The sequence below is a fragment of the Aedes albopictus genome, chromosome 2, assembly GCF_035046485.1.
Source record: "Aedes albopictus strain Foshan chromosome 2, AalbF5, whole genome shotgun sequence".
In the NCBI taxonomy this organism is placed as follows: Eukaryota; Metazoa; Arthropoda; class Insecta; order Diptera; family Culicidae; genus Aedes; species Aedes albopictus.
The window spans coordinates 137,146,800-137,399,379 of record NC_085137.1 but is presented as its reverse complement, the minus strand read 5'-3'; the positions used below and the strand labels follow the sequence as shown (position 1 = coordinate 137,399,379).

General features: G+C 40.2%; 5 protein-coding genes across 5 annotated transcripts; 1 reads left to right on the top strand and 4 right to left on the bottom strand.

Moving 5' to 3' along the window:
* Nucleotides 1-11,857: 11,857 nt before the first annotated feature.
* Nucleotides 11,858-80,751, bottom strand: LOC109410234 (uncharacterized). The gene is made up of 3 exons (XM_029853534.2): nucleotides 79,572-80,751; nucleotides 24,744-24,880; nucleotides 11,858-23,442 (listed from the first exon to the last, which is right to left on the bottom strand). The coding sequence occupies exons 1-3, from the start codon at nucleotides 79,772-79,774 to the stop codon at nucleotides 23,090-23,092; spliced, it is 693 nt and encodes a 230-aa protein (XP_029709394.2). The 5' UTR covers nucleotides 79,775-80,751; the 3' UTR covers nucleotides 11,858-23,089.
* Nucleotides 80,752-83,661: 2,910 nt separating this feature from the next.
* On the top strand, nucleotides 83,662-85,334 carry LOC115255416 (mitochondrial import inner membrane translocase subunit Tim21). The gene is made up of 3 exons (XM_029853528.2): nucleotides 83,662-83,788; nucleotides 84,072-84,606; nucleotides 85,100-85,334. The coding sequence occupies exons 2-3, from the start codon at nucleotides 84,073-84,075 to the stop codon at nucleotides 85,235-85,237; spliced, it is 672 nt and encodes a 223-aa protein (XP_029709388.2). The 5' UTR covers nucleotides 83,662-83,788; nucleotide 84,072; the 3' UTR covers nucleotides 85,238-85,334.
* An 80-nt stretch (nucleotides 85,335-85,414) lies between these two features.
* On the bottom strand, nucleotides 85,415-95,025 carry LOC109417635 (transmembrane protein 231). The gene is made up of 3 exons (XM_029853529.2): nucleotides 94,567-95,025; nucleotides 94,365-94,496; nucleotides 85,415-85,948 (listed from the first exon to the last, which is right to left on the bottom strand). Exons 1-3 carry the CDS (start codon nucleotides 95,023-95,025, stop codon nucleotides 85,415-85,417), a joined length of 1,125 nt encoding a protein of 374 aa, XP_029709389.2.
* Nucleotides 95,026-95,063: 38 nt separating this feature from the next.
* LOC109417637 (inactive hydroxysteroid dehydrogenase-like protein 1) lies at nucleotides 95,064-154,781 on the bottom strand. The gene is made up of 6 exons (XM_062850502.1): nucleotides 154,484-154,781; nucleotides 154,236-154,428; nucleotides 153,821-154,054; nucleotides 139,889-140,109; nucleotides 118,821-118,916; nucleotides 95,064-95,697 (listed from the first exon to the last, which is right to left on the bottom strand). The coding sequence occupies exons 2-6, from the start codon at nucleotides 154,405-154,407 to the stop codon at nucleotides 95,437-95,439; spliced, it is 984 nt and encodes a 327-aa protein (XP_062706486.1). The 5' UTR covers nucleotides 154,408-154,428; nucleotides 154,484-154,781; the 3' UTR covers nucleotides 95,064-95,436.
* Nucleotides 95,704-118,812, bottom strand: LOC134287738 (uncharacterized). The gene is made up of 2 exons (XM_062850503.1): nucleotides 99,490-118,812; nucleotides 95,704-98,686 (listed from the first exon to the last, which is right to left on the bottom strand). The coding sequence occupies exon 1, from the start codon at nucleotides 102,532-102,534 to the stop codon at nucleotides 101,560-101,562; it is 975 nt and encodes a 324-aa protein (XP_062706487.1). The 5' UTR covers nucleotides 102,535-118,812; the 3' UTR covers nucleotides 95,704-98,686; nucleotides 99,490-101,559.
* Nucleotides 154,782-252,580: the final 97,799 nt, after the last annotated feature.

The following is a 252,580-nucleotide window of genomic DNA, read 5'->3' as shown; positions in this document are numbered from 1 at the left end:
CAATGTCTTTTTTAATGTTACAAAACATATATTAAATAGTAGAACAAGTGGCCAGAAATTGAAGATGACATTTAATACAACTCTACTACACTTACTTATGTTTTTAAACTGTGTTGAAGTGTTCGATGCATATCCTTTTAAAAACTGCTGCAGATCTTTCTACAGTTATAAAGTTTGGTAGAGAGTTCCAAATAGCAACACCTTTCACGAAAAACGAATTTCCATATTTAACTGTGCGATGCCTGGGAAGAAGAAACTTTCTTGACCGTGAACTTCTAAGTGGAATTAGTTTTCTATGTAAGTATAACGGCTTTTGGCATTCAAGTAGCTTGAAAATAGATAAACAGCATCTCAATTTAGCAAAATTTTCAAATCGACATCCGATCAGACGTGCCTGCAAATGTGAGACTGACGAAAAACGACTTAAATGGAAAACAAATCTTACGCAGGCGTTGAGAGCGACTCGCATTTTATTTAGAGAACGAGCAGATGCTTGGAGGAGCAGAAAATCGCATTCAATAAAATGAGGTAATACTAGACATTTAAATAGTTTCAATTTAATATCAGTGCTAAGAAAATGAGCCCCAAGCTGAAGATTCCGCAGTTTAGCATAGATTTTTCCACATTGTGCGGCAAAAAAATCATCCCATTCAAAATTTGAAGTAATCTTGAAGCCTAAATTTTTTGCACCTTCTACAAACGTTATATCAGTATCGTTTAACTTCAGTTGTGGTTTGCTTAATTGCCGATTCTCATTTATCATTATAGCAAAAGTTTTTCTAACATTCAGTGATAAACCGTTACTTCTTGCCCATGACGATATTCTATCATTTCATTCAGTCTGTACAGCTTCTGGCTAAAGACGTTGTCCGTGCCTTTTTTTTAATTTTTTTTTAAAGATTTAGGAAATATCCTTAGGTAAATTCTGGCAAGCATCATAGAACCTATGGATAGACAGAACCTTGAAGATAGCTTGGGAAAATTTTTGGAAGAATTTCTGAAGAAATGCCTCGAAAAAGAAATTAGGAGTTGTATCCTCGGAGGATTTTGTTTTAAATTTCTTGGAGGCATTTTTTGTGAAAAACTCTTATAGTATAATCATAATCATTGGGAGAAGCAAGATTTCTAGAAGAAAACTTCCGAGGAATTCCAAGATTAATTTTTGGAAGAACTTTCGAAGAAAGCTTTGGGGGAATCCATAATGAAGCTCCGAGTGGAATCATATATATAAAAACCCAGAGTTGTATGTCCTTCCGTCACGCTTAGAAATGTTTCATTGAAATGTTGTGAAACTCATTGCATTGTTTCATCGTTGCATTGGTAAGGGTTTCGGGTGAACTATCCAGTTCATTCGAATCTCGCCGGGGACTGCGACAAGGTGACGGGCTCTCATGCCTACTCTTCAACATCGCTCTGGAAGGTGTGATGCGACGAGCCGGGCTCAACAGCCGGGGAACGATTTTCACAAAATCCGGACAATTTGTGTGCTTTGCGGACGACATGGACATTATCGCTAGAACATTTAGAACGGTGGCATAGCTGTACACCCGCCTGAAACGCGAAGCAGCAAAGGTCGGATTGGTGGTGAATTCCTCAAAAACAAAGTACATGCTGGTAGGCGGAACCGAACACGACCGGAACTTTCTGGGTAGTAATGTTACGATAGACGGGGATACTTTCGAGGTGGTGGAGGAATTCGTCTACCTCGGATCCTTACCGACGGCTGACAACAACGTGAGCCGTGAAATTCGAAGGCGCATCATCAGCGGAAGTCGGGCCTACTACGGGCTCCAGAAGAAACTGCGGTCGAAAAAGATTCACCCACGCACCAAGTGCACCATGTACAAAACGCTAATAAGACCGGTGATCCTCTACGGGCACGAGACATGGATCATGCTCGAGGAGGACCTGCAAGCACTCGGAGTTTTCGAGCGACGCGTGCTAAGAACGATCTTCGGCGGTGTGCAGGAGAACGGTGTGTGGCGGAGAAGGATGAACCACGAGCTCGCTGCACTTTACGGCGAACCGAGCATCCAGAAGGTTGCCAAAGCCGGAAGGATACGGTGGGCAGGGCATGTTGCAAGAATTGCAACAACCCTGCAAAGCTGGTGTTTGCAATTGATCCGGTTGGCACAAGAAGGCGTGGAGCGCAGAGAGCACGATGGGAGGACCAGGTGAAGCGTGACTTGGCGAGCATTGGGCGCGACCGAGGATGGAGAGCGGCAGCCACAAACCGAGTATTGTGGCGTACTATTGTTGATTATGTCTTGTCTTAAGGTGAAACGGGACGCCGTGTTATTTTTCCTATCTTGCCTCTCTTTCTAACAATTTGCCTCGCGATTTTGAAGATGGTAATCTCGAGACCTATCGCACTGAAGATGCTGAAAACCAATCAGCATATGCACTGCAAGTGAGCATACATAATGATAGGTTTTTGTTGCAAAATATGAAGTAGAATCTGAGATTACCATCTTAGTAGCAACAGAGCAATGGCGGATATTTTCTCGACCGTCCCGTCCGCCCTTAATGATGTTGAACAAATAAATGTATGTATGCAATAGGAAGAATCCTGCAAGAGTCATTCGAAGAACCTATGGATATAAAAAATCTTGAGCTTGCGAGATTTCTTAGAGAAATAGCTGGGTGAACCTTTGAAAGAATTTCTAAAAAAAAAGTCTCAAAAAAATTAGAACAGATCCTTGAGGGAATTCACAAATCAGTAGATTTTATTTGAAGAATTCTTGCGGTAATCGATAAAAGAAGGATTCTTTGGAAAAAATCCTAAAGAATTCTAGAAAAATTCTTAGAAGAATTCTTCAGAAGAGATCTTGTAGAAATGATCCTCGATTCGAATTCCTTGAGTATTTTTTTGAAATTTGAAATATTTTTGGAACAATTCTTGAAAAAAACTTTTGATAAATTCATGATGAAATACCGGAAGGAATCATTGAAGATTTTTTTAAGAGAATTTCTAGAAAGATTCCTTCTGGATAAATCCTAAGAAGAATGTCTCGAAAAAATCAGAACAAATCCTTGGAGGGATTATTTTAACATTTCTTCGGAACACTCTAGGAGTATTTCTTTGAAGAATTCTTGCAGTAACCATTGAAGAAAATAATCCTAGGAGTAATTCCTCAAGGATATTAGAGACATTTATGGGACAAATCTTGCGAGGGATTCCTGCAGGAATACTTGAAAGAATTTCTAAAGTAATTTCTGTGATAATCTTTGGAAAAACAGTGTTGGAAGGATTTTTGGAGGAATCCATAAAGAAAAACGTTGAAAAATATCTTTGAAAAAATCCTGCAAAAATCTATTTCTGAAGATTCACAATTCACACTGGGCCAGATCTTTTAGCAGGAATTTTTCCTAGAAGAATGCCTTGAAATCGTTTCGACCAGTTTTCTGGAGAAATCTTTAAAACAAATCTTTGAATGCTTGGTTGAAGAAATCTTTGAAACAATTCGTGGAGGGATTCCTGGAGGAACGAATCCCGAAAAAACTCGAAAAGGGGTCCATCAGGGAGAATCCTCGAAGAAACTCCTGAAGACTCATTGGAAGCTTGAATGGAGGAATCCCTAGAAGATAGTTTGATGGGAGTTCTAAAACAATTCCGGAGCATTTTAATAATTGGAGATCCTGGAAAGATGAATTCCTAGACGAATGCTTGGAAAAAATCCTATATGGCTTTTTTTAAATCATTCCTTGATAATCTTTTGAAAGAACTTGTGAAGAGATATTTGAAGAATGCTAGGAGTAATCCTCACAGGTAGCAATCCTTGGAGAAATTTCCAAACTTGGAGGAGTGCTCGGAGGAATCTTTGAAACAATTCGTGGCGAAATTCCTGAAAAAATTCTTGAAAAAATCCAGGAGTTTGATGATTTGGAGATTTGAAAGGGGGACTGGAGAAGTTAAAATAATTTTAGAAAAATCCTTGTCGGAGGAGTGCTCGAAAAAAATCTGGAGGTAGGGTACCGTGATTTCGGGTGAAATTCAGTAACAAATTTTGAAAACGACGTATAATCAATGCTACACCATTGATTATAAGTCGTTTTCAAAATTTGTTACTGAATTGATCACTTTTCGTAGTTTTTGGCGAATAATTTTTAAACACTTATCGATATGGTTAATTTTAATGCTTTAAAACAAGTACGACCATGGTTTTCATCAGTCAACGAGGTTAAAAATTCTACTGCAAATCATTTTATTACAAAAAATATCATTTGAAGTAAAAAATCAGAAATTTTAATTGGGGGGTGAAATTGATCAGTCAGTAAAATGTTTTTGTATGTGCTGAAAATATTTTTTCCTACTGAATTAACCACACCGGAATGCGAAAAGCTATGCTAAATTTCTACAAGTCTAATAATTTTTTAATTATTTAAGTTTTAAGTTTATTAAATCTTAAGAAAACGCCTGAAAGTATGCAATTTCCGTTCTAAATATGTTATAACTTCCGAAAAAGTACAATTTTTTGCATTAATTTCAATATTTATAGAACCTTTGATGACAAAATCAGGTTTAGCGAAAACTTGGCAGCTAGAAACATTCATTCGAATATTCATTACATTAGCGATACAGCTACGGTAACAAAAGTTTGAAAGTGTCTTTAAATTCGCATGACAGGCAGTTTCGGAAAATATTGAATTTTATACAAAAATATGTGACTAATTGACTGTAAAACATGTAAACTCATCATTCAATAACTCTTGAGCCAAATGATGAACATTTTTTACAAATTGTTTTAAGTTTAGAGCGTTATTTTTAACAAATAAAAAGAATCCTCTCGTCGATCAATTTCACCCCACTGATCAATTTCACCCGTTTCCACTATAACTCACTCAATTTTGAACCAATTGACTTGAAATGTTCAGGGTTGTTACGAGAAGGGTGGAAAAAAATCCGCGCCAAATCCGCGCAAGCTAAATTTGAATCCGCGCCAAATCCGCGCGATACTGGAAATAAATTCGCGCCAAATCCGCGAGAGCGTGAAGGTATTTTTTTTTTCTTTCTTCACGTTATTGAAGAAATCCATTAAATCCATTAAACTGGAATGGACTGCTGGATGCAGAATAAACTTTTGATTCGTAAATCAACGCAACTCATGCTTTCTGAAAGTGAGTTTCGGCAAAACTTTCGTTATTTTTTTTCCAAAAACATTTCTTAAAGATCCATTGGGCGATTTTTGAAAAGAATTTTCTAGACAAAATCTCAGGAGAAACATCCCAAGAACTAGGTAGTGTATTCGTGGGAAAAATATTTAAAAAAAACTGAAGAAATTTTAATACGAAACTGAAAAAAAATCTTTGAAATAAACAGAATGGAACTTTCTTGGCTTTCTTTAAGTATTACTCAATATTTTTGGAGACAGTAACCCGAACAATTTTTTTAAGAATTTTTTGAAACCAGTATGAATTTGAGAAGGATACTCATGAAAAATTCTCATAAGATCACTTCGAACATTTTTGAGTAATGTCTTAGTAGTTCTTGAATGAATCTTCAGTGAGGAATTTTCCAAGGAGAATACTTGGCAAAACCTGAAAAAACAACTCACATCGTCCATAATACACCGTGGAATTTGGGAGTAGGTATTGCAACCTCTTTAGCCATGTGGCTTTAAAATTTTGCGTGGCCTTAAGGATGAGGAAAGGTGGGAGATTGATTTTGCGAATTGAGCTGTAAAAGAATGTGTTGTTAATTAAATTGTCAACATTATTTACCTTTGCGTATTTTCACACAAAATGAACAAATTTGACGATCAAGCATCATGTTCAGGGAACTAGCATAAACAGCTCTTCTTGTGATTCTTGACCTTGTGTCTTCAATATTGGAAGCTTGGTTAATAATAATTTAAAAAAAATAGAAGGATAAATTGTGTAACAACCTCCTTCCTTGTGGAAATAGAAATCAAATGTATCAAAAACAACAAAAAAGAGACGTGACGCTTCTTCGTTTGATCATGAAAAGTATCGGTTCTTTTTGGCACCACGAGTGTGCATCTTTCTCTGTAGAGTAAAGATACATTTAAGCCCCGAGAAGCAATTGGCCAGTAGGAACGAGGTAACTTTATACTGGGTGCCCGGTCATTGTGGAATTCTGGGAAATGAAAACGCCGACAATTTAGCTAGACAGGGTGCGGCATCAAGCTTTGTAGGCCCTGAACCTTTCTGTGGAGTTCCTGAGTGTGCTCTTCGGATGAAACTAAAAACTTGGGAAATGTCCACGGTAGAATCTAATTGGAATGCCACGGATACATCCAAGCAAGCAAAAAGGTTCATAAAACCCAGTGCAGAAAAAGCCAGGTCCATACTGAATCGAAACAAAAGAGATCTCAGGGTAATTACTGGTCTGATGACTGGCCACTGCCCGAGTAAATATCATCTAAGTAAGATTGGAAAAATCCAATCCTCCGAGTGTCGTTTCTGTCAAACGGAAAACGAAACTGCCGAGCATTTACTCTGCAACTGCGGAGTGCTGTACCATCACAGATTGGCGATATTTGGTAAAGGGTTTCTAGAGCCCTTGGAAATTTGGAGAGGTAATCCCAACAGGGTAATAAACTTTATAAAACGAGTTGTGCCTAGTTGGGATCAGGTGTTACATCAACCATTGTCATTCACAGCTCAATTGTGACAGGATACTTGACTAGCACCAAATTAAATATGGGTCATACCACAATATTCCTAAATAATGGACGCAGTGGTTAAAAGGCTCTACAGATGAGGAAAAAAAAAGCCCCGAGACCTGACAGCAATAAGCTGATCACAAGGTTGTGCCTCTGCCCAGAGGAAAACGTCCCTTAAAATGGATAATCACTGGAAAAATCCTAGAAGGACAATGTTGACAATTTTCAAGATTTACGTGCTGGAGTCCTTTGAAATTCCTACAGGGTTTTCCTGGATTTTTTAGGTATCAGGTATCAGTAGGTCGGCTCTAGAGGCACGTTCTCCTCCATTCGGGAAATTTGTGCCATCGCCATGAACACGAGCCTATTCATCATTTACCTGACGGAGAAGGGAAGGAAAAAGGATAGGACATGGGAAAGGACAGGTAAGGGAATAGGGTCGTCATACTCGCAAAAGCGTACCACAATGGGTTCACATAGCGTCCTGAAAAGGACACTGTAATAACGCATAAGCGTGCCACAATGGGTTCAAACAGCGCCCTGAGAAGGGCACTGTGATAATGCATAAAGCGTAAAGAGAGCCTATAGCTCTTTACCACAGCGGGTCAAGAACAACAGAACATCCTGAAGATTCAGGTTTCTGAAGTCAGTTTCACTTAATAAGTGTTTCCCGAGTACTCGGAAACGCAATTGCGCAAAAGCTGGACAGTTACATATTAAATGATACGAAGTTCCATAATCGGATTCACAGCTATCACATGCAAATGAATCAGCTTGCTGAATATTCGCCATGTGATAACTGAGTCGGCAGTGGCCAGTCAATGCTTTGACCAGCATGCTGCAATTCTGCTTTGACAGATTTGTTAGATACTTTGCCACCCCTAGAGATGGCTCAGTACAATACAATTTTGTTTGACGACATGACTCCAAACTATTCCAGTATTGTTTGTGTTGAGTAGCAGCCCAGGTGTCAATCTGAAGCTTCACCCAACACTTGGATACCGGAATAGCTGGCTCAGGGCCGATGAAGTCATGTGATGCTCCAGTGCGAGCTAACTCATCAGCCAATTCATTTCCAGCGATGGAAGAATGGCCAGGTACCCATACAAGGTGAACAGCGTTTGCTGAATTCAGCTCCTCAATTTGAGTTCGACAAGCGATAACTATCTTCGACCTGGAGTTGGCCGAAGCAAGTGCTTTAATAGCAGCCTGGCTATCTGAACAGAAGTATATTACTTTGCCCATTACGTGCTGCTGAAGTGCTGATTGCACTCCGCACATAAGAGCAAAGATTTCGGCCTGAAAAACGGTGCAGTGTCTGCCAAGTGAATAAGACTGATACAGCCTTAGCTCACGAGAATAAACACCAGCACCTGCTCGACCTTCGAGAAGGGAGCCATCAGTATAACATACGATGCCGTCTGAAATACTTCTCTCCAGATAACCAGATGTCCACTCTTCCCGGAAAGGGAATTTCGTGGAAAATGTCCTATATGGAAAATTACAAGCAATTGTAAGATCACTTGGAGCAAGGACAACTTTGTCCCAATTCACCAAAAGTGGAAACAACGAGGTGTGTGTTGAACTGCGGTTCACAGGAGTTTCCTCTAGTAAACCGAGTACCCATAGGCGGTAAGTGCAAGAAAGTGCTTCTTGTTTGAGATGAATGTGTAGTGGGGCAACGTCAAAGAGAACTTCGAGCGCTGCCGTGGGAGTTGAAGAGAACGCTCCAGACATCGCCATTAAGCACATCCTTTGGAGATGGCCTAACTTTGATTGGACCGTTCTCACTTCGCCCTTTTGCCACCACACAAGACATCCATAGGCCAATATTGGCCGAACAACAGTTGTGTAGATCCATTTGATATACTTGGGTTTTAGACCCCAAGTTGTACCAAAGGTTCGCCGGCATTGCCCGAAGGCCATACAAGCTTTCTTGATTCTGAACTCAACATGAGGTGTCCAGGAAAGCTTGGAATCAAGAATGACTCCAACGTACTTTACCTGTTCAGTCACATTGATTTCAGAATCAAAGAGACGTAAAGTTCGAACACCATTACGGTTTCGCTTTTCCGTGAAAAGAACAATAGATGTTTTACTCGGATTTACCGAAAGGCCATATTGGCGACACCAACCCTCAACTACCTGAAGAGCGTTTTGCATCAGGTCGAAAAGGGTGCTGATGCACATACCGACTAACAATGTTAGGTAGTCGTCGGCAAAACCATAAGTAGGAAAACCGCTATTATTGAGTTGCCTCAATAGCGTATCTGCTACGAGATTCCATAAAAATGGTGATAAGACTCCCCCTTGGGGGCATCCACAAACACTCAATTTCCTAATCGCCGCTTGACGCAATGTCGAGAAGAGATGTCGGTTTTTGAGCATTTGGTGAATCCAATTGGAAATCATTGGAGATATACCATGACCCCGTGCGGCTTCCAATATGGCATCGAAAGGCACGTTGTCAAAGGCACCCTCGATATCTAAGAAAACACCCAAACAAGATTGCTTTTGAGCGAATGCCTTCTCGATATCGTAAACAACTTTGTGTAAAAGAGTCACAGTGGACTTTCCAGATTGGTAAGCATGTTGGTTCACATGAAGAGGCACATTGGCCAGATGAACATCACGGATGTGATGATCGACTTTCTAAGCATTTCAGAAGAAAAGAGGTCAAACTGATAGGTCTGAAACTCTTTGCTTCTTCATACGACGCGCGACCCACTTTCGGAATAAACTTCACAGTAATATCCCGCCAGGATTTGGGAATATACCCTGTAGCAAAACTGCAAACAAGTAGTTGTTTCAAAACATGTTTGAAATGATCAAATCCCTTCTGAAGCAAAATAGGATAAATCCCATCTGCCCCAGGAGATTTGAAAGGAGCAAAGCTATTAAGTGCCCATTCAATCGATTCTAAAGTTATGATACTCCGAGCCGAAGCTAAAGAATCATAACTACAAGAAAAGACATCAGGTTCATCCGAAGATGTAATATCCACACATCCGGGGAAGTGTGTACTGAATAAACATTCTAAAACTTCCTCATCAGAGGAAGTGAAATCACCATTTGGCAAACGAAGTTCGTTCACTTGAAAATCCTTAGATTTTGCAAGGATTTTGTTCAATCGACTGGCTTCACTCAGACTGGAAACATTTGTACAAAGGTTTTTCCAGCCGGATCGTTCAGCAGACCGAAGAGCTTTCTGGTAGGCCTTGCGAGCCGACCTGAAAGCCTCCGATCCAGCCGAACGTCGTCTGTTCCAACTCTTTCTACATTGTTTCCTGAGCTTCGCCAGATCGGAGTTCCACCAAGGGGTTCCTCTTGTGGTCTTCACAGACCGCAAAGGGCAGGCTTCTTCAAAAGCTTCCATGATGAAGGCCGTTGTAGTATCAACGGCATCATCTAAATCACTTGGAGTGTCAATTGATGGTGAGTATCCATGAAATTTGGCTGCAACCAAATCGGTAAAGAGATCCCAGTTGGTTGACCGGGGATTCCTGAAACGCAAAGTTTGCGAAGTAACATTCACATGTTCAAACAAGATGTAACGATGGTCAGATAAAGATTCTTCATCTGACACATGCCAATTGGTCAGCTCATGACTAATTCTGCTAGAGCAAAGCGTTATGTCTAACACTTCCTCTCTACCAGATACCATAAAGGTTGGGCGGTTGCCTATGTTAAGTAATCCAAGATCTGTACTACTCAAGTATTCCATCAAACTGGAGCCTCTCAAATTGATGTCTGAGCTGCCCCAGATTATATGGTGAGCATTAGCATCACTACCAACAATTAGCGGAAGGCCTTTTGAAGTGCAGTATGCAATGACTTGCTTGAAAGCATCCGTAGGGGATGGTTCATCATGCGGTAAATAAACCGAACAATAAACGTATTTCCTGTTGAGGTTTCCAACAGATACATCTATTGTGATAGCACATACATCTCTGGTAGTTAGTTCAGAGATGAGTGTAGCAACGATTGCGTTGTTGACAAGCACACATGCTCGAGGCATGACACGTGAGTTTGCCATTTCATTTTTACTGAAAGTAGCAAACACCGGATTCACAAGGTTTCCTAAATAGAAATTCCCCTTACGAAAGTAAGGTTCTTGGACTAACGCCACTTGGGCTGTACCATTTTGCATAAGTCTACAAAGATTGATCGTTGCTGTTCTTTTGTGCTGAAGATTGATCTGAGCTATCCTAACCGTAGCCACTACCCAAACTAGGCAAGAATAAACTCTTAACAATCACAGCACAAAAAAGAACAGCAACAATAAAGCCAGATCGGTATCGATTTGAGTGCGCCAAAGGCGAGGATGCACAGAATACACTGTGTAAAACGCATAATGCGAAACCATATAGGTGAAAATTTAAACTAATTAATAACATCTTCATAATCCCGCCCTTATTCAGCCTCAAGTATGAGATTGAAGAAGGGCAGCTGATTGTCTCGGAGAAACACAAGGTCCACCGCGCTATTGCTCCGGTTAGCACAGTAAGGGCAAATACTGTGGAGGGTGCCCTGGTACTCCACAGGCTCCGTTATATCACAGATTGGCGATATTTGGTAAAGGGTTTCTAGAGCCCTTGGAAATTTGGAGAGGTAATCCCAACAGGGTAATAAACTTTATAAAACGAGTTGTGCCTAGTTGGGATCAGGTGTTACATCAACCATTGTCATTCACAGCTCAATTGTGACAGGATACTTGACTAGCACCAAATTAAATATGGGTCATACCACAATATTCCTAAATAATGGACGCAGTGGTTAAAAGGCTCTACAGATGAGGAAAAAAAAAAGCCCCGAGACCTGACAGCAATAAGCTGATCACAAGGTTGTGCCTCTGCCCAGAGGAAAACGTCCCTTAAAATGGATAATCACTGGAAAAATCCTAGAAGGACAATGTTGACAATTTTCAAGATTTACGTGCTGGAGTCCTTTGAAATTCCTACAGGGTTTTCCTGGATTTTTTAGGAGTTTCTCCAAGAATTTCTGCAGTAATATACCCAGGAATGCCGACAGAGATCCCCCAGAGTTTTTCGCCAAAGTTTTTACTAGCAGTTTCCTCTAGGATATCCTTCAAAAGATTTTTTCCCGAAATAATCTAGGGATTTATCTAGAAATCTCTTCAAAATATATAGCTGGTGCCTTTCAAAATTGTACCAGTAACTCGGGCAGATTACTATTACCCTTTCGGCTTCCGATAAACAGATATCTTTCGGATATTACATTCAAAGGAACACCGCCGCCGGCGGCGGACGATACGTTACGTCTGGGACGAATGTGGACTATGCAGTGGGCTCATACTTACGATAAAACGGAGCATAGTTAATTCCCAGAAAAGGCGCAATATAGCGACCGAAACGTCGGATAAAAGCTTAAGAATCCATTTTTGAGTTATTCCTCCAAAGACTGACCGCCATACCTCCCAACATAACCAACAGTCGAAATTCGAAGGAATTGCTAGAAACAAATTTGATTTTTTTTTAGAAACAAGAACTCGAAAGTTGAATAAAGATGCACAATGGAATTAGAATTGGAAGAATCGTTGCACAATTTCTTCAAAAAAATATTTTGAAGAGCTGATGGAATTCGTAAACGATTGCCGTACACCAAAACGAAAACTTGCTGCAAATTCTTCACTAGTAGGATGTTAAGGTCAACATGACCCAGTCAGGCACGCTGAACGTACACTACGCTATCGTGGTGCAAAAATGCTAACATCTTAGGAGGGTTAAACAAATATTTACTTTTCATAATTTCTAATTCAAGTGCCGATAATCATTCAAATATTTCGCTGTACACACTACAAAAATCATTTCCGCGCCAAATCCGCGCGAGGGCCAAATTCCATGGGTAAATCCGCGCCAAATCCGCGAAAATCGCGAAATCCGCGGAATTCGCGAAATCCGCGCTGTTGTAACAACCCTGAATGTTGTACACGGGTAGATACTATACCTATCTCACCACATTCCAAAAGTTATGTCAATTGGTTCAAATTTGACTAAGTTATAGTGGAAAACAAACGAATATAGAAGCCACCGCCCAAGTTGCGCGATTCCCTATCTATGGTTAAATCGTTGAGAAAATTACTAGATGAACCCTTTGAAGAACTCCGAATGAATGATTAAATATTGCATTGAATTCTGTGAACTAGAATCGTTGAGAAAGTCTTGACGTTTACTCCCGTATATTTTTCTCATCCCATCTCTCATTATTTTACTAGAGTAGAAGTTTGCATATCATATCATATTCATCAGCTATTTTCTTAAATCATTAGCAGCGTCATTTCAAAGTTCTCAAAGTTTGGCACTTTCAATAACGGCGGGCGTCTGGTAAAGTAAAATTGTCTTGAATTCCCTTTTGTGTCCAGAAGTATTTGATTTCTCCCGAAGCTACCACCCAAGTCATATTTTTGTCAAGGACTTCATTATGATCAGGCATCTACCATTTGCCTGAACTTCCCCCGGACCTCGAATGACCCTGACATTCCGTATGTCTCCCAGAGCCCAGGTAACAGATACACTATTATTGTGTGACCTTAAACCCCCTATTCAGGAAAAAATTGTATTGTAACACATGCCTGATTTGGAATTTATACATTACAAACTGTTGCTGACCACTACGAACGAAGTTGTTTTTCCATACCTAGTGATGCCAACCCAGTGTAGTGGACCCACGTGAAAAAACACATAACCTATAGAGTAGCCACCCATCTGCCCTTTGCGAAGCGCACAAATTATGACCCCCACTGAATAACAAATGTGTTCCGCCGTTCAAAGTGTGTCACACAATCGCCTTGTTTTCCGAGCTTTCAACATAATACACTCTTCAAATAATGCATATCCCCTTTCGAAGCTAATCCAGCGACACGGCGACCAGCGGCTGGCGGTAGAAACGGGTAAGCTTCTATAGCTCTGCGACTGGTCAACAGGATTCTCCGAACCGAACCATACTGAACGAACTTTGGTATTTATAGTGTTTGCATATTTACGATCTTTGTCTGCAAACTGCGGGCGCACACAATGATGATGCGAGAAGGTGACCACCGTGCGGTCAGCCGTGATAATGACTTGTCTCTAGGGGCAGAGGGAGGCAAAAAAGCACGGGCATCAAGAAAGGAAAAAGTGGCCCCTGTGGACGTAGTAGCTGTTGTGGGCACAAAAAAAGGGTGGGAATTGTAAGAGATAGGATCTCCGTGGCGCGCCGTTGTTGTTGTTGGTTTCCGCTGTGGGGGTACATGGTTCCTTTTCCGATTGGGATGGGGTTGCTTGGGGAAATTTGCTGGATTTGTTGTTTCTAGAAATAGGTTGGCCCCATAATGGTTTCATTTGCATTCAAATTAGATCAATCAGCAACCCAGCTGGTAAAGAAATTGTTGGCAATAAATGGCTGTGAGTTTGAATGGAATGTTGAGCAGATTATGTATAGTGTTTAAGTGACAATTTATTTTAAGATATGTTTGCTAGAAGCTGTTGGGAAGCAGAGATGTTTATCGATGTTGATGAAATAAAAATAACATTTTTATCAAATCTAACTAGAAGCTCATAGTCGAATTAACGAATCATGGCGGTACCCGAGCAGAAGAGAATAGCAACAGTATAATAAAATGTGTTATTTTGGAAAAATAACTGAGTAGCGGAAAGAGTTATTTTCATGTTATTTACATAACACATCCTGTTATAAACTTGTATGTCATAAGCGGCAAAATAACAAAAATTATAACAAAAAAATGTTCCTGAAAGACCTGTGTAATAACATGTTTTGTTAGTTTCAATAACAACTTAATAATAGCGAATTTTTAAAATATTTCAATAACAAATTTTGATATTATTATTATTATTATTAGTTTATTAAAGACACTTTACCACTAGAGTGGCATTCGTGTCGAAATTTTGATATGAATACGTTATTGATAACAATCCGAAAACAAAATTTGCTTTTTTTCTGACTCGGATAGGAATTCCTCCAAAGTCCCATATGCATTCAATGGGATACGCAACAATATGATCTATTGTTAAATTTTTCATTCATAATTGGGACGCTATTGTTGTCGCAAACGGTTTAATATCGAAAACAGAGAGAAACAATAGTTTTCGTTTATTTTCCAAACAACTTACGATGAAAAACTACCGTCTTTTTGAAACCCTTTATTAGGTGGTTCATTGTTTATAAGATTTATTTACATTATTACCTCATTTATTGACACATTTATCCAAGTGAATCTAAGTGGGCTCGATGCAGTGAAATCAATAAAAATAAAATGTCTAAAAATAATCAATGGAGTTCTTGATGACTTATTTTTTTACATTTTTGTCGAAAATGTGTTGTTCGTCGTTGAATTCCACCAGTTGATCCAAAATGTTTCATAAAATGCCTAACACTCTATTACACTTTCTATTTTCGTATTCATATCTTACTGAAACTGGGACAAAAAAAAAACAGGTATATTTTTCAAAGTGCTTATAAAACAAAAAGGCTGATAAGTTGGCACTGTCACAGTTAAAACGTAATGTCAGTAAGAAGAGGAACTGATGACAAAATAATATTTTCTCTTACAGTTCCTCACGGAATGCTGTGCACAACAAAAATCTCGAATGGTGTAGTTTTGATTGCAAAGCTAGTTATGTTGTAATATTAATGATCAAATATTTGTACAGTCTCAATGACACAATAATAACTGAACTTGTGCTACAACAAAACATGTTATTGAAATGTAATTTAAAGAAAATATACCAAGAGCACCATCATAACAAAATAAGATTGCCCAACAGAACATGTTATGGAACGGTGATGACTTAATAAGTTAATAATAACAAACCGAGATATAAAAACAGGTTTTGTAATTTCGTTGTTATTATTTTGATATTTTCCTCTGCTCGGGTATAATCCTTCTTCACTCATCACAACTAAAAATTGTACATACTCAGTATTTGATGGACAACAACTCGTAGCGGTGGAATTACGCCTAATTAAGCTATCTCCTCCACTGGGCTCGGTTCTGGGTCAATCGCTTCCAGCTGCCCTGAACGTTTAGAGTTCTTAGATCCTTCTCAACTCCAAGAAGTGAAGAAGCCAAGGAGTGTGCGGCCTACCATGAAACCGAGGGTCCCTCCCTGGTTCTTTGCTGAATATAGTTTTAGCTTGCCGTTCTTCCGCAAACGAGCTACGTATCCAGCCCACCGTAGCCTGCCGTGTTTTATTCACTTCACTAGATCAGTCTCTTTATATATTTGGTACAATTCATAGCTCATGAGACGCCGTAAGATGCCGTCCACCAGTTTACCGCCGAGTATTGTTCGCAGCACTTTACATTCGAAAACTCCGAATGCTGTCCGATCAACTTCTTTCAATGTTTACGATTCATGGCCGTGTAAAGCGACCGGAAGAATCTGAGTATTGTAGAACGCGAGTTTTGTTATGAGAATCGTAAGTCCAATCCTAGCAGTCTCCCTCTGAATAGGTATGAACGCCTCTTTCACGCCCTGACGGTCGATTCCGATGATTCGATATCGTCTGTGAAGCCCAGGAGCATATGCGACCACGTACCCGTGGTTCGGCCTTTTTTGCATACCAGCTCACCTTATCGCTCCTTGCAGCGCTATGTTGACCAGTAAGTTCGAAAGAGTATCGCCCTGATTCAGTCCGTCTAAGGTTACGAACGGCGACGTTTTCATCAGCACTCGTACACTTGATTTTGATTCGCCAAGCATCACACGAATCAGCTTCGCCGGAAAACCATGTTCGATCATAATCTGCCATGACTCGCTTTTCTTCACTGAATCGCACGACGCTTTGAAACCAATAAACAGATGATGGGTCTGCAAGTTGTGCTCCAGAAATTTATCGAGAATCTGCCGCAGGGTGAACATCTGATCCGTTGTTGATCTGCCCTCATGAAAACCTGCCTGATATTCGCTGACGAAGGACTCCTCAATCTGCCTCAGCCTGTTAAACCGAGTTCCGAACAAAATTTCGTACGCTGAAACGTAATTTGTGCCCTCCAGTCGATGCCCTTTCTTGTACAGAGGGCAAATGAAACCATCCAACCAACAAGTTCTTCGTCTTCAATATAATACAAAGTAAGAGTTGATACAGCTTCTAACTACCGTGCTTGAGAACCTCGGCTGGTAGTTCGTCCTTCCCAGCAGCCTTGTTGTTCTTCCGCCCTCTGATGAATGCCTTGACCTCGTCTAGCGTTTCAGGCTCCACAACCTGCCTGTCGTCGTCGATTTGAATTCTGTTTGTCGCTCCCCAATTCCCACCGTTTAACAATTCTTGGAAATGGTGTCTCCTCCTGGCAGCCACCATTATTTTATCTGTCAGCAAGTTTACATCACGGTCGTTGCACATGACACGGTCGCACGCCATTGACAGTTTCGTAAAACATACGCATACCATTCTGTTCCATACTCTCTTGCGCCTGAGCAATTACATTTTCCTCAAGTCCTCTTTTTAAGCTGTGGATTCATTTATCGGCTACTCTTGCTTCCCTGTACCGCTCCCTGTACCTCCCGGTCTCCAATACCAGCATCAGGATTCTGGCAACATTCTTTTCATCCGTTACCCTCTGGGTAACTCTTCAGAGTGTCTACTAGTATGGGACACGCTTGTATAGAAAAAATAAATCCTCGCTCAAGTCGACTTTTTAGATCCCATTTAGGTCCCATATGAATTGTGCAAAATTTCACCGATTAAACTATAGTTTAGCGCAAGCGATTCAAAGTTTTCATAGGATTTACTATGGAAAAAGTTACACTTTCAAACAAAAAATCCTAGAGGTCACCCTTTGTCTCCTTAATTTAAATCGATCAATGCACCCGCATCTAATCGCTTTGCGGTCTTTAAAGGAAAGTTTCATATATGATGTTTCTACAAGATGCGTTGATCGATTTGAATTGAAGAGACAAAGGACGACGTCTAGGATTTTTTATCAGAAAGTGTAACTTTTCCCATAGTAAATCCTATGAAAACTTTGAACCGCTAAATTATAGTTTCACCGATTGCGCTGAAATTTTGCACAGGGACCTAAATGGAATCAAAAAAGTCGACTAGAGCGAGAATTTGATGTTTGTCCCATACTAGTGTCTACTCATAAGGCAAAATAAAATTCCCTAAGTTTTCCAGGTTTTTACAGGGGGAATTTTGAATGTTTATAAGTAAAAAATAGCCCCAATTGTATTAAATTTTCGCTAATTTCTTCCAAAAACTTTCTTTACAAAGCTCTTTTGAGAAGAAACATTGATTAAGGAATTTTGTATTTTTAACAGAATTCTTCTTCTTGGCGTAACGTCATAAAAAGGGCAAAGCCTGCTTCTCCGCTCCACAGTTATTAACTGAGAGCTTTCTTCGTGGCAGGCACGAAGATACTCCATGTCAAAGAAAATTAAAGAAACTTCCTTTACGAAAAGTTTCTGAACCGACTGAGAATCGAACCTATCACCCTCAGCGTGGCCATGTTGAACACCCTCACCAAGACCATGTGACCGTCAAATTCCATAAATAGTTTTGACGGTATAGTAATGTTGAGATTACGACGAAAATCCTAAAGAAAATTAGAAATTACGTATCATCAATCAGAGTCATCATCTATTTTGAATAAAAACTTCTTGACAAATTTTTAAAGGATTGGGAATTTTCCAGTGATTTGTTAACAAGTTTTAATGATGATGATGAACCTGAGCTTGTTAGTGGAATACCTGTAAGTAAAAAGGAAATCAGGTTGTGTACTGTTCCTTTTAATTCCAGTAAGAATTTGCATCCTTTGACAGATACGTATTTCGACCTCAACTGTAAGGTCGTCTTTAGTGTCTTGTACTTGACTCGACTCAAGTTCATGCAAATTGTTAGTGGAATTAAAAGGAACAGTACTTAATCCGATTTTCTTTTTACTTAAGTTTTTATGGACATCTTTCAAGCATTAGTTCCGAAATTCCTTTGAGATTTTTTCTCGAATCTGTCCAAATTCTTGCTTGAACTCTTTCCAAGATTCCTCCTTAAATTTTTCCTGCAATGTCCCCTTAAAATTCTTTCGTAGTATCTCACAGAACTCTTCCCGCGACTTCTTCTCTGATTTTATCAAAGGTTTGTTTTCTCGCGGAATGCTTAAAGTACGGTTGAATAGTTCCTTCCGGAATTTCCCTTAGAGGTTTTCATAGTTCCACTTTAAATTTACTCATTATTTCCTCCAGGGATTACTCCCAGTACTTGTTTTTTTCAGAAATGTCTCAGTGTTCCTTGGGATTCCTTCCATAAGTAATTGCGGAATTATACGCAAGACTTCACCTGGATTCCTTCCGATATTTGTGCCAGAAATTTTTTAAATGGAATTTCGTAAGTTATCCCAGGAGATTCTAAGAAAAAAAATTGAAAAAAATCCCTGTTGGAAAGATTCAGGAAAGAGCTCTTGGGAATAATTCTGAGGAAATCTGTAAATAAAAACAACAATTTCCTGAAAACTACTGTAAACTACTATGAGGGAAAGACAATCACGAGAAGAACTCCATGAGAAGTATCAGCAAAAGTACCCGCAGAGATCCCAAAACTCAAAAGACATTCCGGAATAAATCTTATCCAGAATATATTATGAAAAACGCTGAAAGACTTGCCAGAATCAACAACGGAAGGAATCTTCTGAGAGAACTCCTAGGAAAAACTCGGAGAGAAATCTAAGGTGAAACTGCAAAAGAAATCCCACGGGAACCTTTAGGAAAAATCTAGGCTGAAACTTTTGTAGAAATCCAGGAAAAAAGAAAACACACGAAAACTTCTAGAAAAAAATCAGGAAAAACTTCTGAAGAAATCGCAGGATAAACTCATGCATAAAATTCTTTAAAAAAAAATCTTCTAGAGAACTTCTAGTAGAGAACCCACTCTTGTAGAGAGTCTGGGGGAAATCCCAGAAAGATCTTCTGGGGAAGAACCAAGTGGAACATCGCAAGGAATCGAGGAAAATCTTCAAGAAAAATCCCGAGAGAAACTCCAGGAAAAAATTCTCGAAAACGTCTGAGTAATATCCTGAGGAAAACTTTTGTTGCGATCTCGGGATGAATACTGGAAGAAATCCAACGAAAATATATTTGGGCAAAATGCAAGAAGAACTACCATAAAGGAAGTTCTATAGGATCCCAGTGAAAAAATCGGTCGAAGTCCAGGAATCCTAAAAAAATCTAAAGTAAGAAACTCGAGAAAAGAAAAGAAGAAAACCGCAACAATCTCTGAGAGCAATTTAAAAATGAAAAGTGAAGACAATCCACGAGATATTTCTAAATTAGTTCCAAAAAGAAGCCCTAACCGAATTTCTGGAAAATCTAACAATGTGGACTCTGTAGAGTTTACTTCTTTTTTATACATATGACTCAATATTTTATTGTTTATCGGTGCAATATTTTGCTGAGAGTACAAGATATTACCTATGTGTTCGAGGTTTTTCCCTGTGCACTGAATCAATTTTTAACCAACAATAAGGAAAATGTCGCAACCTGCTTTTGTTGTGACAATCCACCCAATGCGACATAAGTTTGTCTCAACTTGAACAGAAATGAATTAGAATTGTACACCACAAGTTTAATTGATTACACAGCGCAACATTTTTTTGTCTCAAGAGCAGACTTATGTGTCTCCGAAGGATTTTGGGCCGCTGAATCCGAATCCGGGCTCAGATTTGCTCCAACACGTCACAATTTTGAGCTACACATTAATTTATAGGGCAAAATATGCGATTTTGGGCTTTTTTGACTGCAAGCCATTAAGCTTGGAAATATTTTTTTAAGCAATCAAAAGGTTAATTGATCAATTAACATCTAAATTAACGACTCATGCAAAATATTTCGTTTTACCTAATCAAATTTGATAGATTTAAGCATTTTATCTGCCGTGTGCGGCATAGTTGTCCCATGTTCTATGGGAATCCCTATTAACATGGGACAACTATGCTGCCCACGGCAGTTATGCTAGTATGAAAACTTGCATGCAACTTTTGGGGGGTGACTTGTATGGGAAATATCGTACCTAACATAAATCGCTTAAAACTATCAAAATCGATTTGGTAAAACGAAATATTTTGCATGAGTCATTAATTTAGATGTTAATTGACCAATTAACCTTTTGATTGCTTGAAAAAAATATTTCCATACTTATTGGCTTGCAGTCAAAATAGCCCAAAATCGCATATTTTGCCCTATAAATTGAGGTATAGCTCAAAATTGTGACGTGTTGGAGCAAATCTGAGCCCGGATTCGGATTCAGCGGCCCAAAATCCTTCGGAGACATAAGTTTGCTCTTGAGACAAAAAAATGTTGCGCTGTGTAATTGATTATCCACGAGTTGAAAAGAACGCACAAATTTCAACTTCCGTTTTGGCTCCTGATCATGTCATTATCTGCTACCAGTTGGGATATAGAGTAATCATCGCGCCTTCTTTGTTGCTTGTTTTGTGCCTCTTTTGTCCGACAATTCTTTTCTTTGTCCCTGTTGAATAAAATTCCCTGAGGATTCCTGGTTTTCCAGGTAGTAGATATCATGTCCTTGCCAAACCATCCGTTCCTAGGTCGTCTTTGAGCAGTGCCTATCACATCACTCGCTAATGGTGAGTCGCCAACCAGGAGCGTCTAATATAGCTCTGGTCCTCACAAGTTCCTACCTCATACTTCCACGAGTCAATCGATGACAAAGGCCGCCAGCTAAGAGTTGTGTGCTTAGCTGATAGTACTGCCTGGGCACTGTGATCCTTCCCAAGTAGAGGTGAAGTACAGACGATCAAAACGTGATATTGGTTTGATTGATATACGGGATAAAGATCTTTAAAGAAAATCTGAACAATGTTCTTGGAACATCTAAACAATATCAAAATTTGATATTTCAAGATCAAACGAATAGCTCGCTGCTATTGGTAGGATCTTGCAAGATCCTAATATGATATGATGATGATGTTCCAGGAGCAAATTTTTAATTTTATTTTTAGATCTTGTATCTCTTATATCAATCAATCCAATGTCACGTTTTGATCTCCATATCAGTTCTTTTCCTCTATTCGGGTTCTAACTTCAGCTAAATTGCGAAGGTACGTCCGGAGCATCTTTTCACCAAGGAGGTACGGCTCATACAGCGTCTGTTCCGGCTTCCAGCTGTTGAGTATGAAATGCTCCGGAGACCACGATGGATAGGGAGACCTTAGGCCAACAACCTATTGTTCCCGGAACTCAAAAAACGAAAAGCGAAAATTTAAGGTTACGAACTGAGTAGAGTAGATTAGCATAGAAAATAATAAAGTATCATTAAAAAGGGGTTCACAGTCTTGAATTAATAAACGATGTTTATTACTTGCCCAACGTTTCAACACGGGGTTAGTCTCTTCTTCAGGGGGAAACTAATTTGATCGTTTTTGGTCTCACTCTAACCAGTTTTCTCCGATTAATTGCTTTTTTTCTAATCGACATGAGAACTTACTATCTTGAAATGATTTTGGTAAATTTGAAATCTGTAAAATATGTTCATATGCTAAACTTAAATTCAACTAGCTGATGTAGCTGAGTAGAGTGGACATCAGGGCGTTGAGGGGTACTCAACTCTTATAATGCCTTGAATGTCATTGAGTTATAGGACTCTTACATAACATCCTCAAGAATAGAATATTGTTTCAACTCTACGAACTACAATCTACTCTTGACGTAGGTTTCTAAACATAGAAAAATCTTATAGTCAGCATAAATGTATTCTTAAAATTAGGACGTCACTACTACCTTTGTTTTAGTACAAGCAAAATGAATATTGCCATTGTTAGTCCTTGTTATTCCCCATGATGTCGAGAAATTCCACAGTAGATCTTACACACTATCGATACACTGCTACTTGTGATGATGATGAAGAGAAAAAAAAATGCATTGTGACTCAAGGAATTCTGTGAAGCACCACCGATGAGTACTACTTGTGAGCGCCTACGCGAAAAGTGGGTGGCCTCTATTATTATCAACCGCGTATGTGGGAAGGTAGATAGCAACCGGCAGCAGCAAAACTAGAGCTCAATCAACAACGTTGGAAAACTGAAAGATGCTTGGAATTTTGTTGGCGAAGCAAAAGATTGGCATCCTACTGAGTGGCTGTACAGGAGCGGTGAAACTTATTTAAAAAGGGTTTTAACTAACTGGAATAAATAAGAATAGGAATGATAGTTGGTTTTCAAAGCACTAAAGCTGGGTCATTGAAACAAAACTAAATAAATTGAAAACCTAATATGTCCAATAATCTTTGAATGCTACTGTACGTTATCATACAAGTGAGTGGAATGGCACCATGGCACTGTTTAACCCTAGTATGGAACCGATGAGCTGATGGATTTTCACAAATTACGAAGGAGGACACACACAAAACAGATGAGAAGGCGAAGGAAACTATTTGAATGGCGAGTGGAGCGAGCAAGTAAGTACTGTGCGCGCAGGGAGGGGGTGTTGGTGTGGTTAATTGAAGATGATACTCGATTTCCACCGAGCAGGGGATGGGACAAAACAAGATCGAAACCGATATTGGGACGTACCGACGATGTAGTGCCTGGATCGAGATTTCTTCAGGCCTCCTGGCGTGCCACCACCGCCTACCGAGGAGGGATGGTGGTGATGGGTGGGTAAGGTAGACCCAATCCCGATAGTGGTACTGTTGGTCAACTTCCCCACCGGAGCGCCCTCTACCGTCGTGGAGTTGGTGGTTGTCGTCGTCGTCACGGCAGCTCGGTTGCTAATTACGCCATCGCCCTTGGTGTGCTCTTCAATGGCTTTATTAATAGACTCCCGGGCCTCCAGCAGCGTTTCGTCTCCTGCGAGAGATGAGTAATGGAAATCATTCGAAACTGCTGATTTAACGTGATTTTTGTTTCGTGAATTTGAAAGAGAGGTGCGAGGGATAACCTCTGCTTTGAAGGATGTGAAATTTTAGCTGATGTACTGTTTATTTTCGAGTGCTTAAGCCTTGAGTGACACGAGAGATTTGGGCGCTCTATTAGGTAAAAGCATAACATACTGAGAACTGAGATTCAATGTCGCTAAATAGGTAAATGGTGAGGCATTGAAACAGTTTAATTGGTCTTCTTATAAACAGAGGAATTGAATGCAACGTTGAAAGCAAATATAATTGGTAAACATAGAATGATGATTCAAAATATTTATATTTGTAATGGATACTTTTTAAGAGTTGTGCAGGATTTGAAATTGTTTCAATCAGTGACCTAGAAGTTGGGAATATAGTATTCTAAACTTTCAGGGTTTGGATCATCGGACAATGCGTACTTTATTCTACCAGAACTAAACTTTGCATACTTGCCAAAGATTAACATAAAATTTTACGTCAATGTTTGAATCAATTTATTTCTCATCTGAGCTAATACTTTACCTATCCCCATTCATGAAAGATGGCCCAGCATCATTATTTATTAGAGCTACTAGACAATGCCGCGTTGGCACAACATCGTTGATAACAAAACAGACGACGACTAGGCAAACAAGCCATCATCTTATCAATCCGAGCAGCATTGCAACTGTCTGTTTTTCGAGCCGGAGAGACGACCTAGACCCACACACAAGCATCACGTTCAATTTAATCGCCATAAATCTACGGTAACGGTCTCAACGAAAACTCTACGATATGATGTCTACGCGAAGTGACGATAACAACAACCATTCCATATACCAAGTACTAGAATGCTATCTTCGCTCGGTTCAACAACAAACATGGTTAATCCCATATCAACTGAATTCGTCACGATTGCCCTCGGCGCAGCGTGCTAGGCACGGTACACATGTGAACCTAATTGGAGCTGTAGAGACGTTCAGGCAAGTAAGCGCAGTTCGAAACAAAGCACTTCATCCTCTGATGCCTTGATAGAAATTCCTTCGTAGTCCCTCAGCCTCGAGTATTATTGAAGCTTAGAGGCGGAAGCAATTTCCGGGAACTAAGCGAAATCAAACATGAAGACTAATTTCAATATAAATGGAAGTTTAGAAAAGAAAGCATTTTTACAAGCCAAAACTAAATCTTTCCTGTAAGATTGTAAATTGTTTCAAACTAAAAAAAAAAAACAAAATTATATACAGTCAAAACAAACCCAAAGCCCCAACCTACCTGAGAACACACGTTCCCGGGTTCGCATGATGGCATTGTTGCGTCGCACCGTAACGCACAGGTGGATCATTATGAACATGGTTATGTTCATGACGACACTTTGCACCAACAGTGGTATCTCGAACCGGCTGGAGAACCTGCAGAAAAAAGAAAGAAAAAGGAAATATTATCGCATGAGTTTGCATATAGAGGTGGGAGTATGAATTGACAAATGCCAACAACGAGCAGTACAATTGGTTGGTTATCAGCGTGTACCTATAACTAAACCGTAACCGGAAAAACGAAGCGAAACATAATTCTCCTAATAGGATATTTGCAACACAACAACAACGCTACGGAAAGCGTGTCATATCGCGTATGACCTTCTCAAATTGTTTTCATACGAAGGAAAAATATTTTCCCATACATCATACATATAGCTGTTCGTTTATCGTCCGGAACAGCTAGAGAAAATTTCAATTTCCGATTGAATATTTGTCGGTCTTAACATAGTTTGTATTCAGATAGTAAAGCATTGTGATGAAACGTGGGGGTGTTTGAAAATATCTACTCAACTTTCAACTACATGAGCTACATACGACTTTGGATGGAAGCTATATTTTGTACAAATTAGAAATAACCTTTTCTTACTGGGCATTTTTTTATTACCGTACGGGTGTGGGCCGAAGGGTATCAGATTATAATTTTGTGAAAATTGACCATGTACGCATATATTTACTACACAAATTGCCTGTAATTTTCATTTGCATCATTCAGCAACGTGTACACTGGCAAACGTCAAAGCAATCGAACACTAGCGCCTCTGGTGAAACGACCGCGCAAATCAAATAAAATTTAAATTGATCGATAAATGCACGTGCCAAGCTGTTTTGAAGAGTGTTACATATGTTTGTCTGTGATATAATGTCTTAAAACAGTGACTACAATATCGCAAAAGGTGAGAGGTACCGCTCAGCGACGCCAACGTAAAAACTGACTCGAAGAGGAGCGCCAACAACGTGACGAACTAGAAGAATGCCACCGGAAATCGAATGCTATATTGAATGGTAGCAGGCTCAACAGAGAGCAGTTAATGGGGCGAAAGAAGGAAAGAAAAGAAACTAAATCAGTAGCACGGAGAGAGTGTTACGGCTGAAGCGTATGAAAGCATGGATCTGAACGATATGTGGAGAATTCATACAACTGCTAAGGGTACGCGACACAGTTCTGCGGCAGCGATGGCCATATGCAAACAATTAAATGGTGGAAGGAGAACTTCGAGGGTTTGTTGAATGGTAAGAACAAGTATATATTCGTTCAAGGAACAGGTTTAACACATTTGATGACAGTTAAGCAGCGAAACTGCCAATACTGGATGGAAGAGGTTAAGGTTGATATCATCGTCATCATTTAAATGTCTTAAACAGTTTTCTCACTCAAAATAGAATATGTTTGCATCGAGAGATTATTCCAGGGATTATTCACTTGTTCCATCAAGTGTTCCATTTTCTGTCCGTGATATTCACTGTTATCATTTTAATTACGTGAATTTAAGTTTTGAACGAGAAAAACTAATTTTAAATATTCAATGATGACGATAATATTGGTGACTTCTTCAACCTTAAGAAAACTCTAAGCTAAGGACTAGATTGCGATCGTTGAACGTGTATGGGAGCAGATGTATCAATCACCAATTTCTCCAGGGAATCTTCCAGGGTTTTCTCCATGAATATCACGTCGGATACCGCCAGGAATTAGTCCAGAAATTTCTTCAGGCAGTCTTCCAGGCATTCCTATAGGGATTTCTCCAAGGATTGCTTCAGGAATTCTTTCAGGTATTCCTTTAGAAAATTCTGCAGGCATTCCTCTCGGAATCCCTTCAGGAGTTCTCTTTCTTCCAAAAATTCTTCTAAGAATTCATCCAAAAATTTATTCAGGTATTCCTTTATAAATTCCTTCATTTATTCCTCCAAGAATTCAGGAATTCATCCAGGGCTCCTGCAGGATTTCCTCCAAAAAATTCTCCAGGAATTTGTCCAGAAATTTCCCCAGGCATTTCTTCGGGCATTCCTCCAGGGATTCCTCTACAGATTGCTCCAGGAATTTCTCCAAAGATTGCTTCAGGAATTCTTCTAGCCATCCCTCCAGGATTTCTCCATGCATTCTTCTCTGAAATCCTCCAGGGAATTCTTCAGGGATTCCTTTAGGGATTGCTCCAGGAGTTTATTTAGAAATTCCTCTCGAGATCTTTTTAAGAATTTATTCAGGGATTTCTTCAGAAATTTTAGATTTTTTTCCATCATCTTTTATAGGGATGCATCAAGGAATATCCGTAGATTTTTTTCAATTGCTTTTAAATATCTCTAGAAGAATTCTCTCAATGAATCTTCAAATACCAAGCAAACATGAAGTCGTATATGCTGTTGCATATGATGCCACATGCGTACAATGTACGCCGTAATGCTTCCGTGTATTGGCTGGGTAATTTCCAAAAATATCTAAAAAGGCAGCTTAATTATCGCACAGTTCAAAATTAGAAATTAGCAATAAATTTGATCAAATTCGCCTAACACTTTGTATGGTCGAAGCAATAAAAATTCAAGTTTTTATTGAATTATTCGAAATTGTATGGAGATTTTTCAATATTTTTTCATGCATGAGCATGAGCATGAGCATAGAGGACCGCACAATTCGTAGTTGCTACTCCGTGATTGACCAGAGCAATCGAAATTGCACAGAGAACCAATGAATAGGGCTTGGGACTAGCTTACTATTCTCAATGTACACAGTTCGAGAGCTCTCAACTTTAATATGGTCAATTACGGCGCCGGCCACGTCCTTACGGTCATCGAGGATGGGAGGGAATGTTAGTAAGACAAACGTTGCTATAAAGACCGCAAATCGCTGCATCTCCACGTTTGTCTCAGGAAGGATTTTTTGTTAGTAGGGTAAGGTACATTGTCAGTCCGGGAGTCACCTATGGTTAGTGATATGATTTGACAATGGATCCATATACACAAACTGCCGTTAACAACCGACCACTTTTCGACGCAAAAACTAGCCAAAAAGAAAATGCTATCGCGCGTCTCCATTCCACTAGGGAGCAGAAACCTTTAGTCTATTCCACACAGAAATACACTGAACGCGACTCACTTGTCGGCGCCCGGATTTTTTTCTCGACCGGCAAGCCCGAACTAACACTTTTCACTCTTTTGTGTAAATGCAAAAAATTAAAGAAAATATTTATTATCAAAGCGCCGACGGAGAGTGAAAAATTCGAAACCGACTCGATCCACCACACACTAAATTCAACCGCGTCAATTTTATTCTTACTCGTTCACACTGCAGCGCGACGGGAAGCGAAAAATTCGGAGCCGACTTCGCCGTCGAAATGCTCACTTCGGGATAGAAAAAGAAAAAAAATCGAATCACCGAAGCAAACGCGCGCGGCACTGGCACCCGGACGAAATCCTACCACACTCCTTTTTCAATAGTTTTTCATGCAGGTGATAAAAAGAAGAAACTTCTCTCTATTATAAAAGACTTATATAGTTTTCATAAAAATTTTGTAACATATTGACTATTGCTAGTTTTTGCCGTTCCAGTGCGTGTTTATACATATTTTAGTTATCCAAAAAGCCATCAAAATTTTCTCCAAGAAATCCTTTAGGATTTTATCCACGAATTTGTTTAGGAACTTCTATTCTTCGGAAATTTGTCCTGCGATTTTTTCAGAAATATATCTTAAAGTTCCGTAAAATGGGGTGTTAAGGGACGGAAAAATTTTTCGTCTCCATTAATTCATGGGTTCTATTTCTTAAAACTTTCAGGAAAAGCAGTCCGACCACGATTTTTTGGAGAAATTGAAGATGTTTAACAAAATGTGCAAATTTTTCGAAAATATGAAAATGGGGTGTTAAGGAACTTATTAGGGGATTAATGTTAAAGTTCTTATATTTCAAAGAAACATAAAAATTGAATAACCCTCTAATACCCAACCCCGCCTTTAGACGGGGTATACTTTGAGCAAGGGTGCGACCATTCATTTGCAAAGATTTACATTCATTTGCTATTATCTCAGTTCAGAAGCATGCTATCGAAAAACAATGTATGGATGAAATTATCCTTGTAGTTTTATCTGAAAGTTTGCCGAATAACACTGGGGTCGCAAACATATAACAAAGTCGTGAGCGAGCTGTGAAGGCAACTCTCCACAGCGTGAATGTAATTTACATGAGCATTTTTGAATTTTTTTCTTCGTGGAAAATCAAAATTTTTATATTTTTGGCAAATATTTAGGACTGTTCTGTATATCTCAAAATGGTTTTTGGTGTATTTTAAAGCGTATTTACATTTTTTTTAAATCATTGAAAAAATGATGTTTAAGTCACCTTTTAGAAGTCATTGTTTATTTTGTATTGAATCGCTACAATTAACATATTTTAAATTTTTCCCAAATCATACTATCCTTGTTTAATAGTTTAAGGGAATCGAATACACTCTAAAATTATTTTCCATGAAATTACACGGAAAATAAAATTTTCTGTGAAAAAAATTTAAAATAATAATATTTCAACAATAATCAAAAAATCTCAAAATGTTTTCATCTCAAAAAATCTGCACCACAAATTGGCTTCCAGGAAAAATATAAAAGTGTGGGGATGTTCAAAAATAAAAATTAGAAAAATCAAAAACTGAAATTCACAAAATCGAGAATTAAAAATAATCATCTTCCAAAACATGTTTAAATCGATTTTAGATGACGAAAAATGATATTCAGATCCAAATAAAAAAATTTGGGTATTAGAGGGTTAAAAAAATCATCTTCCAAAACATGTTTAAATAGAATTTAGATGACGAAAAATGATATTTAAATCAAAATCAAAAATTTTGGTATTAGAGGGTTAATTGTAAACAGTGACTGTAATATTTCTTGACTATCGCCGAAAAAGATTATAATAGTCCTGAAGGTGCAGAGACAGTTTCATTGTAATCTACCTTCGTATATTAGTTTTTTTTTGTTAAAGCCTCGAAATCCGAAAAATGACCGTCATTTGTACTTGAGTGGCTTCAATTTTTAACAAACACATTAATCACTCTTACTATTTATAGTAACCAAATTGAACAGTTCAGACTGACCAACAGTTTGTAAACTAATGATGTGTATTGACAGTTTTAATTTATATTGAAATGTTTTCTATGCAAGCATTATTAGATGGCCCAGGGTGTAAACTGTGTATTCAATGCTGATATTTCTACTCTGGAGCATTCCTGATAGGTCGTATTTTAGATGTTGAGATGTTTTATCAGCAATGTTAGATGAGCAAGGTTAAGAAAAAAATCTTGCAAGAAGTTTGATGTATCATTTTTGTCGTTGTTACATGCAATTTATATTTTCTATTTGATTGTGTTTTTTGTTAAACAACGATAAGTTTTTGAATTATTTACTAATTGTCATGCGACTTCTTCATAAATAGGTACTTGCTTTGCAAGAGTTAGTGACAGTCTGGTTTACATAATATATGGAACAAGTAAGCATATTCCATATTTTCATAAAGCTTTGGATGTCACGTTTTAGCGCCAATCATTAATAATATTTAAATAAGAAAACAAATAGAAAATTTATTTTGAAGAATATACCTTCGTTAAAAGTTAAAACTTGACAAAACACCTAAAGAACACAAACTTCTGTAAAGAGGGGACTACTGCCGCATTGAGTATAAACACTTGATCAATTTTCTAATTATATTTGATATTCTCTCTCTGCAATCCATCCTTGCCTCCATCAGCTGGCAGCATTGCCATCATGAACAGCATAAAAGAAATAGATTGGATCAGAACAAACCACACCAACTGAGAGAAAGAATCTCACGCACGTGTTGCTCCTAGGTACGTTAAATATGTCAAACGGATGTGTTAGTTTATCTGCTGTCTCGCTCTTCAATCGAACGACGATTCGAACGTCGATTCCAAAAACGACGGTTCTTATTCGTCGTGTTCAGTTAGCAAATCCACGTACAATATTAATTAACGAAACAATATTTTCAAAATCGGTTTTCATACACAGTTAGAAGAAGGATCGAGGTATTTCCTGGATTTTTTTAACCAAACTTTTTTGAAATTTCATTCAAAAATGGTTTCTTTAAGGACAAGGTATTTGGAGTACATTGCTCAAAATTCAAAACGGTGCTCTACGATTTTTAGAACCGTTGAACGGATTTGGATTAAAATGCATCACGCTGTTGACAACCACTGAACAATTAGCGTGATGCATTTTCATCCAAATCCGTTCAACGGTTCTAAAAAACGGTGCTCTAGAAATGTTGAGCTATACCTTGTCCTTAAAAATCTGGAGATACCTTGATTTTCCTCTAACTGTGTACGAAAATCGATTTTGAAAAAATGCCTTCGATATTTAATAAAAAATCAAAAACCAAAAAGAGGGTAATGCTTCCAGTTTCGCCTTAACTACATAAGCTCAACTCCACTTGTACAAATTAAAAATAACTATATTCTTATTAAAACGGCGACTTTGCTAGTAATGCATTCTAGGCATTGGTGTCCTCCTAACTTCAACTAGTTTGAGGGGGTGCGTCCAGGGAGTCCGTTCACCTAGGACTATGTTCATAAAACAACAGTAACTATAACATTGGAAATGGTGATTGGTTTGGTACCGCTCAGCGTGAGACACTAACGTAAAGATAGGCTCAAGGAGCAGTGCAAAGCTGGCGATCTAGAAGAATGCCATCAGAAATCGAATGCTAGTGAATGGTACCAGGCTCGGAGGCACGGAGAGAGTGTCACGGCAGAAGCGTACGAACGCATGAATCTGAACGATATGCGGAGATTTTATACAACTGCTAATGGTACGCGGGTCTCCAGTTAGCCTAGTGGTTAAGGCTATGGATCGCCAATCCGGAGACGGCGGGTTCGATTCCCGGTCGAGAAAATTTTCTCGACTCCCTGGGCATAGTGTATCATTGTACTTGCCACACTATGTACAAATTCATGCAATGGCAGGCAAAGAAAACCCTTCAATTAATAACTTTGGAAGTGCTCTAAGAACACTAAGTTGAAGTGAGGCAGGCCAAGTTCCAATCCGAACGTCGAGCCATAAAGAAGAAGAAGAAGAAGAATGGTATGCGACACAGTTCTGCGCCTGCGTTGGCCATATGCAAACAATGATATGATGGAAGTAGAACTTCGAAGAATTGTTCAATAATTAAAACGAGAACATTTTCGTGCAAGGAACAGGTTTAACACATTTGATGACAGTTAAGCAATGATACTGCCAATACTGGATGGATGAGGTTATGGTTGATATCATCGTCATCATTGAAATAACTTAAACAGTTTTCTCACTCAAAATATAAATGTTTGCATAGAAAGATTATTCACTTGTCCCATTCTCTGTCTGGTATCACAGTGAATAGATTCTAATTCCATACATTTAAGTTTTGAAGGAGACGATAATATCGATAACGCGACTTCTTTAACCTTGAGAAAACTCTAAGCTGAAATCAGCGAACGCGGTCGTTGAGCGTGTATGCGAGCAGATGTTTCAATCAGGAATTCCTCCAGGGAGTTTTCCAGGGTTTCCTACAGGAATTGGTCCTAGGATTCCACCTGGAATTTGTGCAGAAGGATCTCCAAGGATTCCTCCAGGCATTTCTCCAGGGATTGCTTCAAGAATTCTTTCAGGCATTCCTCCAGGAATTCCTTCAGAATTTTCTTCATATATTCCTGCCTGAATCCCTCCAGGGATTTTTTCACGAATTTCTTTAGGGACGCTCCGAAAATTCTTCCAGTTGCTCCAGGAATCCCGCCAGAGATTCCTTCAGAAATGTCTCTCGGGATCTCTTTAAAAAATGCATTCAGGGGTTCATTCAGAAATTTCAGAAATCCTTCCATCATCCTTTACAGGGATGCGCCCAAGAATTTCTCCAGGGAGGCATCCAGGAATACCTGCAGGTTCTTTTTGAATTACTTTTAAGGATCTCAAAAGGAATTCCTTTAGAGATTTGTATTGAAATTCTTTGAGATAATTTCCGAAATCATTCTAAAAGCCATATAGTAATGCTTCGCAATTTTTCCATGAAATCCTTTAGGAGTTATCCACGGATTTGTTCAGGAAACCCTCCATGAACTCCTTCAAAAATATCTCCACAACTTCTACAAAGGAATTTCTTCAGAAATTTGCCTTGCAATATATTTTTTTCTTCAAGAAATCCTTCAAGGAGTTATTTGCGAATATCTTCAGGAACTCCTTCAAAGATTCCTCTAGTAAATTTTCAGGGATGTTTTGAAAATGTTCCTTCAGAAAGTCCTTCAGTAATTTTTCCACAAAATAGAAAATACTTTGGATCTCTTCAACGTTTGTTTTAGGATCTCATTTTGATTGCAAACTTTTAGGCAATTTTGGGACAAAGTTCAATCACAACTCGTTCCTAACACGGACATCACATTGTTGAGCTCAAGTATCGAAAAAGGAAACGATGTGCCCGAATAGGATAGACAAAAACAAGCTATGAATGCAGCAGCAATGACTGTCAACTAAAATGCGAACTGCCAACTAAAACACAATTCCAGGATGATTCAATAAATGAAACCTTGTCATCCTGTGATCGGAAGGAGTTATCCATCTGTAGAGCAGAGTATATTTGTGTCTCTGATTTGTGCATTTGTAAGGTTCTATGTATCGTGATATGTAAATCAGTTGTACCAATTAATTTTGTTTTATTTTTGTAACAAAGTTGCCTCAACATTTTGATGGGATTCTTTCGGGAATCCCTCCTTCAGTTTCTTCTGGAGTTCACTCAGGGATGCCAGCAAAAATTCTCACAATTCTTCCTTTAAGGGTTCTAGAAAGCTTTCAGACATTTCTCCGGGGGATCGTTCAGGAATTCACCCAGGGAAGACTCTTCCGGAAATTTCTCAGGGATTCCTTCCGCAATTTCTCTAGGGAATGCACCATGGACTCTTGTAGGAATCCCTTCTTTAATTCCTCCAAACATTTCTTTTTGAACAAACTGGATGATTAATTTCTGAAAGAACTCCAGTTAGTCATGGAAGATATTGTGTATAGCTTTTAAAAAAAAATCTTCGAATGGAGTTCCATTAGGGGTTTATCTAATTCCCGTCTAGCTAAGATAATGATATTTAATGAGTTTATTTTTCCACCTCGTGTAATGCCTCATGTCCAATTCAGTATCAATTACAAATCTATAAATTAGCTTCCATATCTTCCATCTCTATTCATTTCTTCTACAATTTCCTTAAGGACAAACGTCTTGAAATTCCGCTTCAACAGTGCATCAGAACGTCAGGAGCAAAAATCTTAAGAAGTCAAATTCAAACAACAGTGCATGTTTTTTAAATTTTGTTCTTGCTCACTTGCAATAAGCTCAAAATAAGAAGATGCGCTGATTTTGTTTACGAAGAGATTTGTGCGCTCGAAACCATGAATAGGTGCCAAAATCGGCCATTTTGGGTTTCTAACAAGTCAAGCCTAACTTTACCAAACACCGTATCTAACAAAATTCATGAACGGAGAAAATCGAAGGGGAAATTCGCTGTTCCCATAGCAACTCATACATTGAGCATTCCAGAAACGTGAAAAATTCGGGTATTTTTTCACAAATCATCCCCAAAGGTGAGTGATACAAGTAGTCCTTAACGAATTTCTGCGCCTCATGTGAAAATCTCTTTTTTGTTTACATACGGTGTTTGGTAAAGTTAGGCTTGAAGTCTGTCCTTAAAACAATAAGATTGAATAATTGTCCTTCGAATTCTGTTTTCGTCTAGTCTACGTCTATTTCGGGCACAACCAGGATTCAATTCTCGGCACACCTTTAACGGAAGGATGCTGGTAAGGATGGTAAAAAAAATACGGTTTGACCATGTATTCCAAGTACGGTTGAGCAGAAAGCTTTTAAGGCGAAACTGGAAGCATTTTCGCATTTTTTCGGTTTTTGATTTTTTATTAAATAACGAAGCAATATTTTCAAAATCGGGTTTCGTGCACATGTAGAGTATGGGTATCTTCTGAATTTTTTTGAGGTGGAATTTTTTTTCCATTCTTGCAGAAACCATTTTTTAGTGAAATTTTGTTCAAAAATGGTTTCTGCAAAAACGAAAAACATTTTCCACTATAAAAAAAAATCAGAAGATACCTTGATCCATACTCTACACGTGCACGAAAACCGATTTTGAAAATATTTCTTCGTTATTTGATAAAAAATCAAAAACCAAAAAGTGAGGAAATGCTTCCAGTTTCGCCTTAAGTGGAGATGGATATGGCTTTAGAATAACAACCAAAATATTTCATTTATTATGTATGCCCACCGAAGACTGGCGCTCGAGCCTAGCTATTTAGCACTGTAGTTGGAGGAAATGCCAATGCAGAACCCGTAGCTTCCGGGAAGGTAAGCCCAGCTCCCTGGGTTAGTGGGTTGGTGTCAGGCCCTGCGAGCCAGCCGTAAAAAAGACTAGCACCGGAAAATCAACAAGAGAAGAATGCGAACCGATACCAATGGCGACGACCACAGCGACGAAAAGGGACTTGCGATTGGAAGCTCGGTACGTGGAACTGCAGATCTCTCAACTTCATCGGGAGCACCCGCATACTCGCCGGTATACTGAAGGACCGCGGGTTCGGAATCGTAGCGCTGCAGGAGGTGTGTTGGACAGGATCTATGGTGCGAACGTTTAGAGGTAATCATACCATCTACCAGAGTTGCGGCAACACACGTGAGCTGGGAACAGCTTTTATAGTGATGGGCGACATGCAGAGGCGCGTGATCGGTTGGTGGCCGATCGATGAAAGAATGTGCAGGTTGAGGATCAAGGGCCGATTCTTCAACATTAGCATAATAAACGTGCACAGCCCTCACTCCGGAAGCACTGATGATGACAAAGACGCATTTTACGCGCAGCTTGAACGCGAGTACGACCGCTGCCCAAACCACGACGTCAAGATCATCATAGGGGTCTAAACGCTCAGGTAGGCCAGGAGGAGGAATTCAGACCGACAATTGGAAAGTTCAGCGCCCACCAGCTGACGAACGAAAATGGCCTACGCCTTATCGATTTCGCCGCCTCCAAGAACATGGCCATTCGTAGCACCTTCTTTCAGCACAGCCTCCCGTATCGTTACACCTGGAGATCACCACAACAAACGGAATCGCAAATCGACCACGTTCTGATTGATGGACGGCACTTCTCCGACATTATCGACGTCAGGACCTATCGTGGCGCTAATATCGACTCTGATCACTACCTGGTGATGGTTAGACTGCGCCCAAAACTCTCCGTTATTAACAACGTACATTACCGGCGGCCGCCCCGGTACGATCTAGAGCGACTGAAGCAACCGAATGTCGCCACCGCATACGCGCAGAATCTCGAGGCAGCGTTGCCGGACGAGGGTGTGCTCGATGTGGCCCCTCTAGAGGACTGCTGGAGTACAATCAAAGCAGCCATCAACAACGCAGCTGAGAGCACTATCGGGTACGTAGAACGGAGTCGACGAAACGATTGGTTCGACGAGGAGTGCAGAGCGGTTCTGGAGGAGAAGGATGCAGCGCGGGCGGTAATGCTGCAGCATGGAACCCGACGGAATGTGGAGCGATACAGACAGAAGTGGAAGCAGCAGACCCGTCTCTTCCGGGAGAAAAAGCGCCGCCTGGAAGAAGCGGAGTGCGAGGAAATGGAACTGCTGTGCCGTTCACAGGAAACACGCGAGTTCTACCAGAAGCTCAACGCATCCCGCAAAGGCTACGTGCCGCAAGCCGAAATCTGCAGGGATAAGGACGGGAGCCTCCTGACGGACAAACGTGAGGTGATCGAAAGGTGGAAGCAGCACTTCGACGAGCACCTGAATGGCGAAGAGAATGTAGGCACGGAGGACCAAGGCAGCGGAGGAAATGACTATGTTGGTGCAGCAGAGGACGGGAACGAACCAACTCCCACGCTGAGGGAAGTTAAGGATGCCATCCATCAGCTCAAAAACAACAAAGCGGCTGGTAAGGACGGTATCGCAGCGGAACTCATCAAGATGGGCCCGGAAAAGTTGGCCACCTGTCTGCACCAGTTAGTAGTCAAGATCTGGGAAACCGAACAGCTACCGGAGGAGTGGAAGGAAGGGATAATCTGTCCCATCCACAAGAAAGGCGACAAGTTAATGTGTGAGAACTTTCGAGCGATCACCGTTTTGAATGCCGCCTACAAAGTGCTATCCCAGATCATCTTCCGTCGTCTTTCACCTAAAGTAAATGAGTTCGTGGGAAGTTACCAAGCCGGTTTCATCGACGGCCGGTCGACAACGGACCAGATCTTCACCGTACGGCAAATCCTCCAGAAATGCCGTGAATACCAGGTCCCAACGCATCACCTGTTCATCGACTTCAAAGCGGCATACGACAGTATCGACCGCACAGAGCTATGGAAAATTATGGACGAGAACAGCTTTCCCGGGAAGCTGACTAGACTGATAAGAGCAACGATGGACGGTGTGCAGAACAGCGTAAGGATTTCGGGTGAACTATCCAGTTCATTTGAATCTCGACGGGGACTACGACAAGGTGATGGACTTTCCTGCCTACTATTCAACATCGCCCTGGAAGGTGTTATGCGACGAGCCGGGCTCAACAGCCGGGGTACGATCTTCACGAAATCCAGCCAATTTGTATGTTTTGCGGATGACATGGATATTATTGCTAGGACATTTGGAACGGTGGCAGAACAGTACACCCGCCTGAAACGTGAAGCAGCAAAGGTCGGACTGGTGGTGAATGCGGCTAAGACAAAGTACATGCTGGTAGGTGGGACTGAGCGAGACAGGACAAGCCTTGGCAGCAATGTTACGATAGACGGGGATACTTTCGAGGTGGTAGAAGAATTCGTCTACCTCGGTTCCTTGCTAACGGCTGACAATAACGTGAGCCGTGAAATACGAAGGCGCATCATCAGTGGAAGTCGTGCCTACTATGGGCTCCAGAAGAAACTGCGGTCAAAAAAGATTCACCCCCGCACCAAATGTACCATGTACAAGACGTTAATAAGACCGGTGGTTCTCTACGGGCACGAGACGTGGACGATGCTCGAGGAGGACATGCAAGCACTCGGAGTTTTCGAGCGACGGGTGCTAAGGACGATCTTCGGCGGCGTGCAGGAGAACGGTGTGTGGCGGAGAAGGATGAACCACGAGCTCGCTGCACTTTATGGCGAACCCAGCATCCAGAAGGTAGCCAAAGCCGGAAGGATACGGTGGGCAGGGCATGTTGCAAGAATGCCGGTCAACAACCCTGCAAAGTTGGTGTTTGCTAACCATCCGGTTGGTACAAGAAGGCGTGGAGCGCAGAGAGCACGATGGGCGGACCAGGTGGAGAGTGATCTGGCGAGTGTTGGGCGTGACCGACGTTGGAGAGCTGCAGCTGCAAATCGAGTATTATGGCGGCAAATTGTTGATTCAGTATTATCATGAATTTGATGTTAACTAAATAAATGAAAATGTATGCCCACCAGGTCACAATACGCCATCACAGTGCAACGCAGAAATCTTTCTCGGTGGTTGTGAAAAACAATGTGTCGTATGAAGAAAATCTACATACACATTTGCTTGCATCCTCCCCAGGCGAACACAACTTGTTGTTACGATTTAATCGATGGAAAAAAAGTGATTTATTTGAGTAACCCAGGAGCGGTCGCCACCCCCCTATAAAAATTTGCGCTTGTGGTACACAGCTTGTTGCTTCTATATTATGAGCAATGGTAAGCTGGAATATCTGTAATTATTGGCTTTTTTCCGTCTGATATGACGGAAATTAATGCATGACACATTCCACGCGTTACGTTTTGTGCGAGAATCAAACTTTTGCTTCCAAAAAACGGTATGTTGTTACATACATGCTAACCAGTATATCAGACGATAAGGTTTGAATAGAAGATTCATTTTATGCTTTCAAATTGAGAATTGGAATTTTGTACTTCGGAAGAAATTAATAAATATTTCCGATGGTGTAAAAAATTACGAATTTTGACCGAACGCCAAATAATTTTCTACTTTCTAGGAGCAGTTTTCAAAGTTTTAGATACTATTAGAAGAATATAAGTAATTATCTTCATTTTGGTGCAAAAATAATCAAAATCGACAGCAGGAGCCCGGAAACATTGTTCAATGAAGTTCAAAAACCGCGGTGTAGAATTGCGTGGAATGTGTCATATGACGTAGTAGATTTCTACCCTACCACTTGTGGACCTTAAAAAATGGGTGGTAGAATTCCTATCAAAATTTAAAAAAAGTCTCACATTTATTAGAACATACTTTACTAAGAAGAACGTCTTTTTCAATACAAACCTCTTTTTATATTTAACCGTAAACTAATTTTATTTGCAACTCAATTGTCACAGGTTTATCGCTACAATTTTAACATTTTCCACGCCAATTGACTTGCACCCACCCAAACACCATATTAATGGCTCCCATAAAACTAAGTACACATAAACATGCAACCGGTGCGATTGAACTACACATGTTTCAATCCATTCATAAAGAATCCAGACTTCGTAAAGCAACCAATCATCACAACGCACGTGTCAATATTCATTGAACCAGTTGTTTATTCAGCACTCAGACTGTAAGAACGCATAAAAGTCGTTATGGAGTACACATGGGCAGTGTCATATTTTCACCGCATCCATTTTGGTTGATTTGATTGAATCAACGCACAGTCGAATCATGAATAAGACTCTGTTATCCACGCATACCGCAGTTTTTAAATTATCTTGACTGAAAAGACTAAAACGACAGAAGGTTGGTACTCGAAAGGCCGAATATATTAAAATGCTGAAATAGTGATTTGACTAGCTTTTGAACGGCGTCAGCTCAAAAGCAGTCATGCTAAAAACCACCCACTAACAAGCTCATGTCAACTTGCATGTTAACCATAAAAGAGATACCTGGGGTCGATTGGACCCCAGGCGCCTTTCAGAGCTCGTCTTCGATGGAACACACTCAGCGAGGTGACGAAACTGAGGCCATGAAGGTATCCCTTTTAGGGTTAATTATGACAGTAATTCTCAAAAGAACAACTCTTCCAGGAACTATTAACTTTTATAGTTTATGCTAACGTATGAACTAACTTCACGACAAACACGAGACGCGACATGAGACAAGACACAACACTTATAATCGTTCTTACAATTGTCAAGAAAAGATTCAAATTACCTTTACGTCGACCGGTTTCGGGCGTGATCTAACCCATCTACAGGGTAATGTCCAACCGTAAGTTACTTCTTCGAATATATGTCTAAATTGAAAAATAGCAATATGTAGTTCATATTTTGAAAGAAGGGTTAACCGTTGGATTTGAAATTGTTCAACATAACCCCAAAGAACATGCACTTCGAAAATTTCATGCGACATGTGTTGTTTTATTTCCAAGTAGAAGCGAATAGGTCAACGAATGAAATTTTCGACGCCACATCCATGAGCAAGCAATACCGAAATGAAAATCAATACCTCACCACAGCGAGTGAGCAGTCTTGAGCACAAGTTTTGGCTGGCGTGATGTGGGTACCACACGTGTGCGGCACGATCCGCACCGCGATGACTTTTTGAAACGCTGCTTGCTGTCGGTCGAATGTTTGCGAATAATTTTTAAGCTTACACAACATCGATTGAAAAGTTACGCTTCCTCTCCTCTATAATAAGCAAAATTCGCGAATTTCCGCTGAGGTTGCCGTCCGTCATACCTTTAATGGCGGTGAGGCGTTTTTAGATTCGACGACGGCCGGTTCATCGCACCACCACCACCACCTGCCAATCGATTGTTCGAAAATTCTATCACGTTTTTATATTAAATTATCATTTCGGAATCGTACATTTGATCGGTAGTTTATGGCTCGGCGTCTGCCATGTCCCAGCACAGCACCCACCCGTTTAGGAACGACGACACGGAGCAGGTATTTGCGCGCAATGACGCTGGAAATTGCAAACGAGCTGAGTAGGTACTCGAACAAAGTCGAAGATTATGAATAAAAAGTTGCGGGACGTGCGCAATTTGTGGCTTTTATTCAAATGCAAACACGAGCCATGGTAGTCTATGGAGCAAAACTTTAAAAAGCTTGGAATTTGAAGAGAAGTTATGATTCTGCATCTTCAGACCATGGTTTGATTAAGATTGTTCTATTTTTCATCAGAAACATTTAATTTCATCTCTGCATACAACCCAACTAGGTTTTTGCAAAACAACATCAATCATCTGAGACGTAGTTTCCGGCAATGAGGGATCTTGAGCGATACATCTCATTCCTGTCACCGGTTACAAATTGCTCCGAGTGACAGTTGCTGATGTTGGTTGCACATTTTAATTTCAACGACTTCTTCCGTTCCCTTTTTTGCAACGCAGCTTCCAAAGAGCATCAGTTTGCGAAGTTCATGCATATGCATTCAAAAATTAATAGTCTCCATACCATATGTCTAACTTCTAAGGGTGTTTGGCCACCCACGCCCCGGCTATATGGTTCGGTACGGTCACCGGCGGCACTGTCGTCATCCTCGTGGCATTGGTCCATTTTTATACAATCACCGTGTGATCTAGAGCAACCGACAGACAACTAAAAACACGAGTCAAGTGCTCTCAACGCAACGCAGCCTCTAGATGGGGTCCATAAATCATTCTCCCTTGAGAACACCGTGCACAAACAATTATGAACTGACTCATTTGAATTGATCGATTGGCTGGAATAAATAAATTGCATCTAAATTCGATCATTCGATTATCGATGGCACCCGTACGAGAGTGAACATCGTATCGTTTGATTTCAGTTGGCTTCTACTATTCGCGGTTATCTTTGATTGGTTCTTGAATAGAGACGAGCACCACTATTTGTCCTTGCACTTTCGAAGTTTGCAAGCGACAACCGGTTTGTTCCGTTGCAATTCAAATTTATTGATCTCCAAATTGCCAGATGTTTTGTGATTCGTGCAGTGAAATGGTTGACCGTGACTCGAAAAGCGACTTTAGTGGCAGGCCGGTCTATCATTTACGACTTTCGATTGATGCGACTGATTGAGTTAAAATAGGGTGACTGTGGTATCTTCGGCGCCAAGGCCATATAGCCGAAGCGGTAATTGGATTTTTAAATTAAGAAAAATGTATCGATTTTTTGATTTTATACGAAAGAGCACCTTTTTCTGAGCCACTATGATTTTTTTCAGATTTTTAGAACTTTATTTTGGTATCTAAAATCAATTTCAAAGAGATTTTTTGAAATCACCTTTTGACAGCTAGGTAACTGTTTGACAGCTCCACCCAGTATAAAATGCGAGGAGGGGTGATCCGAGAAATCGCTCCCATACAAACTTCAAATCGATTTTCAAATAGGTTCCCGGGCACCAAAATTCATGAAAATTTGGATTTCGGCTCAGTTTCGCATGCAGATTCAGAATATGGAATTATCTCAACACCACTAAAGAAGCCAATTCTCGGTTGGTTCAGGATGCCTTATGTTGATAACTGTGGAAGTACCCACCATGGAACACTAAGCTGAGGAGCAGGTTTTGCCCATGTGGACCGTTACGCCAAGAAAAAGAGAATTCTTTTCGTCATGAAGGGTTTTCCTCGGCCATCCGACTTTTCGAACTCTCTAAACAAAATATTTACTCCGATTGAGTGACATAAACTTCAATCGTGACGTCAGCGAGCTGCTGCCTACGTGATGCAAAAATAAGTTTTAAGAAGAATTTTGTTCCAATCTAGGTTCCAATTAACATTCTAAATAGGGAAACTTACACGCTAACGCCGCTCAGCACAAAAGTGCATAATTTCCAGACTACACCAAAAATGTGTAACCCTGGCACATTCACAAAATCAGCTCCTGTGTCCGCAAAATCGTTAAATTCGCAAAAAAATTCTACAGCAATCTAGCTAGGCTTACTAGTGAACTTGGAAAACAAAAAAAAATCGACATTTCGCATCTAGACGAGTGTACGAGCTGTTTTTTGTGTAACTGTAACACATTTTTGTGTGGTCTGGAAATTATGCACTTATGAGTAGGGCTTACACATTTTAGTGCTGAGCGGTTTTACTGTGTATGCTAATTTTAGCATGTCCAAAACCAGTTCAACTTTTGCATGGCCTTTTTGGCTTCGATTGAGCGAAATGAGTTTTCGTACCATTCCTATACCATTAAAAGGTATAGAGTACCATACTCATACTCTACTCGCTGACGTCACGATTGAAGTTTATATTGTGCATCACATAAAAACAGGCTCTAAAACAGGATTATTTCCTTAAGCGACTATCGCACGGTTGACAAAAAGTCAAACTGAAGTGAATATAAGCAAAATAAGCACAAAATTTCAGCTAAGTCTGCTACATCAGGAGCAGTTTTTAGACATACGCCTAGATTATCAAGAAGGATACCAGAAGGAATTACGAAAGGAATCTCTGAAGAGATCAAGGGGGGAATCAATAGGTGGAATTCCAGAAGGAATTCCGACAGGAATTCCGGAAGGCATCCCCCAGAGATTGGACCATGGAGAAATCCTTGAAGGAATCCCAGAAGCAATATCTGAAGGCATTTTATAAGGAATCCCGGGAGAAATGAAGGAAGGAATGGTGGGAGGAATCAATGAAGGAATGGCTGAAAGACTCTTGGAAGGAATCCCTGAAGGAATTCCATGCAGGAATTCCTGGAAGAATTCCTGAAAGAATTCTTGCATCTCGGAAGAGATCCCTGAAAAAATCTTGGGGGAAATCCCAGCAGGAATCACTACCATAAAGGAATTACGAAAGGAAACAATTCCAGAATTCTGACAGTAATCGCTGAAGCAATTCCGGTTGTATTCTCGAATGGAATTCTGGGAGAAATCCCTGAAGGAACACCGGAAAAATCCCGAAAAATGTCAATGAAGCAATTCCTGAAGGAATCAATAGAAGATTCCCTGACGGAAACTCAGGAGAGAGTTCTAGATAAATCCCATTATAATCAAATAATTATCCCGAAAAAAAAAACTAATGCAGGAATCCAGAAGAAATCCCCGAATAAATCCGTAAAATAATTTCGAGAGGAATATCTAAAGAAGGGGTTTTTAGATCGTGCACCGCGGTACACTTGATGCACCGCGAAGCCTTGCCAAGTGCACAGCGACAGCTCTCATGTATTGCGAACATGCTACAAAATTGTTGAAAAATACCTAATAAATAAATTGTTTAACAATTTATGTAACTGATATCATTGTTATATGCCTATTGTATTGTGCGCGGATTTGCTAACTGACGACGAATCGGAACCGTCTTTCCTGAAATCGTCGTAAGTTTGAAGAGCGTGACAGCAACACGTGTCAAGAGATTCTCTCTCTTGATTGGTGTCGTTTGTTTTGAGCCAATCTGACATTTCTTTTATACTGCTTAAGTTGTTAGCTGATGGAGGAGCATATTCGGAGGGGTGTTCCAATGCATTTCCGGAAGAGCTGCAAGAATTTTTGGAAATTTTGATTTTATAATTCGGCATTAAGCTTTTCGATGAGTGTTTCATATAAAATTTTACAGATAATCAATTTAAAAAGTCGTTCAAAGTAATAAACGTATTAACGTAAAAGTAGCTTATTTAACTAAAATGCATGGAAACTTCCCTTGAAATTGAACGGCGATTCTCATCTTCGAAGTAAATCCACAATATTAGAAATAATGAAAATTTCCGCAGAGATCATTTGGTCTCATTTGCTTTCAAGAAAATAAAACCAAAACACTATTCCATAAAAAAATGATAACTAGGATAAGTGTACCAATTATGGCTATAGTACCAATTATTCGCCATAGTTGATTTTCACCCTTTAACGATGTAAATCAACAATAAAAAATGTGAACAACAGATCACGTTCACAAAAGATGGTTGCAACTTATTGAAACTCCACATTTTGCTCAAATTATGGTAGAAATAAATCATTTTCCTTAAAATTTCGGCTTCCATGCATGGTTTTTCGCGGGTTACGTACAAAAGGCTGAAATAACAAAAGGCTGAAACACGAAAGGGTGAAATTACAAAAGGCTGAATGCATCAAAAGGCTGAAATAACATAAGGCTGAAATAGTCATTCGACTAGTTTTCAAACGTAACAGCCTAAAGACTAACATCATCATAAACAACTCAGACAAACCGACATATCACACTAATTGGGAATAATTACATACATACACTGATTTTCTTCTTCTTCTTCTTTATGGCTCTACGTCCTAACTGGGACTTGGCCTGCCTCGCTTCAACTTAGTATTCTATGAGCTTACGGTCTATTTAAAAATTAGCTTATTGGATGATTACCCAGCCGTGGCACTCGCATTGGTTTTGCTTGAGCTTGACGTTTGACCATCCTACCGTCCTCTTGTTCATGGTTGGCCAAATTAAGCCTTTTTGGGGCCTATTACCAAGACAGTATTTTTCGAAAGAATAGCATATATTTCAAAGAAGGGGATATCTCTGATAAGGACCATGCTGAGGGATACGCGTTCAGGACAAGAACGTTTTATTATGAAAATTCTCTTGACTGCCTTTGGCATTGAGTATCTTCGTGCCTATTACACAAGCTGAGAAGCAGGCTTTATCTCAGTTGGGGCGTAACTCCAAGAAATGGAAGAAGTGCTTTAACTTATAAATGCCATTCCGTATTTTCAGCCTTTTGTTATTTCAGCCTTATGTTACAGTTTCTCAATTTCAGTCTTTCGTATTAAGCCTTATGTGCATTCAGCCTTTTGAAATTCAGCCTTATGTAACCATCCCTTTTTCGCCATAGTGTACCAATTATGGCTAATCCCATAAGAAATGCATGCAAATGGTGCGTAAAGGAACCGAAGTTTAAAAAAATGTAGCCATAACTGGTACAGTGTTCCTATCATTGGCACACGCTGTAATAAATACTAAAAGTAGCTTTGGCTCTGTTTTTATATTTTTCCTGTAAAGTATGGAAACTAAGCTATCTTTTAACATATTGATGACATTTATTGGTCTTCTCGTTATTTTTGTACAAATAGTTTTCCTTAGGTAGTGCCATAATTGGTACAGGCACACAAAATCCATTATTAATTTACAAAAAAAAATACAATAAGATTCTAACAATGACGTTGCAAGACATGTCCATCAAGAATATTTTGCAATGTATCTTCGAGAACTTTACTACTAAGCATTCCAAAAGAAATTTGGATAGAAGTTCTAAGAATCTGAGAAGGGGCCTATTAGTTATCATTCAAGTCATTCACCAAACATCTTAATGGTAGATGAAATGTCTCTTCTCTTCTCAGATCATGAGATATTCGTATAATTTAAGATAGTCGAAAATCTTGAATCGAATTTTCTAAGAACTTCCCCAGTTAATTTGGAACTATATTTACCAAAAATTGCACCAGTAGAGATCAAGACAGGGCTCTATGAATTTCTTATTGGAATTTCAGTGAAAATTATATATTATCCAGGCATAAATTTCACCAGGAGCCAGTTTCTGATTTAGAATTTTGTTCAAAAATTTCTAACAATTATAAGTCAGTGTTAAAATCATGTCGATCCAAGAAAAATATCTAAATACTTAAACATGTTTGATAAATTGAAAATTCAAAATTTTTTGAACGCCTGCACCGCGTAGCAATTTATCTTCAGAAAGTGCACCGCGAGACAAAAAGTTTGAACAACCTTACTGAAAGAACCCTGAAAGAAATCTCTGAAAACAATTCTACAGCAAATTTTTAAAATAATCCTGAAAGAAATCACTGAAGGACTCCCGAAAGGAATCTTTGGAGTAACTCTGAGAAATCCTTGAAGAATTTGAAAAAAAGCATTTTATTCCGGGAGAAATCCCTAAAGGAAACTCGAGAGGATTGCCGGTAATTTGACCGAATGTTATTTAGCCGAAAGGGTTATTTGGCCGAACGCCGTTTGACCAAACCAAAGTGATCGTGTCTTCGTTCAGTATAACTCGAAAGAGTAGCCTATGATACAAAGAAAAACTCTCTGACAAAAATATTACAAGTTTCAACGCCAACTACTCTCTTAATAGTATACAGTAGAGATTCGATAAGTGCAACATGTTTACATTTCAGTTACTTAATGTAATTCGCTAACTGCAACGACTGACAGCCGTCAAACAGTTGTCAATTGTGTAACCGTTGGTTCCAATTCGTGGCTTGTTGGCTTTGCCACAAGTTCCCTTTCCTAACACCGTAACCTACCAGTAAGCACCTAAACCAATTGCATCCCAATCGTAGAACAGCCTTACTGGTGGCGTATACCTAGCTGTTCTAGAAATAAGCTTGACCGAACCGTGCATTCGAATATTAGTCAAAGCGTTTGCTCACTCCGACACGTTACCGCCCGTACTGAGCTTGGACAACCACCCTTTATGGAGTTGACCTAATTGTGGCAGCGTGGAAGGGCTGCCAACATTTTTGAAATGACAACTTCGGCTTTTCACGAAGATGTGAAAAACCGAAGCGAATAAAACTATGAACATAGCATTGGTCGGGTCTCATTCCTAAAAAGGCTACCCTCTAGTTTAGTAGTGCGCGCCGTTCTGAGTTTCCGTAATTTAAAATGTGTATTAGAGTGTAGCATCGTGTATTTAACCTGAATGTGTCCTTTTTTTAGATAAGCATTTGAAGATTGTCCTTAAGCGACCGATCCTTAAGAAAACGTGTTAATTTGTGTTATTAGAAGAAAAGGTAATTAATAATAAGGCTCATTGTTATATTGTGAAATCGTGTTACAAAATGGTGGTTTTAAAACAAGAGAGATTAAGGTATACTAATTGCGGAATAGGTCCGTGAGTGTTTCCGGACCTTTTCTTTATTCTTTGGTGGCCTCGGGTGATTCCCGAAGAGTCTCGTTTACTTCCCAGGATCGAAACACTGGACAGAAACCTGCGGCACGACCCTCGTGTAAAGCTAGAGCCCTAGTACGCACCGGGATCGTCATTGCTGCCTCCGCCATTTTGTAGACCGCGCAATCGGCCGCGTGGTCACTCAGCCGACGCCCGTCAGAGTCGATCGCCGAGATCGTCCCCAAAACCAGGAACGCGAATCCTCCCCACCGCTGGTAGGCCTTAGCCACTCCAGTGGGACCCCAGAGTGTCATCGGTCCAGTGGGAGTACTGACGGAAAAGCTTCTTCCCAGCTTCCCAAGAGTATTGCCGAAATACCTGGACCCTGGTGACGGTAACCCACGATCAACCGTAACCTCGCTGGTGGGCCGTAGCCTGTCCAGAGAGTCGGTCCTCCTCCCCAGCTTTTGTGTGAGCCGCCTGGCCTGATTCAAGCTAAATCTTCATCGCCGCCTCCGTCATCGTGTGTGCCAATAGAAGGACTTCCGCCACCACCCGCGCTGAAGCCCTACCAAGCCGTCGTGCCGTGAAGAAGTGTTCTACCAAGCCATTTCACCCCAGTTTGCCCGTTGGAGGTGCCAAGCTTTCCCAACAACCCGTACGCCTACTGGTGGGCCATAGCCTATCCGGTTGAGTACCTGCCATTCAACAACGATCTTTGGACAGCCATCTCGGGGCGGAAGTGCTCGCCCGTCGTTAGTAGCAACCTCTCCGGTGCCCGCCTGGCTCCCCTTCGAAGATGCCATCCACAAAGCTAGCCAACGTAGACCGTCGCCGCCAACCATCCCGCCACCAACAACCGCCAATGTAATACGCAAGTATACCACCTCTATATATCTCTCTCTCTCTCTATTGTCCAATGGACGAATAAAACGATTATGTTAAGTTAAGCACTGATAGTTACGTCATTTTAAAAGGCGCACTCCATCAGGTTGAATACATTTCCGCTACTTTTGGTTCGATTCCGTACCTAAAGGGGTATCCAAGCCTCGGCTTTGGGTAGTCAGTTTACACTCAGGCAAAGAAACCTAAGATTATCATAAGGTCTAACTTATGAAATGGCCTTTAAACAATTCATAACGGCTAGAACGATTTTCATAAGGTCGGTCTATGGCGCAGAATCGACTCACAGTTTGGCTTTTATACACATTTAGCGACACGATATTCTCAAGCGTCGATAGCCGCGTGGGTTGGGCACGAGCTCAGTGATCTCGACGTTCATGGATCGATTCCAGTCTGCATCATTTTGTGATTTTTCTGCTCTTTTCATAAGTTTATCTTATGTAATTAGGTCATAATAAGCATGATCAATTTTCATAAGGTATTCTTATGGCATCCATACTTTACAGTTATGGCTAAATTTCATAAGGTATTTTGATGAAATTCGGTAGTTTACTTCGCTGAGTGTTAGGACTTCGACCTCTTTATTGTTTTGATCCACCTTGGTTACATACAAACCGGTTGGCTACCTATTCCACTCATTGATTACAAACCGATGCTCTTACCAGGTAAGTGATCAGCGTTGCAGTGAACGAATTGTTAATATTCAGAGTGAACTACCCTGTGATCAGCAAATATTCCCACATATATTTCCCGTCTGAGCAGCCGGAGGCTACAATTGCTGTTGGACGCAGCCGGAATGCACTCAAACAACATCGCAATGCAGCTGTAGTGCATCCGACGCAACTCTGTTGACGTATTGTTTTTGACAGATAGCGGGGCGATAGCTGCAGAATTGTTGCATTTAGCTGACTTGCTGTCAAAAAGCATTGCAGTTAAAGCGTTTGCACCGAGCGAACGGTAAATGGTCGAATACCACTCGGAAGTACTCGATGAAGGAATGCCGGGAGAAATTCCTTAAGGAAAGCCGCTAGAACTCCCGGGAGCAATAAATGGAAAAACCTCTAGCGAAATAAATGAAGGATTCCTGAAGAAATCTCTGAATAGGAGCCACAAAGAATTTTGAGTGGAATACCTGAAGTAAATCCGGACGGAAGGAAGGAGTCTTGGAAGAAATTCCTAGTTAGTTTTGAGAGGAATCAATGAAGGAATCTCGGGGATAATCTTTGAAGGAACTCCGGGAGGAACCCAAGCTAGAACTCAAGAAAAAAAACGGAAGAAATTAATAAAGGAATCCCAGGAGAGATCCTAGAAGAATTCATGGAAGGAATCCCGAAGAAAACAACAAAATAATTCCAGGGTGAGCCACTGAAGCAATCTCGAGGTAAATTGCTAAATATTCCCTGGAAGAATCCCTGAGGATATATCAAAAAAAAATCCCTAACGAGAGGAATCCCTGGAGGAATATCCGGAACTATCCCTGAATCAAGGAAACTCTATAAAGGAATCCCCAAAAATCCAGAAGAAGATAGTCCTAGAGAAATTCTCGAAGCAAACCCAGAGAAGCCTATGGAGGAATCTTTGAAGGACTCCCGGAAGGCATCTCTGAAGCAATGCCAGGAAAAAGAATTCATGAAAGAATCTTGAAGGAATTCCTAAAAGAATTTCGAGAGGATTTTTTGAAGACAGGGATTCCCAAACGGAAACCTAGAAGAAATCTCTCAAAGAATCGCTGAAACAATTCCGGAAGGAATCAATAAAGGGAATCTCAAGAAGAACTTCAGCAAGAATCCCAAGAGAAATCTCTAAAGGTAACCCGAAAAGAATCAGAAAAAAACAACCCCGAGAAGGATTTATGTAGGAATCCCGAAGGAGTTCCTGATAAATTCTGAAAAGGAGTACTGAATTCATTCCCGCGAAAATCCCGGAAAGAACCCTGGGTGAATTTAATGAAGTAATCTTGGGAGAAATCGCTGGAGAAATTCCAGGAAGATTGCTTGAATTCCTGAAGAAATTACTAACAATCACATTACCGGACTAAGCTTGACAAAATAAATATTTTTATGCAATTCAGTATCATAACTTTAATTTTATCCCAATTCATTTTGGTATCATAATGACCAACTTTTTCGCTCTGGTTCATTATGCAACTGAAATGAGTTCTATAATGAAAAATGGTTGCATAATGAGTTGCATTATGAACATTATGCAACCCAAATGGGTTTTATAATGAAAAAAATCATAGCATAATAGTTATTTATGTAACGAGTCGCAAAATGATGATTTTTACAGCACGAGTCATACATTTATCCAACGAGGCTTGCCGAGTTGGATAAATATGACAAGTGCTGTAAAAATCGAGTTTTGCAACGAGTTCCATACAAATTTTTTTGCAATGACAAAAAAAAGGTAGAATCTATTTTATTTAAACAGTACCATCGTGCTTCCCGATGGCTGAATGAGAGCGCCCACGTGTTCCATCCTACGAAATTTGAATCAAGCAAGCCGTGCTATAACCGTCACAATCGTCACAATATCTCCAGCTCTTACCTTGGAAACACTGGTTTCTAATCAAACAATCGCATAATGCAACTCAAATAAGTTGCATTATGAACCATAATGCAACTCTTTGATTTAGTGAAGAAAAGTAGGCCGTTACGATACCGAAAAGGCAAGTATAAAAATAGATATTATAGGACGGAGTAGCAGAAAAATTTGTATGGAACTTGTTGCAAAACTCGTTTTTTTTTCAGCACTCTTCGCATTTATCCAACTTGACTCGTGCTGAAAAAATCAAATTTTTGCAACTCGTTACATAAATAACTATTGCAGAAAATTTTGAAATTTTATCTTTTTGTTGGACTAAGGTTATGTCAAATCAACTCAATCGTACTACAAAGACGAATTCTCACTACAGGATTTAAAATGAGAATTCTTAGCCATAATATTTATTCGTTCGAAAACTTTAAATATTGAACCTTGGTCAAGATATCAGGAAAATAAATTTGCCATATGTGATCCTTGCAGCAACGTTTACGCCGTTAGTGAGCCAGTTCAAGATATTCACTTCAGAAGTACTGTCCTGTAAATAGGACTCTGAGCATTCGGAGTATTTGACCTACAAAAGGACGCTATCCGGCCAGAAATTTAATGAAGACGTTGAACAGAGTCTTTCTATTATATGAAATACAATCCTAGAATATCACGATAGAAATCCACGAGGAATCTTCGAAGAGTTTTCCACAAATGCTCCAAAATCTTGACCAAGAAATACCCAACAAAATTTACAGGAATGAACGAAAAATTTTACGAGGATTCACAGGAGATTATGAGTGCCTCAGATTCTATGATAAAAAAAACTGTGCCACAAATTCGTTGTTACAAGAGAACTGCAAGAAGTTCTTCAATTTCCAAGTAATTTTGATATAGATATTCAAAACTACTTGGAAATTGATGCCTATCATTTATTGATTCCTTCCTCCAATGATTCGCTCTGATAATTCAGACAAGTTCTACTTTTTATAAATCTGAGAAAGTTTGGCTGAAGGAGCGGAATTTAAAAACTTCTTCCCATTTTCTTTTTTTTGTAAACTCCAATGAAGAAATATTAAGTAAACCCAAAAGCGTACAATGAATAGTTTAAATACAATTTAAAAAAATCGCTTTGTTATGGAAACAAGTTTACGCAAGATACAGGGGGCAGTAGTCCAGACCCAAACTTACGAGAAAAGATGCAGCGCCTTCAAATGATTTTTCAGACAAATATGGTCTTCTACAAAGATGTCCCTAATAATTAATAAGGCCTTCTTCCCAATGTACATGAAAACTAATGTGGTTTATATTTTCAAAGAAATTAAATTATATCTATCAATTTTGAGTAAGTTTGCTGAAGAAAGTGTTTGTACTACAAACATTTGTAGCTTTAAAATTGACCGATCTAGAGATACAGTGTATCAAACAATTGTCCGTACAGCAAATTTTTTGTCAAAATAATTTTTCATTCTAATGTTAATAACTTTTTTATGCGTCAATCAGAAATGCTGAAATTTTGACCAATCATGAATCATATATCAAAGCTCCATTAGTTAAATTTTGAGCAAAATCGAATAAGTTTTCTGAAAGTTATAGAACTTTTAGTAAAACTTATAAGATTTTTGAACACATTTTTAAAACATTATATCTTAATATGTACTCGATGATTTTTTTTCAATTTTTTTTGTGTTACTTCTTAAACCTTAGGCTTACATAGGCAGCCATGTATGGGGTTTTATATTCACTACAAAAAATATGAAAAATGTGCGTATGTAGTTGACGATGTTCTAAAATTTACCATATTTTGCACATATAATCTGCCAAACGTTTTCCACCAATAAAAGTGCACTAACTGAACGAAAAATCCATAGGACCTACTCTTCATATGTAGTTTAGTAGGTCCTGTATAAAAATATATCATTATGAGAGTTTAAAAAAGTAAAAAACACTTAGCACTTTTATTGATCAAAATATGACAAATTTCCAAATGACACTCTGAACATATACAGATTTTTCATATTTTTTGTAGTGAATATATAACCTTAAACGAAGCTGCATATGAAAGCCTTAGATTTAAGCTGTAACACGAAAAATATTGAAAATTTTTTATCAAGTACATATTGAGGTATAATGTTTTAAAAATGTATTCAAAAATTTTATAAGTTTTACTAAAAGCTCTATAACTTTCAGAAAACTTATTTGATCTCGCTCAAAATTTTATCAATGGAGCTTCAATATATGGGTTATAATTGGTCAAAATTTCAGCGTCTTTGATTGATGTATAAAAAAGTTATAATCATTTAAATGAAAAATTATTTAGACCAAAAAATTGCTGTACGGACAATTGTTTGATACACTGTATTTCTCTGAATTAGCTTAGGGTGGCTCAAGGAAGGGGTTAGGCACAAACAATCGAAATACAGAATGTCGAAAATTACGTATTCGATGTAAATTACTCGTTATTTGAAAATAAGCATTCGTCGTTTTGTCCCTTCTACTTTTACTCTTCGACTTTTTTGTTATTTTAATTTTTTTGAAATACCTTCTAGATATTAGTAATGGTTTAGTACAATTTCTCCTACTTTGCAAAGCACAAGAAAGTCGTTCCAGCTGTGTCAGTTACAATCTTTCTTTCACGAGCAAGAGAAAGAAAAAAAACCTCAACCAGTAACCTTGAACTCTAAAGCAGAGCACTACATAGAGCGAAAGCAACCCGTGCATGGTATGCCGCTTCCGTGCGACATGTGACGTTTATTTTCAGTTGGAAAAACAACTCTTGAGTTGCAATTGAGGAAGAAAAGCATCACCACCGTCAGCGTCGTCGTCGTCGTCGTCTTTGGATTCAAAAATCAATATATATCTAACGTAACCTCGGGTGACGAAGAAAATTTAAGTGATACATTTTCGGTATTTGTTATTATTATTATTATTATTTCTTTATTACAGAGATGTTCAGCTCCTGGCTGGTTTATGTCTTTGCATTTGTTTTCATTTTTGAAAGTAAATTTACTTCTTCAAAATGTGTGCTTGAAATTAGTTTGATCAATTATTCTTCCTCTTCACATTTCGAGCTGAGTTCAAGCCGAGTGCATACACCTTGAATCCGACTACGCCGATAACTCGAAAATGAGCGAGAATTGGTGGATAATGGAACATAATTGAATAATAAAAGCGCTCACGTCAAACATTGACGTACGGTCGGTCGGCACGTTGCGGTTGCATCATTTTTTATTTGTATTCCAACAATGCCCGAACGGCAAAATAAATAAGAAGTATTCTGGAATGCAACCATAAACCTTTATCAATGGTAGCTTCTTCAGAATGCCTCCTTGAGATAATAGTTTTGCGCGACAATTCTGCCTTTGTTATCATTGTTCAAATTTCGACTCGATTATTGTTGTGATTCAACAAACACCAAGTGTCTTTATTCAGTCAGTTCTAGAAGCTACGTAGAAGAAGTAGTTGGTGACATTGGCATGTACCTAAGTGCATGCCAAACAGACTGACTTGTATCCAAAACAGCATTACTAGGAGCGTTTCGCTATGTAGACTGCCAAATGCAATGAAAAATCTCTTTTTAAAATAATAACTATTTCCACTCCCACATCCGAAAATAGAGTCGGAGGCGGGCGGTGGCAGCTTCACGATGCGATGAGCAACAGGTCTCCGTTTGTCGGATCGACGCGTCTTCGTCCCCACTCAATGTCCAAACCCAATGTGCAATGTCGAATCTCCACGACCCTGACGTACCTCGCGTCGGCCGCCGTCAGTCAGGGTGGGGTGGATGGGGTGGTGAGTTTGCTGCACAACGCCAGATTTATTTGCATGTATGATAGGGTGCCCCTAATTATAGAAAATATTTGGTTTGGACCTTTGAATACTTCAATTCAACCATTAATGAGACATGAGACATGAGGCATACCATGTGACAGGCACGAAAATACTCTATCTACTCAAGCAACAATAAGAAATCCAATTAGTTTCAAAGGGGTTTAGAGAACCTTCATAAAACTTGAATGATTTTTAAAAACATAAAATATTCATACACCCTACTGCACTGCACAGTCATTCGAAATTGAAGCATTTTGAGAGCATCCTGAATCCTTGCCCCTCCCCGATTTCAACTAATTCGCCTATCTGCACCTTGCATGTGTCCAGCCCAGACGGCAGTCTCGCCGCCGCCCGGCGACGACTGCGACTGCCAGTGGAAAACATGACTTTGTCATGCAAAAGTGCAATTTTGGCAGCATTCCCATAGTGTTCGTACCTTGGCTCATACTACTGAATGTAGAAGTAGCAACCAGTATCCGCTATGCACTGAGCATCGATCGATACGTATAGTCGGGCTGCTGGCTCATGGCTGGCTGTCGCAAAGTAGGTAATTGTTACCTCCAATCCTGGCTAGACAGCTACGCCTCGCTCATCGTCGAACCGCTCCCGGTCACAATCGCAGCTAGGCCCGACTGCCACCATCATCATCGCATCGGAGATAATTAGCCATCCTCATTCGAATGTGCCTATGATATAGTATGTAGTGTGAATGGGTCGAGTCCGAGTCGTGCATTGAGGAGAGAAAGTGATGCAAAGTGACGAACATCAATAATTAGAGAGTTAGTATAACGTTACTCTAAAGTCTAAACAAAACACCAATTTAAAACGAATGCATCACACAATGCACATGCGGATGTAGTACGTAGGATGACCGCACAGAACGAGTAGAACAACAACCAACGGAGGCAAGAAATCAACTTGATGGACAGTAATGTCAGCGATAACGATCTGACTGACACCGAGAAATGAAAGCAACAACGCCGTTTGTTTCTGTCGTTTGAAAACGGATTTTGGGTGTCAACTGGAAATGATTGCATTGCATCACAAGCCTGAGGGAATGTTACTATTTGGAAGCTTTTTCCCTGGAGCTCTATCTCATCGAAAAAAAATACACTGTCCTACAAAAGTTAATACCCTTTCGTAAATACAGGGTGTTAGGTTCGTGAGTGCAAACTTTTCTAAGGGTGATAGAGGACCATAAATGGTGAAAAAAAAAGGTTCTACGCATATGGTCAAATCTCAACCGTTAGGTAGTTATTAAACTTCCCATGTTTTTCACTCTTATTGTCTTAACTAGCTATGAATTTAAAATGGTCAAACTTAGGCAATTTTTTGGCTCTTATTCGAAAGATTATTGAGTTTTCAATCAAATGGCATATTTGAATCGATTGGTTTAGTTAAATAACTAAGTTTTCGGAAGCAAATAGCTCAAAAGTAGTGTGTTTTAATTTGTTTTGGTCAATACTCTTTGAAAAATGCGTAATAAATTAAAATTTCTGCTTAGCAAAATTGTGACCCCCTGTTTCACTCTACAATTCGTTCTTTGACATCAAACTTCTATCTCTTATCGTTTTCTTGCAATTTCGATTTATACATCGCATTTCAGATCATAAATTTGCAACTATGAAGGCAAGCACTTTTTGCGCACTTTTTGAATTGAAATCGAAATTGCAGAAAAAAAACAATAAGAGCTAGAAGATTGGTGTCAAAGAACGAATTGTAGAGTGGAACAGAGGCCACAACTTTGCCGAAGAAAGAAATTTAATTTATTACGCATGTTTCAAAGATAATTGACAAAAACAAATTAAAACACACTACTTTTGAACCATTTGCTCTAGAAAACTTAGTTATTTAACTAAACCAATCGATTCAAAAAAGTCATTTGATACAAAATTCAATAATCTTTCGAATAAGGGTCAAAAAACTGCGATAAGTTTGGCCATTTTAAAGTTATAGCCAGTTAAGGCAATAATAATCAAAAACCTGGGAAGTTCAATAACTACGTAACGGTTGAGATTTGACCATATGCGTAGAACATTTTTTTTCACCATTTATAGTCCTCTATCATCCTTTGAAAAATTTGCACTCACGAACCTAACACCCTGTAAACTATTTTCCTTCCTCATTATTGTTGGTTTCGTGGTCGTGCGGTCAGCGGCGCCAGCCGTTTAGACGTAGAAACCCACAGAGTTTGTGTTCAATTCCCACTCTAGTTGGATAAAACTTTTCGTCCCTCGAAAAATTCTTCATTGTACCACTAAATGTACCACTTAATCCATTGGTCTAGTCCATAGTCGTGTAAATAATGCTCAATCTGTACAGCCTCTGGTTGAAAACGGTGTGCAATGTCTTATTGTAATAGAGTTTTGTCACTTCTCAGCAAAAATGTCGTAAACTTTCACCTAACCCGGGCAATGTAAATGCCAAAGGGGATTAGGCTCTATGAATCTCAGTAGCCGGTTTTGCTTGCATCCTAATGAGTCAACGGATGTACTTTCAGTAATGATGATTCAGGATCCGTCTAACTCTACTGCAGGTTCCACGAATCGCGTCTTTCAGGATGCCGTTCAGGTTCTTCTTCAATTCCAGCTCATCTAGGGATCTCAGACGAGTTTTACGGACAACTGCAGTTGCCGAGAGCACAACCAACTATACGGAGCCGCCTGCCTAGAAAAATCCCTGAAAGAATCCCGGGAGGAATCCCTGCCGGAATTTCTGAAGGAATCTTTGGAATGACTTCCTGGGGGAATCACAGGAGAAATCTCTGGAGGAATTCCTGAAGAAATCCCTGTAGGAATTGCTGGAGATTTTTTTGGAGGAATTCCTGGAAAAATGGAATGATTTCTGGATGAATTTTAGAACAAATTTCCCAAGTGAAGCTCCTGAAGGAAGCCCATAACAAATCGTGGAAGAATTATTGCAGGGATTCTCAGAATAATCCATGGAGGAGTTCCTGGCGGAATCCCTGGAGGAATGCCTCTGGAAATCCTTGGAGGAATTCCTTAAGTAACCCTAAAATAAATTTCGTAAACAATCCCTTGAAGAATATCCAAAGAAATCCCAGAAAAGATTTGTAAATGTTTTTCTGGAAAATTTTCTGAAATAATCCCTGGTAAAAATTCTGAAGAAATCTATGTTTACAGTAATTTCTTGATGAATTATTGAAGGAATCTTCTTATAAACTCCTAAAGAAGTTTTTATAGACCATTTAAGAAATTTCTGGATTATTGTTAGAATAAGCTCTGATAGTATTTTAAAAGAATTTTTGAAAAAAAAAATCATACAGAAATGCTTTAAATAAGTCCAGATGGAATTATTTGAGGAATCTCTAACGAAATTATTAAAATAAAATACATTGAGCAAACCCCAAAGAAATCTCAGAGGGAATTTCTGGAGAAATATCTAAAGGAGTTTCTGGTGAAATTCTTTTGGGAATCCCTGGAAAAACGCACTGGAAGAACCTCAGGAGGCATTACTGGAAAAACTCCTGGAGGAATGATTCTCGAAGGAATTTCTGGAGGAATTCATAGTGGAATTACTGAAGAAAGCCAAAGGGGAATTCCTGGAGTAATTCGGTAAGAATGTCTGAAGGAATCGTGGAAGGATTTTTTGAAGTATTTTTTGGAACAAGCCCTGAAATAATCACTATCGGAACCCCACAAGACCCCGTGTAGAAGCCGGCTTAGAATAGATAGATTACCTTTTTGGGTTGCGTTGCGGTGAAAGATCTACCAAACCGAACCCTAGTCCTAACTGCTTCTAACTAGTGGAGCAGCATATTTGAATAATCAAAGGAAAACACTGTGGTCCTTATTACATTTCACACCTTGTTGAAAGTGATAGGTCTTGGTTTATGGTGTGGCCGAGATGGATCTTGAAACAAGGAAATAAGGGTTAGTATTGTTACCAGTTTTATTTTTCTGTTACATGTTCGATTTTAGCTTGTGAATATTCTACTAATTTTAATGTGCATTTGTAGGGTTCTTCCATCACTCAGGAGAAATATAGCCCTAGCAACCGGAGTGGTTGCATACATTAAGGTCATTTCTGGCGACAAATTACTGCAAGACAGGCAAACCGCTCCCTAGCAGGGACATCAACATGCAGCCGTCTTGCATTAAAACCCGATTCGGGATGGCCAATTAGGATTTGTTTTCCTAGACACAAATAAGCTATGAAAACAGAATAAATACTGTTAACAAAATTGGAATCAGCCAAACAAAACACTGTTCCAGGATTGACTGATGGACCAAAACCAATAATTGAAACCTCGTCATCCTGTGATCGTAAATTGTTATTCTTTTGAGGGTAACTGGCCACTTTTATGTTTTGTGTTTGTAAATGTGGATTCGTGTAGTTATATTTTAATGTGCATTTGTAGCGTTCTATTTATTTTTCGTAATAAAAAATAAAATAGAGCATTTATAGGGTTTCGTCATTGTTTGTCCTTAATTTGGCACCCAACGTGGGCCAATAATTATTCAATTCATTTTTATTTGTAATAATGGCGCCCAACTGAAAAACCCACTGTGTTGTCCATGTTGTAACACAGGCATTGAAGACGCGATTGCTTATCCGTAGGCTATTTTAGGATTAGTTTTCTGGCGCCAAGTTTGTCGTTGAATTCTCTCGTTTTCTGGCACCCATGGTGCAGAAAGAATAATTCAGTACCGTTACCGTTACCGCTACCGTTATTACCGTTACCGTTACCGTTTAAGCAACACTCGATCTCCTTTCAGGAATTTGATTTGTTCGATGTTGTGTAGAATAAGTTAGCTTAAGCTAGTTTAGAAGTTAATCAGCCTCTTCAAAGCCTTACCTACATTCAACCCAACGAAATTTTTGTGGATGCTTTGCAATCATCCACAAAAATTTCTTTCGCCGTTGGTGAAGGTTGTGTTATCAGTTTTATTTTTCTGTTACATGTTCGATTTTAGCTTGTGAATATTCTACTAATTTTAATGTGCATTTGTAGGGTTCTTCCATCACTCAGGAGAAATATAGCCCTAGCAACCGGAGTGGTTGCATACATTAAGGTCATTTCTGGCGACAAATTACTGCAAGACAGGCAAACCGCTCCAAAACACCAAAACTCTAGCTGTTGAAATAACAAAGTTACATTGAGTATTAAAATTGAACAACTGAAATTTACGCTTTTATGAAATTCTCTGGTTTATCAGCCTAAATGTTGCCATGACAACAGAAAACAATATTCGCAGTAGTCGAACAATATCGCATATTAGAAATTGTTGTGTTGTTTTCTGTTTGTGGCTTTTCAGTCTAGCGTAAAATCAAGACAAGTGCTACTTGTTCAAAGCTCTAGCTAGGATGTGAAATAAAGAAATTAGCACCGCAGCGCCACCTATGCGGTGGTTTTACGAACTAAATTCTAAGCGCAGATAAAACCAAACAACTTTGCCGAAGACATTAACTTGATAGGACGTTACCCCAATGTGCTAGAGGTTTTGTCTTGCTAATTGCTGTTCCTAGCCCAGTGTGCACTGGTTCCGCTTGAGACTCATCCAAGGATTCTTTCAGGGTTTTCTCAATGATTCACTAGAAGTTCCATCTTGAATTCTTGTAAAATTCTTCCAAGAATTCCGTCAAACATTTCAAAAAAGAATCAGTATCTCTTCCAAGTATTCTCATATGGATTTTCTCAATGATTTATCTACGAGTTCCTTCAAAGATAACTTAAAAAAAATTACAAGAATTTCCTCAGTAATTCTCCAAAGATTTCAACCGTTCAAGATTATTCACGAGGTTTTTTGAGACTAGGTGACCTAACCGCCACTCCCAAAACTCGGAAGATTTCTTGGAGGAGAACGTGCCTCTGGAGCCGACATACTGACCGCTTCTGATTCATATGTAGACAGAAGGTTCTGGGTTCAATCCCTGGCCCGTCTCTTTCCTCCTACTTTGTATCTTTCTAACTCTTCTCTCTTTCTCTTCTCTACATATACAATTCATGTACATTCATAAGCTCATAGCCATCGCCAGAACAGAAACGGGTTGAAAAAACTGTTTCCCTTCTTTCCAACTTTCCTAGCACAGTGTAACGTCTACGAGTTATGCAACCAAGTGAACTGTGTCGCAATGACTCCAGAGTAATAAATACACTAATCTATCACCTTACGCCTGACATCCACGCATCAATGTGTGAACCCATTGCCAACCATACCTTATACCAACAGTCCGACATCCGCATGAATTTGTGCAGACGCAGAGATATACCTATTCGGTCTGATGTGGATACGAATGATTGCAATCATCACTTCCTTCCCCTTCTCCACATTGACTTATTGACTTGAAACTTGACGTCTTGTCACTAAAAATAGAAAATTACCAAAACTCACACAATAAAGATACCGGCTTGATCCCCGGCAAATATCTCAGGGGACGGAGATGGTCAAGTGACTCCGTAGCTTGGAGGAAAGAAGCGCCCGTCTTGTGAATTGGGAGTCGTGGGTTCAATCCCCACCTGACCACGTGGATTTCTTTTCATCATTCGTTCATCTCAATTTGTTTATCAAACACGTGTTTCTGTTCTTTGCTTGAATGCCAGAGCAATCAAACGTTGTAATTTCCACTTGGCATGGTTAGCCTAAGCAAAAATCGAGGAATTGACAATTATTTAATATTAAATAAATGAATGAATGAAGGCTATGGAAAAATCCTCACTGGTTCTTAAAGCTTGAGTATCAACAAGACTCCATACTAATGCAAAAACTAATGAATACGTCCAGATAGATTCAAATTTCAAAGACTTTCTCCTTTTTCTGTCGTTGCTCTGCCATTCCACATCTAGTTTCAAAGAGTAAGTCAAGTCACATCGGTGCCCTCCTAATCAATTCCAAAGAAATTCCTTTTTTCATAGCAACAAGCAGAAGCAACACAAAAGAACAAATGAAAGAAAAACCTTTCGTGAAACGTGACTTGGACCGTGTGGGTCAATAATTTGCCCACACAAGAGAACGATTGGTAGTGTGTCTGCTCGAATGCTCGAGCACAAGCGCCACTGGCAAAAACAATAAATATAAAGTAGCAAAGAAAATAGGAACTTTCTGCTGAAGGCGACAAGTTGTGCTTCCACCAGCTGGAGTCTCGTGCAAACAACCAGTTGCTGTCGTAATTGTAATCGACTCCCGTTCGTCATATGGCTCTCCCAACCAAATTGAAGAAACCTATAAAGCGTGTTCCAATCGTTTGAAGAAGTCGTCGACTTACCATGGTACACAAAGTTGCAAACGGAGAGCAGAACAAAATATTTGCACAAATGGTTGGCTCCTCGTTTTGCATGGAGTAAGAAAGAAACAGTCAAGCAAAGAATTATCGGGTTCAAGATGAAGAAGGAACAATCGACGTCGACTCAGACTGGTTCACATAAATTCGTGTGTATTTTAGAATAATAACTGATTTACTTTTAACTTTTTGCTATGCTAAAATGATTATGTTGTTTGTAAAATACTACTTTCTTTTCGACAAACATAAGAACAGATTGATTAAAACTGAATCAACTACAACAGAACAATGATAAACCCAGAAATCGTGTTGAGCAATAATTTAATGTTGCCATTCTTATTATTCCTGATGAAACTGAAACAAAAGCTTGATTTCAAAATTACGTTATCCAACTCAAATATTTTAGCAGTCTAAAAATTCGAACCAGTCTAAAAATAGTAGCACAAGATTAACACAACTGTTGGTGCGAAACAAGCAGGTCAGTTGAATACTACAAAGAATGGTTGACGTAAAAACGGAAATTTCACACATTACAAAACAAGTTATCACTTCATTCACGAAGTATCTGTGAATTAGTTGATTCAAGTTTCGATCGCAATAAAGCGATAAAATAAACATTCATGAATTGCTCGCCAGACAACTTTGTCAACTTTATCGGCAATACAGCAATGATACTTCTGAACTGTACCACGCCTCCTTCCCTTCCGGCTTAATCACGGCTTACAACGGTAATCGTACTAATCCCTCTCCCACCGCATCATGGGCTTAAAAAGTATTACAAAGAGACGGCAAGGCGGGCACTCCCAGACTGACAGTATGCATAAGTCTGAATCACGGTGCACAATCTCATCAGGTCACTTTAGAATTACTCACCGTTATCGTGCCTGCCTGGATAGTTTTCTAACCCATGATCGGTGACGTAAGTTTGCTCACGATTCCCAATGCTAGAGACTCACAGTTGCAGGGTGGCCACACAAAATCGAAATTGAAATTCCCGCATTTTTCCCGCATTTATTTTGAATTTTCCCGACTTTTCTTTATATACCTATGGAGCATGTAAAACATCCAAGAATCCAAACTTTTAAGTGGATCTGTAAAACTGAAATATTTACAGTGACACAGGAAAATATCGTTATTCTGGGATTAATTTCAAATCTTATTGTTGAAGAACTTTCCAAGTGAGTTGAATATTGATTTTTCAGAACCAATCAAAAAGTGCACACTTCCCTAGAGACACCAGCTTTCCGGGATATTCGGAGAGGTTGCCATCGTATGTATTGTATGTATGTACAATCCATCTCCCATATCTGGAGAGGTTGCCATTGTACCCAAAATCCCTAGTACCATGTTGTTCAAATAGTCTTGTTCTGCAAAATCATGAAGTGTGATATGTTGCAAGCTAGGTTCCAAAAATGATCAAAAAGTGGTCACTTTTCTGTGGGCACCAGGTTTCCGGAACATCCGGAGACGTGGCCAGTTTACTCGAAATCCCTAGAAGGCCAGTCTAAGGGAAATCATTTTTATAAAAATAACTAATAATCTAATGAAAACTACCAATACCTGAATACCGCACTATGGCCAAAACTCCGGGCTGGCCAAAACTGAAGCTTCTACCCTACTCCTGTTTTGCAAAATCATGAAGTTTAATGTGTCGCAAGTTAGTTTTCGAAGGCGAATTAAAGGTTGCACCACTACCTGTTATGAAGGTTACTCCAGTTCCCCGGGCATAAATCCGGAACAACGGAATTTTCGTTGAGGCACTGCTGAAAATCATAACTTTATAGTTGGGTAATTCTCGCTGAGACCGGCCCACTATTTACACCTTGTCTTCAAAAATGTTTAAAGTGCCGATTATTTGAAAGCCCTCGCTAAAAAAGTAAGAAAAATGCATTTGGTTACTCAAATTGATGGACCCCCCGTTAGTCAAATCCACAACAATTTTTGCAGACCCCTCGATTTTGGTCAAATGGTGGCTCACTTAAACCGTTATAACTCGAAAGTTTCTCCAAAAACCACCTCAAAACGAATTGTTGCTGAAAAGAGGAAAGATAGAGCTACTATTTACAAAAATAAAAAGTTGGGTCGGCCATATTGATTTTGGCCGCCATCTTGGATTTTTATACCAAAATATTTTTTTCAACATGAGGGCAACCACCGATTATCAAAATTTTTGCATCGATTGAAAGCTGAGACATTTATACATAACATATCAAAAAATTAGAGATGTCTTTTTCTTCTTTCAAAAGCTATCAGCCGTTTTGTAAATCATGCTACTTTTGCGCACTGGGCCCGGTGCCGGCCGTTTACATAAATGCAGCGTTATTTCGCAGTGTTTACGAGCACAAATTTAAATTCTGAGTCCACTAATGGAAAGCTGAAGGTTCAAGCTTTTCAAAACACTGTAAAAGTTATGAAAATAATGCCCGCATCATTGAGAAACAGTCAAAAAACGGAAACGAACCTCCGATTTGGCCAAATTTTGCGTCACGCGCCTTTGTGTATACATGCAGGCGTAAACTCGGATGCTGTTGCATGTCGTTGCCGGTGCGCATGGAAATGTATGGAGAAAACGTGGCTTAATTTACAAAACTGCAGATAACTTTTGATAGGAAAAAAGACATCTCTAATTTTTTGATATGTTATGTAAAAATGCCTCAGCTTTCAATTGATGCAAAAATTTTGAAAATCGGTGGTTGCCCTCATTGTGAAAAAAATGTTTTGATATAAAAATCCAAGATGGGCCAAAATCAATATGGCCGACCCAACTTTTTATTATTGTAAATAGTAGCTCTATCTCTCCTCTTTTCAACAACAATTCGTTTTGAGGTGGTTTTTGGAGAAACTTTCGAGTTATAACGGTTTAAGTGAGCCACCATTTGACCGAAATCGAGGGGTCTGCAAAAATTGTTGTGGCTTTAACTAACGGGGGGTCCATCAATTTGAGTAAACAAATGCATTTTTCTTACTTTTTCAGCGAGGGCTTTCAGAAAATCGGCACCTCAATCATTTTTGAAGACAAGGTGTAAATAGTGGGCCGGTCTCAGAAGAGTTACCCAGTTTGGAAATTGGGTGCAAAATGAGGCTCAGGCACATACTGCCGTGAATCGCATATCAGTCCCATCTTTGCTGGATTTCCTATGCAAATGGGACAAATATGCGATTAACGGCAGCATAGGTAGCACAAAAAAGAACATCAGATATATTTACAAGAAGGGCTTAACATTATTTCAGTATAAGGCATATTTGATATTCAAGATTTCAGGACAATGTTTCGTCAGCAAATCTTGCAGAACCCCAAGAAGGACATAAAGCAATTCTTCAGATTTACATTAAGAATTAAGGTTGAAAGCTCTTCTATAGTGTTCACATGTCTGTTTTAAGGAAATAATGCAAGAAGCTTTTACATTGGTAACACCAGGAATTCCTTCAGCAGATATTGAAAGATTTCATTTAAAAAAAGTCTAGATTATCCTGTCTTCTGATTTCCAACTTGCAATTTTTCCTCCGTTGTAATATCAGTGATTTCAAGGATTCTTGGTATTCAGTTATAAATTAATCCAGTAATTCTACAAATCGCTACACAGAAAACACTTTAAGAGTTTCTTCCAGTATTTCGTCATCAATTCATAATTCCATGAAAAAACCATCAGAGACTCTTCAAAGACGACTGAATTATTGATGCTTTTAGTAATTATTCCATTTTTTTTAAATGCCAAATTGTTAGTGTGATGGATTTTGTGATTGCAGGGAGCTTTTCTATGAACTGAAATTTCTAGAAAAACCCTTAAAAACTCCAACAAAGCAATAATTTCCTCCACTAACGAATTAAGGAATTATTATAAAAAGTTCCAATGAAAACATTAATTGAAACTTGTCCTAAAACTCAGCCAGATATTCCGGCAAAAAATCCTGACTACTATAAGGAACTACTACAGAAAAAAAAGTCTGGATAGAATCTTTAAAACTATGTCACTAATTTCTCCATTTTGATACAAATGTAACAAGCTAAAACTTTTCAAAGAAAATGCTGGAGAAGTATTTTATAGCATTTCTGATAAAATCATTCAAAATTTGGCTACCAGAATTATTTTTTGCGATACAGTCAGGTTTTTTTTTTACGCGGGGGATACGTACCGCGTAAAAATAAAACTCAGTTCAAAATTCAAAAAAACCGCGTAAAAAAAGTCTCACCATTTCTCGACGAATCATGCAAAAATAAGACGATGAAATTTTTTTTGCATGGAGTTTTCATTTACGCGGCCGCGTAAATGAAAACCGCGTAAAAAAAGACCTGACTGTACTTTTTTCACGTTTTCATAGATTTCAAAACTTCATTTTTAAAAATTGTGATTTAAAATATGTTTGTGTCCAAACTGAATTCGAGCATCCGGACAATAAAAACCTGTCACCCGGATAGTCTTTATCAAACAAGAAATCACACGTTATTTAGAAACCAACGCTCATCAGGATTTTGAAATCCCTGCGTGAGCCTCCCGAAACTTTGTAAGAATCTGGATTTGAAGTGAGTCAAGGTTCATAAATCTAGGTTTCAGTTTACATGCTGGAGGCGTTACACATAATTTTAAAAATTCCCGATCATAAACAAAATTCCCGACTTATTCCCGCATATTTCCCGATGAATTTTAATTCCCGACTTTTTCCCGCATTTCCCGAATTTCCCGAGTCTGTGGCCACCCTGCAGTTGTCATTCAAATTGATGTTGTTATCACCGTGTTCTTACGCCAACTCATAGGGCGTGAGGTGGCAGATGTCCGTCCATTCGAGGGACGCCAATTAGCCTTATAGGACTAACGACAATGACACGTTAGCAGTTGGCACTAGTTCGACCAAACTGGGAATACTCCATTCCCGTCTGTAGACATGTTGTACATTACTGATTTATAATTCAGCACATCACGTCAATTGATTGGCTCCAAAGTGCAAAAAATATGTGATTTGCTGTTTTCACACTTCGTTTTTATTTTCTTCTTCCTGGATTTCATCGCCAAAACACTCAAAAAACAGTGCCGGTAAGATGATTCAGCTTATATCTGAGTGGGTAATAACCACCTTCGGCGACTATCGATGTAAACATTGGCGCGACCCCGATTCCGGAGCAGATATGATAAGATTTGATAACAATACGAATTTCAAGTGGGTTCCGACTGCGATGACTGGAGGAATTTTTCTTATCGGTTGCAATTTGACAAATTTGCTTTTGAGTGGTATGGAACTTAATTGCGAATATTGCGAGTGAGTAAGTCAGTATATGAGTATACCGAGAAAAAGACTACAGCTACTAGCGAATTCTAATTTTCTGCCTAAACGTAACGTAATAAATGGAAAAGAGTCTAAGCTTATTACTAGAGACAATGGAAATTCGCGGCAAAATTTCTGAAATTTCGCGGGTGACCTTTCTGAAAAGCTAAAAGATTCGCGGAATTTCGCGCTCCTACGTTTTTGACCGTATAAATGTAAAAAAAAACGCAATATAAGGGTATAAGAAAACTTGACGTCATAGAATGTGATTAATGATAAGCCGAAAAATAATAAAAGTAGTAAAATTTCGCAAAGAAACAGCCTAACTGTAAATCTGAATATCCATAATGCTCATGTGGACAGAGTTCTGAACGGTAAAAATCTTGGAAAGATCCGAAAATTTAATTAAAAAACTTAAGATTTCAAGAACATTTATAAGGTTTTTCGTCAATTTATGCAAATTTCGCGGTATTTCGCGGAATTTTCCAAATTTCGCGGCCGACACTCAATTTCGCGGATTTCGCGGCTTCCGCGAAATCGCGAATTTCCATTGTCCCTACTTATTACGTGTTTTATGAGCACTTTCTCGGTTATTTACTGAGAACCTCACTTTGGTAAGTAGAACTTTTATCTAGACAACTTTGTGAACACAGTTTTTGCTACTTTCAGTAAAAATGAAATAACAAATTCACGTGTTAAGCTTTAAGTATATTTTTTTTATCTGTATTAGCGAGATTTTTAGCCCTTGGCTAGTTCATCTCGGGACCCACGCTTTACTTCCCTTCCGAAGGAAGAACTCACATTTTGCGAGTTTGTCGGGAGTGGGATTCGATCCCAGGTCCTCGGCGTTATAGTCAAGTGTTCTAACCATCACACAAGGTCCGCTCCACAGCTTTAAGTATAAGTGAGTGCGTGGAACTGTCGGAGGATTCCCTGAAGAAACTCCTGGAGGAAACTCGTGGAAGAATCTCTAAAGGAACTTTTGGGCTAATCCCTGCAGGAACTGCTGTATGAAACCTTGAAGGAACTTTTGCAGGAATCCTTGGCTATTCAAGAATCTCTCTAATCGAGATCCCTGCAGAAACTTCTCAAAAAATCCCTGATTGAAATTTTAGAGGAATTTCGCAAAGAATTTCAGGAAAAATCTCCCGAGTAATTCCAGGAAGTCGAGCAGAAATCCGAAGGAATTCCACAACTAAACTCCGAAGGAATTCTAGAAGGATTCCCTGAAGGATATTAAGAATAAATCCCCTTTGGAATTCCAGGAGAAATCTAAAACTCTGAAGGAATTCCAGGAGAAATCCTCGAAGGAACACCTGGAGAAATCCCCGATAAATTTTCACCAATAATTTCCGAAGGAATTCGAGGAGAAATCGCCGGAATTTCAGGAGAAATCTCTGAAAGAATTCCAAGAGGAACCCTCGAAGAAATTTTAGGAGGAAACACCGGAATTTCAGGGGGAATCCCCGCAAGAATGCCAGGAGGAGTTCCCGAAGAATTTTCAAGATGAATCCCCGACGAATTTTCATGACGAAACCCTGAAAGAATTCCTGGAGAAATTCCAGAAAGAAATCCTAGAGAATTTCTTGAAATAAATCCTGGATGAGTTCTTGTAGGAACTTCATGAGAGATCTAAAGAAATCCTAAAGAGAGATCCTAAAGAAATTCTTGAAGGAACTTCTGAAGAAATATCTGATGTAACTCTTGGAACCATCCCTGAATCCTCCTGAAAAAATCTCCGTAAGAACTCCAAGAGCGATCCCTGGAAGAACTTCTAAAGCAACTTCTGGGGGAATCTTAGGTGAAACTCCTAGACTAATCACTGAAGAAACTTCCGGAGAAATCTCTAAATAAACTTCAGGGGAAATCTTTGAAATCGTCTGTAAGAACTATGAATGAAATCATGGAAAAATCCCAGAAGGAACTCCTGGAGAAATTTCTAAAAGAAATTCTGCAGAAATTTGTGATTGGAATTTTTGAGGAACCTTCTGGAGCAATCTCTGAAGAAACATCTGCACTGCACGAATCCTTCAAACTCCTTAACTAATGCCTCTCGGCTATCCTGTAGAAATTCATGAATGAATGAACCTTAATAGAAATGGAATCAAGAAGGTTTAGCACTTTTTTTTGTATTTCGTTGACACAAAGTCACAGAAAATATTTCAAGAAATGTACAAAGCAGAATAAACACCAATAACTCTTCCAACTTATATTGAGAGGTTAATGTGCAAAAATTATCTCCAAAACATGTGTGTATGTATCGTCTTTTTTGCTTGTAAAGTTACAAAAAGTGTGTGGCTTTGTGGTCGTGCGACTAGAGTCACCAAGCATATAGTCGCACCATGGTGAGGAGTACGGATTCAATTCCCGCCGTAGCTGTCCGGGAAAGTTTACGGCTGTTCCACTGTGCGTTGCATGCTAGTCCATTGTCTAGCGAATAGCTCACTGTCCAGCTGTCCACTGTCCACTGTCCATTGTCCAGCGAATAGCTCACTGGAAGCATTGAGCATGTGTTTTTTTTTACAAAGCTCCACAGCAAAACTTCACTAGTAACATTCAAAAGAGTTATTTAAGATGACTGTTCAAGATTTCTCAATAAAGTTTTATCTTTGAAAATTCTGTCGTAGATTCAATAAATAAATAAACGATTCACGCAGTATTAATCAACTGAGGGTTTCCTCAGGGTATCTACTCATAAGACAAAACAGAATTAACTCACGGAATTTCCAGGTTTTCCTTGAAAGAATTCCTAGAATTCAATTCATTTTGACATTAAGCGTTATTTGTCGAGGTTGGTAGCCTTGAATTTCCCAATTACCCGGGTAGACGAGAATATCTAAATCATATCTCAAATTGTTCGCGAACATACGCTCGCAACGACGTCAGCAGCAAGCTGGGATACGCAACGAAAACCAACCATCGCATCGAAACCGTCATCACAATGCCCGCGCACTCACCCGAGCCGACGGAACACCTGCAGCAGCGAGAGAGTGAGTGCGGTGAGATCCAACCGTGAGTGCACTCTCTAAAATAAAAACTCTCATTTTTGAGTAGCGCCCATGCCGCACAGGGACTGTGTTGGAAACACACATTTTTTTAAATTGCTCGTACGCTCACATTTTTGCAAAATATCAATATTTTTCGGTATTTGAAGGTGGTTTATAAACCCAGTGAGTTGCCATGTCGAAATTAATGCAAAATACATGCTCATGTGAGCGTACGAGCGATTTTAAAAAAATGTGTGTTTCCAACACAGTCATGTGCGGCATGGATGTTTACTAAAAATGTGCAGGCCGAACACATTTTTGAGCGTAGCCGTTTTTGCGTGCAGCAGCGAATGCCGCCGCCGTAGCTACCGTCATCATCATCATCATCGACTCTCGTCGCCCTGCAGCCAGCGTGGTGATGATGGGTCGTTGCACACGCGTCGCGTGGTTTCTACGCGCGCATAGAAATTTGGGAACGTCCATAAATTACGTCACGCAAAATTTGCCCATTTTCAACCCCCCCCCCCTCCCCCCTATGTCACACTTTTTGTATGAGGCTTCTGAAATTTTTGTATGGGTCGTCACATTTTGCTGAGCCCCCCCTCCCCCCTAAAAGCGTGACGTAATTTATGGACGTTCCCTTTCCACGTATTTCCAGAAGATTAAAATTTGGATATATAAACGCGACCCTTTCGCAGCAATGAGAGTATATTACAGGTGGGGAAGAAGATAATTCGCGTGCATGAGATCCGTGTCTGGTGCAAAACATGTCACTACTACAATCAAAGCGAGCTCTCATAAGAACGCGTGTCAAATAGTGACGTCATTATTTGTGTTTACATTTATTTTTCCTTACTAATACATAGTCATCTCTTCTTCTTCCCCACCTGTAATATACTCTCATTGCGTTCGCAGTAGCAAGTCAGTTTGAATTTTGAAAGTGATCGATAAGCGTTCGCATGGCTTATAACAACGCGAAGTGTAAAGTGATAAATTTGAAATGTAGTGAACAGTAGCAAGTGGAGAAAATAAAGTAGTGAAGTTAAGGGGCCGTCCATATACCACGTGGACAACTTGAAGGGGGGAGAGGGTTCGAGAAAACTCCACGCTTGTCCACGGAGAGGGGGGTGGGGGTGTGTCAAATGTCCACGTGGACAACATTGATATAACAATTAAAAAATAAAGATACACTAACGAAACAAATAATAATAATAGGTAATTTTTGAAACAATTTCTGAAACAGCTCCCGGAGCAACGTTTGGAAAAAACCCTGAGGAATTATTTAAAAAAAAATCGGGAAGAGTTACAAGACAAATTCCGGGAGATAATTTTGGTGGATTTCCCGGATTAACTCCTGGGAACTTATCATAAGCCTAAGCTAGTATTAGCATCAAGCGAGTCGCACAAATTCAGGACTGATATCTGACTCAACGACAAGATCGAAGCAATCCGGAAGAGTTCTCCTAAAAAGTAAAAGTTCTCTTTTAAGGGCTGTTTGCAATTCAGAAGGAATTTCTCGGCCTATCTTGATGCATGGGAAATTCCTTGCCTGAATCGCCCAAGAAACCGTTTTTCTTCCATCGCAGTACGCAGTTGAGAAGAAATGACAATTCAAATGGCAGTCACCGTAGAAAGTTTCTGCCAGGAATCGCTCAAGAAGTTTCTTGAGCGATTTCTTTTGAACTCGAAACTGCGCTTTAAAAGAATTCCTGGATAAAAGTCCGTGCAAACAATTTTAGACGAAATTTACGGTGGTACTTTCGGAAAACTTCCGGGAGAAACTCCTGACAGAATTCCTTGGGAAACTTAAGGAAGATTTGTCAGAAAAAAAAATACAGAAGAACTTCCGGGAAAGTTTCTGTCAGAATTACCAGAATCTTCGGAAAGCTTCTGAAAGAATCTTCATAGAAATTTCTGGATTGATGAATTATTGGAAAAAACAGGAAAACTAGATTGACTTTCGCATAAATTCCCTCATGTAGAAATACCGCAGAGCTTCTTAAAAGAATCCTCAGGAAAACTTCCGATAGAATTCCCAATGGAGTTTCTGCAAGAATTCCACTGAAACTCCTAGGTGGAAGTCTTTTCGGTAAAACTCCTAGAGAAATTCGGTGAACATTCTGGAGTGGCACTCCTAGAAGAATACTTAGTGAACCTAATAATACCTCCTAAAGGATTTCCCGGTGAAAATCTAAGAGAGATTCCCTACCAAACATCTGGATGAATTCCCAGAGGAACTTATGAGAAAGTTCCCGAAGCAACTCGCGGAAAAACTTTTGAAAGAATTTCCCGTAGAACCTCCAGCGGAATCCTAAGAAGAAATATTAATGGGGTTTCAATAGAAATCACTAGTGGAACTTCTAGAGGAATTCCTGAAGCATCTCCTTCAGGAATTCACATTGGACTTCTGAAGGACTTCCAGTGGCATTCCTAGACAATTTGCCGTGGTATTTCTCGAGGAATTCTAGGTGAGGGATCCCCTTAAAAATTTCATTATAAATTCCCAGTAAAACATATGAAGGAACTGCGGTAGAGTTTTTGGAGGATTCCAGAATGGAAGACCTTTTGGAGAAATTTTCTCAACAAATTATGACAATCATGGATTGAAAAACATTCTGTTCAATTAAAAATAATGTTGTACATACTTCTATTAGGGAGACTTCAAAAGGAGTCACTCAAAGGGGGTTTCCCCTTGCAATTATTACGTTAAAAAATCAATAAATTATAATTTGTACCTATTACGAGAACTTATTTGTTTTTTTTTTTTGCTAGGTTTCTAGCTGCACTCTGAATAGAGTTGAAACCTCTACACTAGACCCGAAGATAGAAAAGAGTACGTAATCTTTCAGAAGCAGTTTGCCAGCCGTACGCGGAAAATGATATCCATTAAGACACTGTTGCAACTGACTCAGAAAGATACGGTAGAAGATTGGAAAGTTTTCAATTGATCAGTCAGTCAGGATTTGCCTATGTAGTGTTATGGTCGCACGGTTTGTGTTTGTCTCCTTGTTTGGTTTTATGGTATGGTTAAATATGTTTTTCTCCTCGTTAAGTCAGTTGTCGTAGTTGTTTTTTTTTCATCGAATCAATCGAACCCTGTATGTTAAAATATAGTCGATCCTGTGTCAAATTGTTTTCTTGATTTCGCTAATCGTTTTCTACTTGTGTTCATCTTTTGTGTCCTTAAATTGTCATCGGTCCAAAATCCACAGAAACATGTAACTGAACTTCTGAACATCTAAGAGATAATCAAAAATACGCCAAGTTGGTCAGTTGATTGCAATAAAATTTTAAAATAATAAAGATTTCATGTCAACTTTCATCCCGCTACAAATAGGATATCGCTTCTATGTTCGTCTGTTTTCTACTATAATTCAGTCAATTTTGAACCAGTTGCTTGAAATGTTGTACACAGGTAGATAGGGTAGGTAATCAAAATTTGAACCAAATTGAGGCTTTCTGAAGCAGTGCATATTTTAAGTGATTTTTTCTCCCACATGGAAATAATTTACTACGGCAAAATCGTATGTACATGAAAGCCACGGGTATAAGATTTCTGTTAAATGGTAAAAAGTTTGTATTTGCACCGAATTTAGTTGAAATATTTGATTTTTCATCAACAATGATTTTAATCTTAATTTGAACCATCGTAATCATAATTTGAACCAATTTTAATCTTAATTTGAACTACTGGCGGCAGCAGCTCGAGCAACTCACAAAACAGCCAATTCCATGCTAAACAATGAAAAATCACATGAATCTGCTAATTCTCATACCTATTTTTCATTAGGCAGTGGAATCTCAACTCAGAATGTTCGAAATTCTTTAGCAATTTGGAAACTAAATTTGGATTTTTTCATCCCCCAAGAGTAAACAAAGCAACCACTAGCGCAATCTACAAGCCAACACTAGAAGCTCACCCCCGTTTACTAGTTCAAATTTAGATTACAAATGGTTCAACTTAAAATAACATTCTCCAAGTAAGAATCACTTAAATTTGATAATTTTATGACAAATAATGCGGAATATTATTCGGTTGGTCGATTCTACGATAAATAAGCTTTCATTTGACGTGTTCACTTATTGCGTGTGATACAATGCATGAGCTGTACGAGTGCACCGAAAATGTGCTTTCTCTGGGGGGAAATGGGTGGAATCTCAGTGATTTTTCAATTGCCTGTTTTCCATGACAAAAACGCTTTTTTCAATGCTTTTAAACTCCATGTTATCAGGTTATATTACGGAAAGCTGTTTAACATCTTTTTCGGGACAATATTTGCCTGAAAAGTACGTCTTTTTAATGAATTTTGAAATGGTTCAAATTAAGATTACAATTTGACTAGTTCAAAGTTTGATTTCTTACCCTACTATACCTACCTCACCGCATTCCACAAATGGTGTCAATTGGTTCAAATTTGACTGAGTTATAGCGGGAAACAGACGAAAATGAAAGCCACCGCCCCTACTATTCCCTACTATTAAAAATATTCAAATTCGTTCAATTGTCCTATCGGTCCTACCTAGATGAACCATGTCATTTTCTCAAGCGTAACCTAGAAATGTCAACCTAGTCATACACAAGTAACGTTGTTCAGTTAATATAAAGCAGTCAGTTTTTGTCCACAATGTTACGTCGAACGCATTGACGTCAACAATGCGTTTAAGTGTTCGCACGTTAGCTTTGAATCTATCAGCACAATTAAGTGCTGCAAATCTCCTTCCCACTATTGATTCTTCGGTCGATTTTTATTGCTTTATTTAAAGAAAATATGACCATCTAACATTGTAAAAATTCGAAAAAGCGACTATGACATTAATAAATTACTATGTAATAAAAATCAACCGAGAAACGTGGGAAATAGAGCCCAAACACATGGCTGTAAAAGGTTCCAAAACCTGTCACAAATCCTATAATACTTTTATTAGGATTTGTAACGATCATCAAAACCTTCTCAAATCCAACCGACTTGGAACTATTGCTTGGGAATAGACTCTACTGAGCCCCGGCGGTTCCTCCTGTTTATCGAGCATGTCTGATGCATATGATCAGCCATACTCCATCTGCAGCAGCCGGTTCGTGATGAACCGTTGGAGGCGCATTAAAGTGTTAAAAAGGTGATATGTTTCACTAAAGAACACTACATTACAATAATCAAAATGAAACTCCTTCACTTTAATACCGTCAACCCCTGCGAACTTGGCCAGGGTGCGAACTTGGCCAGGGATTACGAGAACTTATTTGTAATTCATTAAGTTATAAACTAGGGTCTGGGACCATTTGGGCAGGAGCACCTATTTTGGGCACTTGCTGCTATAACTCAGTCAATTTCAAACCGATTGACTTGAATTTTTGCACATGGGTAGATACTGTGCGTATCTGATCGTGTCTCAAAAATCAAGTCAATCGGTTCAAAATTGACTGAGTTACAGCAGCAAGTGCCCAAAATAGGTGCTCCTGCCCAAATGGTCCCAGACCCTATATACAGGGTGTTAGGTTCCTGAGTGCAAACTTTTTAAAGGGTGATAGAGGACCATAAATAGTGAAAAAAATTGTTCTACGCAAATGGTCAAATCTCAACCGTTACGTAGTTTTTGAACTCCCCATGTTTTTGACTCTTATTGCCTTAACTGGCTATAACTTTAAAATGGTCAAACTTATCGCAGTTTTTTTACCCTTAATCGAAAGATTATTGAATTTTCTATCAAATGGCATCTTTCAACCGATTGGTTTAGTTAAATAACTAAGTTTTCTAGAGCAAATAGCTTAAAATTTGTGTGTTTTAATTTGTTTTTGTCAATTATTTTTGAAAAATGCGTAATAAATTAAAATTCTTTCTTTGGCAAAGTTTTGGCCCCTGTTCCACTCTACAATTCGTTCTTTGACGCCATACTTTTAACTCTTATTGTTTTCTTGCTAATTTGATTTAAATGTGCAGCACAGTGCGCAAAAAGGTGCTTACCATGACGATTGCAAATTTATGATCTGAAATGCGACGTTTAAATCGAAATTGCAAGAAAACGATAAGAGATAGAAGTTTGATGTCCAAGAACGAATTGTAGAGTGAAACTGGGGTCACAACTTTGCCAAAGAAAGAACTTTAATTTATTACGCATTTTCAAAGAAAATTGACAAAAGCAAATTAAAACACACAACTTCTTAGCTATTTGCTCTAGAAAACTTAGTTATTTAACTAAACCAATCGGTTGAAAGATGCCATTTGATAGAAAATTCAATAATCTTTCAAATAAGGGTGAAAAAAACTGCGAAAAGTTTGACCATTTTGAAGTTATAGCCAGTTAAGGCAATAAGAGTCAAAAACATGGGGAGTTCAAAAACTACGTAACGGTTGAGATTTGACCATTTGCGTAGAACAATTTTTTTCTCCATGTATGGTCCTCTATCACCCTTTAAAGAGTTTGCACTCAGGAACCTAACACCCTGTATAAAAAATTGCTTACGAAAAAAAAAATCATTTTCAAAAAAAAAAAATCGAAAAAGTGAAAAATCTTGTTATGTCCACGTGGACATTGGGGGAGGGGGGTAGGGGTCAACGTAAAGTCCACGCTTGTCCACGGGGAGGGGGTAAAAAACCACGAATTTTCTGTCCACGTGGTATATGGACGGCCCCTAAGGTGAAAAAAGTGAAATTTCTCTCGCGGTCCGAAATCCCCCGTTCTCTCTTCTCCCGTGTTTTTACCCCCCCAATACAGCCCAGTGTTCTACGCCTAAAACTCTTGTGTTCATTGCCGAACACAAATCGAACACAATCCAAGTCCACAAATCAGACACCAGGAATTTCAACCGGAATTTCCCCAGAAGTTGTTTCCAGAATTCATCCAGAAGTTCTTTCTAGGGTTGCTTCAGAAATTTCTTCTGAGATTCCTGCAAGAACTCCTACCAAATTTTCTTCAAGAACTCGTTCCAGGAATGTTTCAGAAATTCCTTCTGTATTCCTCCAGGAATTTCCGAGATTCCGAAATTCCTAAAGGAGTTCCTTCTGGAACGTAATTAAGAATTCTTTCTGCGGTTCATCCAAGAACTTCTTCTGGGAGTCCTCCATAAACTGGTTCCAGGAAATCTCAAAGTACTTCTTTCGAGATTCTACCTGGAACTCTTTTCTGGATTTCTTCAGGAAATGCCTTCAGGATTCCTCCAGAAATTCTTTCAGAGAATACTCTAGTAACGCTTTTCATGATTCCTCTAGGAATTCCAACTGGAAATCCCAATGTTCCTAATGGACATCGTTCCGGAGTTTTTTTTTTTCTGAGGCACCTTATAGGATTATGTACTTCAGAAGTTTCTCGAGGAATTCATCCAACAATTTCCTAAGTTGTCGAAGGAATTGCCCCGGTGTTTTTTTTTTCATAGTTTCTGCAATTAGTCTTTCTGAGATTATTTTTTTTTTGTTTTGCTGGAATTCTGGAAGAAATCCCGGAAACAACTACTGAAGAATTCTCGAAATTCCTTAAGAAATGCCAGAGGGAATCTCTGAAAAGTATAATGGAAGAAGTACTTGAATCCCACACAAAACCTTTTCAGTAATCCCAGGTGAAAGTCCTGGCAGTATTCCAGAGGAAACTTCTGAATGTATTCTAAATAAACCCCAAGAAGGAGCTCGCTGAGGAATCCCAGACGGAGTTCTTTTAGGCATTCTGAAATAAAATTTTGGAGAAAACGCGAAAGAAATTTCTGCATAACTAGCGCGCACAACATTGAACCTGGACGGCCTAACTAGACGCATGGGAGGAATCCCGAAAAGAACTCCAGGAGGAATACCAGAACCTCTTTGGCAATATTTGAAGAAACTCCTGGAAGAATCCCAGAGCGAACTTCTAATAAGGAACTCCCTGAAGATCCTCAAAAGAAACTTTTGGAGGATTCGTGGAGAAACCGCGGAAGGGATTTCTGGAGAAATCCTGCAAGGAATTCCCGATAAATTCAAGAAGGTGCACCTAGCGGAGTCCCAGCAGGAAGTAATAGATCAACAAACCTTTCCACGCGCACGAGCTTCACATTTTGAATGTTATCATACCCCTGGAAAGCCACCTTGAATACGAATCAAATCGTGCGAAAATTATGCTGATCGGTTAATCCGTTCATGAGTTTTGTTGTCTCATTCATTTTCATATATGTATATAGATAGTAGACTGGGTCAACAAAGTCGATTTTTTGGAACAAAGCTTTTTCGACTCCTTTTAGCGTCCAAAACAACTGTGCAAAATTTGGGAGCGATTGGTTGCTTCCCCGTATTCCGCATTACGATTGAAATTTGTATGGAATTTAGTATGGGAAAACGGGCTTTTTTGCATTTTTCTCTTAAATTGGAATTTTTCGTCTAAAACAATCTAACCAATGACGGTAAAGTATAGCCTAGGATATGCCGAAAAACTTTTCCGAAGACCGCAAAGTGATCTGACACATGTGAAAAAAGTTATAAGGTACAGATTGCCCGGTGGTGCTTAACATTTAACATGTAAAGGAATAACATCAATAATAAAATCTCAATTTTTGGCCTAAGTTACCAGGCGAATAACTTTTTTCACAAGCGTCAGATCACTTTACGGTCTTCGGCAAAGTTTTTCGGCATATCCTAGACTATACTTTAACGTCATTAGTTACATGGTTATGGACAAAAAAATTCAACTTATGAGTAAAATGCAAAAAAGTACGTTTTCCCATACTAAATTCCATACAAATTTCAATCGCAAAGCGGAATACGGGGACGCATTCAATCGCTCCCAAATTTTGCACAGTTGTTTTTGACGCTAATATAGGTTGAAAAAGCTTTGTTCCGGGTTGATACGATCAAATTTAAAGTTTCTCCATACAACGTTGACCCACTCTAATAGATAGATAGATAGATAGATAGATCTGCAGGAAGATCTCCAGCAATATTTCAAGGGTTTTCACCAGAAGCTATGTTAACAATTCGTTGGTAATATTGAAAATCTAATTATGAGGGTCAAGAACTCCGAAAGCAAAGCAAAGAATCCCTTCCGGGATCAACGAGTTCATCGGCCAAGAACAGCCGATCGTTTCTAGCCACAGAAGAACATGCAGCAACTGATAACAACCATTATCAGTCAGTAGTTATCGTCTTATTTTTGTAGCACAGCAGCTAGCCTGATAGTCTGATTGCTCAAAAAGTTCCATCATTCTTACCCACTAACATTCTTCAAATTCATTCCCCACTCTATAATCAACGGAAGCACCTCTCCCGTATCTCCATCAAACAGGCAGACAGATGAAACACGCTATCTACGTGTGGGTAATTATAAGGCCCGCACTTACCAGAACAGAATCCGCAACGTGTTGGCAATTAGCAGGGCCAGGCAGACGTGCAGCGAGAAGCCCTCCGGATCCTGCGTTTTCTTGATCTGCTTGTACTGGGGCACATAGGGAAGCACTCCGCCGACGACCATGAACGACGCGGACACGTAGCCCACGACGTGGCCCACCGTCAGGCCCAGCTCGTCGTTGATGATCCAATCCATGGCTGCGGCCGGCTGGGACTGGGTCGATTACCTATTTACACACGGCTTTCTTCACGGGAAGATAGATTCTGTTTGCCTGTTCTATCCCATCAGGGGTTCGATTCGTCGATATTTCACGGTCACAGCGATTGGCCTTCCGGTAGCCAAACAAGGAAACACCAGTGCTCACTGTTGGAAGCAACTTATTTGTCGCGTTTCTCGGTATGACAAAGACTTCCTCGAGATTTACTCAGAACAGCTGCAGCAGCTCCTTCTCCTTTGTGGTTGCTCAAAAGAGGGACGAACGAACACAAAAACAGCCTACGAGGCTTAACTCAAAAAAGAACGAAGATAAGGAAATAAATTACACCAATATGAGGGGCCAGCACTCAGCATAAAACGGAAGGAACACACTCCGATCGGTCGGAATGTTTGCAAAACAAAAAAGAAAATTTCTTCGATTTTTGCTTATCCTCTTCCTTTGCGAATCAATCAAACTCAGCGCTCCTTCACTCGAACGCGGCTGACAGTGAAAAGAACTATTTTCGCTTTATTCACGCAATCACTGTTTTCGTAGGCCGACGTTCCGACAATCGTAATCCCCAAAACACTCAATTTTCACACAATCCGCCCATAGTGCTCCGAATCCAAGCAATCCTCCACTCCAATTTATTTTTCTAAGACAAACCCCCCACGAATCTCGAAAAGCCGTCTATAATTTCGGCGGAAATCTTTTCCTCCGGGGAGTCGTAGGTCGTCGCGACTAGATTTTTCACTAAAACTCGATTTTTCCACTCAACTCAAAGCACCGTCATCACACTACAGTCTACAGTCAGACAGACTGCATCATCATCGTCGTCGTCGTCGACAGAATTCACACAACAAACCTCGGAGATTACTCTTCTTGAACTGCGGCTGAATGACCGATTCGCGATTTCAGCAGCACGACGGGGAGGAGAAGCCAAAGCCAACTCACTCTGCTGCTGGGGACTGAACGGACGTCGCTCTCTCCGGCTGCTCCGCAACGGAAACACAACGGTACTCTGCTGACGGACGGCTTCTGGCTTTCGTCAGACTCGCGACGCACCTGGCTGTTTGGGCACGTGTGAAATTTTTCAAGCAAACTTGCAATCGCTGTATAAATACATTCGCGTAGTTAACTAAAGTTCAAACTTTAACAAATACCTATAATAAATTTGGTCTGAAATGGTCAGATTACTGCTACCCAAGCTGCTAGCAGCAAAGAAGCTCTTTCAGAACTTTTCAAATGGGAAAATTTGATGAAAAGTTACTTTGAGCTCTCTTTGATTTCATTTGATGTGCTTATTTTAGGCGTTATCACGACGCCCGCTCTTGAGAGAGCCGTGCCTCCGCACCGACAGGAACGGAGCAAATGTTTATATTTTGATTTTTGTTTAATTTGGGAAGTACTAGTATAGCTGGTTTTGTTGTCAGTCGCGTCACCAGTGTTGCCACATTTTTTTCGGGTTTCATCTGTGATTTTGGTCAAAAAAATCTTTTTCATCTGTAGGAAATTTCAGAAAATCTTAGTAAAAATCTGTGATAGGTTAATGTCCCCAAAATCGAATAATTTTGAACAATTTGTTAAAAAAAAAACGGAAAACCTCGCGGAAAACAATGTGTTTGATCTCGCACTGTCGCCGGCGTCGTCGTTGGCTGCTTCTAGCATGCAGAGCGTGTGCAGAAGCAGCCCATTGAAGAGCCACACCGCTTTGAAACCGCAGCAGCCTGATTGTGCGTTGGGCTCGATACACGCAGCAGAGCAGCGCACCGCTGCTATTCACATTCATTTCAATTGTATTTATATTGTCCGTACTATCGCTGTCGCCTATATAAGCGACAGCGTGTTCTATGTAACTTTAGTTGTAAGTCAATTAAACCACCACAGAGCAGGAGCACTGCCTCTCTGTGGTGCGCCAATAAATCGTAGTCAAAGTAGTTCGTTGTTACCTTTTCCTCCGGGGGAATAAAACACAACGTGGGGCCTGATCAACCGCTGGACGAAACACAATGTTCTTAGAATAACGTCGACCAAAACACTCCCAGGTTGCATCTGAAGATCATCAGAAACCACAAGAACGTCGAAAACAAAGCGCCTGAGGCTTGGCCTAGGCCATCCAACTAAAAGATTTAATTTCTATTATTTAAATTTGAGTACCTGAAAATTATAATAAAGCTTTTTTTCACGAAAGTCATTGTCATTGTTTTAAAAATCTTAAAAATCTTTTTTATTGCAAAAATCTTTGATCTGTGATCACAGATATCTGTAGGCGAAAATGGGAAAAAATCTGTGTAATTCTAGGTAAATCTGTGTATGTGGCATCACTGCGCGTCACTGCTGGATGGCTGAAGTACTAGAATAGTTGTTCTGGATCAACAAAATAAAAGAGCCTAACGAGCCTGGAAAAACAAAAGCAGTTTATAAAAGACTGGGCCCCTGTCATCAATGAATTTTATCGAGCCAACATCTAAAGCCTGGAACACATAGCGTCCGTTCCGTTGAGGTTGCGCTTTTTTTGACAGTTTTCCCATGGGAAATGTGTCAAACTACTGTCACGCACACGCAAACGTATGCATTGTGTGCACACTAAGATTCAGATGTTCCAGCTCAGTAATTTTCACTGATGATGATGATGATGATGATGATGATGATGATGATGATGATGATGATGATGATGATGATGATGATGATGATGATGATGATGATGATGATGATGATGATGATGATGATGATGATGATGATGATGATGATGATGAATTAATATTCTAATTAACTATTATACACAAATTTTGAGGTTGGAAGTATAATCGGGAGTCACGGTCCAGTTATATTTCTCAGTGAAAACTGTCAGTGGCAGAAAAATGAGTGAATACCGTGTACCCCCGTTGGTTTGACCTCATCTAATCTGAACACTTTTTAATTTGACCCCCTATAATCTGCACATCGTTCAAACTATAAATGATGCAAACGTCATTCTGCTCATGGAACGGGGTGAAACGGAACGCAGAATCAAAACAAAACTTCAAAAAGGGTTACCACCAGTGTGTTTTTCGATGCCCACAGGGTTACTAGAAGTTCAAATTAAAAAATGAACCCCGTTGGTTTGCATGAGGTGTCGTTCAAACCAACGGGGGTAGACGGTAGGTGAAAAAATTCATTCATCAAAATGAATTTTATTTTGATCCTTCAGTTGAGAATTTTCAAAATTCACGTTGAATTTCACTTATTGAAAATGAAAATTTTTAACTCTGGTACCTGGTTCCGGCTTATTTCCGATTAGAATTTCATTAGATCAGATACCTGGAATCTCGCCTGAAACACTCCAAGGGGCCGGATGAGTTTCTTGCCTGTGTTACCCCACGTCTCCACTAGACAGAAATGTCTTGTCATTTTGCTGCCAGAAAGAGAAAACGTAACAGAAATGATCAACACCACTACTTTCCATGCAAACAGCGAAAGAACATTTCTGTCATGACACATCTGTCCAGCAAAATGGCAAGACATTTCTGTATAGTGGAGACGTCGGGTTAGGGAAGATTCAAAAATTACGTCCATCGTTTTACGGGATTTCTAGACCCCCCCTCCCCCCTCTGTCACGCAATTTCCCAATACCCAATACACGTACTGTCACACTTTTCTAGACCCCCCCCTCCCCCAAATGTTGGACGTAATTTTTGAACGTTCCCTTAGTACGCGTTCTCCTGACAGGACGTGTTACGATTTTAAATTTAGTCACGTCGGTTTGTTGACGGTGCATTTCAATAAATAAATATCGTCACAAAACGAAAACGGCGTAAGTAGTATTCTTCGGGTGTAACCGGATTACCTACCTATTCTTGTAAGTACCTTGCATTCAAGTTTGTCACTCATGTGTAGTGCAGTACTAGCTCCGCCTGCTGTCAACCGTTCAAAACAACAGTGCGGTGGGTGGGAAAACTTCGAAAAAAATTGTGAAGAAACTTTCTCAGAGGATTTTTATATTACTTTTGGCAAGAATTCGTGCTAGAAATCACGTAAGTAATAGATATAACTTATGAACTGATTAGATTTTATTAGTTGTAAATTGTTCAGACAAGAACAGATGTAAAAATTGATTGTAAAAAAATCAACCGGCTTAGCTTTGTTTACATAATTTATAGTCCCGTTAGGCTAGTCCGGACCTAGCTCACCGGATGAATTTTTTACAAAATTTTGATAATACCTAATAGAATACCCCATTAAGATGGCATTAGATATTGTACAAATACACAATTTATTCAAAAACTATTCCTATCTATATAACGTTTGCATTTACAGAATGTCCCTGTTGGCGCTTCGTCCTCTGCTGGCTAGGAACCGTTTCAGCACCCTCCCCCTTCTACGCATCGCAGCGACGATTCCAGTGCCTAAGCAAAGCCGATGCTATGCAACGGCTCAGAAAAGAAGCGAAACGTCCCTCTCGGCTGCCTCGGACAGAACCGATGTTTCCACCGATGTCCGACCGCTAGGAGAAAGAGTAAAGGAGAACACTAAAACTGCCAGCTACATGGGCGTTATCCTGCTGGGGGTCGGAGTGACTAGTGTACTGTTCTATGCCATTTTTAAGGAGCTGTTCTCATCCAACAGTCCGAACAATATCTACACGGAAGCGCTGGAGCGGGTCAAGGATGAACCAAAGGTAAAGGATGCCTTGGGGGCTCCCATCAAGGGATTCGGCGAGGAAAGCCGGAGAGGACGTAGGAATCATGTGGCACACACGACCTACGTGCGAGATGGAGTGCAGTACATCCGGATGCAGTTCTACGTGCAAGGAATTAGGAACAAAGCCACAGTGCATTTAGAGAAAAGATTGGTAAGTTGATGGGATGGGAGGTGAAGGTGGTCACTCGCTCGAGGTACGTCTATTGTCTCCTATTTATCGGGCATCCCATTTGTTCTTATATTGTTCCACTTGCTCTCTTCACTGAGCTTGTGACAAAATACTTGTGCGTAATCGTACAGTATTTGGGTGGAAACCTAGCTTGACCGTTTATCAGATGAGTTTCTTGTTCCATCAGTGTGGTAAATATCCGGCAAGCGTTAGTTGCTATGTTGAGAATATCGAATCAAGCTTCGATAGCTGGCGCTGCTTTCCAAGGCTTTGGAAACTCTCTCAACCATGCTTCAAAATCCATGACTGGTCCACTTGATCGATAAGCGTTGCTAAAATCCATTTTGTTTATCAGATACAATTTAATTTTCCAAACAAGTTGACTTTATTAATTAATTTGAGTTTCCACCGTAATATCAGCATTATCGAAACTCTCAAAACTCTTTAAAACATATTTCTATTGTACACATTTTAGAACGAATCCGGAGACTATGAGTATCGGTACCTATTTGTTCAGTTGGATTATTACCCACATAGTACGATTATACTGGAGGACAACCGTCTACAGCAAGACGCCCTAAAATCATTGCCGAGTTTGCAACCCATCGTTTGAACAGTTCCAGCGCAATACTGCCTCCAGTCTACTACTCTACGTTTTTGTAAATATATTAGGCTTTTAATGTTTCTTCCGGCTCTGGAAACAAAATGGATGTTTCTTTTTTACATGTACATAATCTAAATAGCGTTTTACAGTTTAATATACAAATTATCATGTTCTTCGAAAGCCGCCTTACAAAACTTTATCCTTCCACGGAACGACCTTCATCGCTCGGATCCAGTGACCGTCGAACATCAAATCCTTCAGCTTATCGGCCACCCACAGGAACACAATCAGCACCGAAAAGTACTGGGTCCAAAATTGGGCCACTTTCTGCCAAAGGGAAGCATTGTACAGCAGGGCAGTCTTCTGGACATCCTCCCCGCCGATCAACAGTTCAACCCGGATTTCCACGGTACCACTTCCATCCCGGGTCCACTGAGTGCGTGCTGGATCGAACCCATAGTAGACGGCATTGGACGATTCGATTCGATGCAGGATCCTTTCCGGTAGGAATTCCTCAACCGAGGTAAAGTTCTCGTTCGGATGGAAATTGTGGTTGAAGTGAGTTTTGATGTTACGCAAGACAAATGGACACTGTAGGGCGGTTGATTGAACTGCACGGAGGTGTCCAAAGTGCGAGATGACGCCGGAAGTGAATGACTGGATCGGCGGGCTTTGTTTGCTCAGAGAAATCATGGTGGGAATGGTGAAGTGACAGTTGCTCTGGAAGAAAAGGTAAGAGAAATTGAAGTGATTTTTTGTTTTTGATAAATTTAATTTATAAGGGACAGGAAAAAGTTTAAGTCAGTAGATGGACCCTTTAGACCAAGCCCACTCATGAGCTCAATCAAGCGTTTTAACGTTAAGTAGAGCCCCGAACAAAAAAGCGAACCGCACCGGTCGCTGCTAAGTAGGGCTCGAAAGCGAAAAGTTTACGTACGGTTCGTAGCAGGGCTTAGAATATAGAGACACGCAAAGTACGGTCTCTATCCGTAGGCTCGTGCGCTCTCTCGCGTTTAGCTCTCTGGGTAGCGTAAAGAGGAGACGAAAAAACATGAGTATGGATTTGTTGCCAGGTAGAGAATGATTTTCTTGTTTTGTATAGGGAATCGCGCCACTTGGGCGGTGGCTTCTATATTCGTCTGTAGGTAGGAATTTATTTTAGTTTGCATCAAATATTTGAAATTTTCAACCAATCAATATCATAGATCGTTACACGAATAACACAACAAATTGTCTGACATAGAATTGTGATAGAGTGACAATACAAACGCAGAAAAATAATGGATTAAATTGACAAGCTTTGCTTAAGTATGTTATGAATAAAGTTTTCGCTTCTTCGCCAATTTTAGGATCATGCATATCGAAAATGTATTGATTTTCTCTTAAAAATAGTTACGATTGCTCATAATCGCACCTTTAGTTTTTGATTCGGCCGATCGTTTCGAAACTAATAATTGAAGAAATGCATAGTGATTCAGTAAGTTTTGCTGTTTTAACACGTACATGTTTGAGCCGGGTTTTCTACGCAGCAAGTAAAGCTTAGTTTCGCACATTTAGAAAAATGTCCAAATAAATAACTCGCGAAGTTCGTTCCGACAAGTTTCAAAATTATCGTCATCCGACGCAGATTCCGGTGAGAAGATGTGCGTATTTTCTAACCCGAAAAGAAACTATTTGACGGTAATAAGTGACCACAAGGTTTTCTTTCTTCACTTTCCGGGCTGAGATCCTTCCGCTTTGAAAGAGCTGTGCCTCGCGTTTCGTTTTGTAGTGTATATTTCAAAAAGGCAAAAGAGTTTTGGTTTGATTGCTGTTTTTGAAAATGGTGGTCGTCAGTGGGTGGTTTATTAAATATAAATTTAAAAATATAAATTAAATAAACGAGACATTAGGAAGAAAGTGTGCGAAATGGGTAACTTCACCGTCCACGCATCCTTCCTCCCTTGTAAATTCGAGAAGTACCTTGCCGAAATAAAATATTCTGTACTCCAAGTAGGGGAACTTACGTATTTTCGGCAGTTTTGTTCTCTTCGTCATGGGGGGTTTTTTTAAACCTGTTAACCTCAGACTTGGCCTCAAATCCTTCCCAACCAAGCTGAGTTATGTGCCCAAATTTCAGGCAATTCGGCCCACAAAAACCCCCCATGACGAAGAGAACAAACCTGCCGATAATACCCTTCGTCACCCTATTTCGAAGAATCATCTTTGCGCGTAAATACAACGCAGTAGACCAGGCCGCTTTGATGCATGTGTCATATCTCTGATATGCTGCAAGCATCAGTATTGACAAGAAAAGTAACACGATTGCTTTCCAGGGTGATTTCGCGTATGTATGAGATTAGATAAGAGTAGTTACGATTTTTCAAAGATGCATTGACTGTACCTAACTCAACTCAGATATAGAAACACTACAGTTATTTCTTTTTGTAAAAACTAAATCATTCCGATAAAAATCTTAAAAAATATAGTCGAGCTGCCAAGTTTCACCAATTAAAATAGGGGGTGTGCAGGACTGCCATATTGTAGGTTCCTCGTTATAGAAAAAGCAAGGCGTTGGATGTTAAAATACAACAATTGTTGTATGAAGTGCCAAAAAGGAGAGTGGGCTCATTATGTACTTTGACAAATACGCAGTCTACTTCAAGCGCATAGAATCTGCTTCCAACAAAATATTCATATACCAGCATCCAAAAGATCGCAATATATATTAAGATTTGCGAGTGATGCTTTGTAACTAAAAGGTTGTGACTGAGTATAGAATTAGCTGATGTTAAAATACACGTTAATGAAAAAAGGTTGCGCAAACTTATCGCAGACTGTTAGAAGACAGCTTCTACTATGACCAGGATTCAAGAATCTTGACCTACGCGAAGTTGTAAAGGAGACAACTGCGTTATAAATGTGTTGGAAATGCAAGGGATGTAATCATTCAATAAACCTTATTATTAAAAAAGATGCTCATAATCTCAAATTCAGATAAATTTCTTGCGAGAAAGGCAACATGAATATTGAAGAGATGTATATTTTATACTGTTTTCAGTCTTATCCAAAACCCCATCTTTCATAATATGAGCACAAATTATTATACTGAATAAGATTTGCAATAACCCCATAGAAATACACAAAATATTGCGATGATTTACAGAAGTGCAAAAAACCGATGGTACGGAGAGAATAGAGACCACCGGTGCGCAAAGGCGACCGATCATTATTTTACTCACATGGAAACGAACGACCGGTGCGAAAATGGGTTGATAACGAAATTAAAAATCGTTGACGACGTGCTGTTGCGTGTGTAGTATTAAGCCCACGGGTGGGCTTGGTCTTACGAGTTTCAACACTTCATCAATATCAGTACTTTTTATCGGAATTTTCGTCAAACTAATGGATTTTCTAATGTAGGTGAACCAAACCTATTTTAAGCAAAGTGCTCCCATTTTCATACTACCGAATACAAAGCTAATAAGCGCTGTTTGTTTTGTTTTTCTCTTTTTGTATGTTTTGATAGCAGTGTACATACACCACACGATAACAAAAGGAATGGAAACAATCGGTGCTCATATCGGCTGGAATAGGATGAACATAGGGGCACAGGCTGAACAAGGGTAATCATACCCAATTTTTCAAATATGTTTGTAGTGTTTCTCTAGGACTACATCCAGAAATTCCCTGAATTTATATGAAGTTACTAAGGGAATTCATCAAGGACTTCTTCGTTCGGGAATTTATCGAGAAGTTCTATCAGAAATTCCTCTACAAACTTTACTGGCAATTTCTTCAGAAGTTCCACTGGAAACTCCTCTCGATAATCATCCAGAAATTCTCTTGGAAATTCCTGTAGAAGTTCGAAGCGGAAATTCTTCCGGAAGTTGCTTCGGGAACTCTTCCAAATGTTTCTCCGAGGATATTTCTTGAAGTTTCCTTGGGCAGAAAGTCTATTCCAAAATCTGTTGCAGAAATACTGATCTTTTCCAGAATGCTTCTGGAGAAGTTCTTTTGTAAGTTTCTCCAGAAATTTTTCCGGAAGTTCTTACACAACTGTTTCAAAATATGTTTCTAGGAGTTGCTTCGCGAATTTTTCAGAAGTTCTTCGGAAAACACTACCAGAAGTTCCTCCGTCAATCTTCCAGTAGTTTCTTCGAACATTCTTTCACTGGATTCCACTGGAAATCTTCCGCTAATCCTTATGAAAAGTTCCTCCGGCTCCGAGAACTCTTGCATAAGATCCTCTGGAAGTTTCCTGGAAGTTTCCTGAAGCTCCGTCAAAAATAACTTCGGAAATTTCACCGATGTGTCATCAGATGTTTTTCCAGAAATTCCATATAGAAACTCCTTCTGCACTTTTTTTTTTTCAAAAGTTAGTCCAGTTTTTTTCAAACATTTTCTATAAGCTGCTTCAGAAATTCTTCCGAATGTTTTCCGAAAATTCTTCTGGGAAAAATCTTCTAGGAATTCTTGGATGGCATCCATTTTTTGGAAATTCTTTCAGTTCTTTGAGGAAGATTTTCCGGAGTTCCTGCAAGGAGGGAATTTCTTAGTGAATACTTGCTCAGAATAATCCTTGAACAAATTTGAGACGGAGTAACTTACAATACTTTTTCCGGTAGAATAAAACAGCATCCTTCAAAAGCCAATTTGCTATTAATCTAGGAATGAAAGAATGCATTTATGTGTAAAGGCTCTGAATAATTCATGAATATGAAAACTCCACAGAGAATATATGAATATTTATTTTCCCGAAGTTATTTCTGATAAAGGCTTTAGGAACTCCTACAATCTGCTTTAAATGTTACTTTCATTGAATCTCTGGCTTTACTAAGAATTCAATGAGGATTCAAATTGTGTCTGAAAACTAGACGTAGGCTGCAGTATGTTTTGAATGATCCCTATGAAACACTTCTGCAGGTATTTAGAAACAAAAACTTACAGAATATTTTCGATCTTCCAAAGATATCCGAATAAACTGAAGAAATTGCCGGAGGAATTTCAATTTCTGAAGAAAACGTGGAAGAAATTATTGTAGGAATCCCGGAAGAAATTTCTGAAGAAATCTCGAAAATAACTTTTGGGGAATTCCGGAAGATATCCAGATAGAACTCCTGATGAAATATGAGAAAGATAATCCTGGAGGAATTCCAGATGAAATTAATGGGTGGATGCCGGCAAAAATTCCTGGAGGAGTCCTAAAAAAACCTGGATAAATCCTAGAAGGAAATCCTCGAGAAATCGCAGAAGTTACTCCCAGAAGAATCTTGGAAGGAATTTCTGAAGGAATCCGAAAAAAAAAACTCATAAAGCAATCCCAGAAGCAACTTCTAGAGGGATCTGAAAGAATGTCGGAGGGGTTTCCTGCAGAGATCTCGGAATGAATATCTGAATGAATTCCTGAAGAAAAACAAGAAGGAACTCCTGGAGGAATCCCGAAAGGGACTTCTTTAGGAAACCCAGAAAGAAGTTCTGATGGAATCTCAAAATAAATTCTGGTTGATATCCCTGAAGAGATGCCCGAAGAAACTGCTGGTGGAACACAGGAGAAGAAATCCTTGAAATAACTCCCGAAGGAAACCACGGATAAACTTAAAGAAAAACCTTAAAAAAATCCCGCAGAAGTTCCAAATAGAACTTTAGGTGAATACAAAAAAGGAGGAAATCTCAAATGGGATCCTAAAGGAAATTTTTGGAGAAATCCTAGAACGAAGTGCTGGAGGGATTTAAAAGGGAGGAATTCTCAAAAAATGTGAATCTCAGAAGAAACTCCTTGAAGAATTCCAGAATGAACTGCTGAAAGAGTTTCAGAAGAAACTCCTTCAGGGTCCTTCAAATGTCATGGTGAATTTTATTCAACTGAAACCAAATTGATATTCTTAACAGATTTATTACTGAGCAAACTAATATCTTTGGAAGAGCTCCTAGACTAATATGGTATTGAACTGTATTGGGAGCATCGATCCCAGGTCCTCGGCGTGATAGTCACGTGCTTTAACCATCACACCAGATCCACTCCACAGTCGGCAATATTTTCTTGCTATTGTTTTTCATAATATTCGTTAAACATACAAGTTATGATTCAAATCAGAACTAAGTTTTTAGTTTTTTTTGCGTTACTTGCAATTTGAAATGAAAAAAAATTGTTAAGGGAAGGGGGTGGGGTTGTTTAACAAGCTACGTCATTTATAAGAGAGGGTTCCAAATTTGTGACGAAATGCTACGAGGGGGGAGGAGGGTAGTAAAAATCGCTTAAAAAAGCTACGTCATTTATGGACGCCCCCAAAGTTGAAAACCCGTGTTGATTCGCGAGTCCATGTTAAAAACCGTGTAAAAAATACCTTAGTATATTTTCAGCACAGAGAAACAGACTTCACACTCCGCTCGCTTCCCATCGAACATATTTTTAAAGGATAATTCAAATATTGAGTAGTTGGTTGATTGACCACTCGCGACGTTGGCATTGGTTTTGCTCCTGTTTGACGTTTGCTCACTACCGCCATCTAGTGGTGGTCCGGCCAAACAAAGTACGATTACCATTGGGTGGTTTACGTTTTCGTAACGATGTTTTTTTTTTATAAAATCGTTTCTAAGTGTTACGTCTGTTTCTCTGTGCTTTCAGGTTCAGTTTTTAAAATGAGTCATAGGTGATTGAATCTAGATATGTCAAAATTACGTGTATGCAATTCAGTATCTTAATTTCAATTTTATATATCCCATCGATTTGCCTGCTTAGAGGACGTCTTCTGAGGACGATCTTAGGCGGTGTGCAGGAGAACGGTGTGTGGTGTTACTTTAGGCAGTTTCGTTCTCTTCGTCATATAAAATCGATGAAACTCATTATTGGCATACAGGGTGCGTGCGATATGTTTGCACAAAATCATATCGTAATCATAAAACACGTTTTAAAAATAATTCGACAATAGATCTATACTAAATGATTTTTTCGCGAACAATTGTGATTATTTCAATGATTTAGGAAGAAAAAAGTGGTCCTAATATCGCTAACCTTTTTTGAACGATTCTGAGAACCGCAATTGTGTTATTTTAGGTAAAACTAAAATATTTTTTGTACGAGGAGTTCCAGTGGTATCATCGTTATTTGTGCCGTTCAAAAAATATCCCATAAATTTGAAAAAGAGATTTCTAGAAGACGAAAATGCGAACAACTTCGTATAAAAATATGGAACAGCTGCATACTATCTGCATTTTCTCAGCTGTCAAGAACACTATGAAGCTGTTTTTTTCAGTGTAGTTGGGGGATTCCATAGGCTTGTTACCTACAAAAAACTACATCGCTGGAATGGAAGATAGCGGAGAAACAACTGGAAAAGTCGGAAATTCTAATTTGAGCAATATTCTACTAGGGCTGCTCAAACATTTATGAGAAAATTAAAAACTAAAATATTCTAAGTCTGACCACCTCAATTTGCTGTTTTAGACTCCCATAAGCTACAGCACAAATTTGAGCTGAATAATTATTAAGGTATCGCTCGACTAGTCTGAAGTTTATATAGTAAAACTGGTACAAATATGTGCAGGAATGGCATAGTTTTAGTTTTCTGCCACTAGATGGCACTGGAAGCGTTCAATAACCCTTATTTTTAGTATTATTATAGGGAATTCTATGCGGAACATCTTTGTTGAAGACCGCTATGTGATCCGATGCTTGCTAAAAAAAGTTGTACCCTAGACTTATGCCGTTTTTCTTTTTGAACCTGGGTTGGAACTGGATTGGCGGAAAATGTGTAAACAAACAAACTTTAGTACAAGCGAAACCGAAGTCGGGTTGGGGTTGAAACTGTGATCTCATCCAGTTCCAACCCAGGTTGGAACTGGATCAAAAAGAAAAACGGCATTAGTGTATCGAAAAAACAACCAGTTTTTGTTGACGCTATTCGATAATGTGTTAAAATCACCTCGTCAAAATTATTCAAATTATAATTTTTGAAGCATATCTGTATCATTACGTCTCGTGTATCATTATCGGGCTTTTACACATTACATTTTACTGATTTCGTCTAATTTACACAACAAATAGTAGAACCCGAAATGTTATTGGGCGCGTTAGTGTAAAACATAGGATCTGAAAATATTTTCTCATAACACCACGTTTTTGATAATTAATGGTTTTATATTTTTCACAGTTCACTAGAAATATGGTGCATTTGATGATGTGGGGTTTATATTTTTATTGCAACCCTTTGATGAAATATTCCTGTTTGAAGGTTAGTGCAAAATTATCGCACGCACCCTGTACTAAACTGAATCATCAAGGAGATTGGCAGACATGGCCAGATTCAGGGAGGCGGCTGCAGTTTATCCGTCGTGGAGGAGTTCTTATTCTTGACATAGTGTCCATACTGGGGCAAAGCCTGCTTCTCAGCTGCTCGCGTAGTGTTCTATGAGTACTTCCGCAGTTATTACCTGTGTACTTCCTCTGTCAATGGCCATTTCGCAAGTGTATACGTGTAGCAGGCACGAAGATACTCTATGCTCAAGGAACTCCAGGAAATTTTCATAGCGCGATGTTTTTGGACCGACCGGGAATCGAACCCGTCACCCTCTGCATGGTCATGCTGAATTACCCACACCTTTACAGCTGTGGTTATATGGGCCCTGACAAGTGGAGAAGTGTTCCAAGCAAGGCGACTGCAAAATTCCAGTAAGCTTGGTTGATATGCCATTAAAGACAAGGTTGGTAGAGTACAAAGATGCCCGCCACAATGGCCGCCTTTCATTTTACTCGAGTTTTCTCGAGCACAAATCTGAAGATGCATCAGACAAAATTATCTGAAAATGTTACTTGTTGTATGCTTACTCGCAGTGAACCCCGAGTAGCATTTTCCGAAAAATTTGTATGATGAATCTTCAGATTTGTGCTCGAGAAAACGCGAGCCAAAATGCAATTTTTGGCAAGTGGATGCTAGGGACCTCCAACTTAAATGGAGATAACAATGAGTTTTGACCATACTTTTCATGCCCACATTAGAAGAATGTGGTCTGTCTAGTCTAGTCTATACTATTCTAAATATTGTCTGTCTTTCTTTACTAAATATACGGTCTACCTCCCATAGAGTTATTATCTCCAATGTCTGTTGTCTGTTTTCCCCTCTATAGAAACACTACTTAATACTTGACCACCACTTACCTCAACTACCGCTTTCAAAAAGAAGTAGAACGTATAAAACACCAATCTCACCGAATCGTCAGGCGAATTGATCGAAACGGATGCACTTAGCTTATCTATTTTGCCATCCGTATTGCTGTCGTCTATCATTACCTGCAAAAAAAAATGACGCGGATTGATGATTTTCAAACTCCGCCGTTCGGCTCGGTTCCACTTCACTTACCTTGATGGCATTGCAGTCCTGATGGCTTTGGTCGTCCGTTAGCATGTTGTAGGATTCGTACGAGCTGCACGTGGTTAGGCGATTGACATTATCACCGGGGCGATCCATTTCCGCCAGGAAGAGATACTGGTAGTCGAAGTGGACTTTGGGCTGTTCGTAAACCAACCGATAGCGATCCCACAGCGTGCCGGGGTTTATGTAGGATATGACACAGTAGGGAAGGAGCAAGGAGAGTAGGACTATGAAGGCGGTTGTTAGCGTGGAGAGGGAACAAAGACGGTTTTGGTAGAGGATGTAAATCGATTTCCGGTGCAGACTGAAGAGCTGCATGATGACCGCGAATTGAAAGATTTTTTGTAATTTGATTTGGAAGAGGTGTTTTTGGCAAACAAAACGTAAGGTAGCAAAGCAACCGAAGTGTTTGGTGCACGGAGTCGTCATGGTAATGCACGTGTTCATCACAGCAGGAGTTTTCTCTATCGTTTCAAAGATGTCGCTGGCTTTTTCACTTCCTCTTTATTTCTAATGTTTGTATTTTCTGCATTGATTCACACATTCTCTTCAATCGCTGTGATCAGTCTTATGCTAGGTTAATCGAAATAGTAACGGTCGGTCATGACTATTTTAGGATTTTTTTTTGTGTTAAAATTGGTCAGAATCGATCAAAGGAGACACTCTAATCTTTTTCTGACCAATAAAAATAGAAAATCCTCTATTGCTTGAATTCGCAAGGAATCCGTACACTATAACCTAAGATCGGTAACAGGTAAAAGTTAGAAGTATACAAATGCAATGTTTCCACAATCAATACTTTACAAATCGGTGCATCAACAGAAAGCACCTACAGAACATACAACTTACGGCCACCCACTACTGTGCCTTAGCGACCGTGGCGGCGGTCTGCTTTTGCGCGTGGTGGTACTCCTCACGGAACTTCTTGTTCATGATGCCACCGACCAGCGTTCGCACCCACTCCGGTGATAACCGGATCAAACAGTACTGAATCCCGTGCGTCCAGTAGCCGGTGGTTTGTTTCGTTTTCCCGAGCGTGAAGACGGCGTACTTGGCGTACGATTCGGCATCCGGAATGAAGAGGCCACCCTTCATCAGGGTGGTGGAAAAGTTGTTCATCTGCGAATGGAGGGGCGGAACAGTTTGAACAGTGGGTGATTAAAATTGTTTGTTTGATGTTTGGTTTTGAAGATGAATATTTAGAGGACTTTCGGTAATCTAGACGTGATATATTAGTTGTAAAAATAGTAGCTATTCAAATAATAATAATACTAAACTGCAAAACTATATTTACTAAGTACAGTTTGAGTAAGTCGCTTCATATAATGACATGAATAAATTCACAGTTTCTATGTTGAGATGATTATGTTCTGCGTATATGAAAATTTTTGAATGATGTATCATTATAAATACCGAGTTGGCACGGTAGAGATTTTGACAAAGAACAACGCAGCGAGGACGGTCATGCTGCAGCACAGGACCCGGCAGAACGTGGAGCGATATAAAAGAAAGCGGAAACAGCAGACCCGTCTACCTGAGGCTCAACGCACCCCGCAAAGGCTTCGTGCTGCGAGCTGAAATGTGCAAGGGACTGACGGACGTGAGGTGATCGAAAGGTGGAAGCAGCACTACGACGAACGCCTGAATGGTACGGAAAGCGCAGAAATGGATAATCAAGGCAGCGGGAGAACTTTGAGGGAAGTTAAGAAAGATATCCAACAGCTCAAGAACAATAAGTTAACTGGTAAGGATAGTATCGGAGCTGAACTTGTCAAGATGGGCCCGGAAAAGTTGTCCACTTGCATTACCGAATAGTAATCCGGATCTGGGAGGTATCAGGTATCAGAAGGCCGGCTCCAGAGGCACGTTATCCTCCATTTGGGACATTTGTGCCATCGCCAAAATAATAACCTAAAACCCTATCATCTACCTGAGGGAAAAGGAAGGAAATAAGGATAGGGATGCGGATAAGGACAGGTAGGGAAATAGGAAAAGTACCCTGGAAGAGGATACTAACGCATAAGCGTACCACAATGGGTTCAAACCCTGGAAAGGGCACTGTAATAACGCATAAAGCGAAAGAGAGCCTATAGCTCTTGACCACAGCGGGTTAAGAACAACAGAATATCCTGAATATTCAGGTCTCTGAAGTCAGTTTCACTTAATAAGTGTTTACCGAATACTCGGAAACGCAGTTGAGCAAAAACTGGACAGTTACATATCAAATGATACGAAGTTCCATATACAGATTCACAGCTATCACATGTAAATGAATCAGCTTGCTGAATATTCACCATGTGATAGCTGAGTCGGCAGTGGCCAGTCAATGCTTCGACCAGAATGCTGCAATTTTGCTTTGACAGATTTGTAAGATACTTCGCCACCCTTGGAGATGGCTCAGTACAATAAAATTTGGTTTGACGACATGACTCCAAACTATTCCAGTATTGTCTGTGTTGAGTAGCAGCCCAGGTGTGAATCTGAAGCTTTACCCAACACTTTGATATCGGAATAGCTGGCTCAGGGCCAATGAAGTCATGTGATGCTCCAGTGCGAGCTAACTCATCAGCCAATTCATTTCCAGCGATGGAAGAATGGCCAGGTACCCATACAAGGTTAACAGCGTTTGCTGAATTCAGCTCCTCGATTTGAGTTCGTCAAGCGATAACTAACTTCGACCTGGAGTTGGCCGAAGCAAGTGCTTTAATAGCAGCCTGGCTATCTGAACAGAAGTTTATTACTTTGCCCATTACGTGCTGCTGAAGTGCTGATTGCAATCCGCACATAAGAGCAAAGATTTCGGCCTGAAAAACGGTGCAGTGTCTACCAAGTGAGTAAGACTGATACAGCCTTAGCTCACGAGAGTAAACACCAGCACTATAGATAGTAGAGTAAACATAGATCCATGTTGATGAATCCGTTGTATCCAAACGAACTGTCAAAATCTGTATCCAAACGAGCATGACGTCACGATTTGGACAACATCAATGGAGCGCATGACGTCATATTCAACCGTCACACTCTTGAAAATTACTGCTTACACGCTTGAAACATTTTAGTCAGCGGTGTCCGCGGATCTATGTTTACTCTACTATCTATAACCAGCACCTGCTCGACCTTCGAGAAGGGAGCCATCAGTGTAACATACGATGCCGTCTGAAATACTTCTTTCCAGATATCCAGATATGGAAAATTACAAGCAATTGTAAGAACACTTGGAGCAAGGACAATTTTGTCCCAATTCACCAAAAGTGGAAACAACGAGGTGTGTGTTGATGTGCGGTTCACAGGAGTTTCCTCTAGTAGACCGAGTACCCGTGGACGGTAAGTGCAAGAAAGTGCTTCTTGTTTGAGATGAATGTGTAGTGGAGCAACGTCAAAGAGAACTTCGAGCGCTGCCGTGGGAGTTGAAGAGAACGCTCCAGACATCGCCATTAAGCACATCCTTTCTCATTTCGCCCTTTTGCCACCACACAAGACATCCATAAGCCAATATTGGCCGAACAACAGTTGTGTAGATCCATTTGATATACTTGGGTTTTAGACCCCAAGTTGTACCAAAGGTTCGCCGGCATTGCCCGAAGGCCATACAAGCTTTCTTGATTCTGAACTCAATGTGAGGTGTCCAGGAAAGCTTGGAATCAAGAATGACTCCAACGTACTTTACCTGTTCAGTCACATCGATTTCAGAATCAAAGAGACGCAAAGGTCGAACGCCATTACGGTTTCGCCTTTCCGTAAAAAAAAAACAATAGATGTTTTACTCGGATTAAGGTGAAACGGGACGCCGTGTTATTTTTCCTATCTTGCCTCTCTTTCTAACAATTTGCCTTGCGATTTTGAAGATGGTAATCTTGAGTTCTATCGCACTGAAGATGCTGAAAAACAATCAGCATATGCACTGCAAGTGAGCATACACAGTGATAGGTTTTTGTTGCAAAATATGAAGTAGAATCTGAGATTACCATCTTAGTAGCAACAGAGCAATGGCGGATATTTCCCCGACCGTCCCGTCCGCCCTTAACCGAAAGGTCGTATTGGCAACACCAACCCTCAACTACCTGAAGGGCGCTTTGCATCAGGTCGAAAAGGGTGGTGATACACATACCTGTTCAGTCCGCAAAGCGAACTGAAATATGGAAACGCGCCAGCGACATCATCTTGCGCCCATCAAATCTCACCTCCCATCGACCAGCAGCAGTCAGCAGTCAGTCGTCGCATATTGAGAGCGAGCGCACAGTCGGAGCATAGCAAAACCACGCGTACCGAACAGTTGCTCTCCGACACAACCCGTACAACCGTGCAACGAGTATATACGAGCGACCGAGACGACGACGAGAAACGTGTGACGAGCGAGGCGAGAACCCACGAGAGATGAGTAACCCGACGAAGCTAATACAGAGAGAGAGAGAGAACTTCCACGCACGGGGTGCGCGTCCACTGCTGATCATCATCATCGTCAACCATCATCATCACGCGCGCATCTAGAACGTTCCACCAGTTTCTAGTGCACATTGGGGACGGTATAAATATGCGCGCGTTGCGCGAAGTTTGAATCAGTAATAAATCGATCCGGCTAACGATCGCAACAAATAGAGATATTCAGAAAATTATTCCTAGTGTTTTCCATCCACTTTATCCGAACCAATCCTGGTTTCTGGTGTCAGAGCCCAGCGCTTCTGGTCACCAGTTGGAGTGTGCTCTCAGCCGATCGAGGCTGAAGTAGTCCACTTGAGAGTTGGATATCATTCGCCTGCGGGCACCCCCGGGAAGGAGCTCCAAACCACTCCTGCTCCCATCGGCTCGGTCTCTGCGGGGACGAGCGCATCCGGTGAGGCCAACCGGCCAATAGCCAGCCCCATTCCATCCACCCTATACAGCCCACTGCGCGTGTGCTCACGCATCACATACCAAATAACAATGCTAGGTAGTCGTCGGCAAAACCATAAGTAGGAAAACCGCTATTATTGAGTTGCCTCAATAGCGTATCTCCTACGAGATTCCACAAAAGCGGTGACAAGACTCTCTCTTGGGGGCATCCACAAACACTCAATTTCCTAATCCCTGCTAGACGCAATGTCGAGAAGAGATATCGGTTTTTGAGTATTTGATGAATCCAATTGGAAATCATTGGAGATATACCATGACTCCGTGCGGCTTCCAATATGGCATCGAAAGGCACATTGTCAAAGGCACCCTTGATGTCTAAGAAAACACCCAAACAAGATTGCTTTTGAGCGAATGCTTTTCGATATCGTAAACAACCTTGTGTAAGAGAGTCACAGTGGACTCACCAGATTGGTAGGCATGTTGGTTCACATGAAGAGGCACGTTGGCCAGATGAACATCACGGATGTGATGATCCACAATGCGTTCTAAGCATTTCAGAAGAAAAGAGGTCAAACTGATAGGTCTGAAACTCTTTGCTTCTTCGTAAGACGCACGACCCACTTACGGAATAAACTTTTCAGTAATATCCCGCCAGGATTTGGGAATATACCCTGTAGCAAAACTGCAAACAACATGCAGACAAATTTTGCTTAGTAGAAATAAAAAACCTAATGATTAGAATCAACCAAGTTTGTGTATATTGAATCAATCCACCTATTTTTTCACTTCAATGCAACATATTTTTCAAATCAACAAATTTTTGAATTGAATGAAACATTACTTTTCGAGTTTTATTACAATTGAAAATTATTGTTGTTTATATAATTGGATTTTGTAGAATCAACAATTATGTTTGGTCCAATGACGACAACCTTAATGCCTTGTCTACATGGCAAACAGAGAAAAGCCATTGCGAAATCACGAAGAAAAGTTAACTTGATTATAAATCTACTGTGATTTTTTGCTTCATTTACTTCAATTACCTAATCTGACAAGGTTTGTTGCGAGTATTATCATTACTTTTTAAGGTAAGTCTATGAAGTTTGTATTATTTGTCGATTTGTATCCATATTTAATCATATTTCAGCTCACCACAATGCATGAAGAAAGAGTTCATTTCTGGAGGAACGAATCTGCGAATGATTGATTCAGAATTGATTATTGCTGACGGTAATTTTCTAACAAATGCTAAACATGCGAAACGACCTTGGAAATGATTAATGTTTTTCTTTCTTATAGTACGTTACTGTAATCAGAAACTCAGCAATAAGGACGAGCAGGCTAGAAAGAATTGCATCGATTTCCTGCAGCGTTTCCAAAAATGTGTTTCCTCGATGTGTGTTGCATTCTATATCTATGAAGTTGCAAATTTAAACAATAAATATCGTGAATGAAAACTATTGTATTTCTTTTTTTAATAACAAAAAATCATCAATAATGCATTTTAGTTCCAATGCGATTGCTACAGTTACATCAATACATTGCGTTTGTTGGTTCAACGAATTTGATTTTTTGTTTCAACAAAATTTATCATTTATTGTTGACAGTTGTCAATTTACAAACGATTTTAGAAACAACAATTCTATTTTTTGAAGTAAATAAGCGAAATCATTGATTCAAAAAAAATTGCCGGTAAGCCCTGAGTCAATAATAAAATTTGTTGAATCTATTCAGAATACTTTTGCCTTTACAATATATTTTTCTGCGTGAAGTCTTTTTTTCAAAACATGTTTGAAATGATCAAATCCCTTCTGAAGCAAAATAGGATAAATCCCATCTGCCCCAGGAGATTTGAAAGGAGCAAAGCTATTAAGTGCCCACTCTATCGATTCTATAGTTACAATACTCCGAGCCGAAGCCAGGGAATCGTAACTACAGGAAAAGACATCAGGTTCATCCGAAGATGTAATATCCACACATCCAGGGAAGTGTGTGCTGGCTGAATAAGCATTCCAGAACTTCCTCATCAGAGGAAGTCAGATCGCCATTTGGCAAACGAAGTTCGTTCACTCGGAAATCTTTAGATTTCGCAAGGATTTTATTTAACCGACTGACTTCACTCAAACTGGAAACATTTGTACAAAGGTTTTTTCAGCCGGATCGTTCAGCAGACCGGAGAGATTTCCTGTAGGCCTTGCGAGCCGACCTGAAAGCCTCCGAACCAGCTGAACGTCGTCTGTTCCAACTCTTTCTACATTGTTTCCTGAGTTTCGCCAGATCAGAGTTCCTCCAAGGGGTTCCTCTTGTGATCTTCACAGACCGTAGAGGGCATGCTTCTTCAAAAGCTTCCATGATGAAGGTCGTTGTAGTATCAACGGCATCATCTAAATCACTTGGAGTGTCAATTGATGGTGAGTATCCATGAAATTTGGCTGCAACCAGATCGGTAAAGAGATCCCAGTTTGTTGACCGGGGATTCCTGAAACGCAAAGTTTGCGAAGTAACATTCACATGTTCAAACAAGATGTAACGATGGTCAGATAAAGATTCTTCATCTGATACATGCCAATTGGTCAGCTCATGACTAATTCTGCTAGAGCAAAGCGTTATGTCTAACACTTCCTCTCTACCAGATACCATGAAGGTTGGGCGGTTGCCTATGTTAAGTAATCCAAGATCTGTACTACTTAAGTATTCCATCAAACTGGAGCCTCTCAAATTGATGTCTGAGCTGCCCCAGATTATATGGTGAGCATTAGCATCACTACCAACAATTAGCGGAAGGCCTTTTGTAGTGCAGTATGCAATGACTTGTTTGAAAGCATCCGTAGGGGATGGTTCATCATGCGGTAAATAAACCGAACAATAAACGTATTTCCTGTTGAGGTTTCCAACAGATACATCTATTGTGATAGCACATACATCTCTGGTAGTTAGTTCAGAGATGAGTGTAGCAACGATTGCGTTGTTGACAAGCACACATGCTCGAGGCATGACACGTGAGTTTGCCATTTCATTTTTACTGAAAGTAGCAAACACTGGATTCACAAGGTTTCCTAAATAGAAATTCCCCTTACGAAAGTAAGGTTCTTGGACCAACGCCACTTGGGCTGTACCATTTTGCATAAGTCTACAAAGATTGATCGTTGCTGTTCTTTTGTGCTGAAGATTGATCTGAGCTATCCTAACCGTAGCCGCTACCCAAACTAGGCAAGATTAAACTCTTAACAATCACAGCACAAAAAAGAACAGCAACAATAAAGCCAGATCGGTATCGATATGAGTGCGCCAAAGGCGAGGATGCACAGAATACACTGTGTAAAACGCATAATGCGAAACCATATAGAGCATGAGCATGAGCATGAGATGACCGTACAATTCGTAGTTGCTACTCCGTTACTGACCAGAACAGTCAACATTGCACAGGGAACCAAATGGATGGGGCCTGGGTGTAGCTTTCCATCCTCAATGTGCAATTTTGAAGGTTCAAAACTTTATATTGTCAGTACCGGCGCCGGCCACGTCCTTACGGTCATCGGGGAAGGGAAGGAATGTTGGTGTGACATCCGTTGCTACTAGGGACCGTGTGTACCTCCGCATCCCCACGGTTGTCACAGGAAGGAAGTTTATTACAAAGGAAGGGAAGGGATAGAAAGTTACATAGATCTGGATTCACATTGGTAAATGATGTGAGCTATGCAACCCTTGATATGGTTTAGTCTTCCGCCAGCCGGCTGTCGGAAGAATACAATAATTTTATTGTATGTTTGTGTATTAAATTTAATTGTATACCGGGTATGAATATTTTTTAAACCACGCTTATGTCGGATCCACTCGTAATAACGCACGTTTTAAGCTTATCGTTTCTCAGTCAGAATATAAACTGTATGCAACTCCGTTTAGTGTTACTGCCAATGCTGAAAAACCAAAACCCGCACCGTAGCTTTACGAGTAAACTGGACAACTAAACAACTAGAATCGTTGCTTTTGAGTTTTATCTATGTTCTTGTATTACTTTTTTTTCGCGTTCCCGTGTTAATAAGATTGGGGATAATAAAACCGTTGTACATATTTATTATCCGCGAATGTTCGCAACGCGTAATATAAGTTGAAGGTGTGATGAACAGAAATACATTATCGTAAATGTTCGTAAAAGATATCGAAATTATGGAACTCGGCACGAATAAATCGACGCGGAAAACGTGGTCTACTTGTCACTGTATCGTACGGTAATCTTGACCTTTCTAAAGAAAGAGATACTTTGCCGTTTTGATCGCTGATTGCCTGCTTGTAAATCTGAAATAGAAAAAAGTATTAAATTGTGATACGTTCTCCACTGTTATATTTTTGTAAATTGTTATTTATATATAGTTTAAATTTACCTCCATCCCTCTGAAACAAATAGTATATTAGCAATGAAAAGTAAATAGAATAAAATAAATAAATAAATAAATAAATAGTGTAAAAAAGTACACCAAATCTTGATCCTGGAATGTTCCTGCATTTAAATAAACCAGGCTGGAAAATAGCAAGATCAAAACTTGAAATGGTAGATCTTACACCGTAACGCACCATTCCAAGGTGATCTACCCACGTTACGGGTTATAAAACGCATAATGCGAAACCATATAGGTGAAAATCTAAACTAATTAATAACATCTTCATAATCCCGCCCTTATTCAGCCTCAAGTAAGAGATTGAAGAAGGGCAGCTGATTGTCTCGGAGAAACCCATGGTCCACCGCGCTATTGCTCCGGTTAGCACAGTAAGGGCAAATACTGTGGAGGGTGCCCTGGTACTCCACAGGCTCCGTTTGCGATTAGGTTTTTATAAGACCCCCCTAACCATTCATTCCTAGGCACGGTAAGCGTAAAGCCGCATAACACCATGAATTAGGGGTCACCTGATTAGTGGATTCCTACCACTGGAACAGGCGGTCCGTAGTGCTATTCTTAGCCAGTTGAACTAACCGCTACCGACACTACACAGCTATCTAGGCTGATCGGGAAAAGAAGTTGATATTGGTGATCAACTTCATACGGGCCCGAAAAGCCTGAGAACTGATTGCGCTGAAATTTTGTACAGTTCATATGGGACCTAAATGGAATCCGAAAAGTCGACTGGAGTGAGGATTTATTTTTTCCATACAAGCGAGTCCCATAGTACTGTGCAGCCTCTGGCTGAAGGCGGTGTGAAATGTCTTTTTGTTTTATTTATTTTTTGATTTGCTTAAATAATAGAACTACCCAGGTCTAGTTTGAAGGTATTGCAAAAAATAAGTCAATATGTTTTATCAAAGTTGTTTGCCATTACTCCAAAGTTCCAACAGCTCCAACAGCTCAAGAACAATAAGTCAACTGGTAAGGATAGTACCGGAGCTGAACTCGTCAAGATGGACCCGGAAAAGTTGGCCACTTGTCTTACCGACTAGTAATCCGGGTCTGGGAGACCGAACAGCTACCGGAGGAGTGGAAGGAAGGGGTCATTTGCCCAATCTACAAGAAAGGTGACAAGTTGGAGTGCGAAAGCTTTCAAGCGATCATAATTCTGAATGCCGCTTACAAAGTGATATCCCAGATCATCTTCCGCCGTCTTTCATCCAAAGTTAATGAGTTTGTGGGAAGTTATCAAGCTGGCTTCGTTGACGGCCGCTCAACAACGGACCAAATCTTCACCGTGCGGCAAATCCTTTAAATTCTGAGAATACCAGGCCCCAACGTACCACCTGTTCATCGACTTCAAGGCGGCGTACGACAGTATTGACCGAAGAGAGCTATGGAAAGTCGTGGACGAGAACGGCTTTTCCGGGAAGCTCATTAGATTGATCAAAGCGGCGATGGAAGGTGTAAGAAACTGCGTTAGGGTTTCGGGCACAGATCTGTCTTGCTTGTTCGAATCTCGCCGGGGACTGCGGCAACTCTCATGTCTGCTGTTCAGTATCGCCAGGAAGGTGTTATGCGACGAGCCGTGCTAAACAGCCGAGGCACGATTTTCACGAAAACCGGCCAATTTGTCTGTTTTGCGAATGACATGGATATTATTGATAGAACATTTTGAAGCAGTGAAGGTCGAACTCACGGTGAATGCATCGAAAACGAAGTACATGCTGGCAGGCGGAACCACGAACGACAGGACAAGCCTAAGCAGCAGTGTTACGATAGACTGGGGCACTTTCGAGGTAGTGGAAGACTTCGTCTACCTCGGGTCCTTATTAACAGCACCCAACAACGTTAGCCGCGAAACACGAAGGCGCATCATCAATGGAATTCGGGCATACTATGGGCTCCACAAGAATCTGTGGTCAAAAAAGATTCACCATCGCTCCAAATGCACCATGTATAAAACGCTGATAAGACCCGTGGTTCTCTACAAGCACGAGACCTGGACTATGCTAGAGGAGGACATGCAAGCACTCGAAGTGATCGAGCGGCAGGAGAACGGTGTGTGGCGGCGATTCTTCGATGGGTTTAACCGCCGAGCAGTCGCGTCTTTGGCCTCCCTCAGCGACACCACGCTCACGCTGTGTACCACAAGTGTGCTTTTTTCATTGTGTGTGTACTCAGTACACGACACGACCGCTCCCGGGGTAATTAGGAATTCTTCAGAAGTTCCCTTTGGGATTAATCCAGCAATTTCCTTAAAAATTCCTTAACTGGTTCTTTTTTCAGTGTTTTTTTGGCATTCACCCTTGAATTCTTTCGATATATTTCTCCAGGAATTTCTGTTAAGATTCCTCCAAAAAAAATCCCTCCCGGAATTCGTTGTTTTCGGCAGAAATTTGTTCCAGGGCTCCCCGGGAGTTCCTGCTCTGATTCCTTAGAGAGCTTCTTCTGAGATTCTTGCCGGGGTATATTCAGAATTCCTTTAAAAGTTCCCTCTGGGATTTTCCAGGTTTTCTAGGTTTCCTCGGTGAGCTTCTAAGATTCTTCTTGAGGTTCGTTCATGATTTCTTTAAAAGTTACCTCTGGGATTCTTCCGGGAGTTACAGGAATCTTCTTAGAGTCCTAAAATGGTTCCTTCCGGGATGCCCCGAAGAGTCCTTTCTGAAGCCCCTTTAGGAACTTTTTAAGGGATTCCTTCTACGATTTCTCCAGCAACTCCCTTAATGATCCAATTAGGAAATCCCTCCGGGGTTTCTAAAAAGTTCTTTCAGGAATTCTGCAAGGAGTTCCTTCCACGATTTCTCCATATGAAGATTCCATATTCTGAGATTTCTACTAGAGCTCTTCTGGGATTTCTCCAGATGTTCCTTTTGGGATTCTTCCAGAGTGCTCTCCCGAGTTGCTCCTGGAATTCCTTCTGAAATTCCTACAGGCGATTGAAATTAACCAGGGGTTCCTACTAAGTACTGGGACTCCTCCAGAAGTTCATTTAGGAATGTTACTAACGGAAATCTTCAAGGAGTTTATTGCAGAATTTCTTCAAGAGTTTCATTTGGCAATGTTAATGAAAAAGATTCAGGAATTCTTTGTGGAATTCTTCTTTGAGCTCCTTATAAATTTTCACCAATAGTCCAGAATTACCACCATCCTGAGACACATTTCTATTAAAATTCCTTCAGAATATCCAAGAAAAAAGTTCCAAAGATATTCCTAAGGAATATCTTGCAAGAACCCCAGAGGATATTTTTGTAGTCATTCTTAATAAAGCCCTGGAAGAATCCCTGAGAAATCTGCAGAAATCTAACGAAGAATTTTGGGGATATCTCAGAAGAAATGACTGGAGGAACCTCGGAAAGGATGCTGTTAAAAGTTCCCAAAGGATTCCCAGATGAAACTTCTTTAGGAATCGCAGGAGAAATCCAGGGGGATTTCTGAGGGGTTTATTTGAACCTGTTTTAAGCCTAGGCTTGAGAGCCAGGGCATATGGCATTTGCCCCGTTCTAGGAATCCAGAGGACATGGAGTGACATTAAGTTTCTCAGCAAAGTCACTCCCAACGTAGTTGTACATAGTCCCAATTTTCACGGAACGAACGGTTTCTCACAGTAATGCCCAATTACGATGCACAGTAAGCCTAGCCGCTTTAATGCTTGCCATGTATCTCCGATGCTCGGCATGCATTAATAATGACAAGAAAAATGGGGGAAGTAGTCGATTTCCAGGATTCTTTCAATGAGTGGCTGTGTATGTGTAGACTAGACTAGAATAGACTAGAACCCGGAAAGAACTACTGGAGGTATACTAGATACAATCGCAGAAGAAACTCTTGAATGGGATCTTCTGAAGGGATACCTGAGTAGATTTGGTTGTTCTAGCATTGATTGTCCACGTTTGCCATGGTGTGACGGTCATGTTAATACTGCATTTTCTCCTGAAATCATGAACTAACTAGTAGCTAAATAATCAAACTTCTTAATGTAAGCGCAATACCATGGTCAATGGTCTCATGTCCTTGCTCATATGACCGTTGAACAAGGAAGATGTTTTCAATATGAGATTAGCCTATCTGTATGACACCTCATACATTCAACGTTACTTGTTTCGTTGGGCCGCCGTCTCAAAATTGCTTCAAACTAAAAGTAAAAGTATTTCGATGAACTTGTTGCAAGCCGATGATATCCAAACCACTCACAATAACTCGCCAACGCAAATCTTAACGACAATCTCGTCGTGATGCGGCTTAACAAGAACTTTATTTGCTATTTTATTACTGCACACCAAGTAGCTGACACGAATTAATCGGTACTATGTAGGAACTTATTCAATATTCTTTGGATTCTGTCGTTATTACTACAAGCATGTTGCGTATCAAGACACATAAAGATAATAAAAACTCCCATACAATATGCTAACAAAGAGCGGTACGAATCGACCATCTGATAATGTGACCCTGTTGGCAATGAATCATCATCGTGGTCATCCAATCAGAATCAAGTTACACTTATTAACGTATTGGACCGCACGTTCAACTTTACATTTATTTTATTCCACGATTGATCCTGATGCAGATGGCTGCGAGCTCAAGGACATCAACTAGCATTTTACCTACGGAATTGCTGTCTGTGCGGTGAACTGTAAAATAAAATAACCTGCATCAACAGAAACGTTGTTGTGCAACGGAACTTGCCTCCTGAATGCCGCAACAGAATCCACACACAAGCAACAGTCAGTGTCCAGCAAAGAGGACCCTCGTCATATAGTATTTTTGTGCTGCTGGATCGTAAAACCGGTCCATCCAGCACGAAGGAGCTCCATGTGTACCTATACTTGATGGCACCAAATTATGGTTTTATTTCACAGCTTTATGATCTGTTGTTCGAAGCAGGTCAATGATTTTCTCGCGTGGTCATCTGCGCACGCTTATCATGTGTCGTATCATGGATGCAATAAATATAGCATAACAAGCGCAAAGAAACACTTTTTTTTACGAATGCCATTATATTTTTTATATGATTCTGGGCGACCAGAAAGCAGAAAACTAAGTTCCTTTGAAATTCTCTGGCAAAAAAATTGAGAATTTTAAATGAAACCTATTCTAATGAAATCCTCTTGGCACGGACTTATATATTGTCATCGCTGAGACAAAGCCTGTTTCTCAGCTAAGTGTTCTATGAGCACTTCCATAATTATTAACATGAGCTTTCTCCAGTTAAGGCGAAACTGGAAGCATTTCCTCACTTTTTGGTTTTTGATTTTTTATTAAATAACGAAGCAATATTTTCAAAATCGGTTTTCGTGCACATGTAGAGTATGGATCAAGGTATCTTCTGATTTTTTTTGTGGTGGAAAATGTTTTTCGTTTTTGCAGAAACCTTTTTTGAATAAAATTTCACAAAAAAATGGTTTCTGCAAAATGGAAAACATTTTCCACCTCAAAAAAATTCAGAAGATACCTTGATCCATACTCTACATGTGCACGAAAACCGATTTTGAAAATATTGCTTCGTTATTTAATAAAAAATCAAAAACCAAAAAGTGAGGAAATGCTTCCAGTTTCGCCTTAATCCATTCTCCACCCAGCCAACCACATATCGTAAATCATTGTGTGGAAAAAATCGTATGTTTTCATATATTGAATCAGAATTGTATAATAATATGTATATTTGTTGACAATGATTGCGAAAAATCGCATTTCATGCCAAATTAAATTTCAATTGCGATTTTGTTTCATATAGTCGTCTCCGATCATAAAAGGTGCGAGATACTATCGGTAGGATCGCATAAAATCGGATAGAATCATGAAAAAAACATAAATTCTTAGTGTCAAGCTGCAAGTTCGCTAGCATCGTATATATGATTTCTTTGAATCGTAGAAATCGTCGCTTCACATCGTATATGAATCTGATAAATCGAGTTTGCTACCTAAAGGTATGATGAAAATCGGTGAAATCGTATTCAACTATAACAATGTTGTATATTGATCGTTTGCGTCACACTTGCGTCGTATACGAAATGAATGAAATCGTATATTCATTTTTACAGTCGCATATGATTGTTACTGCACTTTTAATAGTCGAATCTTGATCTCGGAAATCGTAAATGGTTCTGTTTACATATTTGTATGATGGAGAAAAAGAAAAAATAGTATTCATCACAAATTTGTGTTTTTGTTGTTGTTGACACATTCCAACCATGGTGCAATAATTTCAACCAAATATATAGGTTTTCATACTAGCAGATGACTTACAATAAGTGATGTATAGATTCCAACAACGATGTGACTTCCGGCCCCTTGCACGGCACCACTTTTGGTGCCATTCAATGCACAACAACAACGCTCCCACCACAAGTCACGCACCGTATCATGCTAATTTTTATTCGTTTCATGCCATTCACTTTGAACTCTCCATTTTCAACTTGGCAATATAGCCAATAGAGATAACGCGCAGCTCTCAATCAAAGGACCTAAGTTTGATTCCCATTGAACACCATTTGTTTTTTTTTATTTGGCCGGGGTTCTGCTAAACCGAACTAAGCGCCAAAAAGTTTATTCCGAGATAATTAAGATTCAAGTTCAACCACTCAGAAATAAACAACAGCTAAGATTATTTGAAACTTTTTCGCACACATGTAACTTACAAGCCTTTATTAACCATCAGAGATGAAGAAAACATGTAAATTATTTAAAATCATTGATATAATACCATTTAATTTCTCAGTACTTTGCACTCAGTTCACTCTGGCTGAACAAAAACATTGGAATATGGTTTATAGTTCAGTGTGGCTGACTGTGTTTCTTTGTTTCAGAGAAAACCAGTCGGAATGTGATAAAAAAATCTCGATTTTTCAGTGTCTATGAAGTTGAAATCGATATCACTCACAATCCTTTACATGAATCAGATAGGACGCGTAATATGGTAGCATTGAGACCTTTGTGCTACCATATTAGTGTGAAATGTAAACGGCGGAAGCCCTCCCAGCTCAGCCCTTCCCATCTATGTTTTTTTATAGGCGGTGCATGTGCAGGCACAGAACAAGAGTGATTATGTCAAATGATGTCCTTGCATGTCCTGAGGTCCTGAGATGTGAAAATGGAGCAATTTGTGTACTTCAAATTTATACTGGTCGAAGAAAACCATGAAAATGATCTGCCAAAGTGAACTAAGACAAAAAAAAAATTCGAAAATATTAAAGAGATTCGAACTTGGGTCCTTTGAGTGATAACCAAGCACGTTACCTCTAGGTCATCTTACTTAGCTGAAGGTCAGTTGTTAAGTCTGAATCAAGTTCTAAACATTCTTCTCTAGCATGGTTTTCGTGAAAACGCCATTTTTCGATCAGCCAAAGCGAACCAAGTGTTTGATTTTTTTCAAGCTTTTATATTCTTATTAGCCTTGTTGTTCAATGACGGCTCCTGGGTTAAATAATCAGTATGAGGTGTATCAACATAACGCATGTATTCAAAGCCAGTTCATCTTTGTATTGTTGAGAATAAATTGATTTTTAAATGCAGTGGATTTGGTTCGGTCTGGCTGGCTGTGATTTGGAAAAATGGCGATCAACGCCATCGAAATCCAAATCGATCCTCCAACACCCGTATTTTTGATTACGTGTTAAATTCTCTCACAGATTGTTACTATGAGTCGGTTAGAAGTTAGAAATCTGACAGCAATGAGGAAAACTTGAAATGTTCATCATTTGGACCAAAACTAAAATATTTCGCTGATTCTATGGAATGGTTTACAGTTCACTCTGGTTGGATGCAATTTTATTTTTTGTATGTTCTGCCAAACAGAAATTTTGAATTTACACCACGAAGAGCTGTCAGAATTACTGGATTTTTACACGAAAAGAAGATCATCATATTCTTCATCTAATGGTTAAGAAAACTCAATTTTTCAAAAAATGGTCTTTGGTTCGGTTTAGCAGAACCCCGACCATTTGAAAATCTTGAGTCGGATAAAATCGGAGAAATCGTAGAAATTTTTCGAGAAATCGTAAATTATGTTGGATGGAATCGCAGTAATCATATATATGTCCCGATATGGCCTCCACTTTAGTATGTATATGCCTGTTTCGTGCATTGAATACGATTTCTTTGGTGCTATATATGTGTGATTATTTCAGTTGCAATTTCGATATTGAAATCAAATTGCTGGGCAGGGGGGCCATGTCGCCCCCCTCGGTTCCTGGACCGACTGGGAATCCAATTCGTCACCCCCAGCATGATCTTGCAGGATTTCCATGGGCGTGCATGCCTTTTCAGTTGTGGCTATATTGGCCCCTTGGCACAGAAAACAGACATCGAAACTGTGTAACGACGTATAATACACGCAAATCCTATGTTGATACGTCGTTTTGGAAAAGTATCCGAGAATTTAACAATAATTTTGAATGGCAACACAAGTGACAACATCGTGGAAGCGCTGCTATCACAAAGTTATCACGCTGTTGTCAGTGATGAATATACAACTTTCCTAGATATGCGTACTCACCACAGACTGTAGCAATATGCCTCTTTGCTGACGCTATAGGCTTGGATGTGGAGCAGCAGGGATTATAGTCCCGGGGCCTGATGAAACCTCCCCCCCACGCTTGCGAGTCAACCGCGTAGTCGCCGGCTAATAATAGCCCAGACAACCAATTTACACGTATAATCAATACGTACTTTTATGCGGTAAAGTTGCATCGTATAAGATGCATTAAAAGTGCCTTATGCGTACAAAAGTGGAGGCGCTACACGTGCATTGACGGAAAAATAATGACGCTAAATGACTTGAAGCGATATCTTATGCGATGCACGATATGCAGTATTGCGACGTAATATAGCATCTTATACGACTTAAAAATATTCGAAATAAAAGAAATTTTGTCACCTAAGTAACGAACTAATAACCAATGGATTATCGAGCCGCACTTCACACTAAACACCAAACACCACTTATGAAACAAACTGATTAATTGTCATGCTATTCTAACTCACCTCAGTGCTTGTTGGAATGCACTTGGTTTCCGTGCGCTGTACGTGTTCGGCAGGCTATCTGGAGATCAAAATGATGTAGCATGATTTCCCGCACAGTTACCACTACTCCTCTCTTGCTAGCACCACCCATTGTTAATTATCAGGTCAACAAAACAAAAATGATGATTTTGTAACTAGTTTTGTAACCATAGTGATGACATTTCACTTTCTTATAGCTTTTTGGCACTCCAACAGCATCTCTTTCTATCACTTCGCAAAATGCCAACGTTAACGATTCTAGCTTATGCGAGATTGTACATACATTTGAACGAGTTTATTTTCACTTTTCTGCGATTTAGTTTGTACACCAATGCGGATTAAACTGACATTGTTAGGCAAGTACCAAACGAAGTCGTATAATCATCGCAGTACGCAATTATGCGAATTCAATTGACACTTTGCGAGTTAACTCGAACGCTTTTGCGAATAAGCAATTTTCGTCGCAACAAAACATCGGAATATCGTCTACTACGATATAGTCATACATTATAAAGTTAATTTGCACTCTATGATTTTACCGGAAACATCGCAGTAAGTTCAAAAAATAACACCATATGCGATGAAAATTGTCCCTCAGTCGGACATATATGCGATAGTGACTTAAAAAAAATACTTTATACGATGTACAGCGTGCATCCTTATGCGATTCTTGGTTGTCTGGGAGGACTACTAACACCAATTCAAGGTGTTAAGCGACCCGTGTCGTCGAATGGGTATCCCGTGCAACCAGGCCCGGATTAAGGATTGTGGGGCCCAAGCGGATGTGGAGGCCCCTCGGAGAGATAAGCATTTTTTGCCTTTCTCGTACACTAAGTGTACTGGAAAGGCTATATGTTCACTCCAAAAATGACTTTTTGATAGAAGGCCCGGAGGGTCGAGTCACATACCAATCAACTCAGCTCGACGAATTGAGGTGATGTCTGTGTGTGTGTATGTATGTGTGTGTGTGTGTATGTATGTGTGTGTGTATGTGTGTGTACAAAAAAACTCACATCACTTTTTGGCAGTAAACCTCAACCGATTTTAATGACCAACGGTTCATTCGACGCGGAATCTGGTCCCATTGTTTCCTATTGAAAATGGTTCGGATCGGTCCAGCCGTTCCGGAGTTATGGCCATTTAGGTGTTCCGGATCGGTACCCCAGGAAGGGGCCAGATATGAAAACGCTACAAACCCATTCATGCGACACATCAAACCACGGCACTTTCGAAAACATGATGAACGGTAAACAGGAAAATAGTCTCGGGCCATATCTGAACCGGTAGTGTTCCGGAACCGGTTCCAAGTGACCCGCCGGAAGTGGCCAAATATGAAAGTGAACCAAACCCTTCATGCGACACATCAAACAGCGGATTTTTCGATAACCTGATAAACAGTAGGCAGGAAAACATTCTCAGTCCATATCTGAACCGGTAGTACTCCGGAACCGGTTCTGGGTGTTCCGCCGGAAGTGGCTGAATATGAAAGTGAACCAAACCCATGCATGCGATACATCAAACAGCGGCTTTTTCGATAGCCTGATGAACAGTAGGCAGGAAAATATTCTCGGACCATATCTGAACCGGTAGTGTTCCGGAACCGGTTCCAGATGTCACGCCGGAAGTAGCCAAGTATAAAAATTAACCAACCCCTTACATGCGGCGCATCAAATCGCAAGCTCTTCAGGCAACCTGATAAACGGTTAATAAAAGAGAATAGTTTCAGATCATATTTGGATCAACCGATAGAGTTCCGGAACCGGTTCCGGGTGTCCCGCTGGAAGTGGTCAAATGTAGTAGATATCAAAACACATGCCTGCGGCACATTAAACAGCGGCTTTTTAAATAACGTGATGAACGATTAGTCAGAAAATAGACCACAACGAAGATCTTTATAAAGGCTACCGATAGTGTTCCAGGACCGATCTAGGGTGTCCAGCCGGAAGTGGCCAAATGCCAAAAAGAACCAAACCTATGCATGCGACACATCGAACCGCGGTCTTTTTTTAAACCATGAAGAACGATTAGCAAGAAAATAGGCTCAGACCACATTAGAGGCTACCGATAGTGATGCAAAACCAGCATTGGGTGCTGCTCCTAGGGTGCTTCGCAGGAACTTCAAAAATGAACAAAGTCAATGCAAGCGATAAATATGTGTAAGAAAACAAAATCTTGACTGAACGAAGGCCACATACATACAGACGTCTTACTCTACTCACTCTCCATCGTCCTTGTTTTCAACGGTTGAAACAAATATTAATCGTTGTTGCTCGTTTGACGTCTACTCACTACCAACATCAAGCCGCAGTGAAACGCAACCTGATTAGCATTTGACGATTATTTTTTCGTAACGATGAATATAATAGCAATATGTTTCAAATGATATGTCTGTTTGTCTGTACTAAAGCAATCTCATCAAATCACTGAGGTGTAAAAATATACAGTAGGATAGGTCAACGTTATATGAGAAAATTATCGCATCAACCCCGGAGAAAGTTTTTTCAATCCTCTTTTCCGTCTAAAACTACTGGGAATTTTTTATGGGATTTAGTATGGGCAAGTTCACTTGCTTGCATTTTTTGTCAAATTTAACATGAATTTTGTAACCTATGATAATAAAATATAGCCTAAAGTGTGAAGAAAAAACTATGTCGAAGACCGTAAAGCAGGGCTGTCCAACATACGGCCCGCGGAATCGATGAATGAAACTTGGCCCAAGGATTGAAATATTTGAAGATATTTCATATTTAAATAAAATTTAATATTAAAAATAAACTCGAAATAGGTAGTGAATTTGAAAGGTGCAGCCAAATTTGAAGCAGAATTTCAGCAAAATTCACTGAATTTCAGAAAAACGTTGCTGCTGAACAGCAGAGTTTACTGAACGAATCAGGGAAGTTTGCTGAATTTCAGCAAATTGTTTGCTGCACCTGCAGTTCGGCAAAATTCAGAAAAAGTATTCAGGGTGATTTTTGCAAAAAATCAAGAATTCTTGCTCACATTTATGTGACCCAAATGATGTCAGTGTTGTGATTTGCCGTGAGAACGGGTAATCGGATGTACCAAATTTCACTGTTGCATTCGTGCTTTCGAAATTTGATGTCGAAATTTAATGTCTGGCCCGTCGACTGGTATGGAGCATCACTCGTGGCCCGTGGCCACGAAAGGTTGGGCAGGCCTGCCGTAAAGCCATCTGTGATTGTGAAAGACGTTATATCCTAGCTTGCAATTATCGTCTTGATGTTGATCGGTCTTCAGTGATAGTGAAGGTGCTCAAGCAGTCAACTGAAAATTCTGATATTTTTCAGCCCAGTCTATACGTTTAACGTAACGTCGGAATATGTTCAATTAATAAATTTTCCAATTTTATTAAAATTATTGCTTTTCTAAATAAGGTATTCTCGGGATTCAGGAACAGTTAGCATGACGTCGACGGAAAGATCATGCTTCGGAATGATGGCCCTATCACAGAAACTAGCTAAACAAACAATAGTAGAAGATTCCAAAAACAGGGACCGAATTCTAAACCGCCCGGTAGGTAGGCGATTGTCCACATCACGACGGTTTCAAACCGAACGGACTCAATAAATACCAAAACTTTCGTATGACATTTTTAAGTTAGGCAAGGCCATCTTGACTAGGAAACCTTGACCGATTGAACCCTTGAAAAGGCCCCATACAGATCGAAACGTCGGAAAAATTCATAAACTAGTGTTTTCAATTCCCCCAAAAGGCTGAAGCCAACATTCTGAAGCAAAATCATCCCAGCCGTATCCCAAGGAAAGATCATGATAACATGTTCGACGAGAAAGGCACTATCACCACTAGGTGGATTAATCTGGTTTTTTTTCTTTATTTTCGAAGAGTACTTGAGCAATATGAAAAATAAAGTTAGTGTTAACGATGTTCAACGAAACACTGCAGCAGTCTCGAATCCTGAAGTTGCGCCCTCCAATACGGTACTGCCAACGTGTCGTTCGGACCTCCCAGAGCTGCAGGCTTCGGAAGTCAACACCACGCGCCCTGATAGTGGCCAATGGCACGCCTCCAAAGCACCACACATCCGTGCGTTCAGCCACACCGGTGTACTGTAGACTATTGTTGATGGAGCAGGTGAAAGTCATCCACGAACACTGCGCAATGACCTTCACCAATGCCAGTACGAGCTGACACTTCAATCCCCCATCTGCACCTCACATGGAAGGTTATTGGGAACGGAGTGTGCGTTCTGTGAAGAAAGCTGACGTAGCCATCACAGAGCAACCTCGTTATCCCAGCGAAGTGGTTTGGAGACTGCAGTGTTGGAAGGCGAAGCGATCGTCAACTCATGATCGCTGACCTACGTACTGCTGGACAATGAAGACCAAGATGCATTAACACCGAAACATTTTCCGCTGTACGGCCCAAGTGACGTGGTTCAACCGCGAACTTGACTGGTGGCTGACGGCGCCACGCTATGGGAAAGCAAGAAGCTCAGCCAGTATCTAGCAGATTTTTTTTTTTGATACCCAAGATACCACATGTTATAGAAGTGTCACGGCAGCGTAGATTTAAGCTGGGCGGAAGTCACTGTGACTTCTAACAAATAAGTACACTTGCTGGAGGTAAATCACAGTGACTTCAACGCAGCTAAAACCTGCGCTGCCGTGACTCTTCTGTCATACATATGTATGTATGTTGCTTGGGTACACTGGGACCGTGAGTAGCCACCCTAAAGCCTGAATCTAAAGAAATTGTTGCAGGGATCAACCCCCTAACGTAGTCCTGGCAGGAATTGTTGAAGGCATCTCAGCCGGAATTACCGGAGGAACTAAAGGAGAAATTTTTGGGGGAATACTTGATGAAATCTCTGGAGGAATTTCTGAATACCTGAAAAGACTTAGTAGAAACTTCAATGTGAATCCCTGCAGGAATTCTTGGAAATATCTCGGTACACGTTTCTGTAAGAATCTCAAAAATAATTCCCGGAGCAATCTAGAGGCATCTTTTCCAAACTCCAATTGAAATGAGCAAAGCGTAGATACAATCGATTGCACTCAAAATTAGTACATTTATTCAGCCTTTTCTGTGAATTCGTGGCACTAATTAAACAATGGATCTTTTTTACACAGTGTATACATCAAATAATAGCTCCAATTCAATGGGAATGACTATGCAGCAATCATACTACTACAATAAGTAAGGCATTGTTATAGTTGGTAAAGTATTGATTCAGCCTGCAGTTTTGGTAACAAATTTCGTTTGAATCGTCTCGCTTTCCGTTGTTCTCATTTAGGCACACCAAATACCTTTTATTCTTCTTTCAAACGAATGCATTGTTTCATCGGTTCGTCACTTCATTTTCACAATGAACACATCATTATCGATATGCACTCATCTCAAGGCAGCAAATGAGGCACCGTCAGCCTTGCATCGCGATGCCTTTCGACTACTGCACTGCAACTACATTATCTTGTCACCACTTTAGCGCTAGCAAAGTATAGGGTTCGCCGGCATACAATTAGCATTCAATCTGCAGCTAAGCATAAAATTAGAAGCAGATTTGCAGGTTGACTTGACCTGCTTTCAGTGAATCCCTCGCGCAGTTCCCACATGCACCCAACTGAACTGCTACATGGTGCTATCCTCTCATTGAAGCACGGTATAGTAGATATCAACACACTCGCGCTGCTCGGAGATCACTTTTCTAAATGTGCATTAGCTATTCACGATCGCTATCGCTCGAAACGAGCGTTTAGAATCGGCACGCTGAATAATTATGCGGTCCAAGTCGTAATTATCTAGCACTTGACCCCTTCGACATCTCCGGTCCAAACAGGTTCTCCCAACAGTCAGTCAGTGTTGGCTCCCCTTGTCGCACGCGACCACGATGGAGGCCTGCGGCCGGATGCCACTGAGACCAAACAGACCCTGGACAGTGCAGCAGCCCGACAGCCCATAAGAGTCCTCAATTGTAGAGGTACCTATCTATGATTTATGTGTGACGGAGGGGTAGATCCGGTACCCGTCCGGCCGGCGATTCTCACTCACCTTGGTCGTCACAAATAGTGGACTGACCAGTTGACACGTTATGCCGAATGGTTCCAGCTCGTACTGCATCGCCAGGGTGAAGTTACGAATGTAGGCCTAAAGGAGCAAAATAAACAAAAAAACGTGACATTAGTTAGTATCTAAATGATAAACGATAGAACGCTACGCCGTCGTTGATGTGGTGGTAAGTTAGATTGGACCAAGCGGCTTATTCGTGTTAGAATAAAAGTAAGCGGATTTGGAAGTTTTCAATCGATATTGGTATTGATTTCATAATATTTTGTACAAATAATTTATTTTATGTATTTATGTATCCTGGCATGTTTTAACATTGGTGTAACATTTATATTGTTTGTTCTTGAATATAGGCTCTGAATGTTTTATATTAACCTTTACAGGTGCCAGCATCAAAAATTTAAAAATCTGTATAACTTTGTCAAATCTCATCCGATTTCGATGAAACTTTTACAGAAAATCACAAATGAGTTGAATTTTGGACCTAAATATGAAATGAGACCATAAAAGTTCTCCGTTGTTCCGGATTGTAGGCCCGAAAAACCTGGGGTACCCAAGGATCAAATCAGGAGGAATTTTTTGAGAAAAACAAGTGATAACATGTTGAAATTCAAAGTTGCAACCATTCATTTGCAAAGATTTACATTCATTTGCTATTATCTCAGTTCAGAAGCATGCTATCGAAAAACAATGTATGGATGAATTTAACCTTGTAGTTCCATCTGAATGTTTGCCGAATAAATTGGGGTCGCACACGCATTCCAAAGTCGTGAGCGAGCTATGAACAGGGTGGCCACCCAGTCGGGAGTTTCGGGAATACCGGGAAAAGCTCGGGAATTTGAAACCACCGGGAAAAAGTCGGGAAAACCTCGGGAATTGTTGTAAGTCATCGGGAATTTGCAACATAGACTCTCGGACGACTTATAAAATTTATACAATAAATCTCTGGCGATGTTAAAAGCCTGGGTGAAGAATGTTCAATTTAAAAAAAAGTATTTTTTAACTTCATTTCTAAGTGCAGTACGAGGATACGTGAAATAGGATATGCTGCCAACTATCGAACTAGATAACATACTAAGTGAATACTGGCGTAACGACCGTTCTTGGAAATCAATACCTTGTCGTCGAGAAATTACAATTGAAGTGAATCGTAGTGATACTACCTAAAATGACAGTTAGAACAATCAAAAAGATGTCCTAGAAAACATTCTGGTGGAAAGACTTGTTGATTAATAAGACATTTCGGCATTTCAGGACATACATGTTCCTGAAAGCACCAAGCATCCGTTGAAATTTAAGCGACAACTGAAAGTAATTCTAGAAGATGCGCTTTAGGGAAATGCTTTTAGATTTTTAGAATTCTGTTTTAAATTCTAAGTGATGAGCGATGGAAGCCCTATAAAACAAAACATAACTTCTATCTAAAAAAAAATCTCGGCGAGTTCCTCCTTGAAGTCTTGGTACAATCCCTAGGAGAATATTTGATATAGACTTTGAAAGTCTTTGAAAATTTCTGATAGGATTCTGATGAAAGTTGTGATTGCTTTCTTGACTGAACTGCTTCAAGGATTTCTTTAATGTAATGCCAGAACGAATTTAACCTTCTTGCTGCATCACGTTGGCAGCAGTTTGCTGATGCACTAAAGGAGGGTTAAATTAAAACCTATGAAAATCTGGATGAGTAATTTTGGTGAAATGCCTTAAACATTCCGACAATTCAAAAATATTTAGTAAAACACATTTGAAATAATATATAAAGGGATTCCTTGAGTTATAGCTGCAAGAACTTCTTTCTTAGTTTCTGGTGGAATTCCTCAAACCACGCCCTGTGTGGTGTTCTAGAATGATCTTGATTTTTTTTTTTATAAATCTCTTCTGTTTTCCTAAAAGGGATTTCCCGTCAATTCATTCCGGCTTTCTAACATTTGTTTTCACCAGTTCAACAGTTAGAAATAAGCCGTAATGAATTGTCGGGAAATCCCTTTTGGTGAAGCCTTCACATAAATTGCTTGTGAAAGTCCTGGTTGAATTCATGAAGAAATTCTGGAAAATTCAGAGAATGAGTTTCTTGTTAAACTACCAATTGAAATTCTTTGGGCGATTCCGGCAAGTCTTCAAAAGCATCTGGAGCAATATATATATATTCTATAAATATATATATTTATAGAAGAATTCCTAAATAATTGATCGATCGATCACCACTGAAATTTCAGGTAATACACTTTTTCAAAGCCAAATCTTCAAGGAATTCCTGGATAAAATCCTGACATTAAATAATGCCATCAAAAACGAAATCTTTGACAATCACTGATGAAATAACCGAGTACACAGCTAATCGCGTTCGGTAATCATTACCGAAATCTCAACCGCTGAGCGTTCGGTAATGGGTTTTTAACGAAATTCTGTGAAAAGTTACCAAATTTCGGTAAAATGTTATCGTTTATCTGTCAAACTCTAACGAGTTTCGGTAAAAGTTGCTACATTTACCGAATTTTTCCTGTAAAACAAACTTAACGGTTGAGATTTCGGTGAAACATTACCGAAGTCGGTAATTTTTTCTAACTGTGTAGTAGACGAATACCAGACAGAATCTAGTTTTTTTTATCTCATACATTTCTCCTAGAAATTACAATTTCAGTCTTAAAAATCTGTCTCACAGTACCCATTTACTCTACAATAAATCTGTGTTAGGAACGACCATCAAAAATTCTTCTCGGATTACGCCAGAAGTTATCAGAGATTTCTCTAGGAATTGTTTCTAAAAAAATCTTTCACGAGTAATCTTTCCAGATATTCTGCTATCTAGCATGCCTTGTTTGGCATTCTGATATTGCCCGTTTGTTTCGCAATTCACCAACAATCTTTTGGAAGAGACTGTTGGAATATGATTAAGAAAACCATCTATTACTTTTTAAGGAATATCACATAGAGTCAATAAATCCTGTAATCATAGTGTTTTCTCTAGGAATTCCGTCAGTTTTTGTCGAATTTCTTCAACATAGGATACGAGACAAACAACTAAAGACTGCCCCAGAAAGTATGGACGCACCTAGTCTTCAATTGTCTGGGCCTGATCGATGGTTCTAGTTTCGGGCTTCATTTTGGCTGTTTCTGCTTTTTTTTTTTTTTCCTCCTCTGTTGGGGAATTTAAGCCACTGCGTCCAATAAGCTGAACTTTTGTGGCATGTCCCGTTTTGATATTCGCATCTAGCCAGCTAATTACCATGTGTCAAGTAATCAGCTTCTGCCACGACGCGTCGTTTCCCAGTCAGGTGCAATGGAATTAATAAACCCCAAGACCTTCCCAGGTTCTGCAGACCAGATCTCACTGGGTTGCAAGCAACCACTATTTAGAAATCTTTGCCTGCGCATGTATAAAGCACCACAACTGCAAAGCAGATGTTCCGAGGTTTCACGTTCCGTATTACAGAAACGACAGATATCACTCTGAATCTGGCCAATATTTTTCAAGTGATACCTGCTCGGACAGTGTCCAGTTACTAGGCCAGTGTATGTACATAGAGCTCTCTTGTTGAGCTCTAAGAGCTTTTTGGTTTTATAAGCATTTGGTGTTATAAATCGTTTTGACTGATTGCAATTTTTGACATCCATCCAATTGGATATCACCCTCTGCTCAGCCCAGCATTTCAGATCCATTTTAATTGTACAGTTCGATATTTCGCAGAATGGTTCTGGGCCAGCCAACTGTAAATTGGAACCACTTTTAGCAAGCTCGTCTGCCATTTCCTTCCCTTCAATGCCACAGTGACCTGGAACCCAGTATAAGTTTACTGAGTTCCCTTGGCACAGCCTGCGCAGTGAAAGAATGCATTCCCAGACAAGCTTTGAAGTACATTTGTAAGCGCACAATGCTTTTAGTGCAGCTTGACTATCTGAGAAAATACAAATATTTGCATATCTGTATTTTCTCTCAAGGCAGATATTTGCGCATTTCAAAATAGCAAGAATCTCTGCTTGAAACACCGTAGGATAGTGTCCCATCGCCACTGATGTTTGTATTCCAGGGCCGTAGATTCCTGCTCCCGTTTTTATTCCAACTTTTGAGCCATCTGTATAGAATTTGATTGATCCTTGACGAACAGTGGGACCTCCGACTTCCCAATCTGCACGAGTTGTTTCGTGCAACTTGTAAGGAACATCATGGTTCTCCACAGGTTTCATCCAGTCTTTAATCATTTTCATTACTGGCCTATTTTGGAAGTATTGTGAAATGCTCAGGTGACCTACAAGATCACCTGGCATAAACTTTTCAACTCGTTCAAGTCTCAGCAATTCCTTTTCTGCTGCTAATTGCACGTACTCGTGCAAAGGTAGCAGATTGAGAATCGCATCTAAAGCTTTTGATGGAGTGCTACGCATCGCTCCTGTAACAGCAATAGACGCAAGATGTTGAATTTTCGCAAGCTTTGATTGCGTGGTAGCCTCTTTTGTTTTGGGCCACCATACAAACGAAGCATACGTCACTTTTGGGCGGATTATGGCAGTATAAATCCACATTATCATTTTTGGTTTCAAGCCCCACTTCCTGCCAATAGTTTTGGAGCATAACCAGAACGCACTTGTTGCCTTACCGATCACGGACTCAATTTGAGCATTCCAGTTCAGTTTAGCATCCAGAATCAAACCTAAGTACTTGACTCGATCACTAGGATGAATTTGTATCCCTCCAAGCCGAAAAGTTTTTAGGTTGATCTTCCTTCTCCTAGTGAAAGGGACAATTACGACTTTTGACGGGTTGATGCTAAGGCCCTCCTTAATACACCATGAATGTGTATAGTTTAGGGCCCTTTGCATTCTCTCCGAAACAGTTTCGTCATACTTTCCTCTCACTATTATGACTATATCGTCTGCAAAGCCCACAACTTCGAAACCTCTTTTCTTCAAGCTTCTTAGAAGATCGTCTACAACTAAGGACCACATTAGTGGTGAGAGGACTCCTCCTTGAGGGCAACCCTTTGTTGCCCTTACTGTTATAGAAGAACTTCCCAGCTCAGAAGTGATTTCTCTTTTTGCAAGCACAGTATGAATCCAATGTATGATACATTGGTCGAAGTTTTTATTCTCCATGGCACGCTTCATAGATGAATAGGAGGCATTATCAAATGCTCCTTCTATATCTAAAAAGGCGCATACCCGGGTAGACGAGAATATCTAAATCATATCTCAAACCGAACACTTTTTGCTGTCATAGCTCGATGTGATTTCGATGAGTTATTCAAAAATCTAGTGAATATCTCACGAATAGCTCAAAGTGATATGATATCAGTTGTTTTTCTTGTTGAAATAGCTGAAAAGTTCTACATAAGAACTAGTTTAGCTCTTCTGCGCGAAATGGAACACATACACCCATAGAGATGGCTCAATGTTAGTGAAATGCCATTTGCCCCTTTCTGAGCTGTGGATACGAAGAGCCGCATGCTATTATTCCCATGTCATTTACAACAGCGAGCCACAGTTGAGTGGTAAGCATCGCCGCCTGTGAATACTAAGGTCGTAGGTTCGATGCTGGGTGCTGCAATTTTTTATTTTTTTCTTCGAGAAAAAAGTGACAAATCTTGTCTGCTATTGTTTTGATCTTGTAATATCTCAACGAGCTATTATTAAGTAGTTCACCATATTAGATTTTGCTATTATTTCTGTTCTTTTACCTCTTATATCAATCAAACCAATATCAGTTTTTGCTCTTCAGTAATTCAATCAATCATAACTGAATATGCTATTCATCAGATTTTTCCACCTACTCGGGTAGAGCTATTTCTTTTGCTGAAAACGTTTTTTCCACCTTTGTTACTAGCGAGTGAAGTGCCGTAACCGTTGACTTACCAGATTGATAAGCAAACTGGAAGTCAGACAGGGGATGCTCTTTTATGTAAGAAGAATTGATAAAATCCTTCAAAACCTTTTCCATAGTCTTCAAAAAAAATGAAGAAAGACTAATTGGTCTATATGCTTTCGGATGCGTTTTATCTCGTTTCCCCTTTTTCGGGATAAAGATAACTTTTACAAGTCTCCATTTTGATGGAACGAAATTCAATCTCAAACTAGCCTTGAACATCTCAATTAGTGATGGAACCAACACCGTTTCTCCGTTTTGAATCAGTGCTGGAAATATCCCATCAACTCCTGCAGATTTAAAAGGCTGAAAAGATCTTATCGCATTTTCCACTCTGGCCTTCGTGAAGATTTCATCAGCTAAATCTGAGGCGGTGTTTACTGTACTATTTGACTCCATTGAGTTTATACTAGGACATCCTTCACCTTCCAGAGATACAGTATCATTGGAATCCACACTTAGAACCGAACCTGGAAAATGGGTTTCCATCATTAAATCCAAAGTTTCACGAGGAGTTTTGGTAAAAGCTCCATCGTCACGCTTCAGATTTCCCAATTTATTTGCATGATCTTTTGCAAGCGTTTTTTGTAGTCTAGCAACTACAGGAGTACTGTTTATGTTTTCACATGTCAGCACCCAAGATTTTCTTTTAGATTTTCGAATTTCGTTGTTGTACTCAGTCAGGGCTTTCCTATACTGAGTCCAATCTCCCGTTTGTTTCGCTCTATTGAACATTTTACGAGAAAATTTTCTTAGGCGATCCAGTTTAAAGTTCCACCATGGCACGTCTCTAGTAGAAGACGATTGTATGGTGGGACAACTGCTGTTAAAGGAATTGATGATACTTTCATTTACTCTTTGAGAAAATGATTCCAACTTTTGGGTTGAATCGATAGTTTCCTCCATTGTAAATGAATGCGAATTCAACAATTCCACATATTGATCCCAGTTTGTCTTCCTGGGATTTCTAAATGCAGTTCTAGAATAATCTCCACCGCTCCAATTGAAGATTATGTGTTTATGATCAGATAGAGAAATCTCATCTGACACGTGCCAGTTTGTGATCTTGTCAAAGATTGCAGCGTTGCACAGTGTTAGATCCAAGACCTCTTGTCTGATTGCATATAAGAAAGTAGGTTTATCACCATTATTACAAATGTCTATATTGTTCGAAGACAGATACTCTAATAGTGACTCACCTCGACTGTTAATATCCGTACTACCCCAAACCGTGTGATGCGCATTGGCGTCACAGCCAATGATGAACGATTTGTTGTTTTCTTTACAGAATTGAACAAATGATGCGATCTCAGGAGGAGGTACCTCAGGAACATCACCAGGAAAGTAAGCTGAAGCCACAGCGATCTCAGTTTTACCCCTAGTGGTTGGCACCTCTACCATGACCGCAACAATGTCCCTTCTGATAAACTCTGTAATAGGATAACATTTTAACGTTTTACGTACTAGGACAGCAGTTCTGGGAGAATCTTGTTGCTCATCATAAAATAGTTTACTATTTTGTGTCAGAACACCAAGAATCTTTCGTTTATTGGACCATGGCTCTTGAATTAGCGCCACTTCCAGCCCTTCTTTTTTAAACCTTCGACTCAACACAGCAGAAGCACCTTTTGCGTGATGAAGGTTTACCTGTACAAACTTGATTCCAGTCATGAAAATATACATTTACCCCCTTTTGTTAAGCCTCGGAATTAAGACTTAAGAAAAGTAGCCGATTATCCCGGAGACAAATTAGGTCCACTGCGTCATTGCTCCGTTTAACACAGTAAGGGCAAAAATACTGTGGAGGGTGCCCTGGTACTCCACAGGCACCGTTAGCGGCTAGGTTTTTATTAGACCCCCCTAACCATTCATTCCTAGGCACGGTACGCATTAAGCCGCTTGACACCATGAATTAGGGGTCGCCTGTTAGTGGACTCTTACCACCGGAACAGACGGTCCGTAGTGTTATTCTTAGCCAGTTGAAGGAACTGCTACCGACACTACACGGCTATCTAGGCTGATCGGGAATAGAAATTAATATTGATGATCAACTTCTTTCGAGCCCGAACAGCCGCCTAATGCAATGTTTCTGCTTACAATAGGATTGAAAATTCAAACGTTCTTTGCCACGATGAACATTGGAATTCGAAATGGTAATTTTTTTGATCATACCCGCTCTGTGTCAGAAGGTTTTTTTTCTTGTGCTCAAATACCTTCATTATTTGCTTTTCCGAACGAGGGTTAGCAGGATCTTTATTTTTATCCCAATTTTTGCCTATGCTTAAACGTGTTATCCCCACCGTGTTTGCCGACTGCTGCTTGCACGGTTTTCTCACTTACTCCCACTATATTTTTCTCATTTCCTTAGTGATCTTTAAAGCCATGTTCACCGTTTGTGCACATTTTTTCGATGATGTTCCGCTGAAAGTTCTTGTATTTTGAAACAAACTGTTGGAATCGTAAAAACCGCAATACAAATGCTGAGAAAATAGGTTGACCAACAGGATGTAGCTTTCAAAAACAACTAGTCATCAATAGTTTTGAAATGTCAGTATTTTCTTTATGCGTCCATACTTTCTGGACCGGTCTTTATCGACTTAGCAAAATATTTAGTGAAGTAGTTTTAAACTTATTTTCAGGTTCGTCTGAATACTATAATAAAGCTAACATTTTAAAAATATTCATTCTTATAACTTTTCCTGAGAAGGTTACAGTTAATTACGCTGTAAACAATTACACTTTAAAATCGGGAAAACTTTCGAAAAGCTACCGGGAAAACCGGGAAAAACTCGGGGATTTGATTTGCCCTTCTGAGTGGCCACCCTGTATGAAGGCAACTTTCCACAGCGTGAATGAAATTTACATTCACCACGTGGAGAGTTGCCTTCACAGCTCGCTCACGACTTTGGTATACGTTTGCGACCCCAATTTATTCGGCAAACTTTCAGATGAAACTACAAGGTTAAATTCATCCATACATTGTTTTTCGATAGCATGCTTCTGAACTGAGATAATAGCAAATGCTTTGCAAAGAATGGACGCAACCTTGTTGAAATTCGTAACATATCAATTACTTTTGTATATTTATTCCAGCACACAAGTACAAATACGGTTCTGAGACAGTTTGACCTGTTTCGGTCACGTAGCAGGCCGGAACCGGTTCCGATAGGAACCGAAATATAAAACCGAAGTTTTGTATGGAGAACTTGGGGTGTTCAAATGATATGTGCATTAGAACGCGCTGTGTATATTCTTAGGCGGTATTTGGGTTAGTTTCGTTATTGTCTAACGCCTAAAGATATGCACAGCGCGTTCTAATGCACATATCTATTAAACTCCTCAAGTTCTCCATTCAAACTTCGTTTTTAAACTGTGAAGGCCCGTTCCAATATTTTTCAAAAATTCTTTCAATATGACACTTCTAGGGTCCCAAACCCCTGTTATTTTTTTTCATCCCATAACAAAATTTAGTGTTGAACGATGTAATCATAGCCTCAATGATCAAAACTGGTTCTGGCTATTTCCGGATATTCTGGAACCAGTTCCGGTAAGGACCCAAAGCGGATACTCAGAATTTTTTACAACTCCTTCGTTCAACGGCTTAAAATTCTAGATTTTGCATCGAGAAGTCAATAGGCGTAGCGCTGACGGCCGACAATGAATCTGTCCACTTCCGAATATTCCAGAACTGGTTCCAGTAGGGACCCAATCCCATCGTTCGGCGGCTCAAAATTCATGATTTTTCATTCAAAAGTCAATAGACATAGCGCCAATGATCAATAATGATTCTGGCACCATGAGGTTGTTCTGGAACCGGTTCCGGTAGGGACACAGCGAGGACACTTTCAAAATTATACGTAACGTTCGACGGCTTAAAATTAATGATGTTTAATGAAGAAGTGGTAGGCATAGCGCTGATGACCAACAATGGGTCAGGCCATTTCCGGATGTTCTGGAAACGGTTCCGGTAGAGAATCAAAGGGGACACTTTGAGAACTTTAAATTTACGTAACCCCATCGTTCGACGGCTTAAAATGAATAGTTTTTCATGTAAAAGTCAATAGACACAGTGCTAATGATCAATAATAGTTCTGGCTACTTTCAGTTGTTCCAGCACTATAAATAAATTAAATTATAACTTATCCTTGAAGTAGGAATAACTATTTTCGCACGCTTTTCTAACAGTTTTACTCAAATAACAAGTCAATACACTACGAGAAGTTTTGTGCCTCTTTGAGAGAGATTTCAAAGATGGAAATCACTCAAAGGGGTTTTTCCCTCTTCCAAATTTTTACTTAAAAATAAATAATAATAATAGTAATACACTACGAGAAATAAGTATATAGACAGAGCTGATTATCATACAAAATAATCATGTTTAGAAAAAAAAATTTTTTTTCTAGCTATTCGATTACTTTGGAATTTTGGCTGAAACCTTAAAATAACTAGAATTTCGACTAATAATATAAATCATCAGCCATGGAAACGGTAACATCGACTTTTCAGATTAAAATAAGTATAAATACACTTTTTGTATGGACAAACGTCATGATAAAAGCAAAAAAAAAAACAAAATAATACAATGAACACCTTCAAACACTCTTCTAAGTAGGTATTGCTCCCGGGATTTCTTCAGGAATTCCTCAAGGGACTTTTCCGGGAATTTCTGTTTGTTCCAAAACAGGCTTTAGGAATTCCTCCCGCGATTGCTTTAGAAACTCTTAGATACTGCTACATGAATACATCGAAAAATTCCTCCAGAACTTTCCGATAGTTTCCTTCTGTTATTCTATCTTGGAGTCCTCCAGAGATTCCTTCAACAATTCCTGTAGGGAATAGAGGTACTTCCAGTGATTGTTCTAGTGCTTTTTCGAGGATTCCTTCAGGAATTTCTCCAAGGATTCCCAAAGAAATTCCACAAGAGATCCTTTTATGTATTTCTGCAGGATTTCTTCATGGATTTCTTCATATATTCCTTCAAAAGTTTCTCTAAAGATTGCCCCAATAAAAACATCTGGCATTATTCGAAGTATTTCTGTAGAAAGTTTCTTCAGGAATTCTTTCGGAATATTCTACTAGAGATTATTCGAAAATAAATGCAGAATTTCCTTTGAAATCCTTTACGAAAAATCCTTTAGTAGTTCATTCAACGAGTACATCAATAAATTCGTCCAGAAATTGTAGCACACATGGATTCCTGCAGTTTTTTTGCAAGGGTTTCTACGAAAATTCTCCCAGGAATTCGTTTAGAAATCTAAATCTCTTCTGGGATTTCCTAAGGAATTCCTCATGGCATTACTTCCGGGATTCCTCCTGGGGTTTCTTCAGGAATTCATCCAGGTATTGCTCCAAGAATTGTTCCAGGAATTCGTTCAGGAACTCATACAGGGATTCCCTCAAGAATTCCTCCAGGGATTTATTCGGGAATTCTTTTTTGGAGTGTATCAGAAATGTCTCCAAGGATTATTTTAGAAGTTCCTCCAAAAGTTCCTCCAGGAACTTTTCATGGGATGCCTTCATGCATTCCTTCAGAGATTCCACTAAGAATTCTTACAAAAAAAATTCTGAGGATTCCCCTAAGGATTCCTCTAAGGTTTTCTCCAGGAATTCTTCTAGGAGTTTTTCTAGGGATTACTCCAGGAATTTCTCCACAGAAATCCTGCAGGGATTTCTTCGGTAATTCCACCAGGAATTCTTCCAGGAACTTTTCCGCGCACTACTCCAAGAACTCCTCATGACAGTCCTCGAAAAATTCCTCAAGACATTCCATCAGGAAATGCTCCGGGGATTTCTCCAGCTATTACTCTAGAATTTTATCCAGGAACTCCTCCAAACATTCCTCCATGAATTACCCAAGAAATTCCTTCCAGGGCTCCCCTCCGAGGTGAACCAGTCTAGGGCTGAAAGCCTCGTAAATGAAGCTAATAATAATAACAATACTTCCGGGAATTCTTTCAGGGATTCCTTCTGGTACATTTTCAGAGATTCCTCTAGGAATTCCTGTAAGGATTCCTCTAGGGACTCCTCCGGGAATTCCTCCAGGCATTCCTGTAGAAATACCTCCAGGGATTCCTCCAGGAATTTCTCTGGGGATTTCGACAGGGATTTCTCTAAGATTTCCTCCTGACATTATTCCTCCGAAGATTTCTTCAGTAATTTATCCAAAAATGTTTCTAAGGATTCAGGAATTCATCCAGGAATTTCGCTACCAAGGACTCCTCTAAGATTTCCTAATAAGATTTTTCTAGAACTCCTTCCAGGATTTCCCCTGTGATTCCCCTAGGGATTCTTCTGGTAATTCCTCCAGGCATTCATCCAGTAATTCCTTTAGGAATTCTTCCATGCATTCTTCCAGAACTTCCTCCATGAATTCCTCCAGGCATTTCTACAGAAATTCCTTCAATTCCAGAGATTTTTCCAGGAATTCATCTTGAAATTTCTCCACCGAGGATGTCTCCTGGAATTCCTCCAGGGATTTTTCCTCGGATGCCCCTAGGGATTCCTCCAGAAATTCCTCCAGGAGTTCCTTCAGGTATGCCTCAAGTAATTCCTCTAGAAATTTCTTGTGGAAATCCACAATCTTCAGAAACTCCACCAGGACTTCCTCCAGATTTTTTTTTCAGAGATCCCTTCAGGAATTTGAAAGATTTTCTCCTCTAGGGATTTCTCCATGAATTTTGCAAGGATTCTTCCAAGGATTTCTCTAGGAATTGCTGCAGGGATTCCTTCAGGAAATGCTATAGATATTCCCCCATAGATGTCTCTAGGGAGGGATCACTACTGGAATTGCTCCACTGATTGTTCACGTTATCATTCCCGGGATTCTTCTAGGGAGTAATCCAAGAATTTCTCCTAGAATTCATCCGGAATCTCTCTACGACTTCCTCTAGGAATTTCTCCAGAATTTTTTCCAGGCATTCCTCCGGGAATTTCTCCAAGGATTCCTTCAGGGATTCCATCAGGCATTCGTCCTGATACTACTCCAGGTATTCTTTCTGGAGTTCCTCTAGGGATTTCTTCAGCGATTTCGACAGGAATTCTTCCAGGAATTTCACCTAAATTCCTCCAGCGATTTCTCCCGGAAATTCTCCAAAAATTCCTTCACATTTTTTTCTCAAGGAATTTCTCTTGGGCTTATTTTTTTTCCAGGAATCCAGGGATTCTTCCAGGAATTACCCCAGAAATTTTTCGAGGAATTCTTCCAGGAATTGATCCAGCAATTCCTTCAGAATGTCACACAGGAATTCCTCCTGGATTTCCTCTAGCGATTCCTCCAGGGATTGCTCCTGGGATTCTTCTAGGAATTTCATCAGGAATTCATCCATTAATTTCTCAAGGAACTCCTTCAGGGATTTCTCAGTCATTGTTGCAGAGATTCCTCTAGGCATTCCTCTACAGACTCCTCTAGCGATTTCTTCAGGAATTCCTCCAGGAGTATCTATAAGAAATCTTCCAGGTTTTCTTCAGAAACTTCACCTGGATTTTTTCAAGGGATTCCTTCCAGAAATCTTCTGGAACTCCTCTAGGAATTTCTCCAAGCATACATCCTGGCATTCCTCCAGGAATTCTTCCAGGCATTCTAACAGGGCTTCATCCGAGCTTTCCTACAGGAATTCTTTCAGGGATTAATCCAGGAATTCCTCCAGGAACTCCTTCGGGGATTGCTGAAATTTCTCCACGGATTGCTCCAGGAACTCTTCTTGTGATTATTTCAGGAGTTCCTTTCGGGATGTCTGCAAAAAAATTTTCAGAGCTTCCTTCTAGAATTTATAGAATGGAAGAAATGGAAGACTTTTCCGGAAATTCACCCGAGAATTTCACAAGGGATAGGGTATCGCGCTACTTGGGCGGTGGCTTCTATATTCGTCTGTTTTCCACTATAACTCAGCCAATTTTGAACCAATTGACTTGAAATGTTGTACACGGGTAGATACTATACCTATCTCACCACATTCCAAAAGTTGTGTCAATTGGTTCAAATTTGACTGAGTTATAGTGGCAAACAGACGAATATAGAAGCCACCGCCCAAGTAGCGCGATTCCCTACCTCCAAGAACACCTGCATATTTTTTGAATTACTTCAAGGGTATCTGGAGTAATTCTTTACAGGGATGTATACAAGAGTCAGGAAATTATCCAACAAGTCATCCAGGATTTTTTTCACAAATTTCTTCAACAAATCCTTTAATAGTTTATCCACGGATTTGTTCTGGAAACCATCCATGAATTTCTTCAAGAACAACCCCTGCAGGTCCTGCAAAGTAATTCCTTCACAAATTCTTCCGGCGATTCTTTAAGGAATATATCCTGAGATTCTTTTTTTTTCTCTTTAAGGAAGTTATCCATGGATTTCTTCAGGAACTCCTCCAGAGATTCCTGTAGGAATTTTTACAATATTGTTTTGAGGGTGCTCGTTTAGAAAGTCCTTCAGTGATTATTTTAAGAAATTTTCGAAGGATTGCCTAAGAAATTCTCCCGGAAATGCCCCATTATTTTCTCCCAACGATTGTTTTAGGACTTATCCTAGGAATTCCACCAGGGATTTCCTTTCGAAATTTGTTTCAGATTTTCTCAAGAAATGTCTTTTTGAGTTTCTCCAAAAAGTTGCCTCCATTTTCTTTTTGTTAAATTTATTACTGTTAAGTGGAACTGCATGCAGAGCAAGACTCAAGCTAAGATGGTGGCTACCTATACATACATTACAAGGATGTTTTCGATCACCTGGAAATCATTTGACTCATTTATCCATAACTCAGTTCATAAGCATAATATTGAAATAAGATGTTCGGCAAACTTGTAGATAAGTGTTTTCCTACAATTATCACCAAGGACGCCATATCCAAACTCTCATATATGCGGCGTGACACTTTTACGCCGTAAATATAAGAGTTAGAATATGGCGTCCTTGGTGATAATTGTAGGAAAAACAATAATCTACAAGTTTGTCGAACATCACATTTCAATATTAGGCTTCTGAACTGAGTTATAGACAAATGAGTCAAATGATTGCCAGATGATCGAAAACATCCTTGCATACATACATTCTCTTTTTGTTAAATTTGCACCGTTGAATAATCTTTTGACATGAAATTTTGAATACTCTTTCTTCATGTTTCTTCTTTCTTCTATGTCCCGGAATCGATTCCGGATGACCCTGTGCCCAAGTATTGAGAAATCGCCAAGAGTGACCCAGTCTAACATTCTAGTAACCCATATCTTTCGTTTAAGGCCAAAAGAATGAAAATGAAAATAGATTTTTGAGAGCGGTTTACAGACAGGGTTCAATTTTGACATCTCGCCTCGCTAGTGTAAAATTGGCAGTAGGTAAAATACAAAGAAATAAAAATTAAAAAAACCTCGCCTCGCTTGCTCGATTATAACACAAAAATTATTTCTTAACGAAGGTTAAGAAATTTCAGAGTTCTATCACAAACGTCAGTGGTTCTATCACTCCTTTACGAAATAATGGATAATTTCAGTTTTTAAATAGACAAACTGGATGATTAATTATTGAAAGAACTGTATTTAATCAAGGAAGACATTATGTAGACTCAAGTGTAGACGTTTTCAATCTTTGAACTGGTTTCCAATATGTTCTATACTGAAGAAAATTTTGAAAGAAATCATGGGTTAGTCCTAAAATGAGTTCATAAGCTCCAAAACAGTTAATCTATAAGTTTTGTAGATATTAACAAAAAAATGAGTTCAAGGAGAAATAATGCATTTGTGAAGAAAAATCCTTAATTTTCATTCATTCATTCATTCATTGGCCACCACTACAAGCATCACGCTGATTTGTGTAGAACAACCGAGTACATATTGTACAAAACACGACAGCGTAACAGCGTAAGGTGGGGCAAAAGTTCGACTCTAGTTGAAAATATATTTTTTTTTCAAAAAAAAATCGAATACCGTGTGGTGATTCTATCATCCATGAGCTAAAATTTTGCTGAACAAAGTCACATGTCATTTCAATTTTGAATTACAACAATTGGTCACACGTTTGCTCCATAAGCAGATGGCCATGGGTTCGATCCCAGCCCCGGCACTTTCGTCAGTTGCTATTTCCCCCTGAGGGCAGCTGACACTGACCCTCTTCTGAGCCCATGACTCAAATGAGCCCGGATACTTGGACATCGGCAAACGGCAACCCCGGCATGGACCCCCAATCGGACTGAAAACAGGAACAACCAACAGTCACATCATGCTACTATGATAGGGTAGAAAGTGAAAGCAGCGCAACAGCATTTAGTAGAATTAGAATAGAATACATTTAGGCTCTGTACAAAGTGTAAGTACAGCCTCCAAATGGAATCGCTCTCGCAGTGGCCTAGTGAACAATAGAGCTGTGAATTAGGTTAAGTGATTGAAGAATTAAAAAAAAACAATTTTTGTATGTTTGTGTCCCACCACTGTGGGGTAAAAGTTCGAATCTAGTGTTTGTGGAATTTCGCTAACCGTAGCACACTATTTTGACACTTTGGTAATAGAACTACCTAAAACCAAATAATATTTAATGTTGGAACTGGAATACACTTTAAAGTTACATCTGGATTTCACCCAAATCAGGATTAAATTTACTACATACACCAAAAACTAGTAGTTTTCCGTCAAATTCAGATAAAACAACATTTTTTTTTTCAACTTTCATCGAATTTTCTAACTAATTCCATCATTTTTAGAGATAATATGTACATTTTGAAAAATTTTTGGTTTTAGATTTCCAAATCTTTTTTGCAAAAAGTTATACATTCTAAAGCATCTGCATACCTAGTTACGCCCCAAAATAAAAGACACAATTCGATTTTATTACAATTCCAATCCATGCGTTGGAAGGACCATCGCATATAACAATTTTTTGATCAAAAACCAACATTTTGTCATAACGTTTCAAAATATTGATCAATTTTCATAAATTTTGGAGTGAAAAATTCTTTTTCAAAAAGGGTTTTAACAACACCCGAAAAAAATAATTTGAATTGAATTCAAAACTTCAAAAGGAACTTTTGCCCCACTTTACTCTACACCTAGTTTTTCATGAACATTTTTAATATGTTATTCGTGACAATCACTTATGGGCGAGTGGAAAACTGGATTAACATTTAAGAAAAATATATAAAATACAGTGTATATGCATCTGACGTGTTGTCAAACGATGACCGGTGATATGGTGCGCAAAGGAAGAAAGGCAAGAAAAAGCAGTTATTGGGTCACATAGTAATTACATTACCACCTTGGATTATTTTCGTTCGCGGTCAAATCTAAATTAAAAAAAAAATCAACCATTGAAGAGCATTACAATGTTACGTGCATGTATGGTGTTGATGGTTATGGATGAAGGAGGCATTAAAGGATGTTGGAGTCGATTTTTGGATGGAATTTGGTGAGATCTACCTGATTTCCATTATCTATTTTGCCATATATTTTATAGAAAACTGAAATCATTTGACTTTCTGAAATTATCATTTCGAATTTCTCTGATAGAATGACATAATTGTAACAATTTACTATGTTTGTTTTGCATATTGTAACGGTTTGTTTGTCTGTACATTTGGGGAATGGATCATTATACTTTTTCTCGTTTCAGAGAGCGAGTAATGGCGCTTAAGCCTAGGCTTTGAGAAGCCAGGACACATGGAGAAATGGCTGTGCCCCATCCCAGGAGAAGAAACACCAACTATAACTAAGTATATATTAACCTTCTTAGCTACACCACTTCCAACGATTTTATTTTATGTTTGAAAACCACACTGCCATTTTTTGCTGGTATTCATCAAACTTTGCTGATTTTTTGCGTGCTGATTGCATTCAGCAATACACATTACTGAGTTTCTGCAATTATTTTTCAACTTGCTGAACCATCCAGCAGTTCTGACAGTTGATCAGCAACGTTGTGCTGAAATTCAGCAAAAATGTTGCTGAAATCCAGCAATTTCTTTTGCTGATTTTTTGCGTGCTGGAAGCATTTCAAAAATTTTGGTGTGTATATCCCTAAAACGAAACGCTTGGTACGGTCAGAGCCGTAGCGTGCGGTTGGCCAGGTTGGCCCCCGCCAAGGGCGTCAGCCTCAGAGGGGCACTGAAAAGACCTAAGGCTAGAAGAAAACAGGATGCTTTTTGAATGTTATCAGAATTTCATCATGTTTAGTAAATGATATTGATTTATTTCTCCGCATTCTCAAAAATTCAGATTTCTCTATACAGATACTAACTTTAGTTTATTTATAGCATTTACCATGTTGTAACCTGGAAATTTATCTATTTTTTGTGAGAAACTATAAAATGGTAGTCTCCTGATAATTCTTTAAGGAGTACATAAGATAATCTTTCAAAAAATCTTCCAGCGATAGGTTTGTAAAATTTCTTCAATGATTCTTTCAAAATGCCTCCACTTTTTTTTTCCTCCCTTGTTGAGGAAATTAAGCCACTGCGTCCAATAGGCAGTGGCTTAATTTCCCCAATGCCTCCACAGATTCCCTCTAAAATTCTTCATGCTTTTATTCCTCAAAACTAATTTCTCACATTTTTTTTCCTGGGTTTCCTGGGAAAAATATCTTTAAGTACCATTCAACAGATTTTCCCAGTAATTCCTCCATGGATTCCTATAGAAAATATTGCAAAGATTCCTTTAGAAATGCTTCTGAGAATTCCTCCAGAAATTCTTCCAGATATTTCTTTTTTTTAGAAAATCGTCTATAGATTTCTTTAGCATTTTGACCAAAATTTCCTTCAAAAAGTTTTCTATCGATTCCTTTTAAAAGAAGGAAGCTCAAATATCGCTAATTAGCGATTAATAAAACCTTCCATTAATTCCTTCCGAAATTGTTCCACAGAAAACCTTCCATGAATTTCCCCATAAATTCCTCCAGAAAACCATAAATTTGTAATTCCTTCAGAAATTTCTCTAGGTATTTCGTTGGAAAATCTTCATAGATTTTATACAAAATTTCTCCAAAGGATTTTTTGAAAGCCTTACATGGATTCCTTCAGAAATTTCTCAAGGATTTTCTCATAAAACCTTCTAGGGATTTTTTTAGAAAATCCTCAAGAGATTCCTCAAGAATCTTTTGCAGGGTTTCTTTCAAAAATTCTTCAAAGTATTCTTTCAGAAACTCTTCCTGGCGGTTTTCTACAAATCGTGCAGGCATTCCCTCAGACATTTCTGCACGAACTACTCCAGGAATTTCTGCAAGAATTACTGAATGAGTTCTTGCTGAAATTTCTCTCGGATTTTCATTTGAATCAGATATTCCATCAGAATTCCTTCAGAGATTCCAGCAAAAATACATAGGAAATTCTTCAGGAATTCCTCCTGGTATTTATCCACGTCGATGGTTTGTCAAATGATTACTGAAATTATTCTGGGAAATATTTTGATAAAACTTCAGAGGAAACCTTTGGTAAAGTGATTGGAAAATTCTGGTTAAACCAATTGAACAGTTCCGGGTCATTTCGCCGAATGCCGTTTGGCCGAACGCCATTTGGCCGAAAGGGTCATTTGGCCGAATGCCATTTGGCCGAAAGACGACTGATGAACTTAAGTGACCATGACACTGTTCCCCGCATCAGTATAACTCGAACGAACAGCCTATGATTTAAAGAAGGAAAAATCTTTGATAAAATATTGGCAGTTTCAACGCCAACAAAGCCCTGAATGTAAAACTTAGAAAGAATAGCCTATGATTTAAAGAAGGAAATATTTCTGATGATCTAACCACCAATATGACTTTCAAAAACTTCCTCTGAATTATTTTGATCAGAATTCGGCCAAACGGCATTCGGCCAAACGACCTATTCGGCCAGATGGCATTCGGCAAAATGGCGTTCGGACAAACGGCATTCGGCCAAATGACCGGACACCCAATTGAACTAATCGCCGAACATTGGCAAAATAGATCATTTGATTTAATTTGAATTTCATTTGAATTGATCATTTTCCTGAATAAGTGTAGAATTAGCTCTAAGTTAAAATACACATAAATAAAAACAAAAAAAAAATTCCTGAAACCCCCTAAAACTCAATCTAGTGTTTTAAACAAAATTTTATTGAAAAAAAAATCCAGAAAAAAATACTGTGGAATATCATGAAGAAATTTATGGATCATTAATGCAGGGAATCTGAAATGTCATTTCTAATTAATGTGCTGGCCTCAGTGAGATTCTTGAAATGCAAAATGTGTTCGAAGTTGAATTCGTATAAGATAAACACTTTTTTTTAATTTTGGGCGATTCTCATTGGAATTCCTAAAGAAAAACACGAATAAAAAACGCTATAAGAAAATTAAAAATCCAGGTTAATTCGTTTCTAGTAAATACCTAAAGCCAACTTTCAAAAAAACTTAAAAAAATGAATGACTACAAACTTTTGTCAATTAACAATCTTCAATTATCGTGGGGCGCCAATCTGGATGCTTGCCAAGGGTGCCAAGGGTTCACGCTACGGCTCTGGGTACGGTTGTCCTCATTTCTTCCTTTATTCAATTCGAAAAGGTTTGTCAATCATGTTATTCATAAGTGGATAACCTGATTTCCTTATATTTTTGGATTATCTTCAAACCCATTAGTCTGTACAATGGCCATTTTAATATTTGTATCACATCTACGATATGCTGCAAATATTAATGCTGACAAGAAATAATCAGAAGAAATTTTGATATTTCTTAGATGCTTTTCAATACTGTGCTTGCACAGCCAGTAGAATAGAATAGAATAGAATAAATTTTAATATGTTATTCGTCCAATTTTTGAATAGAATCCTTGTAAAAGATGACTTAACTAGATCATTGCAGCGTTGGGTATTGAAAATATATGTCGTTTTTTGCACACTGAAGACTGTAAGGCCGAAATAAACCCTATGTTTAAGGATCAACAGTCGATAGCATTGAAAAGATTACATGTTGCATTAGTTATAAAAGCTAGTAGGTATAAAACTGCTAAGGGGCCTATCATCTTCTCCCCCTGACAGAAAATCATTAGACTACCACATTGCTACTTGATTCCCTCTGACTTAACACCGACCATATTAGCATTGAACTGTGGGCCTATAAACTGGTTGGTTTACATGACAGTTTAACAGCTCTAATGCAAGATTTATGGCCTTTACCCCGCACCACCAACCGGCTGGTCCTTGGTCCAATTGCTCCCAACGACGGCCGACGTCAACGGACGTTCGTTAGTTCTGTTCTCACAGCAGCACCTACCTTGGAAGCCGCATAGGTGGTCATGTAGGGCAACGGTTGCAGCTCGCTTCCCGAGGAAATGTTCACGATCGCTCCCTGACGGCGTTGCTTCATGCCCGGAAGCACTATCCTCGTAAGCATCGTCGCAGCGGCAATGTTGATGTGAATCACATCCCACAGCTTGTCCTCTGGAACGCGGTCCAGGTCGTCCGGGTAATCTAAATTGGTCCCAACGTTGTTCACTGCCGGGTGTGGGAAAGAGAGAAGAAACTATGAGACCTAGGTAAAGTTAGAACATCTGTGTAACAAAACAATACTATGAAATTCTGCAAAAAGCTTTGCATATTTAGTGCTGATTGATTTGATGCAGAGTTGCACAAACTATTGTCATTCACAAGAGTAGGTGCCGAAAATCTGCCGGAGCAAATCTGGAAAAGCGAAACTTGTTGAGACGGAACAGATTGGCAGAAAAACTAAGCCACCTTACGTCATACTTAGCAGCATGTTAGATTGTTCAGGTTTAGAGCACTCAAAGCGGCATGCCGCGTGCCTTGGCGGTATTTTTAGGCTCGTAAGAGCCTATGGCATTGGATGTTAGCGATACCTACGATACGATGGCGATGGGCACTTCGAGAGAGTTGAGTGTTGATTTTATGGCACGGTCTTGGATGGATTTGTTTGCGTCATTCTTCTGGCTGGAGGCAGCCAGCCGGCATCCACGGACGTCGTTCAGCTATTTCTTTGCCGAATGAGTTGGCGCAACTTGGTGGAAGTCATAAAGCTTAAGATGATCATTTGGTGGTAGGAAAAAGCTAATAGCTTTGCTTAATATGTTCCAGATAAGTTTATTATTAGATGATACTGCGAACCTTGTACCATAGTAATGACAAGGGGCAATGTGCAGTGCAAGCGTTATATGCAAGATCCCATGAATTATTTTTTATCGTCATAATGAGCTTCCGTATGAGCTGTGCGGCGAATAAAAAGTATTCAACGAACATGATTTTATGCAAGTGCAAGACATTCGTTCGAATTTTTCCAAAAAGTGTCAGTACTCATTATCGTAGTGATAGTCAGTGCTGAAAAATTCATTTCGTCATATCTAAATTCAATCACCTACAGCTCATTTCAGAAGCTGAACCTGAGAATATGGTATATGAAAAACTTGTGCGGCTAGCCCGGTTCTGCAAGAAAGTCACGGAAAAATCGCAACTTTTTGAATATTCAAGATAAATGTCACGGACTACCTTCGAAAAATCCCAATGATATTCACGGTGAATATCATTTGGCATTTTTCAAAGGTAGTCCGTGACATTTACCATGAATATTCGAAAAATAGCGGTTTTTCCGTGACTTTCTCGCAGAACTAGTCTAGCTGCACATGTTTTCCATATACCATATTCTCAGGTTCAGCTTCTAAAATGAGCTGTAGGTGGTTGAATTTAGATATGACGTATTGAAATTTTCAGCACTGGTGATAGTAAAATATTATTTTTTATCAATTTGGCATAAAGCCTGATCATCAGCTTGAGTTCTATAAGCAGTTCCTTAGTTGACCGTTTTGTATACATAACATTGTGTCGCAGGCACGAGAATGCTCTTTTATCAAAGAAGACAAGGAAATTCTTTTTAAAATTCATTGGGACCAGGAATTTATTACAAGTTTTATTTTTATGTTAAATGTGCTATTTTAACTTGTAAATATTCCCCTAGTATTAATGCACATTTATAGGGCTCTGGCAGAATAGAGGCCCGCAATCCTATTTCGATTGCCTACATTCAGGCCATTTCGGGCCGTAATTAAGTACTAGAGATGTAAACCTTTCCCTGGCACAGACTTCAAGTTATAGAACTCTAGTGATGAAACCCGAATCGCAATGCCCCCTTAGGATTAAAATTTCTAGACAAAACTCAAGCTATGAAAGCAAAGAATGCTGCGAACAAAAAGCAACCTGCCAGAGAAAATACGATTACAGGATTGACTGATGGACCAACAACATTTATGAAACCTCGTCATCCTGTCATTGGAAACTGTTATCCAATAGGGTAACATGGCAAAATATCTGTTTCTGTGTTGTTTTGTCCAAGTGTGATGTCCTAATTTATTATGCATTTGTAGTGTTCCGCTATAGATATTTCTAATATGAATTTGTAGTGCTCCATTATTTTTGTGTTAAATTTCGGTTCAGAAATTATTGTATTTCATTTGCATTTGCATTTCTGCATTAACTCATCCAAGCGCACAATCCTGTAGGGATATACCAGAGATATTTTAAGCTAAAAATTATAATCTGTGATATGTGGAAAAAATGCATATTTTTATACAGAGATATAACATGTATCTGGTAAGGACTGGCTTTCCAAAATAAAGTTTTTTTTACTGATAAGGGCTGTTTGCATTTCAGAAGGAATTTCTTAGCCTATCTTGATGAATGGGAAATTCCTTGCCTGAATCGCTCAAGAAACTGTTCGCAGTACGCAGTTGCGAAGAAATGATAACTCAAATGGCAGTCACCGTAGAAAGTTTGTGTCAGGAATTACTCAAGAAGTTTCTTGAGCGATTCCTTCCGAACACGAAACTGGGCTATACATTCAAACATGAGAATCCTTCAGGGATCATGGAGAATCAAAGTAGTTGTACCAAATCCACTAACTTGAATGAAGCATCCTTTTTAAAGCAAGGCATGCTTCAATCATTAGGTGTCTCGAAAAATACTTCCTGAAGGAATTGCTGAAGATATCCCCGCAAAAACTTTCAAACTATAACTGGAGAAAACCCTGATGAATTTTTCGGGCCGCATTTCTGGAGAGGATTCACTAGACAAATCCTTGAAAAAAATCTTAAAAAAGATTCCTGGAAGAATCATTGAATGAGTCCAGAAAGACATGTTTATAGCATTCCTATGTGATTTCTGGAAGAACCCCTGGAGGAGTTCCTGGAAGTATCACTGTAGGAATTTATTATATTCCTTGGAGGAATTCCTAGAGAAATACCTAAAAAAAACTTGGAGCAATTACTGGACGAAATTGTGGAGCAATTCCTGGACGAATTCCTATAGGAATTCCTGGAGCAATTCCTGGAAGAATCCGTTGGGATTCCCTGGAAAACCCTCTGGATAAGTTCCTAGAAGAATTCCGGGAGGAATATCTGGAAGAATCCCTGGAGGAATTCTTAGAAGAATTCCTGGGAGAAATTATGAAAGAATTCTTGGAGGAATCTCTGGATGAATTCTTCGGGATATCTCTGAAGGAATTCCTGGAGAAATCTCTGAAGGAATTCCTAAAGAAATCGGTGAAGAAGGAATTTCTGGGGAAATCCCTGGAGGAGTTTCTGGAAGAATCCCTGGAGGAATTCCTGGAAGAATCCCTGGTAGAATTCCTGGAGAAATTCTGGGACAAATCCCTGTGAGAATACCTGAAGGAAGCCCTTGTGCAATTCCTGAGGGAATCTCTGAAGAATTCCGTGAAGGTATCCCTGGAGAAATTCCTGAAGTTATCGCTGGAGCAATTACTGAAAGAATCTCTGAAGGAATTCCTGAAGTAATCTCTGAAGGAGCTTTCTGAAGGAAGCTCTGGAGAAATTTCGGAAGGTATCCGTGGATGAATTCCTATAGGAATTTCTGGAGGAATACCTGAAGGAATCCCTTGAGGAATTCCTGAAGAAATCCTCGGAGATATTCATGAAGGAATCCCTGAAGGAATTCCTAAAACAATTCCTGAAGGAATTCCTAAAACAATTCCTGAAGGAATTCCTAAATGAATCACTGGAGGAATTCTCAGGAGAATCTCTGGAGGAATTATCGAAGAAATCCCTGGAGAAATTGCTGAAAGAATTACTAGTGGAATTCCTGATGGAATCCCTGGAAGAATTCCGGAAGGAATCTCTTGAAGAATTCCTGAAGGAAACCTTGGAGGAATTCCGAAATGAATCCCTGGAAGAATTCCTAAAAGATTCTTTGGAGGAATTTCTAAAACAATCCCTGAAGGAATTCTTAAAACAATCCCTGGAGGAATTCCTACTAATTTCGGAAACAATCTTTGGAAGAATTCCAGAAGGAATTCCTGGAGGGATTCCGGAAGGAATCCGGAAGGAGTTCCGGAAGGAATCCCTGGAGGAATTCCGGAAGGAATCCCTGGAGGAATTCCGGAAGGAATCCCTGGAGGAATTCCGGAAGGAATCCCTGGAGGAATTCCGGAAGGAATCCCTGGAGGAATTCCGGAAGGAATCCCTGGAGGAATTCCGGAAGGAATCCCTGGAGGAATTCCGGAAGGAATCCCTGGAGGAATTCCGGAAGGAATCCCTGGAGGAATTCCGGAAGGAATCCCTGGAGGAATTCCGGAAGGAATCCCTGGAGGAATTCCGGAAGGAATCCCTGGAGGAATTCCGGAAGGAATCCCTGGAGGAATTCCGGAAGGAATCCCTGGAGGAATTCCGGAAGGAATCCCTGGAGGAATTCCGGAAGGAATCCCTGGAGGAATTCCGGAAGGAATCCCTGGAGGAATTCCGGAAGGAATCCCCGGAGGAATTCCGGAAGGAATCCCCGGAGGAATTCTGGAAGGAATCCCTGGAGGAATTCCGGAAGGAATCCCCGGAGGAATTCCGGAAGGAATCCCCGGAGGAATTCCGGAAGGAATCCCCGGAGGAATTCCGGAAGGAATCCCCGGAGGAATTCCGGAAGGAATCCCCGGAGGAATTCCGGAAGGAATCCCCGGAGGAATTCCGGAAGGAATCCCCGGAGGAATTCCGGAAGGAATCCCCGGAGGAATTCCGGAAGGAATCCCCGGAGGAATTCCGGAAGGAATCCCCGGAGGAATTCCGGAAGGAATCCCCGGAGGAATTCCGGAAGGAATCCCCGGAGGAATTCCGGAAGGAATCCCCGGAGGAATTCCGGAAGGAATCCCCGGAGGAATTCCGGAAGGAATCCCCGGAGGAATTCCGGAAGGAATCCCCGGAGGAATTCCGGAAGGAATCCCCGGAGGAATTCCGGAAGGAATCCCCGGAGGAATTCCGGAAGGAATCCCCGGAGGAATTCCGGAAGGAATCCCCGGAGGAATTCCGGAAGGAATCCCCGGAGGAATTCCGGAAGGAATCCCCGGAGGAATTCCGGAAGGAATCCCCGGAGGAATTCCGGAAGGAATCCCCGGAGGAATTCCGGAAGGAATCCCCGGAGGAATTCCGGAAGGAATCCCCGAAGGAATTCCGGAAGGAATCCCCGGAGGAATTCCGGAAGGAATCCCCGGAGGAATTCCGGAAGGAATCCCCGGAGGAATTCCGGAAGGAATCCCCGGAGGAATTCCGGAAGGAATCCCCGGAGGAATTCCGGAAGGAATCCCCGGAGGAATTCCGGAAGGAATCCCCGGAGGAATTCCGGAAGGAATCCCCGGAGGAATTCCGGAAGGAATCCCCGGAGGAATTCCGGAAGGAATCCCCGGAGGAATTCCGGAAGGAATCCCCGGAGGAATTCCGGAAGGAATCCCCGGAGGAATTCCGGAAGGAATCCCCGGAGGAATTCCGGAAGGAATCCCCGGAGGAATTCCGGAAGGAATCCCCGGAGGAATTCCGGAAGGAATCCCCGGAGGAATTCCGGAAGGAATCCCCGAAGGAATTCCGGAAGGAATCCCCGGAGGAATTCCGGAAGGAATCCCCGGAGGAATTCCGGAAGGAATCCCCGGAGGAATTCCGGAAGGAATCCCCGGAGGAATTCCGGAAGGAATCCCCGGAGGAATTCCGGAAGGAATCCCCGGAGGAATTCCGGAAGGAATCCCCGGAGGAATTCCGGAAGGAATCCCCGGAGGAATTCCGGAAGGAATCCCCGGAGGAATTCCGGAAGGAATCCCCGGAGGAATTCCGGAAGGAATCCCCGGAGGAATTCCGGAAGGAATCCCCGGAGGAATTCCGGAAGGAATCCCCGGAGGAATTCCGGAAGGAATCCCCGGAGGAATTCCGGAAGGAATCCCCGGAGGAATTCCGGAAGGAATCCCCGGAGGAATTCCGGAAGGAATCCCCGGAGGAATTCCGGAAGGAATCCCCGGAGGAATTCCGGAAGGAATCCCCGGAGGAATTCCGGAAGGAATCCCCGGAGGAATTCCGGAAGGAATCCCCGGAGGAATTCCGGAAGGAATCCCCGGAGGAATTCCGGAAGGAATCCCCGGAGGAATTCCGGAAGGAATCCCCGGAGGAATTCCGGAAGGAATCCCCGGAGGAATTCCGGAAGGAATCCCCGGAGGAATTCCGGAAGGAATCCCCGGAGGAATTCCGGAAGGAATCCCCGGAGGAATTCCGGAAGGAATCCCCGGAGGAATTCCGGAAGGAATCCCCGGAGGAATTCCGGAAGGAATCCCCGGAGGAATTCCGGAAGGAATCCCCGGAGGAATTCCGGAAGGAATCCCCGGAGGAATTCCGGAAGGAATCCCCGGAGGAATTCCGGAAGGAATCCCCGGAGGAATTCCGGAAGGAATCCCCGGAGGAATTCCGGAAGGAATCCCCGGAGGAATTCCGGAAGGAATCCCCGGAGGAATTCCGGAAGGAATCCCCGGAGGAATTCCGGAAGGAATCCCCGGAGGAATTCCGGAAGGAATCCCCGGAGGAATTCCGGAAGGAATCCCCGGAGGAATTCCGGAAGGAATCCCCGGAGGAATTCCGGAAGGAATCCCCGGAGGAATTCCGGAAGGAATCCCCGGAGGAATTCCGGAAGGAATCCCCGGAGGAATTCCGGAAGGAATCCCCGGAGGAATTCCGGAAGGAATCCCCGGAGGAATTCCGGAAGGAATCCCCGGAGGAATTCCGGAAGGAATCCCCGGAGGAATTCCGGAAGGAATCCCCGGAGGAATTCCGGAAGGAATCCCCGGAGGAATTCCGGAAGGAATCCCCGGAGGAATTCCGGAAGGAATCCCCGGAGGAATTCCGGAAGGAATCCCCGGAGGAATTCCGGAAGGAATCCCCGGAGGAATTCCGGAAGGAATCCCCGGAGGAATTCCGGAAGGAATCCCCGGAGGAATTCCGGAAGGAATCCCCGGAGGAATTCCGGAAGGAATCCCCGGAGGAATTCCGGAAGGAATCCCCGGAGGAATTCCGGAAAGAATCCCCGGAGGAATTCCGGAAGGAATCCCCGGAGGAATTCCGGAAGGAATCCCCGGAGGAATTCCGGAAAGAATCCCCGGAGGAATTCCGGAAGGAATCCCCGGAGGAATTCCGGAAGGAATCCCCGGAAGAATTCCGGAAGGAATCCCCGGAGGAATTCCGGAAGGAATCCCCGGAGGAATTCCGGAAGGAATCCCCGGAGGAATTCCGGAAGGAATCCCCGGAGGAATTCCGGAAGGAATCCCCGGAGGAATTCCGGAAGGAATCCCCGGAGGAATTCCGGAAGGAATCCCCGGAGGAATTCCGGAAGGAATCCCCGGAGGAATTCCGGAAGGAATCCCCGGAGGAATTCCGGAAGGAATCCCCGGAGGAATTCCGGAAGGAATCCCCGGAGGAATTCCGGAAGGAATCCCCGGAGGAATTCCGGAAGGAATCCCCGGAGGAATTCCGGAAGGAATCCCCGGAGGAATTCCGGAAGGAATCCCCGGAGGAATTCCGGAAGGAATCCCCGGAGGAATTCCGGAAGGAATCCCCGGAGGAATTCCGGAAGGAATCCCCGGAGGAATTCCGGAAGGAATCCCCGGAGGAATTCCGGAAGGAATCCCCGGAGGAATTCCGGAAGGAATCCCCGGAGGAATTCCGGAAGGAATCCCCGGAGGAATTCCGGAAGGAATCCCCGGAGGAATTCCGGAAGGAATCCCCGGAGGAATTCCGGAAGGAATCCCCGGAGGAATTCCGGAAGGAATCCCCGGAGGAATTCCGGAAGGAATCCCCGGAGGAATTCCGGAAGGAATCCCCGGAGGAATTCCGGAAGGAATCCCCGGAGGAATTCCGGAAGGAATCCCCGGAGGAATTCCGGAAGGAATCCCCGGAGGAATTCCGGAAGGAATCCCCGGAGGAATTCCGGAAGGAATCCCCGGAGGAATTCCGGAAGGAATCCCCGGAGGAATTCCGGAAGGAATCCCCGGAGGAATTCCGGAAGGAATCCCCGGAGGAATTCCGGAAGGAATCCCCGGAGGAATTCCGGAAGGAATCCCCGGAGGAATTCCGGAAGGAATCCCCGGAGGAATTCCGGAAGGAATCCCCGGAGGAATTCCGGAAGGAATCCCCGGAGGAATTCCGGAAGGAATCCCCGGAGGAATTCCGGAAGGAATCCCCGGAGGAATTCCGGAAGCAATCCCCGGAGGAATTCCGGAAGGAATCCCCGGAGGAATTCCGGAAGGAATCCCCGGAGGAATTCCGGAAGGAATCCCCGGAGGAATTCCGGAAGGAATCCCCGGAGGAATTCCGGAAGGAATCCCCGGAGGAATTCCGGAAGGAATCCTCGGAGGAATTCCGGAAGGAATCCCCGGAGGAATTCCGGAAGGAATCCCCGGAGGAATTCCGGAAGGAATCCCCGGAGGAATTCCGGAAGGAATCCCCGGAGGAATTCCGGAAGGAATCCCCGGAGGAATTCCGGAAGGAATCCCCGGAGGAATTCCGGAAGGAATCCCCGGAGGAATTCCGGAAGGAATCCCCGGAGGAATTCCGGAAGGAATCCCCGGAGGAATTCCGGAAGGAATCCCCGGAGGAATTCCGGAAGGAATCCCCGGAGGAATTCCGGAAGGAATCCCCGGAGGAATTCCGGAAGGAATCCCCGGAGGAATTCCGGAAGGAATCCCCGGAGGAATTCCGGAAGGAATCCCCGGAGGAATTCCGGAAGGAATCCCCGGAGGAATTCCGGAAGGAATCCCCGGAGGAATTCCGGAAGGAATCCCCGGTGGAATTCCGGAAGGAATCCCCGGAGGAATTCCGGAAGGAATCCCCGGAGGAATTCCGGAAGGAATCCCCGGAGGAATTCCGGAAGGAATCCCCGGAGGAATTCCGGAAGGAATCCCCGGAGGAATTCCGGAAGGAATCCCCGGAGGAATTCCGGAAGGAATCCCTGGAGGGATTCCGGAAGGAATCCCTGGAGGGATTCCGGAAGGAATCCCTGGAGGGATTCCGGAAGGAATCCCTGGAGGGATTCCGGAAGGAATCCCTGGAGGGATTCCGGAAGGAATCCCTGGAGGGATTCCGGAAGGAATCCCTGGAGGGATTCCGGAAGGAATCCCTGGAGGGATTCCGGAAGGAATCCCTGGAGGGATTCCGGAAGGAATCCCTGGAGGGATTCCGGAAGGAATCCCTGGAGGAATTCCGGAAGGAACCCCTGGAGGAATTCCGGAAGGAACCCCTGGAGGAATTCCGGAAGGAATCCCTGGAGGAATTCCGGAAGGAATCCCTGGAGGAATTCCGGAAGGAATCCCTGGAGGAATTCTGGAAGGAATCCCTGGAGGAATTCCGGAAGGAATCCCTGGAGGAATTCCGGAAGGAATCCCTGGAGTAATACCTCAAGGAATCTCCTGAGGAATTCCTGAAGGTATCTCTGGAAGAATTCCTGAAGGAATCCCAGAAGAATTCCTGAAGGTATCTCTGGAAGAATTCCTGAAGGAATCCCAGAAGAATTCCTGAAGAATTTCCAGTAGACATTCCTAAAGCAATCCCTAGAAGAACTCCTGAAAGAATCCCAGATAGAAGTCTTGAAACAATCCCTGGAGGAATACACAATTCAATTCCGGAAGAAGCTACTGGAGGAATTTCTAAAGGAATCCGTGGAGAAACATCTAAAGGGATCCCAGTACAAATTCCTGTAGAGATCTCTGGAAGAATTCTTGAAGAAATCCCTGGAAGAATTCCTGAAGGACTCCCTGGAGGAATTCCTGAAGGAATCCCTGGTGGATTTTCTGAATGAATCCTCGGAGAAATTTCTGAAGAAATCCTTGAAGGAATTTCTGAATGAATCCCTGGAGGAATTCCTGAAGGAATCCCTGGATCAGTTCCTGAAGGAATACCCGGAAGAATTCATGACGGAATCCCTGGAGGAATTTCTGAAGGAATCCCAGGAGGTAACGCCTCCGTAACGCCCCTAAGACCCGCAAAAAATGCTCTGAAACGTCCTAAAATGCCTTGAAAATCCCCCGTAAGCCCCCTCGGACCCCATGTAACGCACCTGATAGGCTCCAAACCCCAAGAAAACTCCTCCGTTACGCTTTCGTAACGCTTCTTAATTCCGCAAAAAATGCTCTGAAACGTCCTGAAATACCTTCAAAATCCCCTTAAACCCCCTCGGACCCTATGTAACGCACCTGAGAGGCTCCGAACCCCACGAAAACTCCTCGTAACGCTTTAGTAACGCCATTGCATCCCGCCAAAAACTCTCTAGAACGTCTTGAAATACCTCCACAATCCCCCTTAAACTCCCTCGGTCCCCATGTAACGCACCTGAGAAGCTCCGAACACCCCGAAAAATCCTCCGTAACGCTTCCGTAATGCCTCTGAATCACGCCGAAAATGGTCTGAAACTTCCTGAAATGCTTCAAAAAATCCTCCTGAACCAAAACTCCTATAAACGCAACCGTAACGTCTCTGAAACCAGCCTAAATTTCTCTGAGACTACCTGAAATGACTCCGAAATCCCCTTAAGACCCACTCGGACCCCATGTAACGCACATGAGACCTTCGGAAACACCCAAAAACGAAACTGTTACCTTCCTTTGCTTTCCTCTGTAAACACCCCTTGGCCGCCGTTGCAAAAGTTCCCGTTATTATTAAATATTCTTATGCACAATATTGGTTCTGAGTAGCTATCCCTCTTTTTATGCAGGGCATAAAAAATGGTGCATGCAGGGCATAAAAGTACATAAAACGAACATGCATAAAAAGAGGTTTTAGTGTACTATTAGATTCCCCAGGAATAAATCCCTGGAGGAAATCCTGAAGGAACCCCTGAAGGAATCCATGAAGTGAAAGGTTATTCAGTTGACTCTTTTGCACGTTTAAGAAGGAAAAATGCAGAGGATGCAAAGCAAACTTGTGGAAATTATTAATCAACGAGTATACGTCTTATGCTAATAAAGAACAGATTGTGGTCCATTAGCATACATTTCACTGAATGGAGGAGGATCACCTTGACAAATTCTTAGCTATATGAAAACCAAATACAGACCTGGTTAGCATGGCATTTGGTATAGGAGTGTCCTTGATGTTCTATAGCGTGGAATATGTGCGACTATATGCTCAATGCTCATATGTATCTGAAAATTTGAAGTTTTTTGATTTTGAATATGTTGGCCAAGGAAGTTTTATTGTACACGCAGAAAAATGGCGCTTGTTCAAAACAATAAAACGCATGGTTGATTTTCAAACTGAGAATTTACTTATTCCAAAGTTATATTTAATTGTTTTTATTTAGAGTTTATCGATAAAAACAACCGATTACCATCATTTCATATAATGTTAAAAATTTCATTTGTTTCAACAAAATAAAAATTATAAACATGGTCCGAAAGCACTCACACATCTATAAAATGCTTGCCCCAACATCGCCACAACGAAGAAGGTGCAGCAAATCCATCACGCCAACTTCCAAGTGCAGCTTTGGCCGTGATGGATAACGCGCAGGTACTCACGACAGCATCCACAAAAAGTTGATCGGATTCGACTTTTTTTTACTTTTTTTTAGCCGTTCTCCTTCCTATCCGCTTACCGACGGTCTAAAAATAGATTTCCGAGCTGCCGCAGCTGCTGCCGTCACCAACACAATAACATTCCGGGTTTGTTAGTGGCAAAAGTGCAGTCGTTTGAATCAATATATTATTTCATGTTTAAAATACCAAATCTCTGTTTGTTTTAAAAAACTGTCAAAAATTTCGACAAATGAAAATATTTGTATTATCAAAAAATAGGACAGTTCAGTTTAAACTAGAAATTAGTTTGTCGCTATAGTAAACTGAAAAATCGGTTGATTTGAACTAGAATTTAATTGTGTTTACAATTTATTTTTCTGCGTGTAAAGAACGTTTGACATGCTCTCTTAAATAATGTGAAACATCTATGCTTAGGCATAGCATTCTGCAAATAGATTTTAGAAAAATTTAGAAAAATACTTTCTGTTCAAAATATTTAAGTTAAATTTCGATATTCTTCAATAAAGATTAGGCAATTCCAGAACCCGCACAGTTTGTTTATACCATCAGAATATTTAAGTATATGCGGCCAATAAAACCTATTAAGAGTTACAAATAATGGTCGTTCATAAAACACGTACACCAAGCCTTGATCTCTTTCCATTTGTCTAAAGAGTGGTACGGTCAAAATTTGGTCATACAATTTTTTTCATAACGTCAGACTGCGTACACTAAAACAGCTGATTTTTGGACCAGTAATGGTACATTATGTGTAGCTTATTCCATAAAATTTCCATCAACATCCATTAAGTATTGGTTGATATATAGATAAATTTTGTACAAAGGCGCTCCATAGTAAATCTTTGACAATTTAAGATCAGTAGAGCACACTTTTGATTCTAAAACTACTTATACTGCTCCGATTCATGTGAAAATTTTACAGTATAATACTATTATACAAATATGATCTAAGTAAAATTTTGAGTCATTATGTATCAATACTTTCAAAGTTGTGGTAGTTTGAATATGAAAAAAACTGACAGGGTGCCACTTAAACAAATATGTATAACTTTGAAACGGCAAAATCAAATTGAATGAAATTTTGACACAACATTTGGACATGCATTCTTTATATACAGAAAAAAAATCATTGAATTCGGTTCAGTATTTCTGGCTCTATAAATAAAACAGTAAAAATGTGTTCTTATTTTTGAAGCCTCTTTGTACAAAATTTTAAAATTGCAGATCTCAGGATTCAACAATATCTCCGCAAAAACTAATCCGATTTTGTGGAAAATTTTATGGCATTAGCTACATATAATGCATCATTACTGGTCCAAAAATCAGCTATTTTGGTGTACGCAGTCCAAAGTTATGAAAAAAATTGTTTGACCAAATTTTGACCGTACCACCCTTTATACACAATTTTGAAAAACAAAAATGTATAGATTGTGAACTTTATTTAGACCCGATTTTTTTTTCAAAAATTAATAAACAGTTGCTATATATTTGCTGTATTTTTAACTATGTAATAAACCGAATCAGTACAGAAGCATTCACACAGAATAGTGTTTAATACAATATTAATTGCAAATTCACCAAGTTTTATAATCATTGGGTCAGATTCATCAAGAATTACTGGAATTGGAAAACTTTAGATTGCAACAGATAATTCAAGTTTTGCTGCATTAAAATTCAACTATTTAGTTGCTGTTCCACTCACCGACTTCTAACAATGAACCATACGAAGTAAGAACTTGCTATTCCTCAAGATGTGCAGCTGAATCGCAAATATACTACTGCGCGTGTTTACTTTTTTACACATTAGAATTTCAAATGAAACCAGTCCAGACTGCAAATACGTCACGACTCAGTATACTATCTATGTTTCTTTTTAGCATTACATCCCTACTGGAATGGAGCATTCTCCACTGATTAGTGCTTCAACTGTTATTCAATAAGGGATTTCATTTCGAATATTGCTTTTTATATTCTAAGATCACGTGGCAGTAAATCGTGTATGCCTTATGCAATTAAAAAAAAAGTAATCTGAAAAGTTTTTTTGTCATATTTGGTACATGAAGCCGTCGCACTATGATTTTGTTTTACAGTCGCAGACGCTACCCTTTGTTTACGAGAGATTCTAGAATCACAACAGTCCTAATTACCGATGTTTTATTAATATTTTCTTCTGCGCACGAAGTTTAGGGTTCACGTGGAGATCATTGTTTATGTATGCAGCGAATTCCTTTCAAAATTTTCATCGAACAAATAGAATCTCACCCCTGTGGTCGAAACCGGTTCAGCCACATCTTCGTATCTAATCAAGACCGTGTTTTGCACACATAACACCCCTCTAGATCCGCTCATCCCGTACCGCACACTCACCCAAAATCCCCACCGGGATGCCGTCCAGCTCGCGACGAAGTTTGTCGTAGATTGGACGGCCTTGACTGAAGTCGGCCGCTATCCACTTGGTTTTGACCTGGTGCTTCTGCTCGATCTCGTTCGCTACGGCCATTAGCTTTTCAACAGTCCGTGAGATGAGAACGATGTTGACTCCTCGGGCTGCCAGCTGGATGGCATACTGCCGGCCGATACCATCGGTGCTACCGGTAATTACTGACGGCGCGGCGGGTGTTAGTCGTCGTAGCATACGGTATTATTGGTTAGACATACATATGGACGATAAGTAGAAGAAACAACACGATAGAGAGATAATTAATGGAAGTGCGCGGGAAATGCAGGCCAATCGTTTCGGTTGACCAAAGGACACTTCCTCGAATCAACCGAGCGCGCTTACCGGCCCATTTCCCGAACCGTTCCACGAGGCTTTTGTTCTCCGCCGGGACAAAGTACGGAGTCAGCACGGCGATCACTATCTGCACCAGCGATTTCAGATTCTCGTACAACCAACAGCTGAGCGCCCACAGGCCTATCAGAGCTGGAACCGCAAGGGTCCAGAGGGGCAGCATTCTTCGCAAACCACTTTTTCACCGGAATTATCTGCACTTGGAGCCGCGAGGCTTCTGAGCAGCCACAGCTGCAACAATCTAACCAAGCACTTCTAATATGCCACTCGTCGAATACCAACACTTCTACTAAGCGCGGAGTCAATGTCAGCGAGTTGTTTGCTGGTTTGGCCGCCCTCCCTCATATATGAACCCCGCACTTCCAGACCTGCCCCACGAAAGAACGAAAAATCTATATGCCCGGCCGAGGCACGCGCACACGCGACCTGCTGAGGCTGCTGCTGCTGCACTGAAACTTGAACTCTGCTCTATCAGGCGCGCACGTTACAATCGAACGATGTTACTTCGGCGAGACGCGGTGAAATACTAAGCTCGGAAGCCAGCCCGTTGCGCGTTGCTACTATTGAGAGAATGAGATGTTAAAGGGTTTGCATCAATGGACCATAGGCGTCAGCAGGCCGTGAATAGTTATTTATGTAATGAGTTGCAAAAAGTAGATTTTTTCAGCACGAGTCGTACATTTATCTAACGAGGCTTGCCGAGTTTGATAAATACGAAGAGTGCTGAGAAAATCGAGTTTTGCAACGAGTTCTATACAAAATTTTATGCAATGATTTTTTCATAATGCAACCCATTTGGGTTGTATAATTTTCATAATGCAACTCAAATGAGTTGTATTATGAACATTATACAACTATTTTTCATTATGCAACTCATTTCAGTTGCATAATGAACCAGTTCGGAAAAAATGGTCATTATGATACCAAAATGAGTTATATAAAATATAAATTATGATACTGAATTGCATAAATCTCATTAAAGACTTGAGAAATAAATGTAGGAGAATATTTGATTTTTTTGGCATCTTTGTCATAGGGTGTTTTCTAAAACCTATTGAAATTGAAATTGGGCTTAATGTTTTTCCTGAGAAACTGTTTATGACACGAGAACAAAACTGCCAAAAGTGCTAAATCATCCTATAACCAAATAATGTTTTAATTTAAGTGAGTTTAATCATTATTCGTTTGTGATATAGATTCGTTGCTTTTTGATCAGGGAACGTCCATAAATTACGTCACGTTTTTAGGGGGGGGGGAGGGGGGGTTCCGTAAAGTGTGACAACCCATACAAAAATTTCAGAGGTCTCATACAAAAAATGTGGCATAGAGGGGAGGGGTGGTTGAAAATGGGCAATTTTTGCGTGACGTAATTTATGGACGCTCCCTCAGTGATGAAAAAGTTAAATTGACTTATCTAGATTCTATCGCCCGCAGCGCATTTAAGATGTTGAACCTGAAAATACGATATATGACTAAACAAGTCCTACAAAAAAGTTAACGACAAATTGCTCTAGTTGCACTAGCATTTGCATAAAAAAATGTACTTTTTTTTCGAAGTGAGCTGGAAAAAAGTATAACGAAATATAAGCAAGTTCATTGGCGTATCTAGGATTTTTCCTATGGGGGGCCTAGGGGGTGCCAGTTTCAGTGGTTTCCAAGTTGTTTTTTTTTTGTAAAAGGAAATACCGATCCACCCTCAATTTCTTAGTATAATGATATACAGCGTTGCGGGAAAAATTAGCCCGCAAATTTAAACGCGCTGTACATGTTTTGAAGAACAGTTTTTTTTTTTTGCAAAATCCGAACCGTTGTTCTGATTTAACACTTTCCCCGCCATGTAAGGTTTGAAATCTTGATACCTTGATTGCGTATAATACATGGAATTTGTATTTTCAGTTTGAGATGAACAATCTATGCGACAACCCCATTGTTTTATGGATTGAAAACAATCAGGCCCATGAGAATACATTTACACATAGAAAATTTGGACTCGATAATCCTGAGTTCCGTTCTGAAGCTTCACGAACATATTACACAGCGTAACAAAAAATAACTTTTTGTCTGTCTCAAGAGCAAACTTATGTGTCTCCGAAGGATTTTGGGCCGCTGAATCCGAATCCGGGCTCAGATTTGCTCTAACACGTCACAATTTTGAGCTATACCTCAATTTATAGGGCAAATTATGCGATTTTGGGCTTTTTTGACTGCAAGCCATTAAGCAAGGAAATACTTTTTTTAAGCAATCAAAAGGTTAATTGGTCAATTAACATCTAAATTAACGACTCATGCAAAATATTTCGTTTTACCAAATCGAATTTGATAGTTTTAAGCGATTTATGATAGGTACGACATTTCCCATACAAGTCATCCTCCAAAAGTTGCATGCAAGTTTTCATACTAACATAAAATGCATAAATCTATCCAATTTGATTAGGTAAAACGAAATATTTTGCATGAGTCGTTAATTTAGATGTTAATTTACCAATTTACCTTTTGTTTGTTTAACAAAAATATTTCCTTGCTTAATGGCTTGCAGTCAAAAAAGCCCAAAATCGCATATTTTGCCCTATAAATTGAGGTATAGCTCAAAATTGTGACGTGTTAGAGCAAATCTGAGCCCGGATTCGGATTCAGCGGCCCAAAATCCTCCGGAGACACATAAGTTTGCTCTTGAGACAAAAAAATGTTGCGCTGTGTTATCAATCCAGTTGAAACCTGGAAATTGGTGCGCACGAACCTCGATTTTTCTGTTCGAGATTCTGACGCTCGCATTAAATCCCGATTTCGTATGGATTGATAATATCTGGCTGTATAAAGCTGAAATTCTGACTTACTTAAAACCAACATTGTAATAATAATTTAAAAAGTCAAAAGTTCAACTTCGTACATTTTTAATAATCAAGTCTGGTATGTACGTATGATACAAGAAATTTGTGCTTTCGGCAAAACATTGTTTCGGCAATTTATTGAGGAATTTATTAGGTAATATGTTTGGACTTTGATACTAACACTTTTCACGCATCCTTTGAAAATTTCATTGGGAAATTTCTTCGGTAATTCCATTATTATTTTAGTTGGCTTTTTATTTCATTAGCAAATCCTATGAAATGTTTTCTCGGGATTTCCTTCGCCAATTTTTTTAGTAGCACTGTTTGTTATTGTCAGCAATACGAAGCACTGTTTTGTTATTGTCAGCAATACTATTGATGTTTGATTTTTAAAATTCTCCAATTACTCTTCAGGCAATTGCTTTGGGGATTCTTTTAGTGAAGCTTTTAGTGAGATTCGATTTTTTGTACCCATTATCAATGCTATTCGGTATACCTTCGCCAATGCCTTTGAAAACTCTTTCGGAAATTTGTTTATAAATCGCTTCTATAATATTGATGAAAATTGTTTGGACAATTTCTTTTATATTTATTCATTATTTATGTAAGGAATTCCGGCAGTAGATTATTTCGAAATGCCTTCAGCAAATCCGATGTTGCTTGCATTGAACATTTATTTGGTAATTTCATCCGAAGGAATATTTTGGAAACTTCAATTAGTACTTTGGGAACTTTTTCGGTAACTCCTTTGGAAATTGATTCGGCAAATTTCTTAAAGATTTCCTTCGGGAATTTTTTTGAAAAAAATCTTTGGCGGTACTTTAAAATTCTGTCACGATGATTTTATGGCAATTACTTTTGGAATTCTTTTTAAATTTTCTTAAGAAATTCCTTTGATGATTTGTTTCTTAGAATTTCTTTGAATTTTTTTGTGAATGTTTGTGGAAATTTTTATAGAATATATCTCGGCAATTTATATTGAGAATGGATCCGGTCAATTAAAAAGAAAAGCCTTAATATTTTCTTCAGGAATTCCTCTGGTTTTTCTTATATGAATTCTTTGCTAACTTCTTTGAAAATTCTAGGGTAATTTTAATGGCAATTTTTCCAGCAATTTCTTTGGGAAATTGTCAGGAAGTTTTTTGTGAATTTCATAGAATTTTCTTTGAGCAATTTGAGTTGAGGATTTCTGAATTTCCAGTTCAGCAATTTTCGGAAGCAATGAATATAAATACTATCAAGGTGAATATATAACGAAGCCACACCTCGAATTTTCAAGAGCACAAATCTGATGAACCGAATGTCGGTTTACGCTGAAAAGTTGATCGATTGGTTACCCGCTGGTGTGACCAATCGATCAACTTTTCAGCGAAAACCAACATTCGGTTCTTCAGATTTGTGGTCTTGAAAATTTGAGGTGTGGCTTCGTCATATCTTCAACCTCAATCAAAAAGAAATTGCCTGAGAAATTTGCAACATAACTGAGAAAGAAATTATTGAAATAATTTTAGAAAAATAGCCATTAAAATTATAGCAAAAAAAATCCAAAGGTATTGCAAATTCCAATGAAGGCACCGCAGAAATTTTCAAAACAACTATGCCGAAAAAACCCTCAAAGAAATGGCCATACTGCGGTCTAGCGAATACGGAGTCGTGGGTTCGAATCCACCAGATTTTTTTTCCACAAATTCACATTTCAATTTATCAATTAGCAACATTCTGTGCCCTCTAATTAATTACAAGTTTTCTCCGTATATTCCTTAGGAATATACTATAGTATAGGATTTCACAAGAGATTTCCCTAGTAATACCTCCTATGATTTCTCTGGAAATTCCAACTATTCCTGAAATGCGTTTAGGGATTCCTCTAGAGATTTCTATTAGAATTCAACTGGAATTCCTTGAAGAAGGCTAAGAGGAATTCCAGGAGTAATACCATGATTAATTTCTAGAGAAAAACATGAATAACAACTCTGGAAAGGAATTTCTGGATGAGTCCTTAGAAAAAATCCTAGAAGAATCAAAGGAAGTATCCTAGGAAAGAAGATTCTTAGCAAGAATGTCAAGAGATATCCCTAGAGTCAAGAGGAGTTCCTGGAGGAATCCAAAGAAAAATATTTAGAGAAAACCCAGGAAAAAAATTTCCTTCAGGATTTTTAGGAGGCAACACCGAAGGTACTTCTGCAAGGCTCCTACGAAGATTACCTTGAATAAATAATCCCAGCAAGTTTTTAAAGAAGTCCCTGGAGAAATTCTTAGAAGAATCTCTAGAAGATTTCCAGGAAGTATTACAGTAAGAATTTCTGGAGGAGTCTTAGGAGGAATTGCTGGAAGAACCACAGCAAGAATAGATTGGGAAATCCAGCTGAAATTCCTGGAGCAAGGCCAAGAGGTACCTGGAGGGATTCCATGAGAAATTTATGAGAGAATCCTTGGATAAAATTTCTTGGATAAAAATTCCTGGACGAATCACCGGAGAGCTTCTGAAGAAATCACAGGAAAAATCTCAGGGGGTATTCTTAGAAGGATTCTGGAATGTATCATTGTAGAAATCTCAGCAGAAATCCTAGGAGGGATTGCTGGAGGAAACTATACAGGAATTTCTAGAGAAACCCCATCAGGAATGCCTGGGGGAATCCAAAGAAAAAAAATCTTGGAATACCTATAGTAGTCCCTGCAAGAATTGGTAGAGATATTCTGGAAGAATCAATAGAGAAGGCCCTGAAGGAATCGCTGAAGGAATTTCAGGAAGATTTCCCGGAGGAATTCCATTCGTATAGGAATCACTAGAAGAATTTCTGGACGTGTTATTGTAAGAATTTCTGGAGAAATTACTGGAAGAATCGCAGGAGGAGTTTGAAGTATTCTTGGAGGAAGGCGAAAAGTAGATTCTTCAGGAAATCCATGAGGAATATGTGGAGGAATCTTTGGATAAAGTCTCTGGAGAAATTCCTCGGTGAGTCCTTGGAGAAATCCCTGGTAGAACTACCAAAAGAATTTCTGCAAGATTTCCAGGGAGATTGCCTGGAAAGATCCCAGCAAAAAAAAGCCAGGAGAAAGCTCTAGAAGAATCTGTAGCATAATTTCTGAAGTACCACAGTTTGAATTTCTGGAGGAAGAATAGCTGGAAGAACCACAGGAATTGCTTGAGGAATCTCAGCTGGAATATCTAAAGGAATTCTTAGATTTCCGGGAGGTATCGCAGAAGTAATTTCTAGAGAAATTTTAGAAACAGGAATGCTGGAGGTATCCTAAGAGAAGTTCCTCAAACAAATTCGTTGAGAAATACATACAGTTCTCCTTGAAAGGATCGGTAGAAGTATACTGGAGGAATCTCTGATGAAATTGCAGGAGGAATTTCTGGAGAAATCTCAGGATGATTTCCCGAAAGTATTGCAGCAAGTAAGTGTGCCAGGAGAAATCCCTGGAAGTATTTCTAAAGGAGTCCTAATGGGAATTGCGTGGAGAATTCCAGCTGGAATTTATGGAGGAAGGTCAATAGAAGTTCTTGGAGAAATCCCCTGTGGAATTTCTGGAAGAACCTCTGGATGGAGTCCTGGATAAACCCTTGAAGAAATCTCTGGAAGAATCACCGAAAGGATATTTAGAAAAATCCCAGGGAGATTTTCCGGAAGAACTTCTCTAGTAGAATTCCTAAAGGTATCACAGTGAGAATTTTTAGAGGAGTTCTAAGAGAAATTGCTGGAAGAATCGCAGCAGAAGTTGCTTGAGGAATCCTAGCCACAATTTTTGGATGAATGCCATGAGAAATTTCTGAAAGAATCTGTGAACTGAATCTCTAAAGGAATTCCTGGAAGAATCACCGTAGGAACTTCTGAAAGGATCCCAGGAAGATTGTTTTGAATAATCCCACCAGGAACTCCAGAAGGAATCTCAATAGGATTTTTTAGAGGAATCCCTAGAAGAATTCCGAGAGGTATCATAGTAAGAATTTCCAAAAAAATCCTAAGAGAAATTGCTGGTTCAATCTCTGCAGAAATTTCTAGTATGTTTAACCCCACCAAGACTGCCTGGAGAATCCTAACGGAAGTTTATTGAAGAAATATCGGGGAAAATCCATAAAGGAAGCCTAAAGATACCAGTGTATGTATAGATAGAGGTATTACTGAATGAATCCATGGAGAAGCCTGTTGATTGTTCTTACCAATAATATCAAAAACGTCAAAATGTACAACAGGTATATAAGTAATTCCGGGTGTGCTTAAATTCTGTTTAAATGTGCCAATAATAAATATTGTAATTATTGTGTGAAGTTTTGAATTTTGGGTGACTGTCAAGTGTCAAGAAAAAATTCTAGGGGGTGCCACATTTGTTCTAGGGGGTGCCAGGCACCCCTGGAACCCCCCCTAGCTACGCCAATGAGCAAGTTGTAATTTTTGCTTACAAACAACATCTATTGGTTATCAGGTGCTACCGGTGCTGAGCGGTGTTCGAGACAATTAGTAATATCTAAGTAAAGTCTTCGATATACCAATACGTGTGGTCAATTAATGATATTTTAATGAACTCAACATATATACATGAAAAAGATGGATAAACTATTAGTGAAATTCGAAAAAAAAACCACAGCTCAGATGAGATTTGAACTCACGACACTTATTCGCTAGACAAGTGCTTTTCCAACTACGCTACTGATATAAGATAGAAAGAGATTACCCAAAAGTAATAGAAAATGGACTGTCAGATTATATTCCATTCCAGCTTACCACAGAACTATCTATCTCCAAAATTTCTTTTATTTTTTTTTCTTACACTCGCACTCTTATTTGTTCTAATTCAAACTCATACTGAATAAACACCACGCTGAAAGGATCTGGGTTCGATTACCGGTTTGTCCTTGTTATTTTTGTGTAAGAAGAAATCCATGCCATATTTTTTGCATTTGTCTGCCCCTTGTAGCATATTTTCCAATAATAATTGATAAATGGCTTGATATACTTTCGAATAATATATAAAAACTAAATCAAATCCCCTTCCCTTCTTAGGGAACTCTCTTGCAGGAATCTCATAAATATTATCCAGAGGAATCTAGTATCAGGAAATCTAAGCAGGAGTCCTGGGAGAACTTCCAGGACCAACCCCGAAAGGAACCCGGGGAGGAATCTCGGGAAGATTCCCGAAAAGAATTCCTGGAGTAATCCCTGAATGAATTCAGTAGAAACACCAGTAGAAATCCATGAAGAAATTCGGAAGTAATAGACACATTCTACCGTGACGTTACAACGTTTTGACGCCTTTTTGGGCAGATTTTTCACTAAAACTCATAAATTCGAGCGAAAACCCTCAAATATTTTTGCATATTCGGATTTCTGGTAAAATTTCCAATAAGTATGATCTGTTGAACAGTTAGTTTTGATTGGAAAAGTATATGTAAAATGGGAATTAGTAGCGTGACGTTACAACGTTGTAACGTCACGCTACTAATTCTAATTTTTAACATACTTTTTCAATCAAAACTAACTGTTCAACAGATCATACTTATAGGAAATTTTACAAGGAATCCGAATATGCAAAAATATTTGAGGGTTTATGGTCAAATTGACGAGTTATAGTGAAAAATCTGCCCAAAAAGGCGTCAAATCGTTGTAACGTGACGGTAGAATGTGTCAATACCTGAATGAATCGCAAGACAAGTCTGTCATAAATTCTGGAGGAATTTCGAAATGAATTTCAGAAGAATTTTGGAAGAAATCCCGAGAGGAATTCTGGAAGAGTTTCTGGAGAAATTATAAAAAAAATATATCGGAAAGAATCTTGGGAGAAATCCCTGAAGGAATCCTGAGCATGAGCATGAGCACAGATGACCGCACAATTCGTAGTTACTACTCCGTGATTGACCAATCGAAATTGCACAAGGAACCAATGAATAGGGCTTGGGACTAGCTTACTAAGTTCTCAATGTGCACAGTTCGAGAACTCACAAGTAATGTCAATAACGGCGCTGACCACGTCCTTACGGTCATCGAGGAGGGAATGGAATGTTAGTGAGAAAACCGTTGTTATAGAGACCGGGAATCCCAGTGTCTCCACGATTGTCTCGGGAAGGAATTTTTGTTAGTAGGTTAGGGTACATTGTCAGGTCTAGGAGTCACCTATGGTTGGTGATGTGATCTGACAATGGATCAATGAACACTAACTTTCGCGCACAACAGACCACTTGTCTATATGAAAACCTGTCTAATAAAAGAAATCCTATCGCGCGTCTCCACCCCATTAGGGAGCAGAAGCTTTAAGCCCATTCCACACAGGAATGAACTGAACGTGACAAAGGACAAACCAATGATCCAAACCATATGCATTCACAACAAGAACCAACACAAAACGAAACACCCACGCATCTATTGCTTTTGTTTTCGCGCGAGACAATGACGAACGCGATCGATTATGCTGTAATATTTACTCACCCCATCTGGAGCGAACAAAACAATACCCTGAAAGAATCCTGTACAAAATCGCCAAAGGAATTCCGCGAAGAAACAATAAAGAAATCGCGGGAGAAATTTTAGTAGGAATGCCTCTGAATGAATATCGAGAGGAATAGCTGAATGATTGACGTGAGAAATCCCTAAAGCCCGGGGGAAATCCCGGTCATATTCCCAGCACGAATCCATAACAATCTGGAAGTGTTCGCTGGAAGAATCTCAACCCCTATAAGGATCCCGGGAGAGATTTTAGAGAGTATTTTAGAAAAAAAAACAAAATCCTGGAGGAATCCCAAGAAAATTAATGTAGGTTACCCGTGAGAACCCATGGAGAAACCATGGATAGAATACCTGTTGAAATCTTGTCAGGAATCCCAGAAGAAATCCCGAAAGGAATCCTTACTGGAACGAGTCCCAGAAAAAGACTCTAAAAACCCAGTAGAAATCTCTTAAGGAATTCTGGAAGGGTCCCCCATAAGGATTCTGATGGAATGTGAAAAAGAATCTGGGGAGAAAGCTCGAAGGAATACTGTGATAAGAAATTTCTGAAGAAATTCTTGAAAAGATGTAAGAGAAATTCTTATAAGAATCCCTAAATAAATAAACGCAATCGAGTTAAACACTGTTCCGTTTAATTCTAACTATGCGTTTGCATCCTATGACAGATACGTATTTCTGCAAGGTCTGTACAACTGTAAGGTCGTCTTGAGTCTCCCGTTATTGACTCAACAAGTCGTAGTTGGACACTACACTGTCTTCATCAAGAGGTTGTACAGACTGAACAAGCACTAACATATGACAACGGACAACACACATTACACCCACATTACCCCCGTTTCACGAAAAGTTTTCCCCGACTGGAGCGCGGGAACCGAACCCACACCCCGAGGCTTACGAAACACCTAGATGACTGACGCCTCTAGCCGCACGGCCACGAAGCCCACAGTTAAACTACGGAATATTTCAAACTTTACATACTCCAGAAGCTTAGCATAAGTGTCAAAAAAGAAACAAAAGACTCATTTCAAAATATTTGAAAGTAATAAAAAAACCTTTGGTAGAGATCTGGAATCGTCAACTAGCGCGTAGCTAGATTTTTTTGAGAAAGCTCTTAAATATTAACATTGAAAAATAATCAAAAGTGAATAATAGAGTTTCGTTCCTTCCTTTGATTTGTAATTAAATGAATGTTCTTACATAACCGGATAATCACAGAGAATTTCCAGTTTTTAGGATTTATACAATATTGAAGAGCGTTAAGGACAGACTTATTAGAATCCCAAGATGGCCGCCACAATGGCCGACTTTGGCACCTACTCACGATTTCGAGGGCACAAATCTCTTCGTAAACAAAACCAGCGCATTTTATCATCTGTTCAAAAGAAAATGAAAGTTTATCATCGCCAATTTCTGATTCTCGAGGCACGGTTCAGATTATACAAACATTGTTTTACCTTGCTATCACTGTTGCCAGTTTATCAGAATAGAACATTGGCAATACAGTGAGGCTGCTATGTTGAAGAAAAAAATATGATTAAAAGAAATTAATATTGTTTTAAGCTTTGCCTTCTTTGCTTGAGTATTCCCAGCCAAATTAAATAATTAAAAAATCGAAGCCCATTAATTTTGTTGAGATAGGTCTGCAAAGCCTCGCGGTGTGTACGCCGCTGTATCCGCTGAGCGAAACCGGTCGACTTCGGTTTGCTTTTAAAAATCTGCGCTCGAGAGTCTATCATTACGCTGGTTACTCAAGCGGAGGCTTAACATGCCCGAAGAAGGCTACTCTTCTCTGGTTCTCTGTGTACCTAGCTATACTCCACCGAACAGCTGCCGTTGTTCGATTTTTAAAGCATCATCATCATCTTCGAAGTCGTGATCATCCGCAATACCTATAAGGCACTGCTGATTGCCGGTTCTGTACGATACGCGCGGATCACCACAGAGCTGAAAGTGAAAGCGTCCAAAATTACGTCTCAAAGTTGCGCTATACCTATCGGGGAGCTTAGAGGCTTAGACTTAGAGCCTAAGCTCAACTCGTGCCGAACCGCGGCGCCGCCGCGGGAGAATCGAGAGTTTGTCAACTCAGCCTGGCTGGCTAGCGAGCGAAACAAATGGAGCAAATGTTTGCTCACCGTTCGTGTATACAATCAATGGCATGCGGGCTGCCACGCTGACTGGCTTCGGCGGGGTCACATTTGAACCGTTTGAAATGTTTGTTGTTTTTTTTTTTCGCGGCCATGTGTATTTGCCGTCGCGTGGATATGTCAAGAAATTGTTATGTAAATGCTACTGACCTGCGGCGTGTTTTAGCGAAGATTGTACTTTGGTCTGTGTGCTTCGGAAAAGGGGCCGCGCTCGTGATACGGACCTCATGGTATTTCAGGGGGAGTTACAGATGTATTTCTAGGCGTTTCAAACCCTCTGTAGCGCCCATGAAACGCTTTGGAAATTCTCTGAAATATCCTGAAATATCTCCTTAATTCAGAATACGCGCGTCTAGTCTAGTCTAGTCTAGTCTAGTCTAGTCTAGTCTAGTCTAGTCTAGTCTAGTCTAGTCTAGTCTAGTCTAGTCTAGTCTAGTCTAGTCTAGTCTAGTCTAGTCTAGTCTAGTCTAGTCTAGTCTAGTCTAGTCTAGTCTAGTCTAGTCTAGTCTAGTCTAGTCTAGTCTAGTCTAGTCTAGTCTAGTCTAGTCTAGTCTAGTCTAGTCTAGTCTAGTCTAGTCTAGTCTAGTCTAGTCTAGTCTAGTCTAGTCTAGTCTAGTCTAGTCTAGTCTAGTCTAGTCTAGTCTAGTCTAGTCTAGTCTAGTCTAGTCTAGTCTAGTCTAGTCTAGTCTAGTCTAGTCTAGTCTAGTCTAGTCTAGTCTAGTCTAGTCTAGTCTAGTCTAGTCTAGTCTAGTCTAGTCTAGTCTAGTCTAGTCTAGTCTAGTCTAGTCTAGTCTAGTCTAGTCTAGTCTAGTCTAGTCTAGTCTAGTCTAGTCTAGTCTAGTCTAGTCTAGTCTAGTCTAGTCTAGTCTAGTCTAGTCTAGTCTAGTCTAGTCTAGTCTAGTCTAGTCTAGTCTAGTCTAGTCTAGTCTAGTCTAGTCTAGTCTAGTCTAGTCTAGTCTAGTCTAGTCTAGTCTAGTCTAGTCTAGTCTAGTCTAGTCTAGTCTAGTCTAGTCTAGTCTAGTCTAGTCTAGTCTAGTCTAGTCTAGTCTAGTCTAGTCTAGTCTAGTCTAGTCTAGTCTAGTCTAGTCTAGTCTAGTCTAGTCTAGTCTAGTCTAGTCTAGTCTAGTCTAGTCTAGTCTAGTCTAGTCTAGTCTAGTCTAGTCTAGTCTAGTCTAGTCTAGTCTAGTCTAGTCTAGTCTAGTCTAGTCTAGTCTAGTCTAGTCTAGTCTAGTCTAGTCTAGTCTAGTCTAGTCTAGTCTAGTCTAGTCTAGTCTAGTCTAGTCTAGTCTAGTCTAGTCTAGTCTAGTCTAGTCTAGTCTAGTCTAGGAGATAAAAAAGTCAAAATACTTTTTAAGCCTTGCTAAGGAAAACTATGGACGATCAAGCATTTCTAAGCAAATACGCAGTTGGACTTATCCTGTTTGATTGATGTTCAAAATCAATTATCGTGTGTAAAACATGTGTAATGTTGTTCAAACATGTATTTATATTCAATGTAATGGTATACCGGTTGGTGGTATACCTGCAACTTAGTAAGCAAGGCAGTACGTACGTACATTGAATGCCTAAGAAGTGTACATAGTTCTTTGAGCACAGCCAGGCTCCACTGCTGATTGCTGGCCATCAGGTGTGGTTTATTGGTTTGTTTTCGTACACTCCGATTCCGAAGGGTTCCAATGCAATTCCACTCAACCCAATAGCCAACCGATAGATATCATTTCCGCGCTTCTTTGCCATACACAACAGTAAAATTTACTGTACACCTAGGGGGCATCCATTTAGTACGTCACGCGAAATTTAGGAATTTTTGACCCCCCCTCCCCCCTTCGTACGGGTTTTTCGTATACCTTATACATTGCTTGTCACAGTTTTCAGAACCCTCCCTCCCCCCTATGAGCGTGACGTACTTAATGGATGCCCCCCTATCATTATTTTGAAGTTTGCAAACAAATCAACGACCGGCTGCTGGCTTAGAACAACCCGTAACCCGGAGGTACATGGGTTTGATGGAGGCAGCAGCAGCAGCACCGTTGGTTCTAACCATGGCAATGACTAATTGACACACTGACTGCCGGGCAAGGACGGACGTGCACCGTGAGCGAGTCAAGCGGTCAGCACCTACAGTTCAGCTGTGGCTCCCCATTGTACCTAGTCATAATTGATGTTTACTGAGTTTACTTTTGTTTGCTTCGTCGTGTCGGAGATGTCTCGACGGTACCGTGGGTAGGCGGGAATTTGCACAAATACTCTAGGATCTACGTAGACTCATACATACATACATTTATTTGTTCAACATCACATTTAAGACAAGACACAATCAACAATAGTACGCCACAATACTCGGTTTGTGTCTGCCGCTCTCCTTCCTCGGTCACGCCGAATGCTCGCCAAGTCACGTACCTTGTCCGCCAATCTTATTCTCTGCGCTCCACGCCTTCTTTTGCCAACCGGATCAGTTTCAAACACCAGCTTTGCAGGGTTGTTGTCCGGCATTCTTGCAACATGTCCTGCCCACCGTATCCTTCCGGTTTTGGCCACCTTCTAGATGCTGGGTTCGCCGTAAAGTGCAGCGAGTTCGTGGTTCATTCTTCTCCGCCACACACCGTTCTTCTGCACACCGCCAAAGATCGTCCTTAGCACGCGTCGCTCGAAAACTACGAGTACTTGCAGGTCCTCCTCGAGCATCGTCCATGTCTCGTGTCTGTAGAGGATCACCGGTCTTGTTAGCGTTTTGTACATGGTGCATTTGGTGCGTGGGTGAATCTTTTTCAACCGCAGTTTCTTCTGGAGCCCGTAGTAGGCCCGACTTCCGCTGATGATGCGCCTCCGAATTTCACGGCTCACGGTGTTCTCAGCCGTCAATAAGGATCCGAGGTAGACGAATTCCTCCACCACCTCGAAAGAATCCCCGTCTATCGTAACATTACTACCCAGACGGATCCGGTCATGTTCGGTTCCGCCTATCAGCATGTACTTTGTTTTTGAGACATTCATCACCAGTCCGATCTTTGCTGCTTTGCGTTTCAGGTTTATACAGCTCTGCCACCGTTCCAAATGTTCTGGCGATAATGTCCATGACGTCCGCAAAGCACACAAATTGACAGGCTTTTGTGAAAATCGTTCCCCGGCTGTTGAGACCGGCTCGTTGCATCACACCTTCCAGAGCGATGTTAAAGATTAGGCATGAGAGTCCGTCACCTTGTCGCAGTCCCCGGCGAGATTCGAATGAACTGGATAGTTCACCCGAAACCCTTACGCAGTTTTGCATACCGTCCATTGTGGGGCAGCAGGGACGGATGTCCTGGGGCCTGACGCACCCCCCCGCTTGCGAGTCAGCCGCGTAGTTGCCGGCTAAGAATAGGACTACTAACCCCAATTCAAGGTGTCAAGCGACCCGTGCCGAGGAATGAGTGATCGAGGGGGTGAAAAAGATGCTCGATCTTTAACGGAGCCTGTGGGGTACCTGGGCACCCCCCCACAGTAAGCTGTCCCTTACCGCGTTAATGCAGAGCTCTGGCGTGGTGGACATTCTTTCTCGTGCAACTCGTGGGAATAAGTATGAGCAAAAATTCAAAAAATAATAACTTAGGTGGAAGTAGCGGTGCGATCAACCCCTTCGCAAGAAGCGGGTTGATGAGGTCTCCGACAAGGAGAAGCGAGGAGTCAGGTGCTGGAAGCTGCCTACGTAGCTCAAGCGTGGGAGCTCCTGTCCACTCCACGGCAAGAACGGCCCGCATTAGAGGTTGCTGAGCACCAGCTTGGCAAAATCATCGACTTTGCGACAACTAAGTCGAATATAAGCAAGGACCTGAAAACGGCCTTGCTTAGACTTAGAGTGTCTGTCGATGAGGCCAAGCAGGAGCACGCGGTCGCGTTGCTGGCTGCTGCAGCGGCGGAACCCGCAATGGAGAATGTGTCGAAGTTTACACAAACAGAGGCCTTCTCCTTCGCAGGTAGTCCGAGGAGTGTGGAAGCGAATGCTAGTGACAAACGTGACAAGCATTCGCAGAAGCGGGCGAGGCAGCCGTCAGGTGAGGAGCTGTCTGGCGGCGCCCGTAAGGCCAGGCGTATAATAACCCCGAAAGCCGGTGGTAACGCCGGAAAGTCTGACCCCAGCCAGGGTTCCCGGAAAGCTGGGAAGGGTGGGCCTGAAAAGGCTGGCCCGTCCCGGAATGATGGGAACAAGGGGTTGCGACCAATGGTGAGCCCTCAGCAGCCACAGAGCAGGGCGATCCAAGGAGAGGACCCTCCTTGGACAAAGGTAGAGCGGAAGAGGAAGAAGAAGGTGAATCCGCAGGTAGAAGTGCAGGACGCCAAGCCAAGGCGTAGGAGGCAGTGTTGCGAAATGAGCGAGTACTCACACATCTAAGTCAAACTCACTCATGAGTATGAGCAGTACACCTTAAACTCACCGTGAGTATTACTCACATTTGAGTAAGCGCTGTACAACTCACACTCACTCGTGAGTATTGACGTGCATTTACTCACTCACGAGTATGCTTTACTCATATTCATAGGTAATCTAAAATTTATCTAAAGGCTTGGAATCCTAACAAACATTAAAATGGTATGTTTTATTTTGGCGAATGTATTGAATCAGTAGACCAGGTTGATTGTCAATATTTCTATTGTTATTTTTTTGTGCTAGAGAATTGTAACTTACTGCTAGTTCTAAGCGCTCCGTTAAGGGCGGTCCTGAAGAGGTCCCCTTTGAGCCCAACAGCTCAACGTGAGGGCTTTTGTTTGAACTTAAACCTCTTGTAGACAGAGATCAATCCCCTGAAATGGCTGTCATCCACATATAACTGACGTGAAGCCAAAACTTTGGTGCAAGACGTGGTGCTGATTTGAATGGGCGGTTGCATTAGATTAAGCTGAAAACAGTGATTTTTTTCTGTTAGTGCAGGCGTGACATTCACATATAATTGAGTTCAGCGTTGTTTTAAATGGACGAAATGTATTTTCATGCTTGTGCGTCTTGTAAATTTAACAAAGAACACTAAACGCATTGAACAAAAACACATTTAATGTGTAAACGATCGTTTCTCAAATGCACGATAATTCGTACACGGAAAGATCGATGTACACAGAGCAAGGAGTAACTTTCACGCAGCGATCGAAGAGACAAAAGATTTCATGCAAACTTGTGTGAAATTTTACGCAAATTTGTGTAACACCGGATCAGCACATTTTTTGTGCTGATCCAGTCGTACGCAAATATGAGTGAAAAATCCTTTGCCTTTTCGCAAGTTACTCATTCGCTGTGTACTTTCGTTTAAGGGTGTACGACGAAGTTCGCTTCCGCACGTAGCAGATTGAAAGGCAGGCTGAAATTTCGTAAACGAGCCCGTGACACCCCACCAAAGGCGGGGGCTTCAAGAACTAACGCTTTTTTCAGGGGGTTGGCAAAGATAGCAATTAAGAAAAAGTAATTTTACGGAATCGTGTGTGTGCTCGATTGGTGGCCGATTTGACAGTTCGATAGCAGCAGACTAGCATTTAATGACCTGCTGTAAAGGCGCATATAGTGCTGAATTAATGCCATTTTAGCTGCTTATTGATTACCTGGGTGTGATTACTGGCCATGTTACTGGTAGTAATTTGCTCGGCAGTTTTTTTTCCTTTATAGGTCCAAGGCTCATATAATTAGGGTGGTCCAGTTTTATATGAAAAAAAAAACTAAGACTTGAAAAAGTTCATGAGATTCTTTCAGAATATGTTCCTTTTGTCACCCATAAGTTCCAATAAAGTTTTGTTCCAATTCTATCAAGTCTAAGCACTTTTTATTGAAACATCCAGCAATAGGGCACAAAGTTATACCTGATTCTAGCAAAAAATTGCTTAAAAATCAACAATTCGTTTTGTTGGTTTTTGCTTTGCTGGGTGCGTTTAGTGTGTGAGTTTCATGTTCGAAAGTAGAGCACTCAAGTAAATTTACTAATTTTTGTAAATTTTAAATTACAAACTGATCAAGTATTTAGTATGAGGAAAAACATTACTTTCCTTACGGAATAATAGAACGGACTATTTTTCCGCGCAGAAAAACTACAGCTCTTTTAAATTTACAAGGGAGGTGTTACCAGTGTAAAACTTTTTTCCTTACTTGAGCAGGCAAATTTTGAAGCGAAACCACTGGCCATTACATGCCCTATCTTTTTGTACAGTATTTTTTTTTTTTAATAATGTGTATTTTAACTTATAGCTAATTCTACACTTTTTTTTGTACAGTAATAGAAACTAGCCATATGGGAAAAAACGATCAAATGTATGCAGAAAAGAAAAGTTTTAAATGTTTGGACCTAGGAGATGCTGTAATTGACCCTACCATTTTTTATTTGAAGTTAGGTAAATATATGCCAAACATCTTTATTGAATACCGTAAAATGACACGACGTATGCGAAAAAAGTTATACCCTTGACAAAGTGTGGCGAAATATAGAAATTTCCTAGTTGATGATATTACTTTGCATGCGTAGGTAAACAATAAGAGGTTTTAGCCTATGGTGCCAAAGCTCTCGAGCAGATCCACCTTTCCTCGAAAACTGTGCCTAGTATATAAATAATCACCATTGCAGTACAGAACAAATGAAAACATCATTTCAAACCAACAAAAATAACTTACTCACTAAACTCACCGTGAGTAAAATGAGTAACTCACGTGTGGTAATGACGTCATACTCTCGCGTGAGTATTACTCACTTGTGAGTAATACTCACGCGAGAGTATGACGTCATTACTCACGCGTGAGTATACTCATACGCGAGTAACTCACAGCGTGAGCATTACTCACAAATGAGTAAGGCGAGTGAGTATTTTTTACTCGTGAGCATGAGTTTCGCTGGTAGGAGGGCAGGTGCCAGGCGCGAGAAAGGCGACGCTATCGTCATCAAGACGGAACAGTCCAAGTACTCGGACGTCTTGAAGACGATGCGAAGCGACGCCAAGCTTGAGGGTCTTGGAGCCGACGTACGCAGTATTAGACGTACTCGTACGGGCGAGATGATCCTGGAGCTGAAGCGCCAGAAGGAGCACAAGGGCGCCGCCTACAAAAGGCTGGCAGAAGAGGTCCGTGGTGAAGGTGTGCAGGTGAGGGCTCTGACACATGAGGCGACTCTGAAGGTCAAAGACATTGACGAGATCACTGAAGTGGAAGAGCTCGTCACGGCACTGCGGCAACAGTGCGATGTGCAGGTGGCCGCCGCAGCTGTTAAGCTACGGAGAGGGCCAGCAGGGACACAGATAGCTTTGGTTCAGCTACCTGTGGCGGATGTTAAAAAGTCCGTTAAAGTAGGGAGTATTAAGGTGGGCTGGTGTGTATGTCACCTGACATTCCACGAGCCACCTGAGGTTTGCTTCAGGTGTCTGGAATCAGGACACAAGTCGTGGGACTGCAAAGGCCCCGACAGGCGCAAACTGTGTAGGCGATGCGGCGCTGAAGGTCATAAGGCCCAAAGCTGCACGAGTCCGCCCATCTGCATGATCTGTACCGGGAAAACCTCGAAAAACAGACATCCGATGGGCGGTCCAGGGTGCCCGACCTTTAAGAAAGCCGCAGTGAACAACAAATCACAGTGCAGGTAACGCAGCTGAACCTGAACCACTGTGATGCGGCTCAGCAACTGCTTTGTCAGGCGGTTTCTGAGTGGGAGACGGATATCGCCATCATTTCGGACCCATACCGAGTACCCGCCGGCAACGGCAACTGGGCCTCGGATGGGACCAGGAAAATGGCGGCGATATGGACGACGGGTAAATACCCCGTGCAGGAGTTGGTGTCTACTACCTACGAGGGCTTCGTGGTCGCCAAAGTAAACGGGGTCTTCTTCTGTAGCTATTATGCGCCTCCGCGGTGGCCGATCGAGCAGTTCACGCAAATGCTGGACCGCTTAACGACCGTGCTAACAGGGCGAAGGCCGGTGGTAATAGCGGGTGACTTCAATGCCTGGGCTGTGGAATGGGGAAGCCGTTTCACGAACCAGCGGGGTCAGATCCTGCTAGAAACACTGGTCATCTTAGATGTCGACTTGGCTAACGTCGGTACCAAGAGTACCTATAGTCGAAATGGAGCGGAGTCAATTATTGACGTGACCTTTTGTAGTCCTGGCCTAACAAGTAGTCCGAACTGGAGAGTAGATGATGGCTACACTCACAGCGACCACCTGGCGGTTCGCTACAGTATCGACTACAACAACAGCAGACAGCGGATAGAAGAAGAGGCGGCTAGGCCAAGGCCAAGCCCTCGTAGGTGGAAGACACCATACTTCGACGAAGAGGTATTTAGGGAAGCGCTTCGCCGTGAGCGAAACTTAATCGGTTTAGACGGCGACGAGCTGGTAGCGGTGCTCTCACGTGCGTGTGATGCGACCATGCCTAGGCGAGTCCACCCTAGAAATGGGAGGCCACCGGTTTACTGGTGGACCGACGCGATTGCGGACCTGCGCCGCGCCTGCCTACGGGCTAGGCGGCGGATGCAGCGAGCACGATCAGAGGAAGAGCGAAACGAACGGCGGGTGGTGTTCGCCGCTGCAAAAGCCGCGCTCAAGACCGAGATAAGAGCAAGCAAAAAGGCCTGCTTTGAGGGTCTCTGTCAGAGTGCCAATACGAACCCGTGGGGTGACGCCTACAGGATCGTTATGGCCAAGACGAGAGGTGTGATGGCTCCTACAGAGCAATCTCCAGAGATGTTGGAGGGGATCATTGGAGGACTTTTTCCGCGTCATGATCCTAGTCCTTGGCCTCCTTTCGTAGGACAGCCGGGGACTGGGGCTGGCGATGAGGAAAGGGTCACCGATGTGGAACTTGCGGGGATAGCTAAGTCCCTTAGCGTAGGTAAGGCCCCAGGTCCGGACGGAGTTCTGAACCTGGCCTTAAAAGTAGCTATTGCAGAAGCTCCCGAGATGTTCAGGTCTGCTATGCAGAAATGCCTGGACGAGGGAGTTTTCCCAGAAGCTTGGAAGAGGCAGAGCCTGGTACTATTGCCAAAGGCGGGGAAACCACCCGGAGACCCGTCGGCATATAGACCAATATGCTTGATTGACACGGCGGGGAAGGTGCTCGAAAAGATCATCCTCAATAGAATGTTGAGGTTCACTGAGGGCGTAAATGGCTTCCGGAAGGGGAGGTCCACCGTAGACGCTATTTTGTCGGTTACAAAAACCGCCAAGAAAGCACTCGAGCCTAAGAGGAGGGGAATTCGCTTCTGCGGGGTAGTGACTCTGGATGTAAGGAATGCATTTAATAGCGCCAGTTGGGCTGCTATTGCCGATGCGCTCTTGCGTCTGGGGATACCGGAGTACTTGTACAAGATTCTCGGAAGCTACTTCCAGAATCGCGTACTAGTTTACGACACGGAGGTGGGTCGGAAGTGCTTTCACATAACCTCAGGAGTCCCGCAAGGTTCCATCCTGGGTCCGGTGTTATGGAATGTCATGTACGACGAGGTGTTGAGGTTAGAGTACCCAGTGGGAGTGGTGATTGTCGGATTTGCCGACGATATTACGCTCGTAGTCTACGGTGAAACGATCGAGGAGGTGAAGTTGACTACCGACCACTCGATCAAGGTTGTGGAGGCGTGGATGCGGTCCAGAAAACTGGAGCTGGCTCACCACAAGACAGAGGTGACGGTTGTTAACGACATGCAGTCGGCGCAGCAGACGGAGATCAGTGTAGGAGAGTGCACTATCCTGTCGAAGCGCTCTGTCAAGCACTTGGGCGTGATGATCGACGACAAGCTTACCTTCGGTAGCCACGTCGATTATGCCTGTAAAAGAGCCTCCACAGCTATTGCGGCACTGTCCCGGATGATGTCCAATAGCTCAGCGGTGTACGCCAGTAAGCGCAAGCTTCTGGCTAGTGTTGCTACGTCCATACTTAGGTATGGCGGCCCGGCGTGGGGTACCGCGCTAAGTACTGAATGCTACCGACGGAAGCTGGAAAGTACTTACAGGCTCATATGTCTGAAGGTTGTAAGCGCGTACCGTACCGTGTCACACGACGCTCTCTGTGTCATTACTGGTATGGTGCCTATCAGCATTCTCATCAGTGAGGACATGGAGTGCTTCGAAATGCGCGGCACAAGAGGCATACGCAAGACTGTCAGGATGGCCTTTATGGTCAAATGGCAGCGCGCGTGGGACAGTTCCACCAAAGGAAGGTGGACCCATAGGTTGATACCGAGGGTAGATAGTTGGATTAATAGGCGCCATGGGGAAGTCACATTCCACCTGACACAGGTCCTTACAGGTCATGGTTGCTTCCGACAGTATCTACACCGTTTCGGGCATGCGGATTCTCCCGAATGCCCAGTGTGCAATGGTTTAGAGGAAACGGCGGAACACGTTTTGTTCGTGTGCCCGCGTTTTCGCACAATGCGTGACCGCATGCTTGCCACATGCGGGGAGGACACAACTCACAAGCTGGAATGCCGTTTCAATGGCTATCACCCATATCGTCTGGGAGCTACAGAGGAGGTGGCGCGTGAACTCGGAGAATGGCTAGTCCAGATGCAGTACAAGAGGTGGTCCAGGGGTTCGGAGTTGGCTTCGTAGGTCATACCGGTGCCCTGCGGTCGAGATCGACCCTTACAGCGATTAAGTGGCCGCGGAGAGGAAGTCCCGGTAGCGGTGCTGTCGTGGCGTCGGTCTACTGGGTTGGATCCGAGCCCGCGGTTGGAAAGGGGTCCCCGGCAAGGGTCGGGGTAGGTGAGATCCTGCTGTCTGCAACCTACGGGTGCATCTGATAGGGCCTGAAGGGTAGTGATACCCTTCCTTACGGGCAGGTCAGATCGGGTTGCACGTGGGCATCAGTTCTTGATGTCCGCTCAGCAGTAGGGCGCGGGCGGGGTTGACCCTGCCCGCCTTCCGAGGACAAAGGGAGTGGCGAGGACCACTCGGGAAACTGGCTAAGCGCCAGCATGCTATCGTGATGGACTCTCCAGAGCGAGTCATCGATGTTCGTTGCTGCTAGGCTACGGCAGCTAACCTTGAGGGTGCGATATGCACTAGCCCCTCTCTGAAGCAATACCTTCTTGGTGGTTCCGGAGAGACGTAGGGTTTGGCGACCATAGGAATGTGTTTTAGTGGGTCGAGGAGAGAGTAGTCCTGGCTTCTACCGGCATTGTAGAAGACGGCCTCAACCCCACACTACCCTAACCTTCCTGTTAGGGTGTCTGATGAGCAGATTTATCCCCCTATGGTTTAGAAGGAAAAAAAAAAAATACCGTCCATCGTTGCTTTAATCAGTCTAGTCAGCTTCCCAGGAAAGACGTTTTCGTCCATGATTCTCCATAGCTCTGCGCGGTCGATACTGTCGTATGCTGCTTTGAAGTCGATGAACAGGTGATGCGTTGGGACCTGGTATTCACGGCATTTCTGGAGGATTTGCCGTACCGTGAAGATCTGGTCCGTTGTCGACCGGCCGTCGATGAAACCGGCTTGATAACTTCCCACGAACTCATTCGTTTTAGGTGACAGACGACGGAAGATGATCTGGGATAGCACTTTGTAGGCAGCATTCAAAATGGTGATCGCCCTGAAGTTCTCACATTCCGAATGGTCGCCTTTCGTGTGAATGGGGCAGATTACCCCTTCCTTCCATTCCTCCGGTAGCTGTTCGGTTTCCTAGATCCTGACTATCAGCCGATGCAGACAGGTGGCCAACTTTTCTGGGCCCATCTTGATGAGTTCAGCTGCGATACCATTCTTACCAGCTGCTTCGTTGGTTTTGAGTTGGTGAATGGCATCCCTAACTTCCCTCGGCGTGGGAGTTGGTTCATTTCCGTCCTCCGCTGTACTGGCGTCGCCGTTTCCTCCGTTGCCGTGGTCATCCGTGCCTACGTTCTCCACGCAATTCAGGTGCTGATCGAAGTGCTGCTTCCACCTTTCGATCACCTCAAGTCCGTCCGTCAAGAGGCCTCCGTCTTTATCTCTGCATCTTTCGGCTCGCGGCACGAAGCCGTTGCGGGAGGCGTTGAGCTTCTGATACAACTTCCGTGTTTCTTGGGAACGGCACAGCAGTTGCATTTCTTCGCACTCCACTTCTTCCAGGCGGCGCTTTTTATCGCGAATGTCCGCTTCCGACCGTCAATTAGAACGTGGTCGATTTGAGCTTCCGTCTGCTGTGGTGATCTCCAGGTGTAACGACCATATTTTTGGAGGTGGCGAAATCAATGAGTCGTAGGCTGTTTTCGTTCGTCTGCTGGTGGGCGCTGAACTTACTAATCGTCCGTCTGAATTCCTCTTCCTGGCCTACCTGAGCGTTTAAATCTCCTATGATGATCTTGACGTCGTGGCTTGGGCAGCGATCGTACTCGGGTTCGAGCTGCGCGTAAAATGCGTCCTTGTCATCATCAGTCAGTGCTTTTGGAGTATGAACTGTGCACGTTTATTATGCTGAAGTTGAAGAATCGGCCTTTGATCCTCAACCTGCACATTCTACGTAGACTCATTTTAGGCCATAACAGAACCCCACCGCCTTCCCCTCCGTAGACTCAGCAAACAGCTATTCGTTTTCGCTCATTCGCTCGCATAACGTGCTCGTAGTCCGAGTTGCCGGAACCAAGCTTCGCGTTGAAGTCGACCATAAGGATCTTAATATAGACTATTGGAATCTTATCCACGACAACATTCGATTGGTTGTAAACGTTCTCTTTGGCATGAATTTCAATAGCATCGGTTGGCGGGCTACCTTAGGGTAGCTTCCGATGGAGGAACATTTCATACTCAGCCGTTGGATTCCAGAACAGACACTGTTTGAGCCGCACCTCCCTGGTGAACAGACGCCTTGGACTTACCTCCTATCGAAAGTCAGAAGAACCACAGTGCCCAGGCTGCACTACCAGCTAAGAACACAACCCTCAGCCGGTGGTCTCTGCCATCTCAAAGTACAAGTAACCCCCAATTTACGGTACCTACCAAACATCGCGAGTTCCATTCATTAAGAAGACCACCATGGGGTGGTATCGAGCAAAAAAGATTCACAAAAAAACGCGAATCGAATGGGAAGCATTAGGAAATGAACCCGACGCGGAAATGAACGAAGCAAACCAAATTAACAACAAGAGGGAACGAATGAGAACCATTATTTGGGCACCTAGGCGTTTGTGATGACGACATGCTTTGGTCGTCGTCATGAGGATGTACACTTTGGCGGTGCGGTGTCAGACAGTACGTGGCGCGTTAGGGCGCACTATGTTGCATTATCGTGCAGTGTGTGGCCGAGGCGTAGGTTTATGAGCTGATGGCGATCGGATCCGAGCCGGCATCAATTATCTTGGTACACCAGTAGTGTACACTTGTACAGTAAACGACGAGCAGGCGCAGCAAAAACACTCGACTCAAGTTCAATGTCGATTCGCTGATTTTCACAGCATACTTTGATCTTGAGCTGATGAGGGGTTAGAGCACGGAAAGAGCCTTGATCGGTAGATACTTTGGACAGCTGTGTATCAGATAGACCTCCAGCGGTTCTGATTTAGCCGAGAACGTGACCTTGGTCAGAAGAACGCTGTTGATCCTGCTGATTGATCATTATTCTACCAGAGCTTTGCAGATAATTTTTATTTTATTTTGTTTTGAATCAATGATGAATACACTCGTTATAGGATGTTTGTGGCTCGACAATCAACTTGCTCATAAAATTTCAGCAAGGAGACTGCATTAATTACGTTACGGCTCTATGGGGAACGGTGTTACGATCCATACGATAGTTTCAAAGGTGTTACACCAAAAGAAGGCAAGATGATCACAATTTCCAAATTTTCGGTGAGGTAATTTTTGGATGTCCCACAAGACATGTGCCCAGATAGCCACAATGAATGAGCCGATCACATCATAAAGTAACATGGCTATTATAGCTGCAATGCCTCAGTGAGCTTTTAATAGGCACATGAAGGGCTCTCGCCCGATGCTTCATAGACACAAACATGATACTTAGTGAGCGATGGATGTGGTCGTGAACATTGTGTCAGGTTTAATTGGATGCGGTTCATCGGAGTCGGAGATATGGTTAAGCTACTGTAGCAATAGAAGTGTATGATTTGATAGAATCGAAGATTTGATCGTAGGTTTTTGATATCATTGCACTGAAAGCCGGGTGACTATCGATACATTGTATGGATTTATCGATAGATCGATTGTGTTGATCACAGTTTATTGTTTTCGGCTTTTATTAGATCGATAGAAATCGAATAAGTCTCTAGATGGCTTCCTGAGTTGATTCAGACTAGTGGTTTTCTCGTGCTTTAATGATATATTCATCCTTGGTTTAGAATGTTCTAGACACCCACATTCAAACAGTTAAAATACACGACATTCCAAAGACGTCTCATGTTTTCCGTTACGCTCGCAGCACATGTTGCTTCCACGTCTTCAAACGTGTGAAAGACAGCGAGCGGCAAGCCAATAATGGATCAACAACTGCGGAAGCTACAACTGTGTATCCAATTATCCAATATTGTTGGATTGGCGGGAAACTGATTCACACGGTTTTGTTTACAGTTTTGCTGCACAATTTATGCAGTCCATTTACAATCGATCAACGACATCGTGGGTTATGGGTATGCTTTTGGTATTTGCCAGAAGCAATCCGATGACATTGAATCGGAGCGGCAATTGAACGATTCGCGTCATATTAATGCACATTAGCTTTTATGAGATTTGATGGCACATACAATGTAATGATTGCAGACAAACGGATATGTTGCAAATAATAGCTCAGTAGCATTGTTTTCGGAGTTCTCACAATGTGCCCAGCCCATATCACCATGGACTAATTTCAAGACCTCGATGTACCAAAAAAAAAACATTTAATTTTGTGTGCTCAGTCCGGTACCCAATAATATTCATTACCGTGTAAATTGCCTTTTGTGTCAATTATATTTAGCGTGTTACACTGATCTGGCAGTAAAGGACTAACCATGAATTACGTAATTGAGTACCAAGGATTGTTCATAATCTGCGAACTTGATTGCGGAAAAAATCGCGACCATGACGCCGCTGATAGCATTCTTCTGGCCCTGGTAATCGTTTTACGATGCTTAGTTCTTAGAACCGTAATGCGGAACTGTGGTGGATATGCGTACGGTGAAGATATGGTTCATTGTCGGTCGGCCGTTGATGAAACCAATCTGATAACATTCTGCCGGGTCCCATGCTGCAGCATTACAGTAAAGTTCTTTAAAACCTCTCTACATTCTACCTACATCGACCCAATCGTTTCGTCAACTTCGTTCCATGTGCCTATGGCGCTTTTGGCTGTGTTGTTATTGGTTGCGGAATACAAACTGTCTTTCAACGTTTTGTCACCAATTATCATCCCAGACAACCAATTGAAAATTGTCCCTCCACCGTACAAACACTGTGGGGCATAACTGATCGGACAAACACCTATTTTCATACAAATGGCCAACTTTGAGATGTTGTAACTATGGTTTGCTTTAGTGGATTGAGCACAATTTTTGACACGGATCTATAAATATACTGAATTTTGTGTAAACAAAGGACAGGTCGGACTCGAGTCGACATCCGGAGTCGAGTTCTGGCGTTTCCCAAAATAATATCTCGCAATCGGAATACTGTAAGATGCTGAAGTTTTGACTGATTAGTGATTACTCATCAAAGTTGGCTTGACAAAATGTAAAAATTTCAGCTTTTTATGGCATTCCGTTCTCCAGATAAATGTTTGAGAAGTACCAGAATCCGACTCCGGATAATCGAGTCCGACCTGTATATTGTTTTCGTTAACAGGTTTGGGCGTGACATTCAAAATGTGCAAAAGTGATTGGACAGCGGCATGTGTGTAATTTAAAGAAGTACCACTGATCACTTTTTGCTTTGTATTTTGTACGATGCAATGCGTGCATGCGTATACGAATCTTTATTGTTTCAGTTTTTAATGATTTTAATCGATATTTTTTTCTAAGGGTTCTGCCTCAAATACTTCTGGGGTTTTCGCCAAAAATCTATCATCTTTCAGAAATTACCACAGGAGTTTCCGAGCAATGTTTCCAACTTAGGTATTCTAAGAATTTCAAATTTATTTCGTTTCTTGTTCAATTCACAAGCTCCAAACTGATCTCCCTCAGAAATGAAGTACTAGTTCTGCATCGAATTTTCGACGATATCATCTGAGTACGAACTGCCAAGATTGTACATACTCATTTTTTTCCTAGAGTTTCACAGACAGGAGTCACTAGGAGTTCTTCTAGTTATTTTTAACCTTCACGTACCCGACCACTGATAGCTCATTTTCAAAATGTTGGCATTTCATCAATTTTCATCCGATTTTTTTTTTGAAGTCGCCCTCAGTCGATCGTAAATTGGTACTACACAGCAAAAAAATATGAAAGTTAAACAGCACGTAAATTGAAGATCAACTGAAATTTGCGACAGAAAAATGTAAATCGCCAACATTCAACGTCAGCCGAGCAGTTCGCTGCTGGTCAGGCGGCTTGTTTACAGATTTTAAAGCATATTCGCTTTAAATTTACATGCATCTGCTATAAACCATGCCAGCTACTCTCCGTCGTCAGCTAAAGAACGGCTGCTCGCAGCTGTGGCGGTTTCCCCGTTGTCTCTCTCAGTACTCTTTGCTGCAGCCGTTTTTTTTTTTCGAACTGTGTAGTTTATTATACTTAAGTGGCCATGTAATATCCAGAATCATTCCGGAGATATTGTACTGGATTGTACTGTGGTCAGGAGGTGGGGTAGTGTCGTATCCGCACGATTTTATACAAAAACTCGCGTTCATTTCGCAGCGCATCAAAAATGCATCCTACCGCTACAAATTTAGTTAACAAACTGACATCCTATTCATTCACGGCAGCCGTCGTCCCGATCGACGAATCTCGAGTCAACGCATCGTCATCTACCTATCTCACTTACTCACATCATTCATGCTCATCCATTTCATTCACGCGTTGGCTGTATGATCAACGAGCCGACGGCGAGGCGGGCAGCAGACTCTAGCCAGCTTTTACTCCAATGAAAGCACCGAACAAAAGCTCTCATGCGCAGACTATGCGATGTTTTTTCCGCATGAAGTACACTGCACAAAATCTCGCAAAAACTTTTCGTAGCTAATTATCATAAAGTTTGTATTTTCCACTAAAAAAATAATTACTTCAACAAAATAGCATGCTCAAATATTCTTACCTAGAATTAACACAAATAAATTATTCCTCAAACTTGCTTAATATAAATTATGTTGATATAAAATCTCTACTCACTACATTGGATTGAGTTTTCCAGACTCAATGTATCCAATCGAGCATTAACTCGAACATATTCCAACGCTTTCTGAGATGTTCTATTTGCTAGGTTTTTTTTCCAACGATTCAAAATTTCTGATCTCAAACACGCTCTCTTGGATTAAGTTTTCCAGACTCAATGTGTCCAATCGAGCATCAAAAACAGAACCTATTCTAACGTTTTCTTAGATGTTCTAATTTCTAGGTTTTTTTTTTCAGCTATTCACACTTTCTGATCTCAAACACGCTTGCATCTATTGAGTTTTCCAGGCTCAATGTGTCCAATCGAGCATCAAAACTTGAACATATTCCATCACTTTCCTAGAATTTCTACTTAAAGAAAACCAGCTCTCTTCCATCGATTCAAAATTCAAAACACGCTCTCTTGGATTGAGTTTTTCAGGCTCAATGTGTCCAGTAGAGCATCAAAACCAGAACATATGCCACCGCTTGCTTAGATGTTCTACTTACTAGGTTTTCTTTTCGAACTATTCCAAGTTTCTGATCTCAAACACGCTCTCTTGGATTGAGTTTGCTAGACTCAATGTGTCCAATCGAGCATCAAAACTAAAACATATTCCAACGCTTTCTTAAATGTTTTACTTGTTAGGTTTTCTTTTCCAACGATTCAAAATTTCTGATCTCAAACACGCTCTTTTGGATTGAGTTTTCCAGACTCAATGTGTCTAATCGAGCATCAAAACCAGAACATATTCCAACGCTTTCTTAGATATTCTACTTGCAAGATTTTCTTTTCCAACGATTCCAAATTTCTGATCTCAAACACGCTCTTTTGGATTGAGTTTTCCAGACTCAATGTGTCCAATCGAGCATCATAACCAGAACCTATTCCAACACTTTCTTAGATATTCCACTTGCTAGGTTTTCTTTTCCAACTATTCACAATTTCTGATCTCAAACACGCTCTCTTGGATTGAGTTTGCCAGACTCAATGTGTCCAATCGAGCATCAAAACCAGAACATATTCCAACGCTTTCTTAGATATTCTACTTGTAAGATTTTCTTATCCAACGATTCGAAATTTCTGATCTCAAACACGCTCTTTTGGATTGAGTTTTCCAGACTCAATGTGTCCAATCGAGCATCTAAACTCGAACATATTCCACCGCTTTTTAGATATTCTACTTGTTAGGTTTTCTCTTCCAACTATTCCAAATTTCTTATCTCAAACACGCTCGCATCTATTGAGTTTTCTAGACTTAATGTGTTCAATCGAGCATCATAACCAGAACATATTCCAACGCTTCCTTAGATATTGTTAATGCTAGGTTTCCTTTTCTAACTATTCATAATTTCTGATCCGATCCCAGACACGCTCATTTGGATTTATCTTTCCAGGCTCAATGTGTCCAGAGCATATTCCAATACTTTCTTAGATATTCTTTTGCAAGATTTTCTTTCCAACTGTTCATAATTCGTTTCAGAGTATATTCATACGCTTCCTCAAATATTCCTTTCCATAGCTACTCATTCTAATTTTTTTTTTCAGCTGGAGGCCTACTCGCTTCGCTGTTTTAATTCTGCACCCAGAGGCCTACTCGCTCTGTTGGTTTTGTTTCAGCTGGAGACCTACTCGCTCCGCTGCTTTGTTTGTAGCCAGAGACCTATTCGCTCAGCTGCTTTGTTTACAGCAGGAGACCTACTCGCTCCGCTGTTTTGCTTTTGCATCCAGAGACCTACTCGCTCTGCTGCTTTTGTTTCAGCTGGAGACCTACTCGCTCCGCTGCTTTGTTTGTAGTCAGAGACCTATTCGCTCAGCTGCTTTGTTTACAGCAGGAGACCTACTCGCTCCGCTGTTTTCGTTTTGCACCCAGATACCTACTCGCTCTGCTGCTTTTGTTTCAGCTGGAGACCTACTCGCTCCGCTGGCGCTGCTTTGTTTGTAGCCAGAGACCTATTCGCTCAGCTACTTTGTTTACAGCAGGAGACCTACTCGCTCCGCTGTTTTGTTTTTGCACCCAGAGACCTACTCGCTCTGCTGCTTTTGTTTCAGCTGGAGACCTACTCGCTCCGCTGGCGCTGCTTTGTTTGTAGCCAGAGACCTACTCGCTCAGCTACTTTATTTTCAGCAGGAGACCTACTCGCTCCGCTGTTTTCGTTTTGCACCCAGAGACCTACTCGCTCTGCTGCTTTTGTTTCAGCTGGAGACCTACTCGCTCCGCTGGCGCTGCTTTGTTTGTAGCCAGAGACCTATTCGCTCAGCTACTTTGTCTACAGCAGGAGACCTACTCGCTCCACTGTTTTCGTTTTGCAATCAGAGACCAGTTCGATTTTTTTTTGCCAGAGACCCATTCGCTCTGCTCTGCACTCTGATGTAGGGAGAATTACAGCAATCAACAACATCACCCAAATAGCAGCCACATCTACCATTTACCCAGATCCACAATCATGAGTTGCTCCCTATAGAGATAAGTTACATTTTAACACACGAACACTAGCGCGAATTTTTCTTCACACAAACTACACGCCAATTCAAAGGCTATTCAGATTGCATAAGCAAATATTGCCCAATCGAATTGCATAAAACGGGTAAATAATTATAAAATTACCGTCCGGGGTGAGAGTGCAGATGTTTTTCATCACAGTTTCACAACTACATCTACAAAAAAAGGTAAGCAAATATTTGAATGTGATTTCCTCTATGAACTTCCCACCACATACAAGTTAACACCCAAATAAAATTAAGCCTCGATCCACAAAAGAACACAAGCTTATGTGCAGCCAAAACATAATATAAAACGTCAAACTAAACCCGGTGAAAAACACCCATACAAAGGAAATTTTCATCAAAAATCAGTCTAACTACAAATGTAAACATTTTCCTCTCAAATCACAGCTTCAAATCAACAAACAAAAGTCCGTTTCAAAATTCAACATTGAATAATAAATCATGGAATACCCCATCACGCCGATCCGCAACACCATTCACTTGTGAAACAACATCGCTGTTTCCACCCCATCTTACCTTATGACCGCTCCTGAACAGGCACATACGAGTCCTGAATTCCAGTACATATTTACATGGTCGTTTTTTTTTCACATCTCTTATGCTTAAATATTCATTTCACTCACATCACATTTATTAAAAACCAGGGTTCGTAATTTTCGTTTCAGCGATACGAAATATGGCTTTTATCACGGCGGCGGGAGAGCTTATTTTCACTATTTTGCTTGAGGAACACTTTTCCCCTCCACCACTTCTTTCTAGAGTAGCGATTCATGATAACTGAAAATCGCTTCAACCTGCAGATAATTTCTTTTCGTTCTGTTAAATTTTCTCTCACCCAATTTTCACGAAAATCTTTTCAAAGCAGATTAACAAAAATTGTGCCTGCGACGGGATTCGAACCTGGAACATTACTAAAAACATACGCGACACGCGCACTCTATCCACACCACCACGCCAACCACACAGAGGGTGTAGAAAATATAATGCATAAAAACAATCATCGTCGGCGTCATATGAGTCAAGGAAAGACAACATAATCAGCCGACAAAGGGCAAACGAAATTCTCGCACCTTTGGGAGTGAGTGAAAAAATGTTTTCGCTCTGCTCTTTGTGCGGGAGATTTCTCAAGCCAGATTTTCGCCGAAAATTGGCGTGAGGGAGAATTCTAATTTCGTGAGAATGAGCGAAAATTCCGACCGCTGTTAAAAACACACCACTAAAACACACGCGAAACCCACCGGCTGCGCCATGTCGTATCCGCACGATTTTATACAAAAACTCGCGTTCATTTCGCAGCGCATCAAAAATGCATCCTACCGCTACAAATTTAGTTAACAAACTGACATCCTATTCATTCACGGCAGCCGTCGTCCCGATCGACGAATCTCGAGTCAACGCATCGTCATCTACCTATCTCACTTACTCACATCATTCATGCTCATCCATTTCATTCACGCGTTGGCTGTATGATCAACGAGCCGACGGCGAGGCGGGCAGCAGACTCTAGCCAGCTTTTACTCCAATGAAAGCACCGAACAAAAGCTCTCATGCGCAGACTATGCGATGTTTTTTCCGCATGAAGTACACTGCACAAAATCTCGCAAAAACTTTTCGTAGCTAATTATCATAAAGTTTGTATTTTCCACTAAAAAAATAATTACTTCAACAAAATAGCATGCTCAAATATTCTTACCTAGAATTAACACAAATAAATTATTCCTCAAACTTGCTTAATATAAATTATGTTGATATAAAATCTCTACTCACTACAGGTAGGTGTCTATTTTTCCAACTGGCAAAACGTGATCATTTCTTGTGTTATTGTGTTTGAGAGGCTCCCGCGGAAACTGTTCCAGGTACTCCGGAGCGGCCACATCAGTTGATACATACTTCAGTAATTTCTTTCTGCCCCATTCTCTCTAAATCATGAAGATTGATACGTCGCACGGCATGTTTTGCTTGCAAACCAGAAATGTCCCCGATGACACCCCCGTGGAACCTGTGCTAGATGTTCTGGGGTGGCCATATTAGTCGATACATACTTCAGTCTATCGTTTCTGACTCAGTCATTCGAAATCATGAAGATTGTTATGTCGCACGGCATGTTTAGGTTGAAAACCAGAAGTGTCCCCAATAAGGCCCCGCGGAACCTGTCACGGGGATCCGGATGGGTCAACTTATTCAATTCTGGTTATCGCAGTTGTATTTCACTGTTCACAACAAAAACACACGAAATAATCACTTTTAGCCATTTTGGCTACCCCCTGACCACAGTACAATCCGGAATATCTTCGGAATGGTTCCGGATATTGCATGGCCACTTGGGTATAATAAACAAGCACCAATTTATGATCGATTGAAGGTGACCCAAAAAAATCGGATGAAATTTGACGAAATGCCAGCATTTTTCTTCCAAAGTTTGAAATTAAATTTCTTCACAAATTCAGGGATGTCTTGAACATAGATTAGGGCTTCCAATCCCGGGATGGATTTCCCGGGAAATCAAATTTCCCGGGATTCCCGAATCCCGGGAACCAAATTTTTATATCCCGGGTTTCCCGAATTTCCCGGGATTTGTTTATGTTATCTATTTTTTGCCATGTGTTAAATGACGAACCTAAAATTGCTATTGATTTACCCAGCTTCTTGATTTACATTTGTCAAATTACATGACCTCTATGCAGATATTATTTAATTTGAGGGGGTTAGAACAGAAGCAAAGGGGTGTAAGTGACAAAAACCCACTTTCGAGTAAACGAGGTTTAAATTTTTTGACCAATTTTTCATCCCATACAAAATGTATGGAGTTTCAAAATCAACCCACTTTTCTCTGATTCACTGTAATTTTTCCAATCATCGTAGAAACAATTTTAAAAAAGTTCCTGAAAGCTTGAAATCTGAAGAATTTTATGATACGCTCAGCTCAAAATCGACAAAATAGTCACTTACACCCCTTTGATTCTGGGCCCCTTTGATTGATTGATTGATTTGATGTTATTATATAATTCGAGCTTAACGGCAAGCTTACACAGATAACATCCTCTTAATAATTTGAAGGCATTGAAACTGATTTCAACCAACAACGATACTTCTTCTTTTTAATACTGCTTCAAAATATGGAGATCATCCTATAGTCCAACTTATCCACCACCAAACATTACATGAAAGACGGAATACAATAAGAATCCTATATCTAGCTGACTTTCTACAAGGTCTACAAGTGACTGTCCAACTTTTTACGAACAAATCAATATGTAACATTGATACTAGATAATAGTATAACAACTTCATACAGTGTTTGCTAATTAGACGATCAGATAATAGTACGTATGGATCCATTATTGGGCTTCAGGGTGTTTTTAACTTTCTACTTAGACTTCGGAAACCCTAGCCGATGTTTTTTTTTTCGTTTTTTTGGCATTTGTTGTAAGTTATAGTTATCTTTGTTTTTTTAATCGGGTGTTATGTACTCTTTACTTGTGTTATTGTATATGTTCTTCATTAAGTATGACAATGTGATTGTGAATTTTGGGAATAAATCTTAACATTAAATTAAGCATCATCATTGGGGTTGTTGTATGCCTGATGATGCCCAAAATAATCAATAAACAATCAACCACTGTTAACAAAACACATTCATGTATTTAAAATACAAATTTCAACATTTAATGCTAGTTAGAAACGTATTTAAAAGTCATTGGCGGTAAAATATAAAACTTCTTATTGTGAAATTTGCTGAATTATGCACATTCCACAAAAGAAAATAAAAAAATATGAAATCTGATGATCGATTTTCTTTAAAATTAAAACATTTTTCGCTTAAAAATAAAATTTACTTATTTCCCGGGATCCCGGGAAATCCCGGGAAATAATTATATTTTTCCCGTTTCCCGGGAAGCTGAATCCCGGGAAAATTGGAAGCCCTAACATAGATGGCCGTCCAGTTCATAGTTTCAACTTCGTGATTGACCAGAATAATCAAATTTGCACAGGGAACCAACAAACGAAGCTTGGAAGTAGCTTATTGTTCTCAATGTGCAACTTCGAGAAATCCAAACTGTCTCTTAAATAAAGACAAATCAATCAATCAAATCCAAACTCTATTGAATCAAAAACTGCACCAGCCACGTCCTTACGGTCATCGAGGAAGGGAGGGAATGTTAGTGTGACGTACGTTGCTACTAGAGACCGAGATCTTTTGCACGACTGTAACGGGAAGGAGTTTTTGTTAGTGGGGAGGGGGAGAGTCACATGATTTGGATTCACTTTGGTAAGTGATGTGATTCATGCATTTACACGAGTCAAAACATTTACATATTCATTTTGTCTAAAATATTACAAATGTCGACACCGAAGATGACGAATTATTCAAATTTTTGTGTAAATGCAAAAAATAAAAGAAACATATTTATTATCAACTGAATGTGCATTGGAAACTAGTGCCGACACATGACGTGACGATCTTTTCAATATTTGTTAGATGAATACACAAAAACCAAAAATGTATACATCCTTTAGCATTAATTATTATGATAAAATGGAACGAGCTCACCAATAAACATCCTCTGAAGTGTCCAGTGCGTATGTGCTGCAGCATCTTCCACTAACTGGCCTCTTCTCCGAAATCACACTGAACCGCTATAACTACACACGGGTACGTCGATGTGCACATTCAAATTGACGACGACGTCGACGCGGCCGGTCCGAATGAAAAAAGCGGCCTCTTCACTTTTCCTCCAAAATCACACTCCCATTCCGGAAGTCTCTTAAATAAAGACAAACCATTCCGGAAGTGAATTGTGATGATTTGTTGTGGCAGGGTGAATTAAAATCGCTGAATTTTTGCTATCCCATGACAAAAACCTGGCTTCTCCACTGACTTAAGTCCAGGCATCAGTTCATTTAGCTCCTTTAGGCTACCCCTACCCCTGTGTGTAGCTCCGTAATGTAAAAATGAAAATTGTTCAATACATTAATACAGTGTAGTTAGTTTGAAATATATACATTAAAAATATCAGCAAAACAAGGCATTTTAATTGGGACTGGCTCATCAAATTTAGTCCCCTGTCGCCTATCGCCACAAAAAGCTTCAAATGAATTTCGCGCCAACCCTTCTATGGAGCTGGCAGCACCCTCTCAGAAACGAACGAAACTTTGTGAGCATAAACAATATGTCTTCCTGGGCAACTTTGCATATTTTGTTTTTCAAAATTTTTCAAAAGTAACATTTGAAGAGGGCCTAATTTTTTTCTTAGATGTTTTTCAAATCGATGTAACTCAAAAATGACAAGACCTACAAAAAAAGTGTTGTATGGCGGACTATCGTAAAATTCCATAAAGTTTTTTAGAAAAATATCCAAAACATACAAAATTAATTCCTACACTGAAAAATGAAAGTTTTAAAAATTTAAATCGATATTACAAAAAAACCCTATGTTTTTAAATCGATGTTTTTTTCTGGAGAAAGGTATTTCAATTACCTACAATTTCTCCAAACAATGTTGCTGTGACATATTTAAGGGAAAAAAGTTTTTATAACAAAAACTTTTTTCATGTCTACATTGAGTGAATATTTTTTATCGTGTTTCGTGCCAACATGGCCATATATAGGTTCAGTAGCTTCTCATTACCCAATGAAACTTTATGGATGTTTAAAAATTTGTTTAAGAAGAATATTTGACATATCGTCACCTACAAGAATAGCTAAGGTTTTATTAATTGAACACTTGCAGCGCCACCAAGCGGCAAAAATCAAAAGCTTAAGATTTCTCCATACATTTGGCCAAGTTTTCCCATACAAACTTCAAGCTCGTTGAGCGCTCCCTTAGGGGCCATGCACAAATTACAACACGCTTTAGGTGGGGAGGGGGGGCGAGGTTTTGCAGAACATGACGACCCATACATACAATCGTGAGGTCCCATACAAAAAGCGTGACATAGAGGAGAGGGGGGTTGAAAAAAGTCGAATTTTGCGTGACATAATTTGTGTATCACCCCTTAGACAAAATCGATTTCGCTCAAATGCTGAACGTAGCTTCTGGGAGTCCAAAACAACTGATACAGGAGGTAAGGCTTGGTATTTTTTGAATTTTATGTTTTTCTTATAAGTGTGGGCCACCCTAATACGCCCTTTTCAAATGTTAGTCAAGATAAATATTAGATTAGTAGTTTTTTCGGTTTTTGAATTTTTATTAAATAACGAAGCAATATTTTCAAAATCGGTTCTCGTGCACATGTAGAGTATGGATCAAGGTATCTTCTGAATTTTTTTGAGGTGGAAAATGTTTTCCATTTTTGCAGAAACCATTTTTATGTGAAATTTTGTTCAAAAATGGTTTCTGCAAAAACGAAAAACATTTTCCACTACAAAAAAAAATTCAGGAGATACCTTGATCCATACTCTACATGTGCACGAGAACCGATTTTGAAAATATTGCTTCGTTATTTAATAAAAAATCAAAAACCTAAATGTGAGGAAATGCTTCCATTTTCGCCTTAAGAGGACGTAATCTATTTGCTCTTAACAGTCATCGAACAGATTATGCGAAATTTGGTCCTTTAAATCGAATGATGAATCTTTATAATCAGCACTGCGCATGTATAGATATAACCATGTCTCGAACAAATATTAAAAAATACTTTAATTCTTTGAGAAACCATAGAATATAGCTATAAGTGAAAATGTAGTCTACGTTATTGTTTGACGAAATAAATAAATAAATAAAAAAAAAATTCTCCCGGAAGAGTCGGGTCTGATGCTTCCGCTTCTGTCTGTATCGCTCCACATTTTGTCGGGTTCTATGCTGCAGCGTTACCACCCGCTCGGCTGCGTTGTTGATGGCTGTACTCCAACAGTCTTCTAGAGGGGCCACATCGAGCACACCCTCGTCCGGCAACGCTGCCTCAAGATTCTGCGCGTATGCGGGGGCGACATCCGGTTGCTTCAGTCGCTCTGTCTAGATCGTACCGGGGTGGCCGCCGGTACTGCACATTGTAAATAACGGAGAGTTTTGGGCGCAGTTTAACCATCAAGGCTCAAGCGCCAGTCTTCGCCGGGGGGTGGTGTTTCTTATAGGCGCACAGGAGATAATATTTTATCTGATCTTCATCCTCCTTTCCTTATAAAACAGCCATTTTTGGATGTCTATATCTTAGGAGCCTTTGAACCGACTGAGCTGAAAATTTGACACAGAACTAAAAATTGCCTGTATTGTTGATTCCCATTGAGTTAAAGAGCTGTCATTGGTGAAATGTAGAGTTTTACTTAATACCAAACTTGTTTTTAATCTTCGCAGTCCGACAATGAATAGCCATCGGTTAATTACAAAATTAATTTTGTTTGTAAGTTATGAGGATTAAAACTGTTTACTTTTTATTTCAAATTTGGCACCAACAGAAAAAAATATTATGCATATGAAATTTCTTTAATTCCTTTTTTTAATTAAAAATACAGGTAATTTTTAGTTCTGTGTAAAATTTTCAGCACAATCAGTTCATTAACTCCAAGGATATAGATCTCCAAAACTGGCTATTTTATATGGAAATAAGGAAATGTTTACTTTTTTTGTTCCAGTACTGTAGTAACTTTTCATGTAATAAATCCTATGCACGCTTTGAACGGCTTCGACAATAATAGGGAAGTGGATCCATCTCGGCAGGGGTCCTATTTTGGGCACTTTTTCGCTATAACTCAGCCAATTTTGTACCAATTGACACAATTTTTGGAACGCGTTGAGTTACGTATAGTATCTAGCCGTGCACAAAATTTCAAGTCAATTGGTTTGGAATTGACTGAGTTATAGCAAAGAGTGCCCAAAATACCGGCCGCTGCCCAAGTGGTTCGCTACCCTATAATTTCTCTAGTCTAACTGAAATCTTGAGCAGTTGAAATTTTTGTCTCATCCTACTGGCCCTGTATCGTATATCGCACAGTGTTATGCATGCACCTGCACCATTCACATTTCCTCATCCTCGTTTCTCGTGGAATCTGCCGCAGATACATACCTTGACCGTGAAACACGTGCACTCTACGCGTCTATCGTAGCCGTCGTGTATGGCATTCTATCATTGCTCTACTAGAGGTGAAGGTGTTAATTAAGGCGAGTCACTTGACCATGTGTACGCAGAGTAAGCAGTTGAAACAACAACCAGTTAAGGTATATCGCACAGTCAGGCAGTGCTTCGCATCGTTCGCATCCAATTTCGTCTAAGCTGTAAGGTATGACAAAGTCAGTGCCAATGCTTGTCGGCATTGCTCAGATATGCACGTCATACCCGTCATACCGCAACCGCTTTTGTATGAAGGGTTTCCACTTTGCGCGTGACGCCCAAGTCGACATTGCTGGTTGCTTCAGCATACGCATGCGATTGTCGAACTACGGATGGTGAACTGTGATGTGGTAGCAAGGAAAGCGTGTGAGAGAAAAACAAGTTTTAAAGCTCATGTAGGCAAACGGTTACAATCGTTGCCCTGTTTCGCGAAAGTTTTGTTTCGAAGCTTGAAGCAGTAATAAAGCTTCGAAGTCCGATGCTAAACATCAAGTAAAAGATAATGGTTGAGTCATAATCTAGTACGTTGATGCAAATTAGGTAGTACTAGGTACATATACGATTAAGTGTAATTCAGAAATTCATACTTTTTTCAATGATAATTTTATGAAATTAACAACACAACAAATTGACTGTATGCTCACAGCTCCAGTTTATGTTGTACATATTTCTATCATTTACAGCTAGTAGAATTTTTAAAGAAAAAGAAATAAAACATTGTAAATTGGGGGTTGAAAGAAAAGGTAAATGGTCAAATTTACACTTTACACATTGTACGCTTTATCTATGATGCACGGTCAGCTTATTTGCATAGGGAGATCAACACTCCGAACTCAGTAAACTATCTTAATGGTATTTTTTTATAGAATTAAATTTGACGTAAAGAAAATTTGTACATTTAATGTAAGCAACATTTATCGGATCGGTTTCATTGGACATGCTTGAACGCCCAAAAGTATGCAATGCGCTTTTAACCTCATGCAGTTGCACGCACGTGTTTCTTTTTACCCTGAGAAGCGAGAACAACAACGAAACGTTAGTGATGAAACTGTTTTGAGCAAACTGCAGGGTAATGCTAGAACAATTCAGGCCGAACATTTCTATAGGTCCTAAGTGCAGATGAGAGGCTCTCTCTAAGTCTCCTCTCTTTCGATTGTAACATGCTTGTATTTATAAATTTTAATTAACTTCTAACGTCGAAACGTAGATTAAACAATCCTTTTCCGATCTACACATCACAAATTGTCAAAATGTTCACTGTGACATCGTAATAATTTAAAGAGAATCGGAACAAAGAGCGCCTCTCTTTTGCAGATTGGACCTTTAGATATGTTTGTCGCCAATTGTTGTTAACGGCTTAAGCCGTTTCATCGCTATATCTTTTTCAAATGAAATTTTTCACAACAAAACGAGTTTACATAAAGTTGAAACTCTTGGAACTTCATTTTTTAAATTTTTCATTGGATTTCTATCGTCATTTACATCTCTCCAAAAGTTTCTTCGGAGATTCTTCCAGAAGGATACAGTGATGCCTTCAGGAATTCCTACAGAAGACAGTGATTATTCCTGGAGTATTTTCGTAGACTCCTGCAGTAGTTCCTTCTAAGATGTGTCCAGTAGTTCTTTCAGAGGTTCTTTCAGGAGGATTCCATGATGCCTCTAGTAGATCCATCAGAGATTTATATTAAAGTTCATTCATGGATTCTTATACGAGGTCCTTTTGATATTCCTTCAGGAGCTCTTACATGCGTTCCTTTAGGTTTTAATGCAGAAGGTCCTCCAGAGATTAGAATACTCCAGAAGTTGCATCTGAAATTCCTCTAGAATTCCAATCAAGGGTTTCTCCTGGCGTTCCTGCTGGGATCTCTCCAGGAGTGCCTCAGAGATTCTTCCAGGAGAATTCATTGATGTCTCCAGGAGTTTGATCAAGGAGTTCGATTCTTTGGGATTCCCATTGGAATTCAAGGGTCCCTCCTGGCACACTTTCAGGGATTCCTCCTGTAATTGCTCTAGAGATTCCTCCAGGAGTTCCTCTAGTAATATCTGCAGGAGTCCTTTCAGGGATTCCTCCAGGAATTCTTCCAGAAATAACTCCAGAAATTGCTTCAGAATTTCAATCAGAGGATTTTTTTTTATAAGTTCACTTAGATAATCTATCAAGAGTTCCTTTAGAACTTGCTCCCCACAAGTTCCTGCAGAGATTTTTTTCAGGAGGGTTCAGGGATGCCACCAGGATATTTAGCAGGGATGGATCTAGAAGCTTCCCGAGCAAAGTCTGATATTGAAAACTTTTGATGTTGTGATATTGCAAATTTTGCAAATTTTCGATGAAAATAGCAACACATAGGGTTAAGAACTAGATTAAAGCTCAATCAATTTCACCATTTTGAAACAGTCGTTGGTGGATGAAGTAGTACTGTCTAAAGTTAATGAAAAAAGTTCCCACACATTCACCACAAAAGTAGGTTAAAATCGTAAAAGTTTAAGTATGTTGGCCACTAATTTAATTTAACCCTCAGAAGCCCAGATCATGACCAACCGACAACCACAAAACCAGACAATTTAGGACAAAAACGATAGACCAAGTAAGACTAGTAAGACTAAGTGATATTGTGACCAACCAAAGCACCCTTTTTTTTCAAAATATAGTTTTCCCTTGAAAAAGACCACATCCCATGGCCGAAACGTCGCACTAAGGGGCGTTTGGCCAATCTAGCTGGCCATAAGTCATTTTTCAAAGTCGCTCGTATTGTGAAAATGTGTGCTGAATATGACACATGGATAGTTGTGGAATAATGCCCTATACTCGAATTTCCATCAAACAAACGTATACAAACTCTGCTTTAGGTCAAAGCTAGGGTTAATGAATTTTACAATTTTCGACTAAAGTTTGTCTCTGGCCGGTTGGTTATGTTTTCAGTTTTTTAACCGCAAAGTCAGTTTCAATAGACAAAACATACCACAAATGTTGCAACGAGATGATAAAACAATTCATGTCTGCAAAATTTGTATATTTTCATATTTTGGGGCTTCCTCAGGTGAAAACAAACAAAGAAACATCTGCAGTTTTTGATTGCTGGCGATTGCTGGGTCGAGACTGCCTATAACATAAGCTTTCCCATCCTCTTTGAGCTTAATAGAAAATCCAGCTGCGTAAAAGTGCGTACTTTTGAGTAATCAACGTTATTCTGAATGAAAGCTATTGAAGAAATTGTAATTTCAGGGTCATTGCATACTTTAAGGCGTATTACAGTCTATGGGGATAACCGTCTGTTATTTTAAATTTGGTTCTATTTTATCAAAACCTCTTCAGTTAAGCATTTCAAGGCCATATTTTGAATCTATTTTGTTTGATTTACCAAAAATAAATGTCAAATAATTGAGAAATTGTTTAAAATGTGATTGTAGAACAGGTTAAAACTGTTAAAAAAGGAAAACACATCATCGAATTCAATGTTTGGCTTAAAAAGTCTAAATTCACTTCTTTTCCATACCAATAATTTTGAGATGGAGTTCTTTATTTATAGTTTTCGATCCTCGTATACATTTTGCGATCAGTTCAGCATGAAGTCATAGTTGTTACTAAAATATGCAACGCCTCTCGCGTTATCAAAGTATTCGCAATATAAGGTGGCATTGATCATACCTATCAATTTTTACCAACGGTTATTGCATACAAGTGAAAATTACAATTTCATGTTTTCAAAACAAGTACTGGTTCACTCAGTACATATTGAACTAAGCCAGGAATCTATCAATAAATGTTAGTATTTTCAAATAAGGAATGGGTTTAATAAACAATGTTCGTTTAAGTAAAAAATACCCTAAAAATGACAGGCAGCGTTTCTAAATTCAAATTTGGTGTCAAAATTCTTACAGGTAATGTACTTTTGGAGTTATTTGATTAATAAATTTCTCTGAACCGTGATTTATGCTTAACGGTAGGCAATTTCATAAGAAAGTGAAAGGCTTTCTTTAATATATTGATTATTTAATTGATAAAGGCATTTTTTATTGTGTAAATCATGCAAATTGCATTCAAATGTCGTTTATGTAGTGTTTCAATGTTAATTGCGAATTCAATATGTGAAAATCCCCTGAAAATAATATTGGCCAGCTAGATTGGCCAAACGCCCCTCAGTGCGTCGGGCAGAATAAAATAAATCGTTTGATTTTCAAGACTGAGAGTGCCAAATTAATCCGATCAACAACGATAAGCGGTTAAAACATCAAAAATAAGAGCAGAAAAATGTTCCCGTACAAGCAAGTTGAAAACAGTTCCTGCCATCAGTGATAGCAAATTGATAACTGTTTTCGCTATCAGTGTAAAAAATGGAAACATCGTTAAATGTAGAGTTTCTACGATTAATATGGAAACATAAATGCAATAAGATAATTGCATAAACGGTATATGATTAAGTGTATTATACAAAAATGCCTAGAAGTTTTGAAATTACTTAAAATGTTTAATTTTTATCATAGTTTGAAGTGACAGCAAAACAAATCATATCAAGATAAACTGATATCAAAATGTGATATCAATTTGCTGCTGATTGCAAATCGTGTTTTGGATTTGCTATCATTTTGTTGTCGGACTTTGCTCGGGTTGGGTCCCTATACCCACAGCTGTGAAGGCGTGGGTATTTAGTATGACCACACTAAGAGTGACGGTTGCGATTCCCGGTCGGTCCAGGAACTTTTCGTAATGGATCCTTGACTTCCTTGGGCTAGAGTATCTTCGTACCTGCCACACGGATATACACATGTAAAATAATCTTTTGCAGAGGATGCTCTCCGTTAATAGCTGCAGAAGTGCTCATAGAACACTTAGTTGAGATGCTAGCTTTGTCCCCGTGGGGACGTTACACCAAGAAAGAAGGATAAGAAGAAGAAGGATCTAGAAGTTCCGCCAGGAATTCCTACAGGAGGTCCTTAGGAGATTAGTCTAGGGGTTCATCCAGAGATTACTTCTGAAGTTCCTTCTGGAATTCCTGCAAAAGTTCCTTCAGGTATTAGTCCAGGAGCTCTTTCAGAGGTTCCATCAGGAGTTTTAGGAATTCATGCCCATGTTTCTTTAAAGATTCCATTTGGAACTCCTCCAAAAGTTCCTTCAGAGATCTCTACAAGGGCTTTAGGACAGAAGGTCGAAGGACAAATGGACGAAGGACAGAGGGTCAAAAGGTCAGGACAAAAGGTCGAATGGACAGAAGGTCGAATGGAACAAAAGGTCGAATGATCAGAAAATTTAGTAGACCAAGTTACCAGCTGGTGTGTCTCACTTATAAGAAAAAATATTTGATAAGTCTTTGTTGTTGTTAATTGAGAGAAACACAGAGTGCTGTTATAGAAATCATATGCATTTCAGCCACTAACATTTCTATAGAAAATTTTTCCTTCTTTTGTTTATACAGACGCAGCGCAACTATATCTCTCCAGAACTCTTAGAGTTCCCAACAAAACAACGATTGTTGTTCCTCATTTAGAAGAACTTTCGATTCCTAGCTTTGACTACCTAGATAAATTGGAAATAAAAAAATATACAACAGATAAATTTTTTCCATGTTTTACGATTTTGGGCTACCTTTTGATCAATTTGTTGTGGTAAATCTCACACGCAACGTAAACAAAAGCTTGTTTGCACATATACAAGTATAAGTAATCGCTAAACTATCAAAACAGTTTACATCACATAAAAGAAAGACTAAACAGATGAAAATAATATGCAAGCCTGCTGTAGGCTTATAGGGTTATAGACTGTTCTTTAAAGTTATGTATTCTTTAATGTCCTAACAATACAGCATAAATATACATTGACTACTTGTGCTTAATGATCATCCCCTCTTGGGTTGATAGTTAGTTCTTATGAATCACACTGTATAGTTAAATAATTGCCATCTACCAGAGTTGCGGCAACACACGTGAGTTGGGAACAGCTTTTATAGTGATGGGCGACATGCAGAGGCGCGTGATCGGTTGGTGGCCGATCGACGAAAGAATGTGCAGGTTGAGGATCAAGGGCCGATTCTTCAACATTAGCATAATAAACGTGCACAGCCCTCACTCCGGAAGCACTGATGATGACAAGGACGCATTCTACGCGCAGCTCGAACGCGAGTACGATCGCTGCCCAAGCCACGACGTCAAGATCATCATAGGAGATTTGAACGCTCAGGTAGGCCAGGAGGAGGAATTCAGACCGACGATTGGTAAGTTCAGCGCCCACCAGCTGACGAACTAAAATGGCCTACGCCTCATCGATTTCGCCGCCTCCAAGAACATGGCCATTCGTAGCACCTTTTTCCAGCACAGTCTCCCGTATCGTTACACCTGGAGATCACCACAACAAACGGAATCGCAAATCGACCACGTTCTGATTGACGGACGGCACACAGCAAAAAATATTTAAATTTAAACTGCGTGTAAAGTATGAAAACAGTAAATTTACATTACTTGAAAAAGTAATATGATGGAATATTAAGTTAAAATCAATGCAGATAATAAGAGCATTAAAAACGATACATTTTTATATATTTATACATACGATATTACATCATCGTGTGTTTTCAATGTTTCTCTCAAAAACGCATTGAAATACATTGATTTTTCTATCATTAAAACTTTAAATTCCCATCGACGTGTAAAATCACACTGACAACTTGCAAACCCGATACGTTTTGGAAAGTAGTATGGCCGACACGAAATTGCTTCGCTGCTGATGTTTTTGTGATTTTGACCTGTTTTGACCATTGCTCCGAGGAAAACGCGAGTACGTTTGCAGGAAATCCATTTGCATTATGAGGTAAGTACAGGCAATGCATTTGTTGCTGAGTTAAAGTGATTTTTCATCCGAAAATTGCATATTTTCAGAGGTGCGCATATCACAACAAAACTGCTGGTTATTGTTCGTTGCAATCAGCCCGCGGCGCTCACCATCGAGACGGACGACGAGATTCAATCATTAGGTACTGGGACTTCAGCTGCTTCAGCAAATTGAATGATCATGTATTGCATAAAAATACGGAAACATGCGAAATAAAACATGCATTTCAACCCAATATTGGCATGATTTACCAATGGTTTATTATACCATGATATCTTCTACCAGCCGGGGAAGCGGGATCAGTGGGAACGAACGGGAAAACGAACATACCACGAGAGCCGCGTGCTGTGCTTCATGTAAAATTCAATGGCGTTTGAATTTACACGATTTGTCTCACATATCTACTCGTGTTAATTTAAAACGCGATGGAATTTTGAGTTTATTTTGATGCTCCAAATATGTGCATCAAAATACACTTAAATTTACACTTTTATTTTAACTGTGGCACTTCTCCGACATTATCGACGTCAGGACCTATCGTGGCGCTAATATCGACTCTGATCACTACCTGGTGATGGTTAAACTGCGCCCAAAACTCTCCGTTATTAACAACGTACATTACCGGCGGCCGCCCCGGTACGATCTAGAGCGACTGAAGCAACCGGGTGTCGCCACCGCATACGCGCAGAATCTCGAGACAGCGTTGCCGGACGAGGGTGTACTCGATGTGGCCCCTCTAGAAGACTCTTGGAGTACAGTCAAAGCAGCCATCAACAACGCAGCCGAGAGCACTATCGGGTACGTAGAACGGAGTCGACGAAACGATTGGTTCGACGAGGAATGCAGAGCAGTTCTGGAGGAGAAGGATGCAGCGCGGGCGGTAATGCAGCATGGAACCCGACAGAATGTGGAGCGATACAAACAGAAGCGGAAGCAGCAGACCCGTCTCTTCCGGGAGAAAAAGCGCCGCCTGGAAGAAGCGGAGTGCGAGGAAATGGAACTGCTGTGCCGTTCACAGGAAACACGCAAGTTCTACCAGAAGCTCAACGCATCCCGCAAAGGCTACGTGCCGCAAGCCGAAATCTGCAGGGATAAGGACGGGAGCCTCCTGACGAATAAACGTGAGGTGATCGAAAGGTGGAAGCAGCACTTCGACGAGCACCTGAATGGTGAAGAGATTGTAGGCACGGAGGACCAAGGCAGCGGAGGAAATGACTATGTTGGTGCAGCAGAGGACGGGAACGAACCAACTCCCACGCTGAGGGAAGTTAAGGATGCCATCCACCAGCTCAAAACCAACCAAGCAGCTGATAAGGACGGTTTCGCAGCAGAACTCATGAAGATGGGCCCGAAAAAGTTGGCCACCTGTCTACACCAGTTAGTAGTCAAGATCTGGGAAACCGATCAGCTACCGGAGGAGTGGAAGGAAGGGATAATCTGTCCCATCCACAAGAAAGGCGACAAGTTAATGTGTGAGAACTTTCGAGCGATCACCATTTTGAATGCCGCCTACAAAGTGCTATCCCAGATCATCTTCCATCGTCTTTCACCTAAAGTAAATGAGTTCGTGGGAAGTTACCAAGCCGGTTTCATCGACGGCCGGTCGACAATGGACCAGATCTTCACCGTACGGCAAATCCTCCAGAAATACCGTGAATACCAGGTCCCAACGCACCACCTGTCCATCGACATCAAAGCGGCATACGACAGTATCGACCGCACAGAGCTATGGAAAATTATGGACGAGAACAGCTTTCCCGGGAAGCTGATTAGACTGATAAGAGCAACGATGGACGGTGTGCAGAACAGCGTAAGGATTTCGGGTGAACTATCCAGTTCATTTGAATCTCGACGGGGACTACGACAAGGTGATGGACTTTCCTGCCTACTATTCAACATCGCCCTGGAAGGTGTTATGCGACGAGCCGGGCTCAACAGCCGGGGTACGATCTTCACGAAATCCAGCCAATTTGTCTGTTTTGCGGATGACATGGATATTATTGCTAGAACATTTGGAACGGTGGCAGAACAGTACACCCGCCTGAAACGTGAAGCAGCAAAGGTCGGACTGGTGGTGAATGCGGCTAAGACAAAGTACATGCTGGTAGGTGGGACTGAGCGAGACAGGACAAGCCTTGGCAGCAATGTTACGATAGACGGGAATACTTTCGAGGTGGTAGAAGAATTCGTCTACCTCGGTTCCTTGCTAACGGCTGACAATAACTTGAGCCGTGAAATACGAAGGCGCATCATCAGTGGAAGTCGTGCCTACTATGGGCTCCAGAAGAAACTGCGGCCAAAAAAGATTCACCCCCGCACCAAATGTACCATGTACAAGACGTTAATAAGACCGATGGTTCTCTACGGACACGAGACATGGACGATGCTCGAGGAGGACCTGCAAGCACTCGGAGTTTTCGAGCGACGCGTGCTAAGGACGATCTTCGGCGGTGTACAGGAGAACGGTGTGTGGCGGAGAAAGATGAACCACGAGCTCGCTGCACTTTACGGCGAACCCAGCATCCAGAAAGTGGCCAAAGCCGGAAGGATACGATGGGCAGGGCATGTTGCAAGAATGCCGGACAACAACCCTGCAAAGCTGGTGTTTGCTAACCATCCGGTTGGTACAAGAAGGCGTGGAGCGCAGAGAGCACGATGGGCGGACAGGTGGAGCGTGATCTGGCGAGTGTTGGGCGTGACCGACGTTGGAGAGCTGCAGCTGCTAATCGAGTATTATGGCAGCAAATTGTTGATTCAGTATTATCATGAATTTGATGTTAACTAAATAAATGAAATGAGTTAAATAATTCCTTTTTGTTTGCTCATATTATACCCATAATTTTGTTCTTCTCTTATTCATAGACCTTTTTGCTTTATTAACCCGCAAACATCCGGAACGATCTACTTTTGGCAGAAATGCAATATCTTCTTAGTTTTAAAACATTTTACCCCGGATTTTTTTTATAGTCAAGGGGAATAGTTGTGCTAAGAAATGCATGGGACCTCCCCCCTTTGCACCCTCCCCCCTTTTGCGGGGAGGCGAAAATACGTGGCTTTTTTTGTATTTTTCATAAATTCTACATGTTTTTGCTGAAATTTCATCGTTTTGCTAATCATCAATAGTTTTCACTAATCCTAGATATGCAATGTATTACTACCCATCATAGTCTGTTGAAGTTTTGATCCCAGAGCTATTCTAAGGCCTCCAAAGTACTCCGAAGTTTGTGACACAAATCTAATATTCTCAACCAAAGTTTATACACGATGAATGATTACAGAACATTGTCTACGGTACTCAAAAAGCCTCAAAGCACCCCTAGAAAATTCATGGTACATGAATTGGGTGATCTAGGTCATCCAAACTACTCTGGAATTCATTTTCTTAAGATCTAAAACATCTACCATCGTTTGTGTTCACTCTATCCAAAAAATTTAGTCACGTTGATGTCCATTACACCTCACAATGCTATGAGCAACTTGATTATTGTGGTAGTTGGACATTCCGTGAAATACAAATGGCCTCCAATAGACTTTGAAGTTTGGCTTACGATATCTACATACTGTCTCATGCTTTAGTTGTGAATAATTTTCGTGGAATCTAGTCTATAGTGCTGCTGGAACCTCAGTGCACATCTATAATGCTTTTGGTACATTCATGGGATATTCCAGGCTTTTCAAACTATTCTGGAATTAGGAACTTCAAGGTCTACAGGCTCTACTCTTGTTTTTCTTCACTCTATCGGCATAATCCTTTCACGATTGTGTCTGTTGCACCTCATTATATTACGAGTATCTGTATTTGTTGCTATTTGGGTGTCCACTGGCATACAAATGGACCCAATGTATTTTGAAGTATGGGTCGCAATACAGATAATCTTAGGATATTTCTATTGTAACGAATGCTTGCGGAATATAATCTACGCTACTCTTAGATCCTCGGAGTGCAGTTCTAATAACTTAGGAACATTCACTTGGTGATCTAGGTCATCCAAACTATTCTGAAAGTAAGACTTTCAAGCTCTACAAGCTACTTTTGTAAATTATTATTTTATCGATGTTCTTCTTCCACGATTACCTCTGTTGTATCTCATAATTTGTTGAGTATTTGTGTTACTTGTTCATCCACTGACATACAAATATTCTTTATGGTATTTGGAAGTGTCGGAAATTACCCAAGAATTCCTCTAGGCGTTCCTTGGAAATTCCTCCAGGAGTCCCTCAGAAATTCATCGTGATACTCTCCGAGAATATATCTACGAGTTCCTAGGGAATGTCTCAGTACTTCCCGTGAAATTTTTCATGAGTTTTCCAGCAGTTTCTCGAAAATTTATTCAGGAGCTATGCTGGAATTCCTTCAGGAGTTCCTTAGGAATTACTTCAAAAACTTTTCGAAAAATCCTGCAGGAGTTCCTCGGGAATTCCTTCAGAAATTCCCCGAGGATTCCATGGGATTTCTTCATGCATTCCCTAAAAACTCATCAAGGAAGTTTTCCCAAGAGTTCCTCCAGAAATTTCTCCTGGAATTCCTCCAGGAAATTTTCCAGGGATTCCTCCAAGAATTTTCCTAACAATTTCTCCAGGGATTCCTCTAGCGGTTTCTCTAGAAGTTCTTCCAAGGATTCCTTCAGGAATACCCCCAGGAATTGCTGCATGGATTCCTCCATGGATTCATCCAGGAATTCATTCAGGTATTCCTCCAGGAATTCCTCCAGAGCTCTCTCAGAGGTTCTTCCAAGATTTCCTCCAGCAGCTAACCCAGGGATTTCTTCAGGATTCAAGCGATTCTTCCAGAAATTTCTCCACTGATTCCTCCAGAGTTTCCTCCAACAATTCTCCGGAAATTTCTTCAGAATTCATCCAGAAATTCCTCCAAGACATCTGTCTAGAATTCTCCCAAGAATTCCAAAAATTCCTACTGTACCTTCCCCAAGAATTTTACCAGAGAACCCTCTAAAATATCTGCCAATAATCCCTTCAGGAATTTCGCTAGAAACTCCTCCAGGGATTTGTCAAGAGGTTCCTTTGAAAAATCATTCAAAAAATCCTCCAGAAATTCCTTTATGAATACCTCCTAGATTCTTCAGTCAAACATGAACACTAATAAGAATTTCTCCAAGAACTGCTCCAATATTAATGTCAAAATTCCTCCAAAAATCCGTCCTGGAATTTGACCAGGAGTTCCTTTATAAATTTCTCTAGGAAAACCTCCAGGGTTTTTCAATAAGGCTGATACAAATTTTATTTTGACTTTTTGTCTCCCCCCCCCCCCTTCAAAAAATTTTGGCTAGATTTTGCATTTTGAGGGGGCAGACAAAAAATATTTATTAAAATTTCGGGTCTTGCTCAAAATTCTTTAACAAATCCGATGAGTTTTTAATATTTTTCGAATTAAATGCTTTATTATTTTTATCCCCCCCTCGACCAGTCAAAGAGTGGTGGGACAAAAAGTGAAATAAATATTTGTAACGGACTAAATACTTTCAGAAACTCCTCCAGAAATGCATACTGGAATATCCCCGGGAATTCCTCCAAGAATTCCTTCAGGTAATCCTCCAAGAATCTCTCTAGGAATTTCTCCAGGAATTCCTCCAAGAATTCTTACAAGAATACTTCCCAGAATTTCTTCAAGAATTTCTTGAAGAAATTTCTGGAGAATACCCTGGAGGAATTCCTGGAGTACTTTCTCCAATTCATGTAGTAATTTGTGAAGGATTTTTTTTAAAATTTCCCAGGGAAATTCTAAGAGGAATTCCTTAAGGATTTCCTTGAACTGCGATGAAATTTAGATTTTTTTCAATTTTAATTTTCTGGAGGAATTTCTGGAGGATTTCATGAATTATTTCCTGTAAGAATTCATGGAGTAATTCATACGAGTGATTCCGAATTCACGTGAGGTATTTCCTGTAAGAACTGGAATTGAAGGAATTTCTGGAGAAATTCCTGTAGTAATTCCTACAGCAATTCCTGTTGAAATTCATGCAGTTATTCCTGGAGGAATTTCTAGAGTATTTCTTGAAGGAATTGCTGGGGTGTTTCCCGGAACAATTCCTAGACGATTTCCAGTAGTAATTCCAGAAGGAATTCGTAGTCATTCCTGGAGTTATTCTTAAAAGAACTCCTGGAATATTTGTAGAAGGAATGTCTGGAATATATCCTGGAGTATATCCAGGAAGAATTCCTGGAGGATTCCCTGGAGATATGACTGATGGAATCCCTGAAATAATTTAAGGATGAATCCCGGTGAGGAATTCCGGGAAGAACCCCTGTTGGAATTGCTGGCGGAATTCCTGGAGGTATTCCTGGAGGAACTCTTGGAAGAATTTCTGGAGGACACCGTGGAGGAATTTCTGAAGGAATTCCATGATGAATTCATACATAAATTAGCAGTTTTCATGAAAAAATTCCTGGAGGTATTTCTGGCAGTGTGCGGATTTTTATCGCGAACCACTGAATGGTCCATGCTCAGCAAGTGATACATTCACGAATGTAACATTTCGTGAACCAACATGCTCGGGAATGCTTCTCAAAATGCTGTTCATTCTCTTGTCCGGTTCGATACGAGAGCGCAATCGAGAGAGAAGATGCTCGATGACGCTAATGAAAGCTATGCATTCGGTAAGAATATTTTATTGTCATAATTCTTTTTTTTTATTGTGACTACACAACCTGCAACGTCATGAATACAGTTAAATTAAATAGTAGTTCACGTTTTTAATGCGAAAACGCATTAAATACTGATAAAAATAATGATTATTCACATTTGTCCCAAGCCAACGATGAGAGATCATCGGTAAGTGTTACACTTAGCGATGCCCGCTCATCGCCGCAGCTTGTCTATATCGGAGTATCTTCTTTGTGTTCCTTCGTGAACCATGCGGCTCGACGAGAGAGCATACACCGCTTGGTAATTGAAACAGAACCAACAGAAGTGATGATAAACTGCCGAGTTCACTGATCACTTTTTCGCCCAAACACTGATTTCTGGAGAAGTTACCCGGGAAGATTACCCGGAGAAATTCTCTGGAGGAATTTCTGGAGTATTCCCTGAAAGAATTCCTGGAGGAAACTCTGGAGAAATCCCTGGAAGAATCCCGTGAATCCTGAAGAAATCCCTGGATTAGTTGTTGGAGGAGATCTTTGATGAATTCCTGAAGGAGCTCTGGAGGAATTCCAGGAGGAATACCTGACTGAATTCCTTGATGAGTCCATGGAGGAATTCGCGAAGGAATCCCTGGGGATATTCCTGAAGGAAACCCTAAAGGAATCCCTTAAGGAATCCCTGAAAGAATTTCTATAGAAATCGCTGGAGGAATCCCAGGAGAAATTTCTGGATGAACTCTTGAGAAAATTTCCTTGAGGAGTTTTAAGGGAATGCCTGGAGAAATCTTTGGAGGACTGCCGTGGAATCCTCGGGGAATTTCTGGAGGGATTCCCGAGGAACTCCTGCAGGATTTTCCGAAAAGTTCTTGAAGTAATTCCTGAGGAACTCCTGAAGGAATTCCAGCAAAGCTCCTGAATAAACTTTAGAGAAACTGCTGGGAAACTCTTAAAGAATTTAACGGGAAGTCCTGAGGTATTCCATAGGAACTCGTAGATGTTCTCGGAGAACATCACGATGAATTTCTGAGGGACTCCTGGAGGAATTTCCAAGGAACGCCTAGAGGAATACCTAGGTAATTTCCGACACTTCCAAATACCATAAAGATCATTTGTATGTCAGTGGATACACAAGCAACACAAAGAAATATTCAAAACATTACGAGATACAACAAAGGTAATCGTGGAAGAATAAAGTAAAGAGATACAGGAGTGTAAAGCTTGAAGGTCTGAATTCCAGAATAGTTTGGATGACCTTGATCACCTAGTGAATGTTCCTAAGTTATCAGAATTGCACCCTGAGGTTCTAAGAGTAGCGTAGATTATATTCCGCGAGCATTCACTACAATAAATATCCTAAGATTTACAGATATTGCGACCCACACTTAAAAATACATTGGGTCCATTTGTATGCCAGTGGACACCCAAATAGCAAAAAAAAAAAACACATACTCGTAATATAATGAGGTGCAACAGACACAATCGTGAAAGGATTATGCCGATAGAGTGAAGAAAAACAAGAGTAGAGCCTGTAGACCTTGAAGTTCCTAATTCCAGAATAGTTTGGAAAGCCTGGAATATCCCATGAATGTACCAAAAGCATTATAGATGTGCACTGAGGTTCCAGCAGCACTATAGACTAGATTCCACGAAAATTATTCACAACTAAAGCATGAGACAGTATGTAGATATCGTAAGCCAAACTTCAAAGTGTATTGGAGGCCATTTGTATTTCACGGAATGTCCAACTACCACAATATCAAGTTGCTCATAGCATTGTGAGGTGTAATGGACATCAACGTGACTAATTTTTTTGGATAGAGTGAACACAAACGATGGTAGATGTTTTAGATCTTAAGAAAATGAATTCCAGAGTAGTTTGGATGACCTAGATCACCCAATTCATGTACCATGAATTTTCTAGGGGTGCTTTGAGGCTTTTTGAGTACCGTAGACAATGTTCTGTAATCATTCATCGTGTATAAACTTTGGTTGAGAATGTTAGATTTGTGTCACAAACTTCGGAGTACTTTGGAGGCCTTAAAATAGCTCTGGGATCAAAACTTCAACAGACTATGATGGGTAGTAATACATTGCATATCTAGGATCAGTGAAAACTATTGATGATTAGCAAAACGATGAAATTTCAGCAAAAACATGTAGAATTTATGAAAAATACAAAAAAAAGGCCACGTATTTTCGCCTCCCCGCAAAAGGGGGGAGGGTGCAAAGGGGGGAGGTCCCATGCATTTCTTAGCACAACTATTCCCCTTGACTATAAAAAAAAATCCGGGGTAAAATGTTTTAAAACAAAGAAGATATTGCATTTCTGCCAAAAGTAGATCGTTCCGGGTGTTTGCGGGTTAAATCGCTGTAATGATTGGAGTTTCAATGAAAATATTTCCAACTAATGTTCATTTTTGTTCTACTCATATGCTGTTCCTTCAAGGAATATTGTTTTCCACATTTAACTACAATGAACAACATTTTTTTCTATCATTCACGGGCAACTATTCCGAACAGCAATGCAATGCGGTAATACAATAGAGCGTTTAAGCTTCTGCCAGTTTTAGTAAACACTTTCCTATCTTTCTATTATGTTTTTTTAGGTTGTTGAATCGTTTTGGTATTACTGGTTCCAATGTTTTGGTTTAGGGACAATACGTCAAAGGACAAAACGTCGGAAACCAGTAATCTAAGCAAATAGTGAGTACTTAATTATTTTAAAGGAAATCAATTCAATCACTTTGTAACCGTTGTTATATAATTCAAATAGTTTTTCAATTGCAACACGTGGCCGTAGTCACCAAGACCTAATAGTCAAAGATCCCAACACCTCTGGCCTGAAGCCATTCTCGTCAAAGAAAGACTGTTCTCGGGCCGTGGTCCCAAATATCAATAAGAATTTACGGTTCGACAAGAGAGCGATATTTCATCCGGTTTCATCCGAAGGCAGTGCCTGTTCTTCCAAACCAATTCCCAATACAGCTTACCGAAAACCGAAATTGTGCAAACATTTAAAAACACAACAGCAGTTAGGCTAAATAAATCGTGAAAGTCGAACCGGTCGTGTGATAATACAGGGGATAGACAAAATGATCGGGACAGGCAAAATTTTCACTTTTCAAAAAATGCTCAACTAGCTGTAACTTCTCGATAAGTGTATCAAACATTCTCATTTTTTTACTGTAAGTTCATCAACTAGTTGTGTATCAGTGGTCCGAGTTTAGGAAAGATCGGGCTATTCTCCATGAAGTTAAAAAGATTCTTGAAAAAGGTATAGTAATCCGATAGCTAACTTTCAGCTGTTATATCTCCGAATTCAATGAACCAAATGCAAAGAAATTTTTACCATTCATGACTTATATAATGAGCTATGAAAAACGTTTGACTTAACATAAAATTCTTAACACGGAGGAAAATTATAACGATTTGATTATTTTTCTAATAAAACACATAATTTATATCCAAAACTTCAACATCGTTTCAAAATTCATGATGCAAATTATAGTTAATTTAATTTCCCTCTAATTGACTTATATATAAATGTATTTTAAAGGAAAGTAACAACATAACCGCCAATAAATTGAAAAGTTAATGGGATGCATATTGAAAATAGACCAATTTACTGCACAATCGTGAAATAATAGAAATCGCTGTAACTTTTTCTCTTGTTGAAAATTTTAAGTTAAGTCAAACGTTTTTCAGAGTTCATTATGTAAGTCATGAATGGTCAAAATTTCATTACATTTGGTTCATTGAATCCTGAGATATAACAGCTCAAAGTTGACTATCGGATAAATACACCTTTTTCAAGAGTCTTTATAACTTCGTGAAGAATGGCCCGATCTTTTCCAAATTTTGACCACTGATACATAACTAGTTGATGAACTTACAGTAAAAATTTGAGAAAATTTGATGCACTTTTCGAAAAGTTACAGCTAGTTGAACATTTTTTGAAAAGTGAAAATTTTGGCTGTCCCGATCATTTTGTCTATCCCCTGTAGTTTTTTTTTAATGATTGAGACCGTTTTTGATCCCGCGAAGCCCCTGCGGTTGCCCGGTATCTCGCCGACCCTGTGATTACGTCTGAATCTCACGCTGCTGAGTTGTTGTCGGGCAGAACATTAGTTTCAACTTTCCGACGTTTTGTTCTTTCGACGTTTTGACATTCGACGTTTTGTCAGCAATCCTTTATGTTTATCGTTTTTCTGTCAAATTCTGATCTCTTTTTCATGTCTTCCAATTTGTCTTTTGTCTATTTGACCTTTTGTCCCATTCGACCTTTTATGCCTTCGACCTTTTGTCCATTCGACTTTTTGTCCTTCGACCTTATGTCTTTCAACCTTTAGTAATAGATTCGAGAATTTGAGGTTTCCCCCAGAAGTTTCTTTAGGGATTCCTCCAGATGAGTTTTTCAAGATTTTTTCAGGTGGATTCAGGGATGCCTCCAAGCTTGCCTCCAAGAGTTACATCAAGGATATCTTCAGAAGCTCCTTCAGGAATTCCCACAGGAGTTCCTTCATGGATTTTTTAGGACTATATCAGGCATGCAATGATACATATTGCCCATTTTACTGGCATTTTACCAGATTTGCTGGTATGTCTGAAACATACTGGAAAAACTTGTAATTAGAAGGCACGAAATGTTGCTAATTGACAAATTGAGAGATGAAATTTGTGAAAAAATCGCGTTCTGGCGGGATTCGAACCCACGACTCCGTATTCGCTACACCGGCGCTTTAGCCAACTAAGCCACAGAACAGGTAATGGTTCTGCGGAATAGAAAGCCAAACTGACTCCGAAGCCGCACCGTGAACACTCCTATTTCACAAACTCATCTCTCTTTTCGGCTTAGATGTCAATCCACAACACACTCCTGTTTGTGCCCACTAAGTACAAGTGCTATGCTCCTTGCAATTCTCCTGGGGTAGATAGGATTTATCCTATTTTGCTTCAGAAACAATTTGATTATTTTAAACTTGTTTTGAAAAAAAATATACTTGTTTGCAGTTGCAGGCGGGATATTACTGTGAAGTTTATTCCGAAAGTGGGTCGTACGTCGTATGAAGAAACAAAGAGTTTTATTCCTATCAGTTTGACCCCTTTTCTTCTGAAATGCTTAGAACGCATTGTCGATCATCACATCCATGATGTTCAACTGGCCAACGTGCCTTTTCATGTGAACCAACATGCCTACCAATCTGGTAAGTCCACTGTGACTCTTTTACACAAAGCTGTTTACGATATCGAGAAGGCATTCACTCAAAAGTAATCCTGCTTGGGTGTTTTCTTAGATGTCGAGGGTGCCTTTGACAATGTGCCTTTCGATGCCATACTGGAAGCCGCACGGTGTCATGGTATATCTCCAATGATTTCCGATGGGATTCATCAAATGTTCAAAAACCGATATCTCTTCTCGTCATTGTGTCTAGCACGGATTAGGAAATTGAGTGTTTGTGGATGCCCCCAAGGGGGAGCCTTGTCGCCGCTTTCGTGGAATCTCGGAGCAGATGTGCTATTTAGGCAACTTAATAATAGCGGTTTTCCTACTTATGGTTCTGCCGACGACTACCTAGCATTGTTAGTTAATATGTGTATCACCGCTCTTTCGACATGATGCAAAGCGCCCTTCAGGTAGTTGAGGTAGTTGGTGTCGCCAATATGGGCTTTCGGTTAATTTGAGTAAAACATCTATTGTTCTTTTTACGGAAAGGCGAAACCGTAATGGCGTTCGACCTTTGCGCCTCTTTGATTCTGAAATCGATGTGACTGAACAGGTAAAGTACGTTGGATTCATTATTGATTCCAAGCTTACCTGGACACCTCATATTGAGTTCAGAATCAAGAAAGCTTGTATGGCCTTCGGGCAATGCCGGCGAACCTTTGGTACAACTTGGGGTCTAAAAGCCAAATGGATTTACACAACTGTTGTTCGGCCAACATTGGCCTATGGATGTCTTGTGTGGTGGCAAAATGGCGAAATGAGAACGATCCAATCAAAGTTAGGCCATCTCCAAAGGATGTGCTTAATGGCGATGCCTGGAGAGTTCTCTTTCTCTTCAACTCCCACGGCAGCTCTAGAAGTTCTCTTTGACCTTGCCCCACTACACATTCATCTCAATTAAGAAGCACTTTCTTGCATTTACCGTCTACGGATACTCGGTCTACTAGAGGCAACTCCTGTGAACCGCACATCAACACACACCTCGTTGTTTCCACTTTTGGTGAATAGGGACTTTTGGTGTCCTTGCTCCAAGTGGTCTTACAATTGCTTGTAATTTTCCATATAGGACATTTTCCACGATATTCACTTCCTGAGAACAATGGACATCTGGATATCTGGAGAGAAGTATTTCAGACGGCATCGTATGTTACACTGATGGCTCCCTTCTCGAAGGTCGAGCAGGTGCTGGGGTTTATTCTCGTGAGCTAAGGTTGTATCAGTCTTATTCACTTGGTAGACACTGCACCGTTTTTCACGTAATGGGCAAAGTAATATACTTCTGTTTAGATAGCCAGGTTGCTATTAAAGCACTTGCTTCGGCCAACTCCAGGTCGAAGGTAGTTATCGCTTGTCAAACTCAAATCGAGGAGCTGAATTCAGCAAACGCTGTTCACCTTGTATGGGTACCTGGCCATTAGGTTGTCCCAAAATTGAACATGGTCAAATAGCTTGGGGGCTCACCCTGCAAATGATAGCTAAGGGTGTTAGAAACAAACTTTTGTATGACGGCAACTTTCAGAAATGACGTTTAGAGGTCGCCCCGGCGAAGTTTTTGAGAAATGGCCATTTTTCGTAATAAATTTCATACAAATATTTTTTAACGTACAAAAGTTGCCAATACCCACTATTTTTATATATTTTACAGCTTGATATGGATCCAAACTTCTTGGAAAAAATAATTAACGACATGTTTTGCTGGTAACTTTTTGATACTGAATTTTTGAATTTACTCAAATTTGTCATTTTTTGATATACTGTGCATTTTACCCATCAAAAAAAGTATCTGAACCTAATGCTGATTTAAAACAATTTCCATAAAAAGATAGGAAATTTAATGAGGAAAAACTTTGCCGAAGACAGCATGGCGATTTTTCTATCCGTTTTAGAGTTATTCGCAATTTACTATTTGGTGAAATTTGAGTTTTTAGGTATTTTTCTAAAAAAATGTCACATAAGAACTTCCCAAAAACACATACAAAGTAAAAACTCACGTATGCTTAACAAGTTTTTGTTTTGATTGTGTAATGGAACTATTATGACATCATTGATTGATTTTTTATTTTTTGTTATTCAATCCCTCCATATAGAAATTAACTAGCAAAGATTTCTTAAAACGCTAGCTCTCTTGACAAGCTTTGTACTGCCTATTGATTTTTTAAAGATATTCTCCACATTTTGCGTTTATCTTACTTTCCGTCCATATTCTCAATTATTTTTCTACACGTAGACGTATGACTCCTGGACCAGTGAAACAGCCCAGGAATCAGTGGCAGAGTGAATACAGGCGAATACGTTGATCCATACCAAATTCAAATCGCGATTACGAACATCTTACGTACGAATACCAATTTTTAGACACTAAGTTCCAATTCAAGACATTCTAAAAAGCAGAACATGTCTTTTTTGACATTTACTGACTTGGACTATCTTATCAACACCGAAAATAAGATACACCGAGGCAAATTGAAACGGGTGAGATGAGATGAACCAGTAAGTTCACGAAATGTTATCCAAGGTTAGAACAATTTGATTACCATAACACATACACGGCATACAATAAGACAAGGTAGGTAAACAAAAGTTTTGGACGTAAACAAGTGACGTAATTTTTTATCGTCCTATATATTGATTAAAATGATAGGGACTACTGGAACGTTTAATTCATGTCTTTGAATAATTTGAACAACATCATTGAAAAACAAAATCGGCATGTTTTGCGAAATGTATCACCTTCTAAATGGTATAGAAAATGTTCCGTGCGTTTGATTGTGTATTATGCTCGTATAAACCATTGTCAGTACATAACTGTTAAAAATGCCATGGCCTACTGAGGCATCTCAAAATGGTACCTAATGATAAAGTTTCTCGCTAGTAGGTACCTTTCTGTATCAAAGAAAATGGATTTGTGAACGGAAACAAACATTCAATAAATGATGCCACCATAATTCTTGAACACAATCAAAACAAAAACTTGTTGAGCACACGTGATTTTCTACTTTGTTTGTGTTTTTGGACAGTTCTTTTGTGATTTTTTTTTTTAAATACCTAAAAAACCCAATTTCACCAAATAGTAAATCGTGAATAACTCTAAAACGGATAGAAAAAACGCCATGCTGTCTTCGGCAAAGTTTTTCCTCATTAAATTTTCTATCTTTCTATGGAAATTGTTTTAAATTAGCATCAGGTTTAGATACTTTTTATGATGGGTAAAATGCACAGTATATCAAAAAATGACAAATTTGAGTAAATTCAAAAATTCAGTATAAAAAAGTTACCTGCAAAACATGTCGTTAGTTATTTTTTCCAAGAAGTTTGGATCCATATCAAGCTGTAAAAAATATAAAAATAGAGGGTATTGCCAATTTTTGTACGGTAAAAAATATTTGTATGAAAATTATTACGAAAAATGGCCATTTTTCAAAAATCTCGCCGGGGCGACCTCTAAACGTCATTTCTGAAAGTTGCCGTCATACAAAAGTTTGTTTCTAGCATTCTTAGCTATCATTTTCAGGGTGAGCCCCCAAGCTTTTCGACCATGTGCAATTTTGGGACAACCTACTGGCCATTCTTCCATCGGTGGAAATGAATTGGCTGATGAGTTAGCTCGCACTGGAGCATCACATGACTTCATTGGCCCAGAGCCAGCTATTCCGATATCGAAGTGTTGGGTAAAGCTTCAGATTGACACCTGGGCTGCCACTCAACACAGACAATACTGGATTATTTTGGCTAAGTATCTTACACAACAAAAATCGATTGAGGGTTTCAGCAAAATTTTGTGAATTTTCCCGAGCTGAAGGTTTCAGCAAATATTTTACTGAAATTTAGCAAAATTTTGCTGATTTGTTCAGTAAACTCTGCTGATCGCCTGTAACGTTTTGCTGAAATTCATCAAACTTTCCTGAACGTTCAGCAAGAAATTTTACTGGACCCTTCAGCTCGGCAAAATTCAGCAAAATATTGCTGAAAGCGTTTGGTGTGTACAAATGTGTCAAAGCAGAATTGCAGCATGTTGGTCAATGCATTGACTGGTCACTGCCGACTCAGCTATCACATGGCGAATATTCAGCAAGTTGATTCATTTGCATGTGATAGCTGTTAATCCGATTATGGAACTTCGTATCATTTGATATGTAGGTAACTGTCCAGTTTTTGCGTAACTGCGTTTCCGAGTGTTCGGTTAACACTTATTAAGTGAAACTGACTTCAGAAACCTGAATCTTCAGGATGATATTCTGTTGTTCTTAACCCGCTGTGGTAAAGATCTATAGGCTCTCCTTCGCTTTATGCGTTAAATATTACAGTGCCATTTTGGGGGCGCTGTGTGAACCCATTGTGGTACGCTTCTTCGGGGGTATTTTTTTCCTAATTCCCTACCTGTCCTTATCCTTATTTCCTTCCTTTCCCTCAGGTAGATGATGAAATAGGCTATTATTATGGCGATGGTACAAATGTCCCAAATGGAGGATAACGTGCCTCTGGAGCCGGCCTTCTGATACCTGATAGGTCCTACAAATGGAGTCTCACAGTTATCTGTGTTCAGAAATAGTGTTCATTTGTTTCCCTTAGAACAAACAAAAAAAAAAATTCTTTCTCAATTTTCTGCTGCATTAATTGTTAATTGCCGTTTGAGGCTTGATAGTATTTCGGCGAAAAAAACTGAAACTGAATTCCACAATTCTTTGCATAATTATTCGCACCCAAAAATTACGATCCTCAAAAAAGAACCCCCAAGCCATTAAGGGCACAAGAGAAGAAAAAAAAATCCTCACCAAGGCTTACCAACTATTTATGACCGCATGGAATCATCTGCAGGCAACCACCGAACACGACCCGGTCGACCACGGGGCGATTCTGTTTTCCCTATAAATATGCTCTCCCCTGGGTGGAGTGTATCACACCCTCACCTCTGAGGCCCAGTAGGGCCCAATCACCGAGGCACGTCTTCACTTGATTTTCTCCTCTGATGCTTCTGACCGGCGATGGACACAGGGCGGGCGTGCGACCGTGTACCTTCCATCTCTTCTTGATGAAACCTCAAACATGCCACCATTAAATGGGATTTTTTCGTAATTTTCTAATTAAGTTTTATTGTTAATTTTTTCTCGTATTTTCCCGAAACCCCAACCCGATTGGAGATGGAGGATTCCATTTCTTTTTCCATTCGTTTGTTGCTTTTAATTCCCATTTTCCCTTCGAAGGGTACTCGCCGCGTGGCCGCAGGAGGAGAAAACTCAATTTGAAAATGTGGCTATGTGTTCTGACCATTTCATTTTCGGGCCATCTTTCGGTTCGTCTCACGATTTGCCGTGTGTTTATTTTCGGCGTTTTTTTTCTGGTTTTCCCCCACAAAAGGAAGGATCCCGAGGATCTCAGGACCCGATGCGAGGAAGCCCTCGATAAAAATTAAAACTACCGACAGCAGCCGGTTGGTCGATGGTCGGAGAAAAAAAAGAGAAATCGCCTAAGTGGCAGTCGAATTCATTGTTGGTGTTTACGAAAGAGTAATTAGCGTTGAATAATTGGCAATTTATGCAAATTGATAAAGGCTACTGCACTGTTCAGTTTGAAAGCTGTTGGCTTTCTTTTTCTGTGCGAGTGATTTGTAGTTGACTTTTGTTTCTTCATGCGTGAGAGTGCAATGTAATTTTCGGTGCCTGTTCTTTTTATTTTTCTTTTTAGGCAAAGTTCCAATAAATTGGGTACGAATTGATTCCAGATCTGTTCATTTTTACTAAGTTCTAACAGATGATTAGAGAATTTCTAATGAGATTACTTACATACTCGCAAATTTTTTTGGAAAACTGTCAGAAACCAGGAATCTTTGTCTTGGAGATATTTCGAAAGAATCCATAACGCAATTGATCAGCGTTAAGTCAGACCGGACCATATCTCCAGGAACACTCCAGGAACACCATGAACCCCCGGAACATCCATAGAATGCTCCCATAGAATGCTCTGAAACACCCCTGAAGCCCCTAAAACTCCTGGAACGCTTTAAAAATTCACACGAACACCCCTGAATCGCTCCTGAAACCTCCTGAAACACCCTCGAAGTCCCTGGAGCGTAACTGAAATCCCCTGAAACGCCTTGGAATGCCCCTTTAAAACCCTGGAATTCCTCTGAATTCACCCTGAACGCTCCTGAAAAACCTAGGAACATCCCCGAAGCCCCTGGAACGCTGCTGAAATCTCCTGAATGCCCATGAAACCCTTGAATCCACCTGGAGCGCCACTGACACCCTCTGTAACGCCTCTCTCTGGAGCTCTCTTTGAAAACCTATGGATCGCTCCTGATACAGTCTGGCACACCCTTGACACCTCCTGGAACACCACTGAAATCTCCTGAATCGTCCCTGAAATCACCTGTAACGCTGTTGAAGTTTAAATTTTCCAAAATTTCAAATCAATGCCCCTCCCCTCTCCCAGAACGTGAAGGCTCAAAACAACACTGCCGTTAGTTGATATTCATTTTATATTTAATTTGGCAACTTTTGGTTATGTTTACATACAAATAATTTTGTAAAAGTTTCACCTAAAAACTAAAATGTTTTTGAGGGGGTGACCCCAAACTTTTGATCGGGAGAGTACATAACCCCTTAAATCAAAGGGGTTTCAGGGATATTTCAAATGAATTATGGAGATTTCAAAGTTAATTCATTAGGATAATGGAGGTTTCAGGGGCGTTCAAGGCATTTCAGAGGCGTTTTCAGGGGTTTCGAATGTTTTTTGTAGGGGTATCTAAAAATCCTTTGAAACTTCCTGAAATCTCTCCAAAATCCCCCTAAAGCCCCCGTGGATCCTATGTTGCGCTCTTGAGACCCTCAGAAACTCCTGAAAATGTCTTTATAACGCCTCTGAAACCCGCTGAAAATCCTCTGAAACTTTCTGAAATGCCTCCAAAAGCTCGTCTAAAGCCCCCTCGGACTCCAGTAATGAATCTGAGACTCTTACCCGCAGGACACTTTCGCAGTTTTCGGAACGATTGGAACTCCAGGCCTGCATTGCGAAACTGTTATTTCATACTCCCATTATCTGGATTTAGGTTACAATCTTGGTGTCATATGCTGTATTCAAGGCAAACCATATTCATGCATCGAATGCAGTATGAATGTAGTTTGTTACGGTAGTATGCACCATTATCGCCCCTGAGGCCTACAGGTACCACAAACTCCGGAAGACCCCCCAAAACTCTCCTGAGACCCCCCCCCCTCCTCCCAAGAACGCCATCGAGAGCCTCTGAAGTACCCCAGAGACCCAAGCATCCAAAAGTTCGGATACCACTTGAAGAACGAACTCAGAAGTTTAAGTTTGATTCAATTCTAGTTTCGTTGAACATAAATCTCCAAAAAGTTACTTATGCATTAGTTATGAACTTGGAAGAACATATACAAGCTAATGACATATTTTCAAAACGACATTAAAGTCGAAAAAAGGTTTAGAAAGAACTTATGTTGAACTTTAAAACAGAGTTCAATCAAATTTTAACCGAACTCATGTTGAACTTTTGCGTGCCTTCAAAACTCAAATATAGTTCATTTGGACATATTCCTACAACTTGAAATGTTCCGTTCCGAACTTGTTTTGAACTTACTACTCAAAGTTCGGAAAAATATTAACCGTACCAAAAGTGAACTTCACTTGAACTTCGGCGACAGCGGGGCCGGGGAGAAGTTCTCATTCAATTAAACCACTCGGAAATCGAGTGCAGCAGCGCCACAGCTTGTATTAATTTCACAAGCACACTTTGTTTCACTATAATATTTCAACGTACTTATTTGTTATCAACGCAAAGCATCCGTATTATGTGGTTCAAAGGCTGCCCCCGCAGCGGCCAGTTGTTCTGCCCAGGACCGCCGGAGTTTTTTCTGCTGCGGATAAAAGTCTTCCAGATTTGCTGGATGTTTTCAACCCCGTCTCACTTGTCGCATCAGCGTGCCAGTAATCGACGCGATCGTTGTCACTGAAAACTTATAAACTTTTCTGTATGATTGGCACTGGCACTAATTTATTGCTTTGCACTTGTTTCAATTACGAACCAAAACAAACTGAAAATGTCAAACTATGTAAGTTCACAAAAAGTTCCACGTAAACTTCTTTCGAACCTTCGGCATCAAAAAGTTTTGTCTCGCAGCGTATTTAAGATCAGAGAAAGTTCACACGCGTACCTGATTGAGCTATATTGAATGATATCAGCACATTGAGTAAAATCCCACAGTGCCTTACAACACATACATGGAGTAGTGGTTAGGCGCCGGCTTTCAACGAGGAGAACCCGAGTTCAGTTTTCAGTAAGTAAAAAACATCAAACATTATTTCAAGGTATTAGTCAATTTGGATTACACATGTACTAATGTCTCATATTTATAAATTACTTTTGAGAACGAGGCGCTTTTTTTCATTATTTTGAAGCTTATTTTTAAGCTGAATAGTGTTCCTTTCAACGACACAAGTGTACTTTTTGTGAACTGAAGTTCTGTAAATAACTTAAAAAGTGTGCTGAATAGAATGCTATTCATCTTCCTTCGAATAGCTGATTAAGCCCAAACATGCTATTTTATCCGAACTATTGGTTGCTTGGGATGGTACTCCTTGAGACTCCCAGAGACATCATTGAGACTTTCTGGTACTCTATGAAATCCCTAGGAACCCCCTCAAACGTTCATGATGTTCCCTCTAATTGCCCCAAAGCCCCTGAGACCCCCTAGAATCCCATGGAGCCCCCTAAGAGGACCCCGAAACCCCCTTTAACACTCTGGGACCCCTTTGAAATGCCCCTGAGATCTCTTGGTATCCTGCTGAAACTCTTTGGGACCCTTCCAAATGCATTTGTAACCTCCCTTTCGTCTCTCCTATAAACGCCCCCTAGTCGTTATTGCCACGGTTACCGTCGTTTTTCGGTTCAACGAAAAGCTACGGCAGCAGTCAAACTGCTGATTTTTACTCAGGTGTCATCGATCGGTCCAAGACTTGGATACGACACCGATGATCATTGTTTGTTGTTGCTTTTCAAAGCATTTCTTCTTAAAACCACACACCAAAAATCGATTGAGTGTTTCAGCAAAATTTTGCTGAATTTTGCCGAGCTGAAGGTTTCAGTAAACATTTTGCTGAAATTCAGCAAAATTTTGCTGATTTGTTCAGTAAACTCTGCTGATCACCAGTAACCTTTTGCAGAAATTCAGCAAACTTTGCCGAAAGTTCAGCAAAAAAATTTGCTGAACCCTTCAGCTCGGCAAAATTCAGCAAAATATTGCTGAAAGCGTTTGGTGTGCATACTTTGATTTCGGCATATTTTTTGATGATAGAATGATTTTCTTGGCTGCGTTATGAATTTGACGCCTGCGGTAGAACTCTGCGGTTACCACAGAGTGGATATTTTTACCCTTCTTACACCCATAAGAAGGGTATAAATATCGCTCGAAAAACCGACTTTCGATCCGAGGCCCGGAGGGCCGAGTCTGATATACCAATGAACTCAACTCGACGAACTGAGCAAATGTCTGTATGTGTGTGTGTATGTGTGTATGTGTGTGTGTGTGTATGTGCGTTACAAAAAAAAGTCACGCACGTTTCTCAGCCGTCTGTCAACCGATTTTAATTCTCTTGGAAGCAAATGAAAGCTACTACATCCTAGTAGAACGCTATTGAATTTTTTTTCGATTGGACGTTTGGTTACCGAGATATCTCTCGAAGAGTACTTATGAGTCATACATCTAAACTTTTTAAGATTTTTGACCAAGTGTATCATAATAAATATTTCGGCCGTTTGTCAATCGATTTGGGTTCTCTTGGCATAAAATGAAAGCTACAGCATCCTAGTAGATCGCCCAGACATTTTATTTCGATTGGACATTTGGTTACAGAGATATCTTTCGAAGAGTACTTAGGATATATACAACTAAACCTTTTGAGATTTTTTACCAAGTGTATCATAATAAATATCTTAGCCGTCTGTCAACCGATTTCGGTTCTCCTTGCACCAAATGAAAGCTACAACATTCTAGTAGAACCCTATACAATTTCATTAGGATTGGACATTTGATTACCGAGATATCTTTCAAAGAGTACTTGGGAGTAATACAGGTTAACTTTTTGAGAGATTTTTGACCAAGGGTACCATAATAAATATCTCAGCCGTCTGTCAACCGATTTGGGTTCTCTAAGCACCAAATGAAAGCTACAATATCCTTGTAAAAGGCCCTCAATTTTTATTTCGATTAGACATTTGATTACTGAGATATCTTACGAAGAATATTTCAATAAATTCTTTTTTATTATTATTTTCACTTGTTATCTTGCATGAGTTTTTGACCAGTCTATGGAAAATTATTTTTCAATAAATAATGCTGACCTCATACAAAGTGTATACTAGCAGGTTATTGTTTTCAACAAAATTATAAATAACAAATTACAAATACTCAGGAATTCTATGAAAACTAACAATATGTTAAATGAAAGCTTTGAATTTATATATTGTGGCAAGAACCGGACAGTCAAAATAACTAGCTAATGCCAAAACTGATTAACTTAGTAGATATATCATTTTTGTCCTTTCTACACCATAACCATGAATACCAAGTACTTCGGAGCTAATTTATTCGACTGATTAAGAGATGATTTTCTTATCCATTTGTTAATCGATTCAAGATCTTTTGGCAGTTAATAAAGGATACAATATTCCAGAATATGTAAGCCATTTTTTAAACATTCCATACAAGATTCTAGGAGGTATCTGGCATTTCTGGTAGTTTAGTCCATGGTCCTCCTCTTCTCTCCTCTTCTTGGCGTAACGTCCTCACTGGGACAAAGCCTGCTTCTCAGCTTAGTGTTCTATGAGCACTTCCACAGTTATTAACTGAGAGCTTCCTCTGCCAATGACCATTTTGCATGCGTATATCGTGTGGCAGGCACGAAGATACTCTATGCCCAAGGAAGTCAAGGAAATTTCCTTTACGAAAAGATCCTGGACCGACCGGGAATCGAACCCGTCACTCTCAGCATGGTCATGCTGAATACCCGTGCGTTTACCGCCATGGTCCATGATGCTATTTTGGAAACCAATCCACTAGATGCCAAATCCACAATATTTTCTAGAGCTTTTGGTCTATTAGACAAAATAAATATGATAAATACAAATAATACAACAATAATTTTAATAAGTGTAAGAAGGGTTCTGTTCACCATAGGTGGATTAAATCGGGTTTTTTCCTAACAATTCGCAATATGCAGAATATTTTTTCTGAGTAGCACTCCCTCTTTTTATACAGGGCCTGCATAAAAAGATTTTAGTGTGTCTTAATCAATTCCAAAGAGATTTTTTGATATCACCTTTTGCCCTGCGCAACTACGTGACAACTTCACCCAGTACAAAATTCGAAGAGGAGTAATTCAATAAATCGCTCCCATACATACATACATTTATTTGCTCAATATCACATTAAAGACATAATCAACAATAGTACGCCACAATACTCGGTTTGTGGCTGCCGCTCTCCATCCTCGGTCGCGCCCAATGCTCGCCAGGCCACGTTCCACCTGGTCCGCCCATCGTGCTCTCTACGCTCCACGCCTTCTTGTGCCAACCGGATCAGTTGCAAACACAAGCTTTGCAGGGTTGTTGTCCGGCATTCTTGCAACATACCCTGCCCACCGTATCCTTCCGGCTTTTGCCACTTTCTGGATGCTGGGTTCGCCGTAAAGTGCAGCGAGCTCGTGGTTCATCCTTCTCCGCCACACACCGTTCTCCTGCACACCACCGAAGATCGTCCTTAGCACGCGTCGCTCGAAAACTCCGAGTGCTTGCAGGTCCTCCACGAGGATGATTCATATCTCGTGCCCGTAGAGGACCACCGGTCTTTTTAGCGTTTTGTAGATGGTGCATTTGGTGCGTGGGCGAATCTTTTTCGACCGCAGTTTCTTCTGGAGCCCATAGTAGGCTTGACTTCCGCTGATGATGCGCCTTCGAATTTCACGGCTCACGTTGTCCCAGGAAAGCCGTTTTCGTCCATGATTCTCCATAGCTCTGCGCGGTCGATACTGTCGTATGCCGCTTTGAAGTCGATGAACAGGTGATGCGTTGGGACCTGGTATTCACGGCATTTCTGGAGGATTTGCCGTACGGTGAAGATCTGGTCCGTTGTCGACCGGCCGTCGATGAAGCCGGCTTGATAACTTCCCACGAACTCATTTGTTTTAGGTGACAGACGACGGAAGATGATCTGTGATAGCACTTTGTGGGCAGCATTCAAAATAGTGATCGCCCTGAAGTTCTCACATTCCAAATGGTCGCCGTTCTTGTGAATGGGGCAGATTACCCCTTCCTTCCACTCCTCCGGTAGCTGTTCGGTTTCCCAGATCCTGACTATCAGCCGATGCAGACAGGTGGCCAACTTTTCTGGGCCCATCTTGATGAGTTCAGCTGCGATACCATCCTTACCAGCTGCTTTGTTGGTTTTGAGCTGGTGAATGGCATCCTTAACTTCCCTCAGCGTGGGAGTTGGTTCATTTCCGTCCTCCGCTGCACTGGCGTCGTCGTTTCTTTCGTTGCCGTGAGCTCCCGTGCCTACGTTTTCCACGCCGTTCAGGTGTTGATCGAAGTGCTGCTTCCACCTTTCGATCACCTCACGTCCGTCCGTCAAGAGGCCTCCGTCTTTTTCCCTGCATATTTCGGCTCGCGGCACGAAGCCGTTGCGGGATGCGTTGAGCTTCTGGTAGAACTTCCGTGTTTCTTGGGAACGGCACAGCAGTTCCATTTCTTCACACTCCACTTCTTCCAGGCGGCGCTTTTTCTCCCGAAAGGAGGGTCTGCAGTTTCCGCTTCTGTTTGTAACGTTCCACGTTCTGTCGAGTCCCTTGCTGCAGCATTACCGCCCTCGCTGCGTTCTTCTCCTCCAAAACCATTCTGCACTCTTCGTCGAACCATTCGTTCCGTCGATTCCGTTCCACGTACCCGACGGTGCTCTCTGCTGTGTCACTGTACTCCAGCAGTCCTCTAGAGTCTAGAGGGGCCTCATCGAGCTCGACCTCGTCTGGCAAAGCGGCCTCGAGATTCTGCGCGTATGCTGAGGCGACATCCAGTTGTTTCAGTCGCTCTAGGTTGTACCGTGGCGGTCGCCGGTACCGTACATTGTTAATGACGGAGAGTTTTGGACGCAGTTTGACCATCACCAGATAGTGGTCGGAGTCGATGTTGGCGCCACGATAGGTCCTGACGTCGATAATGTCGGAGAAGTGCCGTCCGTCAATCAGAACGTGGTCGATTTGAGATTCCGTCTGCTGTGGTGATCTCCAGGTGTAACGATAAGGGAGGCTGTGTTGGAAAAAGGTGCTACGTATGGGCATATTTTTGGAGGCGGTGAAATCAATGAGTCGTAGGCCATTTTCGTTCGTTTGCTCGTTATGCTGAAGTTGAAGAATCGGCCCTCAACCTGCACATTCTTTCGTCGATCGGCCGTCAACCGATCACGCGCCTCTACATATCACCCATCACGATGAAAGCTGTTCCCAGCTCGCGTGTGTTGCCGCAGCTCTGGTAGATGGTATGATTACCTCTAAACGTTCGCATCATGGATCCTGTCCAACACACCTCCTGCAGCGCTACGATGCCGAACCCGCGGTCCTTCAGCCAATTGTAAGAATTACTTCTTGCCCTTACCTGCACTTGCCCGGCAGGGCGGCTCGGAGCAGGGTACTTCCACTAAACTTTGGATTTCGGATGGGTGAAATTTGGGAAAAAGAAATATTTCAATTAAAACTCTATTATTCAGTAGATCGACGAGTATGCGGGTGCTCCCAATGAAGTTGAGAGATCGGCAGTTCCACGTACCGAGTTTCCAATCGCAAGTCCTTTTTGTTCGCTGGGGTCGTTGCCGTTGGTCTTGGTTCGCTGATTTGTTGTTGCTGATTTTCCGTTACAATGTTTTTTTTTTACGGCTGGCTCGTAGGGCCTGACACCAACCTCCTAGTTTCCGTAGGACCATAGTGCACAGTTGAGCTTAGAGTCCTTCCCTGGCACTCGGACGTAGATCAGCCGCCCCTAACATGGGGATCAGACGCTGTTGTGAGCCGCTCCTCCTGGAGAACAGACGCTCAGGTTTGCCGAACCAAGCCCCCCCCCCACTTCACTGTCAGCCTACGACCCAAGTTCTCACCGGGGTTGGTTACCCGATCTTCCCTAAGGTTGAGCAAAGTTTCCGGCCGGTACCGCGAGGAGGTAGGGATATGAGTTGCTGGGCAGAGGCTAGTGGATCACAACGGGATCTGAATTGCGCAGCATACCCAGCCTTTACCGTGCCAAATCGCTCCCATACAAACTTAAAATAAATTGCTTTCATGGATCGACTGTCCATCGAGTCTCCAGTTAAGAGGAGACTTTTAGTGAATACGTATTCTATATTGTCCAAACAGGTTTATTGTTTGACCCTGATGAAACCACCATCTCTAAGTGCCGAAACGTTGGGTAAACAATAAACTCGTTTGAAGATTAAAGACTGCGTTGTTACTAAAAGTTCCCAAATAAATTGAATTTTAAAACAGGTTCCTAACAGGTTGACTAACTTTGAATTTCGGCCTTATTGGCGTAAAGATTCAGAATATAGAATAATTTCAACACCGCTAAAATGGCAATTGTTCGAAATTGTTTCGAGAGGACCACTAAAACAGACCTGCTTTTTATTTTCAATATACAGGATATGAACCAAAAATCTAATACGTCACAATTTGGACTAAGAAACAGAAAAAAACTATAAAACCAGAACACAATGGAGGATACTGCCAGCACTAGTAGCACATTGTAGCAACAACGCCTGACAAGTTAGCACAATCAACGCCACACGCAATGCAATATGTTCACCGCTGGGCAATGCGTGCCGTTGATTGACACCGAAAAAGTACAATCATACTTTCAACGCAATTTAGAAAATGGAAAACAAGCCCTACCTCGGTGTGCAGACGCAGATTCTCGCTCGTCATGTTTTGCAAATTACCTTCCAAATACCTTCTGGCCTAATGAAGTTTCGCTCTTTTGTTGGGGTTCCCTTTGAAAAGCCCCCACTCACTCCTTCGGTTTTCACTCATTAAGGACAAGGTATTTGGAGTACATAGCTCAAAATTTCTAGAGCACCGTTTTTTAGAACCGTTGAACGGATTTGGATGAAAATGCATCACGCTAATTGTTCAGTGGCTGTCAACAGCGTGATGCATTTTAATCCAAATCCGTTCAACGGTTCTAAAAAACGGTGCTCTAGAAATTTTGAGCAATGTACTCCAAATACCTTGTCCTTAAACTAATTTAAACGATTTGCTGATGATGATCAATGCCCATCGAATGCCGCGGCGGTAACCGCATATTTCCGTAATTGCTGTTTTATTCTAATGCTCCGTTAATATTCTTATGATTTCCCCCTTGGTCCTTTTTAACGCATCAAAGGATCTTTGCGCACGATTCGCTTACCGGCTTTTGAACACGTTGATGTGTTGCATGCTGGTTGGATGGTACCACACCGTGTATACGAGTTATGTGCATCGGAATCGCTTTGGTTCTCTGTATCTCTCTCCGCACCGACCGGGCAAGGTGTTAAAGAAAGAACACGGCACCGGTCTGTAATCATCCGCTGCTAATAGGTTGTACTTTTCCGTGCGGTAAACCGCCAATTATGCTTTGATTCCAATCCCTCAAAAATCGAACTGAATCCTTTTCGGTCGTCGGTCGTCGGTCGTCGGAACCGTGTCCGCCGATGCGATGGTCGTTCGTCGGGGCGCGCAAGTCGACAACAAAAGCAAAACGCAATCCACGCAATGTGTGAAGTTGTGAGATCGTGAGAATCAACCTGATGCGCAGCGCGAGTTTTGGGGCTGCTTTTTCGGGGTGTTGCTGACGACGCGATCGATGGATGCAATAAGTGAAGTTACAAAACGTGACACTTGCAAGGCATCCAATCAAAATTGATTTTTTTCGACTCGTAGTGTAATTCGAATTCTAATGAGGCAATAGGGTAGACATTTACTTAACCATATGCGCTAATTTTCGCCATATAAGATCGAAAATGATGAATAAATAAAGATATTCCTAAATACTTACCTTTACCAATGACTCATTAGATGGAAGCTAAAAGATGTAGACTATCAATAACCAGCCTCTAATTATATACGCAAAATTTCACGTTTCAATTTGACTCCACCTACTATTTCACTATTTGTCACGTTTTGCGTAAGCGGCAGCTAGCCGAATTGTTCTTCATCGCCGTTCAATTTTTACTTCGTCAGATTCACGTATTGAACTGACCTTCAATTCACACCCCACAAAAGCTCCGACATACTTCAAAGCTGGATTTAACTACTGCAGAATGCAGCAGAAGCTGCTCAATTATTTGAAATAAATTGCCTTTTCCCATTGGTAAATTGTGAACAAACAGTTGTCTTCGTTCTTTGGAGATGCAGGCAAATGTGTGCGTAGATTTTCTGCCTACGAAACACAACCACAACCACAGAAAAAAATCTTCTTACACTGCACAGTGAAAAAAAAAAACAGTTCAAACTGACACTAAATTCTGTATCTCACGAACGCATCCAGTTTTTCTAATGAACAAAACGGTTTTAGGCATAAAATTGTCTGGAGAATCGAATGTAAGTGGTTAAACAGACGGCACGGATCATTATCCTGCTAATTTTGCCCTAATTCCCCAGTTTTTTCATTGACATTTATATGAAACTTGTTCTAAAACACTTCTGAAACATGAATGCGGTTTGCCCTGAAGGCCTTTCTGAAGGATTAAGATGTAGAGAATCGGTTGGAAGTGATTACAGTGACCGCATGAGTGTATTTATGCTTATTTTACCGTAATTTCCTTGACAAGGAATCGATTAGAAGTGATGGCCGTGTCCGTGCCTCCGTGCGAATGTAATTGTGCTCATTTTATCTTAATTCCCCGCATATGTGGAGTTTTGTATGAAATTAGCCTCATAACTAACAGGGAAATTATCTCACAAGAAACTTATGGGCGATATGCTGTGAAGAAGTTCTTTAGTGAATAATGTTACGAGTAATCGATAAGAAATTAATGCAGTGATCGTGTGAATGTTATTATGGTTATTTTTCCCTACTTCGCTTCGTATATTGAGTTTTGTTTGGTATAAGCTCTATAACTCACCAGAAACTGCAATCATTTTTAAGTGATTCCTTGTGTGTATCATAATCCACTAAAGAAACTTTTCATTGCATACCACTCATAATTTCTGTGTGAGTTTTGGAGCTAATTTTATACAAAACAATTAGGGCTAAACAAGCATAATTACATACACACGATCACTAAAATCGCTTCTAATCGATTCCTTGTATCATAATTCACTAAAGAACTCCTTCAAAGCATACCACCCATATGTTTCTTATGAATTGTATAGCTAATTTCATGCAAAATGCAATATATGTGGGGAATTAGGGTGAAATGAGCATAATTACATTCACGCGGTGATTGAAATCATTCTTAATCGATTCCTTATATCATAATTCGCCAAAGAAACCCTCCTCAGCAAGCCACTCTAATTTCCTTTTGAGTTATGGAGCTTATTTCATACAAAACTCAACATATGAATTGGGGTTAAATGAGCATAACCATACACCTACGCGGACACTGTCATCACTTCCAATTGATCCCTTGTATCGTAATCCACTGAAGAAACCTTCCATAGCATACCCAGACAACCAGGAATCGCATAAGGATGCACGCTGTACATCGTATAAAGTACTATTTTAGGTCACTATCGCATATATGTACGGCTGAGGGACAATTTTCATCGCATATGATGTTATTTTTTGAACTTACTGCGATGTATCTGGTAAAATCATATAAGAGTGCAAATTAACTTTTATAATGAACTAGCTGTACCCGGCAAACTTTGTCTTGCCTACTGCGTTTTTTGACGTTTCGAGTCCCTAGCCAAGCGCCCAAGTCCCCGTTCAAAATGTAAGAAAACCCGATTTGCAAAAACTCTCAATTTTCCCATGTTTTAGGCTTCATAAACCTTCCTTGGGTGAAAACTAACAGAACAAAACTTAGACGACCCAAATTGGACCATCCGTTCGCAAGTTATGCGCGGTCCCACGTATGCCACTGCATTTTTATATATATAGATGACTACATCGTAGTAGACGATATTCCGATGTTTTGTTGCGACGAACTTTGCTTATTCGCAAAAGCGTTCGAGTGAACTCGCAAAGTGTCAATTGAATTCGCATAATTGCGTACTGCGATTATTATACGACTTCGCTTAGTGCTTTTTTAATCATGTATGTCAGTTTGACTCGCATTGGTGTACAAACTAAATCGCATAAAAGTGAAAATAAACTCTTTCAAATGCACATACAAACTCGCATAAGCTAGAATCGTTAACGTTGGCATATTGCGATGTGATATGTGATAACAATGAAAAAGGTGCTGTTGGAGTGCCAAAAAGCTAAAAGAAAGTGAAAAGTCATCATTATGGTTACAAAACAAGTTACAAAGTCATCATTTTTGTTTTGTTGACCTTATAATTAACAATGGGTGGTGCTAGCAAGAGAGGAATAATGGTAACTGTACGGCAAATCATGCTACATCATTTTGATTTCCAAAGAGCCTGCCGAACACGTACAGCGCACGGAAACCAAGTGTATTCCAACAAGCACTGAGGTGAGTTAGAATGTCATGACATTTAATCAGTGTGTTTCATAAGTAGTGTTTGGTGCTAAATATGAAGTGCGGCTCGATAATCCAAAGGTTGTTAGTTCGATACTTAGGAGACAAGATTTTTTTATTTCGAATATTTTAAGTCGCATAAGGTGCTATATTACGTCGCCATAGAGCATACCGTACATCGCATAAGATATCGCTTCAAGTCATATAGAAGTTAATTTATGGATTAGTCATTGAAACCAAACTAACCATGAGGCATTGCACAATGGAAAAAAAGGTGTAGAACGCGAATAAATTCAATATCTCTGCTCGAAGTGGATGGATTCAAATGAATGTTTGACACAAACTGCAAAAATCTCTACAGTATCGGTTAAGGAAGGTGACATTCGCCGCATCCTATGGAAATTTTTACACAAATACAAGTTAAATATGTCATTTATTTTACCACCCAGTCGGGACCAGGATGAGGATTTTCTCAAAAAGATGTGTGTGTGAGAGAGAGAGCGGGGTAAAACTAGCTCAATACACTGATTTCCAGCGTCATGTGGCGAATAGTACCCTCCTTATCTAAAACTATAGAGATTTTTGCAGCTTGTTTTGAAATTCATCCGAATTCATCCACTTCGAGCAGCGATATTTAATTTATTCGTGTTCTTTACCTATTTTTCCCACTGTGCATTGGGCGAGGTGAAAGTATAAATTCGATCATAATTGATCTGTGCTTAGCATCACGGGAATTCGATTAAAAGCCCTACAAATCAAATAAACGACAATATTAAGCTACCTCGTTTGTCGGGCGAAGGTTACTATGTCCAGATTGTAGGACTATTGATAAGTACAATACCACAACAAATTCTGATCAGGGAAGTTTTCGATCACCTGGCAATCGTTTGATTCATTTTTCCATAACTCAGTTCAGAAGCCTAATATTGAAATGTTGTGTTCGGCAAAGTTATAGACTAGTGATTTTCCATTAGGCTTCTGAACTGAGTTATGGACAAATGAGTCAAACGATTGCCAGGTGATCGAAAACATCTATGATTCTGATATACTCTGTCTACACGCATACTCTCCTCACCGCTGAGTAGGATTGCTCGTGCATCACCATGGGTGCTCAGGGATGACTGTTTACGTGGCATGCGAATTAGTTATTAATGCAACGAGTTGCTAAAAGATGCTTTTTACAGCACGAGTCGGTCATTGATCCAACGAGACTTGCCGAATTGCATACATAGTTGGAGCGCTGAATAAATGGAGTTTGGCAACGAGTTGCATATACAAAATTTTATGCAATATATTTTTCATTATACAACTTATTTGAGCTGCATAATGTTCATTACCCGGGTAGAGAAAAAGAGCTCAATAATAGCATATTTTGATATTGAGATCAAATCGTGACATTGGTTTGATTGAAAAAATATCTAAAAATAATATCTAAAATTTATTCCTGGAACATCATTATCAGATCATATTGAGATCTTGTAAGATCTAACGAATAGCAGCGAGCTATTCGTTTGATCTTGAAATATCAAATTTTGATCTTGTTCAAATGTTGCAGGAACATTTTTCATATATATTATTTTCAGATCTTTTATTGATACAAGAATCAAACCAATATCGTAATTTAAGCGTTAGTATTTCACCTCTACCTAGGTATGAACATTATGCAACTCATTTCAGTTGTATAATGAACCAGTGCGAAAAAAGTTGCTTATAATGATACCGAAAAGAGTTATATAACATAGAAATTATGATACTGAATTGCATAAATAACTACATATTTGCTCATCTTAGAACAACCAACTCCTTTTCTATCTGGATCAACTCTGCAGCAGTTTTTTTTGCTTTCATCATGAGAATTTGCACTGTAAAAAAAATAACAGAGCTGGGAAGAGTCAGACCATTTATTTTTTTTGCGCAACATTACTTACCTTCTTGCACGCTTGGCTCACACGATCGCTGCGGCGGCGGCAGTACCTACTCAATGCGCGGGGCAGCATAAATAATGATCTTCTGATATCATTAACCAATCATTGGTTCGTTTCGATGCCTTTGTTCGGTGCCGCCGCTGCCGCTGCCAAGATCTTGCCAAGTTCGGGTGGTTGTTTATTGGTGGTACTTTTCTCGCGCATATCGTTTATTCAATGAAAACTGCAAGCCAACCGCGCGTTGAGTGGGGCAAGATGGTCGGAGAACGCGGGCAGTTGTGGTTGCGGCGTAAGAAGCAAGAAGAGGCAAAGCAGTTTCGAAAGATTCACCAATTTCGCAAAGGGCTGAACATGGATCCAATGTTCGATAAAACCTTATTCCTACTTTTTAACCCGTGTTGGCCTGATTCAAATGAACTGCAAATCTCACCATTCAGCGAATACTTGACGGATTTTATTTTTCACAATCCTACTTACCTTACCGATCAGGCTAAGGCCGGGGTGGCCTCTGCTGTACATAGTAGCCGTCTCCATTCCACTCGGTCCATGGCTGTTTGTCTCCAGTTCCGCACTAATAATATATTTCCATAATATATTTCTCTTGTGTTTCTCCAAGGACTCCCTTAAGATTTTTCTACTAAGATTTCTCCGGGATTTTTTGCTGGCGTTCCTCAATCAATTATAGCTTGGATTTCTTCAGAAGTTGCTCTTGGGAGTCCTTCTAGTATTACTGGGAGATTCTTCCAGCAGGAATTACCTGACGAATCATAGCAAGACTTCCTGATGGATTGCACCAGAAATTCCACAATGAATCCCAGCAGCATTCCTAGAGCGATCGGGAAGAATTCCCGATTGCATCCCAGGTAGATTTCTAGCAAGAAATAACTGGGTAAATTTAAAGAAAAAATCCTGATAAGTCCAATCCAATAGGAAATTTCGAAGAAATAGTCCAGCACTCGAATCAAGAACGAGACGCTGGAGACGAACTTGCAGTTGAGATCGGAAAATACGTATCTGTCATAGGATTCAAACACAAAGTTTTAATTAAACGAAATAGTATTTAGCTCGATTTTCTGTTACTTGCAGGTATTCCACTAACACGTACAGGTGTTTCATCTCTGACTTTTTTTTTCGTGATCACTATCTTAAAAAATGGCGAACTCCATTTGAAACGACATTTTATCACAGAATCCTCCCGACTTCTCTAGGAATTCTTCCTTGGATTTTTCAAAAATATATTTTATCCTGGAAATTTGCGGGAGTTTTTTTCTGATTTTTTCCCCAAGATACAAATCAGAGTTTCTCCCTGTTTTTATGTAATATTTTTGCAGAAGTTTTCCAGCAATTTGTTCTCGAAAATTATCCGGGATTTCTCCTGAATTTTCTCTTGAGATTTCTTTATCCCTCTTGTGCATTAGGGTCATTTTTGACAAACTGTACACTACGTCACCCAGCCAACACATGATCGCATATGATGTAGCATAGGATGCTAAAGTGGAGACAAAATGCGTACACTTTACACGTGATTAAATGAAACCATATACGCATATGGCCTCCACTTTAGCATCCTATTCTACGTCATATACGACTTTGTGTTGGCTGGGCAGCGAGCTGTTCCCAACGTTACAAGGAAGAGGCTTTCAAAGTTCCTCCTGGAATTTCCCTCACATTTTGCCCGTTATAATTTCAAAATTATTTCTTCCAAAATTTCCCAGTTTTTCTTAGAATTTTGTCAAAAAATCTGTGTTTTCTCAAATAGAAAATCCCTACAAGAACTCCGTGAGTAACTATTGGAGAAATTCTAGAGGAACACCCATAATCCTGGGAAAATTTCCGGTTTGGGTTCCAGGTAGACCTTTGGGAGCATTCCAGGAAAGTCTACAAAAAAAAGAAGGATTACTCCAAGAAATGCTGGAAACAACTACGAAGAAAAGCCACAGGAAAATCTCCGAATGAAATCGTGGGAACTCCATGAGAAACATCAGCAAAGCTCATCCAGAAGTCCTAAAACTCTGGAAGAAATCCTGAGTAAACCATTGTAGAAAGTGTAGGATAGATCCTAGGAGCAACACTGGTTGGAATCTTCTAAGAAATGCTCCGGTAGGAACTCCTGCAGAAAATTAGTGAAAACTTTTGAAAATGAAACTCTTGGAGAAACCTCGGGGAGAACTCCTGGGGAAACCCCGAGAGGAAAACCGGAAGGATGTGCGAAAAATTATTGAAGAGAATTTCGAGACAATATTTGAAAAATATTTTAAGAATGTTTTCCATAAAGATTCCGGATAATCCTGGGAGAAATCCTACTTTTTTATGGGTAAAACGCAAAAGAAATTAAATTGCTTCGGATATTCTTCCATTGATTCATTCAAGAATACCTCTTCGATTTTTAGGGATTACTTTCGAGATTCCTTCATTGACTTCTTACGGGGTTCTTTTATAAATTACTTTAAAAAATAGAAAAAAAATAATTGTTTCCACTAAGGATTCCATCGGGAATTCCTCTCTGAATCCTTTTAAAGATATCTTAAATAAAAGAAATCCATTTATGGATTTTTTCGTCATTTTCCCAGGATTTCCTTGGCGATGTCCCTTTTCAGGACTTCTTCATTGATCTTTCCCAGTTTCTTTAGGGATTTCTCCAGGGATTCTTTTAAGGACTCCTTCAGGATTCTGATGAGCTAGGGTTTCTTCTGGATTTCCGTTGTAAATTCCTCCGGAGATTCCTTCATTGATACTTTCTGGGACTCTTCCAAGGATTTTTTTCGGGATTCTCTCTAAAATATTTGCCAGCATTTCATTGGAGGTTTATCCCGGGGTTTCTTTATTCTTTCCTCCCCAGATTCTTTGAGGATTTTTCACGGGATTCTATCCAGTTTTCTTTCACGGAATATTGCACTTAAACCCCCACCCCCTTCCTCGGATTATTCAGGGATTTCTTCAAGAATTCCTCCAAGTATTTCTTGATTGGCTTCGCATGGAATAACTTCACTGATTTTTTTATCAGGTTTTCTTTAGAAGTTTCTTCCGAAATGCATTCAGGAATTTCATGAGCCTTCAAGCGTCTTTCCGGCATTCTCTCAGGAATTTCTCTCGGGATCGATTCATAGATTCCTTCATTGCTCTCTTCCGGAGTTCCTTCCGGCATTCTTACAGGTATTCTTACCGTGATTCATTTAGGGATGCCTTTGAGAATTCCTCCTGGATCTTTTCATAGATTCCATAATAAATTTCTCTCATGGTTCCTTCATTGATTCCTCCCGGGTTTCTTCTAGGAATTACTCCTAGTATTCCATAGAGATTCCTCCCAAGATTCTTTCAATGATTCCTTTAGGGATCCGTTTAGGGATTCCTCTTGGGGATTTATTCTTAGGAATTCCTTCTGGAAATTCTTCAAGATTTTTTCCGAGATTTATCCTTCAGAGATTTCTCCCGAGATTTCTTCAAGGTTTCATTCCGGAACTCCTACAAAGGATTCCTGTGGAGATTTTCATGGATTCCTTCAGAAATTCCTCCAAGGACATCGTCATTGACTCCCCCGGGATATTTTCGTTGATTATTTCCGGATTTTTTTTAGAGACTCCTCCCGGGATTCTTTAAAGGATTCGTTCAAGAATTCTACTTTGATTTCTTTAGGGACTCTTGATTTCTTCATCGATTTTTGCTGGGATTACTTTTGAGATTTCCCTCGGGATTCGCTCTATCATTCTTTCTTTTGAGATTCGTTCAAGGTGAATGGATTCCTTCTGGAGTCTTTCAGGGGTCCCATCAGGGATTACACTAGAGATTCCTACTTGATTCATCCCAGATTTCCTTAAAGGATTTCTCGGAGGATTCATTCAATTTTCTGAATCGTTCAATGATTTCTCAGAAATTAAATCCATGATTCTGTCAAGGGTCCTCTCGGGATTCTTTTCTTGATTTATCCTGGGTTTCTTTATGTTTTTTTTTTTCAGGGACAAGTTTAATTAGGTACTTTCAGGAATTACTCCAGGATGTTTTCATCGATTCCTCCCGTGATTCCTTCCAATATTCCCACCAAGGATTTCTCCTCGGATTTTTTTTGGGACTGAGTTTTTCCATATATTGTTACCGGGATTACTTCGAGAATTACTCCAGGTGGGAAAAAAATGGGATTAGTAGGTAGTGTGAAAGCCAGCCAAATAAATCGATATCGATCGACATCGAAAATCTTCCTCTGGTTGACTTTGAAAAGGCAGAAGAATGTTAAAAAATTATGGAAAAATATAGAGTCAATTCTCTCTTACGAAAAGATCCTGGACCTACCAAGAATCGACATTCTCAGCATGTTTTTACTTATTTAAAAAGTTTGTATTAGGTCAAATAAGAGTGGTAGCGTAAAAAAATATTTTTTGAGATAAAGAATTCCATAGTATGCAGTAACGTAATCTGACAATTCTTTTTCTACTCTTTGTGAGTAGTTTTCATATCTTTCACTTGTTCAGAGTTGTCTCGTATCCTTCTTCTTCTTTTTAATGGCTCTACGTTCTCACTGCAACTTAGCCTGCCTCTCTTCAACTTAGTGTTCTTAGAGCACTTCCACAGTTATTAATTGAAGAGCTTTCTTTGCCTGCCATCAATTGCATGAATTTATACATTGTGAGGCAAGCACAATGATACACTATGTCCAAGGAGTCAAGAAAAGTTTCCCGACCGAACGGGAATTGAACCCGCCGTCTCCGGATTGGCGATCTATAGCCTTAACCAATAGGCTAACTGGAGACCCCTGGAGATCCCATACGGATCAAAATATAACAATAGTTTAAAAGTACATATTCAAAATCTACAAACAAACAAGAAATTATGCTAGAACTGTTAGGCTGACACAAATTTTGTTTTTCTCTTTTGTCACCACCCTCTCGGAAAATTTGAATCGGAATTCGACAAGGGGGGACTCAGATTAATTATTCAAGAAATTTTAAAATTTTAAAGTGAAATAAGAGTCGCCGAAAAAGCTTCTTAGCAAATCCGATGAGTTTGATGATTTTTTCCAATGGTTTGGGTAATTTTTCATCAAACACATTTATTATTTATCATCCTCCCCCCCTTGACAAGTCATCGAGCAAAGTGATAAAAGAAGAAAATGATATTTATTCCGGCCTTATATCAATCGCGAAAATATCGCGTTCCGCTTGGATTACACTCTTTAGCCCACAGTGGCCCACGCCTAGAGATGCATGTCTGACCGCGCATAAATCGTTTTAACCACATTTTGATCGATCTCTGTTGCGCGCGCGTAGGTACTTACGTACTTACCAATATCCTGAGCTCTGCTGCAAACAACTGAAACGAACTGAGGGTGGTGGCGGGTGAGATGGAGGTGGCTATGTTGGACTCTTGAAGGGTCTCGATCGTCGTCTTCGTCGTCGCCGTCGCACAAATGCCCATAAAAATCGCGAATCCGCCCGAAGCCCCCCGGAGCAATCCGAGCAGCAGCAGTCGCATCAGCAACAGTATTTGTGAACGGTACGTGCGCCAAACCCAGCACACGGTGTAGTGATCTGAAGCGGAGTGGAAGGAAAGCAGAGGTCCTAGCAGGGCAATAAACGCTTCACCCGGGTGGAGGCGTGGCAGTTTAGATGCCGACAAAGGGCTAAGTATAGGCCGCGGCTGCCAGACTTTTCATGAGATGCTTCGGACGATCACTTTTGTGGGCCACCGCGCGCTGCTGCCGTTCTGTGTGAACTAGGGGAGGTGACTTCGGAGACTTACATATTCAAACAGGAACGACGACGGGCAGCTGGGATTTTGATTTTTTTCGGTTTTGCAGGTCATCGAAAGCCACCACGGACGGACGGAAGGCCCAGTCAGTCCGTCAACCAGCCAGCCTGCCGTCTGTGCGTCTATGGGGTCAAATCAATTGAACGAATTCGGAATTTCGTGGTTTTGTTTGCATGATTAGAGTGTTTCTCATGCTTTGGGAGCGGTGGGAAATTTGAAACAGTTGTTCATCTTTTGGAACAAAAGAAAATTGGTTGCTGTGAGAGAGGTCACCATATCCAAATAATTAACGATTCTGTGTAAGTGTGAAAGTTTTCTTTGTTTGTCATTTTTTTCTTGAAAGCACTGTGAAAATTCAGTGCGATAAATCTATGACACGATTTACGTTTGACTCCCCTTCTCAAGCGTTACCGTCTTGTCTCATTGCAACATCTCGCTACCCCCACGTAAAAGTGATTTTGTGTAAAACTGTGGGGCGTTTTATGAACCAATTTTCCCGGGAATTAAAAGACTTGTGGATATAATTCGTGGCTTCATCTGTGTGCCAGTAGCAGCACAGTTCTTTCTTTGTAGATGGTGACGGAATACACAAGTGGAGTAAGGATCATAGAATATCGAGGACGCGTATAATCTTTAACGGTGAAAGTATGGGTGTTCTAAAAAAAGACCAAGATGATGGTTGATCGGTTTATGAGTACTTCCAGGGTCTTTCGTAAAGGCAATTTCTTTATATTCCTTGGTCGTAATGTACCCAAGTTACGAAAGCTCAACTAGCTTTGATGTTCTGATAAAGTTCCGCATAGAAATGTCTGATTAAGAGGCTCACACTGACCTTGACCAGAACTTCGCACAGAATTTTTGACTTTGGTGTTGCTAGTGTTTCAAGTATCCTTCGTTATGGTAGTTCCTATTGTTGCGGTACTTCAAAAATAATGTATTGTTTTCAAATATATGGTTCTTATTTAATAAAAGAAGTTCAATGAAAACGAGTTGCTAAATGTGAAATAAAATTGGAAATAAAAAAATGGGAACACCAAATAATACAGTCGAATTGGATTGCAACGAAAAATGCAATTACAGAAAAGTTACTAAAGCTAAAAAAATCTTTGAGCATAATTATTGGGCCCTTCACATGACCAGATATCATTTGAGAAAGATTAATCGATGTCAAACTGATATCTGTCGATTTTGTAGCTGTGAAATTGAGACCTTTTTTTTCCTCCCCTGTTGGGGAAATTAAGCCACTGCGTCCAAATTGAGACCTTAAAACATCTGTTATAGACTGTTCCAGCAATTATAAGCACAACTTTGTAGCCCAGCCATTTAGGAATGAATGCAAGAATCAACTTCATTTTCTCACATATCCTTTTCTAATATATTAACATCAAATATCGTTGATGATTAACCTGGGCTTGTTAGGGGAATATCTGTAAATAAAAAGAAAATCGCGTTAAGTACTGTTCCTTTGAATTCCACTAAGAATTTGCATCCTTTGACAGATACGTATTTCGACCTCAACTGTAAGGTCGTCTTCAGTGTCTTGTACTTGACTCGACTTTTTTTTTATTTTTTTATTTATCAAATATCGGCTATCAAAAGTTACATTTGACTTTTGGTTCGTAAGTTGCAGAGTATTCCTTAATGGTACTTCAAAAACGTTTTGCACAAATTGTACTATTTTTGAAAAACTTTGTTTATCAATTTTTGTTCTATGTAAAAATTTACACTAGAAAAAAATTGAAAAAATACATTCATGACAGTGAATACACATGTCTATCGGACAATCATTGGTTTTAGTTTCAAATATAGTATTTTGGTCCTGACACTTCCACTCCAATTCAAAAATCGACGTTTCCGAAAAACAATTTTTACAATACCTGAAACAAGCAGCAAAATTTATACTAGAGCATGTGTAAAACTGAAATTTATTTTAATTATAAGTAAAAGCAATGCCTTAGCTTCACCGTGCGTAGAGTGAAATATTTTTTTTTGTCGTAGAAAGATATTTGAAAATTCCAAAATTTGTGGACACATTCTTTAAAAAAATAAAAAGAGCTGAATTTTCAAGTTTTCTCAAAATTGTAAAGTGCCCGTAAGCACAGGCTAAATGTTATTTTTCAAAAAACGTTAATCGTGTATCTCAAGAAACCTGTTTTCAAAGTGATCAAACAGGAGTGTGTTGTGGATTGGCATCTAAGCCGAAAAGAGAGATGAGTTTGTGAAATAGGAGTGTTCACGGTGTGGCTTCGGAGTGAGTTTGGCTTTCTATTCCGCAGAACCATTACCTGTTCTGTGGCTTAGTTGGTTAAAGCGCCGGTCTAGCGAATACGGAGTCGTGGGTTCGAATCCCACCAGAACGCGATTTTTTTCACAAATTTCATCTCTCAATTTGTCAATTAGCAACATTTCGTGCCTTATAATTACAAGTTTTTCCAGTATGTTCAAAGTGATCCTGTGAAAAAAATGGGAAAAAATATTTTATAGTTGGGTGTCTGTACCAGTTATCGCTCCACCTAAGGAAAACTATTTCTACAAAAAATAAGAAGAAGACCGACGAATGTTTCCAATATGTCAAATGATTGTGTAGTTTCCATACTTTACAGGAAAAATAAACAAACCGGGCTAAAACTACTTTTAGTATTAATTACGGCGTGTGCCAATGATAGTCCTCGTAACGTGGGTAGATCACCTTATAATGGTGCGTTACGGCGTCAGATCTACCATAACAAATGTTGATCTTGTATTTTTTTAGCTTTGTTAATTTAAATGCAGGAAAATTCCAAGATCACAATTTGTTCTACTTTTTTTTGCTATTATGTTTTTCAATGTTAATAAACCATTTGTTTCAGGAGGATTCAGGTAACTTTTGTCTATGTCTAGAGAGATTTATTTCCGAAAATTATGTAACTGTTGTGAGCCTATCACCATTTAATACTATTTTCTATTTCAGATGTACAAGCGGGCAACCCTGCAGAGTCGGGACGATGAAACATCCTTCTTATTTTTTTAAGGGCCAAGATCGCCGTTTCATTCGGTGGCGGGTAGTCCACGTTGTCCGCGTCGTTTTTCTTCGAGCCGAGTGTCGTAATATCGCAGGTGTTAATGTATGTGCTTTTTTTTTTAAGAAAAATTGATTTTTTTCGGATCGCTAAATTTTTTACTCGTTTTACGCGTTTTTTTTAATTTTAATTTTTTTTTAATTTTATTTTTTTTTTTTCATAAATTGAGAAGGTTTTTGTTGTTGATTAACGCGATTTTTCATTTATTTTTTCTTTCTTTTACCTATTTTGTTATTTCTCGAGTCGCCACTTTTTCCTCGCGTACAAAACATTTATTGGAAAGTTTCAATGACCCTGGAGGGATCGGTTCTGCTTGTGCCTCGCATTGAGCCGAAACATACTTATTTATACAATGAATAGAAAAAAAAATGCTTGATTCTATTTTAGTTCAGCTCGTTTTACGTGATTTTTTTTTAATAAATTGAGATGTTTTTATTTTCGTTGTTTTCGCGTTTTTTTTTATGTAAATTGAGGTTTTTTTTCTCGGATCGACAACTTTTTTTTTCACGCGTTTTAAACATTTACTGTAATGTTCCGATGACCCTGGAGGGATCGGTTCTGCTTGGGCCTCTCACTGAGCAGAACATAATTATACAACAATAAATAGAAAAAAAAATCTCTTTTGGTTTCCGGTTTATAAAAGATTAAATTTTAACCAAGTAAACAACCAATGCCGTGGGTCCATCGCCAGCTTTTCAGACGAATCCTTGACCAACATAATACATCTCCCAACCACCCACTCCGTAGTACTTATGGGAGTGTCACTGAGTCGGAAGCCTCTTAAATAAGTGCTACATCAACACTTCCTTCCCCTATCCCAAGTTACGGTAAAGATGGGCGTGGCCGGGAATAATGACATTTGTGCTTTTGGTATTCTTGCATAAGATTGGAGCAAAGTTAACTCCCCGGCCATGTTCCGAAAAGCAATCCGAGCAAGATTAGCAAAAGGTACATGAATGTTGTTAGTATCCAATCTACGAAGTATACCGTAACTACGCTAACGCTAACGCTAACGCTAACGCTAACGCTAATTACGGCGTGTGCCAATGATAGGAACCCTGTACCAGTTATGGACACATGTTCTTATTTCGGTTCCACTTCGCACTATTTGTATGCATTCTTTATGGGAGTAGCCGTAACTGGTACACTATGGCGAAATAGCGTGTAAGGAAGCCGAAATAATAAGGAAAACGATTTATTTCTATAATAATTTCAGCGAATTGTAAAGTTTGAATGATTGCAATCATCTTTTGTGAGTGTAATCTTGTATTCACACAATGTTTCATGTTGTTTTAAAGGAATCCATAGAGAAATTTTTGAAGAAATCTCAGAATCATAAGGGATTTCTCGAAGAACTTCAAAAGGACCTCCAAGGAGGGATTTACGAAGGAATACTAGGAGGAATTTTAGGAGGTATTCCAGCCGGAATTCCAAAAGAAGTTGCTGGAGAAACCTTCGGAAAAAATATTTTGGCTTTCCTCCAGGAATGCCCGATGAGATTCTGTTAGAAATGTCTGCTGGGATTCCTCCATGGATTTCTTAAGATTTCTTCCAGAAATTGCTCCGACTCTTCTTTTTGCGATTTCTTCGAAAAATCTTCTAGGAATTTCTTTCGAAATAGCATCAAAAATTATTGCTGGGATTGATTCAGGAACTCCTTCCCAAATTTCTTCAAGCACTCTTGCTTAGAATCCTCAACGCAAGTATTTACAAACGGTATATCTGCAGTAATTGCCCTTAGGAGTCCTCGAGGAATTCCTGGAGGATTCTCAGCAGGAACTCATTGAGAAATTCCAGTAAGACGTCAAGGAGGATTCCAATCACGAATTTGTTGAGAAATCCCAGCAGCAGTCCAGGAGTAATTTGAACTGAAACTTTCAAAGGAAAGAAGATTTCCTGTAAGAATACGAAGAGGAATTCCTGCTAGAATCTCTAAAGGGGTTCTGATGGTAATCCAAGACTTTCTAGAAAAAATCAAAGAGGAATTCAAAAAAAGACAATTACATCGTTTTCGACCTTGCGGCCTCTACAGACTGAACATTACTAACTTGACAACGGACAACACATATTACATTCAGTGGCCCAGTGGAGAATTTTTCGTTTCACTAAAAGTTTTCCCCGACTGGAGCGGGAATCGAACCCACACTTCGAGGCTTACGACATACCTAAACGACTGACGCCACTAACAGCTCGGCCACGAAGCCTTGGATAAATTGCAGGAATTCGGGGAAATTTGAAGAAAAATTTGTGGAAAAATCTTTGGAAAATACCCTGTAGAAATTACAGAAGGAATTTCTACAGGAATCCCAGTCAATATTCCTAGAGGATTTCCTAGAGGAATTCCTAAAGCAACTCTTGGAGAAATCTGCGGAGAAATACCATAAGGAAGTCATATAGCAATCCATGGAGAAATCCTCAGAAATAATCCTCTTTTATTTCCTCCACAGCTTGAGCAATCTGGAGGGATTTCTCTAGAAATTCTTGCTGAGATTGCTTCTCCAAGTAATCCTACAAAAATGCTTCGTGTAATTCTTTGGGCTTCGTGGCCCAGTCGGCGGCAGTCGTCTAGGCGTATCGTAAGCCTCGGAGTGTGGGTTCGATTCCCGCTCCAGTCGGTGGAAACTTTTCGTCAAACGAAATATTCATCATTGGGCCACTGGGTGTTCTGTGTATTGTCCGTTGTCTAGTGTAAGTAATGTGTTCAGTCTGTGCAGCCTCTGGCTGAAGACGGTGTGAATTGTCTTTTAAAGAAAAATCCTCCAAAGATTTCTCTAAAAATTCCTCGTGTGGTTTTTTCACAATTTTTTCCAAAAATTCCAGCAGATATTCCTGCTCAGCTTTCTTCAGAAATTCTCTACCGGCATTTCTCAAACAATTTCATCTAGTATTTCTTCATAAATTGCTCTTAGTAGTCCTCCACGTGGTTCTGGAGAATTCCCAGTAGCATTCGCCTAAGAAATCATACACCCAAAACAGAGAAATAAGCGCGTTAGCGCTCACGGCAGTTTGTGCACGGAACATGCATGTAATATGCGCGAAACGTGCTTATCCGACTGCGCACAAACGCTCACGGATGGTAAACCGCATACATGCGAACCAAATACAGTATCACGACACAAGACCCACCTCTGAACTACTCGATTACCGAACTCGATTCCCTACGATTGATGATGCACTCACACAGATACTGTATGGAAAGTTGAAACAGTTTCCATACTGTATAAGCAACGCTTGAGTGTGTGTGAGCAAAATCATCGTCTGTCTGTAGAAAACTCCTCAGTTTGTTGTTCGCCGCGGGCCGTGCTTTGCGTTTCGTTTGAATAATAGGTGTTTAAATTGTATATTTTTCCCGAAACTGTGAAGATTGGCAATTTTTGATTGTCAGTGTCTAACGACGGGTGTTTCTGTGGAAAATTAAAATAACGTTGACTATTCCGCGGTTGTCAATCACGCGATGCCATTCGGTCTACTCGTCGGTAGTTAATTTCGCGTTTAGTACCTGTGCCGTAGCCTTTTTTGTCCGGAGCCGCCACCAAAAGTTGTGAACAGACTGCAGTCGTCATCCGGTGAAAAAAATGTGTGCTCCGTGGGCGAGATGGTGTTTCTTCTTATAGAACATTGTGCACGTCAGAGTGGAAACGGGGTTTGTGTTTATTTACAAAGTAATTCAGCAATGAGACTCTCATTGGTAATTTATCTTAATAGGTGCTTAGTGAAAAGCCCTGCTATGCTGCAGCGTTTGGCTTACGGAAGAAAAGTGTGTGAAAAAAAAGAAAATCTAATTTTGTGCCTAAATGTGTAGTGTTTACAACGATCAGTTGTGCTTTAGTCAATTTTAAATTGATCCTGGAAATATTGAGAAGCACTGATCCAGTTTCTTCATTGGAGATCTAGCAGATAGGCTGGATTTTTATCAATTTTGTGACAAGTACCTACATCAAAAATCAATCTTACGAAATCTCACCAAAAGCATGTCAATCGGAAAATAGTTAAGGTAAGTAAAAATTTATTATTTAGGATTTCCGATTCAATCCCATACCAATTGAAGCAATCAGTGATCCTTAATAAATTAATGGAATTTCTAGACACAACTGAGAATTTTCTGATTTTTTTTATTGAACTCAGGTGAAAAGAGAAAATACTCCGAAATGTTTGTGAAAAGTCCGTAAATTGTTATAGTGTTTTTGTTTTGTATGTTTTGTTAGTACCTTTGAAGAATCAGTTGAAATTGTTTTTGGCAGATAACTTGTGAATTGTTTTGAGATTTTTTTTAGTTATTTCTTTCGCATTTTTTTAGTTATTATTTTCGGTAATTCAGCATAAAAAAAAACAATAATATTTTGGCATTGTTGTTTTGAAATCGGTAATTAATTCTGAAAAGCTTTTGGGAATTCCATTGAAATTTACTTTGGTAAACAATTTGTAAATTCCTTTGAGATTTCCTTCTAGTTAGTAGTAGTAGTTAGTGGTTCTAGGTAGTAGTAGTCTTTTAGTTAATTAATGTATTGGTAGTTTTTTTCGGTTATTTTTTCAGCAATTGAATTGGAAATTTATTTAAAAATATACTTCAGCAAATAATTCGGAAATTTCTTTGAAATTTTCATTTGGAAACTATTTGGAAGCTCCTTCGGCAAATGAATTTGGAATTGCTTCGGAATCTTGTGAGCAATGTTTTTTGATTTTTTTTAGTTATTTTTCTAGAAATTTTATCGCGAATTCAGTTTCAGTTGTGTTTGACAATTTTCGGGAATTCCTTTGAGATCTCCTTTGGAAAATTAATTTAGAAACTTTTTGGAATGCTATTTGGATGCTCTTTTGTAATATCCTTCAGCATATAACTGAGGGGCCCAGAATCATAGGGGTGTAAGTGACCATTTTGTCGATTTTGAGCTGAGCATATCTAACTTCAGATTTCAAGCTTTCGGGAACTTTTTACCCTTCTTACACCCATAAGAAGGGTATAAATATCGCTCGAAAAACCGACTTTCTATCCGAGGCCCGGAGGGCCGAGTCTCATATACCAATGAACTCAGCTCGACGAACTGAGCAAATGTCTGTATGTGTATGTATGTGTGTGTGTGTGTGTGTGTGTGTGTGTGTGTGTGTGTGTGTGTGTGTGTGTGTGTGTGTGTGTGTGTGTGTGTGTGTGTGTGTGTGTGTGTGTGTGTGTGTGTGTGTGTGTGTGTGTGTGTGTGTGCGTTACAAAAAAAAGTCACGCACGTTTCTCAGCCGTCTGTCAACCGATTTGAGTTCTCTTGGAAGCAAATGAAAGCTACTACATCCTAGTAGAACGCTATTGAATTTTTTTTCGATTGGGCGTTTGGTTACCGAGATATCTCTCGAAGAGTACTTATGAGTCATACATCTAAACTTTTTAAGACTTTTGACCAAGTGTGTCATAATAAATATTTCGGTCGTTTGTCAACCGATTTGGGTTCTCTAGACACCAAATGAAAGCTACAGCATCCTACTAGATCGCCCAGAAATTTTATTTCGATTTTACATTTGGTTACAGAGATATCTTTCGAAGAGTACTTAGGATTTATACAACTAAACCTTTTGAGATTTTTGACCAAGTGTATCATAATAAATATCTCAGCCGTCTGTCAACCGATTTCGGTTCTCCTGGCACCAAATGAAAGCTACAATATTCTAGTAGAACCCTATACAATTTCATTAGGATTGGACATTTGGTTACCGAGATATCTTTCAAAGAGTACTTGGGAGTAATACAGGTTAACTTTTTCAGAGACTTTTTACCAAGGGTACCATAATAAATATCTCAGCCGTCTGTCAACCGATTTGGGTTCTCTACCAAATGAAAGCTACAATATCCTTGTAAAAGGCCCTGAAATTTTATTTCGATTCTACATTTGATTACTGAGATATCTTACGAAGAGTATTTCAATAAATTCTTCTTTTTTTTTTAATATTATATTCACTTGTTATCTTGCATTAGTTTTTGACCAGTCTATGGGAAATTATTGTTCAATCAATAATGCTGACCTCATATAAAGTGTATACTGGCAGGTTATTGTTTTCAATAAAATTATAAATAACAAATTACAAATACTCAGGGATTCTATGAAAACTAACAATATGTTAAATGAAAGCTTTGAATTTATGTAATGTGGGGAAAATGCAAGAACCGGACAGCCAAAATAACTAGCTAATGCCAAAACTGATTAACTTAGTAGATATATCATTTTTGTCCTTTCTACACCATAACCATGAATACCAAGTACTTCGGAGCTAATTTAATCGACTGATTAAGAGATATTAGACAAAGTGTAACTCGGTGATTTTCAACAATATTCCAGAATATGTAATCTATTTTTTAAACATTCCATACAAGATTCTAGGAGGTATCTGGCATTTCTGGTAGTTTAGTCCATGGAAACCAATCCACTAGATACCAAATCCACAATATTTTCTAGAACTTTTGGTCAATTATACAAAATAAATATGTTAAATACAAATAATACAACAATAATATTAATAAGTGTAAGAAGGGTTCTGTTCACCATAGGTGGATTAAATCGGGTTTTTAAGACTATTTTTACGATGATTAAAAAATTATAATAAATCGTAAAGTCAACTGTAAAGTTTCTTCTGGTAAGGTAATTCTATTGATAATTCCTTTGGTAATTTCATCGTGAATTCATTTGAAATTGACTTCTGCAGTTTCTTTGTAAATTCTTTCGTAATTTATCTCTGCAAATTTCCGGAAGTTTCTTAGTATTCTTTTGCTCTTCGGTATTTTAGTTTGGAATTTAACTGAAGTTCACTTCCCATTTGAAAGTTCTTTTGAGATTCCCTTCGGCAAATTAATTTGTAATTTCCTCGGAAACTTGTAATAAATTAAATTTTCGGTCATTCCTATGATGATTTCTTTGGCAATTTCGTCGAAAACTCAGTTGATATTTACTTCGGCAGTTTATTTGTAAATTCTTTTGAGATCGGCATTTGAATTTTTAAAATTCTATAGAAACTTGCAAGACATTATTTTTCGATATTTTTTATAAATTTCTTTTGCGATTTCGTCGGCAATTTAATTGAAGTTTCATAACATATTCGGAAATTCTTTTTTCCTGCTGGTTGTTTGTTTAAATGCTTTAAATAAAATTTATTTAAAATCGAAAACTATCTTCGAAAACTAGTGAGCATTTTTTGAAATAAATCTTTGGAAATTTCGTTGGAAATTCAGCTGAAATTCTACAATTAATTTGAAAATTCCTTTGAGGATTCCTTCGGCAAATTGTTTGTGTAGAAATGTTATAGTTAGTGGATTTACTAAGCATCGTAAACCGCTTAAAAATATTCTTGCGTAAACGTCGCGATCGATATGTCAATTTTTGATTATTCCATTTGCAATTGCGTGAAGCTTTTCAAGAAGCAGAAAATCATGGCTTCGGCAATTTTGTTGAGAATTCAATTGAAGGTGACATCGGCAATGGTTTCGGATATTTATTTAAGATTTGCTCCAGAAAACTATTTGGAAGTTCTTTCGGCAAATTAATTTAACTTTTCTTCGGAGTTTTTTTATTCAGTTATTCTTTTGATAATTTCTTTGGGAATTATGCTTGAATCTAATTCGAGAATTATTACCTTTGAGATTTTCTTCAACAAACTGTTAAAGAATTCCTTCGGAAATTTCTAAGAAAGCCATTGTCCGAATTTTGCATAATTATTTGTTCAGCAATTCTATTAGAAATTCAAATATAATTTATTCCGGCAAATTAATTTGGAAGTTCATTTCAGATTTTCTTAGATAAAATAAATAACATTTATTTGCCAATCGTGTGAGCATTTTTTACGATTATTTTTGTAATAATTCCTTTGGCAATGTCTATGGTAAGTCAGCTGAAATTGACTGAAACAATTATTTCGAGATTTTTTCCAGCAAATTATTTGTTTTTTTTTATATTCTTCAGCAAGTTAACTTGGCATTTGTTTGGCAACTTATGATAATTAGATATTTTTTGGAAATTCCTTTGGAAATTTCGTCAGAAATTCAGTTAAACTCGATTTCGGCAATTTATTGGAAAATTTCCTTGAGATTTTCTTTTGCAAATTATTTGGGGAATCCTTTGGAAATTTGTTAGCATTTTTTCTTTCGGTAATGTTTTGAATTCTTCAGCATTTTTTTGAGAATTCTAAAAATTGACTTCGACAATGAATTCTAAATTTCTTCTGAAACTTGTGTGATTTATTTGGTCACTCATTTGATAATCCCGTTGTCAATTTCGTTTGAATTTCAGGTGAAGTTGACTTTGGTAATCTATTTGGAAATTTAATTTATATAGCAACTTATCTGGAAGTTTCTTTCAAATTTCCTTCAAAAATTTAGTTTGGATGTTTTTTTTTAACTTTTAGTATCATTTTGAAAATTATGTTGATAAATTGTCAGATGGAAATTAAGTTGAAATTCACTTCATTAATATACAAAAAAAAAATCCTTCAAATATTTTCAGGAATTTTTTTTTCGTTCTTTGTTTAGTAATTCCTTCGGCAAATTTGTAAGAAGTTTAATTCAATTTGAGATTCCCTTCGGCAAACTAGTTTGAAGTCTTCTCGAAATCTCGTAAGGTTTTTTTTTAATTTCAGGAAATTGACTTTGACAATTTTTTTCGAAATTCTTTTGAAATGTCATTCAGTAATTTAGTTTGAAATTTCATCGTAAAATATTGTCATTTTTTTCGGTAATTCTTTTGATATTTACTTTGGAAGTTTTGTTAGGAATCCAATTGAAATTTATGTCGCCAAGTTATTTGAAAATTATTTTGGGAATTCCTACTTCGGCAATATACTTTAGATTTTTTTTTAAATGTGTTAATAATTATTTTTGAATTCCGTTGAAAACTCAGATAATATTTTCTTCAATTCACAATCAATTCACAAAAATTCACAAACAATAATTCAAAGAAATTCCCATTTTAATTGGCAAAAGAATTTTTTTGGAATCTCCGAAGAAATTTACAAGGAAATTGCTAATGTACGTCTCATAGAAATGTTTAACGTAATTTCAAAAGCAACTTGAGAATAAGTTTTCTCTATAAATTGCAGACTTTTTGACGAAATCGTCGAAGAAACTTCCAAGTGAATTATCGAAGAAAATAAAAACACCCCCAAATATTGAAACAATTTCGATAGGAATAAATAGCTAAAGAAGTTGTGAAGAAATTCCCAAATTAAATGCCGCACTACTGTGTTTCGAAGTTTCCTAAGAAACTTGAAAAATTAATAAAAGAAGCCAATGAAATCACTATTCAAAATCGCATGAATGTTTCCGGAAAATTTTCGAAGGAAATTTCAAAGAAATTGCGAAGAAATTAGCAAAGTGCTCCGCAAATTAATTGCCGAGAGGATTTTTGAAGGAATTATCGAAGGAATTTCCATATAATTATTGAGAAATTTCCTCAATATTTGCTTACGAATTAAAAAAAAATCGCAACACAAGTTCTCAAAGGCACTTCCGAAGCAATGATCAAAAATATTCCTGAAGGAAATCTCAAAATAATTACCTATAGTTTTTTGGAAGGTATTCCAGAATGAACTTCCAAAAGAATAAACAAAGAAATTCTTATAAAAATTTCTGAAGGAAAGGAATTACTGAAGAAAATATCTAAAATGTAAGCAGAGATTCCCAAAAAATTGGCCAAATTAAATTACGAATTATTATTATTACTATTTATTAACTACCCTTTACCATTATTGTGACATTCTTGTCAAATATCAAAGGAATTTCAAAACAAGTTTCAGAAGTCAAGTCAATTTCAACTTCATCCTTAATAAGTTTACTAAAAATATTTCCAGTAGAAAGGTTTTTTTGTGGATGTTTCCGAAGGAATGTTCAAATATTTTGCAGCTAAACAACCGGACAAATTGAAAGAAATTTCAGAAGGAATTCAGAAAGAAAGCTTCCATTAAATTGCCGAAGCAAATGTTAACTAAATTGCCAACAAAATTGTTGAAAAAATTTCAACAACAATCACATGTAACGACCTTAAGTCGTTATCACCCTTTTTATTTCAGATTAATTAGTAAATATAATGTAATTGTCACTTATGTGGAACATTGGCACTTTTACCCTGGTAGCGATAAAGTTTGCGTTTAAATGTAAAAACAGTAAATATAATGTGTCGCCCGAGTACGCACATGTGAATCAACGGTTCACCGTTAACACTTATGTGGCCGGCAGGGTACCCGGGTACCTTTTTCAATTTCAAATCTCGATATTTTAATGGTTATTGAGACTAGGATGTTGGAACTCTGTTAGCTCTTAGAACTCGTGAATATACATCTATTAATGGGGTTGACCGAATTTTTAAGTGAGGAGGGGCAGGGGGAGGGGCTCCTGCATTTTTTTTATTACGTGGAAGGCCGGCAGGGTACCCGGGTACCCACGAAATTGAAATGATCATATCTCCGTCAATTTTTCATCGATTTTGAAAATTTTTAGCTCACTCAATGCAGAAACTCATCATCTATCGGGAAAATATTTGGTTAGACCGATCTAATCACCGTGGTTTTCGGAAAATCCATATTTTTTGGAGCATGTCCTTATACCATATTGAAACCCACATTGTTAAGGCTAGGATACCTTAAAGTGTTAGTGGTCATCCATGGCCCCACGGGAAGCGTGTTTCGAAATCACAGTTTCAAAGTCAACACGTTTTATGATTCCAGGCCGGTCAGATACAATATGCCAAAGCAATTTTACGATGCTTGGTACCGAAATTGCTACTAACCTACCGAAAATCTCATATATTGTATTGTATAAAAACATGGATCCGTAAATCCGGATTTTCCGGTACCTATGGTGATCGGACCAGTCCAACCAAATACGATCTCAATAGATAATGAGTTTCTGAGTTGAATGAGGCAAAAACTTTTAAAATCGGTGGAAAAATCGCTGAGATATGATCTTTTTCATTTCGTGGGTACCCGGGTACCCTGCCGGCCTTCTACGGGTGTTTTTTTTGCTGGCCACACTACGGTTAAGATAAACAAAGACCTAGAGATCAGAACGCTCCGAGCGAGCACATTGGAATCTACTAATCACCGTTAACGTAAATAGTAAATAGCGAGTCACGTGGGGTTCAACGAATGTCCG

Coding starts and splice junctions, on each gene's coding strand:
- LOC109410234 (XM_029853534.2), bottom strand. CDS start 79,774: ATGGATTGGATCATCAACGACGAGCTGGGCCTGACGGTGGGCCACGTC. Junction 24,881..79,571: donor ACGTTGCGGATTCTGTTCTG/GTAAGTGCGGGC, acceptor TTTTTTCTGCAG/GTTCTCCAGCCGGTTCGAGA. Junction 23,443..24,743: donor CCGGGAACGTGTGTTCTCAG/GTAGGTTGGGGC, acceptor CATCTCTCGCAG/GAGACGAAACGCTGCTGGAG.
- LOC115255416 (XM_029853528.2), top strand. CDS start 84,073: ATGTCCCTGTTGGCGCTTCGTCCTCTGCTGGCTAGGAACCGTTTCAGC. Junction 84,607..85,099: donor TGCATTTAGAGAAAAGATTG/GTAAGTTGATGG, acceptor TACACATTTTAG/AACGAATCCGGAGACTATGA.
- LOC109417635 (XM_029853529.2), bottom strand. CDS start 95,025: ATGAACACGTGCATTACCATGACGACTCCGTGCACCAAACACTTCGGT. Junction 94,497..94,566: donor AGGACTGCAATGCCATCAAG/GTAAGTGAAGTG, acceptor TTTTTTTTGCAG/GTAATGATAGACGACAGCAA. Junction 85,949..94,364: donor TTTTGAAAGCGGTAGTTGAG/GTAAGTGGTGGT, acceptor CTTTTCTTCCAG/AGCAACTGTCACTTCACCAT.
- LOC134287738 (XM_062850503.1), bottom strand. CDS start 102,534: ATGCAAAATGGTACAGCCCAAGTGGCGTTGGTCCAAGAACCTTACTTT.
- LOC109417637 (XM_062850502.1), bottom strand. CDS start 154,407: ATGCTGCCCCTCTGGACCCTTGCGGTTCCAGCTCTGATAGGCCTGTGG. Junction 140,110..153,820: donor CATCCCGGTGGGGATTTTGG/GTGAGTGTGCGG, acceptor CACACCCGGCAG/TGAACAACGTTGGGACCAAT. Junction 118,917..139,888: donor CCACCTATGCGGCTTCCAAG/GTAGGTGCTGCT, acceptor TTGCTCCTTTAG/GCCTACATTCGTAACTTCAC.